Source organism: Eretmochelys imbricata, chromosome 7 (assembly GCF_965152235.1).
Source record: "Eretmochelys imbricata isolate rEreImb1 chromosome 7, rEreImb1.hap1, whole genome shotgun sequence".
Classification (NCBI taxonomy): domain Eukaryota; kingdom Metazoa; phylum Chordata; order Testudines; family Cheloniidae; genus Eretmochelys; species Eretmochelys imbricata.
The window spans coordinates 79,078,308-79,366,665 of record NC_135578.1 but is presented as its reverse complement, the minus strand read 5'-3'; positions in this window follow the sequence as shown (position 1 = coordinate 79,366,665).

Genomic DNA, 288,358 nt, shown 5'->3' with positions numbered 1-288,358 from the left:
ATTGTTTGTAATAGCTTCGTAGAAGCTTGACATTTAACTTTCAACTGCTGCTTTGTCCTTTTCCGTTTTGTAAACATTGATTCATTTTTAAATGGAGCTAGAATTTGACATGGCTATGATTAAACAAAGGCTACTCCAATTTATATAGCTCCTCACCACACAAAACCAACTTCATTTGTACAAAGGCATTGTTGAAGAGATCAGTACAGGTCTCAGAGTCTGTTGTGTTAGTTTTCCATTGAAATTTTGTATGGGGAACATAAAGGATTGCTATTCTGTACACTCTGTCACAGAACAGCAGGTATTTTTGAATTATTCTTGAAGGAAATTCGTTCACAGATTTTAAGGTCAGAAGGGACCATTGTGATCACCTAGTCTGACCTATGGGGTATTTACTTGATGTTGGAGAGTTAGATTTGGGGAAGGAGAGGATGAAACCCTATATATTTAAAATCCAAAAGCCTTCCCTATAGAATAAATTAAAAAATTGGGCCTAAATTGCCATGGTATACATTTTAGTTATAAAACTGAATCAAATCTTTTCTCTTTCTCCCTTTTCGCAATTTTCTTACAAATCTGACAACCTGTATGTTGTGTTTGTCTGTGGCAAATGCCCTAGAATTGCAAAAATACTAAATCCAAAACAGTTGAGATATAGTTGTAGTGATAAGAAAATAAATACTGGACATCTAATAAGAGAAGATCCTTGTTATATTTTCAGGCCAGTTTTGCAGACCCAAAAGGCTCAAATAATTTGGATACCTGTGACAATCAGGGTAAGAACACCCCAAGGGAAGAACAGAGGGTTTGAACCCCAAAGAATAAGCAGTTGAACCTACTGATTGTGTACTAGGTCACTGTACTATAAGAATATGTTAAGGTATTTTATGACAGCTTGTAACGTTCTGAATTTGGTAGTCATTATGAAATATGTATACAGATGGCATACACAAACATACATTCATAATCATTTTGAAAATTGTAACTGCGTCACCACCTTAGCATCACCTCCCAGCAGGATAGTGACTGATCAGACAAATAGAGGAACCTCCCAGGCCAGTTGTACAAATGAAACCAGTTTCAAAGACCTATCCATTGTTCAGTCCAGGAAAAGGGAATGATGGATCATTAAAGTTAATGGAAAGACACTGAGACAACAGGAATTTCCCCCACTCTGAATAACCATGAGTCACCATGCCAGAAGTGGACAAAACAAGGGGGAAAGCCTTTTAAAAAGGAGACTTAAATCTGAGACTTTCATCCAGAAACTGAGGGACAGTGGGAAGGTGTCTGTGAAATACTGGATCACCCTTACACTTAGGGGGTACAATGGGAAACTGTTCAAGAGCAATAGGTAACTTCTATTCGAAAAGGGATTTTCTCTAACATAGAAGTGTAAATCCTGAGGTTGAGCCTTTATGATTATTTACTGTGTAACCTGTTTGTGTTTGTTCTACCTTACTATTTCATCTCTGAATCTGTCATTTTTTCTATTAAATATACCTTTTGTTTTATTTTTACCTCAAGCAGGTCCCTGTTGTGCAAACTGTGTGGTGTGTGCAAGCTGATAAGTGGGGGACTGGTTTCATACCTTCGGGGTGATGAAATGAGAGGGGAAAAGTCTAAGGCCTTGTCTACACTGTCACCTTACAGCACTGCAACTTTCTCGCTCAGGGGTGTAAAAAGCACACCCCTAAGCGCTTCAAGTTTCAGCGCTGTAAAGTGGCAGTGTAGACAGTGCACCAGTGCTGGGAGCCACGTTCCCAGTGCTGGGAGCTACTCCCCTCGTGGAAGGTTTTTTTTAACAGCACTGGGAGAGCTCTCTCCCAGCGCTGGTGCCGCGACTAACGTTGCTAGTGAAGACATAGCCTGAGTGTCTGCTAGTTAAAAACTCAGGGAGGATGGATTTGGGAAGACTTGGAACTGGAAAGGCTGATGGCATCACTATGCAAGGAGTAACTAGGCTGGTGGAAGGCAGGTGAGACCTTCTGCCTTCTGAGCAGGCTACTGGCATCAGGGATCTGATCCATAGCAGCACAACATTAAGGCCATGAGTGGTGCGTTACTCCTCCATTTGGGGAGGCTGTGCACACCTGGACCATGGCCCCGTCCCGAGGCCCACCCTTGCTCAGTCTCCTCCCCCTGAAGTCCTGCCCATGCTCCATCCCTGGCCCCACTTCTCCCCCCCCCTCATTGCTCAGGCCTTTTTCCTCACCTGGTCCCCCCTCTGTCTGGCGGTAAGTCAAAAATTCCAGTTAACTAAGAGGGAGGGAGTTTGAGTGTGGGAGGAGCTTGGGGCAGGAACATGGGAGGGGTTTTGGGGTGCCGGATCTGGGCAGCGCTCACCTCGGGCAGCTCCCCGCAAGCAGTGACATGTCCTTTGGCTCCTAGGCGGAGGTGCAGCCAGACGCCTCTGTCCCCTGCCTCCACTCACAGGCGCCGATCCTGCAGCTCCCCAGCACACAGAGCCCCTGTGGCCATTCCTCTGCCTAGGAGCAGCAGTAACATGTCACCACTTGCAGGGAGCCACCCGAGGTGAGTGCCGCCTGGATCTGGCACCCCCAAACCTCTTCCATGCCCCAATCCCCTGCCCTGAGCCCCTTCCTGCACCCAAACTCCCTCCCAGAGCACGTACCCCACACCCCCTCCTGAAATGCCAATTTCTAGAGCTTTCAGGTTGGTAAAGTGCCGGACAACACAGCTTTTACTGTACTTTGAAATGTCTGACAAACAAAATTCTTATGCTGTTAGGCACATATTCTCATACATTTAAAAGCAGCACAAGATTTAGCTTTATCACACTGAATTGGTATCAACTATAAAATTTCATGGAGCTTGATACATGCTGTTGGTTTTAAGAGTGGTGGTTTTTGTTTGTTTTGTTGAATTTTAATACTTTTTCTACTCTTCAATTTTCATTATTTAATGGAAAAACTGTTTCTTTTTTATAACAGAAAAATACAAACTATGATCCCATAAACTAAAGTATCCTTAGTTAAACAATAAAAAATAATCTATGGTGAACTGAGAAGTAGGGTCAAGGGAGGCAGAGTGACTTTACTTAAGTAAATAGTCTCAAATATATTGTCTGGAGTGTCTTATTATTATAAGAAAATGGAGCATGTATTGTATAAAAAAGGAAGAACAATTAGAACTTCATTTTTCTTGCCCATTATGACCCTGAAAATATACTACATCTATAAACATTCAACAGACCTAAGATGAGACAGTTTGCATTGCTCTACTACATCATCTTAACACCTTAAACCGCTTTAGGGATTGAAAGAGATTTAAGAGCTCATGACATTTTAAAACTTAAAAGAGGTTTAAGAATTTAGGGTTTAAGATCCAGATGTTCAAAAGTGGCTTTTTTAAAAAATAGGGATATTTTTACATGAATAGTAAACTACAGGCACAAATATTAACAGATACAAGTTTGTGCTCACAAATCAGATCAGGGGTGTGCAAACTTTCTGGCCCAAGGGCCACACTGGGGAATAGAAATTGTATGGAGGGCCATGAATGCTCACAAAATTTGGGTAGGGGTGCGGGAGGGGGTGTGGGCTCTGGGGTGGGGCTGGGGATGAGAGGTTTGGGGTGCAGGAGGGTGCTGCGGGCTGGGATCGAGGGGTTTAGAGGATGGGAGGGGGATCAGGGCTGGGGCAGGCGGTTGGGGTGTGGGGAGAGGCTCAGGGGTGCAGCCACTGACCCTGCTCCCCGGCTGGAGCGGGGCTGAGCCGTGTGGTGCGGCCCCAACCCAGCATCCCAGCTGGAGCAGGGCCGAGCCGTGTGGTGCAGCCCTGGACCCAGCGCCCCAGCCGGAGCGGGGTCGAGCCGCTTGGTGCAGCTCAGGGGCTGGCTTAAAACAGCCCACAGGCCGTAGTTTGCCCACCCCGAATCAGATAGTCAGACATCTACTAATGTTTGTGTCTGTAACGAATTGTGGGTGGAAAACTGCACCTGCAAAAGCAGAAGCCAAGCTGCTCAGGCTTGGCCCTAAGGCAACTTAAACAACAATTCCACTTTGACACACGAGTCATACCAATGAATTTATAGGGTTCCAAATGTGTGTCTCAGTCCTAATCTGTTCAAATTGTTCCAATCACCAACCCTGCAAAATAAACTTGAAATACGTAAAACAAACCAGATTCCTTCTAGCTGTTGCATAACTGAAAATATTTTAACAATTCTATTGTTTATATGAAAACCAGAACAGAACCCAGCTTACATGCCTGATATGTTGACTCTGCAATATTTCTGGGCGCAAAAAGTAGTACTTTTAGACACAGCACCTGAAATCTAATCCACAGGAATTGAACCTAGAGTCCACATGGAACACTATTGAAGTAAACCAGTGTCTACACGACTGCAAGGGTCCGCCCACATGAATCCAACTGCAGTACAGAGACCTGAGTATCTGTGACTCTGGATGAGTAAGACACTATTTTTCCATACCCATTTCAGACTGGAACCACAATCTGAGTTTAAAGAGTTTTGGGAGTAGATAGCAAATGCTCTGACTGGAAGAGCAATTTAGTGGAAGGAGGCAGCCTTCCATAGAGATTTCATTTCTGAAAAACCTGAACTGAGCAAATCTGCAGGGACTGCAAACCAAGCAGGCTTCAATTTGTGTGGGCTACATGACCCAAACCCTGAACAACTGAGCAGTTCGGGTAATCTCATTTTAACAGAAGCCCAGGACTGGAGTAGCAAATTACAATCCAATTACATTTGTAGAGTTCACGGTTGACAAGTCTCAACATTTTATTACGATTCCCATAATATTTAAAGCCCGAGCTCCTAGAATTAGCTTACAACCTGAGGAGCTCTGCTTTCTTTTTTTTATAATTATTATTAAAGAAGTAGTCTTTCTCGCCCTTGTGGTTGCAGAGAAAAAGCTTGGAAACATGACTTGTAAAGGCTCCAATACAAGAAGGCAAACAAACAAAACCCCAAGTGCCTTATTTAAAATCTCTTATATTTTTATTGACTTGTAATTTTTTATGCTTGGAATTGGCACTACTAAACGCTGCTTTGGGAAGTTTACATAATATTTGCCCACAGCCACTGCTATTAGCCACTCACTTTCATCCATGCTATCACCACACTAATTAAACAGAATAGCTGATAGTCTGGTGATTAGAACACTGGCATGTGGAAGGCAGGTTCAAGCGCTTACTCCAAATCAGAGATTGAATCTGAGATGTGGGAGTCCCACATTCAATCTCTGCACATTGTATGTAAGAAATGGGAGGTAACTGCTCTGCTCTGATAAACACTGGTGAGGCGTTAGCTTTAAATCTGGACATGTTGAATCTTCAAAAAGTAAGACTCAGGAGGGACCTGATCAGACTTCAGATATGTTATGGGACTTGGAAAGAGGATGGTGATCAATTGTTCTCCATGTCCATTAACCCTGTTCTTGCCCAATACAAGGGCTTATGTCTTAGGCTCTCTTCCTACTACATTACTGAAAATAGGACAAGAAGTAATGGGCTTAATGTGTAGGAGATTTAGGTTAATTATAAGGAAAAAATGTTCTGATTATAAGGATAAGTAAGTATGGAATAGGTAAAGCCACCCCACAAACTGTTCCCAGTGTCGGGGGTGAAAGCAGGCTCCACATGACCACTGCACTCCCACACAAGGAAGAGTGGCAATCAATGGGTAGAGCATTCACTCTGCCACACTTGTGTTCCACAACCGGAAAAGCTGAGCCAGCATGAGAAGGAGAATACACTATCTGTTAAGGGTCTGCAGCAAATTATTCTTTCCCCCCACCCTTTGCGTCCCTCCTCAAGCAAGCAATGCAATAAGTTAGAAACTACTCTTTCCACAGACTTGTACCTAAGCATTAAACGTAGTCCTTAATGTCAATTCTGGCTCTCAAGGGCTAGAGCCTTATTGACATCAATGGAGCTATGATGATTTAGAGCAGCTGATGACCTGGCACTAAATGTTTAATAGAAATGAACAGGTAAGATGAGTCCAATCAGGATCACAATATCATGCTTATACTTATTCAGTTTCATTAAGATACTGACATGAATAAGCACAGAGTGTATTAAATCTGTTGGGAAAAAAAAAGAATGCTGTGACTTGATGGCCTTTACTTTGCTCAGAATCAAATATATCTTTGTGATTGCAGACATAAGCACACTTGTACCAGACCTTCAACTGGTCTGATAAATGATACAGTGGTTTTTCAAATCAACTGGGACAAGTCAGGTAACAAATGATTTCCATTAGCTTCAGCAGAATGGAAACAAAATAGATCAATACAAATGATTTGCAGCAAGTTCAGATCATAAATTTCCTTTTGCCCAGTTCCATCATTTTAAAAGAGAAGCATTTTTCCCCATAGTATGAAAAAAAAGTCATTAGAAATTTAGCGATTTGATAATTCCCGTTACAGCAAACTGCCCATGATTTAAGTTTGGAACATTTTTTAATAAGCTGTTAATTTTACTCAGTGGTACATAGCAATGTTATTTAAAAAGATGGCAAACAATAAAAATGATAATGAACCACATTTCAGAAAACGGATTTTATCTTTTAGTTATGTAAAAGTCATAACAATACTAAATTCTACTTGTATTCTATTAAAATTACCCGTTACTTTGCTTTTGCCATTCCTTATTTGTTTATGGCAGCTTCCAAAAATTGTTTTGAAGGATATTTTTGGGTCACCACTCTCTTAGCTTCGTGATAAAAGAATAATAGGTTTCATATACACAGAGCTAAAAGAAAAAGCAGTTTGCTCTTACTTTCTTGTTCTACTTAGCCTGCTAAACTAATTCCTACTGAACAAACTAGAAGCCCAAAATATACTTCATCTATTGTATGTTGAGAAGAGATAAGGATAGCTTTCAGAAGTCACAGTGTCAGAGTGTCAATCACCCATACTAATCCTGGAGATGTCCATACAAAAAAATTTCACCAAAAGCCGCAAAAAATGTATAAATTGCTTCAGAGCAGACACCTCCCTTTCAGAAGTATGGACTATACTTTACAGTAACATGCCTCTCGGGAAATTTATTTCTAACTCTAGTCAGTTAGTAGTTGACTTTGTCTTGAAGTATTAGGTCAGACATCCGATAGACACGTTTATCATCTGCAGTTACACTAGCTAAGTGATGATTAATCTTGACATTGATAATGTTCAATTTTTTGTAACTTTGCCTCATTCTTTGCCTCAACAGTACCTTGTGAAAGTTAGTTCCACCGGTTAATTCTTGTTATAAAAAAAAGTTGCCTGCCGTTCAGTTTCCATGGATACCCTTTTGTTTTTGTATTACAAGAAACGGTAAACAGGAGCACACAACTGGCCGCCACTATTCCGTTCATTTTTTTTATACCTATCAAGTCATCTGTTAGTTTCCTCCCTAAATTTAATTGTCTTATACTTTTGCTTTCTCCTCACATTCATGTCTTTTTATGCCTCTAATCATTTTCAATGCCCTTTCCCTAGACATTTTCTATTTCCATAGTATCCTTCGGAGAAGAGTTGAACAAAATTGAATTTAGTATGATTACTGATTATTTGTACTCTGGTAGCGCCCAGGACCCCCGTTGTACTAACTTCTGTACAAACACAGAACAAGAGACGGTCCCTGCACCAAACAGTTCAAGCATAGAACATAATTAAATATCATTTACATATTTTCAGTAATGCTCTTTAAACCTATCAATGCGTATAAATATTTCAGATTGTTCTCTCCAGCTTGCATTATCTTTCATTTGTTCACGTTGATATCATCCTGACTGACTGATAACCCACCGTTGTTAAATATTTCCAAAGTTCCTCACAATCTTCTAGTCTTGACAACTGTAAATAATTTTGTATTAGTTGAAAATTATGTTTACCCCTTTTCCAGATCATTAATATATTATGCAACATCAGGCCTAATATGGCTCTTTAGGGTGACCCACTGCTAAACCAATACAGCTTTCAGCATGGAAACATGTTATCTCTATCACATCCTCCTCCTAAAACAATTGTTTTATAGTAGAGCTGATAAAAAATACCATGTGTTTCCTGGAAAAAAACCACACAAAACAAAACAAAAAACACCATTTTCATGGAAATTTTCATTTTTACAAAATGAAAATGTTTATGGATATTGAAAACCAAAACGTTTTCAGTTTTAGCTTTTTATTCTTTCCAACTTTCTCCCCCCATCTACCAAAAAAGAGACAATGGGATGGGTACTCAAATTTTTGTGGTTTCCAGTTTTGTTTAACCTGCGCTCCTCTTTCATCATTTAAAAATTATTCCCACACCCCACTAGTTTAACTGCATTTTCATGACAACTTTGAAAGGGCAAAGTGTCAACACTTCTGTCAATGATCACTTTTATGCAGCTATGAAAATGATCATATTTTGCTCCAGACAATGTAACTCAGAGAAGCCCAATGATTGTCATGAATGTGTGCTAAAAATTCACCGGGTTCAAGAAATTTACTGAAAGGTTCTTTCCACAACCAAGAAGGGAACATTGACTGGTGATCCCTCTCCCAAAATTTAACTTACAGCAATAGGAACATATGGTTAAGGAGACTAGCTGTATGATCAATTTGCAGATAACACATTTTCAACAATTTAAAAATACTGACAACAAAATTCAAAGAACTGTATAATAAGTAGCCTTTTGGTGAATGTGCAAGAAATGAATAGATAAGTTTAGTAAAAAGATGTTTGGAACAGTATGATCATCTTTACTAAGGTAGAAGGTAAAGCCAGATTAGAAATAAGGAACACACGTTTTTAAATAAGGAGGGTGATTAACCATTAAAACAAACTACAAAGAGAAAACAAGGAGGGTGATTAACCATTAAAACAAACTACAAAGAGGAGTGATGGATTCTTCATCTCTTGAAGTCTTAAAATCAAGACCAGATGCCTTTCTGGAAAATATGCTATAGTCAGACATAAGTTATTGGATTCAATAGAGGGGGTAAGACCATGAGCACATGTATTTGCTGTGGATGAGATTCCTGGTGGTTGGGTGTAATCACGTCTGCTTGTTTTGGATTTATGTTTAATTGTTAACAGTCAACTGAAATATTAAATATCTGCTACCCCCTTTTTCAGTGTTGATTTATGTATAATTTACACCATTTATCCTACCATCTCTCTAGCTTCCCTGTTCTTTTGCAATACTTCAATGAAACACATCACATTGCCTCACTTCCTATCACAATGCATCCCATAGAAATTCTCACTAAAACACTACCAGGATACAAACGTAAAACTGACTGAAGATCTAGAAATAAAAACAGACACCTGGAACACCAACATCAATGGTACCAAACCTACAATTACAGTAAGTGAAAAATTCCCAAGAGAAAAAAGAACTAACAATCAGTGGATAAGAAGCTGGAAGTGACAGGAAATATCACCTCCCCCCACCCCCTTGATTTCCACACAGCAACAATATAATCATGCCTGTTTGTACTGAAAGCACCCACTTGGAGAACAAGGGTGGATAAAAATTGTTTTTTTTTTAATTAAATCATTTTTTAATTTAAATTATTTTTATTTGAATTGGATTTTATTTAAATTCTAGTACTTCTTAAAATAAAGCTGTTTAAAATGAAATCTGAACTTAATACAAAATATGTTAAGGCCCAAATTTATTATAATCTCTTAAAACATTTAAATAGAAAATAAATAGGATGAATCCATCAGCCTTTATCAAAAATTTTGAGTTAAAGGCAGTTTTTTTATATTTAAAAAAAGAATTTGGGGGAAACATCTAACTTTTGAGGTCAAGCTTTATAAATATGTCAAAATAGGTAATGTACCATAGTAAGCACTTGTTTTTAATAAAAATACATTTTATATGATATTTTGTATTTTTAATTACATTCCAGTTACCATCCTAATGCAACTTGACACAAATCATGACCAAACATTTAATTATCTAGTAAATAAGCAAAATACACATTTTAGTGTTAGGTTTCAGAGGAGTAGCTGTGTTATTCTGTATCAGCAAAAACAATAAGGTGCCACAAGGACTCCTCAGACACTAACAAATTTATTTGGGCATAAGCTTTCGTGAGCTAAAACCCACTTCATCAGATGCATGGAGTGGAAAATAAAGTAGGCAGGTATAAATACACAGAACATGAAAAGATGGGAGTTGCCTTCCTTAGTGGGGGGGAGGTAGTGCTAATGAGGCCAATTCAATCATGATAGATGTGGTCCATTCTCAGCAGTTGACAAGAAGGTGAGAGTATCAACAGAGGGAAAATTATTTTTGTAGTGACCCATCCACTCCCAATCTTTATTCAGGCCTAATTTGATGGTGTCAAGTTTGCAAATTAATTCCAGTTCTCCACTTTCTCGTTGACGTCTGTTTTTGAAGTTTTTTTGTTGAAGAATTGCCACCTTTAAGTCTGTTATTTTAGTGTTAGAAAATGGTGAATTATAATTAATAAGAATTAATAAGAATCTGAAAATATGAAGCTATATAATTACTTAAATAAGTGTATATAGTTATAGTACATCCTCTTTGGTAGGGAAAAGATGTACTGAACATAGTATAAATGATCTGTTTAGCGGTAAATCAATGTGTTTTAATGGTTATATCAACCAATGAGAATGCACCTTTCTTTACAAAATAACCAAAGTACAAATGGAAAAGTTCATTAAAATTGATGCTGTAAACTGAGGACTTCCACTTGGCGATTTAAATCATTCTTTAAATTGCCCTTATTTAAATCAATTCACCCTGCAAAATACTTAAATTTTTACTTATACTTCTTGTTATAAAACACACACACAAAAAGATCCCTGAACAGCCACCTAACCTGCACAGAAAGTAGCGCTCAAAACAGCTCTCATGCTAAATTGTCCCCAGGTTAGGTCCAACCATATAGTATCTTTTACTGTTCCGTGGCCCTTAAGGCCAATAGGAAGTTAAAGGTGTGGTGATCTAATAAATCCAACTGCAAGAGACTCAAAGATCATCAACTTTTTAGCTACTGCATTAATGTCCTGCATAGTGCCTGTATGAACTGTTTTATGTTGAAAGGATAAGCATAAGCCCATCTTTTGTTTTGCTTATCCAGTAATTATTAATATGTATTATTTCTATTACAGTAATGCCTAGAAGCCCTAGTCATGGACCTGACCCCACTGTGTTAGGTGCTGCACATACACAGAGCAAAAAGACAGTTCATGTCCCCAAAGACTTTACAGTGCAAGAGACAGCAGATGGATACAGACTAATGGGAAATACAAGGACATTAAACAAACTATTACAGTTAAACTTACCTGTATGCGAACACAGAAAATTTATTTGGAAAAGTCTAAAAATCTGTCCAATACAGTCCATCACAGCCAAATGTGTGGCTGTGATTTACCTGAAAGCTACTGATAGCATGAATTGGAGATATATTCTACATGTACACCACAAATGAAGGCACCTCCAGTGAAGAGTCTCCTCCACGCTGGATATATCTAAAAAATTCTTGTCAGGGATGATTTACCTTTGGCCATAAAAATGCTTTTGGTGACCAATTTTTTTTCTTGGCCTTTGGAATGAACTAGACTGCATTAAATAGCTTTCTGAGACCTTCCAGAAAGACTTTATCCTTGTCACCCTCCCAAATATTCAATTCAGATACTGAATCAGTTTATTTCATATTTTTGTGCGATAAATATTGGAAACCATCTTCATAGGCATAAATGGGAGAGCTGACATCGGAAAGCACAGCTTGATTAAGGATAGGCAGCATTGATTCTGGCAGGGGAAGACATGCTTAACTAGCCTGCTGGAGTTCTTTGAAAATATTACTGCAATAATAGAGGAGGGGAAATTCAATGGATACAGTGAACTTAGATATTCAAAACTGCATTTGACAAGGTTTCACATCAGAGATTAATAGCTAAAGGAGAGGGTTACAGAAAAGGAGATAAAATATGATGCTTTGTAGAGAAATGACTTAGCATATTCTATGAAGTGGAAACTTCTCCTGTTAGATACGGTAGGAGAATAAATAGTATTCCAGGGCTCAGTTTTTAGTATCTTTTCTGTCCATATTATAGGGGCAAAGTATTAAAAACAAAGTGGGAGGATCCAATCTCCAAAGCCCTAGTACAGTATATCCCTGAGGAAGACAGGAAAACTCTGGAAGATTCTGATTGCAAAGTCTTACCCAAATTGTTTTGTTCCACCTCCAGGACCTGCAATCTCAGGGGATCCACTAGAGGCACTGACTTATATGCACAGAGGTCCTTTGGCTCTCGTGCCATATAAATCGAGCTCCCAGGCAGTTTTCCTCCAGTTGTGCAAATATTCACGCCCTACACTCTATTGTAATAATCTCTGTACAAAATATGCCTTTGAGGTAACATTTGAAAACTAATAATCCAATGGTCAATAATATCATGGTGAAATGTATTTAGTAACATTATATGGAAAGTTCCGAATTGCCACGTACGATGTTGTTAGGGCATGTTCGAACCCACATAGCCCTAGGCAGAAATTGTTAAACAGGTCTATCCAAACTAAAGAAATGTATGTTTACCTCAAGTTACATATAAGGAGTAAACAAGGTCATTGGGATAAAACTTGTTCCTCAAAGACAAAGGACAAGCTGATGCCTCTAGCCAGGTATCATCAAAGCAATCACTGGTCAAATGGCCATTCTTTGGAAACGAAGGAAGGCAGGAACAGATCTATCTGCATTTTAGCAAGCAACAACATGGAACCTCTTTCAGCACAATACTCCATGTCTCCATTCTCACTGCTGGAAAGAACTTTATCTATGGGTAACCCTCAGGAAACTGCTTTTCAAAGGGTGATTGGACTACAGAAGTGAGGGGCAAAACCTCCTCAAGTTATCTTTCTCTCCCTATCTCTCTCTTACCTAAGAAAACAAAGGAACCAGCCCTTTGACTTTGGGATGGGTCCCAACCTGAGAATTTGGTCAGCACTGTCGCTGGGAACATGTGATAAGGAGTTTACCTTGAACCTACTCTAGCTGGTTAATTTTTAGCTACTAGAAAGTGTTTTATCTTTATTTCTCATGTAACCATTTCTGACTTTAATACATAGTTGTACACACTTAAAATCTGTCTCTTTGTAGTTAAATAAAGTGGTGTTATTTCTAATCCAATCCAGTGTTCTGTTTAAACTGATCTGTTTGGGTTACTCCAGTTAAAGTAGCAAACTGTTTCATATTGAGGGGCAATGGACCTCCAATATCTGAACTGCCAAAGAGAGGGCTGGACAGTGCAGAACACACATTCTGGGGAAAATGCAGGACTGGGAGTCTGTTGGGGTCACCCTGTAAGCAGTAACCAAGGCTGCTAGAATGTGTGTTCTAATGTGTGTTCAGAGTGTGGCTAATGTGTTACTGACAGGCTGATGGGGTCAGAGTGGCTGGATCACGGCTGCAGCTATATACAGACATCTAGGGTGTGACCCGCATGCTATTTGGCTGTTTGCAAGAGCCTTAGGTTGGGAGCTACAACAGCAAAACATTTTGAGGCAACCAAGGTTGCAGGGCAGTTAGTGAGAACTCCTCACTGCTCGGGATTCACCCCAAAATATGACAGACTCCCTGCCTGCAGCTGCCCCGAAAGTCCATTTGAGAGGTTCCACAGGTTGGAGGGGAATTGCTGTAATGTTAAAGTAGTCTCAGCTTACATTCTTTCTGATGAACTCCTCATGTGGTATGGTATGGATGGGAGGAAACATACATCCTCCCAGCCCTTGTACGACAGCCCAGTGAGCTGCACCTGGGCCCTTTGATGGCTTTCCCAGAAGATGGGAATGAGGGTACTGGGGGGAGCAATCGTGCCTCAGAGACAGCTGACCCACCCCTTTGGAGGAAGGGGCAGGATCCCTGGAAACAGTACTTCCCTTTCCTCAACTCTCAAAATTTGCAGATGATAGTGAAATGGGAGGCATAGGAAAGAATGAGACAAACTGCAATCAGATTCAACTCAGGGTGCACTGAAGGATCTGAGACTAGGGTTTTTTTTCCCTATAGAGTAAAAGGTGGTTGGATGTTGTAAAAAACAAAGCCAGACCCCTTTTGTCTCAGAGATAAGGAAAATAAACTAAACAAGAACAGGCACAAGGGACTTTTCCTGGAATATTTTGCCTGTAGCAAAAAGTAGATGTACAGTACCAATGAGGAAGCATAAAGGAAATTCATGTTGGATTTGGGATTGCATTTCTGGCCATGATGTTTAAAAAATTAAGAACAGTGAAGGAATCAAAGATCAGTAGGCACAGTGAATCCCATGGAATATTTGTGCATAATAAAATCCCTTCCAGAAAACCACTTGACTTCATTTATCAAGAGGATAATTCACCAAAACATGATTTGAGAGGTTAATTAAATAAAAAAGAGCTGTCTGGAGAGCTAATTAGGATGGCATACCCCCTCCTTTCTCGCCGAGTTCTGATCTTAACCACATTGAATGAATATGTGATTTACTTTACTCAAGACAGGATAGAATTTGACTAAAAGCATAGGATGGTCTGTGCTGCAAATTGCATGAAATGTGGAACAATGTTTCTACATACATGTTGCAAAAAATACACAGACACAGCACCTGATAGATGTAAAGCAGCTATTGCTCTAAGGAATAGTAATATAAAATGCATTAATGTAATTTTATTTAATTTGTGGGGAGGAGAAGACAATCTTATAATGAGAATGAATTTTAACACAAGAGAATTTGTCAATCTGATTTAGTGATGTGTGTGTGTGTGTATACACACACACACACACACACAGAGGTCTGTATACAATTTTTTTCTGAATTCAGCTCCAGTGCTGCAAATAAATAAATGCACAGACAGACAGACTGCATAACCTCTATGGGGGCAAATGCACACATGTAAACACAGAATTGGAGCCTTGTTTGGTAAGTATAAGCAGGGCACTGAAGTGGTACTCAGGAAACCTGGGTTCTACTCCCAGTTCTCCCTCTGACCTGCTAGGTGACCTTGGGCAAGTCACTTCCCCTGTCTGTGCCTTCGTTTCTCCATCCGTAAAATGGGGATTATGAATGCTACTGACCTCCTTTGTAAAGCACTTTGAGATCTACTGATTAAAATCATTTCATCAAAGCCAAAGTCGCCCTAGATGACCGCTCTCTATTTTAATGAGTAATGGACCTACAAAATAGTTATGTAGCTCTTTTGATGCATTTGATACAGCATTGCTAAAATGTGTACAATAGTCACCCCCAAGCTGTATTTTTAAAAATGCAGCTAAAAATCACTGTGTGGACATTTGGACTTGGACTGGAGCCCAAGCTCTGGGACCCTCCAATCTTGCAGGGTTCCAGAGTTTGGGTTCCAGCCTGAGGGTCCACACAGCAAATTTGGCCCAGAGCCCAAGCCCCACAAGCTCAAATCAGCTGACCCTGGCCAACTGCGGGGGTTTTATCCCTGTGTAGACATACTCAAAGTCAATGGGAATTTAGCAACTCAGGGTTTGTCTAAATGAACACTTAGTTGCTGGCAAACTGGGGTGCAAATTTATTTGGTTCAATCTCAGGCTCATGCCTTCCCCCTACCCTGTCTACACACAAATTGTGCTGACCCAAGGATTGGACCGAGTGTCCCAGGACCCCACAAGGGTGTATGAGCTGAGCTTAAGTCAAGACTAGATTCGGAGTTCAAGCCCTATTGCTTTTCATGCTCTGGGCCCACTGGACTCATGCTCTAGGAGTCTGTCAGAAGTATTCCACAATCCCACGGGCCGACTTTCTTTGTCAAGTTTGGTGGACAGTCAAGTTTTCCCACACTGCACCATGAACAAAGGGCTACAGCAGCCAAATTTGGAGACAGCCCTAGGAAGTCTGGGATAGTTGGACTCAGACCCACATAATGCAGTGTAGACGATGGAGCCCCAGGTTGGGATCCAGGGTTCAACAGTTCCGAACTTGGCGTTACAAATGAGTGTAGATGCTCAAGCCCTAGGTTAACAAACCCAAGGTCTGTTAACTTGAGCATTACTAACCCTGGGCTTACATTGCAGGGTAGACATACCTTAAGCCCAGGTGGACCCTGCTTCCATGTACAAATAGTTCCCAAGTGCACTTGGTTTTATCGTGCTTTAAAGTACACTGGGGAACCGTTATTGTACGGCAGACTAGTGTGGGATAGTTTAGCACCCCAGCTTGCCATGGACTGAGTGTTCAAGTAGACAAGCCCTAGCAGGAAAGAGCAGGATCAGGTCCCATATTTATTTCTGTCATTTGATTTTTTTTTAACTCTTCAGGAGATGTTACTTTGAACACAGTTTCCATTTGACTTCAATGGGATGTTAAACAATGTTTGAAAAGGAAAAAAAAAACATACAAACTATTATTGGCTGGTCACCTACTGAGAAGTCCTTGGCTTATTCATTTAAAAACTGCTGACTAATTTTCAGCTACTTTTTAATGTCAGTAAATTTACTCTCAAAAGCAGCAAATATAAGGAATTTAGAAACAGACATCCAGAATTGCTTGTGGGGTATATTTTGAAAAGCACCAAATATTGCCATTAACATACAGTAACAGCAGTAGCACGTTAGCAATGATTATCTATTTAAACAGTTTTGTTTTAGTTCACATCAGCTCTCCTTAAGCTTCTCTGTCCTTTCCCCCAAACATTATGCTATTTAACTAAAAATGTACAGGTTTTTTTTGGATTCCCACAACTTACCCCAAATGAAAACGTCATCTGTTTTCTGCTTGCTCTGCTACAAAACACAGGGGTTGTTTTTAATAGGCTGAGAGTGATTTTTGCCTTTTGTATTTCTGTAAATGCTTCTGGGAGTAGAATAGCTAAATCCGTGTAAACAAAGCTAAATATATACCCTGCTTTATTATGGATGGATTTGGGCATCAAGAGCAGAGCAAAAACAACCTATTCTCTCAACCAACATAAAATTTGCTGAATTCCTAGCGAGCTTCATTCTCCATCCAAACTCCCATAGCTCTGCAGTACAAAATATTTCTGCATGCAGAGAAAGAGTATGACAATGTATAAGGCTGATGGATGCACATAACAACATACTAGTTTCATTTTCTGCAAGATAAAAGAAAAATCAAAATGCTCATTGTACCATATCAGTTTTTCCTCGAAAAGAACCAGTGTGAAATATATGGCATTTGAAAACGTGGGAGAAAAAGTCTGAGGTCTCACTAACATTGGATCCAAACATCCTTGTTGTTGTTCTCAAAGTGGGGAGCCATTGACAGTCTGGATATTTCAGCCAATGATTTAACTGTTCAAACTTGGCTGTAATCTTAAAATCTCCCCCTCACCTCGTGTAGAAACGCCTGCTCTCATTCAAATTGAATCACACCCTGGAGCATAGAAGGCCTACCTGATGCAGGATGGTGTAATTTACACCTCCATATGCAAACACTACTGAGATTAGCCCACTGTCTGTCAATGCTTTCACCTCCACATGTTGCTCTAGCCCATTCAGACTTCTCAAGACCCTCAGAGATTGTATTTGCAAATATAACCTCCAGGAGGTTTTTTATTCTTCAAGATGAGGGATGCACAGACCAATTCACTAGTTTTCTCTATGTTCTCTGTTAGATAAATACAAATTGGGTAACACTCTCTTAGTGAATGTGAATAGAGCATGGTTGGTATTATTAACAAATTCACTTACATATACACAATTATACTACATTTAAACAATGACAAAACATGTTTAAGCAGAGAAGCACATATTTCTTGCTAGTTTTCAAGCTTAAGTCTTACTAAACAAAAATATGCCTACATGTCCGAAATTTATTATTAATATACTTAGCCTTAATATAGTGCTTTTCCCCTGGGGCTCTGGCAACACTTTAAAAAGGAGGATTGTTCATTTTACAGATAGGAAAAGGGAGGTACAAAGTGAAATGAGATTTGCACAAAGACCCACAACTGCAAACTCCCATGGCAGAGACAGTAACTGAACCAAGATTCATGAATCTGAGCCAAGTGTCCAATATATTGGATCATACTGTCTCCTATATCAGTAATACGGTTACAATATAGAAAATTAAAGATATTATGAGTCATTGATTTGTATCCACTAACATATGTTGTCACACTTCTGCCAACAGGAGACTGCATCACTCTTAGTTGATTTGTTTATTTACACTACCATCACCACTCCTTGAACAGAGGTGATCACAAACAACATGCAGTCATTTCTAAGTCCAATACCAATGCCCAGTTCACAAGAAGCAATGTTGCATCAAGAATTTACTTTAGTCAGAGGTATGAAGGCAGAGGGCAAATGTTCAACATTTGCCACAGCTCCCCCAAAGCATCTCCACAGCAAAAAACTAGCAATAATACAGCACTTTTTCAAAGACTGTACACTGCTTGCTTGTTTGGAAAAAGAAGTTGTAAACCTACGTATAGCACCACCAGCTAGTGTCTCCCACCACAACAAAATAAATCCTTTCACATTGTAGGCTCCAGTCTGTGAGCAATCAGTGATCTGAAATATATACTATGTCCTTTCTTAACAATTATGGTTGATCTGTATGTGTCTTCTCTCAGTCCCAAGCTTCTGCCCAGATCAAACAAGTGGAGGACCTTCTCACTTACGGGGACTTGCCGAAGCTCCCTGCCAGAGGATGTCCACCGAGTAATTGTTCCTTCTTATGACCAACAACTATGTCGAAATTATAAATGGAGTTTCCAGTACTGGCTTACACGCAGTAGTAGCAGTAAATATTTATGTTTTGGTAGCATCAAAATGAGAATGAATTCCAGAAACTAACTGCAAAACCGAACAAACTGGAAGTGAAGATGGTTGAGTTTTTAGTGCTTCATATCATTAAGTGACAACACCCCAGCCAGAATGTATCATCAAATACTGTAAAGTAATGTTATAGTGGTCCTTTATTTCTTCCATCTACTCAGGCAGCTGTGACAGATTTTGAGCTGACTGTAAAATTGGTTCCAATTTTACTGCTTTGCTGCCTATTTATTTCTGCAAGTACAAGGACAGTGAACCGGAACAATCAGTTAGCTACTACTCACCATACTTACCTGACGATAAATATCAAAACCAACATTTAAAAAACTTGGTTGTAAAAGATTAAACACCTAAATTCAAGGTTGTGCACTTATTAAAAGTGGCCTGATTTTCCAGGTTCAGCCTGCAGCGCCCACTGATATCAGTTTTCATGAAGGGCATGATCATACTGAAGTCAACAGAAACTTGACTCTGAAAATCAAGTCACTGTCTCTATGGAGTACCTGCAGAGGAGGAGATACTAGAAAAGAAAATTCTATCACTAGTGGGGCAAATCCTCAGGTGTTGTCATTTATCATAGCTCCAAATGAAGCTAAGACCATTTTTACCAGCTAAGAATCTGTCACAATATTTTTTACAGAGTCTTGTTCAATGAACTCAATCTTTTGCAAGGGCCACATACTACTAAAGATACTGCTGTGACTACAGTCAATGGGGAAGGATCTCAAAGATTGTTTGTGTAGTTTTAGATATCTTGCAAGTCATTACCTTTCATAGAGATGCCTGAAATTTGCATAACTACCCTTCCCATAAAGTTGCTTATTCATGCACCAGTTCCAATTCCCCCATTGCAAAACCTTAGATCTGCTACTGAAAAACTGGGTACTTCATAGGAACAACAAACCCAGCTGAGTCCAGAATAAAATCAAAGATTTCTGAATAGCACAATGTGTCCTTCAATGGCAGGGGGTTCAAATGTCAATCAGTGATACAACCAAGAATATAAGAGGATGAAAGTATTTGGAAACTGTGTCTGGAAAAAAAAGCTTTTGCTTCTTCAGTTACACTGACAGTGGGAGTAACAAACTGACAACAGTTGAAAAAAAACTCCCATATCCCTTTTCTGCACAAAATAAAAAGTGGCTTTTAAAATTACAAGTGACCATTTGAGAACACCCTTACCACTTTATTCTTCCCTCTGAAAACACGGTCTCCTTTGAAGTAACAGGTCTGATCATTGAGACAGTCACATTTTTTAAATATGACTTTATAACTCAGGTATATCACCACCCTAGTCCTACTTATATATATTTTAAATTAGGTCAGAATTCACAAGAGATATATTCACAATTCACAAGATTGCCTGTTCTGTGACAAAAAGACTTTAATACTTGGCTTTTAACTTGTTTGAGAAATGGTAGGACAGTTCTTCTAGGATTATTACAGATGTTGAAGGTTAAACATATCATAAGAACAGCCATTCTGGGTCAGACGAATGGTCCATCTAGCCTAGTATCCTGTCTTCCAACAGTGGCTAATGCCAGGAGCTTCATAGGGAATGAACAGAACAGGTAATTGTCAAGTGATCCACGCCTGGTCGCCCATTCCCAGCTTCTGGCAATCAGAGACTAGGGATACTTCAGAGCATGGTTTTGCATTCCTGGCTAACATCAAATTATAATTAATAGTTTAGCATATAACTTCTACCTGATTGCTACAGAAAGCTGATAAGACTTTTATTTTTAAAACCAAGTACACCTAAGTATGTGTGAATCACAGGCACTTCTCCTTCATTTCCCATCCCTTCTTCCTGGAGAAGGGCCAGACAACCTAAGTTCAATATGGATGGTGGCAGTTCAAAATGAGTCCACCATTTTAGACTTCAGCTGCAGTAATTGGTGTCAGCATGCAACTGGTGTCACCAGAAAAGAGTTCCAGTTTCCCACATTCTTAATGCAGTGTGCACTAAGGATGGGCAAACTTCAAAAGATGCAGTGGAGTTTTTTGGTTCAGATTAACACACAAAATTCGGATGCATCATCATTACTAATTTTAACTATCCAGACTTCTCCTCTCCAATTCTGGAGATCGAGAAGAGAGAGTGTGTGAGTGAGAGTTTGAGTGTAAGTAAAAGTAGTGGAGCTAGCAAGATTTCCAGTACACCTCCTCCCTGTCAGGTAGGAAATACTGTCACAGAATGGTCTTTTTCCTGATACTTTGGAATTTTTGTCCATTGCCCTCAGAGATTGCCCTTTGCTGTACAGTGCATTTGAAAATGAATCCCCAGCTGCCTTGTTAAGGTAAAACAAAGGGACAGAAAGGGGCAAGGATGTGGCCCCAAAAGAGGAATGAGATGACAGGATATTTATTGTCCCCTCATCTACACATGCAGTCAGTGATCACAGACTGAAAACACAAACATTTAATTAGAACTCCCAAAGGTAACACACCTGATTCAGAACTCCAACCAGCACCTCCATCTCAGACTCCAATCAGTTTGTGCTCCTTTTTCTTCTGTCAAAAACTGTTCCAGCTGGCTCACCATTGCAAAAGCTTTCAATCCTCTTCTAGCTTTCTTATGTTCTAAATGCTGAGCATATTTTGGCCATATGGTTCTGGAACGGGATATGTACCTTGACTCTTCTGTCCATAGCTGCTTTGAAACACAAAAGAAAGTCACTGAATTGGAGTTGGCTATCCCTCTTAAACACAAGGAGTTAAGTTCCTGCTCTTAATGCATGCAGTTTGATAGCACCTATTAGTCTAGAGTAAATACTTCAAGAAGGGGGGAACTAAAGGAAGATAACCATTACTGTACAATTACATCCCAGAATTATTGAAATAAAGGTATTTGTTTAATATATACACCATTTTGCCACAACATGATGGTGGAAGACAGTGGGCCCGATTCCCTCTTGCACTGAAATAGTTGTTTACACTACTAAAAAATGAGTCAAAGGGGATATAAAACACTGCCAAATCACAACAACATTTTACACCCACTTTGCACGAGTGTAAGTAACTGCTCAAGATTCAGGACCAATGTGTTTGAGTCACATTGTATTTTTTAAAAGCATATCTACAGTATATGCTAAAAGGAACAAGGAAGGGTATTAAAATAGTCAGCAGAAGAGGAGGGGTTAGGGCAACAGCACATGAACCATTCAACAAGTGAGAAACAGAGAATCCCACAAGCTAATGTAAATGTAATTAACGAGGCAAATAAAACCATTTTCTTTATCCATCATTGTGATTCTAATTTTTCTCACTAGCCACATGGACCACAAATTTTAATGTCTTCCTTTACCCAAACTATTCATTCCCCATCATACTTAAAATACATTAGCCTTATTTACATAGCACTTTTAATATGGAAAGTTCCCAAGCACTTAAGACAGTATTAACTCTATCCAGTATTTGAATGCAGGCCTGGGCTGTAATGTTTCATCTAATAGCAGATAATAGAAAGTGAAGAGTTCCTTATCCACATGAATCTACAGGGGGAGTTCATGGCAGACAGACTACAAACAGCTATATTGTAATTCAGTAAGACTCTTGTGTTAAAAACCCTAAATAGCTGTGCAGTATTGCCCATAAATCCTTCTTTTATTTCAATGCTTTACTTGCTCAAATCATCCCTCATCTTGATTAACGTTATATCCTACTTGCTGATCTATCCAACTGTTTTCTCACTGTGGCCTTATCTTCACTGCATGTTAACCATGGTGTAAGTAATCATGTCTTAGTCAATGCTACTGCCTGACCACATTGTCAATGTTAGCCTGCTGCTAACATTGTCACACTAATGGCACTGCCTACAGAATCATTTGGACTGTAATGTTTTTAATGCCATACACATAATTGGGACATAATGTGTGCTTAAGGGAAAGTACATTGGGCTGGACTGGGGTTGTCAACAATTATGATTTGGACATTATTAAAGACACTAAAAGACACTATTAAAGACCATATGAACCTGTTAGTGCTGCAGAGTCTTCTCCAACAATGACTGCATGGGCTCGCTTAGTTGAGCTACAATGGTGAGTACATTGGGGCTACATAATAGGCTTACATGGCATAGTTGGACTGCTGTATAGTGCATTGAGGCTATTGCCTTGTTTTTAGATGTAGTGTTTATGCAAACAATATGGAAATAAAGATTCCTTTCAATTCAACTTTATTGAAATTCACTGATGCTAAAAACATGGCCATAGGAGTTGCCGTAAGCTGGTGAAAGTATGTGAAACACCACACAAAACATAGTCCCTTATACTAATGATTTTTACAACCCTTACATCTGTTCTCTTTTTTGGTGCCCTGAAGCATTTCTACAGCAAAACTCTGTCTTCTGATGGCAGGGTGGTTTGTGGGTATTGGCTGGCTCTCAGGAACTCTTTACTGTATTTTGTAGTACATGATAACGTGGAGGAGATTCCATGGGTTCTGGATTGGCCCCCATGGCTCATGACCCTGAATAGTCTCTCAAACGTGGTCCTGTTTTGAAACTCCATGTCTCATTCTATCACCTCACGATTTCAGTGGAGATACCTTAATGCAGCTCCTTCTCCTCCTTCCATTGCTCCTCCTCGGCCTCCTTGTCCTCCATCCTACACTTCTCCTCCTCCTCCTCCTTTCTTCACTTCTCCAACTCCATGTGCTCTCCCAACTTCCTGGAGCATGCCTTATTCACCTCCATTATCAAGTTATCCCTGGTCATCCACCACTTTATCCCCAAATTCAGAATCGTCTCCCTGACGCAGAGTGGTCTTCTAGTTGTCAGGCCACCCCTTGATGAGTCAAATACTGCTGCACTTGTTCCTGATAGATTTTTAAAAAGTTTTTGAGTTCGTATAATTTTATTCTCTTTCTACACAGCAGCAACTGAAAAGTAATTTTTTTTAACCTCAAAAGAATCCTGTTCTCTGGGCTTTTTCATTCTGCCACTAAAATCCTGCCTGTTGAAAACTTTTCTCAAGGAGTTATCCCAAGAGAAGAAATGGTCTTTTGGAGAGAGGGAAGGGACCAGTTACTTGAAGGGACAGCAGCAACGGTGGATTATGCTGCATCTTTTTACAGGTTGAGCAACCGTCCAAGATGTCATGTGGCTTCAGATACTAGCATGGAAGAAAGACCAGTTATTCCAAGTATCGGGGATGAGACCATCCATTTACTCAAAGGAAATCTTTCTGGATCTTGTTGACAGATGAACTGATAAGTGACTGGACAAGGACTGCAAGTAACGGTTGTGGCAGACAGCGGCTTGCCCTAACAAGAAATCTGAGAGACCACCTAGAATTTTTACTGAGTGAAAAAATCTGCTTCATTACTCTCCAGTAATGGATCAAAATCAGATCACTAATAAACTGGGTACTGTACTAGTGGCAGGGTGATTTAATATGTAGGTAATTTAAGACGGTAGCAAGTGTTTTAGGCATAGTTTTATGCCCATTTAAATTTTGGCTGGGACCTGGCTGCATTTATATTAACGCTTTTTAATTTAAAAAAAGATACTGCAATCAGCTTCTGTAAAGTAAAGCTTTGCATTTTTTCCTCCACTATTTAAATTGATTATTTGGGATTGGGGAAGAGGAATGGGGGCAGGAGGCAAGCATAATGGTACTATATCTGCCCTCAACTGAAGCACAAGCTAAGTTTATAGGCTAAATAAAGCAAAAGTGATACTGTCAGAAACTGCTGCTTTAAAAACTTTTCTCTGCTTGTCCACAATTTTGAACTCAGTGTTTGAGATCAGGAGTGGGGTGGGGCAGAAGAAGCTGGACAAATACAATGGTGATGCATCCACCCTCAACTGGAGATAGGATTACAGATTAAGAACCTTCCCAAATACTTCATTACAACAGCAAAGACTGCAGTCTCCATTTTACCAGCCTAAGATCCTGATTCCTCCCCTGCTTCCTTGTTTTGGAAATGTCCACCATGCTGTGCTCTTCCTTGATCAGAAAGAGAGAGGAACAGCTCCTGTGACTCAGGGATAAGCTCCTATCTGAGGCTAGGGCTACCCCCCATCTCTTTCACCTGTCTCTACTGTGTGCCCAGTGCAGTGTGTGCTGCATCTTCACAGTCATCCAGGTTCCAAACCCACACCTGTTCCAGCTCCACAGATGAGTCCATGCTGAAATGGGGCTTTGTGGTCAGGTGGGCGCTCAGAACAGAGTCCAATTAATCATAAAAGCAACAGGTTGTTGGGGCACCACTGAGTCATTTATTCTTAGACCTGGCCTTCCAGTAGCCCATGTTCAGCCCCTCTGTCTTCCCCCTCCATTGCTGTCCAGTCTGTTCAATCCCGTGTTCTTCCCTTAGCTTCTTCAATATATCTTCTTCGTACCGTTAAAAACATGGGTCTTGTTCACTTGAGCCCAAACCAGCACCAAGATTCTGGTTTCAGAGTAACAGCCGTGTTAGTCTGTATTCGCAAAAAGAAAAGGAGTACTTGTGGCACCTTAGAGACTAACCAATTTATTTGAGCATGAGCTTTCGTGAGCTACAGCTCACTTCATCGGATGCATACCGTGGAAACTGCAGCAGACTTTATATACACACAGAGAATATGAAACAATACCTCCTCCCACCCCACTGTCCTGCTGGTAATAGCTTATCTAAAGTGATCATCAAGTTGGGCCATTTCCAGCACAAATCCAGGTTTTCTCACCCTCCACCCCCCCACACAAATTCACTCTCCTGCTGGTGATAGCCCATCCAAAGTGACAACACTCTACACAATGTGCATGATAATCAAGTTGGGCCATTTCCTGCACAAATCCAGGTTCTCTCACCCCCTCACCCCCTCCCAAAAACCACACACACAAACTCACTATCCTGCTGGTAATAGCTCATCCAAAGTGACCACTCTCCCTACAATGTGCATGATAATCAAGGTGGGCCATTTCCAGCACAAATCCAGGTTTTCTCACCCCCCCACCCCCATACACACACAAACTCACTCTCCTGCTGGTAATAGCTCATCCAAACTGACCACTCTCCAAGTTTAAATCCAAGTTAAACCAGAACATCTGGGGGGAGAGGGGGGTAGGAAAAAACAAGGGGAAATAGGCTACCTTGCATAATGACTTAGCCACTCCCAGTTTCTATTTAAGCCTAAATTAATAGTATCCAATTTGCAAATGAATTCCAATTCAGCAGTTTCTCGCTGGAGTCTGGATTTGAAGTTTTTTTGTTTTAAGATAGCGACCTTCATGTCTGTGATTGCGTGACCAGAGAGATTGAAGTGTTCTCCGACTGGTTTATGAATGTTATAATTCTTGACATCTGATTTGTGTCCATTTATTCTTTTACGTAGAGACTGTCCAGTTTGACCAATGTAAATGGCAGAGGGGCATTGCTGGCACATGATGACATATATCACATTGGTGGATGTGCAGGTGAACGAGCCTCTGATAGTGTGGCTGATGTTATTAGGCCCTGTGATGGTGTCCCCTGAATAGATATGTGGGCACAGTTGGCAACGGGCTTTGTTGCAAGGGTAAGTTCCTGGGTTAGTGGTTCTGTTGTGTGGTATGTGGTTCTGTTGTGTTGGTATGTGGTTGATGTCAAGCAACCATTTGCTTCAGGTTGCGGGACTGTCTGTAGGCAAGGACTGGCCTGTCTCCCAAGATTTGTGAGAGTGTTGGGTCATCCTTTAGGATAGGTTGTAGATCCTTAATAATGCGTTGGAGGGGTTTTCGTTGGGGGCTGAAGGTGATGGCTAGTGGCGTTCTGTTATTTTCTTTGTTAGGCCTGTCCTGTAGTAGGTAACTTCTGGGAACTCTTCTGGCTCTATGAATCTGTTTCTTTACTTCCGCAGGTGGGTATTGTAGTTGTAAGAAAGCTTGACAGAGATCTTGTAGTTGTTTGTCTCTGTCTGAGGGGTTGGAGCAAATGCGGTTGTATCGCAGAGCTTGGCTGTAGACGATGGATCGTGTGGTGTGGTCAGGGTGAAAGCTGGAGGCATGCAGGTAGGAATAGCGGTCAGTAGGTTTCCGGTATAGGGTGGTGTTTATGTGACCATTGTTTATTAACACTGTAGTGTCCAGGAAGTGGATCTCTTGTGTGGACTGGACCAGGCTGAGGTTGATGGTGGGATGGAAATTGTTGAAATCATGGTGGATAATCAAGAATTATAACATTCATAAACCAGTCGGAGAACACTTCAATCTCTCTGGTCACGCAATCACAGACATGAAGGTCGCTATCTTAAAACAAAAAAACTTCAAATCCAGACTCCAGCGAGAAACTGCTGAATTGGAATTCATTTGCAAATTGGATACTATTAATTTAGGCTTAAATAGAGACTGGGAGTGGCTAAGTCATTATGCAAGGTAGCCTATTTCCCCTTTTTTTTCCTACCCCCCTCTCCCCCCAGATGTTCTGGTTTAACTTGGATTTAAACTTGGAGAGTGGTCAGTTTGGATGAGCTATTACCAGCAGGAGAGTGAGTTTGTGTGTGTATGGGGGTGGGGGGGTGAGAAAACCTGGATTTGTGCTGGAAATGGCCCACCTTGATTATCATGCACATTGTAGGGAGAGTGGTCACTTTGGATGAGCTATTACCAGCAGGATAGTGAGTTTGTGTGTGTGGTTTTTGGGAGGGGGGTGAGGGGGTGAGAGAACCTGGATTTGTGCAGGAAATGGCCCAACTTGATTATCATGCACATTGTGTAGAGAGTTGTCACTTTGGATGGGCTATCACCAGCAGGAGAGTGAATTTGTGTGGGGGGGTGGAGGGTGAGAAAACCTGGATTTGTGCTGGAAATGGCCCAACTTGATGATCACTTTAGATAAGCTATTACCAGCAGGACAGTGGGGTGGGAGGAGGTATTGTTTCATATTCTCTGTGTGTATATAAAGTCTGCTGCAGTTTCCACGGTATGCATCCGATGAAGTGAGCTGTAGCTCACGAAAGCTCATGCTCAAATAAATTGGTTAGTCTCTAAGGTGCCACAAGTACTCCTTTTCTTTTTGCAAGATTCTGGTATGTTTATATGGCCAGGTGGGTGCATAGGTAGACAAGCTTATCAGGGGCCATTGCTCTGCTGTTTCCAATACTGGAGATGGAGAAGACTGGAGAAACTGTAACTAGGATGGGACTGTGAACACTACAAAAGGGATAACTAGGTAGACTATTCCAGTCAGGGGTCATCACACAGTTAGCATGGGCAGATGGTAAAGCAGTAAGTACAAGGGTATGGGTAACCAATGAGCTTATGGGAAGGAATTGAAGGAACATGTTCTCTCAGTTATGGGTGCCCATGGTGGCAAGTATTCACTGCATTAAACGCATTGTCATGTAGCAACCTTGTGTTCTGCCCTATAGTTCACAGCATGATGGCTACCTTGTCATATAGCTCTGATAGCAGTGTGTGAACATGTACTGTATTAAGGGAGGAAACCATGGTTGAGCATGAGGTTAGCATGCAGTGAAGGCAAGGCCTATATTCCAGCTAGCCCAAAATGATACTGTCTGTTTTGCATGACAAACACATTGCTCCACTATGCTCTTCCTCTTTGTTCAGCTCCAGGACAGTTTAGGTTGTCCACATCCACATCTCTGTCATTAGTGGAAGAGCCTCTTCCTGTTCTGCTACCACCTCATGGAAACATCTATCCATGCATTCCTTCTCACTGGTCATCTTGTCCTTCTCAAATCTTTCCCAGTATAACATCTTGTCTCCTTTACTTTTGCTGAAATATGGGGTATTGGCAAAGCCAGGCTCACATAGCCTAGAAACAGTGTGCTCAGTATCGTGCATAAAATCTGGAATTTGACTCTAAGGACCTACAAATTCCCCACTGCAGATTACTTCTTGACTGCATCAGGCACAAAACGGTTCAAAACTAGTCAGATCCATCCTCTCTCTCCTCCTCCTACAGACTCACCAATAATTCCCACCATCATTCCTCCTACTCAGACTCACCAATAGCTGGTCTGGTATCTTTTCTGCTCCCTACTCTTTAATAGTCTGTCACTGCCCTGAGAGGACTGTTATAAAAGTACTTTATCATGTTCAGGTTTTTCCATGAAAAAAATCTGCTTGATTGAACATTCCATCAGTAGGCCCAAGGCACTCAGCCAGATCTCTGAAAGGAAGCTGGATGGTAGATAAAGGTAATTATAGAATAACATTTGCCACAGTGTATTTAAGGCTGTGTCAGCACTTTCCCTATTTTAAGAGGTTTATAACTCTATGAGAGCTGATAGCCTGAAACTTGTCAAATGAATCTAGGGAAAAATAACCTGAAATGCAGCTATTCAGTGAGATGCCTTGAATTGAGAAACATTAATGCAAAAGGAGGCTTTGGAGTGATAGTGGGTGGCAGATTAGATATGAACTTGCAAAAGGAAACGCTGGCAAAACAGACATACAAACTAAACACTTTTCCACCACTGTGTTTCCAAGAATTACCAGTGGCCACTCACTGTTTCCAGAAAATGAACTGTGTGTGTCAAGGTAAAATAAAAGCTTAATGTGAAAAGTATTAGGCAGGCGGCAACACATGTTGTGGTGGTCAGTAATACTCCTATAGTCAGCACCATCCACCTAAAAGCAGGGAAGAATTTAAAGGCCATGTCGATACTACAGACTTATTCTGGCATAGCTATGTTGGTCAGGAATATGAAGAGGAGCAATCTGTGACCAACATAGCTGTGCTGGCAAAATCCGTACTGTAGACACAGTACACCAGAACAACTCAGTGCTATTGCCATTATAGCTTGTTTTCCACGGGGGGCCAGAATAACTGAACAAGCAACAGCGCAGTTTCCTGCTATTGCTGCATTCACACTAGGAGCGGTTTGCCAGTGCCAATATAGCATACCCCCGGTATAGCCATACTGGCAAAGCACTCGTAGGGTGGATGTGGCCTAAGGTAAGGTGTGAATTTAAACCTCTATATGTACACTGGTATAACTCCCAATGTGAGCACCATTATTCTGGTAGGAAGCAGTTTAAGCTAAACCAGATAAAGCTACTCTTATTCCAGAACAATGTCCACAGGAGGAGTTATATTAGTCTAACTATAGTGATTTACCTATAGCCATATAATCATACTGGTATAGCTTGCTGTGCAGGTAAGCTGTAAAAGGAGGAGTACATTTTGTGAGACTAACACTCGTTCAGCACAGTGCAAACCACCTGAGTTAGACTTTCTTACATTTAATTTTGTTTTCAAAGAACTTTTAAAAGAGTTATTTATACTGAAAAACAAGAGTAGAGGTGGTGGGATGGGGAAATGGGATTGACTAGGGAAATTTTAAGAGAGTTAAGGGATATGTGGAGTTTTTATTTCTTGCTAACTGGGAGGAATCCTTTCCAAAACAACACTGAATAAGGGCATTAAAAAGGTGGAAAGGATTAGAGCTATGCCACTTACATGTAGCACCCCCTCTCCACCCGGTTACCTTCTTTAATGCCAATCTGCTTACAGGTTTTGATGGACAGGTCTGGGTTCTTCTGGATCCCACCACCCACTCAGCAGCATGTATCTTTATTTTTTCCTATAAATTTATTTGGCAGTGCCTCCACCCCCCTTGCTCCTTCTTGGCTGGGTCACCAGGGCAGCTTGAGAGGAAAATTCTAACCACAGGGTAATCCCCACTTACTTGCCAGATAGTTGGAGACTTGGAGATTTCCAAGAAATAATACTGACATATACAATATATTCAACACAATAATTAAACAGGAGACAAATATAACAGGGTAAAACACTATTTTTAGGTTCACTGGTGCCCACCCTGCTAATACCTGTGACTTTCCCCAGTCATGTGACTCAATGTAGCAAATGTAAGATTAGTGTTCCATTGGTATGCATATTTTGTTGGGGCCCTTGATGACCTATGACCACAAGATTCTCCTCTGCAGTGATTTAGCAGTGTGGCTAACTGGGTTCAGTACAGTCCAAAGGACTCACAAGTGGGAGAAGGTGATAAATCCCTCCACAGGTTTAATATGCAGCAGGTTATAAAATCCCCAAACCCTTACTTCCTGGCTTGAGGACACAGTTCAGGGAATAGGGGGTCCCCAAAACAAATTCCCTGGCTGACTAGCTAAAAGATGGTGCACTCACAAACTCCGTGAATGATCCTCAGATTCAGAGATTACTCTGGACTCCTCGGTCACTGCAGAGGGGCTGATCTCTGCTGGCAGGGTCCTCTTCAGGCAGGAATCAGGCTGCTTCGGCCCCAGGATTTCCCCTCACCATAAAGGGGTGCAGGGCTCAAGGTGCGGATTACAGAACTGTACTAAAATCCAAACTGTAGTCTCCTAACCCAGCATCTAGACACACACACAGCAGGCAGCAGCCCTGAACTAGCAGGCTGAGCAGAGCTAACCATGTGCTGATTGGTCTCACCTAAGGAGCTGGAGGGCTAACTCAGCCTGACTGGGGAAGCAAAACTCTACAAACTGGGAATCATCAGTGGAAAAGGAATAGTCCAGCTGAGGGGGAACCCTGCATACAGGCCTGGGACTCACCAGCTCCCCACACAGCCAGTCCTGCCCTTGCCCTGGCTGGCTCCAGACTGACTCAAAAATGGCTTCTCCCCTTTTCTGAACTCCCCTGGGAGGGGCATCTCACTCCCTATTAGTTGCCGGGCAGACTCTGAATTTGCCTTGGCTCCCCCTCCCTACCAGGGACAATGTGCCTCTCCCTGAGCTGCCAGCAGACAGAGCCCCAGGAATCTAGGTCATCTCCTTGTGGGTTACATACATAATTGTCAACATGCACCTTTAGCCATTTTCTCAAAACTTCTCTTTTCCAAAACATATTCACAATGGTTAACTTCAACAATGAACTGAGCAACTTGTTTTATTCATTTAAGACCTGTCAATATGTTCAAATTGCAACCGGATCAGAGGTTCAGTTTCACTTTTTGGTGAATCTGCATTGAAGAAAGATGCATTTGCATTTAAAAGATGATGATATTCACAAACTACAGCAAAGTTCCACATTATTTCCTACCCTGATAAGACTCCAGTCTTCAGGAAACCATGCTAGGTGCAACTTTGAGTTCCCTTTAAGTCCTCCCCTAGGAGAATCATAGAATCATAGAATATCAGGGTTGGAAGGGATCTCAGGAGGTCATCTAGTCCAACCCCCCGCTCAAAGCAGGACCAATCCCCAACTAAATCATCCCAGCCAGGGCTTTGTCAAGCCTGACCTTAAAAACCTCGAAGGAAGGAGATTCCACCACCTCCCTAGGTAACGCATTCCAGTGCTTCACCACCCTCTGAGTGAAAAAGTTTTTCCTAATATCCAACCTAAGCCCCTCACCCCCACCCCCCACTGCAACTTGAGACCATTCTCCTTGTTCTGTCATCTGCTACCACTGAGAACAGTCTAGATCCATCCTCTTTGGAACCCCCCTTCAGGTAGTTGAAAGCAGCTATCAAATCTCCCCTCATTCTTCTCTTCTGCAGACTAAACAATCCCAGTTCCCTCAGCCTCTTCTCATAAGTCATGTGTTCCAGTCCCTTAATCATTTTTGTTGCCCTCCGCTGGACGCTTTCCAATTTTTCCACATCCTTCTTGCAGTGTGGGGCCCAAAACTGGACACAGTACTCTAGATGAGACCTCACCAATGTCGAATAGAGGGGAATGATCACGTCCCTCGATCTGCTGGCAATGCCCCTACTTATACAGCCCAAAATGCTGTTAGTCTTCTTGGCAACAAGGGTACACTGCTGACTCATATCCAGCTTCTCGTCCACTATAACCCCTAGGTCTTTTTCTGGAGAACTACTGCCTAGCCATTTGGTCCCTAGTCTGCAGCGGTGCATGGGATTCTTCCATCCTAAGTGCAGGACTCTGCACTTGTCCTTGTTGACCCTCATCAGATTTCTTTTGGCCCAATCCTCCAATTTGTCTAGGTCCCTCTGTATCCTATCCCTACCCTCCAGCATATCGACCACTGCTCCCAGTTTAGTGTCATCTGCAAACTTGCTCAGGGTGCAGTCTACGCCATCCTCCAGACCATTAATGAAGAAACTGAACAAAACCGGCCCCAGGACTGACCCTTGGGACACTCCGCTTGACACCAACTGCCAACTAGACATGGAGCCATTGATCACTACCCATTGAGCCCAATGATCTAGCCAGCTTTCTATCCACCTTATTGTCCATTCATCCAGCCCATACTTCTTTAACTTGCTGGCAAGAATACTGTGGGAGACCATATCAAAAGCTTTGCTAAAGTCAAGGAACAACACGTCCACTGCTTTCCCCTCATCCACAGAGCCAGTTATCTCATCATAGAAGGCAATTAGATTAGTCAGGCATGACTTGCCCTTTGTGAATCCTTGCTGACTGTTCCTGATCACTTTCCTCTCCTCTAAATGCTTCAGAATTGATTCCTTGAGGACCTTCTCCATGATTCTTCCAGGGACTGAGGTGAGGCTGACTGGTCTGTAGTTCCCCGGATCCTCCTTCTTCCCTTTTTTAAAGATGGGCACTACATTAGCCTTTTTCCAGTTGTCTGGGACCTCCCTCGATTGCCATGAGTTTTCAAAGATAATGGCGAACGACTCTGCAATACATCGGCCAACTCCTTTAGCACCCTCAGATGCAGTGCATCCAACCCCATGGACTTGTGCTCGTCCAGCTTTTCTAAATAGTCCCGAACCACTTCTTTCTCCACAGAGGGCTGGTCACCTCCTCCCCAGGCTGTGCTGTCCACTGCAGTAGTTTGGGAGCTGACCTTGTTCATGAAGACACAGTCAAAAAAAGCATTGAGTACATTAGCTTTTTCCACATCCTCTGTCACTAGGTTGCCTCCCTCATTCAGTAAGGGGCCCACACTTTCCTTGACTTTCTTCTTGTTGCTAACATACCTGAAGAAACCCATCTTGTTACTCTTAACATCTCTTGCTAGCTGCAACTCCAAGTGTGATTTGGCCTTCATGATTTCACTCCTGCATCCCCGAGCAATATTTTTATACTCCTCCCTGGTCATTTGTCCAATCTTCCACTTCTTGTAAGCTTCTTTTTTGTGTTTAAGATCAGCAAGGATTTCACTGTTAAGCCAAGCAGGAAGGAGGAAGTGATTTGTTGTGCACCTCCACACTTGGATGTTCTCTGATGATCAGAAATCTGCTCTAATGATGTATGAGCTTCAAAAAGTTGTAAGGCCTATTCAGTTCAGTTGAGAACTTCTAAAACTGTAAATGCTTATCTAGAGCTCTTTTGTCTAAATCCATGCTGGCTATATGCACTGAGTCTGAAGCCTCAACAGAGAGTTGAAACAAAAGATAGTGGATGACAGCCTCACCTGCTCCAGCTCCATTAGATCATGTCTCTCTCTCTCTCTCTCTCTCACACACACACACAGCCCCACCACATACCTTTAGATCAGGTAAAAGGCCTGGAGTGGCATAAAGGTGCCCTAAAAGCTCTGGTTCCAACTGGAGGAGAATTCTCTCAGTGCAGGCCCTGTGCAGCCATTAGGCTGTCTTCTGAGGACCCCTTTTCAAGTGTAAAATGTTCCAGGGCAGAGTTGGGGGCCAGATGCATGTCCATGGGCAGGACCACAGGCCCTAGTGCTGTGGAGAATGCAGGCAGTAGTGTTACCCATGGGGCAGTCACATTCCAGGATGTCGACATTATGTTGGGAGCCTGTTCAACTCACAGAGCAACCCAAGATCAGGAAGGTACACAAATGGCTTGAAGTTACCATGGCCCTCTATCACCTTGGTGTGAGGCAAACCTCTACAGCCAAACTAGAACTGTTAGCTCAGGTGCCCCTCCAACAGAGCTGCAGGGAGTCATCACTCAGTCCTGCTGCCACAACACAGCTGCTCTGACTTGCCCTCCAAACAGAGCCTGCAGTGACTCAGCTCTCACATGTATGGCAACTTATCCCTGAGCTGAGCCTGGGTTAGATGACCCCCAGGCCCAGATATTTCCCCAACCCCGCCAGAGTTGCAGATCAATCTGTGCAACACCCAGCCAGAAACCCTCTCAAGACTCCCAGGCTGCTTCTTCATCCAGTTCCTGCCCCTACCCCAGCATTGTCCTTGCTTTATTCTGACCCCACTCAAGTCTGCCTGACCCTTCTCAGACTCTTGACTACCTGGCTTTGGCCTCTGGCCTGTATCTGAACTCTGGCTGCAGTACTGACTTGGTTCGTCCCGAGACTCTGACTACCCAGCTTCAACGCCTGGCTTGCACCTGGACTCCAGCTATAGTACTGAGTCTGGCTTGTCTACAGACTCTGGTCTCAGTTCTGACCCCAGATCTAAATTCCAATGCCCACCTTGGCCTACTCCCGACCCTACACTTAATGTCAACCTCCATTCCAACCTGGAGGCAGCGCCTGACACCTGGAACATGAGTTCTGCATTGCATCTCTTACAGATACAGAACAAAATCTCAATATTAAAACAGTCTGGCTGCAAGCTGTCCTCTTTGGCTACATACCAGAATGATAATCAGCCTGATTTCCCTCTCATACCAGTGTAAATTGGAAACGAGCCCCAGTGACATCAGTGAAATTACAGTGCTGTAAAACTGTGAGAAGAATTGAACTCAATATATTTAATGTCTTCACTTCAAAAACCAACATCATTATGAATACAAGAAAAGAAAAAAACAATGAGATAAAGCATATCTACATTGCTAGATCCTGTGGAAGTACTGACTCACTGCCGGTGCACCCCCTCATTGCTGGGTGTAGCAAAACAGGCTCTCGTCTAGCATCCTTTGTGAATATTGCTCCAGATCTGACGTCATCTCTTCACAACTCAACCCTCCAGCTAGGTCACGTTTTGCTTCCATCCATACTTGGGTAACAAAATCCAGTGTCCTTACATCAGGTTTTCAGCCCCCAATTCCTCATACCCTTCTCTTAGTGGTCAGTCTTTATTATTCCCTTCTGTCAAGGGGGGAGGGGAAGGTCCAACCACATTCCCCTGTGGCTGGTACAAAAACTCAGGCCCTCCCTGTCCTCTGACTTCCAGCCCAGGGACACTACAATTAGCAGGCAAGGTCTGTCTACAGTCAGACTGATGTCCTGCTGCCTCACTACAGGTTCCTACCTCAGCCTGTCAATATGCCTTTCCCACAGCCTCTTCCTGGGCCCACTATGTACCTATGTTTCTCTCAGGCTCTCCAAGATTTCAGACTTCACCCCTCCTTCATAGCTGTGACTCACAGGATTCTTCCCGGGAGTTCTCCAACAAATCACCAAACCAAACTACAAATTTAAATCATTTCAGCCCTTTCCCAGCTTGAACTTCAGCCCTTCCCTGGTCATCCCTGATATTCTGCTCCTTCCCTCTCAGACCACTCTCAGAACACAGGAGCTCCCAGCCTCCTTTCCTGAGGTCTTCCTCCAATTTAGCGTTCTCAGTTTCTTAAGGAAACCTGACTCCTTTCCACAGGGTCTGCTAAATGACCTACTTAACACTCCTCCACCACATGCCAAAAGGTAGGTTGACTGAGTTGGAAGCTCCCATTAACCCTCTCAGTACCAGTATGAGGTACACACCCCTCAGGGAAGGCACTGTCTTTTTTGTTATTGTATTTGTTATGTATCAATACAGTGCCTAGCCATGGTCTCTGATGGAAGTTTCCTAGTGCTACCACAAAACACATAATAATAAAAGGCCAAAGTTCCTGCCCAATGGGGAAACCTGCAGGATGGGGACAACATAGATAAAATCATCTCCACACAAACCACCTCTTGGAGTTTTCAGGGTCACCTCAGCTTGGAACAGTTCTTAGATATGTAGAACGGGGCGAGTGCCAGTGCTCCCAACTCTTCCAGTCCATGAAGACTATAAATATGAACATCATGAGTACAGCGGGTGTGCTCTTAAGCTGGACAGAATGGCTAGATCTGTTGAACTGCTGGCTCTGGGTAACCATCCCAGGAAGTTCTACATTGTGGAGGTGATGTGTACTAAATTGCTGCAGGGCACACAATAAAGATGGAATTGCTTTACTGGGGGAGGTTTTCAAAAGTTGCGCAATGGAGATTTAAGAAAAAAAACAAAAACAAAACCACATGCCTCTGACAGCTCTGAGGAGCTATACAGGATGGAGCAAACACAGCATGTTTAAAAGGAAGTTTCAGAAAAAACTTTGGTGTATGGGTAAAAAAACAAGTTGCTTAAATAATTTTAAATTTAAAGGGAGGATAAATAAAAGTGAGGACTGAAAAGAAGATGTCTGTGAGTGTAACCATTCTGCCCGTCAGAGTTGGCAGCAACAAGGGCCGGGTTCAGTAGCTAGGGGTTCCGTTTCAATAACACAATGCAAAACCGGCTCAAGCCCACACCCAGTGACCTCAGACAATTACATACTGCCCCCCTGGGTGCCTCTAAGAGGCGATACTTCCCCTCTTGCAAGCACAGAATCTGAGTGTAGCAAAAGCCTTTTAATAAAGGAGGGAAACAGTGCGGCATTATGCTGAGGAAACACCACAAACAGGATTCATAACACCAACATGAGCAAAAGACCCACCCCCAAGTAAGTTGAGCAGTGTCCTTTTCCCCTCAGGGTCTTAAGTCCAGCAACCCAATAGTCACCTCCTCCCCCCACAGTTTCTGTCCTTAGTCAGTGCAGGCCCCCAGAGTTCAGAAGTTCATCTGCAGAGTTTACCTCCCAGCCTTGGTGGAAGTGGAGGGAGGTATGGGGAGCATCTTATATGCGCTGCTGCTCAGGTCGGCGTCAAGTGCCACACCTGTCCATGGGGTTCTGCTGCAGTCTTCCCCACCAGCCGCGCCTCTCCGTCAGCTGCCCTGCTATCCGCTCTACTCTGCTCCCCACTCCCCTCCACCAGCTGTCCTGCTGTCCGCTTCTCTCTGCCAGTCACCCAGCTATCCACTCCGCTCTCCACACTACCATCCTGCTGTCCACTCACCAACTTGCCTTCAGGCCTCCCCCTACTTAACACAGCTCTCAGCAACTTCAGCTCTTTAGTGATTTCAGCTCTCAGTGATTTTTGGCTGGTAGTAAGGGGAGCCTCAGTACTGGTGCACCAGTAGCCCAAAGTAGGTCTAATGCTTAGATCTAGGTGTCAGTGATTTCAGCTCTGCAGCATTACTCCTGCCCCAATAACAGAGACTGGGGATCCCACAGCAGCCAAAGTGACCATTTGGGCAAGTAGTCCATCGTGCTTGGCAGGGTGGGTGTGCCCATGCAAACGAGAGTGCCATGCAAATGAGATCAGCCCCAGAAGTCCTTTTCCACAGCTCACCACCAGATGTTAGGGTAAAGCTCATTCTGACTCTGCTTACATGAGAAAAGGTGAGCATCATCCCTTACTAGGATTCTCAGGATTTTTAAGGCTCTAATGGGTGTGGAGAATGCGATTTTATTCAACTGTTGAGCATAGAGGGGAAGTTGTAATGGAATGGGATGCAAAGTGTATTTGTACGGAGAAACAAGGAATTGGAACTATAAAGACAGAAGGAAACTTGCCTAAATTATAAATAGGGGCAACATGGGAGGAATAAGTAGTTTAAAAAGGCAAAGCTGAATAAGTTCACGGAATTAAAAACAAAAGTGGAAGAAAAGATTGAGCTTCATGGAAAATATTATGGCAATTAGAACTGAATTTCCTTTTTTCATACACTATTCAAAGTAATCCTGCAACTATGGCTACTGGGATTGGATCTGGAAATCTGAGGATCACTAGCAGCCCAATAGTTTGAATTTTACTGTTCCAGAGCTAAAAGCACTCAAGACATTCTGCCAATTGTAAATAAAGGCCCAATTAAAATTTGCAAAGGTATTGATCTTGTTTTTGTTCTAGTGAACCCTCTTATGCTTCTGTCCGAAACAAGATGAAAAAGAGCTACTGATTTTTGTATAATACGTCTTAAGAATTGGTTTCTTAGCATCTTAAAACTGAATTAAATATTCTTAGCCAAATATATTTAATGTGGTAACTTCCAGCAATACATGAGTATACTAGTACAAGTAATAAAATTATTATTAGCAATAGATGCAGAGCTATTATCTGCACTCAACAGACTTTTAGTAATTTCTCTCTCTGGTCTAAGGCATATGTTCAGAATGGCAGATTGCCATGCTTTGCATTTTTAAACCACTCTCAAAGTAACAGAACAATACTCAGACAGCATAAGTAAACACTGAGTAGTAAATATAATTAATTACAGTTTACATTAAGTCCAATATCTTCAAAACTGGCAGCTGATTTGGAATACCTCAATTTTTGAGTGCACCCGTAAGGTAAAAAGTTGGGCACATAAACAATGGAGAAACCAAAAATCAGAGGTAATTTTGAAAAAAAATGGTCTTGTTATTTATTTGCAGTCTGATTCCAAACTGGTTCCATAACCATTTGCACATATGCATTATTTTACATACAGGAGTTTCTAGGATAAGAAGTCTGTGATAAACTTAGTTTATATTACACACCTTCCCTCAGACTAAATTGTAAGGTGCTAGATGATATTGGGAATCTTAGCTATAGGAAAGGGAGTCTTCTTTCAATTTAGTAAAAAGAATGTCTGTCTGTCTTACTGGAAATGTAATTGATACTCCATTTCCAAGAATGAAAAGTTGGAAAACATTTATTTGAAGAATCCTTTTATCTACAAATTCCTTTGTCCTTGTTTAAAAAAAAACCAAAAACCAGAAAAAAACCCCAAACCTGTAAGTAGTGATAGTAAAACCTTCTTCTGGAATCCTTTTGTGGTGATTATACCTTATTTAACAAAAGCCACTTTTAAAGGATTTTGTTTTTTAAGGAGTGCAGATTCGTGAATAATATCTTTTAAAATCCTGTTTGTTTATACTGAACTGAGAAGGACAGTCTCGACTCTCCTTTCCTACTCTTATTAGAATATATTGTTTAATATTTACATTATTTTAATCTAGATTTTTGTGTAACTGTGAGCAAGTGGAGAGAGAGAGAACACAGTCATAATTCTTGGTCTATGTTACATTAGCACCCATAGTGGCCTCCATATCAACCAGCACAGTTGGCTGGTGCAGGTAGAGTACATGCAGCAGCAGAGTGGTACACCAAGATGTACTCCCTGAACTCTGAGAGGTATTGCTTCATGCACACTGGGACTGATCCTACACTGCCTGGAACTTTCTGTTTTCATTTATACCCCTGTAGAGCATAAAATACCACCATATAAAAATGGCAGCTGTTCACTCCACCTGGCAGAGCTGTAAATTACATAGTGTGTGAGACAGTGGAGAATCAGACCACATTAGTCCCAGTTCACCTCCACCACTACATTCACCGAAGGGCTGTGACTTCAAGGCATTGTAGAGCCCTGGATGCGATACATCACTGCAGTTATATGAAGTGTTTTCACACAGGAAAAAAAATCCTGGGGCTCTGACAATTCTGTGAAAATATTTTAATTTTAAATTTTACCATAAGCTTTTTCACCAGTGAAACTGCTTTGTATTTATCAAAAGTGCAAGTGTGTGTCACAATAGAGGGAGTCAGCTAAAGGTCAGAAGCTAAATCACAACTATTGCTCAATATTTTAGCAGGCTCAGTCTAACTCAGAGAAGTCCCAGAAGTGGGAGGGAGAATTCAAGCATCTTGGGCATCACCTGCCAGCTCTGCAGTGTCATTGTGGATGCCAAGTACATCATCTGTCGTACGTACAACAACCTGGGTAAATATCCACAGGATCTTGGGATATATATTAGTTGGTGCAAATGGTCATAACTCCAGTGAAGTCAATGGACTCAGTTTACACCAGCAGATGATCTGCCCTCTATTGTTTCTGTATGTACTAGCAAGCAGTAGGGGAAGATAATATTGGGAACAGGAGGTATGGGACCCTAGATCTGAAAATCTAGGGTTATAACATCATCTTTGGGCGGTGTGGGCATTGGGACTCTAAAGTTTGTTGTACAGATGTGAGCAGCCAAATACCACAAAATTCATCCTATTCAGATTTCAGTCAGTCACATAATCAACTTTCAAAACTTTGTATTTCCATCCATCTCCATCATTCCACTAGCTACATCAACAGCCCTCACCTCCTTCCCCTCTGTCTACAAGTCTAACAATCCCTTCTCCAATTCCATCCGCCACCCCTGCTGATTTTCACAGCTCCCAACAGTCTTTTCATATCTCATCCCTTCTCCAAAACCACTACCTTTAAGGAAACACCCAGAAAGGGTCCAGCAGGCCCTGTTATCTCCATACTGATCTTAGGCAGATGAACCACTCATATTTAACATCATTTTTATGCTTCCCCTTCAGCTTCTCCATATAAATCTTTTCCATTCAAGGAGAAAGTAAAACTGACCAAAAAAGGTGCTGACTTATACCTCCCAGAACCTCGCTGGTTCCAGGGATGGTCAGTATGAGTTCACAAGGCATAAATCAGCATGCATCAGACCACAACTGGTTAACTGAAATAAGGTGATTTGTAACCAGGAGGGAGGTTGCACATGACTCCCACAGTGACAATAGTACTAAGCTTCCTAACTGTATGAAAAGAGCACTTATGTTTCTCTTCTGAGCCAAGCAGTACACCAGCCAGAAGAACGGTGTGCATTCAAATGACTTAGGTGACATTTGGGACACGCAAAGGGATGCAATAGGACAATTGGGGAGCTGGGGAACATCAGCCTAGCAGGCACAAAGCACCACTTTTCTGCCTGACTAACCTTTTAAAAATGTTCCTTTAAAAGAAAAATCCTATCCTTTATCAGCCACAGTTTTTCCACAGCTAAACCTTTAAATGTTTCCCCTAATCTGACTTCCACCATAGTAAATTCGATATCACAGCACACATTTTTTATATCTTGTGATATATCTTTTTTTCCTCTCAGAATAGCTGATTTTTCAGCCCCTTTGCCAAAAGTGTGAATTTCTTTGCACAGGTCAACATACTAAAAGTCCTATCAGCCTCCAGTGCTCGTGTCCCAGAAAAGGTTTTCTGGGGACAACTTCATTCCCCCCTACCCCCCCAATACTGCAGCATTAGTAGCTGATGGGAAAGGGAATTCAATTTGCATTACACTACTCCATCCTTTGAAGATCACCATATGGAAGGCGAGTTCATGAGACTCCATAAAATCAATTGGGGATTATCAACCTAAAAAACAGAAAAGTACTTCAGGGCAGCAATACTCTAGTGTAGCAGACTCAAGGCCTCCCACAGGAGGCGTGGGGTTTTTTTGTTTTGTTAATGCTGGGATCAATCTCTACAAATCCTATACGGTTGTGGCTTGAGTAGTTTTTTCCACTGATTAATTCTTTTCCGTGATAATAAAAACTGCTTTGCTCCTTAAAAAACACATTGGTTTGCTCTGTATTTTGTTTTTGCAAAATGCCACACACCATCATATTAATTCTTAGCTGTAAAAGAACCCAAAATTTGCTGGGTGTGCTTTGGTTGCGTACATGGGGTGGGGGCGAGGGTTGTTTTAGTTTTTGGTAGCCAGGAGGTTGGTTTGGTTTGGTTTGGTTTTTTTGTATGCTCTACTGCTCAACAACTTTGATTCTGACCTAACAACTTATTTTCTCTCTCATGCTTTTTCTCTCAGATACTTTTAATTTTTCTTAAATCTCTAGAAAAGAAATAGCAATAATTTTTTGTCATGGTCTTGCTATAATTCATGAAAAATCTTTGGTGATAAAGACTCTTAATTCAGACAACACAAACAACATACTCAATCAGTAAATAAGCTCAAAATTGCAGAAATGATTTTACTTGGGTTTTGTGTTACAAATAGGAATAAGATAACCATAGGATAATCCAAAAAGGGACTTTGTCCTAAGTGTTTTAGTAACTGTTACCTCTTTGGGGAATGGCTAACAGACACAAATGAAAGCAGACAAAAGACTTATCTTAAATAGGGTTGCTTATGTAATTTGTGTTGTAGTAATATGGTTAATAGATGTATATTTATTCTCTGATAAATCCAAACAGGTTAAGGCCCACAAATGCATAGTTAAAGTACCCAAACAGCCTTAACTTTGCCCTGTAATGAGTGTACAATAATTATGCATTAATATCATATGTTATCCCGGATTATATTAAACTGATTTTTAAAGACTTTTTTTTTTGTTCAATTTTTTTCCTCTCATGGTGTGATTACAGGGCAGAGCTAAGGTAGTTTGGGTGCCCTAAGTGTGCATTTCCATACATTAAACATGTCTAGGTTTCTTTTAAGTTTAATCTTACCTGAATTTTCAGGCTCTATAACATGTGCATTTGGGATAATTACAGCATCCTTCTGATGTTGTTTAACCCAAATTACATAGATATGCTCAAATTTAACTCCATCTATATGTAGCTTTTTTCTAGAATGTCCTTGCTTTCAAAAAATTATTCAGAATTCCATACATGAACAGTAAAGAAGAAATCCAAAGAGAGAATTACCATGTGATATTTTAAATAATTGGAAGATATCTAGTATAAACTGAAATCCTTTTTCTCCTTTTTGTTTAATGTTAATTTTTAAGGTCAGATCCACCAGCACACTCTGACTGCAAAGGCAAATAGGATTACCAGATGCTAAATACTAATGCAACAGCAATAAGAGGTCTGGATACTTGCACCCAGAGGTTAACTATTGTTAACAAAGTTCCAATAGTGAAAAACATTAGGACTTGTGCCTCATGAGTCAGGGATCAAAGTTAACTACACCATTTTTGGACGACTGGTCTCATTTATTGATTATAATTCCATTTAATTAAATTAAATTGGGCACTGACAAATAGTGTGTCAGGGTTTTTTTATTCCTAACATTTTAAAATATAATACCTTATGTGTGTGTTGTGCTACATTTTCTGATGAGTTTTCACTGCTGTGCCATAGCTTTTCTGATACTGAAGTTCACTGTAAATAACCATAAAATATTTAGGAGATAATCTAAAGAGTTTGCAATTCTGGGCCCCCTGTTCTTTTTGCATGACTAAAGGGCCACATCCTCCAGTACATCCTGATCGGATGTAGTAGGAGGGAGGTTATCTGCAGCAGATTACCATGGTGGGGGGGCAGGAGGCAAAATGGAAGGGACAATGGGTAGAGGTGTGAATGACAGAGCATTCACTAGCTGAGGCAGCTGTGAAATAGGGGATGTAGCTCTGCTGCACTCCATCAGTGTACCTGTCCAGATTGCCAGACATCTGATTGTAACATCACAGAAATTTCTGTTCTAACCACAGGTTACCCTGGAAACAGGTTGAAGTAAATGTTAATAAGATGCTAATAATAAAAAAGGAAACTAAGAAAACAACCTCTGAAATATTTATGGGATGTGGAAGTACAGAAAAGGAAAAGGGGGGTTGGAACCCTCATGCATATATATGCATGAGGTGTTAGGCCTGGTCAGAACAACAAGATAAAAGAGGTTCCTTGGTTGGGCTAACATGGGAAGACTGTGAGTGAGACGTCATTGGCAAGACCCCAGCAGGAAGCACCCCTCTATCAATGACCACTATTGAGTGATCTACCAGACTCTATATCATCTCTGGATATGTGAGTATGAATATGGCATTGGCTATGACTTGGATTCTCTCAGGTTGGGTAGATGTGTTTGTGAGTGTAACATAATACAAAAGCTTTTTTACTTGTAACTGTATTTGTGGTCACTGCATTCATTCTTTGTGCACTCCTAAGAGTCTCCCAATCTAAAAGAATCATAAAGGGTAACTTTCATCCTATCAATCGAAAAACTGCAGCACCAGAGGAGCGGCTCTCACTTCCCAGAGACACTACAGTTTAACACAGGACTATCAATTCAATTGAAAATAGAGGCTAAATGTATGTAAGCTGTTTATTATTTTTATATGCTTTCTCTGTAATGTTTTTGTTCTGAATAAACAGTACTTTGTTTTATGAACATGTCTGGTCTCTCGTTAATCCTGTTATTGCTCCTGAAAGAACTTCGGGTACTGAACTACACTCAGACTTGCTGAGCTGATCACAGTGAATTGTACAAGCCTGCAGCGTAAATCCACAGTGTGGAGGGAGGAGATTGTGAGCTCGAAGAAAGGGAACAGCTAGAGGCTTGAAACCTGAGTGCCCCTCAGCAGGCCCGCAGGGGCGAGAGGTGCAGTTAACTCTGGAACTGAGACAGCTGCCTAAGTATGTGATAAAATGACAGTCCATTCCCCCCAAAGAGTTTACAATCTAGTATATTACAAAAGACAACAGAAGGACAAAACAATTGAGCGAAGGGGGGCAGGAACAGGGCAACCATGAAAAAAACTACTTTTTAAACTCTCAAAAGCATAACTCTACAAAATGGCATTTGATGCAGGAAAACAATAGATCTGTGTAATAGCTGTCTTCAATTCCAACAGTTGAAAAATACACAATAGGTATATAGACATCCTATAATTTACAAAGCATCCTTCTGGCTCTATTTTGGCCCCGGCCTATATGTTATTCAGATTGAAACTTATATCTAGAAGACATATTTGAAAAGATACTAAAATATCCAACCAGTTCCTGGCATGCACTTGGCAGAGGTAGCCAACATTCCATTTTAAGGGAAGAATATTTGTCAGGTCTAAAGTTTTTGTTGGACTTTCATATATTTTAATACCCAGGAGGATTTTAAAAACATTTGTCTTTGGGGAAAATATGCAAATGCTGCCCCCACCTTATCCTACATTGAGACCTACTACCACAGACTTCTAAGCCACTGTCGAGTTCCATATGTGGATGGGTCAGGCCACGCTAATCAACAGTAGTTCAATGCTACTGTTGGGTTTTCTGAAGTAAATCTGTAGGGTGAAATCTAATCCTCACTGTAGTCACCAAGCATTTTAACTTAATGGACCAGGATTTCACACTTAATGTTTGCATGCACTGGAAAAAAAATTTTGTCATCACAAACTTTTTTTGCCAAAAAATGCAAATTCAGGTTGACCAAAGCATTTTGCAAATTCTTTTGGTGAACTGTTTCAGTTGAAAACAATTTGGAAATGTCTACGTGTCATTTTGACATTAACAAAATATTCTGTTTAGGGGGGCTAGATTTACAAGGGGACTTAGATGCCGGTCACAAAACCAAGGAGGAGGAGCTTTTACAGCCACTGCACAATGATTGGGGCATGCACCTGGAATAGGGGTGACTTGGGTTCAAGTCCCTGCTCCAAAGTGGGAATATAAACCTGTCTTTCTCACATCCCAGGTGAGTGCCTTAACTACAAGGCTGTTAGGCATAAGGGGGGATGGCAGCAGCAGAACCACCACCTCCTCGTCGTCTCTTAGGTCCCCTTGTGAAACTAGCCCTTTCCCCCCACATATCCTATTTATTTATTAATAAAAGCAAACAGTTAAAGATGCCCCAAGTCAAAATGAAATGTTTTCAGGTCAAATGAAGTATTTTGTTCAATCCAAAACTAAATTTTTCCCAACTTTTTGATTCACTGAAAATTCTGAAAAATTTCAGTTTCAAGTTGACCAAGCCCATTTCTTTTTGGAACTGCCAACAAACTGAAAAATCAGTTATTTGCACAGCTCTAATTGAGACACATGAAACAAGTTCAGACTATATTTCCTCTTCACATCTTCCACCATTGGAAATAACCCCATTCTTTCTCCCTTACGTTGTTATTGCTGTTATTTATGGTACATTGTTTTCTTTCACCTAACACTTGGTCAATGGCAGTTTAATCGTGCAAAGAATGTATTATAGGGCATAGACTATGTAAGAAAGTAGGTAAGCATCACAACTTTGCATTCACAATTGCTTTATTCCTTGCCTGATATGTTAGTAGGGGGTATAAAGGTTTGAAACAAAACCTGTGGAAGTCAGTGGAAGCCTTTCCACTGATTTCAATGGGTTTTGGATGAGACCCATAGTGGTTGAATTTCTCCAATTCAGCTTGCTTTCACTTTGTCAGGATTTTGTGTGTCTGAGGACTGGATGTGTTGACAGCATTCAACTTTGTAAAACAAATTTTTGTGTATGATAGCTACTAAAACAAACTCCTGTGGGAGTCTAACACAAAATACAGTATTGCTGTTAGACCAGACATCACAGGTTTAGCAAATAATTAATAACATTTTGCTTGCTGTGTTGGGACTTTCTTCTAGGAAAAGAAACCTTGTGTCTCTTGAGCAGTACAAAGGTAGTGATTAAGAGTCAGAATCTATTTTTGTTTTGTGGGAGTTCATTTATTAATGTAATCCTTCTCTGAAGACATCTTAACCCTCACTAGTCCATCTTCAATGATAAATATTTCTCTGTGTGGTCTTTAGACTATGGAAAATTTCAATAACTCAGGCAGAGAACAAAGAACTTTAAATCAAAATGAAAGAAACTGATTTGCTAAAATAGGAGGGTAATGTTTAATAATGAAATGGAAACTTTAATAAAGAATCTGGCTGTGATAATGAAGTGTGGGGTGTGGCACTGTATGGAATCTGGGGGACACTTTAGGATATTATGAATACCAATATTGTAAAATTGCAATGAGTTATGCTAGATATGCCATGTAAGATATCTGCAAAAATGTTACAATTTGCCAGATATGATAATCTCATTTATATGTTTGTATCACCTTTGTATTATGAGTTATAGTTATGTATGTGTAGGTCTGTCTGTATTTTAAACTTGTGCTATGCTTCTGGGTGATACCCCCAGATAGTTTGGCATCAGCACTGCCTTGCCTGTGTGATGGCCCATTAAGGACCATCAGCTATACAACTGACCCTTTGAGAGCAGGCAAGAAATACACCTTATGACTCTGCAAGGCATGCAGGTGCATGCCTATGGACAGAAAAGGCTTCCACGCTATGCGCTGGGCAGCTTGTGTTTGAAACAAAGGGTATGTCTACACTGGCAAGTTTCTGCACCACAAGTTATATCACTTTTATTAAAACACTGGAATTAAACCACTGCTGTGTGTCCACACTGTGCTCCTTGTGACCTTGGAGTGCATCCACAATTGCAACGGCAAAGACAGCAGTGCATTGTGGTAGCTATCCCACTGTGCAACTGGCTGTAGAGTGCTTTGGGAAGGGTTTGCAATGCCTCATGGGGCAGGCACAGCATCACACGATGCAGGTTTCCCAATCCCATTGTTCCATGGGCATCCTACTACATTACCAGCTCCTTTTCAACTGAAGTGTGTGTGTATATGGAGATGGAGAGAGACTGTGTTTTGGAAGACAGAGAGTGTGTCAGCATGCTGTCTTGTAAGTTCAGACAGCAGCAGGAAGAACCAGTCCTGAGGCAGGGGGATGGTGAAACCCCGACATCAGCCCCCGCCTCCCTCCCGGGGCTCTCTGCGCAGCAATCTCTTTCTCTCTCACACACACATACACACACCTGCCTCTGTGTTCAACAGCATGAGCATTCCGCATTCATGGTTTGCTTTGTGTCCTGGAGCAGATCAGCACAGCACGCAATGGCTGTCAGAAACGAGAGCCTTGCTTTGAAAGGAGAGGGGTGCAAGTCTCCAGGGCAGCCAAGTTCAAAACAATGAGTAGGGCAGTCACTTGAGGCATTATGGGACAGCTCCAGATGCCAATTACAGCGCAGAAAGCAATCAAGTGTCTACACTTGCAATAGAGCGCTGGAGCCTCTGCGCAAATAGCCTTACGACTCTCGTCGAGGTGGTTTTTTTGCAGAGCTGCAACTGAGGAGTTTCTGCACACAAAAGTGGCTTGGTGGTGTGTACACTTCTGCAGTTTGAGCTCAAAAAGCTGCTTTACTGCGCTGAAACTTGCCAGTGTAGACAAGCCCAAAGAAAGCACAAGCTCCATGGCAAAAGACTATAAAAGGCAGCAGCATCTTCTCCATTTGGTCTTCAATCCTGCTTCTTACCTCTGGAAGAACTTTGCAACAAACTGAAGCTCTGAAAAAAGGACTGAATGACCCATCCAAGCTGTGGCTGTGTTCCAGAGGGACTTTCAAGCCAGCAAACTCACCAATACTGCTAGGAACCTGCTATATGGACTTTGAAGTCTTTGTATGTATGTGACCATTTAACATCTCCCTTCTTGTTCTTTTTTCTTTATAATAAATCTTTAGTTTTAGATCCTAAAGGATTAGCTGGCAGCGTGGTATTTTGAGTTAGATCCAAACCTATACTGACCTCGTAACATGGCTGACCTTTTGGGGTCAGAAGAACATTTTTGTATATGTGAGCAGAGTTTAAAATAACTTTTCACTGTACTGGTCCTAGGTGTTGATTGGGAGCCAGATAACTGGAATTCAATACAGGGGGCTGTGTGATTTCCTTGTTTGCTTCTTGATAACCAGCGTGGGGGATCAGAAGCACAGTTTGTGATTGGTTGGGGAGATTAACTTTGTGTTACCCACCAATCTTGGGAGTATCTGCTCTCCCTTTTGCAGCCTGCCCTGACCTTGGCATTTCCAGTGAGGGTAGCCCCAGGCACACTGGGTCACATGTGGGTCCACACATATTCTTTAAATAAAAAAATAATCATCATACTTTTTTACATTAATCAGACAAGGACAGAAGTACTGTGGGCCAGATCCTCTAGTCCAACTAATGAGTATTTAGAGCAAGACTGAAGAGTGCGGTGGAGGGGGCAGCAACTTTGCACCCCCTATGTTCTATAACTGGGCTGCTCTAACTGTTAAAGGGCTTTCCCTTCACCCCCTCCCCTGGTTCCTGTCATGCAGACAGAAAGCAGAAGATCAGAAGTCCGAAGTTCAGGCAATGCAATGTTTATTGTGGTTAGTTTCAAGCAAGCATATCCATAGTTCTACACGCTGGCAGAGTCTGTTTCCCAGTGATCCATTCCCAGCTCTGATGATGCAGAGCCTTTACCCATGTCCTTGTTTCCTATTCCCACCTCCTTCTTCTTAACAGGCCCAAATATACCTGCAGTGCACGCCCCTGGTTCTATCTCTTAGAACTTATGGTCATATTCCATTTTGGAGGGTCGTGAGTCTGGGGTCTTGGTGCCTCCTCTTTTGTATCCCATGGGAGGGGTAAGGAGTGAGGATGTGTTCTGACCAAGGCCAGGCCTTTCTTTGGCGTTTAGTGTTTCTTATGCCTCCTCCCCCGCATCCTCTCTTGCCCCTCCTAACTGGTTGCTTGACCTTGGCTTGAGAGAGGAACCAGGCAGCCTTCCAGTGTGTGCTCAGATATTAAACTCCCACCATACCCTAGAACACTTCATCTCCATCCCTTATCTCTCTTCTCATTATACTAACAAACCCATCTGGCTGGGCAAAACCAACACGCAGTGTCTTTGTTCACACATATTAGTAAGGATATAAAAGTATCAAAAGTCAAACCCAGAATTCTATCTCAGGCTAACAAACAGGCCTATATACTAACACTAACCTGTGTTGCCTGCACTGAGAACTGATCTCATGTATGTTGGCTATTCATAACCCACAGGTCATGTAGGTGCAATGGGTGGGATTCTAGTCTGAGACTGCACAATCTATTTTTGCTGAGATTCTGGGGCATCTCAGCACAATGGCAGTGTTTGTGATGAAGGTTTTTCCACACTGGGGTGGTAAGTAGGCTTTGTGCAATCTTACCTTCACTAATAGAGCCTGTTGTGTCCATACAGTTTGTGTCACATCAGTTGTCTGAGGCTGAAAATACTGATGCATCATACTGATTGTTTTTTCAACTCACAACCATACAGTGGTACACTGCCAAAACTTTCTGTGAAGTATCAAACACTACCTGTGCCTCGGTCCCCTGTATTAGCTTCTAGCTAACTTATCCTCTTACTGAATTTCTTGCAAGTACGGTATCATCAGTATGGTATCTGAGCTTCAGATGCCTTTTTCCCTGGTACATTTCTTACCAATAGCCACAAGAATTGCAGTATGAATTGTTTAAACCGCAAAGTAAAAGGCTTGTGCATTAAGCCCACTAAACCGTTCTGTCTATAATGTTCTATTAATGTAGTATTTCATAAGGAATGCAAGGTTTGATTGGCTGAGTTTGTGAGGCCATAGACTCAACTCGATGACATTTCTCTGTCCATCTGTAAGACTACCTTTTGAACTCTGCATCCAACCAATTCCAAAATTTCACAGAATGTCTCAGGCATCAATGGCCGGAACACTACTGATTGTATGGAAAGTCCAGAAAAAACAAAAGGGGGAAAAGGAAGGACAGGAGCCCCTGCCACCTGTTTAGTAGAGTCACAGCTTCAAGCACCTCTGCAATTGTCTCTAGATCACATAAGTTGATGGCAGCCATTAACACCTTCCATCCTAACAATAACTCTATCTCATCTAGGCTTCTCCTCCCAGCAGAGTCCACACCCTGAATGATTTTTCTCTCAAACAAATAATAATGGTGTGGAGAAAGGGGAATAGGGAACTTGAAGGGGGTGGGAGGAATGAGGGGGCCTGCTATGGGGGAAGGGTGAATAGGGAGGCATACAGAATCCTGGTGTGGGGGAGTTGGGAGACCACAGAATGGCAGGACAGGAGTACTCAGAGACCTGAGGCAGGTGAGGAGGGAGAAGGGGCAATAAGGGACCCTGGTACAGAGGGAGGGAAGAATGGGTTTGCACAAAGAGCCCCATTATAAGGGGAAGGAGGACCCAGGTATGGAGGAAACAGAGGACTGGGTGTGTAAACAGAGCCTCTGCCATGAGGGGAGAATGGGGGTTCCTTGAATGGGGTAGGGGAGAGTGGGGAGCACACAATCCCTGGTGGGGGATCTGGAGCACTCAGAGCCAATAGCATGGCAAGGAAGAGGGGAATGGAGGTGGACATGGACCTGCAGGCATGGGGGGAAATAGGGAAGGGTGAATGGTGGCTATATAGAACCCCTAGCAGGGAGGGGAGACTTGGGGGAGTTGCAAGGGAGTAGGAGGGTGCCATGCAGAGAGTTTGTGGGATTGAATAGGGGAAGGCAAGGAGCCCCTGATGTGTGCACTGAGCTCAGCCTACAAAATGTACAAATTGTGCAACCCCCTGATTTTATATGTTCAAATACAGACATAACCATCCACGCTGAAGGGGTTTACATTAGAGGTACAATACAAATAATACCTTTTATTTGGTTCAAAAAATAAAAAGTAAATAACCACCGGATACCACTGCAGACATAATACCCAATACATACAGTAAAAATATAAGGATTCTTTTTTAGATGCTTCTCATATAGGTTGGAAATTGCAGATTCAGTCAAGACAGAAACAGATATAGCTCACTTCCGCTTTTAAAAATTGCAGGCTAGATCCTGGTGTAAATTGACATAGCTCAATTACTTTCAACAGAGCTACAACAATTTATACCAGATGAGGATTTGACCCCACAAATTTTCTTTCCTTAGTTTTCCAATTATGTCAGAAATTATTTCCGAGTTGCACTGGCATAATAGTGCCAGAAACTAAAGCTATCAGCAATGCTTAGATATTTCCAATGCTTATCCCTTATATTCCTTTAGCAAAACATCCTAACCCTAATCTACAGGCACTCTCTAAAGATAAGAGTGCAAATACGTCTCCTTGCTCATTCCAGCTATGCTGCTTGAAAAAATAGTCGGTGTTCAGGGCAACTTGCATAAACATTTAATGCTTCACTGCATGACCTAGACTTTCTAGAAGTGAAAGACCAGTGCCACCGTCTGGTGTTATAAGTCTTTGATCTTCCTTTGCTGTCTGAATAGGGTGACCAGATAGCAAGTGTGAAAAATCAGGACAGGGTGGGGGGTAACAGAAGCCCATATTAAAAAAAACTCCAAATATCAGGACTGTCCCTCTAACATCCGAACATCTGATCACCCTATGTCTGAAATAATTCATAGTTTGTCTAATTCAGTAAAGGAGCAAGAGAGGGAGAAAGATAAATAGGAGTGAAAATCAGTGCAGAAAGCTTAAAAAAACTTCAATACAGCAATTATAAAATGACTGCTATATGTAAAAACATGATAACAAAACACAGATATTGGAAGCTGAGAGGGATTAAAGGAATAAAATTAGCAAGTGAGGTTTTGTCAGAGGGAAGAAAAAATAATTCTTGCAAAAATATAGACAGTAATTCATGTCAACGTAGTGTTCTTGGGTGATTATTCATTTTTAAAAACTAACTTTCACTCTAGTACAGAGACCTTGAAAATTATTTAAACAAGTTATTAACTGTTTAGGATAAGCACTGTATAGAACTTTAAAGAATCACCACTAGAAATATTGTATATGTTTGTTCAGTTTTATTGCTTTAGAATAATTAAAAGTCAAATCATTCAAAATTATATAGCAGAAATAGGACCCTATTTAGGAACTCCCTAAAAGCATGGTTGCTGTATGTCCGGATTTTCCCAGACACAGTCTCTTTTTTTGAGTTTCCTTTCTCTGTCCGGGCAGATTTTTCAAATATTAGGATATATCCAGGGTTTTTGCAGAGCAGAAAATCTGCAGCTCAAAAAGAGTCCTGATTGGTCCCTCCCCCACATCCACAGCTGATTGGTCCCTTCCCTTGCAAGCCACAGCTGCCGGATCCCAGCCACCCAGTCCCCAGTTCCCAGCCTTCGGGAGGGAGTCCGATGGGTAGATGCTGAATGACAGCTGTTGCTGTGTCCTGGGCTTGTGCCAGCCACCCTGTCACCAAGACAGGGAGTGACACTGTCCCCCACCTCCAGTGATTACCCTCACCGCAGGTACCGCCTCCAGCACCTCCAACTGTGCCCCCCCTTTTGCTTCTCCCTCCTCCACTCCCTCTGGCAGTATCCTTTTTTTGGGAACCTGAAATATGGTAACCTTACCTAAAATCCAGATTAGTTTCTTGATTTATAGATGTATGATTTGTGTCTACACATTTTATAATGTTATTTAGGGATGGACATTTGGGGATAACAATAGCTATATCACTCTTATCAGGCATGTGGAAGATGCTGGCAATGTAAATTGATGCCACGGTTCCCACAATGGGTTCTTGACTTTGGAACAACATCATAACTGTGTTCTTATTGGTGATCATTATATTATTATTTATTTGTATTACCAAATACAAATGAATAATAAGAGCCCTAGTCATGGACCAAAATCCAGGGGTGGCTCTAGCAATTTTGTCGCCCCAAGTGGAATTGCCGCGGCGCCAAGAGCGGCAGAGCTGCGGCCCAAAAGGTTTGGCGGTGGAAAAAGGGGTAGAGCTTCCGCCAAATTACCGCCGCGGGACACGGACTGCTGCCCCATTCTAATTGCCGCCCCAAGCACCTGCTTGGAAAGCTGGTGCCTGGAGCCGGCCCTGCCAAGATCACACTGTGCTAAGCACTGTACGTCATGGCAAAGAGGAGGGATTTGAAGGAAGATAATAACGCAGTTTTGCAGAGGCTTATGGGGAGGGCTTCTCAAATGTCTGAGGTAGCAAGAATGCATGAAGGTACTTGGTTGAAAAAGTAACAAGTGGGCAATGGAGGCTGGCATAATGGGCCAGTCAGACCCAGAAAATGAGTGGGGATAGGCCACGAAGAGTCTTGAAAGTAAAGACAAACAAACTTACGTTTTATGCCACAGAGAAGGGGGAGCCAGTGGTGAGATACAAAGAAAGGGATCCAGGGTCAGAGTGACAGCTAGGAAAATGATCTTTGCAACAAGATTCTGAGTGGGTCTGAGTGGGGCAAGATGCATTTGTCACGGCCAGAGAAAAGGATGTTGCAGTATGATGAATGAGATGTAGCAGTAAGCGAGCTGCAGGATGATGAGTTTTAGCTTCATGGCTGGATAGGAAAGTCCGTACTTTAGAGATGTTATGCAGAAAGAATCTTGAAGTTTGTCTCCATAGACTTTAAGTTCAGAAGGGAACATTATGATCATCTAGTCTGCACCACACAGGCCCCAGAATCTCACCCACCCACTCCTGCAATAAACCTCTCACCTATGTCTGAGCTATTGAAGTCCTCAAATCATGGTTTAAAGACTTCAAGGTGCAGAGAATCCTCCAGCAAGTGACCCGTGCCCCACGCTGCAGAGGAAGACGAAAAACCCCTAGGGCCTCTTCCAATCTGCCCTGGAGGAAAATTCCTTCCCGACCCCAAATATGGTGATCAGTTGAACCCTGAACATGTGGGCAAGATTCACTAGCCAGATACCCAGGAAAGAATTCTTTGTAGTAACTCAGAACCCATCCCATCTAACATCCCATCACAGGCCATTTGACCTATTTACCACGAATAGTCAAAGATCAAGGAGCCAGAGTTACGGATCATCTCTTATTCACAAAGAGCGAGAATGAGACTTATAAGCACTCAATGGAGGGTGATCTACATCTGTATCACCCTAAACACAGCAGTGGATCATGCCTGAGATAGGCACAATCTCTGATGGGGACACTCCTTGCTCCCACAATGCACTGGCCCTGCTCTTCAGGTTAATGCAGGAAGATAGGTTAGGACCATGATCCTGCCTCCTTTCCCACCCATATCTTGACATCCTGCCCGTCACTGACAGTAGATACAAACTAACTAAATTACATGATAAAAAATTATGTTTTCATATCACACTGATGAAACAATATGCCAGCATTAATTGAGGCAATATAAACTAGGTTAAACGGTAACCTATATATCCAGAAACCTATATCAAAAATCTCAGCCATGTTTTTAAATTATATGGAGAGAGTACACTTGCTCCTCCTTAGACAGCTCCCCCATTTCTACTCTTTCTTGCATGTCCATTCCATCCCATCTTTGGTGGCTTCGATCAGCTTTTTTCTGTCGAGGACTAAGGTCATCGAACAGCTCTAAGACATAAAGTGACCATTTTTCTTCGTTAACATAACTACAGTAATGCATCCTAATTTTTAAAAAGTGGTAAAATGGAAATTATGAGAGTGTGTATTACAAAATGTTAATGTAGTATGTTGGGCAGCCAGGTCTGCAAAGAATTCCATTTGTAATCAAACAACATGTAAAATAGATTTAAAGCAGACTTTAGACACTTTAAAATTCAGAGCACTGATTCATTCACTTTTCCATCTCCCCTTGATCAGATAAACAATCACTCAAGCTGCAGCCTTCAGCATGACATGTGGGCATTCCTGTATACAAATGCCTCTAGCCTGAGCAGATACACCCACCATTGGATTACTAACTATTGGTTTATAATGTTATTAATCCACAGAACCTCCTTGGAGTTGGATGTTTTGTAATGCAGTCTCCATTCTCCACAATCACAATTTGGGTCTGGGCTAAAAGGTTCTGATTTTGAAGAAATAAAGGTACTGTGCCTAAGCATGATTTGCCAATTTAGCCTTTCATTAATGATCTTATAAGTACGGCCAAATAGTGTCCATATTTATAAATTTCGCAGGTGACTATTACATTTATATAAGTATTACCATTTGAAAATGACATGATCTGTAGCAGGATGGATGCTTGTAGCATTTTGTTAACTGGCCAAAAGTTCAGGTACCAGCCTCCAAGAGATTACAGAATCAGAGTGAAAAATCAAAATTAACTTTTAAAAATATGTAACTAAAAACCTCTACAGCAAATCTACACTTTTATCACATCAGTTTGGTTGGTCATCTATCTGTCCACTCCACAGCACGTAACCCATGTAATTCAGGTGTACAGAAGGGATCAGGACTGTCCCGAAAGAAAATATCCTAGATATAAGAGCCAGATGGGGCAAAGTGGGATTATTTGCTTTATGGTCTGTGAGGAGCAGCATTTTAAGTGCCAGCTAACAGTTTGTTGTTATAGTTTTATTAAACTACACATTAGTGAAAGGGGTCAAACTTTCTGGTTCTTGCCTTTTATACAGTATTTTTTTTAGAACAAATCAACTAGAGGTCTGCAAGAACGTGCACTGCTTCCCATCCTCTGCCTCTTAAATTCTTAATGTAACATACTTCCAAAACCTGAGAAATGAGACAAATCTCTCAGATGACAGGGTCCCAGGCCATTTATATAGTACAACAAATGTACTGTATTACGCTTAGAAACAAACAGGCAGAGCACTGATCCAATGTACTCATAGCCCTTCATCACACAGAAGAGAGACCCTAGCTGAAGTTTCCTGGTGCTTTTCAGTGGTAATCCCAAGCATAGTGCATTGCAGTAATCCCTCCAGGAGGTTACAAAGACATTGCTCATTATGGATAAGGAACCGTGCTAGTCTGCATGCCACACCCGCTATCTGAGAATCCAAGAGTAGCCACTTAGTATGACTGAACACCATACTGGCAAAGGTTGGACCTTCAATGGAAGCGTCGTTCCACACGTCCATTTCTCCAGATATTTCTCCCTACTTGTCAACTTTCCTTTTATCGTGTCTGGACTGAGTCTGATTTCTCCACATCTCTCAGGCTCTGGATAAACACTGTTGCTCCTTCTTCTAACACCATTGTCATGCCTCTGAGCTTTCATATCCACTCCCCGCTTCTGACAGGGGAAGAGGGCCCCACAACCTACCCACATTTCGCTGAAAATTATAGCCAGCTCCAATGTAATTAAGGTTGACATTAGCCTCTTACAATCTCTGCTCAAATCCTGCATTAGGTCACAATGACTAATTAAGTACATGGACTCATCCCACATCACTGTTCACATTTGTCCAAATCTTATTGCCCTCCCGTGATGGGTTTACAATGGCTCCAGTGGCTCCATGGAGCCAGGCCCATGCTCAGAAGGGGCCCCGGCCTGCTCTGCTTGCCCTGCGCCCCGAGAGCCCACTCCCTCCCGCCCACTACTTGCTCCTCTCAGCCTGCCCGCCAGCTGGCTGAGGGCTCCTCTCCACCCCCTGGCCCCACCCTCTGCTCCTCTCTGCCCCCTGGCGAGACCCTAGTGCAACTCCGGTTCTGGGCAGTCTCTGCTTCCTCCCTGTGGGGCACCGCCTGTCTCCCCAGAGCTGAGCCACCTGGGACTGGTGCAGAAGCCTGGCCAGTCTCAGTCAGGTGGCGGGGGTGAGGCAGGAAGACAATGTCAGGGGCTTGGCTGGGCCCCTCTAGGCAAGTGCGTCTTGAGGGAGCCTGGCCGGGGCAGGACCTGACCTGGCTGATCATGCCACTCCCAAGGGTACAGAGTGATTCCCTGCCCTTGGACCAGCCCTGGCTGCACTGCCGGCTCAGCTTGGCAGACACAGTTGCCTCCCAGCAAGGCCGATGACTGTGGCCGGGAGGCAGGACTTGGGGGAGTGGGTCTATGGGGAGTCTGGGGGGATAGGGGTGCTGGGCTGTGAGGGGGTGGGGAGGATCTGTGTGTGTTGGGGCACTAGGGAGTGGAGGTTCGGGGAGGTGCTGGGCAGTTGTGGTGGGGTTGTGGGCAGGGGTGGTGTTGTGCAGGGCGCTGTGCATTTGTGGGTGGATCGGGGGGGCACTTGGCATAGTGGGTCTGGGGGGGGCTCTGGCCATAGGGAGTCAGGGGTGTTGAGTGGGGGGTGGCTGTGTGGCTTGGCATAGGCCCACCCCCAAGGGGCAGGCCACTGTGTGTCTGGCAACTGCCAGTTTGGAAATTGGGCGGAGTGGGGCTGCCCCTGCCATACCATGCCCCATTGCCTCTGGCTGGCCCCTCGCTCCGGGGACTGATCTCCCCGCGCTATGCTCCATTGCCTCCATGAGGGCCGACAAACGTGTCTGGCGCTGGGCCCACAAAAGATTAAACCGGCCCTGTTGCCCTTGCACAATCTGCAGTGACTAACGCAGACTCTGTTCAAGTACGGACTAATAGGATGGGTCCCTTGTCAGCTCTTTGGCTGTTCCATTGTCCAGTGGGGAAAAGCTTGTACAGTAGTGGCCTGCATTATTGCCAGCTCAGGTCAGTGCTATTAGTCCTTTGTGTTGATAAACAGTAAATTCACCCTCAATATTTTAAAGAATAGATGAAATGCATCACTCTGGTAACAATTATCTCTGTCTGTCTTTAACAGGCAGAAGACTTTCAGAGTTTAGGTAACCAATTGCCTTCACAACAATCTCACACCATCCGCTGCATTTTTCAGAAAAAAGCATCAGACTGAAGCAGATGGGAGCAGATCACAACAGATTGCACAGAACAGTCACAGTCTAATGGTGAACTGGGAATACTGAGCAAACCCTATGTGTGCAGCTTCTGAATTGGAAATTAAGCTCTTTCACTGCAACTTTCTAAGTGCTGGAGTGACTGCTCTTACATTAGTTTTGTCAGCTAAAGGCAAAATATACACATAATAGAGCTATATAATACGTTAAGGGGTCAGTTGTACCCGGACCTGCATGGTTGTGCAAGGCAGAAGAGGGCACATGGAGCTGGGCGTGGACTCATTTTGCTCACAGAGTGCAAGCATCTAAGGAGGTTTTAACCTCACCACAGTGGAAGAAGAAAGCATGGGGCAATGACCCTATTCCCCCACTACCACCATAAGAAGCCAGCAGAGCAGCCGCCATGCACAGATGTGGTGAACACTGCATCCTTAGAAAGCTTAGCACACATGGTGCTCCAGGAGGCACTGTTCCCTGAATGATACCTCACCAAATCTTTCAGCAAACTTGGACTGAGGTTCTGGTTCTAATGAAACTAGAAACCATATGATCCATAAAATGTGCTGGTTTTGGTAATGAGAGACAAATTAAACTTGTTCTGCTATGAAGTGTAGCTTTTCCCACAGACGTCAAAATATTTTCTGCAGTGGTGAATTAATAAGAAAATTAAGACAAAAGGGATGAGTACCAGCTCATTCAGATTCCATTTGTTTCAATTCTCCCTTGTTTTTTGTTACAGACAACTCCTGCTTAGTTGTCAAATACACCCACACACACACACGCGCGCGTGCTGCACACGCTCTTCCCCTCATGTTTCAAAGGAGTGATGAGACAATTTCAGTCCAATTCTTCACTTTTAATTTAATCATATTGATGGAGCCTTGCAGTGAGAATAACAATGTGTATCAGTCAAATTTACCGCACCTGCACTCTTCACAACCTTAATTGAGGGGTTTTTTTTTGCTCTTACAGCACTGACATTTCCTTTAATGATTAAATGCAATCAATCAATCCTTTCTTTACATGACAGACTAAATATGCTGTTGGTATATCTTTATTTTTTACGGCTAAGACAAATTAATGAACCTGTACTACAAAATAGTGTTTTCAGTAGAATTTGGGCCGGCCCTTTTACAAACAAAACATATTAATGATCAGTGATATAATTACTGGAAATAGTTACTCCTTAGCAAACAGAACCAAAGCCCAGCATTTCAAGAAAAAGAAGATTGTAGGGGGTTATTGGGTGTACTAGGCAGAAGTAATTACTGCACCTGCTCTAATTCTGTGTGAATAACTTTATTAGACATGTATTCATGAAAATTTCAAGCATAATCAGCATGCCATGTAATTACGGGGTAGATGAAGGGCATAAGAGAGCTAAGTAAACCTCCCTTCCCCAGAAAAAGGCTGAGTTAGATTTTGATGAGGGGATGAGTGGTGGATCTTTTAGGGCAGCCATTTTTGGAAGGGCTGCAAAGGTGGGGCTTGGAGTAGGAAATAGCCTTTGTAGTGACCACAACCGCCACCATTAACCCCCACCGTGCTGCACAGAGACTTGCTGGGGAAGACTGCCCCATATCTGTTCCCCGCCCCCACTTCGAGCACAGTGCTTTATTTTCCTTGGCTCATGATCCCCGTGGTATTCCGTTAGGAAAAGGTTTCCAATCAGATGAAACATGGTGAGGCTTTTCCTATGGTTTATTTATTGGGTTTTCTTTGGTGCTCATCACTATAACAACTCAGTGCCTATGACAGTGCAATAGTCTCTTGATGGAAAAGCTTGAAATAGTTACTAAAATAAACTCTACTGACCCTTTTCCCCTTTATGCTCTTTTCTTTCCTATAACTCATTTCCTTTACATGCTTTTGGTTATCATGATTACCAGGGAGGAACTGGAAGGACTGTTAAATCTCATTGAGAATGGAGGCTCACTGGTGGCCAACCTTGGTCTTCCTATGCATATCAGGGTTTTAAAAATTTGAATCACTGGGTATGTGTAACTCTGCAGTGCAAATAAATATGGAACATTGCTGGTGCTATGATGCTACACATTACTTTTTACAGCTAATGGTGAAAGTCCATTTTGTGACCCCTTGAAACTTAGGAATGGATTCAATTTCTTTTTTTAATGAAACAAGTCATATTTTCATTTGTTATATCTCTTAGTTTTCAGATTTTAAAATGAATGGATTTTTATTTTATTTTAAGGAAATGAATTTGGTGATAATCAGAATCTTTGTTTTATACCCATGCCACCATTATCCTGAAGCTCAGACCTTTTTAGACTATCAAGAAAACAAAATTAAGGCCAATTGTTTCATAACCTCAAGTTCTGTAGCTCCAAGGTCAGTTCAGTAATATTAGTTCTGTCATCAGAACCCCTATTGCAAATTGGGACTGTTCCATTAGCACTGGAATAGCTGTGCTTTCTATTCTGTAGGAAAATGATCTAGACTTGTAAACATTGCCAGTTTGGTTTGAGTCTGCCCTGAGTAATCACTATACACGATGGATTAGACCTGAATTAGGTACCAATACTCTCCAACCTAATACCTGACACAGGAAGCTCCATTTATCAAAGGGAAAGTTAAAGTTACAATGAGAAAGGGGGCCCTGACCTGTTTGAGGCCTCTAGCTGCTACTATAAAAAAACAGATACAATTATATTAATAATAAATCCAGTGATTTTTCTGAAATGAAGGGCATGGGAGTTGCCTGTAATAGTTTCTATTATACATTCTGTTTGTCTGATTGTTATTGTGTTTGTATGTGATTACAAGAGGATAATTTAAGAGGAGTTACTTGCTCACACTCAGGAAAGGGGACAATAGCTTCAGATAGCCCCACTTTAAAGGACAATGCAGGTGTCATTAGCTTTTGACGTTTTACTTCTGACCATGGTGAGTTCTACAGTCTGGCTTGTGAACACAGGAGGGGAAATCCCAAGTGGGAAAAACTGAAACAAAGAACTTTGGGGTGGATAAAGACAGTCCTTGAAGGACAAGCAAGAGGCATTAACAGAAACTGCTGAGGAGCTCACTGAACTTCGGTCCCCTGAGGCGAGGGTGTCTGGGATGAGCTAGGCCTACCTGAGCCTATAAATAAGATAGATGTGTGTGCAGCCCTTTGATTATGTTAAAAACCCTTTTCCCATTATGATTTGTTCATGCTGTAGTGATGAAATACTGTGTTTTGAAAAGGCTATTTGGGGTCACTGTATTCACCAATGGTCACCACTCCCAAAGAGAAGTGTCACAAACCAGGATGTGGTCTGTCAGGCCCAGAGATCAAAGCAGAGGCAGAGTCCAGGAACAGTGCTGAAGGTAAGAGCTGGAGTCATAGCTAAGGGTCAGGAACTGAGCAGGGCTGGAGTGGACTGGGAAAGAAGCAGGACTGGGAACAAGGCAGGATCAGAACTGGAGCAAGGCTAGGGAAGCAGGAAAAGCATAAGTGAGATCACAGCTGCAGGTGGCCACATGTGCATTGAGCAGCCAGAGATGAGTTTTTGCTGTTGTCCTTATGAGACAGCTTAGAATCATAGAATATCAGGATTGGAAGGGACCTCAGGAGGTCATCTAGTCCATCCCCCTGCTCAAAGCAGGACCAATCCCCAACTAAATCATCCCAGCCAGGGCTTTGTCAAGCCTGACCTTAAAAACCTCTAAGGAAGGAGATTCCACCACCTCCCCAGGTAACGCATTCCAGTGTTTCACCACCCTCCTAGTGAAAAAGTTTTTCCTAATATCCAACCTAAATCTCCCCCACTGCAACTTGAGAGCATTACTCCTTGTTCTGTCATCTGCTACCACTAAGAACAGTCTAGATCCATCCTCTTTGGAACCCCCCTTCAGGTAGTTGAAAGCAGCTATCAAATCCCCCCTCCTTCTTCTCTTCTGCAGACTAAACAATCCCAGTTCCCTCAGCCTTTCCTCATAAATCATGTGCTTCAGCCCTCTAATCATTTTTGTTGCCCTCCGCTGGACACTTTCCAATTTTTCTACATCCTTCTTGTAGTGTGGGGCCCAAAACTGGACACACTACTCCAGATGAGGCCTCACCAATGTCGACTAGACGGGAATGATCACGTCCCTCGATCTGCTGGCAATGCCCCTACTTATACAGCCCAAAATGCCGTTAGCCTTCTTGGCAACAACGGCATACTGTTGACTCATATCCAGCTTCTCATCCACTGTAACCCCTAGGTCCTTTTCTGCAGAACTGCTGCCGAGCCATTCGGTCCCTAGTCTGTAGCGGTGCATGGGATTCTTCCGTCCTAAGTGCAGGACTCTGCACTTCCCTTTGTTGAACCTCATCAGATTTCTTTTGGCCCAATCCTCCAATTTGTCTAGGTCCCTCTGTATCCTATCCCTACCCTCCAGCGTATCTGCCACTCCTCCCAGTTTAGTGTCATCTGCAAACTTGCTCAGGGTGCAATCCACACCATCCTCCAGATCATTAATGAAGATATTGAACAAAACCGGCCCCAGGACTGACCCTTGGGGCACTCCGCTTGATACCGACTGCCAACTAGACATGGAGCCATTGAACACTACCCATTGAGCCCAATGATCTAGCCAGCTTTCTATCCACCTTTTCGTCCATTCATCCAGCCCATACATCTTTAACTTGCTGGCAAGAATACTGTGGGAGACCATATCAAAAGCTTTGCTAAAGTCAAGGAATAACACGTCCACTGCTTTCCCCTAATCCACAGAGCCAGTTATCTCATCATAGAAGGCAATTAGGTTAGTCAGGCATGACTTGCCCTTGGTGAATCCATGCTGACTGTTCCTAATCACTTTCCTCTCCTCTAAGTGCTTCAGAATTGATTCCTTGAGGACCTGCTCCATGATTCTTCCAGGGACTGAGGTGAGGCTGACTGGCCTGTAGTTCCCCGGATCCTCCTTCTTCCCTTTTTTAAAGATGGGCACTACATTAGCCTTTTTCCAGTCTTCCGGGACCTCCCCCGATTGCCGTGACTTGCTGACTTCTGTGGCCAATCAGGCAGAGTAGTCAATCAGGTGGACCTGCTGTGGCTCAACTGTGCTCACAAGCTGCCCAGAAACTGGGAAGGCACAAGCTGCAAGTCCTCATGCCTGAGAGGAAGATCTGAAGGCAGCCAAATCTAGCCAGATTTGTTCAGCAATCAAGTTGATATAGAGGATACTGCAGCTCAAGGAGCCAGTCTAAGAGAGAGAGAATCATGGCATTCCATCCTGAGAAAAGTGAAAATGCAGGGTCTGTCACCTGCATGGGTGGACTTGAATAGACCAGAGAGAGGTCAAAAGTGCAGCCAGTCCTGAAACCATAAGAGATATGTAACACAGATTTGCCATAAAGATGCTGAATATTTTTCCTATATTTATTTTTATTGTACTTAAAAGGGGCCCACCTTAACTTTAAAAATCAAATTTCCATCTGAGTGTGTTTCGCCTAGTGCACTTACAAGTAATGCCATAAGAAAGTTATTGGAAAAAAGGAAAAGTTTGCTTGTTTATTATGTGCATTTGACACAGTGCATAGTTAATTTCACTGTTTCACATTGATGGTCACTTAAGGCTAGATTCTATTTGCCCCTTATATCAGTGCACGGCGGGGAGAACATGCAAGGACCTTTCTCCCCACCCAATGTGACTCACAACAGGGTCAAGCAGAACTGCAGTCCCAGTTCTCATGGGAACACAGGGCATTCCATCCCTATTTCCCCGGTATGCATGAAGGAGCCAAGACCACAGCCCCACCACCCTGCACTGTCTCACAGAATGGGACCATCACAGAGAGCAGGAAGGAACTATGCTGCATACCATAAAAGGTGTTGCAGTCAGTGTGTTCATATGGGAATCCAAAAAGCATGCACAACAAGCATGATCTAGCCCTTAGTCAGTTTCATTCTTGCTGAAAGACCCTTATAAACAGCAGCTTGGGGGTGGGGGTGAGGGGGAATAAACCCTTATCACATATTTTTAAAGCAGTTTCTTTGTTTTTTTTAAATCTTAGGACATACTATGTAAAGAGTGATCGGAAACTGGATTTATCTTAATCAACCAGTTTCAAAGAATGAAGCTGACAGTATCTCTAATTTTTTTTTCCTACAGACAACAAAATACAGTATACTGATGTAGGCTGCTCACTTCAACAAACCTTTCTTAATCCATTAATAAATAGGAATCTAAATGGAATCACATGGTACTAGATTTTTAATGCATTAATTAAGAGCAAAAGAAAAGAAAAGAAAAGAAAAGAAAGAAAGAAAGAAAGAAAGAAAGAAAGAAAGAAAGAAAGAAAGAAAGAAAGAAAGAAAGAGCTGTGCAGGACAGAGTACTTGGGGTCCCCCTCCCATTCATTTTTATTGCAAATAGTGGTATTAGTGACAGGAGTGAAAAATATCTAAATAGAGTGTTTTCTAAAAGCTATTTAAGTCTCTTGATTTTTGAAGACATGAAATCTGATTTGTTTAACTTGTTTATTAAATATAAAATATTTAGAAATTTTAAATATGGCAGTTGTAAATAAAATTAGTGGTTATTTGTATCCTTTTGATATAAGAAGTTATACATTTAAATGAAGAAAATATATTGAAAAAGGCCTGTTCGTAACCCCATTGATTTTACAGCAGTCCATCTATTTAACTACCATTGTTAAATAAGGGGTTTGATGGTCCCCAGGACTGGAAATGTCCAGGTAAGCCTTTCACCTTGAGGTGACAGGAACTTGTTACCATTGATATCTGCTTAGTGATAAATATGAAATGAGTTTGTGGTCTCAGATTGGGGACTGATATTTACATCTCAGTCAGCACTGTGTTGTTAAACAAAGCCATGAAAAATGTCCAGTTGTGGTTTGTACAAATTTTGGTGAATGTTATTGGTGGATTTGGCTATAGTTTTGCAATTTGTGAAGTTTGGTTGAGCATAAGGTTCATCACCAGACAAAGGTTTGCATGAAAATGGGCAAACATGGGAAATTTGGTAGGTTCCATTATGAAACTGACAGAATTCACTCAATTCCCTTGTTCTCACAGACTCCAGCCCTGATGATCTTAGACTCTGGCTGTCTTTCCTCTCACTTCCTCTGTCACAGATTACCCATAAACTAGGGACATTTGTGAGAACAAAGCTATAGAAGAGGGCACCTTCTATCAGTAGCTGAGGACAACTCCTTTTTAGGGAGGTCCAATGATTTGGTACATCCCTACACTTTGGTGCCTTCAAGCATGATGAGCTCACTAGCTTTCCAGAAGAGATCAGCTTCTCTCTTAGCCCCACTGCACTTATTAAATATCTTCTGGTAGCTGGAAAATTTCTGCTTCTGTTCATCTCCAATTTGCAGTAGTGGGACTGGGAAGGGATCCTCCATTCCCACTGATGCCTATGAGGTCCCTTTTTCTCATTCTGGGATGTTAGCTCCCTAGAGAGTACCAGGCTATCAGGGAACCCCTGTGCTGGGCATTGTGTCTGTTGAGGTTTCAGACCCAGCCTAAAATTACCTACAGTTCCCTGAATTTCAACAAGATGGGTGAATTCCAGCAAATTTGGGGTTTATAATAAATTGGGGTTTACAATAAAGGCAAGTGTGCCTCACCTGGTCCAATTCTGTTATGAAAATTCCACAGCTCTCTAACGTTTCATCCCTAAAATCATGCATTGAGTTAAGGCAAAGTAAAAGTCATCCTAACCAGTACTCGATAGAACTTTGCAGATTTAAGAGCAAGTGGAACCTAAAGGCTATTGCAAGAAATATAGATGGAGTGGGACTCAGGCTGAAACTATGGAGTTTTGTGCCTTTGTCTGGACCATTCAATGACTAGCTGTACCTTATATTTCAGATATGATCCTTCATTAGGTCATGTTCTTTTTTACTCTTCTCCTCAAGCCAAAAATAAGCCAGCAGTGACAAGAATTCTTCTGACATTTTTTACTCCCTGACTCCACTGGTGACTTGGTTTAAATTGTACATACTGAGACTCAAACACGACATGTACACTCACTTGGAAACTGCTACATATTGTGAAGCCCATTTTCTGTTTTACTGTCAAGGGTGAAATCAGAACTTCTGTGCCCCCTCGCCCCGCCTTACACGCTGCAAACAGCAGAGTGCTAGGTCTACAATACCAGAAATGTTTTGGAGCTGACAATGACAAAGGCTGACAACGTCCATAAATATTGCAAACAATGCCATCCGATCTTTAATGACTGCAAACAGTCTGGATCTTGGCTATACATTGTATGTGGGAGGCAGTAGCACCAGCAAAGCAGCACAGTATTGGGTCAGTACTGAGGCAAAAGCAAGAGCATCCCTGAGTCACCAACACCACTCCCTGCAGCACCTCATTTTCCTTAGCTGCTTCCAATCCAGTTAGTAGTCAGACCTCATTTTGACAGGATTACAAGAGTTTGACATGATCACAAACCAGGGAGGAAGAAATGCAGACAATATAATGCCAATGAAATAAAAAAGAAAATTTCATTTTAAAAATTATATAAAAGTAATACAAAGGCTTTGACTTAAATAATTAGAGTTCCTCAGATTTTATAAGACTAAAAGCCTGACAAACAGCCTTCATACTTGTAGAACCAGAGCTCTCGGGGCACAAGAGAAGACCTTACCTGTGGATGGGAGGGAACTAGTCGCTTTCCAAGTCCGTCTGTCCGACATAGATATTTATTTAGGTCAGAAGGGACCATTATGATCATCTAGTCTGACCTCCCGCACAATGCAGGCCACAGAATTTCACCCACCACTCCTACAAAAAAAAAGAACCTCACACCTATATCTGTGCTATTGAAGTCCTCAAATCGTAGTTTAAAGACTTCAAGGAGCAGAGAATCCTCCAGCAAGTGACCCGTGCCCCATGCTACAGAGGAAGGCAAAAAACCTCCAGGGCCTCTTCCAATCTGCCCTGGAGGAAAATTCCTTCCCGACCCCAAATATGGTGATCAGCTAAACCCTGAGCATATGGGCAAGATTCATTAGCCAAATACTACAGAAAATTCTTTCCTGGGTTTCCATGAAACCAGTCTCTGCTACAAGGCCTTTGTACATTGTGCTGGTGGATAACAGCTCCCAAGGAGCAGTTCTGAAGACTGTAATTGAACTCTGGTCACACCTCTGAAACAGTTCCCCACCATGCCACTGAGTATCCCTATACACACCTGGGGGAATTCTGCGCCACTGTGTGTGCACATATTTTATGTGCCATGCATATTTTTTTTTTCAGAAAATGGCTTCCGATGAAAAGTTGCTGTAGTTCTGCCTTTTGCCCACCAGAGGGTGCTGTGGTGCTAGAACAGAGCAGCCACTCCTGGACAGCCCCAGCTACTACAGGGAAGAGAAAGAGCCTGCCTTCTTCACACTGCTGTCAGTCCAGGTCAGGAGACAGGGGCTATTGGGAGACAGACAGCGTAGGGCTGCTGGGGGGATCAGACTGAGGCTCACAAGAGCAAGTGGGGGAGGACAGAATAGGGCAGGGGCTGACTGGGAGTGGAGGCAAAAGGTCACAGGGGGGAGGGAAGTGCAGGGCCACATGGGCAGAGGGGGAGGGGTGCAGGGCCACATGGAGATGGGTGTCTGAATGGGGGTGGAGGGACAGGAGCAGATGCGCCTGACTGAATGGGAGAAGCTAGGGGTCAGCCAGGGTCTGCATGCTTCCTAACAATCCCTTCCCACCCACCCCCCGAAAAACCTGTTCCATACTTTTCCCATACACACCCAACAACCCTTCAAGTTCATACCCAGGCTGCTTCCCAGCAATTACTTCCCTCTCCCTTAGCTCCTCCATTATCCCTGACTCCCTCAAGCCTTTGCACTGCTTCTGAGGGGTGCAGGAAATATGGTTCTGGATTGTAATTTAAATTAATTATTACTCAGTGTTCTGTATTAATATGCGTAGTGAGGAATCTTCTTGTCAAAAAAAATTTCCTGAATCTTTTTTGTTGTCTGTATTGTTACAGACATACTTGCTGACAGATATTATGAAATAAATTACCAAAATAATTGAAAATGGTGTGATTATATTGTGTTATTTTGACAAATAAAATATGCAGAATTTTACAAAATTTTTAATTTTTTGGCCCAGAATTCCCCCAGGAGTAAGCCTATACCAGGGGAGAAGGGGGCAGGAGCAGGGTTAGTTATGGATTCCCCTATGCATACAGAATGCCGAGTGTTGCCTTAAGACAAGTTTATGTCCCCTTTGCACTGCTGGAGGGATGGAAAATCTGGCTCTTATACTCTCTATGCTGCATTTCTGGAACTGCAACTGAAAAACAGTTACTCTTGAAACAGGTTAGGCGGATGTGTATTCTTTACCCCTCCCCCTCTGCCCATGTGGCCCTGCATCTCCCTCCCCCCCGTGACCTTTTGCCTCCACTGCCAGTCGGCCCCTGCCCTATTCTGTCATCCCCCACTTGCTCTTGTGAGCCTCTGTCTGATCCCCCCAGCAGCCCTATTCTGTCTGTCTCCCAGTTCCCAAGACTGGAATTGAACTCTGGTCACACCCCTGAAACAGTTCCCCACCATGCCACTGAGTACCCCTATACACTCCTGGGGGAATTCTACGCCACTGTGTGTGCACATATTTTATGTGCCATGCATATTTTATTTTATTTTTTCCAGAAAAATCTACATAGATTTATGATTCATCAAAGATTTAAACATTTTTTCAAACTAGTGATCATATTAGATCACCAAATTATAATAATTAAGTAGCCCTCTAACTTTGGGGCAGAGGCTTGGCCACCAATCTGGCTTCCCTGACATTTGCAACTGGGGATTTTCCTGCTGTAAAACCTTGCTTTCCGCAAAACTGTTGCCCTTCACCATTTTATTGGTTATGGGTGCAACTCTGTGAGGTCCTGAGCATGGTCAACTGCTATGGGAGTTGTGGCCATTCTGGACCTTCCAGAATAAAGGCCGAGGCTCAGCAAAGTCCCTACATACATGCTTAACTTTAAGCACATAATTAAATGCTTTGCTGAAAAGGGAAAAACTTTAGAACATGCTTAAAGTTAAGCGTGTGCTTAAGTGCTTTGCTGAATCAGGGCCAGAGCGCTCTCCATATTCCTCTAGTCCATTAATGGAAATAGAGGTGCACAATTATTTTCCTGGAGTTTTGAATGAGATTTGATTTTGCTTTTAGCATACCAGCTAATCTGATAATATCCCTCTTAAAAATAATTATTGGTCAAAACTAAAATGTTGATCTAGCCAAAATTTTACTGTATGTACTTAAACTGTTTAACTGTTTCAGAAGGGATATATCAGATTGGATTGCAGAAGAAAACAAATACAATCAGCAAACCACATACCCTAGCTACTTTGTAATCATTATTTGAACTACCTACACAGTTTGAACATGGTTTGAATGTAATTTCATTTAGATTTCATTTAACTGTATTTTTATTCTATTCTCTTTTGTTCTCTGGGCAAGTATATATTTAATCTTGAGAGTAAAATTGTTATAATTAAGTCTTCTTATGTTTTTAAATGTAATATAAAATTAGAGGTTAGAAACTGAGTAATATAAGGTATGTTATTTGAAATTATACAGATTGATTAACATCTTATTTGTATTAGTAGTGTACTGGGACAGATTAGCTGTTTATTACAAATAGAAATTCAATTTTCTACTACTTATTCTTTTTTATTATTTAGATATCAATAGTGCTCAAAGGCCTAAATGTGCTAGGTGATGTACAACCCACTGGTATGTGTTACAGATTCTACTCTGCACCTGATCTCCAGAGGATATGAGTCTGCAACAGCCATAGAGCCTTGGCTTTTTAGCTCAAGCTATAGCAACTCATGCATATAGGTTTGGAGGCCCCACTTCAACCCTGTATATTAGCCAACAGATTAAAATATCTTAACAACTAAACAGGTTGAATTTACTAAATAAAAAGAGGGAAATCAAGAGTGGAGGACAGAAGTGACTATAAAAGATCATGACCTATTTTTTCAGAAGTGACTAGTGATTTTGGATATCTTAATACTTTGGTATCCAACTTGATGCACATGAAAGGGGCCTGATTTTCAGATAGTGGATGCCCTGCTCTTCTGAAAAGTGGGCCTCATTCAGTCATATGAAGTTGGGCACCTAAGAATAGTGGCATCCAAAAATCAATGATCACTTTTGAAAATTTAGGCCCATGCTATTACTCAGGTAAGTTGCATGTAGATCTTGGCAATGCAGGCAGGTTCCAAAATGCCTGATGGATTTTTTTCTCCTCTCTTAATAGTGATGTTTATATGTTACTTAGTTTCTCATATTATATACTTCACAGCCCAATGGAAAGGGAATCAGATCAATGAAAATATCTTTCTTGTGTTTTTGTCTGTCTGATTCAGGAATAGAGAGCATATGGATATTTAGAAGAACCCTGCTTTTTAACTGTGTCATAGAACCCCATCACCCCCAGGGAAAAAATATGGAAAATGTGTGGTTATTTGTCATTGAACAATCACAATTAAAGCAACATTCATAATACTTTAACCACCATCAGTACTTTTAGCAGGAAACTGGAATAAATCAAAGCAGTACTTAAGCAAGGCTAGGTCAAGTTTTTGGCCTGCCAATTTTGACTGTATGCAGTGTTGTAACCATGTTGGTCCCATTATATTAGTAGCTCGAATGCTTCTCTCTCTCTCACCAACAAAAATTGGTCCAATAAAAGATAAAAGATGTTACCTCACCTACCTTGTCTCTCTAATTTTGACATACCTTAAGATGATTGGGGGAGGGAGGGTCTCATCAGATTTTGATACTTACTAGCAATTTTATGAGAAATATTTTTTTTCTGAATAAATGATCAAAAAACCAAGGTTGCTTTAGTGATTCATATTGATTGTGGCCAAGTGGGTAGAGCACATGACTGGGACTCAGGAGACCTGGGTTTTATTGCCAGCTTAGCCGTTGGCCTCCTGGGAGACCAGGAGCAAGTCACTTTACCAATTTGTGCCTTACTTTCTCCGTCTGTAAATGCGGATGATGATACTGACCACAATTTGTAAAGCACTTTCAGATCTAGTCCTGCCTTGAGTGGAGGGGACTGGACTAGGTAACCTCTCGAGGTCTCTTCCAGTTCTATGATTCTATGATCTACAGATGAAAAGCACTGTACAAGAGCTAGGCATTATTATTACTACAACATTTTCTTAAAAATTTGTTGCAAAGCTACCTATATTGGGAGTGCTTTGTTCCAGGTGAGCCTCGAGTGGGCCTGACTGTTATAAAAAAACAGTCAGGTAAGTGGCGAACAGCAGAGAGGCTAACAGAGGGAGTTTGCCTGGGAGTTCGCCTGGGAATTCGCCTGGGGAGAGCCCACTGAGGCTTACATCTTGCAGGCTTCTCCGAGTAGTTTCTACAACTCCTGAGGAAGCTTGTAGAAGGAAGGTAATATGGATGGTGAGCATTCAGTTGTTGTGACCTGCACTGGATGTGCCATGTTTGTCTTTCTTCTACAGGACAGAAGCAACTTTGTCTGTACAAAGTGCAAGCTGGTCACCATACTGGAAGAGAAGGTTCAAGGTCTGGAGGAACAAGTATCAATCCTGTGTTGAATAAGAGAAACTGAAGATTTCCTGGACAGACATCAGGATATGCTTCTATGGACACAACATTCTGAAGATTCAGAGCAGGCTGCGCAGTGGAGACAGAAGGACGGTGAAGAAATTTGGCAGCATGTGACCTCCAGAAGAAGAAAGGGGAGAGTCCATGTACCAGCAATGCAGATACAGGTGAGCAACCGTTTTCATGTTCTCTCCAAGGGTACTAATGCGGAGAGTGGACTAGATGATACATCTGAGGGAAGGGAACAGAAGGAGACTCCACCGATTGGAAGGCATGAGATGCCCTGTCTTAGGGATGGGGATTCCACGACCACTGCTCCCAAGAGGAGGAGACAGGTGGTGATGGTCAGGGACTCTCTCCTCAGGGGGACTGAGTCATCTCTCTGCCGCCCCGACTGGGAAAACCGAGAAGTCTGCTGCTTGCCAGGAGCTAGGATTCACAATGTGACGGAGAGACTGCTGAGACTCCTCAAGCCCTTGGATCGCCACCCCTTCCTGCTTCTCCACGTGGGCACCAATGATACTGCCAAGAATGACCTTGAGCGGATCACTGCAGACTACGTGGCTCTGGGAAGAAGAATAAAGGAGTTTGAGACACCAGTGGTGTTCTTGTCCATCCTCCCTGTGGAAGGAAAAGGCCTGGGTAGAGACCGTCGAATTGTGGAAGTCAACGATTGGTTACGCAGGTGATGTTGGAGAGAAGGCTTTGGATTCTTTGACCATGGGATGGTGTTCCAAGAAGGAGGAGTGTGAGGCAGAGACGGGCTCCACCTAACGAAGAGAGGGAAGAGCATCTTTGCAAGCAGGCTGGCTAACCTAGTGAGAAGGGCTTTAAACTAGGTTCACCGGGGGAAGGATACCAAAGCCCTGAGGTAAGTGGGGAAGTGGGATACCAGGAGGGAGCATGAGCAGGACAGCACAAGAGGGGAGGGCTCCTGCCTCATACTGAGAAAGAGGGACTATCAGCAAGTTACCTCAAGTGCCTATACACAAATGCAAGAAGCCTGGGAAACAAGCAGGGAGAACTGGAAGTTCTGGCACAGTCAAGGAATTATGATGTGATTGGAATAACAGAGACTTGGTGGGATAACTCACATGACTGGAGTACTGTTATGGATGGATATAAACTGTTCAGGAAGGACAGGGAGGGCAGAAAAGGTGGGGGAGTTGCATTGTATGTTAGAGAGCAGTATGACTGCTCAGATCTCCGGTCTGAAACTGCAGAAAAACCTGAGAGTCTCTGGATTAAGTTTAGAAGTGTGAGCAACAAGGGTGATGTTGTGGCGGGAGTCTGCTACAGACCACCGGACCAGTGGGATGAGGTGGACAATGCTTTCTTCCGGCAACTAATGGAAGTTACTAGATCAAAGGCCCTGGTTCTCATGGGAGACTTCAATCACCCTGATATCTGCTGGGAGAGCAATACAGCGGAGCACAGACAATCCAGGAAGTTTTTGGGAAGTGTAGGGGACAATTTCCTGGTGCAAGTGCTGGAGCAACCAACTAGGGGCAGAGCTCTTCGTGACCTGCTGCTCACAAACTGGGAAGAATTAGGGAAGCAAAAATGGATGGGAACCTGGGAGGCAGTGACTTAATTTCTTTTCATCTATTTGTTTCTGGTTTGAGCTGCTGCCATAACCTTAATGCCATAATTATTGTTTTTGCCATGTTATGCCAGAACCATAATTTTCCACTCTGCAGGGAATCTCTGATGAAAGCTACAAAAGGTATAACCATTCTCACAGGGGAAACATCCTGAAGTCAGGGATGGCTGATCTCAGTCTGTAAGTGCTGGAGAAATACCTCTCAGCCCAGAGACATTTGGATTAAAAAGATGATAGTGTTTGGTGAGAGAAAGCTAAGGACTAAAGGCTCTACAGCAGTGCTACTCAAAGTGGTGGTCCGCAGACCGGTGCCAGTCCACGAGCCATCGGCTGCTAGTCTGCACGCACATTGGAAAAAAAAATTGCCAGTCCCCCACATCAGATAGCTTGAGAAGCACTGGTCTACAGCATAATACAAAATAAGTTAATTCCATTTTATAAAACATCCTGCATATAAAGTATCACATAGTACTTCACAGAGAAATAAAAGAGCAAGACATTGCTTTGCAGAATTGGGTATTGTGACTCCTAAAAGCAGAAAGGGGGGAAAAAAGAAAGCGAGAACAGCTCAGATAAAAGAAAACAACTGAATTTAAAAGCAGAAAAAAAAAATCAAGCATACGTTCTTGCAGACTAGTTAAAATCAGGGAAAGCAAACTGCAAAAGATTTAAAGGCTTGTTTGAACATCCAAAAGTTCCAATGTTTATTAAAATCTTTCTGTACCGGAAACTGGCCTGAAAATCTCAGGAGATTTCAGGTACTTCTTGATTTTGGTTGAACCGGGATGTACCACAAGAACAGACTCTTTCATGGTATTTCTACACTTTCACTCCTCTTGCTGGGCAAAACTAAAAAAATGTGGTCATAAAAAAGGCATCTAAACTTTACTGAAACTCAAAAAAGGTTTAATTTAGGCTTTATTGAAACGGGTGATGGATCAGGTCTGTTTTTATTTTATGTAAGCCAGTTTGCCAATTTCTCATTAAAATAAAGGGAGAATGGAAGGCAAATTCTAATTTAGTGAAAATTACAGAATAAAGTGAGAAGAAACCTTTATGGGAGATTTGAAGACATGACGTGTCTCAGTGGCTTCTAGGGAAGATGCACAGAAGTAATAGTTCCAGATACACAGAACAATTAAGGTAAAAGAGTGACCCCTAACTATAAGGCCCCACAGCAGTGAACCCATGGAGAATTATGGCTAGAGGACTTATAAGCCAAGGAATATGGGAGAGGATTGAAGTGATAAGGTCCTGCTTCCTGGAGGGGGAATGTTTAATTAAAAAGCATCATTATAGACCTCTGAAGTTTAACAAGCAGTCATTTACGTAGACCATGAAATAAGAAATTCAAACATTTAACCCAAGGAATTGAGGGGTTGAGTGAAGATCTCAGCAGAGACAGATTTAGGAACAAATCCAAACAATGTCCTGAAAATGGAGACAGGCAGATTTCTAGACAAAGGAAACGTAGAAGGAAACATAGGAAGAAAAACTGAGACGTCCTTGGCGATCTAAGCTTTCTGGAAATAGTAGCAAAGTGCTGCAAAGGAATTATTGAAAGTAAATGATGGCAGGGTTATAAATAGGAGAGAAATGATAGAAGTCTTTCTTCTGGATAAAAAGAATCAATCTTTGAAGCAGTAAGTATCAGGAAGTTATGATTCAGCCAAGAATTGAAAGAAGCAAGATGGCAGATTAATGATTACGAGGTGGTTAAAGAACTGACTTGCGGGAGGCGGGGTACAGTTGCATATTATCTGAGCAAAAATTATTTCCAGTTTTGAAGTTAAAACTGACAGAATGTGCCAAAGAAGGAGTACATCACTATATGTCTGGAACCTGGATTTTAGTCTATGACTAAAGCTTCCCCACAGGTGGTGGGGAGGGACAGCATGCCTAAGACATTGCTGTTGGGAATGTTCTCAGGAGTGACACTTGCTATACTACGTAAAAGATGAGATATGCACTATTCCTTATGCTACCTCATGCGTTGGGATAGCTAGGTCCCAGCCTGCCAAGAAATATTCTCTTTGTGCTATACAGGGCTGGCAGCATACCAATGCTGGCATCCCACTTTGGCTCAAGTAATGCACACAACTGCATTATAGCTGTTTCCTGCACTAGAGTAACAAGGGATTAGAGTGAAAGGTCTCTCCATGATTCCTCTCTCCCCAGTGCACCCTCATGCCACAATGTGTCCAAAATAAAGCACCTTTTCAGGCTATTGTATTTCTGTGGAATTATTTGCATAACTCACTTCACTATAATGCAGATTAAAAAGAACATACTAATTAATTGTAGACATTTAAAATAATACTCCATATTTATGTAAACTGCTTCCCTTTATATAGACCCTCTGTTACATTATATCTGATCACCTTTTTTAAAAAGACATTAGTAATTGCTGTTGCCTTTGTCCATCTCCTTCCCTAAAGGTAGTTCCCTTATCTTTTCTTCTGAGAAACCACAGGTGTAGCTGCTGTCAGATAAGCCACAAACCCAAGGCAGTGTATTGCTGTTTATTTATTTTATTTTATTTTATTTTTCATACTGAGGAATTAACTTGAAGGCCAGGAATAGATTAAAGGATCTTTTCAGCTGCTTTTCCATGTGAGCATTTCATTTTGAGACCCATCTAACAAATGTCAGACTATCTGAGATGTTCAACGTAGTCAAAAGGGTTTTCCTTTCAAAACACACACGATATCAATCAAAAGGAAAACTAAATGAAAACTAAGGTGTTCAGTCATCTGATGAGTATGGTTCCTATATAAAATTCCTCCAGAACAGATTCTGAAAGATTTTGCAACTAAGTCCTGTAAAACAATATAACTCAGGGAAAAAATTAAGTTAGAGATAGCTTTACTCCCACTGGGACAAAAAATTGCTCATGTTCAGCAAACAACATGTCTCCATGTAACTGGGATTTATTTTGCATCCGTTCAAGCTGTTCGGCATGCCAAAATGATCAATGTGCAATGGCTTCTGAAATGACTTGCACATCTAGATGAGTTATGCTTTTACACCTTAAAAAGGAAAGAGGAAATTGTATTAATATTTTGAAAGACATCCATTAAAATGAATCTCTTTAAATTATTAAGTGGTTTACTCGCATTTTCATTTCCACAGTATACAAAATATTCTAACCATGCCAAAAGTCACACTTACAGGGAATGCATAGGAGCTAATTAGCTTAAAAATAGTCAATGTCCCAAGATAATGTTCTGCAAGAATCAAAGTTTTCTGAGATGTTAGTTTGCTGATACAATTAATATTTTAAAGCAATCTTCCATAAGAAACTGCATGAAGCAGTGATTTTAATTGCAAAATAATTCAACTGGAATATAGTAACGACAGTACATAACTTAAAACTACATTGCAAAAGTGAAGCAGCCTTAATATAACAATGAACATTTCAAATAAATAATCTGAAATCTTAATATAAATGAAAATTACAATCTGCCCAGCCCATCCAATGGGTTTGTCTGTGTGCGTGTAAAAACATTTTTTTCTTGAAAAGAGTTACAAAGCAAGCAAGTCATGATTTAATTTTGAAATCTTAGCAGGTACAGTTCCTGTCAATCCAGGAGGGAAAGAAGACAGCTGATACAAAAATAATGAAACTAGGTAACTGTTATGAGAGTACAGATCAGACTCCGAGGTATTGACTGCCTGAAAACTCTCTCACTTTAATTTTTTTTTTTTTTGCCTGAAATGGACAGTTTCCCAGGGCAGTTATTCATGTTGATGGATAAATATTGGAAGTGAGGGAATATAGCTCTGTCATTTCTTTCTTACACAACAATGTTGGTCTCAGAAATGCAAAATTAAATTATACAAATAGCAAACTCACTCGATACAAACGCAAGTTTAGAATAGCAGCAGAAATGAGAGAGAAAGTTTTGTGTTGTTTTCTGGAGCAATGCAACAAACAACCACCTGATGTTTGAGGTATTTCTCAATATCATCATCATCATGCTAATATCATAGTTTAATGGCATGGACTATCATACACATGAACCCAGTGATAGAACTATAGGGATATGAGGGGGCCCACTGACTCTTTCCCCCAACCACCCCACAAGGCCTTAAGGTGAATGTGTGGTGTGTTTTCAAGCCAATAGATATAACCAAAGGTGGCACCACCAAAGAGCCATCACCACCCCCTTCCCGGCTCCACTACTGCATGTACCCAACTTGGCCTTTTGATTCTATTGTCTATGTGCATAACCAGTGCTTTCTGTGCCCACCTTCTGATTACAATCCTGACACTCACATCATAAACACCATCTCTAGATTCTCAGCAGTTCTGCATAAAACAGAACTGAAATAATTCAACTTTCCCGGCTAGATCTGTCTGAAGACTGGCTCTTGACTCTCCAGATGGTGTAATGCACATTGACTGGTATTTCCAATTTTCTTTCTGTGACACACAGAGCAGATGCCATTAGTACATTTTCAAAGCTTCCAATGTTAATCCTGCCTACAAAGAATTTTCAGAAGCTTAAATCTGTAACAAAGAACAACACTGAGAAGAAAGAATCAACAAAGGGAATTAGGCAACCCACCTCCATCTATTTAATTCTCCAGGCTTTCCAAAATATTGTAAATGAAGAGTTTAAAACTGTCAGGGTCCCTTCCCCACTCTGAACTCAAGGGTACAGATGTGGGGACCTGCATGAAAGACCCCCTACGCTTATTCTTACCAGCTTAGGTTAAAAACTTCCGGAAGGTACAAACTTTGCCTTGTCCTTGAACAGTATGCTGCCACCACCAAGCGTTTTAAACAAAGAACAGGGAAAGAGACCACTTGGAGACGTCTACCCCCCCCCAAAATATCCCCCCAAGCCGTACACACCCCCTTTCCTGGGGAGACTTGAGAATAATATCCTAACCAATTTGTTACAAAATCATCAAAGACCCAAACCCCTGGATCTTGGAACAATGGAAAAATCACTCAGGTTCTTAAAAGAAGGATTTTATTAAAAAAAGAAAGGTAAAAATCATCTCTGTAAAATCAGGATGGAAAATACTTTACAGGGTATTCAGATTCAAAACACAGAGGATCCCCCTCTGGGCAAAACCTTAAAGTTACAGAAAACAGGAATAAACCTCCCTCTTAACACAGGGGAAATTCACATAAAACAAAAGATAAACTAATCTGCCTTGCCTGGCTTACCTATACTGGTTGCAATGTTGGAGACTTGGATTAGGATGGGTTGGAGAAGATGGATTTCTGTCTGGCCTCTCTCAGTCCCAAGAGAGAAAAAACAGGTAAACAAAGAGCACAAACAAAAGCCTTCCCGCTCCTCTCCCCAAGATTTGAAAGTATCTTGTCCCCTTATTGGTTCTTTGGGTCAGGTGCCAGCCAGGTTAGCTGAGCTTCTTAACCCTTTACAGGTAACAGGATGTTGCCTCTGGCCAGGAAGGATTTTATAGCACTGTATACAGAAAGGTGGTTACCCTTCCCTTTATATTTATGACAACAACTGGGACAGAACATCAGGAAATTGCTTTGATATATTTCTTTTTTTCATCTCCCATCCTTTTCTTATCCTGAATCTGTGTTTATTAGTATTACTCTACATTGATTGGTTCCCACCCACAGAATATATAGGCAAGGCCCCAAGAAGATTACAATCTAGAATTAAGTTGTGACAAACTAGTGAGAACAAAGGATGGATGGAGGATTTGAATAAGGCCTGCACAAGTGCGTTAGTATGCACCAGCTGGGATGTAAATGGTATTACTCACCAGTCTGTCACACACTAACTGTCCATGTGGACTCTGCTTGCATACACTAAAAAATGCCCTGGTGCATGATGACATAGTCTCATTTGAAAAAGGATACAAGGACTGGTGCCAGCCTGTTTAACTGCATTGTGGACCAGCTGAGCATGAGCACTTGCTGGGCTACACCCATATCTCCCCACTGTATCTATGTTTCAGAGTAACAGCCGTGTTAGTCTGTATTCGCAAAAAGAAAAGGAGTACTTGTGGCACCTTAGAGACTAACGAATTTATTTGAGCATGAGCTTTCGTGAGCTACAGCTCACTTCATCAGATGCATACCGTGGAAACTGCAGCAGACTCTATATATACACAGAGAATATGAAACAATACCTCCTCCCACCCCACTGTCCTGCTGGTAATAGCTTATCTAAAAGCCATTTCCAGCACAAATCCAGGTTTTCTCACCCTCCACCCCCCCACACAAATTCACTCTCCTGCTGTATTGCAGAATCAAGGCACAAGTAGTTGATGGATGGTAACAGATCAAACTTGAGAGGTTCAGAGATTTGTTATGGAGCAGATAAGCACTCAAAAATTCAAATGTTCATTCTAAACTTTTACCACATCTCAAAAATGTCTGCAACTTGGCTCCAGCATTTAACAATCTACTCACTCTTCTCCTTCATCAGTAGATGGGAACAGTTATGCATAGTTGTGAATTTATTGAGAAAATGTACACAGTGATACGAGTCTGCATGTATGAAGTAGGAGTAAGGCACCAATAGCCAAATTTTGCCCTCAGATACATATAAATAGCTCCACTGGATTTCAAGGAGCATTGTAGATATATATCAGAGGGCACAATTTGTCCCCAAAGGTCTAACTTAAATTCACAAGAACAAGAAAATTCAGAGTTCATTCTGAATTAGACGTTACAGAACATTTTTACTGATGTGTTGCAACAGCTCATGTATACTCGTTACAGATGCAGTGCAAGGTTTGACAATGTCCACTGCCTCAGCTATTACAGTTTCATTCTATTCATACCAAGTAATTGACATTGGCTTGATTATTAATTAAAACTATGTTGAAAAGCAATTACTCGCCTTTTCCAACTACAGAATAAATTGTTCTTTATAAAAAAAATTCTGAATAAGCAAGAGATAATCAGTCAACATGAAGGATTGGTCTGCTTAAATGCATTCACAATTAAATTACATTTCAGCCCAATGCAATTTAAAAAGTCACAGAAATAAAGGCTCATTGCAGAACTTAATTAAAGCAATTCTTGCAATGTTCTAGTCCTCCTTTTTTCTCCCATTCCATCCCTGCTTCCTCCTTTTTTGTCTCTTCATTGTACTCCTTCAAAAATCCATAGACAAATTCTCCTGTTATTTTTATTATTGTTCAGACTACAGTATTTCCCAGATGCCCCATTCAGGATCAGACCATCCTGTTGTCAAGCACTGTACAAACATATAATAAAAGACAGTCCCCATCCTAGAGAACAGACAGTCCATAGCCCTGATCTTGCAAACTCTTCTGCACATGCGTAAAGTGAGTATTTTGGAGGCTGTGTTTTCAACACTAATAGATCAAAGTACTCCATATTTTAACAGAAATGTTAATAAGGTTTACGCACTTAAGTTCTTGTAAGCTTGCAGGGAACCTCAGAACAGAGCAAGATGCCATACCCTTTCAGCCTGTTTAGCAGAAACATTAATTGGTAAGTGAAAACATTGCCATTCCCAGCTAGAAGTCAGATGATATGATATCCATTAGCTGCCTACATTCATACCAAACTGTTAACCTACAATTGGTCTCAAGTTTTCAGCCAGTTTAGCTAGGCCAGAGATGTCAAGTGACAGATGTCAAGTGTCACCAGCCTCCATAATTTTGCACGTGTCATCTCTTCAGAAAATTTCATAACTTTTCTTCAGGATACCAAGGACAGTAGGCGACAAATATTACAAGTTAGTCAAGTTGATAGGCTAACAAATAATTTATGTCCTTGCCTTGAGCAACTAAAGGCATGCAATCCCCTATGTTTGTATACTGAGAGACAACAATTTTGCTCTCAAACCAGTGTAATCCAGAGTTTACTCCACTAAAATGAGTAGATTTATATTTGTGTAAGACAATGTGAGAGAATTTGGCCCACAGTTCACAAAGTCATGTCTTTCCTTGAAGGAAGATCCCTGGCTGCAGGGCAAAGGGGAAAACAAAAGCACGGGAATATCACCTGGCTTTTCCCAAAGACACTACAAAAATAATATGAGACAAGTACAGTATCGGCAACTACTAGGAAATTAAGCTTATTCACCTCTTGAAGTCTTGAGAGGAGGAAGCAAGAGATACCCATTTCACCTGAAAGAGTAGCTGATACCTCATGATATCATCTAAGTATTCTATTTAGATGCAGTTTTGGTTTGTCTACACCAAGTAACATCTTGTGGCAACAGTGGCCATGATACTTAGTTATTTCTTTATGTTTATACAAATAAAAAGAGTGCTTAGCCAAAGCTCTAGGCACACCAACACAAGTTCCAAGAACAAAAATGTAACGTAAATAGCATTGTATGGCTCCAACAGCCAAAGGAACTCAGAGAATTGTTTTTGCAGCTAGAAACTCTGAGTGAAATCATGGCCCCACTAAAGTCAATGGGAGTTTTGCCATTGACTTCAATGGGGCCTATATTTCACCCCACATCCATCTTCTCATTTATCTCCCACCACAGAAATACAATCCAACAATTCTTGGCCAATCAAAAATCATGACATTTTCATCTACAACTTTCCTTTTGCACTGTTCAAGAAATTTCATCCACTTCTGCTAACTGACCTCACTAAGCTTTTCAGTTAATTTGAAAATGTAGAAAAGTCAAACCCTACCTTTGTTGCTAGGTGCTACTTGCTGATATATGCCACATTAGACAGATTGCAAACACTATATCATCTTGACTAGAATGAAAATGACCATAGCAAACCTGGTGATTTTCATTTGGTTGAAATTGGCACAGGACTGCTTCTTAAAGCTGGGATAATTATTTACAACAAGTCATGACTCTATGATTTATTTGATGAATTTCACCCATTTTTCTGTTTGCAAATTGTAACCATCTTCTCAAATGTATTCATTTTTGAAAACTATTCACTTGATCATTTCTACATATTTTTTCTTGTATCTTATTTGGGCATATAGAATATCTAAAGTCTGAGTTGTTTTGATTGGGCACACATGGTACATTTCTATTCCCTGATTGACTGAATAGCTGTTACAGATTTTCATTGTGAATATTCTTGGTTACAAATTCCAAATTTGTATTCTGCAATATTCAATTAAAAATGCTGTTTCTGTGGGTATTCCTGCTAATATACACCTTCACAACAATATCTGTGGAAAGTCGATAAAAAAGAGAGTGAAAAAATCAATCCAAAGTGGTTGAAAAGTTTGTTGCAGAGTCCCCACTTGACCCCGGAATTTGACCAGCTCTGTTGCTGCTTCTTCCGCAAGTATTCAGGTTTCCTGCTGCACTGTATTCAGTTTCCTTATATTTTCGTGCATTTCCTTGTTAAATTCTGAACACCACTGGAAGTGTTAGGCAATCATTCTTCTATAGTCTGGTGGGTTCTATCATTTATTGTTGGGTGAGCATTAAAAGAAAAATGAACCACAAGCATTTTGTGAAGGGGATGGAGAGGAAAAAACCGCACACAGCTCTAGAAAGGAGTTTTGATTTTTGTTTTGTTTTAATCTTGGCTGGGATGGCATTTCCCAAGTCATCTAATTACAAAGTCATCCACAGGTTAATTTATAACAACATTTGTTACAACTCTTGTAATCCTGAACTTCAGAAAAAAAATCACTTGAAGAAAAAAAACCCCATGAAATTATCCAAGGAACAAACAGTTATGAGATTCATTGCTATGTGGTCATGTCTTCTCTTGTATTCTGAATATAACATTAGCACAGGTTCTTCTAACGCAGCAACAATTATTTTGTGTTGCAGAATTTAAAGCCCGGCGTTGGATGGGTCATTTACCACCCCAAAGTCATAATCCTCTCTTTGTAACACCACAATCATTTCCATTTCGGTTAGCTTGTCAGTCAGGAAATGAAGAAAGCACCAGATCCTTTTTTTTTCTCCAAAAGCTATTTTTTGCTATAGCAAATCTGATAGAAACATGCCTTCTCACCAGTTTTGTTAAGGTGGTGATTTTTAACTTTCTTGCATATCTCCATGACAGTAATTTTACAAGCAACCAGAATCACTAGATATAAAAACCTTCATATAAAGTATCCTTTCAGAAGCAATCGACACTGTCATAAAACATCCTCAGACAGCCTCACCAATCCCAGGAGTTCAAAAATTGTGAGATATGCATCTTCCCAACAAAGTATTGAGAACGTCTTCAATACTGAGAGTTGTAAAAATAACAAAAGAACAAAAAAAACCCAACAACATGCAATTTGAATCTAACTTCCATTTGTAAACACACAGTGCCAGATTTTCTGTTGTGTCTAAGCCCCCTCATGCAGACCCCCCCCCCCCCAGACGTTCTTGTTAAACCCTGGATTTGTGCTGGAAATGGCCCACCTTGATTATCATACACATTCTAAGGAGAGTGATCACTTTAGATACGCTATTACCAGCAGGAGAGGGGGTTTGTGTGGGGGGGGGGGGTGAGAAAACCTGGATTTGTGCTGGAAATGGCCCAACTTGATTATCATACACATTGTAAGGAGAGTGATCACTTTAGATAAGCTATTACCAGTGGGGTGGGAGGAGGTATTTTTTCATGCTTTGTGTGTATATAAAAAGATCTTCTACACTTTCCACAGTATGCATCTGATGAAGTGAGCTGTAGCTCATGAAAGCTTATGCTCAAATAAATTGGTTAGTCTCTAAGGTGCCACAAGTACTCCTTTTCTTTTTGCGAATACAGACTAACACGGCTGTTACTCTGAAACCTGTTTTTTGTTTGTTTGCTGTCTCTGCTCTGCTAATGGTGTCTCTGAAAAAGGATGAAATCCTGCAATTCCACTTTTCCTCAGCTCCCACTCCTCTCCTATGCTCCTACCAGAGGTTGGGGGTCCAGATCCTTAGTGCAGCATCACGGGACAGGAGTGCTGAGTGGGCTGGGCTGAGCTGAGCCAGCTCCCTGTTGCTCTCTCCTCCTGGGCAAGGCCCCTTGCTCTCTACAGAGTGGGACACACAGGAACTACAGGATGCTGCCAGCACAACAGTGGTCTCTAGGGATCAGTGGTGTAACTGCAGACAAATTCCTGATATGCATCAAGTGTCCCACGTAATGGTAAGAAGCCCTCAAAAATGGCCCCAGATCCCAATACCAGGCCCAACTTCATTGGTTTCTCTGATGCCACTATGACTGGAAGTTCTGGAAAGAGAGACTCACTCAACATTACTTCAAAAGAGGGGCCAGATTTGGTCCTAGGGTTGCCACCTGTCCAGGTTTTCCCAGGATCATTCCCTTTTTGAGTAGCTGCCCCAGGAAATCTGTTTGTTCTTTCTGAGATATTAAAAGTCCCAGTTGTGGGCACCTCCCATTCCCTACCTCTTGGGCCTGCCTTTGCCTCTGGTTTCCCCTCCGTACAAGGGGCCGCCCTTGGTTTGGTACACTGCTAAGTCTGTGTCCGGGGGGTAGGAAGCAGCATGGCGTGTCTTGAATTGGTGGAGGCCAGGGCTGAGGAGACCTAGGCATTCTTCTCAGGCCTGGGCAAGGAAGATTTCAAGGTTAATCGATGGCTTAGCAGGGGAAAAAGGCCCAGGTATGCAGATTGTCACATCAGCACATTACCATTTTAAATGATGGAACTTGCAGGATGCAGAGAGAGGGAGAGAGAGAGAGAGAGAGATCAAACTCCACATCCTGCCACCAATCCAGACTATCCATCCAACTTTTTTATATCTCAGAGGTGACAATCCTGTCTAGTCCTTCTATTTGGAGCAATGATGTAGTCTTGAAAGAGATTAGAACTGGAGAAATTAGGACTAGCCCAGCTGCTGCCCCATACCCTGCTCTTTAAAACAGGGTTACCTTAGTGAAGAGTGAGACTGCAGAAAAATTAATGCAACCCACAACCTGTGGGAGATGGGGTAAATCCCAACAATGGGTCTTCTCTGTGCTCTTAAGATTGGTGAAATAATGTGGCCCTGGGGTTAAGTCACAGACTTGATCCTTGCTCCATTCTATCTATTTACCCATCAATCTTAAGTACTTACATAGCTCATCACCATAGTATCTGAGTATCTCACCATCACTGAAGGATTTTATCCTCACAACACCCCTGTGAAAGAGGGAATTGCCACTCTCCCCATTTTGCAGACAGGGAACTAAGAATTGTCTTGCCCAAGGACACACAAGATGTCTGCAGCAGAACAGGCATTAAATCCAGGTTTCCAATGGCCCAGTCTTCAGCTTTAACCACAAGACCATCCTTCTTCCCCGGGGGTGCTGGAACAACTTGTACAGTGGGGGTGCTGAGAGCCATTGAACCAAACTGTAAACCCTTTATATGATGGAAACCACTTCAAGCCAGGGGGTGGGGCAGCCCTAGTTCCAGCATCTATGTTCCTCCCACTTGCACAGTAAGTGCTTGGAGCTCTGCACTCAGCCACCAAGGGAGAGGAAGTAGGTCAGGTTGTTTGACCAATCCACTGCAACTCACCTAGGACTGGCACTGCTGAGCTCCAGAGGAAGGTGTATTCTGCCTACCTGTGTTAGAGAGCTGGCTGGCTGATCTAGGGTGACCCGATGTGCCGATTTTATAGGGACAGTCCCAATTTTTGGGTCTTTTTCTTATATAGGCTTCTATTGCCTCCCCCACCCCCTGTCCTGATTTTTCACACTTGCTGTCTGGTCACGTTAGGCTGATCCAAACCAGGCTCTGCATAAGATTCAAAAGGGGACGGTTTTGGAAAATCCAAGGGGGCCATAAAAACATGAAGTTGTGCAGAATATTTTAGTAAAGATAAGATAAAACATTAATTTTTGTCATTTTTAAAAAGCATGTAATAAAGAGAACTTAAACACCAAGTCCTTATTAATTACACTAAGGTAATTAATATAAAAGGAGGTGTTGGGTTTTCTCAGAATTTAGAACATAATTGAGTTTCTTAGTTTAAAACAGTGTTTCTGAACAACTCACCTGTCATTTATGTTAAATTTTATGACCTAATATATGCAGTTCTATAAATTCCTTGTTTAGACTTAATCAACTACCAGCTCAGAAATTACTGTACATTATAAATAGTTGCTGGATGATAGAAACTAAGGTGAATCTGTGCCGGGGCTGGGGGAGGAAGAGTACATACTGTAAGTTATTAAGAACAGGTGTTCCTGTTCCTTTACATGATCCAAAATTCTAGAAACATCCTGCACTGAGACCAATTCTGCCCCGCAGTGAAGTCAATGGAAGTTTTTCCACTTGCTTCAGTGGAAGTAAAACTGAGCCCTTAATGATGTCAAAAGACAAACAAATAAAACTTAGTATAGAGCCATGGTGATCCTGGACCCAATCCATCCCTACACAACAGTGCCTTTATGTCAGATCCATTGGTATAAAAGGGCTGTAACGCTGGCAGAAGGCTGGGGGAATATTCGGATGGATGGGAGCTCTCCAACTGATGCAGAGCCAGCATAACTGGCTTTATTGTACTCTTCATATGAGCCCCTGGTGGAGAGATATACCAGAGTTGTTTCTAGGTGTGGTGGGACATGGCTGAAGAATTGCTGCACTCCAGCTACTCTTGACTTGCAGCTGCGTCAAAATTAAATGAGTCCTCAGGCTGCTCTAACCTTCACTGGGGCCAGTTTCTGGCCCTGCATGGCCCAGGACAGGGAGGAAGAAGCATGGAGGTGGTATAAAAGCCGTCTTGGTCCCTCCCCGCAGTCCTTGAGCCAACCTTCCTTATGATGGAAAGATGAAATGTGCCCACTATTAATTAGAAATACTGAAGTAGAAGAGAGTAGAGTAGATTGAGTAATAGCCAAATCCTCACAGCAGTTAGGAGAACAGCAAACCATATGCACTAAGTTTTAAAACAATCTCATTTTCTTCTGTGGCTCTGAAGTACTTCAGTTGACAATTCTTGCTATTAATGACTTCAGGTAAGACATTTCAATAGTGGATTGGCCAGATTCCTACATGCTAGAAAATCATATGTCAGTATTAATTTCTTAAGTAGTAATAATTCACGAGGATTCTCAGCAGTGGTGCTTTTAAATCTCATTGTATAATAGCATTTTAGTTTTCCGGAACATTTTGTGAAATGAAAATTAGAGCATATCTACTGATACATTTTAACCCATTTATGTAGTAAAAAAATGTTTTTATTCCAAGGGGACTGGCTTAGTATTGTGATTTGGAAGAAAATCCACCCCTATCCTTACTCCCCTGCCCCCCATGAACCTCATGAACCCAGGATAATTCAGTGGTTTGGAAGTAAGTAGGTAGAAACCCTTAGGCAAAGAAATCTGCTAATTTAAAGAAAGGGGTCCAAACTCAAGTGAGAATACAGTGTGTCTACAACATCTTATCTGGCCTTCCGGCCTTGCCCCTCTGGATGTAATCTTGCACTACTCACAAGTAAAGATGGGCTAAAAAGAGCGTTTGGATCTGGATTAGGTTTAAACTAGAGCTCAGGTGCAAGGCAGAATCAGGGCTATGGGTCAGGGTTAGATTGGACAGCAACAAAATCCAATTTGCTGTTCTCAAGAGATTGAAGATAAAGATCTCGTGAAATCAACTGCTTGTGTGATTTCAGCCATCTAAAAGTTGAGAGAACTATTCATGCACGTTTCTGAAAGCATCTGAACCAAAATGAGAAAATAGGTAACATCCAATTTTGGATGTGGCTCAAAATTAAAACTATGGAGACATGTTTGAATCTTGAATCTGACCCTCCTTCCCCAATTTCCAATTTGTTTGAATCTGACATACAAGTTTGGGAACATGTCTGCCCAAAACACATACTGGGTTGGGCTTATCAGTTCTTCAGTGAGAAACCTCTAAGGGAAACTCTAATGGTGCAGAAAGTAGCACTGAAGATTCTGTAGGAGGTGCCCTTCCCTCTGAGTCAATACTCAAAGATAATTTGGCATGTTGCTGTGGGGTATTGCGCTGTTATAGGTGCCTTTCAGTGTGAAAGTGAGGTTTTCCGAACTTGTGATCTTTAAAGATCGCATTGAACTTTCTGCAAGAGTGGGGTGTTATCCCCAATATCTTAGTCTCCCTTCAATTTGAGTGATTATTACTCTGAATAATTAGCATCTCTTTACCTAATTATTCCCTGCAGTTTCAGCTGGATTCTTATTTGCTGTGTGCCTTCAAATATTCTATCTAATGAATACATTCAACAGTTGGTATATTTTCCCTAGGATGTGGCTTCATTTCAGAGATGAATGCAGTGATTCCTGAATAGACTGTAGTTTTTATTACATATTGGTGTACGATTGTGAAGTTCTATGGGAGATGTTGTAATGAAAGACACACACACACATATAGATAGATAGACAGACAGACACTATTTTTATTAATATAATAGCAATAACCACATTCAACTAATGATATAAGACAGGGCAAAGCCAGAGAACAGGTCATTGAAAATTAAGTTTAAAAAAAAAAAGCCATGTTCTTTTAGAGGAACTATAAACTTTCAGGGCCTGCCATGTATGCACTTATATCATGACACTCACCCTCCAAATGTTACAGTCTGGTACATTTGTACAAGCGTTGAAAATATTTCACCAAAATTGTCCTGCCAAGGAAATATACCCTAGTCCTTTATTTATATCTGTATATAACACTAACCAAGGGTTGGAATTACTACCCAGTCAAAATAGAAAATTAATCTGAAAATAGACAAAGGACAGCATATACAACGTTACGGCTGACACATTGTACTTAACTGTTAAAGAGGTGCAGTGGCATGAGTAAACAAGCCATTTTCATTTCTCAGGTAAGGCTTAAAACCTGTAAATTCTGAGCTGTGCTGATCATTTAAATATGTATTTACACTTTTTTGAAATTATGTATCTGATCAAGAGATCGGACTGGTTCTTTTCCTTTTTCATATCTAGCAAATATAAGCTTTGTAATCTATAGAATATGTGTGAGATAGCCAAGAGATTCATATTTGTGGTCACCCTTAAAAACTCTTCATTTACCTATGGTTACCAGTCAGTGGTATACCAAAATAATGTTTCTCTTCTAGATATAGAGGAAGTAAAATTAATTAAAAAACAGGGTTCTTTAGGAAATTTAGGATCTGTGTTAGTTTGCTTCATCTGAATTACCTTAACAAAATATCTCAGACTCTTCAAAGTTTGAGATAATTAAAATTAATTGAAAAATTGTTCAGAGACTATATTTGAAGAAATTAGCTTGTAATTAAGCAAAAGAATTAGTGACCACTGTATATTATGATTATATTGGCTACATAGAGGGTCATGTTAACAGCTCAAGTAACTTAAGTGTAGCTATTGAAACGTCTCGCGTAACTCAATCAATCAACCTTCCTCGACACCTAATTCGTGGGCAACTTATTCCATTGTAGTAACTCTGTGGTATGAGGGAGACTGGCCATATGTCGAGAGCTCTCAGTGGTAGATTACTTGGCCCAACTCTCACTGCTCTTTAAAGAGTCCAGGACTACATACCAGCTTAAGCATCAGAGTTTGAAAGGTTCCCTGTGTCACTTCTGCTCTGGCTCCTCTGCCCAACAAGGTAGTAGTGTCAGATTAACTGAGGCAAGAGAACGGGGGAACTCTTAAACCCATAGCTATCAAGATTATTCAGGTATCCCTAGCCGCACTCACATATCACTGGTCTCACTAACACAGCCCTCTAAACCAGTAAGCTAACTGCAAACTGAAGGCCAGATTTACCGGTATACACTCTGGCTGATCAGCACTGCTCTGGCTTAACTGGCCAATGAGTTCTGGCTGTACTGGTGAATCTGCACTGGAAAGTTAAATTTTTAAAAATGATTTACAGTTAACAGCATGTATCTTCAAGTCACTTGAAATACTGAAAGGTAGAATTAATTTGGGGTTCCTTCTTTAATGATCATGTATGCCATTTTTAAACAAGGAAATTCCCATATAAAAACACTATTAGCAGTATTCCAATTCCACGTATAAGAAATAACGGCACAAAGCAGACAGGAAAAGGAGACCCTGAGAACACTTAGTTGTTTCCTATTGTCATAAATATAAAAGGAAGGGTAACAACCTTTATGTATGCAGTAACATAAAATCCCTCCTGACCAGCGGTACAGAATCACTTACCTATAAGGGGTTAATCAGTTCAATTAACCTAGTTGGCACCTGACCAGAAGGACCAATGGGGAAAGAAGATACTTTCAAATCTGGGGGGGAGGGAGGGAAGGTTTTGTTTGTGCTCTCTTTGTTTGTTCCCCCTCGTGACAGAGAAACACCAAGCAGGTAAACTTGCTCCTAAAAAGATACCTGAAATGATACATCTAAAATTACAGCAATTGTAAGTAAAGGCAAGGGAATGCGTTAGATTATCTTTTGTTTTAACTTGTGAATTTTCCCTATGCTAAGAGGTAGTTTTATTCCTGTTTTTTGTAACTGTGAAGTTGAGTCCAGAGGGGAGTCCTCTGAGTTTTAAATCTTTTATTACCCTGTAAAGTTACCTTCCATCCTGATTTTGCAGGTGTGAATCTTTACCTTTTTCTTTATAATAACGTTCTTCTTTTAAGAACCTGATTGATTTTTAGTGTCCTAAAAACCCAAGGGTTTGGTCTGTGCTCACTTTGTTAACTTATTGGTTAGTATATTATTCTCAAGCCTCCCGAGGAAAGGGGGCGAAGGGGCTTGGGGGAATATTTTGGGGAAATAGGGACTCCAAGTGGTCTTTTTCCTGAATCTTTGTCTAAATCACTTGGCGGTGGCAGCAATACCATCAAAGGACAAGGAAAGGATTTGTGCCTTGGGGAAGTTTTTCACGTAAGCCGGTACTTATAAGCTTAGGGTGTCTTTCATGTGGGTCCCCGCATCTGTACCCCAGAGTTCTGAGTGGGAGGAAACCCTGACACCTATACACAAAACTTTTGGCTTCATCTGAGAGAAAAGAATGAAACAGCAGAGGGAGTATCTCAGCTCTGCACTGCCATGTCACCCTATCAACACACACTAGCTGGAGCAGAGAAGAGCACTGGGCTTGAGTAGGAGCCAATGCCAACCATCTTTCCCAAAGGGGCTATTAAGTGTTCCCATTAGCAAAAGAGCAGCTAATGCAGTCTCATGGCTGCAGGCGCATATGGGAAAGTGAAGAAGAGAAAAAAAATTAAAAATAGATTCACAAGGCAACACGGAAAGAAAAGAAGAGGAACCAAGATGAGTCCCCAAGAAGAGATACAGGAAATGCCCTTTCCTGTGCTGTGAAACTGATGTAGAAGTCTCAGAGATGGAAGAAATCTCTACATTGATGAGGCTGTGAGGACTAGTCCCATTGCTCATGGTGGGACTGATGCTGGGAAAGGGCGTGGCAGACAAAGGGATGGCTGCTGGGATAGGATGGATTCTGCAACACTCCTAGGTCATAACATCACTGGCCTCAAAAATAAATATTGTTCCAAATGCTCATCTCGAGTCTAACAGGACAATAAACTAACTATTGGGGAAGAGATCAAAAAGTGAAGGAATCAGCATTACCACAAGTTCCTAACCAGAACTACCCACAAATAGATTCTCTCCACAGTGAGATACGGAAAATGAAGTTGAGCCAAAAATACAATATAGAGACTCGGTGATCACAATCTGGAACAAGAAAATGGGAGACACAAAACACAGTGGAAACACAGAGAAAGGACTGTGCAACTAAAGTGACACTGGAGAAATTAAAAACCAGAGACATTTTCTGCTTCCCTGTTCAAGACAGCAGGAATAGTTGAAGCGACTTTCTCACATTATCTGTTAGTAAAAGACTTTCTGTTGAATAGGAAGAGAATAAAATACCACCCAACTCTGGGAGAAAGGAGGGAGACAGCAACTGAGCTCTATGCGGTGCTGTCACCATATCAGCACAAAGTCCAGGACTGTCAGCTTTGAGGTCAGCGCAATACCTTGGCAGATAAAGCCTGGCCTGCCCTTCCACAAGGGATTCAGCTCTTCACTGGAGTAAGAGCAGAGTGGCTAGTGCACAGTCTCATGGCCATGGTGACATATGGAGGAGGAGAAAGTCAGGGAGAGAGAGAAAAGAGAAATTATAAACAAGGAAGAATAGATTTAATAGGCAGCATGTGAGAAAAAGAACCCTGAGAAACCCCTGGGAATATATAGCTTTTTTATGTGAACGAGTATGTAGGGGCGAGGAGGGGTAGCATGTGGTTATTTTGAAGGAAATCTCATTAATTTCGAATGCTTGGTCTTGCCCATGCTGGAGTTTTAACTACATGGGAAGTCTGAAGCTTGTTAAAGTCAACTGTTGATGATTACCTGTTCTGTTCATTCCCTCTCTAGCACCTGACATTGGCCACTGTCAGAAAACAGCAAACTGGGCATGATGGACCATTGGACTGACCCACTATGGCCATTCTTATCTTCAAAAATCATGAATTTACCAGGGGAGGGGGGCGGGGAGTGGAAATCATAAGATTGACTTAAAATCATGATACTTTTAAAAACAACATCTCTGCATAGAATTGTCCTCTTTCATAATGGCTGGCATTTCCCATTTTTCTCAATGGGAATTAGTTTGCCAATTAAGTTACCGTTGAGATGGGTTTCTACCTCCCAGTCTGACTGAGGCAACAGGCTGCTCTTAAAGGTGTCTGCTGGCTTTCCTCTCACTGGAAAGTATGGGAGGTAGTGGCCATTTTGAAAGAGGATACCTTAACTGAGGGCCTCAGTGCCTTCAACAATAGATGTTTTGGAAAGAAGGAAATTCTTGGCAAGTTTCTCTGAAAGAGATTATTCTTATACACTAAACTCTGCAGAGGGATCAATGTTCAGTTCCAAAGCATAATGTCAAAGAAACCCCTTCAATATTTCTTTTCTAATGAAACCTGTGCACCAGGGTTCAAAGGGTAGGGAGTGAAAACTAGAGAATAGGGAGGCGGAAACTGGGCAGTGAGTGTGCAGGGAGAGGTGGAGGACAGGAGAGAGGAGAAACAGATCTATATTCAGACATCACTGTGCTGCTGTAAACCCAGTTTAAATGGTCAGTGGATTCTGAATGCATTGCACTTCTCCAGAATTGCATTAAGCAATCAGAGTGTACTGGGTAAATTTGGCCATAAAAGAAAAAGAGGGATATACATTTGATATTTCAGAGTAACAGCCGTGTTAGTCTGTATTTGCAAAAAGAAAAGGAGTACTTGTGGCACCTTAGAGACTAACTCTAAGGTGCCACAAATACTCCTTTTCTTTTTACATTTGATATTTTACATCTTCAGATAGAAATATTATATAGCAACATTTACTTTGTCTAGTGTTTATATATAATTTTTTTATGAAAGAACAAAAAAAACAGACCAAGAAAATTGCCAGACAAAAAAAATTAAAATGGAATTAAGGTTGAGAGTACATATCAGTAACTTAAAGTAAATATATTACAGGAATGTTGCAATTACCACAGAGCCAAGCATTTAACATGCAGAGTCAAGCTTATGCTGAAAAGAAATCCAGATTTGTTAAGATATGGAAATGTGTGAATTTAAAGGTCAGTTTGGATAGCAACTCTGAAAATAAAGGTTTTAAATGGAAGTACTGACACAAATCTATAGCACAATCTCATGAAGACTTTAAACACCAAAGAGACATTCATGTCGGTGAAAGCAGTATAGTATATCAAAGAATAAATGAAAGACAAGGTGTGTGGATGTGTGCTTACTGTAAGTCAATGAATGTAAAAATCACTTTTGAGTGCAGTGAGGATGAAAATGGGGGCAAAAGTTCTCAGTCCTCCAAGTTCACTGGAAACAATATAAAATAAAATATAAAATAGCACAGATGTATAGAATTGAGATTTAATAATATATTTGTTTATTTCATCAAAGACTGGAAGAAGAGATGTGTGTTTTGCTCACCTTACCATTTGCAAAAACTGGAAACAAACACAAAAGGAGCTAAACTGAAAACTCTGAAATAATAAACGAAGTATATTGCTAGATGACGACATTAGTAAGGTGCTTCAGATGGTAATTTTAAAAAAAATATATTGGTTCTTGATGATGTTGTAATAAAGAGGGTTCCTGCTGGTCATATCACATCCTTGTTCTGTCCTGATCTCTGCACCTACTATCCTGAATAGCTCCTACTCCCCCTAGCACTTAATTCCCATGAGTACAGAGGAACCACTTTTTGGTCAATGAGCTATGACAATTTATACCAGCTGAGAATCTGGCACAATGTATTTAAAGGAAGCAGAATTAGGCCCAGTTCTGGATTCCTTCCACATACAAAACTCCAATCAACTTTAATGGAAATTTATGTTGCATAAGGAACATAGCATTAGATGAGTCATGTAGGTTTTAGATAGAAAGAGCACTTCAATCACAACGAAAATAGCAAACAATGCCTGCATCCTCGTTGATTAGCTTTTATTTAGAAGAAAGACCATTAGTAAGGGCCAAACTAGCAACAAAAACAAATGATTATATAGTAATTGAATTGATTTCACTGCCCAATGTGTTACAGCTTCTTAAGCACCGCTCAGTTCTTTTTTCAGATATTCCGTCTTCTGCAACAATAAGAAAAAGATTCGAGAAAGATTAAGTACAATGTTTTCCTTTTCGTAGTTTGCCTCTAGACACTGCACTGACTCAACCGCATTGCTACGCCAGTGGCCCATTACTGAAGATGAAGCATTGTCTGTTATTTCTATCATTGCCATTATCGTTATTTCTTTTGCTTTGTTTCAAATATACCTCCCATTAGTTAGCAAAAACTGGAGAAAGTTTAAAATAGAAAAAAAAAAAACCCTGAAATATTGAGAGCAATGTTTTCCTTTCTCTAGTTTGCCTCTAGACTCTTTAGAGGACCGACTACAGTGCCATTGGTGTTATTGACACTGTTCAAATTCTCCAGTAAATTACACAACTCCTGGGTTTTCATTTACGAACTCGCGGAAAAACTGAACATTTCAGCCAAAAGTTCTGCTGTACTCTGTAATTTGCCATCAATTTACGAATTATGCAAAGTCAAACAATCTCTTTCCTTAATATATTTTGACAAACTATTGACCACTGCACCTTGCAAAACTACAGTGCAACTGATGAAGTGTAATTACCTTCACACAATCACATTCAATGAAAGCCATAATTTACAATTCTTTACTGTCAGCATAAAACATTTCTAATATCTCCATTAGGTTGACAGTATCTACCCACCCAAGGAGTCCAGAGACTCTCAGCATCTGACATACCTAAAGTTTTTGAGCTCATTAGCCTTGTGCTTAGACATATTGCCTATAACGATGAATGCTCTGGACATTTCAATCTAAGGACACAATCATGAACTCAGAGGTGAAAGTAAGCCGGTCCGGTCTGGTGTACCAGCAAGAGCCAGTACGCCGTGCTGGACTGGACCGGCTTCCCCGGCGATGATTTAAAGGGCCAGGGGCTCCTGCCACTGCAGGGAGCCTCGGGTCCTTTAAATCCCCTCCGGAGCTCTGGCGGCAGGGCTTGGGCGGCGCTTTAAAGGGCTCGGGGCTCCCCACAGTGGCACGGCCCCCAGGCCCTTTAAAGCAGCGCCGGAGCCCAGCTGCTGGAGCCAGGATCAGGTGGGGATTTAAAGGGCCCAGTGCTCCTGCCATTGCGGGGAGCCCCGGGCCCTTTACAGCGCCGCCAGAGTCCTGCTGGCGCTATGGGTAGTGGCGGCAGGGCTCCGGCTGGGATTTAAAGGGCCCGGGGCTCTGGCCGCTGGAGGGAGGCCAAGGCCCTTTAAAGCACCACCGGAGCTCCGGCAGCGGGCCTCGGGTGGGAGCTCCCTGCAGTGGCTGGAGCACCGGGCCCTTTAAATCCCTGCCGGAGCCCGGCTGCCGGAGCCCCGGGGCTCCGGCAGCCGGGCTCCGGCAGGGATTTAAAATGCCCGGAGCTCTGCGGTGGCTGGAGCCCCGGACCCTTTAATTCACCCCTGAGCCCCGGGGCTCCCAGCCGCCTCTGCAGCGGGGTGATTTGAAGGCCCTGAACTCCATACTCGGGCAAAACTATCAAAAGAGTGACGGTGATAATGTCAATGGGGTTTTGCTGGAGTAAGGAGAAGTAAATAAGGCCCTATCTTTGTACATTACTAAGAACACTGAAAATAGAGATTGTAGTTTATGAACAGAGGAACAGGTTTGTTAAAACCTACTCAAAATCCCTATGAGCTAATTATATATATTTCTAATCATGTGATGCAATAGATGTAATTCAGTTCTTGATCAACTGAATAGGTTGCAGCAGACTGTTTCATTAATGAAAACAACTAAACTAACAGATCTTCTATTTTTATATTTCTGCATTTCAACAACAAAATCAGGAACAATGTTGTTTAAACCATAATTTAAAAAATGTAGAAGCAGTTTTTAAAAATTGTTTCAGCAAGTGCTTCTGCCTGATTATTAATGTAACGAACACAGAATTTCAGCCTAGCAAGAAGAACTTCCATTAGTACATCCGAGAAATGTTAGAGCATTTCATCTTAAAGAAAAAGATGTTAAAGAGCAAATGATAGTAAGAGCTTTGTTCCTTTAATGCAGTTGCAGATATGCAAATTGAAAGAAGCTGTGTAAATTTATTTATTTTTTACATTCTCAGATTATTTATGTGCCTCCAGTGACTGTCAAACCACTAGATATGGCACGTCGTCTATTATAGTACATACTGTAGAATGCATTGATTATAAACTGCCATGGAATCTGTTTCAGCTAGCTTGTCACTAAACTTCAAAACTCTTTGCGATTTAAGGGTTTGATTCTGCAAGGTTCTGAGCATTCTAGCCTCAATCCACCAAAACATTACTCAGATTCTTGAAAGTACTTCACTTCATCAGGGTCACAGTGCTGAGCACCTTGTAAAGTCAAGCCCTTAGTTATTAAATTTTACTAGAGACAGAACTGTGGAAAAAAACTGTGTTTGTTTGATTGTTTTTTGCATTTCATAGGATAATTCAAGGATAATGTTAATAGGAATATTTAATGACATGATCATGGAAGATAATTAAGTAATTCAATTAAGTGTTCCCCAAACTGAATTTCTCTGCTGTACCTGGATATGAAAACAAAACCACTTTGTCTCTTGCAGCTGCTCTGAAAGGTTAAAGACAGTTATCATGCCAAAAGAAAACTGAGTGTAATTCATTGTTATTATCTAGAATAAAAATGTTTGTTATAATGCCAGTTTATAGGAAAATATGAACTCATCTTACTGTCCAGATTTATTTCGATGTTGTGAATATGCAAAAGGCTTTAGTTTAGCCAGACCATACAAGTTATTCCTCATATATATAATGCCTTTAAGAAGAGTATAATGACATGGAATAATATCATGAACTAAATATCCTCAAGGAGCAATTAACAGACACAGAGGGAAAGAAGATAGAGGAATCACTGATCCAACATAATTCCCCCCAAAATATTGCTAGATGGATGTCCAACCAAATTATTCTTTTGAATTCTGAAGTACAGTAAGTGTTACTGAAGAAGGCTGTCAGATTCTGATGTGTTTGACAGGAATGAATTATATTTTCACCAAAAAATCCCACTAATTTTAGTTTATTTTTGAGTCTCTCAATATCAAAATGAGCAGACACATGGAATCATTTCTTTCCTGTCTGAAAACAGCACCAGCCAATGGAAGAAAAAATTGTTACCTCTCCTTGGGGAGCTCTATTCTAATGCCTGGTCTACACTTAAAAAGTGTAGGTCAACCTAGTTGACAGCACTCAGGCGTTGAAAGAGCTATACACCCTGCATGCTGTAGCTATGCTGACCTAACCCCCAGAGGAGATGCAGCTAGGGTTAGCAGAATAATGTTTCTGTCAGTCTACCTGCCATTGCTCAGGGAGGTGGTGTTCCTACAGTATCAGAAACCCCCCCCTTCCATCTCTGTAGGATGCACCTACACCTCAGGGCTAAACTGCCATAGCTACTGTTCCATAGCTATGTTGCTGTAGTCCCTATAGTGTAGACATGGTTTAAGAATACCCCAAAACACAGCTAGAACTTCAGATAAATACACAAGAACCAATTTACAAGAACCAATTAAGGACTAAATCCCAGTATTTCCTAGTGCATAACAACTTTATCAAATTAGAATAAAAATTGTTCCTACATATGCTGAGATCTCATTGATGTTTCTGTGCATATACAGAGAGCGGAATATTTTAGCTAAGATCTGCCATACACATCTGAGAAGAGAATTTTACCTTAACTACTTACTTTGGGTCCCATTACTGTAACCTCTTGGTGTATTATAAATGCATTCCTTAGTGGCTAAGATAGACTAGAAACCCAAGTCAGATTCTGATCTGAGTTGGAGCAGTACATTACATTGAAAGTCTGTCAAAATTTGGTTTAAATTGTAAATTTGCATGCAAATATTACATTCTGGTCCATGTTCTGCACTCCTACAGTAGGCAAATCTTTTATTGACTTCAATAGGAGATTAGTCTATAAACAATATTTAGTTTTTCACAGACCAAAAAATTTATGTAAGTTTATGCTTTAAAAGCTGTTTTTGCTCTATGAAAAGCTTTGTAAAGAGTTTTGATGGTTGAATGGTAGTACAGAAGAATTTGGTTTCACTGATCACTGCTTTTAGTAATCTCTGCTTGAAGTCATCACAGTTGCCATTATCAATTAAAAAAAGCCCACCTTCCCAAAGCCACTTCCTTTGACTGTTCTGTTTGCCCCACCCTTTTATTGACCAGTGGACATTTACTAGTAACTATCAAATTGGAAACCTTTTCTTAGATTTTTTTTCCAGTGATTTTGAAAAGTAGGAGAGAATATCAAACCTTTTTCATTGCTTCTAGTCTTTAGGAAGAGAATGTAAGAGCTTGTCGGACTGCAGGAGAGACAATTATAACCTGTAAAAGCGGCAAAGATCCTTGTGGCACCTTATAGATTAACAGATGTAACAGGATTGAGTTGGATACTTGGATTTGATGTAAGCTTGCATTTGGACCATACTAATCTCATTAAAAGGCCACATTTTCAAAGGGATCTCAGTCTGATCTCCATTTGTGTGCATTTGAGCACCCAAACAAATGTGCATACATTTTTTAGGGCTTTCCTTATGGATACAGGTAATTGAATTCCATTAGCTGCATGAGCAAGAGATTGTGCTCAAAAATGCATGTGCTCAAAATTCATGAAGAAGTGTTTGTATGTACAAAGGTGCATGCATACCATTTGAGGTGACATTTTCTAATTGTTAGTGCTTTAAAAACCACTAACAAATAAGGGAAATGTTAAAAAAAAAAAAAAAGGTAGCATGCAGTATGGCATTCCTTGACTTTTCAGCTCAGCTCTTTTCACAAAAAGAGATTACCCATATCTCCTACCCAAAAAGTGTATCCCGTAGAAGTGGGATAGTTTCTGGAACATTGACAAATTTACTCGGTTCATCTGTCACTTTTTTCTTTTTATCCATCAAATATTTTTAGATCTTTAATTTTAATACATTCAAGTTTCAAAAATCACATTTCATTGTCTAACCTACAGAGCTCAAATTAAAGCTGGAAAAATATAAAATTATTTACTTCTCCTGAAGCATTTCCTTAGATGTGGCAACATCCAGGACTTTATCTCAGTCAGAAACAAATGAAACATATAGTCAAAAGGTCAGATTCTAAACATAAAGCAGATTTGGGTTCCTGAGCTCCCCAGCCTTCTAAATAGAGAAGCAAGGATTCAAATTCCCTTTCCAGAACTCTACATAGCAATGGCATTATATTACCGTTACAACCATCCCTTTGCATCCCCTTTAGCAAAAGGCATATTCTTAAGTGTTACAACTTATCATACTATCCTCCACATTTTCTACCTTTTTTAATTCTCCAAGTAGCCCAAATATTAATTTAATTAATATTTGATTTGACCATTTCCTGTAGTCTTGATAGAAGTTTTATCTTCTATCAAGGCCACTTAATTTTTCATTCTAATCATTTGAATTGTGAAGGAGTTGGTCCATTTTTTTCATAAATGAGAAAATTCATACCAATAATTTCTTTATAGCGGTCTAAAAAGGCCAAAAAAAGTATACTACTTTCAGATTCCTTTTCTGAATCTCCCCCTGCATTTCTGTACCTCTGGAGTTTTTGCTAACGGGGATGTGATGTGGTGACCCCACAGAAGCTCCTGGCAGAATCAGCCTAGAACCATTATGTACAGATTAATATTGGCCTATAGTTGTATTATAAAACTAATGATAGATGATACTTGATCCTGAAGCTCTCTCTCTCTCTCCCCATGATAGTTTAAGCCTCACTCTTGCTGAGTTTGGAGTCCTCTACCTTTTCTTTCTCCAAATCTATTAGTGTTCCCATCACTTTACTATCATCTTCAGGTGAAGTCCTTCTGGGAGGCTGGGTTTAATAAACCTTGGAAAGGTTTTATGCCGTGCCCAATCATTAAAGAGTCTCAGCCCTGTAGACCAGATACTACTGGAAAGTAGTTTGCCATAAGATAATGGTTCAACTTTTAACTAATGAAGGAAGTTTATTGTATAAAGTAAAAGCAGAATTGTTTGGAAATACCTAAGCCCTAAATTGAAATGAGCCAGTGACCATATCTGCAATAGTCAACTTGTTATTTTTTCTTTGGATCCCATTACTTAGCACACTAATCCTATGTGAACAATGTTCTTGGACATCCAATGAGGTGGTGGAAATACCACTTCTGCCAGATTATATTAGCAGTTGATGAAATACTAGCTTCCTGCTTTCCATGGCTTTTGGAAGCAGTAAACTTTCACCAAGGGAGCAATACAAGTACTTCATATATTTTGTAGAGTTTCCCCATTTTTTGCTTATAAAAAGCGGTGGCAGGTTTTTTACAAAATCTGTTACTCAAATGTACATGCCCAAATTTGTGCAGCCATGTTTCTGGGCATTTGATTTTGGGATACCTTAAAACTTAAGGTGTATGCACAAAAAATTGTCCTGTGCAAACTGACAGGCAGGGAGGTTAGCCATCAAGCTTCCTGATTTGGGTGCATAGATGTCATCTTTGTACCCTACTGTAAGTCAGTGGACCCACAAAATTGGATACATAAATATGGAGCAAGGTGGAGGCCTGTGTCAAAGTTTTTCCTTTAAAACTACTGTACTAGCATGATGAGCAAATACAAAATATGCTTTGCAATCCAGCACAGTTTGCAAATACATGGAACAGCTACAGGCTCAGGCAAGTGATAAGTGAAAATAGCATTAGCCTATTTAAGACAAATTGTAAGTCACATCATTTCTGTGACACAAATACAAAGTACTAGGCAGTGTGTCTGTGTTATTTAAGAAAAGAAATTATTTTTGGTCTTACACCAGTGGAACAAACATTAGTGCTGTCAACACAGAAAGAAGTTGCTCTTACATTCTCTGAAGATCCGGTTTGTATCTTGCTGTTCTACATCTCAGAGTGCTAAATACTTTTATTCACAGCTCTCTAGTTTGTCAACTAACAGTGCATTATCTAGATGCAGTTTCAATGTAGGTGGAACGACAATCTCATGCATATGAACTGTCACTGAAATGCTACTCCTCCTCTCTCTGCTTTGAATATTTTCTGCTAGCATAGCTTATACTTCCAAACAAAACAGAGTGCCGATCACAAAATCATTTTACCTTCGAAGTGATTAAATGGTAACAGCACTGTTCAGAAATGCAATACTGAGACAAGGCTTCTACCCACCAAAAAATACTGTGAAACCATATGCCCCCTTCATTAATTCAGCAGAAATATTTGATTTCTCAACATTCCATTCAGTTCTCTGTCATAACATTTCTTGACATCTGGGAGCACTCTGAGCATGTGTATAGATTTCAAGTGACCAGCGTTGCAAATGACCCAGGCTAAGACCTAAGATGTTCTGAAATATTCACTATTGTGAGACTGAAAAGATAAGTCTAAAAATAGTTGACCAACTGATAGCCCTCTTTTAGCAGTGTAAATCTTTCAAAACTTGCATTGGCTGCTGGGTCAGCAACCCTGTCCATGATTATACCACAGTGCTCTATGACTAGCTTATTCCATCTTTCCACTCCTCCGTGCTAATGCTGTTCTTAGATTACTGGGGGAACTGAAAGAAAAGGAAAATAGTCATGAGTCCAAAATTCAAGAGAAACCTGAAGGCTTGGCAGCACTGTTGAGTATTTAGTCTTCTTGTTTAACAGGGAAGCCAAGGAAACTTTTTCCCCACTGGCTGGGGGGCAGGGGGAGAGAAGGAATGGAGGTAATTACATTATTTAAAATCTAGTGTGAATGTATACAGAAAATATTTCTACTTCCTCTGTATTAGAGATCAAAACTATACAAAGAGTAGGCTGTTCCAGAGATGAAAACTGATCTGTCACTCTGCTATGAATGCAGCATTTTACATTTAAAGAAGATTGCTACAATCTGAGCAATCACTAAACCCCAGTTTGTTCTTATACTGCCTTCCCCTAGTTGTAGCATGGGTAGACACACCTGTGCTAGCTAGATTAAAGTTAAAGCAGGTAAATAGCAGTGAAAACATGCTGGCATAGACCACAAAACATGCCTGGAACTTAAATGCCCACCGAGAGTCCCTGGCGAGCTTGTACCAGGGCAGCTAGCCTGCACTGAAGCTCGTGCTGCCAGGTCTTCACTGCTATGGTTACCTGCACTAGAAAGCTAGCATGGATAGGCATATACTTTAATATGCAGTGTATACATATCCATAGAAACCCTGATTCTGCAAACACTTGAGCATACGCCTACCCTTATTCAGGGGAGTACTCCCATTGGCTTCAATGAGACTGCTCAGGGAATAAAATTACACCCATGCTTAACTGGTTGCTGGACTGTGGCCTTGGGGAGCTCTGCTGCCAAGGGTAGTGTTAGACCAGGGAGAGGAAACCTCTCTTAGCATATGCCCTGAGGACTGGGATTTAACGTCTGCATGAATCCTCAGATTCTGTGCTGTTGCAAAGCCATAACCTGTGAATAGCCATAAACCATTCCTTTTCCCAGTGGAGAATGCCATGGAAACTGCGTGCATATGTGTATTTAGTTAGTAATTAACTCTTTCCCCCCTGATCCGGTAGCTGTTGGGTTTTTTTGTGAAGAGGAGTGGTTTGGACTGGAGAGGCGGGGAAAGAATTTAGCTCTTAGATTAGAAACTAGGAACGGGGACTCAAGAGGGGATGACATAAGTTCTGTCCACCATGCAACTTCGGGACTGTGGTAAGGAATTCCATCCTTTTGAAAGATAATGAGGTGAACCAAACAAACAATGACAAGAATTATACCCAAGAAGTCTCAAAATTCAAGACACTGACCAGGAAAAGGATCTGGAACTCATAGGAATGGCACTGCATCCTTTCATCACCCTGTTTCTGTGCTGTGAAAAGATAAGGAAAAGTTGCACACCAGACTATATGGGGGAAAAACCACTACTTAGCTTTTCCTTCTAGTTTTAAATCTCCATTTTTACACAACCCAGCTGGCCCCCTGTCATAAATATAAAGGGAAGGGTAAACCCCTTTGAAATCCCTCCTGGCCAGGGGAAAGCTCCTCTCACCTGTAAAGGGTTAAGAAGCTAAAAGTAACCTCGCTGGCACCTGACCAAAATGACCAATGAGGAGACAAGATACTTTCAAAAGCTGGGAGGAGGGAGAGAAACAAAGGGTCTGTGTCTGTCTATATGCTGGTTTCTGCTGGGGATAGACCAGGAATGGAGTCTTAGAACTTTTAGTAAGTAATCTAGCTAGGTATGTGTTAGATTATGATTTCTTTAAATGGCTGAGAAAAGAATTGTGCTGAATAGAATAACTATTTCTGTCTGTGTATCTTTTTTGTAACTTAAGGTTTTGCCTAGAGGGGTTCTCTATGTTTTTGAATCTAATTACCCTGTAAGATATCTACCATCCTGATTTTACAGGGGGGATTTCTTCATTTCTATTTACTTCTATTTTATTAAAAGTCTTCTTGTAAGAAACTGAATGCTTTTTCATTGTTCTCAGATCCAAGGGTTTGGGTCTGTGGTCACCTATGCAAATTGGTGAGGCTTTTTATCCAACATTTCCCAGGAAAGGGGGGGTGCAAGTGTTGGGAGGATTATTCATTGTTCTTAAGATCCAAGGGTCTGGGTCTGTAGTCACCTAGGCAAATTGGTGAGGCTTTTTACCAAACCTTGTCCAGGAAGTGGGGTGCAAGGTTTGGGGAAGTATTTTGGGGGGAAGGACGCGTCCAAACAGCTCTTCCCCAGTAACCAGTATTAGTTTGGTGGTAGCGGCCAGTCCAGGGACAACGGGTGGAATCTTTTGTACCTTGGGGAAGTTTTGACCTAAGCTGGTAAAGATAAGCTTAGGAGGTTTTTCATGCAGGTCCCCACATCTGTACCCTAGAGTTCAGAGTGGGGGAGGAACCTTGACACCCCCATTTACCTCTTTTAGTGCTTCCTTAAATGCAAGGTCTGGGATCATTTGGGGGACTAACAAGGAGCACCAGTCAGCTGGCGGCACTGCTGCCACACAATATACAGCAGCTTCCATCAGTTTGTTCAGAGATGGATGAAGTTTGAAGGGAGACTATGACTACCTGTGTCATCACTGGTGTTTGCAACCAACTGTTTCCTTAGTTTGGTAGCAAGCGCTGACATTATGCTGTTCATCAAGAGGTTTTCCTTTGATGTTCAGTAACGCAGTAACACTAGCCAGAGCAACAAAAAACTACAGCAGAGAGGAAAAATTGCAGTTCCTACTCAATTTTGGTCATGCAACATAAAACCCTACACAGCTGTGAAAGCTTCTCTTATGACTTCCTCTGTTTTATAATGTTTGACGCATTTTGACTGAGTTTGGTTGTAACTATTAGCCCGCAACACTGATCAAGAGAGTTGAGATTCAACCAGCTAGCAAACATGCACACAGAAAGGATGTGTGGGAAGTTGAAATGTCAAGTTTGTATAGTTAGCTTATTATAGGCAGCTTTATTTTGTGTAGAAGTACTTTGCTGTGATGTAATCAAATGAAATTCCTGCCTTATCTGCATAAAAAATGAAAAAAATGCTGTCATAACCATACAGCTAAGGGTAGCCTAGAATTCCTCCTTACCTATAAGGGGTTAAGAAGCTCAAATGACCTGGTTAGCACCTGACCAAAAGGACCAATGGGGAAAGAAGATACTCTTAATTCGGGGGGGGGGGGGGTGTTTTGTGTGTTTACTTGGAAAACAGAGAAGCATCAGGTCAGAAAACTCCTTCTCCTATAAACCATCCTAAAAGTCTCTCATATTACAAAAATTGTAAGTAAAAGCCAGGCAAGGCATGTTAGATTATCTTTTGTTCTGCTTGTGAATTTTTCCTTTGCTAGAGGGAGGTTTATTCCTGTTTTTGGTAACTTTGAAACTAAGCCTAGAGGAAGTTCTGCTGTGTTTTTGAATCTTTTGTTATCCTGTGAAGTTATTTTCCATCCTGATTTTACAGAGGTGATTTTTACCTTTAAAAAAAAATCCTTCTTTTAAGAACCTGACTGATTTCTCTATTGTCCTAAGACCCAGGGGTTTGGGTCTGTGATCACTTTGTAAGCAATTGGTTAGGATATTATTCTCAAGCCTCCCCAGGAAAGGGGATGTAAGGGCTTGGGGGGATATTTTGGGGGAATAGGAACTCCAAGTGGTCTTTTTGATGATTCTTTGTTAAATCACTTGGAGGTGGCAGTGTACGCTCCAAGGGCAAAGAATTTGTGCCTTGGGGAAGCTTTAACCTAAGCTGATAGAAATAAGCATAGGGGGTCTTTCATGCGGGTCCCCACAGCTGTACCCTAGAGTCCAGAGTGGGGAGGGAACCCTGACAAATGCTAAGGTACTTGAGTTTCTCAAGCAGGTACGCTTCCTGCAGTCAATAGGAGAACTTGGTGTTGTATATGAAGAAGCAATCATAGTAATCTTAGACACCCATAAATGGGTTCATTTGGAAAAGACCATTTTCAGAAGCTGCTAGTGTAATGCTCACATGGTAGAGTCAGCCAGTGAGAGTCTGGCCTGATGCTGTCATGATTCTAACCCAGTGTTTCATTGGCTGCGTGTGTCATAATTTGTTATCCTGTGGGAGAGATTAAAGGAATAATTGTGCACAACAGACCAGAAGTTTATTTCTGTTGCTATATAACTCAGCTGTTTTCCAGTATCACTCAGTTCCATCAACCCCAAATACATTTGCATACATGTCTCCTTTACTTTTTTGACTTCACTATTAGTTGTTTGGGGCCCAAAAATTGATTTTTGAAGACAAAAAAACAAAAACCAACCCTGACACAATGCAGAAGCACCCATAGATAGTCATTAATCATGATAATGATAATAGGCAATAATTGGTCTTCTCTGATTGGTGCCACCCTTTAGAGCACAAGTTTCTTAAAGGATGACAAAACCGATGGACTCATATACTATGTGACCACATAGTATTTCTCAGATACAATATAACATAACAAAAGCTCAGCCTTTATATTTAATATAATTATTTTCCTGAATTTATGAACACAAGGGGGTGAAATCCTGGCCCTTTTAGAGTCAATGGGACTTTTGCCATTGACTTCCCTGGGGCCAGGATTTCACCCAAGATACTTAGCAGCCGTTTTCAGAAACACAAATTGATTCATCTAGACTGAGCATCAGTCATCTATTTCTTTAAATATTTGTAGACAGTAGGTTACTAACTATCAGGGATGCATGAGATAGCACTTTTATTTCTTTGCATTTATCCTACGTTCCAGCAAAATGAGGCAAATAATTTATTTCTCCCATGTCCGAGTGTATTTGGTTTTTGCTTCCATAAGAAAGTGCACAAAAAATTGTAAAAATACTTTAACTTCATTTGTATGTGTGTGTATAAGAGAAAATGAAATGACTTTATGGCACTGCAAGTCTTGGAATAAATCAATAAAAGTTTCAAAGCCTTAAAGGCAAAATACATTTGTTCCTCACAAAGAATTTTGAGCAACAGATCTAAGGTAACATTCTTTCCTTTAGCTGCTGAATGCTTAACTACATTTAATACTCAGCTCTACTCTGTATGCTGCTACATTATATACAGAACATACATGCATTACGTAACTCAAGTAGAATGTCACTGCACGATATTGTCCCTTTTATGAGGTATTTGCACAGAGGACCAGAAACTCTGAGTGTGTACTCAGTTCCATAAGTCAGCAGATCCCTACGGCTCTTAAGGCACTAGATACAGTCATCTGCATATTGCTTTCAGAAGTCTCCTGATTCTCCCCTGCCTTTATAGCAATGCAGCTCCGTCAGACAGAGTCAGACTGGAGCTCAGGCTTGAGGACCATGAAAAGTGGGAGGGTTCCAGAGCTCAGGCTACAGCCAGAGCCAAAATCTCTTCACCACAATTAAACAGCCCCTTCGCCTGAGCCCCATGAGCCGGAGTCAGTTGGCACGGGCCAGCCACAAGTGTCTAACTGCAGTATAGACATACCCTAAGTTGGCCAATGCCCCTGAACTTTCCCACTGTGGGAAGAGGATTGCCAGGCATGCAATTAAAAGTCCAGTCAGCAGTACAGTGGGGCTAAGGGCAGGCTCCCTAGCTGGCTCCGCGCAGCTCCCGGAAGCAACCAGCATGTCTGACTTAGAGGCGCAAGAGCCAGGGAGGCTCAGTGCGCTGCTCCCGCCCTGAGTGCCGGTTCCGCAGCTCCCATTGGCTGGCCAATGGGAGCTGCGCGCGTGGCACCAAGCCCACTGGCCCCTTCACCTAAGAGCTGGACATGCCAGTCACTTCCGGCAGTGGCCTGAGGTAAGCGCCGCCCAGCCAGAGCCCGCACCCTGAACCCCCTGCCGGACCACAACCCCCGACTTCGAACCCCCTCCCATACCCAAACTCCATCCCAGGGCCCACACCCCACCCTCTCCCACTCTCCAACGCCCTGCCGTAGCCTGGAGCTCCCTTCTGCACCCCAAACCTCTCATCCCTGGCCCCATCCCAGAGCCTGCACCCCCCAGCCGGAGCCCTCATCCCCTGCTACACCCCAACCCCCTACCCCAGCCTGGTGAAAGTAAGTGATGGTGGGGGAGGGGATGGAGTGATCTGGGGCAGGGCCTCGAGGAAGGTGCTGGGCATGGGGCAGGACAAGGGTATTCGGTTTTGTTCGATTAGAAAGTTGGCAACCCTATCCAGGAGTCCCACTTCACAAAAGTGGAACTGTGAAACTTAATGTTGTCATGAAACAATATGGTCCACATCTAGTTCCCAAGTAACAGGCCACTTTCTCTTCACTATACTCAGACAAGCATTACAAATGGCAAGCAGGATTTGGCACACTATCCATCGGTTTTCTAAATATTCTGTCTGTGATTCAGAGAGCAAATATAGATTTTTTCCCCAGAGAGTCTTGCTAGTTGGTGGATAACAAATGGAGCAGATAGTTCACTGGATCCATCTCTAATGGCTTCCACTAAGCGAACAACTATCATTTGTTATAATGAGCTGAGATACAAGACAAGTAACTAAAGTTTAAAATAGTATAATGAAACTAACCCTCACATTTTACACAATTTACTTTTGCGGCTCCTCTTTTCAAGTGTGATGTTTGAATGTTTCTACCAAGGATGCCAATAATAGAAAGTTATCTTGCTTCAAAATCAAATGTTCCTTATTAAAAAAAAAGACTGATTAAACAAAAATGTCAGCTCCCTTGAATCTCCATTTGAAATTGTGACAAGGAAGTAGTTTTGAAATTATTAGCAATGAACAAACCATTTTAAATAAAGTAAGCACACCCTTGAACCAGTCCAACTGAAACTTTCATTAAAACTCTTGAAAGAGCTAGATCTCTCACCATTTGCAGCCAAATTACCAGATCATAGATATTCCAATTAGCAGCTGTGCTATGGGGTATACATCTCCAAACCAAAACTCCATAAGCCATCATGTAACAGAGCCAGTAAAAACAAAGAAAAATTGTGTCAAGCAAAAATATCTTTATTATTTAAAAAAAATTCTTTAAAACAGAAAATTGGAAATATGGAGTGTTTTTAAACATTTCGTAGATAACTAGGTAAAGAAGCAATATAATCAGATATAACCACCTAACAGTATCTAGCAAATGCCCCTGCCTACCCCTTCTCCTGCCCTCCTCTTGGCACAAGGATAAAATGTGTGTGCGGGGGGGGGAAGAGCCTGGAAGGTCCTGCATCAACCCTCTCTGGGAATAAAGGCCCACAGAATTGCACCCACTCATCCCACCCTTACCACATGTAGTTGCCTAACTAGATCTCGTGGTATGCTATGGACCTAGCCAAACCACCTTTTCAGTGGGTTGGAAGGGATTTCCCCCTCTAACAAGAGTGGACCCACATTGAGTTGTTTTGGGAGTTTTTCTGTGCTATTTTCACATCAGCCTGGAGGTCTGATCAGTTACTTATGGGAGTTAAAAGAAGTGTGCGGAGGAAAACCCTTTAAAACCACCTTTTGACAACTTTCAGCTACTGTCCAGTGCTATAGTTGGAATACGAGTGATCAGATCCTGTGGTAAAACTAAGCACAGGACAAGACAGTATTGGCACCAATCCTGAAAGTTTGCAGGATGAAGAGAGTAACATTTTGTGCAGAATGAGTCAGTGTCATTGACACCGCACAATGGAAGGGCATAAGGGATTCCAGCGTGGGCTGAATCTTTGGCTGAGGGCTATTTAGGATAAAACCGAGTGTCATCTACTTTCCTTTTCGGTTATATTGGATAGCAATACTCATACTCCACTGGACCCACAGAACTTCCGATATTTAAAGGGGCCCCTTCCCCACCCCTCTTTTGGCATTAGTTTAATAAACTTGTGGCCTGCCATGTAAAACCTGTTCCTGGCAGTGCCTTAATTCCTGCATTTCTGGACCAACAATACATAATTGTATGAGGTTATTTTAAAAATTACAGCTTTCAGGATTGGTTTATAGGACCTGTTTGACATTTAACAAAGTCAGCATCAATATAAAATGTGTGTGACTTTGTCATTAGTTATCAAGAATTTGTTTAGCTCTTGAATTCCAAAACATCCTGGGCAAGCTACAAAAATATTCTTTAGTAATGCAACTAATGTAATCTGGGGACAATTGCAGTTCACTGCTTTTACTCTTCTGAAATGGCTGGCAAATTCTCAAAAGCATTTTATAACAATGGGACTTTTTCCACAAATGCTAAAATGCCTAAATATTTATTCAGGTCACACATCAGTTTGATACTTAATGAACAGATGAAGTAATAAAAAAGCCTGTTTAAATTATTCACAAGTATAAAGGGGGCTGCTGAAACATATGACCTTGTTCTGGATTCTGGTTTAGGGACTTTATTAAGCTATTTTCAAAGGTTGTAGCCTCTTCAGTAAGGTGTGACTTATCTGAACTGCTATTTATAAATATCATTTTTATGGGGTGCTGTGATACAAATATATAGGACAAAACCTAGAGGGACATCAAAGCAACACTATGGCACACCAGGAAAGTGGGGGCATAAGTAGTTTTATGCCACTTTCCCCTCATCTAGATCTACTCCTCTGCATGTTAGAGAAGCCTGAAGCTGAAGCCTGAAGGGTCAAAAGATAATAGCCATCACAGGGCCATATACAAGCCAAGATCACCAAAGTGAATTGCCTTCTGGCTGGCCATGACTCTCCCACCTTTGTCTCCTACACTGTGGAGAAGAGGAGAGGCTGGCATAGGAGTAGTGCAGCTCGGGATTCCTCTGTGCTAGGGGATTAAGCAGCTGCTACCTTATGGAAGCTTAAATGCCCCTTTGCGCCACTGGGGAGGGGCATAAAAAGGTACTTCAGGATCTGACCCCTACTTTGTTTGAGCTGAAATTAGGAAAGGGAAATCTTTCTTGGCAAGGTCAGAGGGAAAATGTTGTGGGGGGAATTGAGAAAACAACAAGAAAGGGTAACATTTCTTGATGAGGAAGGCATGAAATTCACGAGTACCCTACAGTTAGTGGAGAAACCAGACCCCTCTGGAGTATATGCAGTTCCCACTCAGAAGTTATTTATCATTGTAGTGACCATTTTAGTGCTCCTTTCCCTGAGAGTTGCACTATAGCAGAACAAACACTTTCATCTTGATTAACCCACAGAGGGAAAGAAGAATGTGATTTGAATGCGATATAAATACAAGGCCTGGAAGCAGAATAGTACATTGAGACTATAATCCAAAAACCAGCATGGTACTTGGTTTAATGCCATAGTAAGGATGACAAAAAGCTTGATTAGAGATACTAACCCAATTCTCTGTTTCTTGACTACACATGGCATAGACACCTAGCTGCACCGCAGGATGTTTTTGGTATGCAGCAAATATGTTGTTCAGCACTAAAATGGTTAATATGAAAATTAGCTTTTAGTTTCTTCATGCTATTTATTTTAATAGTACTAGAAGACACCCCTGAAGCCTTTTTACTGATAAAGGAAGCGCAATTTCTCCTTTGAAACACTGGTAATATATTATAGTACTTATGGCATTTTAGGATGAGAAACAAAGTAAATTCTATTGTATCATTTTCCCTTTCTAACTAGCTTCTTAGAAACACAAAATTTGATCACACATCTGTATGATCACACATAAAAAACTTCCATACAGTCACACCATGCAGAGGCATTTGTTATTGTTTCTGTAGTGCATTGCACTTTACAGACAAGAAAAAGGAAACACGTTTTTACACTCTTTAGAGCAGCAATTTAGGGACTTGATCTTCTGGCCAGCTGAGATCCTCTGGTTCCAGAGGAGCTGATGAGGGAAAAGACACTGCGGAACATTTTTAATTTAGATTTCTCCCCGATACAAAGATTGTTGTAATGCAGTGATGCTGGTGAACACCAACATTCCATCTATAATTACATGCATGCTCTCAGAGGGTCAATTTCTGAGCCCTTCACACATGGAGGATCACCTTATTCCACAAGTAATCCCACTCAAGTCCATGTGGACTTGAGAGTAAGGTATTACTGGGTATGCTGTGGAATAAGGTTCAACTCAACTCGAGGCAGGGTACCAGAATCTGAGCCACTGGCTTTAGGAGTTATTTTTAAAGCTTTTTATAGATAGGTCACAGACTAAGTGAAAAATGAATTATTTTCATGACCTGATCCTACACAGCAAGTATCGTGTTTGACTTAATCTAACAAAATGCACCATCTGGCCTTGAAGTACAATTTGTCTCAGACCAAGCATTTTGAGATCATCTTAATTAATACTGTAGCAAGTCCACTTCAAGAGCTACTTGTTGAGGCAGTATTGATATAGTCGTTCTGGAAGAGAGTAGGATGCTTCGCATATTCATTTGAATATCAATACCCAGGATGCTCTTCCAGATCATTTGTATTACTCAGAAGCACTGTTCTCCAAATTTTGGGAATAAACTGAAAGATAGGATATTTCCTGCATGCTTAATTAACATACTGTATAAGATGTTTCATAAGGGGAGCACTATGACAATACATTAGCCTTAGTGTTGCATTAGATAGTAACTGTAGTCTGCCTCAGAATGGAAGGTTCCTTCAGAGGTTTAAAGGAATGTGTCTGAGGAGGATTTTTTGGATGAGGGGTTCTTGGCCTCTGGATTGTGCTCCTCTACTTGGTCCACTCCATCATAGATTTGTCCACTTCAACGCATGCTTTCAGCTCATACTTCTTTTTGGTTGTTTTGGGAGGCAGTGGACCAAGGCATGGTTGAGGGTTTGTTTGAAATGTTGAAAAATATTAGGGGTATTGTAGTGTTATTGGCTAGGATGAGATTACAAATTAAGTTTCCCTGGTCACATTCATGCGCAGTAATTGTACTTGGCATGTGTGGCAGAGGGTCTAGCCCTGAAGTTTGTGCCCAGATCATCTGATTTTTTTAAATTGCCCTGTGGCCAGTAATCTGGCCAGCATTTTTTTATGGTCCTAACTGTGAAGCATGCACAATCTGAATGTCACAATGTACCTGTACCATCTGCCATCTCAACTTTGTCAGTGCCCAAGGTTCTGGCCTGAGGTGTAAGGATCACAGACTTTCTCCTTATGCGGTATTATGCTTTTAGTAAGTACTATGCAGCAACATTTCATAAATATACACCCTACAGACATTTAGGGAATTCTTTGCTGGCTCCCCAAATTCAACATATTCACCATCACAATCAGTGCATTGTATTGTACAGTCACAGCTGAGAATGATGTTATCAGATCTCTGTAAGCGCTTCCATGTCAGAGATCTTGCTCAGGGTCTCATGAGCATTTGAACACGAGTCTCACTGCTCTATTAATGAAGCATTGCCTTGATGGAATGGATGAGAAGTATATGATAATAGAAAATATAAGAGCAAATGAAAAAAATTCTGCTTCAAAATGTATTTGAATTTAACTTCTCATACCTCAGGTTTCCAACATGCCCATATGTGTTGGCAGAATTTCAGTTTACACTGAGGTTAAAACCTCCTGGAACTAATCATAATTATAGTTACTATTGCTGTTCCCATAAAGAATATTCACGTTAGAACATGGAAATCCATACCCCTTGCCTGCTTTCAAGAGCACTGACATTAGCATACCATGAAAGGGTTTTTGTTTTTACCTATAGCAGAGAATATTAATAGAAATGACTTTACATCCATAGAATTACAAAACATCTTCGCACCAAATTCTGCCCTTAGTTACACATATGCAATCCCACAGTAAGCAATACAAGTGAATTGAATGGATGTAAATGAGAGCAGAATTTCACTCTAATGCTATTCCCAGAAGTAGAGGACCTTTCCCAGAACTGTTTAATGCTGATTGTAATCTGAGTATTATGAGGATGAATAGACATAGGAAACAATTAAGATCAGTAGAAACTCTAGCCCTCAAACAGATTAAGTTATTATTATGGTTTCCTCACATGCTAGCTCTACTAAACTCTTGTTGCTCCATCCAGCCAAGCCAGGGTTTCTCTATAACATAATAAATGTTTATTTCTAGTATTTACCTTTCTGAATGTTTAAATTAAGGAATAGCAAGAATCTGAATCTCCTACAGAAACATACAATACCCACACAACTCCACACCAGATAGGAGAGTGGATAGATTGATTAATTTTACCAAACTTTGCAGTGTTCCTGTCATTTCTTGAACAGTAGCTGATAAAATGCTTCCTTACCCTTTATATTTATCTCTGATCTCTTTTCAATTCTTCAAAAATATAGACATAACATATAATTCATATAAACGTATATACTCAACATAAGTTATTAATACCGCAGACACAGAAGAGTACTCACATATCTCATACATTCTCACCATGAGCTAATACAATTGTTCCTAAAATTACATGTAATTTTTAAAAGATCATTTCTAATCCTTTTAAAGGATGCTACCAATGTCATTTTATACATTCACGCCATTATAAGTAACAGTTTTTTAAAATGTCAGACTGCAGAAGACAAAATGATATGAAGCTTCCTGTCATTTTTCATAGCAATCTTAATATATAGTCACGTGAGCCACAATTTATACTATACATTTTTCCAAAAGAAATCAGATTTCTAATACCACGTATTATTCAGACCTCTCTGTCACATTTGTTAAATGTTCTCATTTCCAAAGAGACTAATCGGATTTTATCACTTTGAGAAAATAAAAAAGTAAGGGTTACTTCAGACATTCTAGAATTTGATTGATACTAAGGTCACTAACAAAGGCTACTTAGATAAAGCAAAATGGGAGTTTATGGAGTGAAAAACCTAAGCTAAGTGCTCAGAAAAAAACGTAAGTGGATTGTGGATCATTTCCAGTGGACTTTTAACTTTACTTCTCCTTGTCTTCTACCAGTATATAGCATTAGCTGTCTTTTGGTGTGCAAGTACCCTTCAGGAACACAGATCAAGTCACACAATGCTGCACTGAACATCTGTTCTCTAATAAGGACATTAATAGTGGATGCACAAAACTGGGTTCTCAAAATTGTGTTACAGTTCAAACACTGGGGAACTGTAAAGGGCTGGCTTTGCAGCTATGAATGATGTCACCCTTTAGTTGCTGGCTCACAGAGTGGCTACGGGAGATAATTACAGTGAAGACAGCCATATGTTTATTATCAAAAGCTAAGAGTTAAGAGATACTGAGGGAAACAAAAATGGTTACATAAAAAACAAACCATAAAAATGCAAACCTGGGTCTACACCTATCAATGGTTACCTTTCCGATATACAATATTTTCCCCTAAAGTTTTGCAGAGCTAGCAGGTTTCAGACAAAGCTGAGCCGAAGCATTCATGACACACCCCTTCGAGCAAGGGTTTCCCTCAGTGAATGGATAGCAAAATGTCTCCTTGCACTCTTTTTATATTCATCTAAGTTCATTTTTGGCCTCCAGAGACTGGACAACCCTCTTTGGTTTCGTCTCTGGTGTCTTCCCATCCCCCTGTTAATCTCATATGTAAATTGGGCTCCCATTGTGTTGGTTTACAATGCTTAATTTACATTTGTCAGAGAGATACACATCTTGCCTCCCATCTGAAAAAGACCTGTTTGTCCCTTCTGCCTTGGACACAGACATCAAAACATGTATGTATACACAATTCCTTAAATACCATCTGCACATACATCTCACAAATATTATGAGTATCATTATGAGAGGCTTTTGAGATCTCATATGACATCAATTATGGATAAATACCATGAAAGCGGTATGCTAGGTGTAATGAGTTTGTCAGGCCTGTTAGGAGGCACCATTACAGAACAGTGAACCCTTTGCTAGCTTGTACCAATGGGCCTCTGTCTCACAATTGTTTTAAAAGGACCACAAACTCACCCTATAAACTCAAAACAAATGCAATGTTTTTCTTGGGTTAAGAACAATCCCAGCAAAACCTTCCAACTTTCTCAGGCTTACAAACAAATACTAAATCTTTCAATGCCATTAGAGGCAGGAAGGCAGCTTACTTGAAATACAATCCAGGTTGGAAAGTTCACATAGCTGATTTCTGTTTGTTTTCAGGTTCCACTACAGTAGTTTTGTACAACTAGACTCAGCAGTTGAAGGTTAGTCAATCAAGAGTTTCTCTCTATAGATTTTATATAGCTCCATGTATTAACTGAATGCCTCTGAGAGCAATGACAATTGACTTTAATCAGGCTATGCTGATTTATACCAGTTAAGGATCTAAGTTTTCTATTTTCAGTCAAAACTAGAAAGCCTTTCATTGGTATTTTTACTTGTATATCAAAAAGATTTTGAGAGAAAATTTCTCCAGCAAAGTCAGGAAACAATGCAATGGTTCTAGATTCCAAAAATGATACAGTGTCAATAGCCACATTTCTATAAAGTATAAAAAATATAAGATTACTTTGAAAGGGTGTTTGGCTGAGATCTAAACTATAACCAACATTCAAATTCAGTTTATACAGTGGGCACTGAGGGCTGCAACAGTGATGTAACTGTGGACTAGACTGGTTCCATGTTTGCATCCAGGCTGAAAACTACTAAACAGTAGGAAACATAAGCAAAATTGACAAAATTTCCTGTTTTTACAGTTCTCATTCAGGACTCATTTCTCCTGTCTTAAATGCAATTTTCTCCATTTGGAAATTATTCTAGTTTTTGTGAAACCAAAAGGTGTGTCAGAGAGGCATCAAGGTTCAAACTACAGATAATTTTCCTTTTCCTTTTTTTGTTTTAATACTTCCCTAAGGTAGTTACTCTATGATTTTCAGACAAATTACTTTATGTTAATAGTTTAGTTCCTGGGAGTTCATACATTCTGTGGTACCATTAGTGCCAAGCTAGAGTTTAGCAGCCCAAATTCTACTCCAAAATATACCAAGAAACCTGTTAAATAAAAGCAAAGCAGATATTTCATAATTAATTATTTACTGGATGAATTTCATCATCTTTTTCTGATCATGGAATGCCTACCCCAAATGCATTTATTATTCAACCTTTAATCAAGACTTTGTTTATTTTACAGCTTGCAACTGAAGATGTGTTAACTTCCTAGTGTGAATGCTTGCTGAAGGCAAATTTAAAACTTGCTTTTTGCAAGTAAATATTCATTTACTAATACCTAATTGCATCAAAGTTTGTAAACAATGAACACAAATGGATCATGTATAGTGCTGAGGTGAATATGTAAAAAGTTATGTGTGTGGGGGGATTAATAGGGGTCAAGATGTGTGAATGCCTAAAGGTTTGAAGATTCAATTCAGATAAGCAGCCAGAAGTGTATGCCCTTTGCTTTGCCAGAATAAGCTTTTGATAAGAATATAAGAACAACCATACTGGGTAAGACCAAAGGTCCATCTAGCCCAGTATCCTGTCTTCCGACAGTGGCCAATGCCAAGTGCCCCAGAGGGAATGAACAGAACAGGTAATCATCAAGTGATCCACCTTGTTGCTCATTCCCAGCTTCTGGCAAACAGAGGCTAGGGACACCATCCCTGCCCATCCCGGCTAATAACCATCGATGGACCTATCCTCCATGAATTTATCTAGTTCTTTTTTGAACCCTCTTATAGTCTTGACCTTCACAACATCCTCTAGTAAGGAGTTCCACAGGTTGACAGTGCGTTGTGTGAAAATATACGTCCTTTTGTTTGTTTTAAACCTGCTGCCTATTCATTTCATTTGGTGACCCCTAGTTCTTGTGTTATGAGAAGGAGTAAATAATACTTCCTTATTTACTTTCTCCACACCAGTCATAATTTTATAGACCTCAATCATATCCCCCCTTTGTCGTCTCTTTTCTAAGCTGAAAAGTCTCAGTCTTATTAATCACTCCACATATGGAAGCCGTTCCATACCCCTAATAATTTTTGTTGCCTTTTTCTGAACCTTTTCCAATTCCAATATATCTTTTTTGAGCTGGGGCGACTGCATCTGCATGCAATATCCAAGATGTAGGTGTATCATGGATTTATATAGAGGCAATATGATATTTTCTATCTTATTCTCTATCCCTTTCATAATGATTCCCAACATTCTGTTAGCTTTTTTGACTGCCGCTGCACATTGAGTGGATGTTTGCAGAGAACTATCGACAATGACTCCAAGATCTCTTTCTTGAGTGGTAACAGCTAATTTAGACCCCATCATTTTATATGGATAGTTGGGATTATGTTTTCCAATGTGCATTACTTTGCATTTATCAACATGGAATTTCATCTGCCATTTTGTTTCCCAGTCACCCAGTTTTGTAAGATCCTTTTGTAGCATTTCACAGTCTGCTTGGGACTTAACTATCTTGAGTAGTTTTGTATCATCTGAAAATTTTTTGCCACTTCACTGTTTACCCCTTTTTCCGGATCACTTCTGAATATGTTAAATGGGACTGGTCCCAGTACACACCCATTGGGGGACACCACTATTTACTGCTCTCCATTTTGAAACCTGACCATTTATTCCTACCCTTTGTTTCCTATCTTTTAACCAGTTACCAATCCATGAAAGGATGTTCCCTCTTATTCCATGACAGTTTACTTTGCTTAAGAGCCTTTGGTGGGGGACCTTGTCAAAGGCTGTCTGAAAATCTAAGTACATTATATAGATTACCTGTATATCAGACACTCACTCTTACTTGTATGGCAGACTCTCTCTCTCTCAATTGAGTACTTCACCTTCTGGTTATGGCTGAAACCAGGAAGTGCAAAGAGATCTGTACACGGAAAAACAAGAACCAAAAGTTAAATGAACTTCTTGGGCATGCGACTTTGTTCAGTTCAGGTTTAGTATGAGCTTTGGATGAAGGTTCAGGTGTCCTTTTTATTCTACCTGAATGTGTTTGCCTATCCCTAATTTCCTCTATTCTCTGTGTCTACAAGAACTCAACATTGTTACTTAAAAGAAAACCACACACTAGCATCAGAATATCAACCAGCCCAAATTAGGTGGGATTTTCCTAAATTGCAGGCTGTGCTGTTGTCAGCAATGAGGAGTGCAACTTCTGCCTCAGTATTTACTTCAACTATTTGGTGGTATTTGCAGCAGGTGCATGGCAAAACCTTTTCTGCAGTACAAACCCCCAGATTACTGGGGAAAAAAAGAAATTATATCTCACTCTCCTAAATTGTAAAACAGTTCCCCGGATTTTATTTTTAATAATTTGATCAATTTTATTGTAAAGGTTACTTGCAAAAGAGAAAAAAAATGTGTTTGTGGCCTTTTCTTTTTGTGATATGTAACAAATACCAAGGAGGTGCGGGGGAGGGGATGGAGTTGTTTCAGGTTTTAATTTCCTTGGGATAGAGAAGGAGAGGGATGACAACCTCACAAGTGACAAAATACTGGAACCAGAGCAACTGAGAGGGGAAAGGATTTTATTTTACCTGTTTAGAAATCTTTGTTTTTCATTTCTTTCTGTTAACACCTATTTAACTCAAACTACAGGAGTGGAGGAGGGGGGAATTAGGCTCTACTTCAGCACTTTCATGCATACAAGCAGATGCCTGAACTTTCATAGTGTCGCATTCAAGTCATTGGGATTTCAAGTGGTTAGAGGGGTCTGTCATCAAAGATACAGGATTGAAGCTCTAGAAGAAAAGCTTTTTAAGTGGAGGAGTCAATGTCCTCTCCTCTTAAGCTGAGGGCTGAGACAGCTCCCACACTATTTCTCTAACCTTTCAAGGAGTTCTTCAGCAAAATAGGGAAGATAAATCTTGATATTCCTGATACAGCCACAATTTTTTAAAAATCTTATACATCACAAAGAAACAAATTAAAATTCTCCACGTTATTGGTCACCCTTTATTGCACTCTTAGAAGATGCCACTTGAAAACATCATTCAGTAATTTCAATATAGGCTCAATGAAACTAGCATAAAGCAAATCTAGTAAGGTCCTAGTAGTTTTACTAAATAGTATATTATGGGTATGGCACAGTTCATTTTGGAAATGGAACATACTTCACACAGTAACTCAGAAACACAGTGCCATCCTGGCTATACAAATACAGACCCTCATCCACACACCACAACCATAGAAAACCCTGAGTGCAGCAGAGCCAGTATGCCAAGTAACTGGATTCAGTGAGCCCACACAGGAGTCCACACCCCCTGTATATGCCATACAACTATGATCTGTAGGCACTCCCTCTGTCTTAGCATGCAGGAGGGGGTTTGGGGCAGGGTGGGATGGGGAAGGAGGCAGGGAATCCATGAATACACAGATCCCCCTGCAAAATTCTCACAGAGAAGTAGAGCTCAAGAATAACTGTGAAGCATGTATAGAATGAGGCGGGGGGGGAGGATTTCTCACCCCCACACCACCCAGCTCGCACAGATCTCCCGTGCGTACAATCGGTTTTCTCAATCTATTGACTCAAAGTAGATGCTTGATCATGTGTTTGCTACCATGTGGTTGGTAGCAACATTGCAAATGAGAACGCAATGTCATTTAACAACTGAAAAGCTTAGCGGGAGAAGCTCAGATGGGGACATGATCGCCTAGGTTTAAACAAAAAGAAAAGGAGTTCTTGTGGCACCTTAGAGACTAACCACAAGAACTCCTTTTCTTTTTGCGAATACAGACTAACACGGCTGTTACTCTGAAACCTAGGTTTAAACAGTGTTGTGACCTATATGACAGTTCATTTATAATTAGGGAAAGCCTAAGGTAGCCGAGCACCATGGACAGCTGGCCAATAGAGTAGCTGCATTTCTGCTGGCTACTTTGTTCTTTCTAATGCTTACAATAATGAGGGAGAGAGCAGGTTTTGGGAGGACTGTTTGTTCTTATTCATCCTGCCCATCTTATATTGCAAGAAACTATATTAATGCACAGGGAAATTCTAGAAGTACAGCTTGTTGTGTGATTAAGTAGAGACTTATAGGAATGTACTGATGGCTTTATCGCTAGGCTATGTAAAAGTCTTGTTTGTCTGTATAACTAGAGGCAAACATCACATTAACAAGGTTTGCATGACTAGATAAAGGCTAAGGCCTCAAGCCTCATTTTCCCTCACAGAATGGTCTTACTCTGAAGTATCCTTAAAGAAGAGAGGTGTTACTCCCTTGGCTCTATGTCTGCTGGACTTTGCTCAGACAAAACAACATAAAAAAATCCCTAAAACAGCTTTTTCTCACTCTCAGTAATACCCTTCCCTGATAAACCACTGTTGTGGTATAACATGTATGTATTTTCTCCATCTTCTGATTCTCTAGAAGCTAAATTTCATGACTATGTTTTCTGTGACTTCACACACCAGCAAGGGCTGTGTGGCCATGCTCTCCTATAAATCTCCTCGTCTGCTTGGGTGGAGTTGCTTCCTAGAAGTGAAAGTATCTTAATAATATTGAACAAGTTATCCGGTCAACACAATTAGGTGTCAATAGGCAAAGAGATACCTTAAGACTCTGTAGGGCAGTGGGGGAGATTTTTCAATGGCCCAGAGGTCAACGAGGTGTCCCGCTCCCAGTGAAACCCCACAGGAGTTGAGTGTCCAACTGCCATTTGCACCTTTGAAAAATCTGGCCTAACATTTCTACATGATCTACTGTGGTCTGATGGCTATGCTAATGTGATTTTTCTGAAGGAAATGTAGAGATCCTAAATTACATTAAAGAGTTGAATGAAATAAAAAGTGTGAGTTGCTCCAGAGAAAACAAGTTGAGAGAGTATGCAGGCTTCAAGCTCTGGCAACCCAGCTGTCATTTGTAAAAGAAAAGGCTAAATGCTAAGGAAAGTGTAATGATACAAATGGGAGATTTCTGCCAAAGCAAAGTGTGATTTTGGTCTCACTTTCACTTTTTGCATCTCTCCATCTTAGAAGCATCAATTCTTGAATTTAGATGGCACTCCTACTACAACCCTCCTATGGACTTCTGCAATGGAGATGGTGAGAAATTATCTTCTTGAAATGGTAGCCATGAGTAACAATGAGTCAGTGTCAGACAGTAATTAGTACCAAAGAAAAGTGTCTATGAGAGCTGTAACTTGGAGAAAAAAAAATCACAAGAAAATAATTTGAATTCTTAAACTGTTCATTTGGAGCAGGGGCTGGGTCTTCCTCTGTGCATGGAAAGTATCTGGCACATAAGTGCTACAACAATTTAAAGATATTTTTAGATAATGGGGCTTCCTATGTAGAGGGCCTAACTGTAAATGCACTATATGAAAAAATGAAAGGAAGTAAGAACAGCATACCAAAATGGAGAAAGGCATGAAGGAACGAAATCAATTCACATAATAAATAATGCCTCACAAAACAGTGGAGTGTTTTGACTCAATGGCCATTTAATCCATTAGGCTCAAGAGAAGATGAGGGAAAGCATAGGTCCTCTACTTAGTGCAGAAGTGCTAATAATGGACAATATCAAGAAGGCTCAGTTGTTTAGTGAAGACTGAAGCAAAATAGGCATGAAGAGTGAATTGTGACTAGATACTTAACACAATTAATATTCTAAACAAGGGAGAAGGAATGCAAGCCAAAACAGGCAAAGAACATGTTAAAGAATATTTAGGTAAGTGAGATATATTCAGCTTAGCAGGGTCTGATGAAATTAACCCAAGAGTACTTAAGGAACTAGCTGGAGCAATCTCAGAACCATTAGCAATTCTTTTTGGGAATTCTTGGATGACAGGTGAGGTCACAGAGGACTGGAAAAAAACAAACACAGTACTTCTCTTTAAAAAGAGAAACAGAGGCCCCAGGGAACCATACACCAAGCCAATCTAACTTCAATACCTGGAAAGATACTGGAAAAACTTATTAAACAACTAATTTAATAGATTCATAGAGTCCAAGGCCAGAAGGGACCATTGTAATAATCTAATCTTACTTCTTGTCTAACACGGGCAATAGAACTTCCCCAAAATAATTCCTAGAGCAGATCTTTTAGAAAAACAACCAGTCTTGATTTAAAAATGGTCTGTGCTGGAGAATCCACCATGAACCTTGGTAAACTGTTCCAATGGTTAATTAAATCTACACCTTATTTCCAGTCTTAATTTTTCTAACTTCAACTTCCATCTATTGGATTGTGTAATAACTTTCTCTGATGGATTGAAAAGCCCATTATTAGATATTTGTTCCCCACATAGGTACTTGTAGATTGTAATCAAGTCACCCCTTAACCTTTTCTTTGTTCAGCTAAATAGATTGAGCTCCCTGTGTCTATCACTATAAGTTAAGTTTTCTAATTCTTCAACCTTTCTTGTGGCTCTTGTGAAAGCCCCTAGAGGATAATAGAGTGCTACATAATAGCCAGCATGGATTTGTCAAGAACAAGTCATACCAAACCAACCTAATTTTCTTCTTTGACAGGGCTACTAGCCAAGTGAATAGGGGAAAGCTGTAGACGTGATATTCCAAGATTTTAGCAAGGCATTTTACACAGTTCCACATGATATTCTCATAAGCAAACTAGGGAAATGTGATTAGATGAAATTTCCATAAATGGGTGCAAAAAATATGTTGTGGTGAAGGCTGACATCATTGGGTAAGGGTGGGAAAAGGACCTTTTCCTTACTTGGCAAATGGCTCAGGAAATAAAGGATCACAGAAACTATAAGTAGAGCATTTGGTTTCTGCTGCTGTAAGCTTCTTCAGTATATTTGAATATGAATACACGATGACACAGTTAAAGTCAACAATATGCAGGTTGATGTAGAAAGTGCATCAGAATATAAAAGCTGCCATACTGAGTCAGACCATGACCCAACTTCCCCAGTATCCTGTCTCTGACATTGGCCCATACCAGAAATTAAGGGGGAGTGTAGAGAACAGGGCAATTATAGAGCAATCCAACCCTGTCTTCCATTCCTGACATCTGCTAGTCAGATTTAGGGTCATGCTGAGTATGGGGTTGCATTCCGGACGATCTCAGCTAATAGCCTTTGATCAGCATATCCTTCGTGAACTTATTTAGTACTTTTTGGAGCCCATTTATACTTTTGGCCAACACAACATCCCCTGGCAATGAGTTCCACAGGTTAGTTGGGCAGTATGGAAAGAGTACTACTTGTTTGTATTAAACCGGTTGCCTATAATGGTAACCTCTGGTTTTTGTATTGTGTGAAAGGGTAAATACATCTCTTCTCAGTTTTTCCACATCATTCATGATTTTATAGACCTCTTTCATAGTCTTTAATCATCTCTTTTCTAAGCTGAACAGCCTTAGTCTTTTTAGTCTCTCCTAATATGGAAGCCATTCCATACCCTTGATCATCCTTGTTGCACTTCTCTGAAGCTTTTCCAGTTCCACTATCTTCTGAGATGGGATGACCAAAACTGGATGCAGTATTCAAGGTGTGGGAGTACCAGGGATTTAAATAGAGGCATTATGATATTTCTGCCTTATTCTCTATACCTTTCATAAAAGTTCTTAACTTACTGTAGGCCTTTTTGGCCACTGCCACACACTGAGTGGAAGTTTTCAGAGAAGTATACATGGCGACTCCAAGATCTCTTTCTTGAGTGGTAACAGATAATTTAGAACCCAACATTGTATATGTATAGCTAGTATTATTTTTCCTATATGCTTTACTTTGCATTTATCAACATTGAATTCATGTGCCATGTTGTTGCCTAGTCACCCAGTTTTATGAGATCCCTTTGTAATGTCTCAGTCTGTTTTAGACTTAACTATCTTGAATAATTTTGTATCACCTGCAAACTTTGCCACTTCACTGTTCACCCCAGATTAATGAGTATGTTGAACAGCATAGTTCCCAGTATAGATTCTTGGGGGACCCCACTGTTCAGCTTTCCCCAATGTGAAAACTGGCTATTAATTTGTAGCCTTGGTTTCCTATCTTTCAACCAGTTACTGATCCATGAGAGGACCTTCCTTCTTATTCCATAATTACTTTTTTTTTCCCTTAAGAGCCTTTGGTGAGGGATCTTGACAAAGGCTTTCTGAAAATGCAAGTATATCATTATCAACTGGATCACCCTTATCCACATGCTTGTTTTTACCACTGTGCCCAGTACTGAAGCAAGGCTTTACTGGCCTGTAATTGCCAGGTTCTCCTCTGGAGCAGTCTTTAAAAATTGGCATTACATTAGCTATGTTCCAGTCATCTGGTATAGAGGCTGATTTCAGTGATAGGATACATACAACTGGTAGTAGTTCTGTAATTTCATGAGTTCCTTACTAACTCCCACCTGTACTTTACCAATTTCTTTCCTATACTCTACACTAGGATATAGAGTTCACCCTTTAATAAATTCATCCACAAGGGATATATCCGCCCAAACTGTGTACTCCTGAACACGTCATCTTTCCCCCAGCCCTTACTATCCCATTCTTCATTCCCCTGCCATCCCTTCAAAATCTTCTTGCTGAATTTAACTTTTTATATGACATATCTGTGGAGAATACACAAAAGTATGCACCATTCGTTGTTTCAGCTCCTTCTTGATTTCTGCTCTGTTCAACCTCCAGTTCCTGGTTCTATCACAACTTCCTTTCCATTGCACTCCATCAGATCACAGCTCCGATCCCTCTCCATGTAGCGGTGACCTACTGTCTCACCCAATTTCCCTCCAGCTGCCTCTCTCTTCCTCTTAGTCCTACTCTCATCATTGGTAATCTCAATCTCTAACTTCCCAGCTGAGCCCTTAGCCTACCCACAACATACCTGTGCATGTGGAAAACATGAACCCAACCCCTCATCCTAGCCCACTAGTTTGACTTTCATCCCAGACCAGCTCTCTGGCTCATAAAAAGATCACTTGCTCAACCCTGACTTTGCCAAATGCTACTTTATCTCTGATTTTTTCATTACCCAACTTTCTCCTCCCTGCCGATCACCTCATTTTCTTGACCACTACCTCCCTACTACTCTCATTTCCTCCTTTGACTCAGTTACAGAATCTCTTCACTCCACCCTCAGCTCTTTTGCTATTCTTTTCCACCTCAAAGCCCATCCTACTAATCCTTAAATAGGCTCATCCAACCTATGAATCCTCCACTACAGCTTCTGTGCCAGTAAATGCATCTGCCGAGATTCCCACTTGGACTCCACTACAATTTTTTCCCTCCTTCACTTTTGTCACCTTCCTTATCAAGCATTATTACCTGTTCACTCATTCACTCCCATACCCACAACCCCCATCACCTATTTGCAACCACCTTCAGCATTCTTTGTCCAAATTTCTGTTCGATATTGCCAACTTCTTCAAAGATAAGATCTTCCATGATCCCTAAGGACACTATGCACTCCATATACAAATGCCTTCTGAAGACTCACTTCTTGTGATAAATGCGAAAAATTAGCTAACTAATAATGGCAAGATTGGATGTCCCTTTTACCACTCAATTATCTAATTAATATACCTAATTTTAAAAATGTATCAAGACACTGCCAATTATACCTGTGACCACTTTACTTGCATGTAATTCCCTTTCCCCCTACTCTTTGCTTGTCTGTGTGTTTCTCCTTTTAGTTTACAAACTCTGCCACTGGGCATTTCTTTATGTTTTACAGTGTCTCACACATTCAGGATTCACAGAATGCCTCAACTTTGATGCTCTTGGTGCCCATTTTCAGAGTGAATACAGCCTGTAAATCCTTCTCATAAAGACAGCCTAGGGAGTTCACATAGTGATGTGCGATATCACTTCTAGAATGTTTTAGCACTACAGAAATTATGTTTATCACATGCCCTCAAACAAAACTCCAACACCTCATTATCCCTCTTTGACTCAAATTGTACAGAAACATCTACCATATAGGTGTTGGCCTTCACCCCAAATACTCTTTTGCCTCCTACACTTACCATGTCTATAAATCTGCCTATTATACTACCCAAAACATTCCCTTCAAATGTTTACCAGCTATCTGAACTTTACTAATGATTTCATTTCTAACCTTAATTTCCTTTATTCCCAACTCTTCAAAATTTATTGTATCAAAAATAGCATCTTCTCTCTTATCTGCATTCTAAAATGGGAAAATGTCACACCCAACTTTAGTAAACTTTATAGTTTCCTGTGCACTTCAGAATACAACCCAATATAAAATTTCCCTCTTTCATTTGCCAGTTCCTGTCGTCCTCAATCCTTAATTCCCCCTGCTCTCCCTCCAGTCTTCAAAAAACACTTTATTCTATTACTAAAACATCTAGTTTATGTTAATGATGCCTCCTTCTCTTCACCTATCCTCCGACCTAAGTCAACCATGGATCTTTCATTCAGGTTGCTCCTATGATTTAAAAGTTTCCCAGTGTCTAACTCCCCAGTTCTCTTAACTCCCAGCTCAAGAGATTCCTCTATTCTCTCTAGTCCTCAACCTCCTTTCTGAATGAAAAAATCTAGCCAATTTCTGCTCCTTGAGCTCTTAGTTCCCTACACTAACAAAATCTTCCACAACTACCCAACTCTACCCTACCACATTTAATAACTACAGCTTGTAACACTCAGTTTGTTTCAATTTTTGAACTGTGTTACTTAAGTTAGTTTAGGAGTGACTCCTTTGGAGTCTTGTTTTACACTAGTGGACTGACTGCAGAACTGTAACTCATGGGGATGTGTTCGGGATAGTTTGTTTACTCAGACAAATGTATCTGTTGAACTTTCTGGAGTGTTCAACATTCTTTGTACAATTACTTCATTTTAAGAGATTGAACAAACTACTTCTGCCTGACTGCATCCTACTTTTTTTCCCTAGAGTAATAAAAGGAAGCGAACAGTATCTGAGCAGAAAAATTATGGCCAGATTCTCATCTGGTGTAAATTGGTGCAGCTCAAATAACTTTAATATATCTAGGCTGATTTGCTCCAGCTGATGTTCAGGTCCCTAGTAGCTCTGATGGGTGATAGATATCTGGGTAGACTATGCTGCATACAAGTGGGATGTAAACCATTTTCTAGTCTCCCACCCTCTACCTCTTATAAAATGCTTTGTTCACATTCAGCGTATCACCATCTGTCAAGGTTCCTTCCCAACTCTGAACTCTAGGGTACAAATGTGGGGACCTGCATGAAAACCTCCTACGCTTACTTTTACCAGCTTAGGTTAAAACTTCCCCAAGGTACAAACTATTTTACCCTTTGCCTTTGGACTTCCACTGCCACCACCAAACGTTTATCTGGGTTTATTTTATTAGGGAAGCATTGTTTGGAAATGTCTTTCCCCCCAAAATCCTCCCAACCCTTGCACCCCACTTTCTGGGGAAGGTTTGGTAAAAATCCTCACCAATTTGCATAGGTCACCACAGACCCAAACCCTTGGATCTTAAGAACAATGAAAAAAAAAATCAGGTCTTACAAGAAGAATTTTAATAGAAGAAACAGTAAAAAAGAAGTAACAATAAAAAGAATCACCTCTGTAAAATCAGGATGGTAAATACCTTACAGGGTAATTAGATTCAAAACATAGAGAATCCCTCTAGGCAAAACCTTAAGTTACAAAAAGACACACAGACAGGAATATCCATTCTATTCAGCACAGCTTAATTTCTCAGCCATTTAAAGAAATCATAATCTAACGCATATCTAGCTAGATTACATACTAAATTCTAAGACTCCATTACTGTTCTGTCCCCAACAAAAGCATCACACAGACAGACCCTTTGTTTTTCCCTCCCCGCAGCTGTTGAAAGTGTCTTGTCTCCTCATTGGTCATTTTGGTCAGGTGCCAGCGAGGTTATCCTAGCTTCTTAATCCTTTACAGGTGAGAGGATTTCTCCTCTGGCCAGGAGGGATTTTAAAGGGGTTTACCCTTCCCTTTATATTTATGACACCATCTGATTCCAGTTTTTTGGGCTCTTTCCCATTTTGCTTCAATTGTGTGATGTACCATATTTGAATAAAGTACACACAGCTTCAGTTCAATACAAGAAGGGAATAGTGGGCAGGATATACATGGCACAGAAGCAAATGCCAACCTGCAAGAACCTGGGCCCCCAATCCTGCAGACAAATGCATAGGTGAGTAGCCATATGCATGTGTTAAGTCCCATTTAAGTCAAAGGAACTTTATCCAGATCCACAATGATGGATCTGTTTGCAGAATCAGGGCCTGGTGAAGCAATGAGCAAATTAAAGGTATATTTAAGAGTGTATTCAGTACTGTATGTTCAGCTGATTAATACAAGACTTCAGTTTCCAGTGGTAGCATGCAATCGATTTCATATAAATTGGAACATACACAGAGAAAGCTTATTATTGCCTGAAGATATACTTTCATTAGTATGTTCTCTGTTTTCTTAAAACAGCTTTGTAATTATGGGAAAGCAGAATAAGAATAATAAAATATATATTAACATCGATTTTAAACAATCATTCAATTCGTAACTATAAGTTATCTCGGAAAATAGAATGTTTACTGAACTTTCTTCAGACAGAAAAAATAAAGTATTTACTAAATTCACCAGAACAGTGCCATTAATAATTAAAGAACTTTTAAAAGATTAATAATGGGAGAAAGGGAGAACTGGTCATTGTGTGATTATTGCAAATATGTAACCTAATAAATAATTTCAGTGTTTATTGCATTTCTTAATTTAAAAAAAAAAAAACATTGGGGCTGATTAAAATGATTGCATCGGTTTATTGAGCCAAAGAGAAAAATAACCCCCTTGTTGAGTATCTTCAGCACTTACCTCTGAAAAAGCTCAGCTGTCCATGAGGGTTGCTCCTGTCTGCCCATACTTTTTCCACTTAGAGGGCTATCCTTACGGCAGAAAGCGGCAATTGCAAATTATTGGAGGAGTTGCAGCCTGCCAACAACAGAAGGAGAACTTAGGGTGTTAGTACCATCAGTTATTCTTCCAACCAGTATGATTTGTGGACATAGGGGAACTGGAGGTCTTTCTGAGCCCTAAAAGGTTGGCACTTCACCTTGGTAACTGAGTGACTTTACATAAATGTTGCTAAAAAATGTGAATTAATTGTAGTTACATTCCATGACATTTGATGATAAAGAATTTTTATACAAAAATGAAACATACTACTTCTCAGAACCCCACAAGTAAATTTTTAATTACTATCTTTATTACTACTTGTCAAACATCACTACTACATTTATCACCCCAGTTTAAACACAATTTCTCCTTTTTCTGAGTCACTTTTATATCTCGTTTCCCATCCAGAAGCTTCTAGCCCTTTTAAACGTTCCATTATCTGTGACTTCTAGGGAAAAAATCCACTGCTTTAAAATCTTTAAAAACAAAACAAAAAACACCTCTCAGCTTCCCAAGTCCGTTCTCAATTCTGTGACCATCTGTCTTCTCATCACACATTCCGTGTTTGTGCTGTCTTCCTTACTTTGACCCTTTTGCAAGAAAAAAGTTCCTAATGTCTCTGCTAGGTAGCAAAACAAATAACCTCTATGTTACTGTGACTGACACTGACTCTCTAACACATTAGCAACTATGTAGGAACCCAGGGAGGTTGACCTTAAAACAATTTCTTCCTTTTTTTCTCTCCTCAACTTCTATTTGCAATTCCTTCCTCCTCTGTTTTATCTTACTACACAGTAGGGAGGCCATAACTATACCTTCAGTTTCAAAATTTAAAAAACCCATGCATAAATACATACTAAGAGCTACTGGAATGTAATTCATTCTCCACAGCCATTTCATTATTAGTCTCTGTGCTCATCAGCAAGGGGACTAATCACTGCCAAATAGGAGGAAGTAGTTATGATGTGGATACGTGTCCATTAGGAACTGGTAGAACTATCTTAACCAGTAGAGCTACAAAAGTAGCTCCAGTGGAGTCAATGGAGTTATATATACCAGTTGAAAACTGGTGTATATGTGAGAAGAGAATCAGAGACAATATGGAGAGGCACCCCAGAGGAGAAACAACAAAAGAGGCAAGCCCAAAAGAGAAGTCGCCGACATGTCTGCCAAAAACTGGTTTTGTAGTAAGAAAGAGTTATGGCATACTGGACATAGTGTAAGCCTTTGATTCCTTAGCTAACGGAGCACAGAGACTGGAGAAAACATATTTTTAGTACCTATGGGCACTCATTTGTTTGATCCACCCTGAAAATTGTACCACGAGACCACCAACCTATTTCATGTAGGTCACCAAAGAGGCACCAGAAGATAAGATGTGTCACTGTCCCTGGGGTAGGCTGCCCCTCCTGAGATCATTTTCCAGTCCCTTGAGTATACCCCTTTCAAGTGGCAGGCCTTTGCCTCCATTCCTCTTTGGGGTGGGATCCCATGAGCCAGTCACTTTTCGATTGGGTCTCTGGGGTACACCACCTTGCTGCCAACTGTGCCACTGAGCAAGCCCAATAAACTTGGCACTGCAAGTGTTTCCATTTGGGTCAGTAATAGTATGCAGTGACACAGAAGCAGTATTTATATAGGCCAATGGTCTGAGTGAGCTCTCTCCTGCCACCTATTCATGAACTGGGAGAAAAGACCTCTGGAGCAGACCATATTTGCACAGACACACCTCCTTTACCAAGGTGATCAATTTACCATTAGTGGCTCAGTTTAAATGATCAATAAAAGAGACATCAGAAAACTCTGCTCATTCTGTTTATTAAACACAGACAAGTCAACAAAAACAGATTGATGCTTTACTGGTCTGGAGAACAGGCTTGCAGAAGTTACATCTTCACTCTGTTCCAAAGTATGAGCTCACTTCTGCTCATATTTACATCCCCCTTGTTTATGATAATCAGAAAATTCACAATAGTCTCTGTATTACAGACTTCACTCCCCTTATCTATTTCATTCCTATTTTTCAAGGTACCTTTGTATCATCATCTGTACATACCATCCCCAGCATACTGTACCAACCATACCTAGAACACTGTTGATATTTGTCAAGTCTCAACAAAACATACATCTTGTGTTTGACAGATTCTACATCTACAAAGAACAAAAGGTTTTACCTCCTCATAATTTTCCATTATAAAGCTTAGCATGAGTACAAGGCATTCTGGGAGTCTAGTGCATAGCTATACATTTTAGCATAAATACAAAACCTTCTAGAAATATTTAATATTAGCTAACAAGGCATATCTACTTTGCCAAAAGTATCAGTTTTGGCTGCTTCGGGTTAAACTTCACTGAAGTCTTGGATGCAGGGATAACAAAATGTTATTCTTTTTGTATGACTAAAGGGCAGATGAACTGTATTTCATATGCTCCAATTGAGGGGTCGGCCTAAATTTAACCTCACTTGCTAAGCATAGGGTAGCGAAGTAAATCAATTTAAAATCAGAGGGAGGTGGGGAAAGATGTTGCTATCTGGTGGTGAGGACTTTAAGTATCCTATATGCCATTTGGCCTGCTCCCTCCAGTATTTAAAGACAGAGCTAATTTGACTCAGCGGAGCTGAAATCACTGATAAGCTGGTATAAGGACTGAGCCTTTAGACTGGCATGGGGACAGTGTTCCCATTACACACAGCATAAAGGAGGCAGCAGCAGTGAAGTCCCAATTACTCAGCGAAATCACTGAGAACTGGGCTAGGTAGTGGAAGCTCACAACAAGGCATTGCAGCTAAAGGCAGCATGGTGAGAGACGCAGCAGCAGAAGCACCCTCCTCCGCAGCAATTCCTAGAACTGTCACTCCTAATAGCTGGGTTAGGTGTTCTCGGTGCTGTAGGGCCAGACTCGACCAAAGGACTGGAATGAACCACCTGAATGCACCCCTGGATTCTGGGGCTTTGCTGACCTCAGACAACAAACCATGAGTCAGGTTGCAGCAGATGAAAAGAGAAGTGATATGTTGAAGGAACATTCATCCACTGGACTTTCACAACATAAGATTGGAAACGAAGGCAAAGATCTACTGCCCCAGATACTTTGGGGGTGGGTATTTTACTTACAATTTGCATACTTCTGAGTCATTGGCACTGTGTTTTTTCCCAACTATTGCTGTGCTCCCTCTCCCCTTAATAAAAGTTTTATTTTCTGATACCCAGATTCCCAAGTGGGGAAGTATTGCCTCGTAGACGTGCCTGGGGTGGTGTTTACTTTTCCAAAATTTCTGGATAAGAGCTCATGCTGGGTTTGTTTTGCAATTTTAAGAGGAACCCCTAGGTATTGAACCTTATCCTTTGTTGTTGCCAACACCATCTAGCAGAAGGGTTACATTTATTTTGCCAAACCATACACAATGCTGAGATAAATGGATTTAAAAATAAATACAATGTCCATACTTATTGTCTTACCCAAGCTTTCTCCCAAGCTAATAGGTAGACATGACAATCAGTCTGTCCATATGTCAGCCCTACGGCACACTGATGCCAACCCTCTCTATAGGCCAGGTCCTTTCACTAGTTAGGGTCTTCTGATTTGCATGTTCTCAGCCTTAGTAACAGCCCTGTCACTTGGTTTCGCGGGCCCAGGAGTCCCTCTCCATGGCTACAAACCTGGCTGTTTGTAATAGGAATGCTCTTTCTCTAGGCCATTGTTTTACCTTTCGTGCCAGGTTTCTTTTCAAAATCCCTTTTGATCTAATTGTGCATTCTGGCAGGGTAATATCACACACAGATACACTGAGGAATATATGATATTCATAAAAAATACAGGTTTCAGAGTAGCAGCTGTGTTAGTCTGTATCCTCAAAAAGAACAGGAGTACTTGTGGCACCTTAGAGACTAACAAATTTTTTTTAGAGCATAAGCTTTTGTGGGCTACAGCCCACTTCATCGGATGCATAGAATGGAACATATAGAAAGAAGATCTATCTTTATCTATATATATATATCTATACACACACACACACACACACACACACTGTAAGCGAGGACTGGTCTGTCTCCCAAGATCTGTGAGAGTGAGGGATCATTTTTCAGGATAGGTTGTAAATCTTTCGTGATGCACTGGAGAGGTTTTATTTTACCCTTTGCCCTTGGACTTCCAATGCCACCACCAAACTTTATCTGGGTTCCTGAGAAAACATTGTTTGGAAACATCTTTCCCCCCCAGAATCCTCCCAACCCTTGCACCCCACTTCCTGGGGAAGGTTTGATAAAAATCCTCACCAATTTGCATAGGTGACTACAGACCCAAACCCTTGGATCTTAGAACAATGAAAAAGCATTCAGTTTTCTTACAAGAAGACTTTTAATAGAAGTAAAAAAGAATCACCTCTGTAAAATCAGGATGGTAAATACCTTACAGGGTAATTAGATTCAAAACATAGAGAATCCCTCTAGGCATAACCTTAAGTTACAAAAAAGACACACAGACAGGAATAGTCATTCTATTCAGCACAACTCTTTTCTCAGCCATTTAAAGAAATCATGATCTAACACATACCTAGCAGGATTGTCTGGCTATGTAGACTCCCTCCTCAGGCCCTACGCTACCAGCACTCCCAGCTACCTTCGAGACACCACTGACTTCCTGAGGAAACTTCAATCCATCGGTGATCTTCCTGATAACACCATCCTGGCCACTATGGATGTAGAAGCCCTCTACACCAACATTCCACACAAAGATGGACTACAAGCCGTCAGGAACACTATCCCCGATAATGTCACGGCTAACCTGGTGGCTGAACTTTGTGACTTTGTCCTTACCCATAACTATTTCACATTTGGGGACAATGTATACCTTCAGATCAGCGGCACTGCTATGGGTACCCGCATGGCCCCACAGTATGCCAACATTTTTATGGCTGATTTAGAACAACGCTTCCTCAGCTCTCGTCCCCTAAAGCCCCTACTCTACTTGTGCTATATTGATGACATCTTCATCATCTGGACCCATGGAAAAGAAGCCCTTGAGGAATTCCACCATGATTTCAACAATTTCCATCCCACCACCAACCTCAGCCTGGTCCAGTCCACACAAGAGACCCACTTCCTGGACACTACAGTGCTAATAAACAATGGTCACATAAACACCACCCTATACCGGAAACCTACTGACCGCTATTCCTACCTGCATGCCTCCAGCTTTCACCCTGACCACACCACACGATCCATCGTCTACAGCCAAGCTCTGTGATACAACCGCATTTGCTCCAACCCCTCAGACAGAGACAAACACCTACAAGATCTCTGTCAAGCTTTCTTACAACTACAATACCCACCTGCAGAAGTAAAGAAACAGATTGATAGAGCCAGAAGAGTTCCCAGAAGTTACCTACTACAGGACAGGCCTAACAAAGAAAATAACAGAACGCCACTAGCCGTCACCTTCAGCCCCCAACTAAAACCCCTCCAACGCATTATTAAGGATCTACAACCTATCCTAAAGGATGACCCAACACTCTCACAAATCTTGGGAGACAGGCCAGTCCTTGCCTACAGACAGCCCCGCAACCTGAAGCACATACTCACCAACAACCACATACCACACAACAGAACCACTAACCCAGGAACTTATCCTTGCAACAAAGCCCGTTGCCAATTGTGCCCACATATCTATTCAGGGGACACCATCACAGGGCCTAATAACATCAGCCACACTATCAGAGGCTCGTTCACCTGCACATCCACCAATGTGATATATGCCATCATGTGCCAGCAATGCCCCTCTGCCATGTACATTGGTCAAACTGGACAGTCTCTACGTAAAAGAATAAATGGACACAAATCAGATGTCAAGAATTATAACATTCATAAACCAGTCGGAGAACACTTCAATCTCTCTGGTCACGCAATCACAGACATGAAGGTCGCTATCTTAAAACAAAAAAACTTCAAATCCAGACTCCAGCGAGAAACTGCTGAATTGGAATTCATTTGCAAATTGGATACTATTAATTTAGGCTTAAATAGAGACTGGGAGTGGCTAAGTCATTACGCAAGGTAGCCTATTTCCTCTTGTTTTTTCCTACCCCCCCTTCCCCAGATGTTCTGGTTTAACTTGGATTTAAACTTGGAGAGTGGTCAGTTTGGATGAGCTATTACCAGCAGAAGAGTGAGTTTGTGTGTGTATGGGGGTGGGTTTTTGGAGGGGGGTGAGGGAGTGAGAGAACCTGGATTTGTGCAGGAAATGGCCCAATTTGATTATCATGCACATTGTGTAAAGAGTTGTCACTTTGGATGGGCTATCACCAGCAGGAGAGTGAATTTGTGTGGGGGGGTGGAGGGTGAGAAAACCTGGATTTGTGCTGGAAATGGCCTAACCTGATGATCACTTTAGATAAGCTATTACCAGCAGGACAGTGGGGTGGGAGGAGGTATTGTTTCATATTCTCTGTGTATATATAAAGTCTGCTGCAGTTTCCACGGTATGCATCCGATGAAGTGAGCTGTAGCTCACGAAAGCTCATGCTCAAATAAATTGGTTAGTCTCTAAGGTGCCACAAGTACTCCTTTTCTTTTTTTAAAAGTTCTAAGACTCCATTGCTGTTCTGTCACTGGCAAAAGCATCACACAGACAGACACAGACACTTTGTTTTTCTCCCTCCTCTCAGCTTTTGAAAGTGTCTTGTCTCCTCATTGGTCATTTTGGTCAGGTGCCAGCGAGGTTACCTTTAGCTTCTTAACCCTTTACAGGTGAAAGGATTTTTCCTTTGGCCAGGAGGGATTTTAAAGGTGATTACCCTTCCCTTTATATTTATGACAGCCTGTCTGCCTTAATTGTTTCCAGAAAGTTCCTCATTGTTCTGGAATCTTCCCTGTTGGGAAACGGAACGTCTTTTGCTTGCTCCTCAGCTATCTGCTTTCTATTCTTTCCTAAAGTCCCCTGGCCCGGATTTTTCTTACTTTTTGCACCTGCCTTAGTCCCCCCCCACGACCGGGCCAGACGCTTTTTTTGGTTTCTTTTCATCTTTTGTGTTTTTTTTCCATCTACGTGCTTCGGCCCTTAGTTTACCAGCATCCGCCCCCCCCCACGCCTACTTTCAGGCGCAGCTATTTGCCTCAGCTGAGCCCCCGGAGGGGGGGGGGAAGATTGCCAATTTTGCTGTCCGGAGCGGGGAGTGGAAACCCCCAGACCCAGCCATTTTGCCAGCAGCTCGGACTTTACAACATTCTTAGCATGCCGGAAGCCTTGGAACACAGCCAACACAGCCGGAGAAGAAGATTTCAGCAGACAGGAGAAATAATCCAGGAGAGCTATAAATCATCGTGAAGGGGGCCGTAAGACTGAGTAATTTTCTGAATTATACTCTCGTGGGGGGGAGTTTGACTGTGGTTACTTGCGTTTGTGGCGGCACAGGGGGTGTGGCGTGGAGACCCCCACCCCCGATCCATCGGTGCCCCTACCCCCCCATCGTTATTACAACTGTCACGGCCCCCCCGCCGTCTGTCCCTGCTGGCAACCTGCCATCTCCCTTCGGATCCAGCTGTTCGCTTTGAACTTTGCCTTCCGGACCGGACATAACAGCCGACCAACCGAGACTCTTTGGACAAACGTGTGTGGGTCTGCACCCCCCCCACCCCCGGATTGCTTATCCCACAGCTTGCCCCTATTACTGGACCCCGATTTTGTTTTTTCCCCCTCCCCCAGTCTAACCCCCTCGGCATTCCCCCCCCTCCCTGCCCGCAGCCTAGCGGAAGGAGGGGCTACTCTGCCTTTCCCCCCCCCTCCTTCCGGTGTCTCCCTGTCTCTCCCTGCTCACAATGGTGGGGAACGAGAGGAGCGAGACTGCTTCAACAAAATTAGTTGTCCCTCCCCCACCACCACCCCTGCCCGACCCCCAAGGTCCCCCCCTACCACTATTGTCAAGATACCTGCCACCCCCCCTGCTAGGGCACCGGTAGCAGGAGGCACCAGGGTGATCGCTGCTGCTGCTGCACCCACCGCCCACCCAGATTCTAGGAAACCCCCCCCGGTTAGCCGGAAGGGCCAGGGCGGGTGGAAAGGAAAGGGCCCCGCTAAAACCACTAAGCCCTCCATGGCAGGGGCTGCCCCCACCGCTGTGGCCTCGTCATCAACCGTGGCGCCCCTCCCTGTGTTTCCCTCCACCAGCTCTGCGATTGTCCCTCCCCCGGCCCCCAGGACGTATGCCCGGGCGGCAGCGGGCTCCCCCCTGCCTACCGCCGCGTCATCTCGCCCCCCCCCCGCCTCTGCCACCATCACCAGCGGCCGGGGCCCTTTCCCCGCCTTGACCAGGAAGCACGGCGTCTGTTGCCTCCTGGTGCCCGCCTCGCCCCACGTGGAGACATACGTGCAGGCGTTGGCGAAGGTGGTAGGACCCACGGCTATTGTGGCGGCCTCCAAGATGTATGGGAAGGTTGTTTTTTTCTTAGCCTCGGAGGATGCCGCCCAGGAGGCGGTGGAGAGGGGCCTGACGGTGGGGGGGGTGTTTGTCCCCCTAGAACCGTTAGAAGACCTGGGCGTTCGCCTCGTCCTTACCTCCGTTCCTCCCTTCTTACCCAATGCTGCCCTGTTACCCGCTCTTTCCACCCTGGGGAAACTTGTTTCTGTCATCAGCCCTCTCCCGTTGGGCTGCAAGGACCCCACCCTCCGTCACATTTTTTCGTTCCGCCGGCAAGTGCAGCTTCTACCGCCGGCAGGGGCGCGTGACGAAGAGGCGCTTGAGGGGGTCTTTTCTAGTTCCCTACCAGGGAGCCCGCTATCGGGTCTTTTACTCCACCGGAGAGGCCCGGTGCTACCTCTGCCACTCAGTGGGGCATGTCCGCAGAGACTGCCCTTTGGCCCGGGGGGGAGGGGCACCCGAAACCCCCGAGACCCGGCAGGACATCGGCCACGTCGCTGCCGACGCCCCTGGCTGCCCAGCACCTGAAACCAACCCTCCTCCTACTCGACCCATCGCTGCTCCCGTCCGGGCCCAAGAAATACCTTCCCTACAACGCCCGGGCGAGCAAGGGAGTTCCACCCTTGCTAGTACCAATCCAACAGAGCCCATGGAGGAGGGTGTGGCAAGGATATTACCGGGTATAGGAGAGGGCCCTCCCCAAGGAGAAACCCCCGCCCCTCATGTTGCCTCACCGCTACCTCCCCGAACCCCTAAACCATCACCTCCGCCCCCCGACACGACCCCTGCTAACCAGCCCCCAGATGATGCTATGGAGGGCTGGGCCCTAGTCCAGGGGAAGCGAGGCAAGCGGAAGGCTCGAGCTCCGCTGCATCCATCCGACGCGGAAGACCCCCAGAAGACCAGGAAAGGAGGCACTGCTATTGAGCCTCCCGCCACGGCCACGAGCGAGATCCATTCACTGGTGTCAGGAGGGGAAGACGGACTGGCATTGGAGGGCAGAATCCCCCCTCCACGAGAGACCCTCCCCTCCGAGACTTCTGAGGACGCCCCTTCTGCCTGGACACTACCCGAACCCCCCGCGGACCCCGAGGCGACCGTTGAGGCGGGCCCTAGAGGAGAGGCCCCCGGGGTGGCAGGAGTTGGCCTCTCCCCCGTGTACACGGAGATTGAGGCCCTAGATTTGACCCCGGTCACCCAGGGAGGGGATGATCTGCTGCCGGCTGGCCTCGAGCTGGGCAACCTTACCCCAGCCTCCCTTTCCCCATGCTCCCTCCCCCTAATTGCCTTCCCGGGTGAGCACCCTGCAGAAGGTGGTCCCCCACCTGATGCCATGGCCGCTAAGACCACCATGGAGCCAGCACCTAGCATTATTGGGAGCCCCCTCCCTTACCCCTTAACCCTTGACTCTGCTCAGGAGGCACTTTCCTTTAGCTGCTTGCCTCCTGCACCCCAGAGCCTTACCCCTGCCCCTGCCCCCACCCCGTCCCTGCCCAAGTCCCCTCCTCCTGCAATGCTAATGCCGCCCCTGGGGTTATTTCCTTCCCGCCTTTCGCAGATTCCCCCAGGGAGCAGTCTTTGCACTTTCTAGTCGTGACCCATTAGGAGTTGCAATTTTTTCCCTCCCATCCCCCTCCACACGAAGGCATTAAATGAATTTAATAACCCCAGCCTGTCAGACGCCCCGTCGGTGGTCCGCACCCTGTCTACCTGCCTTAGCGGACCACGAGGCTGTATTAAGAGGCCCATCAGGGAACACCTCGGGAATTGTAACCCCACCCCCCCATGAGCTGCGGCATGCGCTACGGAAGTTCCTAGAGCACACCCGTGGCGCCCGCGATAGGGCACAGCTGGCTCTTCAGCTATGGGGGGACTTTGACCAAATCCTCCAGTCCACAAGGGCCCTTATAAAGGAGGGCAGGGGGCAAGGAAGGCGCGGTGCTGCGGCCTACGAGCGAGCCCGCAGCTTCTGATGCGATCTACTCACCCACGGGATGGGTCACGGGTTGCTGCGCAACCCGCCGGGGGCCCTGAACACCCCCGCCAACACGAGGCCCCCACCCCCCCAGCCCTCCGCATGACGCCTCTTATTATTACGACCCTGAATACCAGGGGCTGTAGGATGGCTCTCCGCAGGTCCCAGGTGCTCTCTTACCTTCGGGAAGGGAGGTACTCTGTAGTTTTCCTGCAGGAGACCCATACAGACCCGGCCGCCGAGGACAGGTGGTGGCTGGAGTGGGGGGACGGGGTATACTTTAGCCACTTCGCGACCTGGCAAGCTGGAGTGGCGACCCTGTTCTCCCCCAACCTACGGCCTGAGGTGCTAGGGGTCAATGAGGCCGTGCCGGGCCACCTGCTGCACCTTCGAGTCCGTATGGAGGGGCTCGTGGTCAATCTTGTTAACATCTATGCCCCGCAAATGAGCTCCAGGCGGCCACAATTTTATCAGCGGGTGTCCGACTTTCTCGGCACCCAGGATTCGCACAAGTGCCTGGTCCTGGGAGGGGACTTTAACACCACCCTCGAGGAACGGGACCGCTCAGGGGCCAAACCGAGTCCAGCCGCTGCAAATATTCTCCAAGGGATAGTTGACCATCACTCCCTAGTGGACGTCTGGCGTGACCATCACCCAGATGACACCTCCACGTTCACCTTTGTCCGGGTGGAGGCCCATCGGTCACACCACTCTCGGTTGGACCGTATTTACTTATCCCGTTTCCATCTTTCACAGGCCCACTCCTCCGCCATTCGGCCGGCCCCATTCTCCGATCATCATTTAGTCACCGTAACGGTCTCCCTCCGTGCAGAGAGACCGGGGCCGGCCTATTGGCACTTTAATAACAGCCTGTTGGAGGACGAGAGCTTTGTGATGTCCTTCCGGGAGTTTTGGCTGGCCTGGCAAGAGCAGTGGCATGCCTTTCCCTCGGTGCGGCAATGGTGGGATCTCGGGAAGGTGCGCGCCAAGCTCTTCTGCCGTGACTACACTCGGGGCACCAGCCGACGGCGAAATGCGGCGATAGAGCGGTTGGAACGGGAGGTCTTAGATATGGAGAGGCGCCTGGCCGCCGATCCCGAGGACCCGTCCCTCTGCGGAGCGTGCCGGGAGAAGCGGGAGGAGCTCCGGGCCCTTGAGGACCACCGGGCCCGAGGTGCCTTCGTTCGGTCCCGCATCCGCCTCCTTTGGGAGATGGACCGCGGCTCCCGCTTCTTCTATGCCCTGGAGAAAATGAGGGGGGCCAAGAAACACGTCACCTGCCTTCTCACGGATCCGGAGGAGATGTGTGGGAGGGCCCGTGACTTCTACACAAGCCTTTTCTCCCCAGATCCGATCGATCCTGGCACTTGCGGGGTGCTCTGGGAGGAACTCCCCACGGTCAGCGTGAGCGACCGAGACCGACCAGAGCTGCCTCTCACCCTGGACGAGTTCTCGGAAGCCCTTCGTCACATGCCCACCAATAAATCTCCGGGCATGGACGGGCTGACCGTGGAGTTTTACCATGCGTTCTGGGACATTCTCGGCCCAGACCTAGTCACCGTCTGGGCTGAGTCCTTGCAGAGCGGGGTCCTCCCTCTGTCGTGCAGGCGACCGGTGCTCGCTTTGCTGCCGAAGAAGGGGGACCTCCGCGATCTACGAAACTGGCGTCCCGTCTCACTCCTTAGCACGGATTACAAAATCGTAGCGAAAGCAATCTCGCTGCGGCTAAGGTCCGTGATGGCGGACGTGATCCACCCAGACCAGACCTATACTGTCCCGGGTTGCAGCATTTTTGACAACTTCTTTCTAGTCCGAGACCTTTTGGAACTCGGGCGGAGAGATGGTCTGTCGTTCGCCCTCCTGTCTCTTGATCAGGAGAAGGCATTCGATAGAGTAGACCATGGGTACCTCCTGAGCACTCTGCAGGCATTTGGATTTGGACCTCAGTTTGTGAGTTTTCTCCGGGTGCTGTATGCCTCCGCGGAGTGTTTGGTTAGGCTCAACTGGACCCTGACTGAACCGGTCAGCTTCGGGCGAGGAGTGCGGCAGGGGTGCCCCCTGTCGGGCCAGTTGTACGCTCTGGCGATCAAGCCTTTCCTCTGTCTCCTCCGCAGGAGGATGACAGGGTTGGTGCTGCGGGAGCCGGAGCTGCGGCTGGTCCTGTCGGCGTACGCCGATGACGTACTCCTCGTGGTCCAGGACCCGGGCGACTTTGCGCGAGTGGAGGCATGCCAGGCCATCTATTCGGCAGCCTTCTCTGCCCGAGTCAACTGGGTCAAGAGCTCTGGCTTGGCGGTTGGGGACTGGCGGCAGGTAAGCTCCCTCCCACCCGCGCTTCAGACCATCCGGTGGAGTACGGGTCCACTGCTCTATCTTGGCGTTTACCTTTCTGCCACGCACCCTTCCCTGCCGGAGAACTGGCAAAATTTAGAGGGCGGAGTGATAGAGCGGATCCGGAGATGGACGAGGCTACTCCGATGTCTCTCCCTCCGAGGGAGAGCACTGGTGCTTAACCAACTAGTCCTGTCCACGCTCTGGTACCGGCTCAACACCCTGGCCCCGGCCCCGGGTTTCCTGACCCACCTCCGGAGATTGATTCTAGAGTTCTTCTGGTCAGGAACGCACTGGGCCCCTGTTGGAGTTCTTCATCTACCCCTGAAGGAAGGAGGGCAGGGCCTGAAGTGTCTGTACACTCAGGTCCGCGTTTTCCGCCTCCAGGCCCTGCAGAGGCTCTTTTATAGTGCACGTAGTTCGGCATGGAGCATATTGGCGCACGCCTTCCTGCGCCGCTTCCAAGGGCTCCGATACGACCGGCAGCTCTTTTATCTTTGTCCGAGGGGTTTTCCGCGAGACCTCTCCGGGCTGCCGGTCTTCTACCAGGACCTCCTCCAGACCTGGAAACTGTTTCTAACGACCAGGTCTGTGGCGGCCACCGTGGGAGCAGATCTCCTCACGGAGCCCCTGCTACACAACCCCCAGCTCCGTGTGCAGGTGGCGGAGTCCCGCTCGGTGCACCAGAGGTTGGTCCTGGCGGAAGTCACGAGGGTCGGAGACCTCCTGGACTACGACCGGAGAGACTGGCTGGATCCCCGACGCTCGCTCAGCACATGGGGCTCTCCAGCCCTCGTACCCCCCGGCGCGTACTTCAGGAGGTGAAGGCCGCCTTGACCCCTGCTGCTTGGGCTTATGTCAACTGAGCCTTGCGCGAGGGCGCACCCTGCCCATCCTTTACCCCAGGCCCACCGGACCTTTCCATTGGGCCCCTACCCTGCCGATCCCAACAAACCCCTCACCCTTTCACTGCAAGCCGGCTGCATGAACTGCAGCCGGTCAGTTTTCAAATCGCACCACGGAAATATTTATACACACCCACACCCTGGTGTCCAGCCCCGATACAAAGTGGCGGGACCTCCTGCCATCTTTGGAGGGTGAGCAACCTCGGTGGGCCAGCCTGTATTCCACCTTGGTCCCGAGGCCCGTCGGGGACATCAGCTGGCGGCTCCTTCATGGAGCTGTGAGCACGGGCATGTTTCTGACACGGTTTACCCCCATCCCGGATACTTGCCCTTTTTGTAATGTGAGGGAAACCCTGGCGCATGTATATCTAGAGTGTGCCAGATTGCAGCCCCTTTTCCGGCTCCTCACAAATATTCTATTGCGCTTTTAGCTTCATTTCTCCCCTCACCTTTTTATCTATACACTCCCCATCCGTGGCCCCACAAAATCGCGAGATCTCCTGGTTAACCTCCTCCTAGCCTTGGCTAAAACAGCCATTTATAAAACCAGAGAGGGGAGGTTGGCCCATGAAGCGCCCTGCGATTGTAGGGCCCTTTTTCCGATCCTCAGTACATTCACGTATCCGGGCAGAGTTCCTCTGGGCAGCGTCCACTGACTCCTTTGACGCCTTCGAGGAGTGGTGGGTGCTGTCCGGGGTTCTCTGCTTGGTGACCCCATCCGGTTCCCTCCGTCTGACCCTTTGATTGAGGGGAAGAGCGATAGACGCCAGCCCCAGCCGTTGCTGCTGTGGATACCATCATTACTGTCATCTAGGAGGGGTCCTATAATACATGGGTGTCTACCCCCCCCACCCCTAAACCGCCCACCCCGCAGCCATGCCCATCTTGCCGGGCACTCTCAGGAGAGGGATAATCGGTGACACTGGGCGCGGCACTAGGTAACTCGAAGGGTGGAAGACCACGAGTGTCGAGGAAGCCCCCCCGCTCTAGGCCACCAGGTAACTCGGGAGGGTGGAAGACCACGAGTGTTGAGGAAGCCCCCCTGCTCTGGGCCCAGGCTAGCCTGAACACTTTTCCCTCCTGAAAGCTGCTGTGTTTTATCTTCTGTTTGCGTTGTTTTGTTGCATAGTTTGTTTTGTTTTCTTTGGTAACTCTTTGCAAGTGTTACACAATAAAATTCTTTTCTGTTTCAAAGAAACCTTTCCTGTTACCTTACCCAGGAAAAAGGAAGTCTCCTCAGTCTTTCTGATAGCTGAATGTTGCGTTTTTTTGTTTGCTTCAGAGCAGATTCCAAAACCATAGTAAAAACATTCAAAAAAACTTCATTTTGACAACTTTGAAGTTTTTTTGTCTCCAAAATATATGTAATTGGTTTTAAGAAATTAAAGACTCAACTATGAGCTACAAAAGCAATAAAAGTAAAATGGGAAAACAAAAACAAAAAATCACTCTCCTGTAGCCATCTGGCCTGACCCTGTCACAATATATATCTTCTTACTATATGTTCCATTCTATGCATCCGATGAAGTGGGCTGTAGCCCATGAAAGCTTATGCTCTAATAAATTTGTTAGTCTCTAAGGTGCCACAAGTACTCCTGTTCTTTTTATAAAAAATACAAATACCGTACTTCCGAGTTCTCCACAATTGTCTCTGCCCATCTGAGTTGGATTTAAACAGATGACTACTCCTGTATCCCATTACATATTTTTGACCCATCCGTTCCCTCAGGAAATTTTCTTTTAAATATAAATTCCCAGTTTTGGGGGTGGAAATTCAAAGATCCCATATGCATGTTTTCTCCATGGATACACATAATTTCTCTGCTGTAGAGAACTCCTAATAACTCCAGTGCTATTAGATAAAGAAGCCACTCCTCATTGGTTAGTGACTCAGGTTAGTCCATCGAGAGGAAAAATAAAAGAAATGTTTCACTAAGTTTGCATCAAAGTTTGTTATTTTTTCTACGGATACCTGGCTAAATACAAGTATGCCTTGCCAGAACATCTGAAAGCTTCTGTAAAGGAGCAAGTAGCTGCACAGATAAATATTCAGGAAAATTCCTATCATACCACTGTAAACCTGAAGAAAACATACACCCACTGTAATTACTTGATTGGTAACATGAATAAATCTATTCTTTGTTTTGTTTCCTACTAAGTTGCATCCATTACTTTTGCATATTTCTTGTAATTGTATTTTATAGTAATAAATGACTTCTTGATTTAAACTACTTTTCAATTCCATTAGCTGTGATTACATGCTAAACAAAAGCAAAGATGAATTAATTAGATTAACTGAAGATGTGTTTAAATGACACACACACAGGATACCACCATCCTTCCTGGAGGCAGTAAGGGTATTTTAACATGTTATATCAATTCTTTGGTGTAAAGCAGTATGTGTATTATCAAAGTGGTTATACCAATTTATAGCTGATCACAAATTAAAAGCAGCACAGCCCATCTTTTGCAGTTAAGCACAGAGAGGTGTGCACCTTCATACAATCTTTATGTAGTGGCATATAAGATCTGGTTTATAGCATAAACATCCACAGAATTTATCTAATAAAACAGAACCTTAGGCAAGTTGTCATAGATGTAGTAAATGTCTCATGGAACATTTGAAAGGACAGGGAAGATTATATTCACACTTTACATTCACTGCTTGTTCATTATGTATGTTTAAAAAAAGGCATATATTTAATTAAAAGGAAAGCTGAAAGAGTAAGAGGAACAAAAATGTTCTCAGCTTCAATGACATTATTGGAAAAATAATTATTTCAGAACAGTTTATTGGTTGAAAAGCTGGCAAACTCCCAGGATCTTGATTGCTGTAAGCAATTTTATATCTGCTTTATATAGATAAATCTAACAAAGAGAAATTAATTTCAGTCTTGTAATAAGTCTCATCTTATTACCAAAATGAAGTCCCTGATGCAACAAAGCCCTGTGCAAAAGAGACTGCTCCCAAAAGGATTGTTAGCTGAAATTTAACAGCTGACTAGAAAGACTCCACCTCAAAGCTTTGAGCTTCCTCTATTACTTCTTTCTGAACATAATTCTTAATGGATATAGAGAGTAGCTCTTGCATTTTCCACTTCTGTTTTTGAGTTAAGAAGCCACACAGTTGTTTGGCATCATTACACATTCAGATTATATTTGGAATGCATTTATAAGTAAGACACCTTAGAGCAGTACAGAGATGTTGCTCTTATTGCCATGAATTTAGCATTCTTTGTCACTTACATCTACCCTATCCATTCTTTTCCTGTAATCAAGAGCACATAAGAATTTATTGACCACCTCATGGGATGAGATATGTACAGACAGGTCAACATCAATCTTTAAACTGATTTGTTGTTGTTGTTGTTAAAAGAATCTGCAAGAACCTGGTCCTCTCCCTCACAATGCCACATAGAAGTGAATTAGGGCTGTATTCTGTGGATGGCCTACCTACTTGATCCATAACTAATCTAACAAATATTGGAAATTGCTGGAGTCAACCCCCTGAAATTTGCATGACCTACATCCAGCATTAAGCTTTACAGCCAGATTCACCAGTGTGCTCTGGACTCATTAAGATAGATTTATGGCTACTAATTTTCCCCAGAGTGTCACAAAGCAATCTGTGTGTATTTGTGAACCTGCTCATAAGTTCCACCAATTGGTCATTAATGTAAGCATTTTCAGGTTCTAGATGGTACCACTTGAACAGAGACATATACAAAATGGATCCTTTCTTCTCCCCTTATTATAAAAAGTGTTTTAATCAAGGCAAAGCAAGAAAGCTGCAAGAAGCTAACACTGGTATATCCTAATAAAAGGAGATTGAGACATAAGATGATCCTTTCCAGTGTTACTATTACACATCATTGCTATGCAACATCACAAATATGAAAAAAGTCCTTACCATTTTATGATATTAGAGACAAATTCCTCTATCCATCAAACACAGAGAGCAGATTTATCAACTCAGGAAAAAAAATTCCTCAAAATACTCCTTGCACATTTGCTGGTCTTCTTGACCATGTGATTTAATAGCTACTTAATGACAAAAAATGGGATAGAAAATGGGATATTTTCTGCAATCTAGTTCTCAGACAGAACTCCATTTCATTCTCCTACTGCTTCCCAATTTCTGAATCATTCCCTTCATCGGTTCCGCTTCCTGTCAAATTCCTGTCAATTTTAAGAAATTATACATTTAACATATTTATATTTCATGTGTTCCTGGCCTTTTCTTTTTTAAAAAACACCTTTTTTAAAAAATCTCCTCACCATAGATTCTTTTGGCTACTTTCAAAATATACTGTGCATTTCTTATCCCATCTCTTCCAAGTGATTTTTCACTGGTCCCTTTTCTCCTTTCCACACCAACTCCTCCCTGACCCATCAGGTTTCATTATTTTTTTCTTCTTTTCTCTTTCTTCTAAAGATAAAACTACATTATTTGTTTTCTCTTACCCTCCTTACATATAATATGCCTTGCCCTTGCCCCACCAATATCTAATTAGTTTTAAAGTATTAGATCCTAATCACCTTTTTATATTTTATATATTTTATTTTATTTTATTAGTATTTAAGGAACTAATATCCGACATTTTTCCCTATTTCTCTCTTGGAATTAAGTTTTTTAATATATCTTTGTTTCATACATTACCTGAAGGTCATAATACATCTGAAGTACCACATAATCCAAATGACACTCACTCTCTCAGGAGCATTCCTTCTTATGTTTATACAAAAGACTCGCCTCAGACACACACCTTCTTCCCCTTCACAATGTACATTACCAATGTCACTGAATGCTGCAAACGCTCTTTTAAAGCAACAATATAGAAGGGGACACTTTCAATACATTGTCTTGATTGGTTTGAGAACACAGAAAGTGCCTTTATGTATCTGCCATTTAAGGTAGAGATGGAATGTTGTCTGGATGCATGCAGCGCATTAGGCCCTTAAAGCATGGACATCCGCTTGTGTATTAAATGGAGGATTCCATTCCGTTTGTTCATTTTCAATCCATGAGTAGAGTCAACAGGAGTCTTGAGTTTTAATCCATGACCAGTTTGTATGGAGGAAGGATACCAACATTAGCATCATGCTTGATAACTTTGATTCTAGTCCATCTAAGTGCTGTCGGCAGCCATTAAGCCTGTGTGAGAGGTCATTTCAATAAAATATTTAAATAAAGGAGCAATCTTTGTCCCTTTTTACTGATCTTGCTACCCACTTGTTCTACTTTCTCCTTGTTACTGCTTTTGTGTGTGTTGTATATATTTTGGAAAGTGCCTCGGGATCAACACCAGAGAAATATAAAATTGTTGATTTATTCCCATGTTTGTGAAAGTTACATAAGAAACATAATGGAATCTCTCATCTATGAAAATGCAGCTTGAAAAGACTACCCCAAATACTGTGTAAGCGGTGCTACTGGCACCAGAGCCCTTACTTGCTAAGTATCAGATTCTTCCCCATACTCCATACGTGACGGTCCCACTGATGCCAAAGAGAGGTTTGGGGGTTATTTTGGAGTTGATGTGGAGGGTGGGGGGAAAGGAGGAGGAAAAGGATTGCTTTTGTTGTGTTTTTTCCTTTAAACAAACATGAAGGATATGCTATGGGCCTCAGCAATTACATCTAGGTTTTGTTCACCGAGTTCAAAAAGAAATATTTCCATATATCTGTACCCATTTTCCCAGTGTTACATATATAAACATTTATGCAAAAGCCATAGCAACCAAAGGTGATATATTCTCATCTCAATGAATGGATATGAGTACTAAGCTTGACCACTTAGGGGCAGATACCGCATTCTACTTATACCCAAACCTCTCTGACTTCAGTGAACGTTTCTGAGAAAAAAGGAACCATTCTGTGCTTACTAGTAGTGGGAGTGATGATCTTATACAACTAACTTTTCTAGATCAGCACAACTGAATATACAAATGAGCATGAAAGTTACCATATCGGGGTACTGGAGGTGTATGTTTTCAGCAAAGTCTCTAGGGATATAGCTGTGCAAGTTCTATCATTCATAATAGGAGCAGCACTGCTAAATCCCAGAAAACACACACCAAAGGGGAGATTTTCAAAGGCACAAAGAGCAATTAGGTGATCGTCTCCTACTGAAAGTCAGTGGAATGTTCGATGCCTGCCTAACTCACATTTGCACCTTTCACAGCCTCCCCCTGGAAACTTCAAGAAAGCTTCTCTTTTCAGGGTGTTTCACTGAACGGATTGTCAATGGGCCATACTGCGGTTTTATTCTACCGGGTCTGTGACACCTTAAAGCTGAGTAACTTTTCTATTTCCACATTGCCTCCTGTTTAATGTTGCTTACATCAGAAGTTGCATTTACTACAGCAGCTGTTCCTTCAACGTACACTTTGATTTTCAAGCCCTAAAAATGGTTACCTGTTTAAACATAGGAAACAGTAGGATACAACAGTCAAAGAAGGATCAATTCCATCAACCATTCTATCAGTTCTGAACATAAAAAGATGCTTTGCCTAATAGTATAAACTACCCTCCTAGACTCTAGAGAATAGAAATGTTCACGGGAAACAGGAAAATCCATTGCATTATCAGCTGGATGAATGTTTGGAACAACAGCTGATTTTCAGATATAGGATAAATTGTTTTCTGACTCATTAAATGCACGTTGGATCTGTTATTGAGCTAAGCAGAATCAATATGAAGATTGCCATAACACTGTTACTGTATTTTAGATGTAATGGTAAAAAATGCTATTTTGCAGTGTTCATATTGTGAAATACATAATTATTTCACTCCCTCCATGCAAGGTGGAACTTCTCCCCCCCCCCTTTTCTGTGAAAAGATGTTAGTGCATTTCAATTAATATTATTCAGAACCATTGTTGAAGAGATCTGCCCCAGGCAGTAGCGATTCTGGTTTCCAAATGCCCCCAAATAAATCCCTGTTGTGGAGAGACCACTTCTAGAACCAAGGCATTTGTTCAGTGTCCCACCCTGTATATTCTTTGAACTGTCGGCAAACTATGGGCTAGATTGTGCATTTGTCTTACTCAGATAAGCAGGGGAGTAAGGGCTCCACCCTCATCCCCTTACTCTAGGGGCACGGATCTGAGACAGAGTATAACCCCTTGCTGTCCAGCTACTACCTACTGTGAGCAAGTTGGTAGGAAGTACATACAGACTTGACACGGTCTCCTATGGTCACCGACCAGACAGAGGATGGAACTAAAACCTATCTCCTTTTAAAAACTGCCAGGATGTTGTCTCCCACTCCAGGCAAGACGACAAGTAGGACAAAAATTGTGATTCTAAGTGACAGCTCCTTCCTGGGGCTCCCTCTGAGGCAGAAAGTTACATGCAAACTTTACACAAGGCTAAGTGTATAGGCTCAGTCTAGCTTTCCGACAATAGACATTGTTATATATGAACTTGCTTCATATGTAAGCCATCAAATGCCCATTTGGTAAGATTTTCCCATCACTAACTACTGCACCTGACCTAAATTCCAATCAGGGACAGAGAGAGGAAAAGCTCTGCATCCCATTTATGCTATGAATTATGCAGATCAACTGTTGACCTCATTTTTTGACCTAATAGATTTTCAAAGTCCTAAATGGCAGTTAAGCTCCTAATTGACATTGATTTGCAATAGAAATTAGGTGCCTAATTACCATTTGTACCTTTGAAAATCTACTCCTATCACTGTAAAGATCAAAATCATTTGTGGTGCAAACCCATTGACTGTCTTCAGTAGTTACAGAAATGAATTTAACCCTATATGTATTGTTGTGGTGTCTGGGACCCCCAATGCAGGATTAAAGCCCCATTGTGCTTGGCGCTGTACAAACAATGAAAAAGGACAGACCCTGCCCAGGAGATCTCCCTCTCCCATTCAATTTCTGACAGGCATATATACAGATGCATGTTCTACCTTTGAACAGTTACCACAAATGCACCACAATACCAGTGAGTCTATACACAGTGCAGCTAATATTGTCAGTCATCCTAAGCTCTCTGCAGCTGATGAAAAGTAAGTTTCCACAACTGTTTTTATTACATATGTCAAGAGCAACGATAGAGAGTTGTTTTCTCCCTGAATATTCTACACCAGAGGTTCTCAAACTGTGGGTCAGGATGCCAAAGTGGGTCATGACCCCATTTTACTGGGGTCACCAGGGCTGGTCTAGACTTGCTAGGGCCCAGGGCTGAGCCCAAGGCTGAGGAGTATAGCATGGGGCAGGAGGGCTTATGTTACAGGCCTCCTGCCTGGGGCTGAAGTCCCTCAGCTTTGGTCCCCCTTCCTGGGGTTGTGTAGTAAATTTTGTTATCAGAAGGGAGTTGCAGTGCAATGAAGTTTCAGAACTCCTGTTCTACACAAATGGGCACTTGACACAGAACAAGCTATCCTAGCACAAGTCTCCTGATTTCCAGAATACCAACTGGTCTGATATTTGACATCTCTCTAGCTGCCACTTAGTCACAGCATTTCCTTTTCAACAATTAATCACACTGAACTTGGGTTTGGCAGCTGATCCAGTCTCACCCCCTGGACCAATCTTTAGTCTCTGTATGGCATGTGCTTAACTATAAATGTGATTATTATAATTTACTTTAATGGTATGGAATTGGGACATAGGGGAAGCAACACATGCCAATGGATTAAAAAAATGTATTAAAGTTAATGTTAAAACATGATAGAATACACAGGTTAAGAAAAGAGTGTTTGGGTTTCTGAGTATAGTATTTAGATTATCCACAAATACAAAGCTTGTTTTAAAAGTCATAAGATGCATATCATGCATAATCAGCAATAACCCCCATTTAGGTGAATAAGTTTAGATATTAGCATCCAACTATTTGGGTACATCACTCATGAAAAGTTGAGTAGTGAGTTGGTTGTAGAATGCAAATATAAGAATGAATGTAGGTTGTCCTTCAGTAATTGAGCATTTAGGGTAGGTTGTCCATTTAGAAAATACAATAATCAGGGAAGTATTTCAGTTACTTTCCCAACTGCGCTTCTCATCAGCACTCCAGTTCATCCCTCCTGGTATTGCCGACGTCTGGTGATGTGTTCTATGTAGATGTCCTTTGACCACCTGATGAATGCTTATCCAATGCCACATCAGCAAGAAACTCACACAAACATGTAGCAGGCCTTTGTATAAAACCATGCTAACTCAGCATTTTCATCAACAGATTTTGACATTCCTTGGACAGGATTCCTCTAAATTATGTCAATGCAGCATTTGTTACTCAAAATTATTACTGGTTTAAACTAGAAATGGTCCCTTGTTGCGAAATTTGGTTCTAGATGCAACATTTAAAAATTTGCAAGGGTATCTGAATGAGGTTTTAGTTCTGCCCATATTTGTGGCCCATCATCAATAGATCTCAAAGAGCTTTATAAAGGAGGTTAGTATTATCCTCAGGTTACAGATGGGAAAACTGAGGCACAGAGAGGGGAAGTGACTTGCCCAAGGTACCGAGTGAATTAAAGTGAAGTTTCTTCTTCTAGTTTGATGCTGTAATTATTTTCTCCATATTCACAAAAGCAATACCAATGTTAACATCATTTACCCTGAGCTTAAAGAATAACTGCCCCGAAAACTGAAATTCCAGTTCTCTATCTGAACACCTAATAATCCTTAGAGGAACTAAAGATTTGTCCATCAAGAAGGGAAGCACTTTCAGATAGAAATATCTGCCAACTTCTCTTTTTCCTATGGATAAATAATAAGGGAATCTCTTTCTTTGTTTATATTACCTCATTCTGCTCATCTCTGACTAGACTAGAGATGGGCAAACTATTTCTGAATTTACCTGGAAAATTTAGGGCTGGATTGCAAAAAACACAATCTGCCTTGAATAAGGAACCCTTGACCCTCTAGAGTCACAATTTACTCCCCAGCTCTCCAATTACTTCAGAGAGAAGTACTCTGCAACAGCACTTCATATGCAGCATACTTCTCGCTCCCTGCTGACCAGTGAGTTATGATGCAGAATCAAGGTTCTGCCCAGGCTAACACTGCCCACCCCACTTGCATGGGAGGGTGAGGAGTGACCCTAAAAGAATCTTCTCTTCCCCTCATGCCATGATCCTCAATACAGGTAGTCCATGAAGGGGAGAAATGAAGAGATGACCTTATTACCGCTAAAACCTAAAAGAGCTTTCAAAGTGGCTGCATGAACCTCTCTGGCTCAAATAATTTACTGGCATGAACGCATGCTTATCTATATTCTCATCTGTATGCTTATCCTGTCTCTTCATGCTTGTGAGCCAAAATTCTCTATCACAAGTTTTCCCTCCAAGCAAATAAAAGGTGCTGTGAATAGAATTGGAGCAAATTTGTGCATTTTGTTCAAAGGAATATTTGTGGATACAGTTTTTGTGTTTTACTCATCTTAAGAGTACAATATTGGCCCAAAGCAAGAGCTTCTCGGAGCTAGTTTTCTGCGTTTTCTTGATGCAACCATTTTTTAAAATGATTTTTGTAAAGGAGTTTTGTTTGCTTGACTAATTGTTGTAAATCTTTCATATCCCTGCTGTTGAAGTATCCAATCCTGCAAAATGCTGAGCAACTTCTGAAAGATCAAAGTTCTAACTCCCAGTGAGGCCAGTTGCACTTGATTCAGTTTCTATGGGTCTCAATGGGAGACTAAACATTTCAGCACCTTGCAGGAAATGCTCCAGTACCATGCAGAATAGGTCTGGATTGTTTATCTTACTTTGCACACTCACTGGACTACAGAATATGTGTTGGATTCAAAGTAGTATCTATTTTGCTACAACTTGCTTTTCCTTGCGTTATAAATAATTACAATACCTGCATACATCTGTGGATCCTCAGACCACAGCTGATAAAGCCCACAGCATTTGGACCTGTATTCAGAATGGGCCAAATGCTGCCAACCTTATTCTTGCATGGTGTCCAGCTGAAGTAAATGGTGGAGTTGAATATAGAAACACATTATGCATGGCTTCAAAGAGACTAATTGCGTTGGAGAGGGATGATTAAGTCCAACGTTACTTTAAAAACAAAAACAAAAACCAATCTTCAAGTACATGTAGAGCCTATTTATGGGTCAGTAGCCATTTTATTTAAAAAAATTGATCAAGAACTCTGAAAGCTTTGCAGAAAAAAAAGTGTTGTTGAAAGGGATTGTATAAACACAGAGGCAAAAGTGAACCAAATTCAGCTTTAGTATAAGATGGCAGAACTCCAGTTGAATCCTTTGCTGATTTTGATACGTTCTTGACAAGTTTTCATGCTCTTTCTAAATCTATGTAGAAAATCTTGGGGAGCCAAGGTAATGCATAAAACTCTTGTAGTAGAAGGCCCCAGTCTTGCAGGCCTTCTGCTTGTGAAACTTCCACTGAAGTCACTGGGAGTTGCATACATGGCATCCTCACAGCACTGCACCGAAAATATTGTGCTTAAAAAGTATCAGTGTGGGTACACATTCAGCATTCAAATGGTTATTCTTCCACAGTGTTGTTGCTTTTAGGCATTCATGTGTCTGTCCGTAAGGAAAATGCCAGCATTCTAAGTGTTAGTTTTTGTATTTTCTTGACTCTGATTTGCAACACCTAAGAAAGTAGTAATCTCTTTTATCAATTTTCAGTGATATAGGTCCACTGTATTACTATAGTTTGCATTTCTCATTGTGATATTCATGGAACAGACTCAAAAATGCTAATTCAAACCACAAGAACATATGCACAATACATACGCAAATTTAATTTAAGGCTATTTCTTTAGAAGAGACAATGGAATATTGAAATATGTAACATGCAAAAGAAATTATTAATCATTCATACTGTTTAGCAGCTGAAGCAAATCACAACTGACCAAAAATAGATCATTTCCTGCAAGAACAGGGTTTTGGTTTTGTTTAATGTTTTGGGGGAGTATTTTTCTAGTTGAGCTAAATCAGAATAGATAAGAGCTTCAAAAGATAAATATTAATGAACAAGTAATATAATGAATATGGTATATATTATAATATGCAAGCCCTCTTACACATCACTACATTTATTTGGTTTTCTTGCTTCCAAGAGTGAAAGCAAGAAAATCCTACTGTGAAAAAATGATGATGCCCACAAGAGAGCTCCCTTTTGAAGAGAGAGTACTAGGAATTGATTTTTACAAAATAAACTGAAAGAGGGACACTTCAAATAAAAACATGTTTTCCATCATAATTATATAAGTGCTTTTCTTTTTAAAAAGATGCTACATGATTCAAGTGTACATAACACAAAGCATCACTGAATATCTTTTTAAAAACAGAGAGGGTGATGGGTCCTAATGCCCTCCAAGTTGGCTGCTGATTTTTGGTCTCCTAACCTCCTGACTAGGTCACTGGCTTAGTGGGTCACCTGGCCTTGTGATCTAAACAGTGAAGACTCATCATAGACTGACACGGCAGCCCATTTAGAACAATAAAAGACTTTTCTAAAAAGTATACAAAACACAAATTCACATTTTAAAGCAGGTCACACTGTACACCTGCAAAAATGCACATGCACCTTCAAAGTCCCATGTCTACAGGTTTAAATCAGGTAGCTTTGTCTCTAGCCAACAACTTGCTTGCTTAATTACCAGATTTGCACAAACAAATGAATATTTTGTGGGTGCAACATAAGCACATGTATTTGTGCAGGCACCCGGACTGAACCTATTTTGAAAAAATCAGAGCCAGATTAGAGTTTTAAGTTAAACTTATAGGGAAAGCCATTGCCTCTTGAATTTACAAAGTGACCTAGAAGTCACTGTCAACTCAGAGAGCAATCAAACTCATGTCCAGTAAGTGTGTATATAAATATTTATTGGGCCAAATTTTCACAAGTACTCAGCACCCACGAATAGGGCCAGATTTTCAAAAGAACTCAGGCCCTGGGGTTCAGGCCTTTGCTGAAAATCTTAACCAGAGAATATTGCTACTTGATATTCTAACTTTATTTTAACATTAGTTATAGCAATAAACTTTAGGTGAAACAAATGAGTTTTGAAACCATTATGGTCTTTCAGTAGTGCCAGATCATATTGGTATGAGACATGTAATTTGTTTTGACTTTTCATTTCGAGATCAATCATTTCAAAGAGTCCATACACATTATCCATGTTACGTTTTTCAGTTAATAATGCAAGACAGAGTGACAAACAATTATATTTAAAATCAAATAAAAAGGTTAAATATTATTTCTAGAGGCATCTGAATTTATTATGCAAATTAACTAATACATTAATGACAGAGCAAATAAACAGTTTCAGTAATATGATATGACTTTATACTTAGTCATTTCAACATCACTAGTTGAATGGAAGACAGGAAAGAGAATTCAGGTCATATAGGGAGAACATGCATACATTGAAACAGTCCTTGATACATCCCCATGATGGTGGTGCTCTGAATCCATTTTAAGTGTCTGTTCTGTTGTCTTCATTAGTTTTAAGTTTAAAGAGAAAAGAGACCTTTTACAGAATTTACCCTCCGTCTTTGAACTCTTAATGTTTTCAATAGAGGAGTTTCAAACTTTAAGTTCACAGAAGAACCAATCTGCACCTCCTACCCTCACCACACCACATATATACATTAAAATGGTTTAAATTGCTCTTATGTGGAAATAGTTCACAGAGACTGCTGACTTCTTTATCTGGACATCTTAAGCCCCTTTGATCAATTTTAACACAAGTTAGAGCAGTGAAGGTTCCAGCCTTAGCAGATCATTTCATTGTCTTGTAATTTTCTGTTCTCAATAGGTTTAAGTTTAGTTCTTCTCTGTGGTTTACATTTGTTTTTAATAGCTGATGCATTAAGTGAATATATGAGAACCATATGTTCTATGGACATTGCCTCAACAATACTACTTCCCCACCCCCTTTTAAATTGCACTGTATATTTTAGAATGAGACCCACTTTTGTCTCAACCCCCAATCCTGCATGCTTACCCAAATCAGTTGAATTCAGTGGACATTTTCGGTGTGCAAGAAGTACAGGGTTGGGACCTTTATTTTGTAGGTAGTGAGAGGGTAAGTGTTATTGAATTCTCCAGGATGACATTTAAGCATGTGGATCACATTTCCCAAAGCAACTGTCAGTCATTGGAAAATCTCTATCCATGGAATCTCTAACAAAGTGGGAAGATCATCACTGGACTCTGAACTTAAGCCTAATTTGTGATGGTTTCCATGACAAAATTCTCCTATTACTTAAAAATTGGTCAGTCACTTAAATTAAAAATATTTGATTCTTTCAAAACAGGAATTATACTGTGAATTATTCTAAATACATTCTTGAGTGAATACTGTTCTGATATAAGAGAGAAAAATTTTGAAGTGTAAAAAGAATAATGTATGAAATAGTAACTGAAATCAGGCTCCAGCCACCTAGATCAGATCACAATACACATGCAAATGTCCCCAGTGTTCAAGCAGATTTGATCCATTCGTTTGGTAGCTGTAAGCAATCTCTAGTAGAGTTTTTTAAAACGTTACGTAATTGGGTCAAAATCCATGAGTCCCTCCTCATCTTGTACCCAAGCTTTATTTTGGCAAAAACACCAATTAAAGTAATTGGCAGTCCTTCCTGAGTAAGGACTTCAGGATTGGCCCATAACAATTTTGGTTACTTTAGGGTGTCAACGGCCAGATTTTAAAAGAAATCACAGATAAATGGAGAAATTATGGGACAATCATGAAGGTCCAACCATACAAGGCTTTAGCCCAAGCGGTTTCCATTGACATCAATGGGAGTTCTGCAAATGTAGGGCTTGCCCAATCACACTTTACGGTAGTTCTAAGGAGATAGAACAAATCCCTGCTTTATTATGACTCTTGAACTAACCAGCAGATTTAAAAAAAAATTTAACACTACTGCTTCCTCACAGTTGTAGTTGCCTTGTCAATGGGCAAGGATATCACAAAATTAATTCTTTTTTTTTTAAATCCTACTAGTTCCAAGAATCCTCTTCCAGAAATAAAACCAACCACATCTTTAAGGATAAAGCCTTACATGGCTATTAATCTAGAAGTTTTTTTCTTTTGAAAAATAGATCAATCTAAGGAAACATTAATGCCCAATCCTCTAATAATGTATTTATATTTTGTTTAATTAGTTGTGTCCACTTGTTACAATTGTTATCCAAAACAGAAAGGAGAAGTTACTTGCCTTGGGCAGTGTCCTAAATACAAAGGGAAAGGTAAACACCTTTAAAATCCCTCCTGGCCAGAGGAAAAACTCTTTCACCTGTAAAGGGTTAAGAAGCTAGGATAACCACGCTGGCACCTGACCAAAAGGACCCATGGGGAGACAAGATACTTTCAAAAGCTGGAGGAAGGGAGAAACAAAGTCTCTCTCTGTCTGTCTGTGTGATGCATTTGCCGGGGATAGAACAGGAATGGAGTCTTAGAACTTAGTAAGTAATCTAGCTAGATATGCGTTAGATTCTGTTTTGTTTAAATGGCTGAGAAAATAAGCTGTGGTGAATGGAATGTAGATTCCTGTTTTTGTGTCTTTTAGTAACTGAAGGTTTTGCCTAGAGAGATTGTCTATGTTTTGAATCTAATTACCCTGTAAGGTATTTACCATCCTGATTTTACAGAGGTGATTCTTTTACTTTTTCTTCAATTAAAATTCTTCTTTTAAGAACCTGATTGCTTTTTCATTGTTCTTAAGATCCAAGGGTTTGGGTCTGTGGTCACCTATGCAAATTGGTGAGGATTTTTATCAAGCCTTCCCCAGGAAAGGGGGTGTAGGGTTTGGGGAGGATTTTGGAGGGAAAGACGTTTCCAAGAGGGCTCTTTCCCGGTTATATATCTGTTAGACGCTTGGTGGTGGCAGCAATAAAGTCCGAGAGAAAAAGGAAAATAGTTTGTACCTTGGGGAAGTTTTAACCTAAGCTGGTAAAAATAAGCTTAGGAGGTTTTCATGCAGGTCCCCACATCTGTACCCTAGAGTTCAGAGTGGGGAGGGAAACTTGACAGGCAGAAACCGAGTTCTTCAAGAGGTGTTCCCCCTCTCCCCCTCCCGTGGGTGTTCCACTTTAGGTGCACACATGTCCCTGCAACTTTGACTGGAGATGTTTTTGGTCACAGTGCTTGTTCTGCCCACATGAGCCCTACACATCCTCATGCCCCATACAGAGACTATATAGAGCTGCACAGGCAAATTGCCCTCAGTTCCTTCTCTATTGCAAAGCCCACAGAGGCTGCACTGAAGCAGAGGGGAGGAGGAGGAGGAGGGCTGGTAGTGGAGCACCTACTGGATCATGTCTGAAGAACTCCAGTTATTGCACAGGGTGAGTAACCTCTCTTTTGAGTAGCATTCCTACGGATGCTTCACTTTAGGCAGCTCCATTGCATTAACCCTTTAAGGAGGTGAAAATTTTGGAACAGAGTCCATTACTGAAGGAAGAACTGTGTTGCCTGCTGCCGCATCTGATCTTGCAGTGTGAATTAGGGCATAGTAGTCAGAAAATGTGCGCACCACGGATCATGTTGCAGCCCTGCAGATTTCAGCAACAAGAATGACTTTGAGTAGAGCTACAGTTGTAGTTTGTGATCTAGGAGACTGAGAGGTCATTCTTAGGGGAGGTGTAACTCCAGAGAAACCATAGCAGGCAATAATACATCTAGAGATCCATTTAGAAAATCTGAGTGGAGATATATTTCTGGAATTCCTATCTGCAATAGAAACAAAGTCTAGGGGGTCTTCCTGAATGGCCTAGTCCTGTCCAAGTAAAAGGCTAATGCTCTCTTAACATCTAATGTTTGAAAAGCAGACTCATGTAGACTGATGCAGCACAGGAGAAAAACCGGAAGGTGAACAGTTTCATTGATATGGAATTCAGAGGATACCTTAGATCTTTGGATGAGGAAGGTGTGTGCAATATGTCCATGAGCTTGTGATGGGAATCCGGGACTTCTTCCAGGAGAATTTCCAAATTGTCAATGACCTGCTTTGATCAGGTCCTGGAATTGTCGAAAGTCATGAGCTAATGATGGCAGCTGTGGCATGACTGTCTCATCCTGGGATGATGATGAGATGTTTGAGAAAGGGGTAACCGTGCCTGCTTTTGTATCCCACTCCTCAGAAGGTCTCCTCAGGCTCAGAGTGGGGAGGATGGATAGACAGTACAGGACAGCAAGGTCTTCTGTGTTCCCTGTGGGACTGAGTTGAGGAAGACCATAAGGCTTGGGGGGAAATGATCAAACGCTGGCCATGCCTAGTATTGGGAAGCAGGGTTCTTGTGTCCTACCTCTCTTGCATCAGCCATGGGGACCAATATCTCCTGGAATAAACTGGAGATCCTTAAACAGAAATTTCCAAATTTGAGTCAGAATGCTCCTCCACATTCTGTATCAGAGGTGACAACCCCACCTCATGGATAGTCAAAGACAGAGAAAAAGTAAGTCTCCCAGAAACATGAGCAGTTGATGATCCAGCTGACCTCAGCTGAGAGGAGTCCAGAGGTTGCAAGGAGAATAGATTCAGGCTCATTCACTACCATAAAGTCTTTTGGGTACCAGAAGCACAACAGCACCTGGTAACAGAATCAATGGTGTTGCAGAAGCCATGGTGCTAGGCACTGATGTTAGTACCAAAGGGGTCAAGGATTCCATTGAAGCTGGTCTCTTGGTAGCAGAAGTCATTGATACTGAGCCCTTTAACACTGAGGTATGGACTTAACTGACATCTTAAGATGCTTCATAGTATCCAAAGTACTTGGAGCCTCACTAGCACTCCTCTCAGGGCCTTCATCTGAGGTCTCAGATGACCAGGTCTTTGATAAGGAATTCTGTTTTGCTCCTCTTATTCCCTTCTGTAAGCTTGGTGGGGGAAGCTCTCTGTACCAGCCGTGTAGTTACTGGTACCTCGGTCAAGAAGTGTGTTGCTGGAGACTGGAATTTTAGTTCCGACTTCCCTTTGGAACTCAGTGACCATGATCTCAAAGAGAATGGGGCACTGACAGACCTGAAGGGTCTCTGTACAGGAGGTCTGTACCCAGATCCAAAGCCAGTTTAAGGTTTCCTCCATCGTTAATAAATCAAGACTTAATTTCCTTGTTTTAACCTTAAAAGAAGAGCAGATTTTACATTTGTTTGGAACATGAGAGTCTCCCAAGAAATAAATGCAGTGGGAGCATCCGTCACTAACAGGGGTTGCTTCTCAACAAGAGAGGCACCTTTTAAATTCTGGTGCGCCCAGAATCCCCAACAGAAGAAAAATTTGTTCAAGCCCCTCAACAGTGGGAAAAGAAAAAAAAACTATTTTTAAAAGAAAAGAAACGGGGAACAAACATTCCAACTACAAGGTACTAAATCTGTTACTCCTAAGAACTATCCATAAAGCCAAAACACTTAAAAGGGAGAAACAGGTACACAGCACACAGTCACATCCTAAACTCCATCTCTGGCCAAAGGCAGATGAGAAGGAACTGAGGGCGGTTTGCGTACACAGCCCTACATAGCCTCAATAAGGGGCACGATGATATGTAGGTTGCATGTGTGGGCAGAACGGGCACTGCTACCAAAAATCTCCCATCAAAGGCACTGGGGCACATCCACACCTAAAAGTGGAGCACCCAGAGGGACGCTACTCGAAAAATGGAAAAACGACAGAAATTTCATGCACTTTATTGCTGTGACTTTTTCTCCCTTGGAACTTAAGCTCATTTTCTAGTTTTTATTTTGTTTTGTTTTGTAGATTTATTCTGTGAAGCAGAATCTAGTTTTGAAAAAGCTAAAGGTTGTGCACACAGCTCAAGATGAAAATTCAGTTCCTTAAGTGACAAATCTTAAACTGTCTGACAAAAGAATGGAACGCATGCAGCAAAAGGCCAAAGCAAAGTATAAAAATGAAACATTTTGCATTTAGAGAGTAAAAAAATCATTAAATTAAAAAATCACCACTGTGTTCTTCATTTGCATGTGTATATATCGGAGCAAAAGCAAATATTCAAATCAATTATTGTATCTAACGACCTCTGACCACAGTAAGCTGGAAACGCTTTTCATAAGCAAGCACTGTTGGAGGGATACTCAAAAGTATGTTCTTTTCCTTCCCCATCTTGTTTCTTCTCTTTCCTGTTCCTCTTCTGTTTTGCTCCTGTCTACTAAGAGTTTGGCTTAGGAAGCCAAGACTGCACATTTTACAACACTGCTGTAAGTCTGTGACCAGAAAGAGACAGTTAAAAGTAGTGCCCTAAACAGCCCCATGCTGGTAAAAGTTTGCCAGGTCTTGGAGTGGCTGATAGGCACAGCACGCAGTCTTATGTTCTTCCAGCTGTAAGGCTGCAAATGAAAGTCAACACCAGATACTGACGTTGATTTTCCATCTTTGCTGTTCTGTTCTCTTCCTTCTACTGTGTGTTCTGCTTGTTTTGTCTTCTAGGAAACATTATTAGACTAACAAGAATGACAACAACCACTCCAGCCCATCTCAACTAACCTCTTCTCTCCCCTCCACCCCCGCCCCCCAAAAGGACAGTTAACCATCTTTAATGCCATCCAAAAGATTGCCAGACAAGAGTGTTTTTTCCTTCTGAAGACTCTCTCCAGGGAAAGGGAATCAGAAATGTTCTTCAGATTAAAGCCTCTTAATACTTTACACTTCAGATACTTTAACTGTTTCTGTATCTTTAATAAGAGGTTCAAAGGATATTTAATGGTGTTCTTGCCATGGTATGAAGCAGAACTCCAATACCAATCCTTGTATACCGAACCCTGAACCTTGTTTAAAACTGTTTAAACATTGGACAGGGACAGGGTTATGTTACAACTTTAATTCTTTGGGTCCTATATTCCATCTAAATTAATACAACATTTTCTAGCCCTGCGAATATCTGGTCTCTGCAGGAGAGTCATGAGACTTGGCGGAGAAATACTTACAAGTGCATAAATTAATTTATATGAAAATCTGAAACAGTTTTGAGTGAAAGTTTTGGAGTAACTCTGTCCTTATGGAGTACTGCATATGAGGAAAAGGGGCTGCCATCAGAGCCTATATTTCATTCATTCTACAAGCCAAAGTGATCACTACTAAAAAAATGAAGTTCATCTTTCCATAGAGTAACAAACATGATGACATAGGTTCAAAAGGATGATCCATTAATGCCAGAAGCACCACATGCAAATCCCATGTAGAAAAAGATTCCTTTACTGGTGGACATGTGCATCAGTCCTTTCAGGACTCTTCATACATTAGTGTGAAAAAATAGAATGATCCCCCCAATTTGTGGATGAAACATGATTATGACCAAATGCATCTTGATAGAACTCATTGAAAATCCTGAGTGTTACAGATGTAACAAGTAGTCCAAAATACAAGAAATCAAAGACTCCATGGGTTGAATGTGTCTGGATGGCCCAAATGGAAAAACCCCTTCCATTTAGCTTACTATGTTAACCTACTAGAGCCCTTTCTCCTCTGATTCAAAGCCTCTTGAACTGCTTCCAAACAGGTTCTAGCAATAGAATTTAACCAGCTAGTCTCCGTGCTGTAGAATGCAGGGATGACAGGTCCAGCTGTTACACTAAACCATGATTCTGTGAAAGGAATGTCTGGAAGTGGAAAGGATGAACAGTTTGACAGGTGCATCAAGAAAACTCTGGAAGAGCTTTTACTGTCATGAGACAAAGATGCAGACAAATAGAAGCCATCCAAAGGCAGTGCAGATCTCTAGACCCCCAGTCTGAGAAATAGATAATAATATCACACATGACGGTGGGAGAGAAATCTTAGTTATCGGTAGCTTTGTTGCGATTAGTGGAACGGACTTGGATCCCACAGTTCTTGGAGAAATGCTCACAGATGTTGTAGAGGTAGTAGTGGTGTGGAGACAGGAATCAGTGCTGTGGAGTTCTGTGCCATTGGGTGCGATACCAATACAGACGTTTCATAGATGCGATCTTATTAGAATTCAATACCGAGGAATCTGTAGCAGCAGTAGTGATGCCATCAGCACTGAGGAAGAGGCTTTGGTCACTACTGACTGGCAACACAGTACTGAAGTAGAAACATAGGATTCCATGATCAGTGAAGACTCTCAGTGTCACTCAATTTGGAAGGAGCAGACTTGGAGACATCAGATGGGTGGTGAGTCTTAGACCTCGATGGGGATTGGAGCTGAGCACCATCTGAAGATCTCTCCTCCTTTTTTACTTCAGGCCACAGGAGTCACTGACTGATCAGGGGAGAATTGAAGAGACAGATCAGTATGTTTGAGAAACACAATGTCTTTTTGAGCCAGAAGACCTGTGAGCTCCTGGAGTAGCAAGTCTGGTATCCAGAACACTGGCAGAAATCAGTTTTGGAGAAGACGACTGCATTTGAGGAGGGACTTCAGAGTTGGAGACCTTCCTAATTGATCTTTCATCAAAACCATTTTCTATTGAACATTACAAGCTTTCTGAAAAAGATTTGCAGATTCAACATTTATCTGGGACACGTGACTTCCCATGACAAAAGAGGCAGTAAGTATCCCCATCGTTCACAGGCATAGCTGTCTCACAGGCAGGGCAGATCTTAAAACTTGGAGACAGTCTCAGCCATGAGAAAACTCCACCTCAGTACAGACCTCACACAGATAAAACAACCTTCTCTCTTTTCGGACCAATGAACACTAAATGAAGTTTATAAACTAAACTATGAAGCACAGTTGCACTGGAAGGAGCTCCTACCGCCACTACCACCACCACATAAGCTGCATGGTGGCGTGGCAAGAAAGGTCCACAATTGAATTCAACTGGCTTTGAGGGCTGAAATACAGCCCAAGCAGCCTCTGGAGATTTGCAATTGCCATCATAGCAGTGTGGAGCACGGTTAAGTCCACACCGGCTGGCAGCAGGTAGAAATGGCACTAGCCCTCCTAGAAAGGAAGCATGGGCCTGAGATACTGGGAATGAGAGTTTTTTAAAATTTGGACCCACCTAGCTTCTGCTGTGCATCCCATGGTGCACAGTGAGAAAAATCCCAGAATGCACACTGCAGAGCAGCAAAGCAAAGGACCATGGCATGCTCTCCAAGTACGACCCATACTTAGTATGCCACAAGTAGGCTTGTGGCATGATGCACAATGATGCTAACTGAAAAAAGGCACAGCATCCCATGTGCACACTATTACCGTGACTTACATACTGTGAGTTAAGTAACTTGCATCAAATCAATCTGGTTTTAGCCCCTCCCCACCTCACATGTAGACAAGTCTTAAGTAACCAACTTTCCTAAATCTATCTAACACTCTGTGGTGAACCCGATGGACACACTAGCTGTCTCTCACTACTATTCATGGTAAGAAGCAACTTAGTGGCAGCTGAGCTGATCCATCCTTTACAGAGTCAAGGGAAGAGCAAGAGGATATACAGGTCACACACGCAGCTCCAACAGACACTGCTGGCTCAGATTCTGGGCTTGCATACATGGCACCCATGTAGATGGCACCCATGTAGACAAATGCTCAAAGAACAATAGGTTTAATCACTTGCTCATTAATTTATACATGGTGGGTCAAATCCTGGCTCTACTGAAACAAATGAGAGGGGGGTTTTGCCATTAACTTCAATAAGGCAAGGATTTCACCAAGTAAGTTGGCTTTTTTGTAAGTGGCAGTATTCAGACCTGCTAAATGTCTAATCTTACACTTAACAGAATTACTGCTGATTATTATTAGCTAGTGCTCTTGATGCTGTGCAGAACCCAGAAAATTAAGATTTATGGTCTCTGATGCACAGATTGTCTGAAGAGGATACAGAAGATCAGATGCAATTAGAAATCCAGAGGTGGAAAGAAATGAGACAGTTCACTCATCTGCGCCATTTGTGCTAACAGAGCACATGTAATCATGTCAGGGTAGCTCAAAATGTCTGACACATTCCCCATCAAAATACTTTTCAACTGGTTTGCACAAGAACCACGTAGCAGTGTGTTTTTCATCTCTCTCTCTCAAAGGGATGCTCATACTTTTCTACTATTGATAATTTTATCTTCAAAATTGGCTCTGTACATTGGCCAGCTTTTAAAAAAAAAAAAACTGTCCCGTCCCCGCCTTTCACCCAGTGGTGCTGGAACACTTTTTAATAGTAGGGGTGCTACACCCCCCCATTACTGCTGTCTGCACCCTCTAGACCTGGGGCTGTGAGCAGGGCCCTGGCTCTGGGAGGGGGGCCAGGGATAAGGGGGCCGAGGTGGGGGCCACAGCTGGAGGCTTTTAGCCAGAGCCCCGGGAATGGGGGCATCAGCCAAAGCCCCGGGTTGGCAGCCGGTAGCCTGGGTGCAGGGCCTGGAGCAGAACCCCACATAAAACCTGGGGGTGCTGAAGCACCCCCACACACACCACTAGTTCCCACCCCTATGCTTTCGCCCAAGTCACATGCACAAACTCTTGCAGAAACTAAACAAAGCTGTACCTTGTTGCAACATCAGAGTTCTGAAATGACTCTTAAAAGGCTTCATTAATAATAATTAACTTTTAATAAGTTCCCAGTTTTCTGAGAACAGTGTATGAACCACCAATTCTGTCAGAACCTAATCACCCACAGCCAACTGTTGCTTAATTTTTTGCACATTACCATTTGCAAACACAACTCAGAAATAATTTCAGCATACAATGCAAGGCATGTTTCAATATTTGCCAACCTCATTTGGTGCTTTCAGAACATTCTTTGTATTACAGTGAATGTGGCATTTATTTTCTGTTATTTGTAATTTTGAAGCTGCGCCAAGATATTGCTTAGTTATTGCTATTAACGTTTATAACGTGGTAGAGCCGAAAAGCTCACAGGCTGGGCCTGATTCTGCTAGACATTGCATGCACACTTGTCTCTTTTTAAAGGCAGTGTTATTGCTCTGCCAGTACCCCTCAGGAGTAAAGAAAAGCTTGTTAAGGTCTATGAGAGCTCTGTAATTCTGCATATTAGTTTCCACGGTAAAGTAAGTAGCTGATACGATTTTAATGACTGTTTTGCATTCATAACTAAAGTTGTTTTTCTTTCTCCTTTTGTACAAAATTGCCCTACCTTCCACAGACAGGCTTCTCTAGATTGCATCTCCCCAGCAGAATTCTGATCTAACACTATGTCTCTGACGTAATTGTCTCCACTCTGCTCTACAATCTGTGAAAACTTGAAAACCAATCCTAACAAGACTATGGATAATTTAAAAACCATAATCCAGAATCTCCCATTTCAAAACCTCGATGATCATAGCATTTATATTTCTCTACGCAAACACGTGCGCCCAGAGGAAAACATATATTTTTGTTGTCTGTATTTAGAAAGCTAGTGATCACTACCACAATCTCAATAATAACTACTGCATATCATTAATTTTACCTATGGAGTCTAAAATGGCATGTTAGTGTTACATTCTTTAGGCTTTTCAAATGAATCCCAAACGATAAATTATCTAAGAGAGGTATAATTTAGATACAATTCTTGACTGTGAGCAAGGGACACATCAGAAATGTATTGCATATATCCATGTACCTTATCCCTCTATCTGCCAACCTACCATGTTTGTCACCTCAAAAAGTAAAATCTCCAGAGTAGCATTCAAGAAAAGATGCAACAATATTAGTAATTCAGAATTCTACTTTTGTAATGCAGAACTCCCAGGAGTGTAATCCCTCCTTAGGTCCAGCTGCTGCTTTTGGTAGCAAGAGACAGGAATCTTGCCAATATGATTTTTGGAAAAGGGAGAGGTTCAAGGACAGTTGCGTTTGGAAAGACAGACAGGGTAGAAAACCATGAAGAAATTTTGAATAGATTAAATTATGATTGAGTATAAATCCTGCCTGTTGATACCTAGAACATCTGTTGAGGTTCACTTAACACTAATTTGCAATTCATTCTAGAGGCAAAGACTAATATTTTAAGAGGGTTGTGACAGGTCCGGCACCGCAGCGCCCCTTTGTGGCAGGGGTGGATGAGGTGTCGGGGCCTCGCCACTCTTAAGTTCCCATACCCGTCCCTTTAGGGGCGTCCCAATGTGGCCCAATGGCCAGTTTCCCCGTGCTCACCCCTTAGTTGGAGGACCTAACAGTCCGAGTCCACGTGTCGCGCCCCAAGTATCAGGGCAGTGTGGCCCAACGGCCAGAGTCCATATAACTCGCCCCGAGTATCAGGGCAGTGTGGTCCAGGCTTTCATCAGGTTCTCCCGTGCCCAGGCTCCCAACGTGTGTAGCCATTCCCGTAGTTGGAGGATATATTGAACGGATCCTTTGACTCAGGTCTCCTGCTCTTCCCATGTTTCTTTCAGGAGATCTAGTATTCCCTGGGGTCTCCTCCCGTAGAGGAGTTCAAAAGGAGAGAACCCTGTGGATGCCTGTGGTACCTCTCTCACGGCAAAGAGGAGTGCTGCGAGTAGCTTATCCCAGTGCCAGGGATCGTCATCCACCAACTTTCTCAGCATGGCTTTCAGGGTGCCATTAAATCTCTCTACCAACCCATCCGTCTGAGGGTGGTAGAGGGAGGTCTTCAGTGCATGGATATTCAGCAGATGGCATAATTCCGCCATCAATCTAGAGGTCACATTAGTCCCTTGGTCTGTCAGTATCTCCCGTGGCAGGCCGACCCGAGTGAAGATCTGCTCGTTGGCGATGATTGGGGCCGTGGTGGACTGTAATGGTACTGCCTCTGGTAACCGGGTTGCATAGTGAACCATGACCAGGATGTGCTTGTGGCCTGAACTGCTCCTTTACAAGGGTCCCACCAAGTCCAGGCCAATCCGCTCATAAGATGTTCCCCATCACCATCATGGGCACAAGGAGGGCTTTCGGTACCCCCTTCGGGCTGGCCTTCTGGCACTCAGGACAAGAGGTGCAGTACTCCTGCACCTCCTGATGAATGCCTGACCAGAAGAACCTCTGGGCTACATGTTGTAGCGTTTTCTCCCTCCCCAGATGCCCAACCCAAGGTACGGAGTGAGCCAAGTGGAGCAAGTTCCGCCAGAACCGCCTCGGGACCAACTGGCACAGTTCTTCCTTCGTCTGGGGTTCCCGGACCACCTGTTAGAGTAGGAATTATGGATCTCAAAGCGGGGGCCTTGCTGCTGGTGTCAGGGGGGGTCTTCCTCCCCCGGGACACCTGTCACTTGTTCCCAGGCCCAGCTGAAGGTGGTGTCCCCCCTTTGTGCTTCTAGGAAATCAGCATCGATATCCAGCCATCCCTGGCTTTCCCTCACCCGGTTCTCCGTCAGGGCCTGGCTTCCTTTGTCTAGCTTGGGATTCTCTGAGGGCCCCTCCGGGGGGGCGTCTGGTGTGGCTTGGCTTAGTAACCCCAGTCTTTTGGCCCACTCCCCTCTTGGCCGCGCCAGTCGGGAACCCTACTCTTTCAGGAGTTCAGTGAAGCCTGGCCAGTCGCAGCCCAGAATCACCGGGTAAGCTAGCTTTGGAGCCACCCCAACCAGGCACCGCCCTCCTTGCTGCACAATCTCGAGCCACACCTAGACAGTGGGATAGGGCTTCACATCCCCATGGATACACTTCAGGTGTATGGGGGCTCCCCTGGGGCCAATGGGTTCTACCAGCTCCACTCGGGTGACTGACTGGCTACACCCGGAGTCTACCAAGGCCATGGTCTGCGTCCCTTCCACTCTCACTGGTACGAGGATCTTACCTGGTTCCCACCTCTGGGCTAGTTGACTGGCGGCCCAAACCTGTCCATAATTACAATCCATGTATGGGCATTCCCTCTGGAAATGCCCTGTCTGTCCGCAATCATAACACCGCTCCCGTTTTCCTTCTCCGGGTGGGGTGTCCTGAGGGATACTCTGTCTTCTCAACGAGTCTTCTTGGCTCTGCATGGGGTTCACCCTGGGGAATCCCTCGCAGCGCGGGTCGGTGGGGTCCCTGAGGGTTGGGCATATGAACGGGGGCTCCCCCACTCTGCCTAATGGGCCCCCCTTCCCGGGGCTGGGTTCCATCCGCCTGAGATCCTCCCTTTCGAGCTGGCCTTCTACTCTCTCTCCGTGAACAGGTAATCCTCCATTAGCAAGGTTGCCTCCATAAGGGTCTTCAGGCGGTGCCGCTGAACCCACTCCCTCTCCCCCATAGGGAGGGTCTGCAGGAATTGCTTCAGAGCCACCGTCTCAGCTACTTGAACACTCGTTCAGTGTTCTGGCTCAAGCCACCTCCAACAGAGGTCGTGGATTCGTTGGGCCATGACTCGTGGTCTAGCCCCCAGCATGTATTGTTCTCGGCAGAGTCGCTGGTGGTAAGTCTCAGGACTGATGCCAGTTTGGTCTAAGATGGCTGCCTTGACTTTGGAATAATCCAGCGCCTCCGGGGGGTCAAGGTTACGATAAGTGGCTTGCACGGCGCCTGTCAGGTAGGGGGCTAGTATAATGGCCCAATGTGCGTGCGGCCATTGGATGGCGGTGGCAACCCTCTCGAATGTCACGAGAAAGGCTTCAGGGTCGTCTCCAGGCCCCATCTTGCTAAAGCACACCGGTAGCCCTCCGAGGCCATCCCCAGCCCCGCCCCCGGCTGCTCCCAAGGAAGGACTTGGTGCATGTCCTAACTGCGTCGTCATCTGCTAGAACAACTGCTCCTGGCTGGCTTCCTGTTGCGTGGCCAGCTCATTAATCAGCTGCTGCTGCTGCTGCTCCTGCTGCTGCACCACTTGCGGTTGCTGTTAGACAGCTAGTTGTTGGAGCAACTGTGTGTCACTGCTGCTGCTGCACAGCCTGCTGCTGCTGGTTGTCCAGCAGCCACTTCAGTAGCTTTTCTGCTTCCATCCTGAGTGTCTGGGTCCTTACTTCAGGCCCTGATCGCTGCTGCTGCACAGCCTGCTGCTGCTGGTTGTCCAGCAGCCACTTCAGTAGCTTTTCTGCTTCCATCCTGAGTGTCTGGGTCCTTACTTCAGGCCCTGATCGCTGCTGCTGCACAGCCTGCTGCTGCTGGTTGTCCAGCAGCCACTTCAGTAGCTTTTCTGCTTCCATCCTGAGTGTCTGGGTCCTTACTTCAGGCCCTGATCGATGCCCGCATTCTCCACCAGTTGTGACAGGTCCGGCACCACAGCGCCCCTATGTGGCGGGGTGGATGAGGTGTCGGGGCCTCGCCACTCTTAAGTTCCCACTCCCGTCCCTTTAGGGGTGTCCCAATGTGGCCCAAAGGCCAGTTTTCCCATGCTCACCCCTTGGTCGGGGTAGCGGGACCTAACAGTCCGAGTCCACGTGTCGCGCCCCAAGTATCAGGGCAGCGTGGCCCAATGGCCAAAGTCCCTCTAACTCGCCCCGGATACCAGGGAAGTTTGGCCCAATGGCCAGACTCCATGCAACTCGCCCTGCATATCAGGGCAGTGTGGCCCAACGGCCAGAGTCCATAGCCTTCCCCCTCTCAGGCAGGGAAGTGTATCCCAATTATCAGAGTGGTAGGGGGACCCGGGCCCGCCCTCTCCACCAGGTCCCAACCCAGGGCTCGCCTATTAGCGGGGTTCCCCCCACACTTGGCTCAGCGGGGATCCACCCGCAATACGCCGAGTGTCAGTGAAGCTTTAATGCTGCTGGTCTCTAAAGTTCCCCTGGGTCACTTCCTACCCTCAATGTCGTATTCTCCATTCCGGGGTGAGGGGGGGGTGTCCTCCGGTCCATCTCCTCCTGTCGAGACCTCCGTCTGGGAGGCTGGGTGCGTCCCAGCTTGGCTGGCCCCAGGATCCTGGAGCATTGGCTGTCCCTCCTCAGGAGCTGGCGGGCGTGCCTCCTTCTCCTCTGATGGTCAGCCCAGACTTAGCACATTTGCAGGCTTTTATACCTAGTCTCCAGTTGGAGCATGCCCAGCAGGGCTTCCGGGGTGGGGCTTCCTCTGCCAGAAAGGAAGGGTTAACCCCTGCAGTACCAGTGTGGGGCCACTCTGCCCCATCACAAGGATCATGTCCCACTTATTCAGTACACAAACTGAATGGTGTGCAGTGAATTAGGCAAAGGTCCATTAACTAAGTAAGTATGGAAATACTGAACAATTACGTCAGTCTCCACACATCATCCAACTTAGACTCAGGTCCTGTGAAAATGATGGCATGGGATTCTCTATGCCTTGTATCTGCACAAAGGGCAGTTTTAAGAATCAACAGGCAATCTTAACTTTGGCATTTCCGGACTTAAATGCAACACATGCTACTTTATACTTATGTTTAGGACTAGCCCTACACTGTTCTGAATTCCTTCATAGGTAGTAGCATTCCCATATAAGAAGATCAAAACTTCATATCTAATTGAACTATGAGCATAAATACCAACAATCACTAACGAGAAAACAAGAATCACAATAATGGATGCCTAATGTCAGAGTGGTACATATATAGGACTGTTGCACTGTAGCATGAACATTGGCCATTTTGATTCACCTACTTACTTCAGAGATGTTGCTCAGATGATAACTTTGACAATGCTAAGGGAATATACTTTAACCATTATTTTTGTTTAGAGTTGTTTAAGGAGCTGCAAAAGAAAAAAGCTTGTATGCAGAAAAGGCTTCACTGTTTTAGTTGCCTGGCTTAGAATTTTCTGGCATAAGTTCAATATTCCAACTCAGCTAGCTAGGCATTAATGCAAATGTATTCATTCATATGAGACTTCTATAATGGTATAATATGAGACATTTTCCCATACCTCTTAAGTAGCCTGAATTTCCTGACATTAAATATTTGAAATTGTTTTGGTAGTTTGTCCTACGACATTTCTAAGATGTTCCACACAATTTCCTCCACTGCTGTCAACCCTCATGCATGCTGCCACCACCACCACCACCATTTGGCTGACTCCTTGGATAGGTGCACCTCTCTCCCATGGACTGTGTGAAAAACCAGCTAAGGATGTTTCTTTACCTGCCTGCAGGGCTGGAAGAACTCAGGCCCTGTGGAATGGCATGGATTAGCACTCCAACAGCTCCCACTATTTGTGTTCTTCCCCTGTCACCATGGGGCCCAGTCCTGCTCTTTGTTTCATCAGCAAAGAGTGAAGTTAAATGCCGGTTAAGTTGAACAAGCAGAACTTTATTAAATTCTGTGGACTGCTCTGTGCACATGCCTGAGTTGCTTTCAGCCTAATTCCAGCTATTCCCTTGGGTGTTATCTCAATAACAGCCCCTCCGGGGAACATGGGCCCTCTGATTCCAGTTCCACTGATCATGGTACACTATTTTCCCACAGCTCTATACAACTATGTTTTTTTTCCTCTCATAGAGGCTGGCAAATAAGTAAGGGAAGCTTGTTGGTTGCCAATGCAGTGACTGGAGAAAGGCATACTCTTAAGAACATTGAAGGACACAACTGGGAAAAATGATATTTCACAAGTGGTGTCTCATTTAGGGTCATTGTCCTTAATGTCCCTTGTCAATGTTATTATAACTTCTGCTTTAGATCAAACAGCAACTGCTTAAAATGTCATTTAGATTAAGGCACCAAAAGTACTATTGCAAAAATTTAACATAAAAATTAGCTACAGCAAGAAGGCTGCAAAGCTATACAGTATCACAAGCAACGTATCTTGAAGATTACTCATGCAAGTAATCCCACTGTAAACAAAGGGGACATGATTTGGACAGTGGCCTCTAATCAGTGAATAGCACAATCTAATATACAAATTCCAGATAAATTTGGACTTAATCTTATACCCACTGAAGTTAGTGGGATCTTAGCTATTAGCAACAATGGGAGCAAGACTGAGACCTTAGTCTTTAAAAAACCTGTGATCGACTTTGATTATTGAAATTCAGAATAGGAGAAATAATCCAAAACATTAAATACAAAGCACACAGATTTCTGTAACAGAGTAAAATGAGGTCCTGGCTTCTGCCAAGGAAAGTGCCTTATAGAGGGGAGAGAAGCGGGAAGAAGAGGGAGGAAGAAAGGATTGTTGATCTGTTTGTTGCTTTTTAAAAGCAAAATGCTTATTTTTAATTAACATTCACACTGATCTTCAGTGCAATAGATTAATGGAACCATGTTGAAATCACTTTAGAAGTTTCACTTTTCAAAAGCTTTTTATTCAATATAGATTCACAAAGGCAGAGAGCAGAAGAGGGAGGAGGAGAACAAATGCACAACAAGTGATGTTTTACCTCTGTCATCTCTTAATTCTTCACTGGGCCAAAAGTTCAGTGTGTAGACAGAAAATGAGACGGTCATTAAACATGGGTTCAAACTGGTTTAGTAACACCATCCTTAAGCAACTCCTCATGTGTGCGCTCGGGTGAATGTGCTCAGTTAAAATAAGATTTGCCCATTCTTCAACATGACTGAGCAAAAATCATGTCTGAACTTCATTGAGATCAGGGTTGTTTTCCCCTACTATTGCTGGCAGGATTTTATCATCTTCTCTCTGGGGCTTTACAGGTAACACAGCCCTAGAGTAAAACAGTGTTCATAGGAAGCCCCAGCTCTCATGGGAGCATGGCTGGGGATGCTGGTTGTCCATAGTCATGTTCTGATTACCTGGCTGGGGTTTGCTGATGTTTTATCTCGGCACCAACTCACAAGAGGCAATTTTGCAAAATAGAGACACACCAATCCCCACTGGGAATTGTTTTGTTTTGTTTTACTGATTTAAAAATCTCAGCTGAAGCTGTACTTTCCCTTCCATATCCATCTCAACTGCCTGAGGAACTCAAGTACAATTCACTGTAAATGGTGTGTGGTTTTAGGAAGGAGGAATTAGGTTAATTAAAAACACATAGTAAAACTAACTGTTTTATAGCACTTCAGTTGCCTGTGAGGACAAGGAAGGGCCCCTGCCAAAAACTTTCAATATTGACTTAAAATGGGTTCTTTTAAACATTAATATTTTCCCATAAGGAGAGAAAAATATTTTCAGTCAAGACTTATGTTGTATGATTGTATAAGCCCTTATTTTGATGCATCAGTGCAAAGAGTGAGTGTTACAAAGCTGTGTGTGTACTTGTCTATCTGATAAGTTGAAGAGCCAACATGAAAAATTTGATCATGCACCTTCAATCACCTCACATTGCCTCTGCCCATTAATCTACCTCTCTAGAAAATAGTCTAACATTGCTATTGTCCTGGCGCGCCCTAAGGCTTTTGGGACTAAGAAGGGAACTTCCCTGCTGCTCTGAAATAGCACACATTTCTTAGTACTAAAAGCCCCTGCCATAAAACACTTTCAAGTTTTGACTTTTTAGGGGGTAGAGAAGCGCCATTTTAGGTCATCACAATCCAAGATACATACAGGATATGTTTTCTAAGTGCTCAATTAGGACAATCTGCATAACTCATGTATGGGCTTCATCACATGTGATTAATACACTCACCACAAATTCAACCTTTGTACGACACCATCCGTTCTATATACATATACATTTGCATAGTATGACATATGAAAAACAAATGCCAACTTTTCATTTTAATTGTAGTTTATGTCATTCCCATTTTTAAATGGGAAAGTGACACATGTTGATATCCAATGTAAGCTCCAAATCTACAGCAGTGCACACAACTTAAGTACCAAGATGGCATAATTCTATTCTGTAGCAGAGCAGAAATCCATCACAGCCCTCCCCTCTCCCCCACCGCAGCCGGAAAATAGCTGCAGACAGCTGGCACTAGCCCTGCCCCTCCAATAGCCTGTATTGGTCCCCTCAGTGCACGCCAGACTCTTGTGTGCCACCTCCAAAATCATAGCCCTGTTATGCATGGAATGCACACCCATAGTGTGGCTTCCTAGTATCAGATACCACACCAGTTCCACTAGGAAGGGAGTCTCTGCAGCAGCAAAGAAAGTGGGGGGAAGTCTTGCCCCAGAGAAGCATTGCAAGGAAAAAAAAGAAAAAACTGAGTCCCAGTTTTCAAGACAAGAAATCAGGCTAACAGAAAGAGAGGAGAGGAGAAAGTTAAACAACAAATGCCAAGGTCAGTTTTTTATCATGGAGAACTGATCATTTCATTACATGTATTTTAGAAGTATACTTCATTTGGGTTATCTATTTGTTCTTTTTAAATGGATGTGGCATCTCTGATTCTAATACAGACCTAGAACACCGTTGGGAGTTTGTAACCTTCAGTAATGGTTTGGGGAAACAGTTTTTATTTGTTTTTAAATTTTCCTCCCTGGGAATGAAGGTTCAGATGAGTAAGGATGGAATCCCGAGAGCTAAAAGGTGTTATCCCTGACTGCATCTAGCTTGGTACTTAATTTTTCTTGCTGTGGATTGCAACTGAATTGACCATTATGCATTTGTGTGTCCTTGATAAAAGCTCATTGAGACAGCACATTGGACTGATTGTTTTTCCTGCTGTCCTCTTAAATGTAGTTTCAAGTTACCAGTAAGTGGTTTAGTTCTTTCAATCAAGATGGCTGAAATTGCCAGTATTTGGAGCACCTGATAGTTTGATGCTTTTGTGAATGTGTCTGTTGTCATGGGAATCTTTTATCCTTTGCACCCACTGAAGGTTACAGTATCTATGGGATGTTTTGGTTTTATATGTAACCCTTCTGTTTCCATTATCCTTTCTCACGCTCACTTAAATCCTGTAACTTGGATAATAAATGTTGTTTTCACTATAGATATATCTCAGTGCTGTGATATTATACAAGAAGCTGATCCTCAGTTGCATCATAAAAGCTGATATGGGCACTGTGCCCTTGGACATAGCAGACCAGGTATTACTGTGAGTGTTCAGTGGATAAGGGTCTGGACACTATAGGGGAATGCTTTAAATGGCACTTGAGGTCTGAGGTGCACCTATTGCTAACCTGCTAGGCAAAAAGTAAGGGCTGACATAGCCCTGAGGACACTGGTGGGAGTCAGAGAGTTGACACCAAGTTAAGCTCAACCAAGACTTGTTTTTCCTGGAGTCGTGGGGAGCAACAAGGTGACTCAGTCCTGGGTATCCCAAGAATCATCATACTTGTCTATTACCATGCTCTCCCCCATCCCCTCACTCCGTCATTGCTAGATTTGACACATTTTGTTTATGTCTCCCAGTCCTGTCTCTGTGCCAATCTATGTCCCCCTAAAATTCAATTCTGCCATGTCAACTATGAAAAGTGAGTACAGCACCTCCCACTGCCACAAAGTAAGAGGCGGACATGATTCACACTTGGTATGCAGTCCATATTTGGACTCACCCTCCAAATTCCAAGCCCACATTTTGAGGATATAGCACTTAACGGAACCTCTCTCTGGTGCTGCTGAAGAGCACAGTGCTTTGGTGAAGACTGAACAAAGTGCAAAGTGTTAAAATTATCTTTATATTGTTAAACCAGTATTAAAACTGGCTGGACCTTTCTTACAGTCTTGTGCCTCAGGGATCTTATAGCAACAGTAAGTGAACAGTGTCAAAACACAGGATTTTTTTTTTTAAATTACTAATATGGCTGTCATCATTACTAGACTCAGAATGATGTGCCAAATGCAATATAATTATAATCAGAAATGGATTCAAGCTTTGTGGCTTGAGGCCAAGCGTCTTCCAAAGTTTAGAGTTGCTCAACTCTGAAACTGTAGTTTGGGTACATTATTCTTGTTTCTCCCCTGTCAATACATAGCAGATCACAGGACTTCGTAGGTTAATTTCTCCTTTGAGAAGAAATTGGTGACATGGGGTCTGGGCATTGTCTTAGTGTAACTTGTTAATTGATACTATCTACACCAGTCCTTTAACAGAAGTGGTCACAAACAGCATGCAGGCAATGCCCTTTTCAGGGAATCTCAGACAAAACACTAATGCCCAGTTCCCAGTGAGCAATTCTGCCTCAAGAATTCACTGTACTTCAAGGGATTAAAATGGATAGCAAACTGTCCTGCTGCTTAAACAACTTCCTAAAGAGAAACAAAACACAAAAATCACAAAACACCGTGTTTCCTCAAAGACTTAATGGTTGCACACCAACAAAGGGAACTTGTAAAACTGTCACACAGTGCAGTTTGGTGACATTGACTATAACATCATCAATCATCATCTTAGATTTATATTATGTTAGCTCTCGAATTCTGATGAACTTGTGCAAGGTGTCATGCAAACACATATGAAGATATTTACCTGCCCCGAAGAGTCTACATTTCAAGTTCTAAAACATTTCAGTTTCTTCTGAATGAAGGGGCTTCTTTTCTCTCAGATGAAAGGACTGAACAAACTGGGGACACTTTAAGCTAGCCCTGCCCATGTTTCAAATAATTATTCCTGTGTCTCTTTATTTCAACAATTTTGTCTCAGATTCCAGGCCTCTGCTAAAAGGAAGCAGGAGAGAGTACAAACTAAAACAAATGCCTTCTGTCACCATGCAAGTTAAAGACCCCAAGCCCATACATATTTAGGGTTTTTTTATGCTTACCTTTCCCTCTATTCTCCATTTTATACATACAATACATGTAAATGTCCACTTCATAATGTGGAACAAAATAATGATGGTTCTCAATGAAATATAAAAAGGAAATGATTTCTAGACAAAGGAATACTTTTCGTACATCTCAAAAAAGTGTCTCGCCCTTTCACATATCTGTTTTCTAGTTCAGATAAATGTTTTTAGAAATGAGCTTGAGTTATCTATAACTGAACAAAACAGCAACAGGAAGTTACTTTGCCTAAAGGCTTAAACATAAAAACAGACATCCCAATTTCAACCTTAAACTCTAATCAGGAAATCATTGTAACTTTCAATCTTTATCTTCAACAGCCAACAAACATCTCATCTTTCTTTTGCAAATTGATTTTAAAAGATGACAAATTATAAAAGTTTTATTTATATAAATAAATTGTACCATCATTTTTAATTGCCCAAAGTCAAGTGATCCACAGGCCCTTTTATAATTATGTAGATGTAGGGGGGTTAAAAGCTACAGTGCGGAATAAAGGCACTGCAGGTGTACAGTTTAATGTGTTGCTAATTGAGTAGTGGGTGAGCATAAAAAGGAAGCACACAGGGTGATTATAGGGTTTTTAGTGAGTAGAACAGTGCAAGTGCTGAACTCTATAATCAAGAATAAAGAAAAAACAAGTTCACCTCTAATTTTCTGTGCTACAGTCTTTGTTACACTCATGCTCAGAATGTAAGATTAGAATTTGTGTTCATGAAGTATCCTACACCACAGATTTAACTGACAGATTCATCTTTCCATCAGGCTTATCTGGAGATGCAATTTACAAGCACGAAAAAGGAAAACAGATTTGAGAATTTTGCTGAACCTCATATTGCACAGTTCTAAACTCTAGTTTCATGTTCCATCAGATGTTTGAAAAGATATAGATGAGAAATAATGAGATACAACTATAATCTAGTATCGTTCCAAGCAACTCTAATTAACTTAGGCATTGTCCTAAATATCGTTCTTCACATTTCAATTTGAAGACAAATGTATATTGCCCATATTAAGGATGGACTAACTGATTACTAGCTACAGAGCTTATTAGAATTCTTCCAGTAACTTCACTTTAGTTCTGAAAAATAAAGTGATAAACATTAGTACTAAAATCCTTGTGTATCACATAATTAGAAAAATCTTCATATTTTACCTTCTGGAGTAAGATCCTACTTGAAGTTTTTTGTATTTTACATGTGTCCTCAGAATTAAACACTAACCTGAAACAATTTACATCAGCTTTTAGGCCCTTTTAGAAATTATTTATTCACAAACACGTTTTGAACTTCAGCCACCATAAACTACCTTTAATAATCTCACACCAAGCTTGAATTCGCCAAGCTTGTTGCAGAGTTAGATTTGACCCAGTGCTCACCACCTCTGGACAAATCTGTGGCAAAAGAAGAATGGACTAGATTAACAGATTTTAAAGTCAGAAGGGACCACTAGGATCATAGAGTCTGCATAATACATGACACAGAATTTCACCCATAATTCTTGCATGAAACTCATAATGTTTGGATCAACAAAAGTCCGTATGCTGACCCAGTAGATTATTCTACATGAATCAGGCTTTTTAACCACATCGGGCCTGATGCAAACCCAATCGAAGTCAAAGGGAGTCTTTCAATTGACTTCAGTAGTCTTTTGATCAGAACCATCTACTCTAGTGATGTGGGGGCTACGTTAGATCCAAACTGTGCAGATCTTAAGGTAACATGGTAACATGCTCACCACATTCCTTCCAGATACTCCTCAGCACTGATATGCTGCCATTAGTTTTCAGATCATGTTGACCCTGAAGTAATCCTCAAAGACATGGGCAAGAACCCATGGATGAGAAATTAATGGTGCAAAGAGTAGCATTAATTTACAATAGGACACAAACAGGAATATTCAATTTGCCTTGGGGGAGCACACTGCCAAGAGTGACTGTTCTCTGGTTCTGCTCCCAATCCCAGTCACACACCTTTAAACATGATGGCGGGAATGCATGAAGTGCCCAAGAGTCTGCCACTAGGTTCATAACAGGGGAAATCCCGACTGGGCAGGTGCTACTGCAACGCTGACAGACTCTGGTCACCACCGGGGACCTCTGGAGCTTAGTGCATGAGCCTCTACCACATGTGCTAAAAGCCAACTGGATGTTAACTAAGGCTGTAGAGCAGACTCATTTTATCTCTCTTGTTAAGTGGTCTCGGTGCCACTAGATGGGACAGAACACCACACCCAGGAGGTGTGTGGGTTACACTGCCACCACGGCTAAATCACATAGCTAATATAGCTGGTTCTCTCCATCTTGAACAGACAGGAGAAGCATTTTAGCCATATTTTATTGTCCATACATTAGAGTTTTTGTTTTATATAGTATGCTGGTGCTGATAAATGGGACATCTGATGTGTATGTGAATATGAACATATACATAATACAATATACCATATACATACCCATACCTATATGTGCACCCCCTAAACAGCAGATAGATTCATTTGCACAGGGAAAAAACCTGCCTTTTTAAATGAGTTTAAGGTTTGTCTACTGGCCCTTATCACATGTCCAATTTACAGCTATGTCCGATTGCTTTTACCCCTCCTTTGTCCTATATTACAGTACACAAATGGTTTAGTACAGTGGTTCTCGAACTTTTTTTTTTGTGGACCACTTGAAAATTGCTGAGGGTCTCGGCGGACCACTTAATGATCTTTCCAAATGTTGTTTGTACTGTTAGCTAACTATTGTAAAGTGCTTTGGATAAAAGCACAATATTAAAAAAAACCCTTAATAATAAACGGTTTTTTGTTCTACAAATAAAAGCACACAACTCATATTTTAACAACAGTAGTCTTACCTTTCTGATTTGATGGATGTGCCCTCTCTCTTCCACCGCAGCAGCCTCCGAGCTGGGGCTGCTAAGAAGGTGAGGGGTCTCTCCCTTTCTCTCCCACCGCAGTAGCCCCGAGCTGGGGCTGGGAAGGAGAAAGGTCTCTCCCCTGCCACAGCAGCCACAGAGCTGAGGCTGGGAAGGAGGGCCGTCTCTCCCCGGCAGCTGCAGCCACACCTGTGTAGCTTCACTAATTAGGTGGACGGCCCTTCATTCTCTTGTGTGCGACCACCCAGGCACTCACCTTAGAGGAAACTATCCACGGACCACCTGAATGGAGCTCATGGAACACTGGTGGTCCACGGACCACAATTTGAGAACCTCTGGTTTAGAATTCAGCTTATTTGCATTCACCAGTAAGTAATCTAGACTGCTTATCTGCCTCCAAATGCACAAGTTTGTACACAGAAGTTTGATTCAGCTATTTGAGAATACCATGATACCATAACCATATTCTAGTTAGTCAAGAACTGACAACTACTGACTGTGTGAGGGATCCCATCTACTAAAGTACTTTGTCAGCATTTGACAACTCCTCTAGTTTGAGGATCTCATGGTTTTCTTACTATATGCCCAGTTCTTTAAAAAAACTTCTGTTTTTGTACACATCTTAGTTTTCCTCCCTGAGGTGCCATGCATCCCTACAGAACTATATGTACATATTTAACAACAATAATCCTTATGAGCTATGGCACTAAAGAGAAAAGTGATCTCATATATAAAAAGACCACAGGAGTTAGAAAATCCTTATTCAAAGGAGCGAGGCTTTTACCATCTAAACTAGGATTAGGTTTAATTACTGCAGATCAATGGAAGATCATGAAACATCTGTGGTGGAAACTCAGTTACAAAAAATTGATGATTCAACAAATTCTAAGGAAGTATTCCGAGTTTACTCGATACTTGCATATTCCTCCCAAAGCCAATTTATAAACTTAAGTCTGTTCTGCTGGTTAAGGAACCTGCAGATTATCCACAGCCAGACATTCATTTGAGATTCATGTACATTTATAATAATCATCAAAATGTTGAGAACAAAAATATTTTTAAAATCTTTACATTGTTATTGCTGCCAACTGCTACCACTTTAATCGTTACTTTGAAAATCCAATACTCACTCATTTTACCATTAGGCAACAGGCATTTTAATAGATCTGTGAGAATGTTATTTTGTGCAGTGGTTGCTAAAAGAGCTTTTTAACTACACTACAGGACCATTCAAAATTCCATTATATTTCAGAATTACAACTACATCAGTAATGGAAAAGTCATTATATGCTTTTTGGGAGAAGAGCACAACACCCAGTATGCCACATGTGCACTATATATTCCATTAATGAGAAGGATGTACAACTGGGCTATTCAGTATCCACACTAACGCTGTACAGCACTTTACAGAATAAGGTGACAAGCATTTTTAAACCACCAGTATAGAGATGGATGAAATTTTTGATTAAAACTGTGATGAGGTCACTGAAGCATTTTGCAAATGCATGTCAATTTCACTGAATCATTTAGGTAAAAACACCTTTAAAAATTTCCAAAACAATCAAAAGGTTGTGTGTCAACATTTTCAAAAGAAAATTTTAATTTTTCTATTTGTGAAATGACTGTTTTGAAATTCTTTAATTTTCTTTTTAAAAGGTTTTAAAAGACTCAAAATTAAAATGAAATCCTTCCTTCCATCTAAAACTTGTATTTATTTATTTTACTTTTTGGTTCACCAAAAAATTTCAAAACTACTTTTTCCCCAATTTTTCAGAATTGCTGGTGAACTGAAAGGTCTATTATCTGCTCAGCTCTCCACCAATCTGTTGTTCTAGTAAGCAGGGGGGGTTGTCCTTTTTAAAATTATATGTAATACTTACTTTGGTAGAAAAAGTATAAAACTCTTAGAATGCCAAATTGTTTCTATATTAAAAGCTGTCTCCACTCATTTGTCTTAGTCAGATCCTGGAGAATCATGCCAGATGACAACTGCTCCTCCAACTCAAAAGCTCTCATAACATGGAGTCCAGCAGATCCTAGTCCTCTCTCTCCTCCTTTTCAGAGCATATGGGAGAGCCAAAGGGGGAAGATGAGACCCCATGGCTTTCAAACCCTTCTAATGTGCTCTTTATTCACTCCCAGAAATGCCCCTCTTTTTAAGCACCTCTCCTTTTACTGCATGAAAGTATAACAAAAGAGAAGCACCTAGCCCAAACACACCCAGGAAAAGAAAACACATCAACTTGCCATTAGGTAAGAAAAATGCATGAAGGTACATCTCACTGATGGCATTAGTCGTCTTATACAGTGAGAGACCGTCAAACCCCTTGCAAGTGCTTGAATGCCAAAGCTCAGATTCTTAGGCCTAATCAGATTCTAATCAGCCATCATTCCAGGTAGCTTGTCAAAAGCATCAGAAGACCAGACTATAACTCTCCTCCCCACATTTTTTTTTATGGGAATGCTGCTTCTTCCTTCCATCCCTGAAGCCCTAATAGACATTAACTGCCATATTGTTATACCACACGATCAGTTTAAAAACAAAATTTCTGTTTGAAATGGCAAACCTAGAAGTTTTGGTTTTCTATTACTTTTATTAAAACAGAGTCAAAGTTCTCGTTGTTCTAGACAGCAGAGGAGACCAGCTCTGTGATTTTTGTGCAACACTGCTAAAATAACAAAATTAATATCATGTCCCTCTTCCACTAGATTAAACACATTCAATTTGTTGTTTACAGCTACTAGCTTCTGTCAACCTTTAAAATAATGAATATTGATTTGAAATGCAGGTAAACTCATGCAAAAGGATTATGCTAGATGGGAAATAGTAAAATTTTAGAATGTCAAATGATGTATCTGTTTCCCACTTTTGCAGGAGTTTAAGATCTTCTTCTAGCCTAGTCCTGTCTATATGGAGTCGGCTCTTTGAGTCCTTCTCCATTACAGTTGGTCTTGAAGCAGGTCCTGAGAAACTCTGTAGCTAATCAAATCCTTTTCAAGAACATAGAATCACAGAATATCATAGTTGGAAGGGACCTCAGGAGATCATCTACTCCAACCCCCTGCTCAAAGCAGGACCAATCCCCAACTAAATCATCCCAGCCAGGGCTTTGTCAAGCCTGACCTTAAAAACCTCTAAGGAAGGAGATTCCACCACCTCCCTAGGTAACCCATTCCAGTGCTTCACCACTCTCCTAGTGAAAACGTTTGTCCTAATATCCAACCTAAACCTCCCCTACTGCAACTTGAGACCATTACTCCTTGTTCTGTCATCTATTACCACTGAGAACAGTCTAGATCCATCCTCTTTGGAACCCCCTTTCAGGTAGTTGAAAGCAGCTATCAAATCCCCCGCCCTCATTCTTCTCTTCTGCAGACTAAATAATCCCAGTTCCCTCAGCCTCTCCTCATAAACCATGTGCTCCAGCCCCCAATCATTTTTGTTGCCCTCCACTGGACTCTTTCCAATTTTTCCACATCTTTCTTGTAGTGTGGGGCCCAAAACTGGACACAGTACTCAGATGAGGCCTCACCAATGCCTACTAGAGGGGAATGATCACATCCCTCGATCTGCTGGCAATGCTCCTACTTATACAGCCCAAAATGCTGTTAGCCTTCTTGGCAACAAGGGCACACTGTTGACTATATCCAGCTTCTCATCCACTGAAACCCCTACGTCCTTTTCTGCAGAACTGAGGTCTAGCCACTCGGTCCCTAGTCTGTAGCAGTGCATAGAATTCTTTCATTCTAAGTTCAGGGCTCTGCACTTGTCCTTGTTGAACCTCATCAGATTACTTTTGGCCCAATGCTCTAATTTGTCTAGGTCCCTCCGTATCCTATCCCTACCTTCCAGCGTATCTACCACTCCTCCCAGTTTAGTGTGGTCTGCAAACTTGCTGAGGGTGCAGTCCATGCCATTCTCCAGATCATTAATGAAGATATTGAACAAAACCAGGACCGATCCTTGGGGCACTCCGCTTGATACCAGCTGCCAAATAGACATTTATCACTACCCGTTGAGCCCGATGATCTAGCCATTTATTCCTGTATACATTATTTCTTTCACGATAGGCCATGTGCTGTACCTTGATGTTAACAGAAAAACCTGTAGACCATTTTTTACAAAAAAATAAAAGTTATGTTAATCATATTTTAGGTAGCATCTCTACATTCTTCTCCTGCAATGCACTGTTGCATGTCACTTCATTTTGCAGCACTCTCTATCAATTCCATCAGCTCATGTCAAATGTAGGATATGGCAGTGACACAGAGCACCTGATTTTAAATACAGCTGAAGTTTCAATCATTATTTTTAAAGTTTTCTGGCTAACAATGTATCACAAACTGCAATGCCTGCTCCAGTATAGGAACACAGACACACTGCAGGTATTTTATATCAATGTGAAAATTTGGGTATTTCCATCATTATTACTGACCATCCAACTACATAGCTAGAAGCAGCTAGCTTTTTTTAAGCACCCAATGAAATAGCACCCTTTCAGGAACCACATTTGGACAATGGCAATATTTTTGAATGATACTGAATCCTTGGAGGTGCTGACACATTTCTGTGTTCTGAACAGATGTTTTAGGAATGATATTACACAATGTGGGGAAAAAATGTTTACAACTCTGTGTTAGGCTGGCTCAATTAGAGCTGTGCAACATTTTTCACACAAATAGTTTATTCATCCAAAAATGCAGTTTTGTGTCAATTGAAACAATTCACAAATTCAGGTACAATTCAGCAAGTAGTCACCGCTGAAAAACATACATTTTTGAAAAGTTGAAACATTGCTTACAATACTAGTTAGGGTTAGTTATTTAAAAAGGTAAAACTCCCCCAAATGAAATGAAAATAACGAAATGTGCCATTTCAAGTCAAACAGTAAATTCAAACTGAAGTGAAATGGGGTGGGGGGGGAAGAGGAGGGAAATTATTGAAAAAGAAAAAAAATCCATTTTGAGTCTACCTGAAACTAAGTTTGAGGGAGTGGAATTTTTTGCTTCAGCCAAAAAATGTCATGAACTCACAGCACTAGGTTTAATACATCAACTTCATTAGAGGATCACTGAGTATCTTCATTCCTTATTAACTGAATTTTGTATCTTTTCAGTACAAAAAAAGTCATAATGAAGCAGTGTGGCCTGGAGACTAGATCTGAGCTCTATTCGCCGCACTGCCACTAACCATTGGCAAGTCACTGAACCTCTATACCTCGGCTTTTCTATCTGTAAAATGGGGATAATGACACTGTCCTCCTCAAAGAATTTTGCAATATATTGAGGAAAAGGACTATATAAAAGTGCTAGATATCATCTGAGAAATAATAATTTGCAAGCATTTGTTCTTGGACACAGAATTGGTTTTTACATCTATTCTCTTAATCAGATATGCTAACTCATATTAACCTTAGAGAACGCTGTCACTTGCATTAAAATTTCATGTTCATTTTCTCAGCACTTTCTCTTTACATAAGCAAATTAAAGGAATCCACAGAAATATCAGAAGAATAAAGGCCAACAAATTAAGCAAATGGAGAATAGGGTAAAAACATATTTTGCCAGCGGCATAATTGAAGGCAGGTAATTTACAGCTGCTGCAAAGAATAACTGGTACAACAAACATTCCATAATTCAATTAGTTAACCATGCAATTTATAACTTTCTAAGTAACAAAAAGTTAGCAAAACAAATCATACTCAGGTTTCTATTTTAAGATTTGTGTATTTTCTTCCAGGAACCACTATACCTAAGCAGAACATCAATATATTAGTAGTAGTCTAAATATTTTATGCTACATTATTATTCCCATTTCCTCTCCCTTCAGAGCCAATAAGCAATTACCTGTTGTGATTATTGGGTTCTTTCATTAGGAAGGATTCAAGAGCTTTCACAATGTGGAGACCACAGAAGATCATAGATCTGAATTCACCACTCTGAAAAAGCTATTCATTTTAAAAGTTAGCCAAGGCATGGAGGCTTTTAATACATTTCCTGCAATTCTGCTGGAAAGCCAAACAGAGATGGAGATCCACATAAGTAACTGTTTTCACCCTGCACAGTTCTAAAAACCTTTATGAAGCTGCAAAGCAAATGTGGGTAGGTTTTAGAAAATTCAACTTGCCATAGGCCTATAAAGTGTGTATTTAATATCACTGAAGTTTGCAGACCCTTTTGGATACAATAAATTGGGCTTTCAATTTTCCTAACCCAATATTTTAGAAAGGGAAGAAAGGGAATTGTGGTGGTAATTAAGACCCTGGTTCAGCAAATCACTTAAGCACATAGTTAAGTTTAAGCTTGTTGCAATAAATATAGTTGTCAAGTACGCCCTGGAAATAGATGGTTAACAGTTATAGTGCTCTCTCTGCTTACATAATCAGGAGGCAATCACCTTATTCCCCTCTCCATAGTGATCAGGATTCCTGTAATCAGGTGTTCCAAACATGAGTTACTTCTCAAGGAACTTAAACAATGGGAGGCAGACATCTCAAAGTGAGAGACACCTGATAAACTCAGGTTGAAGTCCACATGACAAAAACCTCTCATGATTTGCATGTGGATAGATTTTCCTCCTTCTCTGTCTGTGTATGTGGAACTCACTGGGGCTGACAGTGAAATAAACTGTTTAAAGAATAACTTCTATTTCTTTGTTCTTTACTAAAAAGTAGAAGTCCTAGAGGTCAAACTTCATGGTACTCTATGAAATTCAAACCCAGTAGCTTTCCCCCAAGATACAAAGCAGCACATGAGTTTGCTTTATGAATCAAAGATTCTGTCTTTCTTTATATGAATAATCAGTCTTGTGCCTTCAAAATATCATCTCTTTTGTTGTAAGTCCTAAAAGATGTGAATTACTTGTATATAAAAAATAATCATCAAAGAATGTACGGACTATATCCACTATATTTAAGAGAATTAATTGGGGGTTGTTTGATTTCTAAATGATTGGTGCACTATAGATTTGCCGTTAATTATATGGCACAAGACAGAAAGAACACTGCATAGGATAGAAGACTGAAAGGGACCTCCTGGGTCACTGAGCATTGAAAGATATAAGCACCTAACCTCACTGTAACTTTAGAAATTGCTTTAAGAGGGTGGGTGTATCATGATTTCCATGTCATGACAATTAGCAAATGAAGGATTTACAAAGTGGGCAATGGAGCCAGCTATTTTTGCCAGCTGTGTATTCATATGGAGAGTAGCGAGAAAAAAAGTTCTAACTGATACTCTAGAGTGTGGAGAACAGATTCCTGTGTAGATGCATGTGGCTTAGTGTAAAATGCAGGTAGATGGATAGGTTGATTGAGATGGAATGGTGAAAGTATCTTCAGTATGAACTTAGGGTGTGGTTGCATAGTCACTTTGTTTTAAAATATGGTACAAGGATGATGGGCCATGAGTGCCCCAATTTCACCCACTCTATGTGCTGAGGTGATCGTGACTAGGAACACTACCTTTGTTGATAAACGTAGTAGAGAGCAGGTAGCAAGTGGTTCAAAAGGGGCTCTGGTAAGGCCTCTGAGGACTAGGTGTAGGCCCCATGCTGGTGTAGGCTTGCAGACTTCAGGATACAGGGTTCTGAATGCCTCCAAGGAAGCTTTTCGTAATCAGGTGCATGAAGGCTGAGAAACCATCTATCTTGTGGATGAAAGCAGCTATGGCTGCGCGGTGTACCCAAAGTGAACTAATAGATAACCCTGCGTGTTTCAAATGCAACATGTACTCCAAAATCGAATGTACCTAGCGGCTGCGGTCCTAGTGCAGACGGTGCTGGAGGTGCCCGGAGCATTTAATATGCTCAGTCTGCTGGCTGTCGGCACCAAGGGTAGCGATCTCCACAGATCTCCAAGTTTTCTCCAAGTAGCGATCTCCAAGTTTTCTCTTGAATGGTTCTCCGTGTGCGAGAGAGGTTTCCCTCTTTCTCGATTTTCTGGAGGAAAGGGTACCCGCTCTGTCCAGGAAGGAGGCGCATGGAGAGTCCTCCATTGGGGTTTTTCCAGACTCTGGAAAATCCCCGTTAGGGATTTTTCCATAAGGATCACTAAGTCTGAGATCCCATTTCCTCCTCGCTCTGGCTATGAGGTTGCTGCAATGGGTGCATTTTTGAGGAGCGTGCACCTCCCTTAAGCAACGGAAGCACTCCGAGTGTCAGAGACAGGCATAATGTCCTTGCACAAAGTGCATCTTTTAAATCCAGGCAAGCTTGACATTATTGTTATTCACTTTTGTTCAGCTAAATAGAGAAATGGAGGGGAATTTCCAAGGTTTTTTTTTTCTTCTATTAGAACTACAACTTAACAACTATTTTAAATCTATTCTAGGTTATTTTCTGACACTGCTGTTGGGGCTCCATCTGCAGCCGAGGACGGTTGAGAAGGAACTGAGGGGGTCAGGCCCTGCGAGCACTAGATGAAGCGCCAACAGTACCGTGAGACAGCCACTGCGCCCGCGCATCCTGACCAGGCACTGCTATCGAAAAATCTCCAATCAGCAGCACTGGGATGCACCGACATCTGAAGTGAAGCACCCACAGGGATAGCACTTGAATGTTTTGTTACCACTGATGACAAACTGATCAGGCATATTTGACCTGGTAACTCTTACCCCTAACTCTTTATAGGGTTTTTTCTTGTTTTTCTCAAATTGTCTCTTGGTAGCACATTCTATGTCCGACAATTTAAGCCCATCTGTGGTCAAAACGTTTCCTTTGTCCTATGCATCTGCAAGCAAGTTTGCTTAACAAGGTCAATAGGACAACACTACACCTGTGACAACTAGGCCCAAGTCAGTCAAGTTAGTTGCAGGTATCATCCAAACTTATTCATTTAGAAAATGACCCTTATGTCAATTCCCAATAAAATAGTAATGAGAATATATAGCTACCCATTTAAGAAAACAATTAAAAGATGATTGGTTGGCTGGCAAAACATACTCAACTAAACCAAAAAGGATGTAAGCAGGGTTATGAAGAACATGAGTGTTATCTTCAATAGCTTTGATCAGGCAGTCTTGCAATGTATGGACTGTCATGTGCATGTAAATATATATTCCCACAAATATAATTTCATTTGAGTAGATTTAAGGACGTTTAGGTGCAAAACCCACAACTATAACCACTAAGCAGCATGGATATCTCCAGTTAAGCAGGGGTTAAAATAAAGCAGAGTGTGGGGTCAGAAAAGTAAAGCAAGGCTCCCCACTCTTGCCAAAATTCTCCTCCCCTTTCTTGCTTGATTGAGAAGTGCTTCAACAGTTCCACCTCCTGCTTGGCTGATTGTTGTATCAACCAGACAAGGTACTAACAAGCTTCAACAGGACTTTATTTTCAAAGTGGAAACCTCTTTACCAAGCTGCTGCTGCACCCTCTCCCAGCTCTCTCCCAGCCTCTCAACTCCTCCCCGCTCCTTCCTGTGTCCTGTCCTTTCAGACTCCCAACAGCCAGGGCTCCCGATTCTAATAATTACAAGGAACATCTAAACACCACACTGATGCAGTGAGAATTCTCCATCCTGTTTCAGTCTTCTCCAGCCACTGCCACTAAGACAACCACAATTCACATGCTTGCACACATATACGTATTCCAGTAACCAGAGCAGAAACCTCAGGTCCACAATAAATTTACTTGAAGTCCCAAAACATTGGGGGACACACTATTCACATACAACAGCCTTGAAATGAGAACAATAGAGAGAAATGAATGAGAATTGCAAGGCAGACATGGAATTTTAAATCCTTATTTTCATTTTTATATATTCATTGTATACCATTTGAAAAGGTTATAAAAAGCCTAAAACACATTTTTATATTGCTTTTTTCAGAATGAGGCTCTTTCAAATGCAAAAGCATCTGGAAGGCTAGAAGGGTTTTCTTATTACTGCTTTAAAAGTAATTTTCATACTCCAGCACATTATTAGTGTCTAACCAGTGAACAAATCCCCTGTGTGACAGGAACTTAAACCAAGTCAAGCACTCAGCCCCTTGAGACTTGGTGGGACTGCAGTCCTTAATGAGGATTGCTGAAATATTCCTTTTAAATTCTGAATACTTGTAGCAAGTCATTGTGTGCTTCTGTGCAATATACTGATAAAGAGTCTCTCTCTACTTCAGCAGCAAGATAAAAAATTATCTCTACCCCTGTACTAGAACTGTGAAAAGTGTGAAGTTCCAAATCATTTCAACTCCATTTGGATTTAAAATTCTACACTTGCCATAACCGTGAGTGGAGTATGCTCGCATAACTAGCAGTGTCTGAATCTTTTCTCCAGCCCCCTCACAAAGTTATCCTAACAAACACCAGAGAAGCCTGCTGAGGTAGGGTGAAAATCCCTGTGAAGAGGGTTCCCCTGGGAGCTCAAACTCAACCCTCCAGTGACTCATACTTCCACCACTAGAGCTAAGTGAATAATATTTTTAAGTTCCCTGGTAGTTCTAATTTCAGAAAATGAATTCAGGTCAAATGAAATGTTTCATACAACCTGAAGTAATTTGTTTTGGGGCAATTTTAATCTTTTTTAAATAAAAGCAAAGGAAATGAAGGACTAGATTCACAAAACCAGAGGAAGAGGAAGTGGTTGTAGTGTTGCCTTCCCTTACCTATTCCCCCATACTAAACGGTCAAGTGGTTAGGCTCCTCATCCAGAATGTGGGAGATCCAGGTTCAAATTCCTCCTTTACAGCAGGAGCTTCAGTCCAGGCTGCCCCCTTCCCACGTAAGTGTCTATACTATGGGGATATAGGATACTCTGGGGTAGATCTCTCTCCACCTTTCTTGTTGCAGCTGTTCCACTTTATATAAAGTACTTGAATAGTCATTGGACCAAAGAGAGCCAGAATGACTCTGTAGTCTGATGATTAGGGCACTCACCTGGAATATGGGAGACCCAACTTCAATTCCCAGGATTGTCACCTCCTAAACCCCCTTGTGAATCTAACCGGGGGGCAGGGGAACAGATTGTCAAACGATTTGGCAAATTTAATGCACTAAGGACTGGATCTGAATATGCTTCCTGTTGTATTAAAATGATGTTTGTACCATGAGGCTTGTACCTATGGTATAAGTCATTCTACAGTAGTTTGAAACAGTGCGTTACTAGAGTAAAATTCTATAGACAGAACAGGTGCAGCACATACAGCAAAACGGAAACCCTAATCCAGTAGGTCTGTCTTTGATGCAGAAGACAGTACTCATTCATTTAAATGCTGAATCTGACAACAAAGGGGTCAACTGCAATGCTGCTTTTGTGAACACTTGGAACTCAGCAGAGAGGACCAACTCATTTAGCATAAGTCAGAACAGCCATCCAAATTGCACCCCCTTGGCCAGTGCCAGCCAGTATACCAGAGTGCATTCACTGCTGAGAGAGGGCAGCTTTAGCCTGGAACTGGTTCTTCATAAGAACCCCACATATAATAGATATGTAGGAATTCCGCAGACTGGATCAACCCAACATCCACTTAGTCCAGTATCCTGTCTCTGGCAGTAGCCAGTACCAGATGCTTGAAAGGAAAAGCAGACTGATGTGGGATTACCTGCCTTCCACTTTAGGTGTCATCCTGATTACTGATGAGATTAGCTTTAAACTTCATGCTTCAGGCCTTATGTCCTATAGCCAATTAGTTCATTTTATCATCCATTTATCATTGTGCTATGTAATTTTATGGTCAATTCACATGCTATTTCATATATAATCAATGTATGCTAATAGATTTAAACTGTAGGATTATAGAAGTATAAGATTGATAAGTATTTAGGAGTGATTTATGGTTTAAGTATACATAAAGCATGGCTGAAATGCAAGACCTACAGGCTGAACCTTGTAAAATTTTAGCTTAGCCATATTAGGCTTTAGGCTTAATGCTTGACATGAGTAGGTGATGGAGAAATAACCCTATACCAGTAAGATCATAAGATTACTGTAAAGAAGTGCCAATAGGTGATTTACAGAAAAGTGGATTGCAATTGACTGCAATGTATTGACCAAGACTATGAGATACCTTATTGTAACATCTTTAAGTGGCTGACCTGAATGCAGGGTACATGTTGTGCATAGATGCTAATGAGAATAAGAGGAACTATGAACACCCTATAAAAAACAGGGAACCCTAACATTCATGGGGTGTAGAAGTACAGATAAGGGAAAGAGGTCTGACACTTACATGTGCTACCTGGGGTTTTCAGAACCCAAAAAAGAGTGGTAACTTAACTGTTTCACGCCAGGTGGTGTCAGGAATAAATCAATGGGAACACAGCAATTCTGTCTGATAAATGATTAATACAAGTAAGCATGTTCTTATCTAAAACTATGATTTATTAGGTTTCAGAGTAACAGCCGTGTTAGTCTGTATTCGCAAAAAGAAAAGGAGTACTTGTGGCACCTTAGAGACTAACCAATTTATTTGAGCATAAGCTTTCGTGAGCTTTGTAAGGAGAGTGATCACTTTAGATAAGCTATTACCAGCAGGAGAGTAGGGTGGGGGGAGAGAAAACCTTTTGTAGTGATAAACACCCATTTTTTCATAAAAAGAAAAGGAGTACTTGTGGCACCTTAGAGACTAACCAATTTATCTGAGCATGAGCTTTCGTGAGCTACAGCTCACTTCATCAGATGCATACTGTGGAAAATACAGAAGATGTTTGTTTTTATACACACAAATCATGAAAAAAATGGGTGTTTATCACTACAAAAGGTTTTCTCTCCCCCCCACCCCACCCTCCTGCTGGTAATAGCTTATGTAAAGTGATCACTCTCCTTACAATGTGTATGATAATCAAGGTGGGCCTTCTCCCCCCCAACAAACCCACTCTCCTGTTGGTAATAGCTTATCTAAAGTGATCACTCTCCTTACGATGTGTGTGATAATCAAGGTGGGCCATTTCCAGCACAAATCCAGGTTTGTGTATATAAAAGCATTTCTGTATTTTCCACAGTATGCATCCAATGAAGCGAGCTGTAGCTCACGAAAGCTTATGCTCAAATAAATTGGTTAGTCTCTAAGGTGCCACAAGTACTCCTTTTCTTTTTATGGTTTATTAGATACTAAGCACACACAGACATAAGAAATAGTTTTAGGACTTCCCAGATATAAGTTACCCACAGTCTGAGATGGTTTGAGTAATCACCATCTAGACTTCCAGAGGCCCTCTTTCCGTCCAGCTGAGGAGAAGTTAGATGTCAGCTCCTGTCCTGAAGAAAAGCTCCCGCAGACTGCTCAAGGTATTTACTTTTAGAGCTAAATCTAACAAGACCCATAATCTATAGTGACTCCTAGTGGGTCATCATAATAACCTCTACTGGGTCACTAAATTCGCCTAATTTCAACAAACTACTCATTATCTCAAAACATTTCTAGTATTTCTAGCCATAACAAACAATATGTCAGGAGCACCTAAAACCAAGGTCACTATTCACTCACTTTCCTCCATAACTTTTTATCCCACCCTCCCATTCTGATTAACAAACTGCGAATATGCAGCTACCTGACTGTCTCACAAAGGCCTAAGATGTCTGATGTTTGGTTTTCAGCTAGCAGTGGCTGCACATACAAAATGACAGACTGCAGTACTGTCATGTTCTGGGTTACACGCAGGACTATCAAATTCCAAGGCAAAATTCCTCTTCTTGCAGATTATATAGCTTTAATATTAAGATCTGCACGCACACGCACACCCCCCAATTTCAGTGGGTTACTAATGAAGCCCAGCACAGGCTAAAGGCTCTTGACCGAGACCGAGCAATAATCTTCTCGCAGGCACTCTCAGTTTTCACCCCGATTCTGCCTCATTATAGACCAGACCTCATGTAGATTCCCTCGGGGAGTATCCATGGTTTGCAAAAATGCAGGCTTTGTAACCAATCAATCTTCCTTCAAATCCAGCATGTCAGCACCAGAAATGAGAGAGCCACCACTATCTGAAACACCAAAATCACCACAATTGAATGTAAAACCAGATTAAAGATCCCCATTGTGGGAAATATTGTTGGGATGGTCCCCCATGGCAATTTGTATTCCAGAACTTTGCTAACTTTGTTAATTACTTATTTAATCTCATTGGTAGAATGATGGACAGCAACCATAATCGTGCATGCCTCACGTTTTGCAACATATAAATAATTCCTCAAAAGAGAATGCTAAAATAGTATTTGCAAAACAATTAATTTTATTACAATGAGTACAGGTATTACATTTAAATACAATGTATATTTCACTTCTAAATGGGTATATTTCAACTCAGGCACTTAAAATTTAAAATCACATCCTTTAATAACTACAAAATGGCAAAAACATCTATCTTCACGGGCGTTATGAGGTACATAACACTCATAATTAATTACAAGCACCGGGCACCAACTTCTAAAACATACACAATCATCACCCACATACACAATTTACAAATGAATTAACAACATAACATTTTCCCTCTATTATTTCTAAACACATATCCTGTGTCTGCAAGATATTTGTGGTACATTCATATCCAATCCCAAATTCTTCTAAGTATGCTCCCAATTCTATTGTCTTCCACTCCTGAGCCTTTTTTATTACCCATATGCTGTAATCCGACTCTCTCCATCACCGTGTAACTAATATCAAGGCCCAAGGCTACACTGGTGAAACCCACCTTATTTCTGCTTGTAACATTAGTAAAACAAATACAGTGATTTCTTCAAATCCTTTATCATAGTTAATATTTACCATTTTCCACCAGGATTGCAAATCTCTCTCAATCTGGGTGGAATTTTTCCATATAATGCTCCTGATTTCCAATGGGAATATCCCACTCATACCATTTCAAATCATATTTTTTACCATATCAATAATCTACATCTGCATTTGCATGCATGCCAGGGTCAAGAAACATTACTCTAGAGGGTACCAACAGCCTGCAAGAGGTGGAGAGAATTCCTGTTGGCCACTGGCCAAATGGCTTTCAGCTATCTCAGTTTCTCTGCTACTTCTGTTGAGATCCAGTAGCTGGTGCCAGTATATAGCAATTTTTTTCAATGCTTCCTTTAGTCTGAGGATTTGATTCATTTCATGACCTGTACTTCATTATTAGTTCTATTAAATAGAATTCCCCTTAAACAATATATCTTAATATGCCAAAGTTATGCCCTGGTTAGGTGATTATACCTTTTAAACTTCCTTTTTGTACTATAGAATTATCACTTCTAGGGTCCAACAATAACGTACAGCGAAAACAAACAAAATCCTTCATAGTCTTCTAAATCTAGTGGACAACCCATGAACTTTGATTGTACCTAAAACTCTGTACTTCACATTTTTCCAGGTTTATCACAGGATATGAGGCATTACATTAGAGGAACAAGACAGATTATTCACACAGAGAAAGGTGTCTGATTCACAAAGCAAACAAGTTATAAGTTAAGGTGAAAGATTTTGCTACTATATAGAGATATATAAGCTTCTTGAGGTATCAGGGGGTTTGACCTCAAAATTTCTTGGGTCACAAGCAAGTTATTTCTATAAGGATCACTTACTCTTGTCTGTCACCTGGTAGGCATTCTCCTTAGCTAGACTGGGACCATGTCTACACTTACAAGCTTACAGCGGCACAGCTGTACCGATACAGCCATGCCTCTGTAAGATTGCTCACATAGCCACGTTATGCCAACAGGACAGAGCTCTCCCGTCAACATTATAAAACAAGCTCAAAGAGCAGCAGTAGCTGTGTCAATGGGAGAGCGATTCCCACTGACATAGTGCTGTGTACGCAAGCACTTATGCTGGCAAAATTTATGTCAGTCAGGGAGGTATTTTTTTCACATCCCTGAACAACAAAAGTTTTGCTGACACAAGTGCTAGTGTGGACATGGCCTAAGAAATGGAAGTCTCATCCATGAGTAAATCATGGGAGTCTTTGTTTTGAGAAACTACCAGCAAGCCCAATTGCAAGGACTTTTAGTGAATATGTAAACTTCAGGATCGTACCCTATGACTGGAGAATTGCTAATAGAGCACCCATTTTTAGGAAAGGAAAAAAGTGATCCAGGAAACTACAGCCCTGTTAGTCTGACCACAGTTGTATGCAAGGTCTTGGAACAAATTTTGAAAAAGAATGTAGTTAAGGACAGAGGTAATTGGGATAAAATACAACGTGGTTTTACAAAAGGTAGATCATGCCAGACCAACCTGATCTCCTCTTTTGAGGAGGTAACTGATGTTAGACAAAGAAAATGCTGTGGGTAGCCGCACCTGTGGATGGTCAACGTAAACAAACTGTCTCGCGGCCCACCAGCAGATCACCCTGATGGGCTCCATGTGGCCCGCGGGCAGCAGGTTGCCCAACGCTGCCTTAAAGTAACCCAGCCTCAGGCCTCCACCCAGACACCCAAGTCAAATACGATGAGGATTACTGAAAATCTTATTCGCCATATAAGAAAGTTCTATCAATCCCAAAGGATCGGACACATTATCACCAGGGTAATGAATATTTCAGATCTTACTCAAATATACGCTTACAGCCAATTCTTATTAACTAAACTAAAATTTATTTTTAAAAAAGTAAAAAGAGGGTATTGGTTAAAAGATCAGTTTACATACAGACATGAGTACAATTCTTGAGATTCAGATTCATAGCAGAGATGGTGAGCTTTGTAATTGCAAAGAGTTCTTTCAGAATTAGTTCATAGGTTATAGTCCAATGTTTGTGTTCAGGGTGATTCCAGATTGGGATTCTGGAGATCTCAACCTTTTGACTCAAGCTTCCCCTGCATGAAGCGGGTCTGAGATAAAAAGGATCATTACCAAAGGGGTTTATATACAGTTCCAGGTCTTCTTTGATAGCTCAGAGTCCTTCGGCGAACTATAGACAATCAGGGCAACTTTGAAATAGGTCTGTTTCCTACGAATCACTGGTAATTAGCTACCAAATTAACATAAGGCAATTTATCCATAAAGCAGTTTATCACAAACTTTAAAGAGACATATTGGCAATGACATTATTGCACCCAATATTTATCTAAATGTTAATATTTTCTTTTGATCTCTGAATTAATAGCTATAGTGACAGACAGAAACAGTCCGTTTACATGGCTAACATCTTAACAAGATAAAAGTACACACATGCAAACCTGTATTGTTAGAAATTAGAGGTGATACTAATTGTATTTCAAAGTTCTAGCCTATCTACCATGGAATGGCCCTAATTACCATTTACATACTCTTCTAATATGTCTCTAAAGGTTGACTTTGGGTTATTTAGCCTGCAAGCTGCTTAACCCTTTCTGGCCATGTGTCATACTTTGTATAAGATCCGCTGTAATTATATAAAAGTGGTAACAACAATGGTTTGCACAGTCATATTTTAATCAGATAACATCACAGGGTGAAATTTAATAGTGCAAAGTGCAAGGTCATGGATTTAGGGACTAACAAGAATTTTTGCCATAAACTGGGGACGTATCAGTTGGAAGCGATAGAGGACAAGACCGACCTGGTTGTATTGGTCGATCACAGGATGACCATGAGCCACCAATGTGATGCAGCCATGGAAAAGGCTAATTCAGTCATAGGATGCATCAGACAAGGTATTTCTAGTAGAGTCAGGGAAGTGTTAGTACCATTATAGAAGGCACTGGTGAGACCTCATCTGGAATACTGTGTGCAGTTCTGATCTTCCATGTTCAAGATAGATTAATTCAAACTGGATGATCAGAGGAATGGAAAACTTACCTTATGAGAGGAAACCCAAAGAACTTGGCATGTTTAGTTTAACCAAAAGAAGTCTGGGGGCAAATATGATTGTTCTCTACAAATACATCTGAGAGATAAATACCAGGGAGAAGGAGAAGTTACTTACGTTAAGCACAAATGTTGACACAAGAACAAATGGATATAGACTAGCCAACACTAAGTTTAGGCTTGAAATTAGACAAAGGTTTCTAACCATCAGAGGAGTGAAGTTCTGGAACAGCCTTCCAAGGGGAGCAGTGGGGGCAAAAAAACCCCAACTGGCTCCAAGACTGAGCTTGATAAGTTTGTAGAGGGGATGGTATGATGAGACTGCCTACAATGGCATGTAGTCAGCCTGTGACGGCTCACAGCATATTTCCAATGGACGGTGATGAGACACTAGATGGCGTGGGCTCTGAGTTACTGCAGAGAAGTCCTTCCCAGGTATCTGGCAGCTGGATCTTGCCCACATGCTCAGAGTCTAACTGATCACCGTATTTGTGGTCAGGAAGGAATTTTCTCCCAGGCCAGATGGGCAGAGAGGGTTTTTTTTCCTTCCTCTGCAGCATGGGGCACTTGCAGGTTTAAATTAGTGTAAATGGTGGATTCTCTGTAACTTGAAGTCTCCAGATCATGATTTGAGGACTTCAGTAACTCAGTCAGAGGTTATGGGTCTATTACAGGAGTGAGTGTGTGAGGTTCTGTGGTCTGCAATGTGCAGGAGGCAAGACTAGATGATTATGATGGTCCCTTCTGGCCTTAACGTCTATGAGCTGTTGGACAGTTCCTTATCAAGCGTCAGAGCTTTCCTTTCCTGGGAATTGTGTATTTTAGTATTAGCTTAATTAAATGTTCCCCAACCAAGACTGCTGGGATGGGTCTATTGACTCATTGTCTTTCCAAGAGGAATCTGAGGACTGAAATATTGTTACCAGGTAGTGAAAAGGGAAGAGAAAAAAGCAGTTAAGGCATATTTTAAATTTCTCTACACCTTACGGTAATGGCTATATAGTGAGCAGCTAATTCACTGCTCTAGTTCATGATTTCTAGATTTTTCTGTGAAGATTTCATTTCATACTCCACAATGATATAAAAGTCTATTAATATTTGCACTAAGGCAGCAAACCACTACCACTTTTTGACCTACAACCCCTTAATTAATATGACAGATGGAAAATAGCTGCAGTATGGGATGTTAAATTACTACAGTATTAGCACCTCAGAACGTAATGAAAATAAATTGAGCCCTTATGTTTGCAGCGAGTTGTCCACAGTATCAATTTCTACAATAAATCCACCTGTCTCAAACATTTTGCAGCTAGTGCACAGACACATTTGGAAAAAAAGTGCTCTCTTCCCCAAACTATTTCTCTAACTTTGAAGGATTATTCAGTTATGTGAAGTACATTTGCTGCAATATACCCTCAACCTATGCTATAGGGATGGGCCAAAACTGCAAATTTGAGATCCAGATTCAAATTTGTGCATGTTCAAATTTAGATCTAAGCCCATCTCTAAAATGAAGTAGTATAATCACAGTAGTGAACAATTATAATCTACCAAAATACACATGTACGGTAGTAGTAGGTCTAATTTGTTATGCTGATATAGAATTGATATATAAACTGAGGAATATTTTTACCTGCTATTTATTCAAGCTCTTCACTGAAGGTAATGGCTTGTTAATAGGTTTCATCTTTAAAAAGAGATTTGAATACTTCTCATCACATCAAATACATTTGAAATTAAGAATCATGCACTGAATAAATAGCACAAATGAAAGGAGTATAATGAATGAGTGAAATACAAGAATACCCACAAAACTACATTTTCATGCCACAATATTGTGGAAGAGAATTTTACAGCTGTGGGATGGTTGTTCATGGGGTTAGTGGTGTAATAAATAAGCAAGAAATAATAAGAGTATGGACAAAAAGAAGAGAAGGAGATGAAGGTTAAAGCTAGGAGAGGATTAGATTTGGAGGTAAATATAAAATAGCAGGGCAAAACTGACCGTTGAACCACATTTGAGGCTTGATATTAGAGGAAGCAATTTTTTTTTAGAAGGTAATTTTCAATTTTGATGCCAACAGTACCTTGGCATTGGTACACCTTTAATCTTATAATTAAAGTTAATCTGCTCCTGGACCTGATCTTTCCTAGATTTTCTTAGTAACATATCATCAGTTAGCTGTGATGAGATATTAGTCAGATAATATTGTCCAGGTGCATAAAAGGGGTCCAAGAAGTAGATTCAATATAATTAAAGGACTACAGTCAGCCTAGACAATACATAGGCCATCCTGAAAACTGTATCTGTTTTCGTATCATGTAGAACGTTGACACTGATTCAGCTTTGCTGGCACATTTTTTGGTTCCAAAGGGTCAGATGTGCAATCATGGATACACCGATATTGCAGATGTATAATATGTAGATTTTTCAAATGCAATTTTATGTAATGGGGATGGGGATAAAAGCTTTCAAGAGGGCCCTTCCACTATGACATCTTTTCCCCCAGAGTCACTGAAATAACTCTTGGAGGGTTTCCAACCCCCAAAAAATGAATGTAGTCATTGAAGAGTAATTCAACAGACTAAATATGAATGTCACAGTTCTAAAAAAGAAAAGGAGTACTTGTGTCACCTTAGAGACTAACAAATTTATTTGAGCATAAGCTTTCGTGAGCTACAGCTCACTTCATCGGATGCTGTAGCTCACGAAAGCTTATGCTCAAATAAATCTGTTAGTCTCTAAGGTGTCACAAGTACTTCTTTTCTTTTTGCGAATACAGACTAACATGGCTGCTACTCTGAAACAGATCTAAAATGCTCCTGTGGTTCCTACTGGTGAAACGGTACAATAGATTAAAAGGCTTTTATATTCAACAGCGTTTAGTTTAATGCAGTGGCCAGCTGTGCCCCTGTAAGTTTTGTAATGTAGACATAGCCTTACTCCATGAATTGTTCTCTCTGCCCTAATGAAATAATGTATTACACCTAACAGTTACACTGAAGATCTTATCTATCCCTCCAGTCTTCTTCAGTCTTTTTTCCACAGGCCCTTCCCAGAGCGGAGGGGAACTCCCCACTTCTGTCTCCTGAGACCTTCCTAACTGTATTGGAATCTGAAAAAACTGAGCGCACACACAGAGCTATTAACCAGATATGTGAATAGCTTTATTGCTAACTACCAGTTTATCTGGATAAGGTGTATTAGTAAGGAAGGGTAAGCAAGTTATATCCTATGCTATGCTAATTATGCTAGATGTCAGAATTGCACATGCATTCATAGTGAGCTTTTCTAAAGTGCCTTATACCAAGTTGTAAAACCAGAAGGGAAATGTGGAGTGTTATAATTTCACAGCTAGGTAAGAAGGCATAGCAGGAAAGCAGATGCATTGTGAAATCAGTTCTTACAAATAAATGTACTGAATTGTTTGTTGTTATAACTACAAGCGTGATTGAAAAGATGTTATGTAACCAGAATAAGAAAGTAGCTAATAAATTATATAACATGAACATAATAAAATCTAAATATAATGTACACATTCAAGTCTAAAAAAACTATTGTAATTGGACTCAAAGCTTTGAAAGAACCCTTCCTCGTATACATACCAGAGAGTGCAAGCCTAGCAGAAACTAAGATAGATGGAGCTTGCAAAACCCAAGTCCATAGGCACAAGATGGTATTTGTATATTCAGGGTCTGGGTAACCCTGTCAGAATTTAAGATGTATGCTATGTTGAAAATTACAAAATGTGCCCTCTCTAACAGGTACAGACAGTTATTGGCACCCCTTTGGCTTTGAAAACTTGTCAAGGCAACTTCTCACCAGGCAGAACTGAGTCCAGGGAAAGCTACCAAAGAGCAGGTGACTGTCTGGCTAGATAGAGTAGCAGCAGGAAAACGAAAAGGTCAGTACGGGTAGGCTGAGCCCAGGGGACTTAGCCCAGGACCGGCCAGACCAGGTGAGGGTACTGAGATGGGCCCTGCTGGTCTGGTTACAGACTGAGCTCAGGGAGGGCTGCTGACAAGGACACCAGCTGAGGGTACCAAGATGGGCTCCAGCTGGGTGGATGAAGAAGGCAGTGCCAAGGCCGAGATAAAAACTTGGACTGTATACTCCAGAAGGGGGAGGGACAGTGTATGTGGCTCGGCTAGAGGGCTGAGTCGCTGAAGACCCACCAAGAGAACCATCAGCATTATTGATATGGGTTCCACTCTTAATGCACATGCACCCAAGATAGGAATCTTGACTAGTAGTGTCCACTGAGGTCACACCTTCACCCTAGATGTCTTCACAACCCTTCCTCCTCCATCCAAGAGCATCAAGGGCAAAGCATATCTAACCACACCCACTTCCTTCACCAGTACAGAACTGCAGAGGAGGATGACTCCATCATAGCAGGAAAGAAGGGAATGTCATGGAAACCGTGTGGACAACACATCTCAGAAATAGCAGTTACTGTAATGCCCTCTTGGGTTCTACTCTTGGTGACCAGCAAGCAGTTGTCTGTCTGCTTGGAAATGGGTACTAGAAATCCAACAAACAGTGACAATTGTACAGCCCTACCAAAAACAAGTATCTGATCTGGAAGTCACCAGCAATGAGCAGCATCTAGTACCAGACTACAAATACACTTCTTTTTGTGACTACTATCCAGCAAATAAGTGGAAGTGTCCAGATTGTGGGGAGAGGATCAGGAGATGAAAGAGAAATCTTAATCCAGTGGCAGATGGGGGAAGAGCAGGAGTACAGATTGTGGTGCATGGAGAACTGTGCTGGAATTGGAAGCGATCACTTTAGGATGGGGGGGGGGCGAGAGATTTCTGGACCTGCTTGCAGGTGAGGGGGCTGCATAGGAAAGTGTGCGATCAGAGTCAAATCAGCAGACAGACAACTGAGTCCAAGATGGGGTGAGTTGTGTCTCTGTTTTAGAAGGCAGCTAGCTTAGTCTCTGTGTTGGGGTTCATGTGTGTTATCTTTGTCAATTTTAAGAAATAAAGTGGTGTTACATTAAAAACATAAAAATACTCTTGCTGAAAGGTTGTAATCTAACTCCTCTTTGCTTGTATGCCATAAACAAACAGGGGAGGAAGGAGGAACTTGTTCCTTGGAGACCGTAATGTGCCATTAATTAAATACAGTGAAGCGAGTGGAACCTTAACAAGATACTGGAGATGTCATTACTGACTTCACAGGTATAGGAGTGAAATCTAGAATCTCCCTTTCAATTTTTGCCTTAATAAAATTAAATTGATTTTCCAAGGTATATGATCTCCTTTTTAGTGATTAACGTGTCCTGCAAGTTCAACCTTTGGAGAAATAGTACACCATCTTGTGAGAAAAGCCGCATTCAGAGACCACTGGGCATTTAATTTTGGTGCATACTTTTCTAACTAACAATGCCTCCACAACTACATCTAGAGAGGAATTCCAGTATTTTTAAATGCTTTGTGTACTTCCCAAGCCAATGTATTTGTTTAATCATGGAGTTGGTTAGGTCTCTTAAGGACACAGGCATATGTTTGCAAATAGATTTTTCTTTAAAAAGCCACTTCATTCATCTAACAGTTTTGTCAATATTTCTGGAATATATAATACACAATTTGATTGTATGTGAATTGTATAGCATGCCTATAGAATGTGATTAGAAGTCCATTCACCTGCAGTGAATTTATAATATTTTATTAGTGTTATTAGGTTACTGTAGTATTACAAAAACGTCAGTAACAAGTATAAATAAGATTGCACCCCAGTAACACCATCATTACTCTAAAGCTGGCTGAGAATTTTCCACTCAACTGCATTTTCCACTGAAAAATCGTTTGTGAAAAGTAAAATTTCCCGGCAAGAAAATTTAAAATTTCACCTTTTTTTAAATTTTCCTCTAGGACACAAATATTTTGTTTCAGTTCAGCATTAAACTGCATTGTTACATCTCATGTTCCCTTCTCTGTGTTCAGGGCTCCCCGGCCGATCTACATCTCCTGGAGCTCATATGTGTACACTTACAGTCAATCAGTAACTGAGGGGGTAAGACTTTGCACTTACACAGTACTCTACTGCAACTGGTTGGAAATTTTTACATGTTTACATTTTTACATGTTTTTTCTGGCTCTGCCTCTGAACTTTAGCCAATGTTTGGAAAGTATAGAGCTGATCAAAACTTGGGATTCTGCAGAAAATTGATATTTCAATTCTTGGTCTTGCTTGAATTGCTTGAATTGGATCAAAGCTGAAATTTTTTTCATGAAACAAAACGTTCTGACATTTCACTTCAAATAAAAACAAGCATTGAAATATCAATTTTCTGCAGAATCCCAAGTTTTGATCAGCTCTATACTTTCCAAACATTGGTTAAAGTTCAGAGGCAGGTAAATGTTAACTCCATTTTATAGATGGTAAAACAGTTTCAGAGCAGTAAATCTGTGCTCTGTCTTAGAGCATCCGGCTTCGACTGAGATACCTCTTCATACGCCAACTTTTTCCAAATTTGCAGGTATAACCTGTTCACACAGACCAGCTCTCTGAATCTTTGTAAAACACCAAATAGTGAATAACATTATGAAATTTGAATGAAAATTTTCAAAATTCCTCCAATATTATACACATTTTGCATACCAGAAAATGGCTTTTGTCCATAGCTCTTGTGGTCTGCTATGGAGTTTGATTTAGTCAATTTATAGTGTGCCCATCATGACATTATTTCTAAACTTAAAATACAAACAAATATATTTTCTACAATTAGTGTACTTCTAATGGACCCAGTCCATCTCATTAAAAATAATGCAAAGATTGCAAATGACCTTAATGGGAGCTGGGTCAAGCTCTCAGCGCCCTTCTATCTAGGCATACACAAGTACCAGACTGGATCTTATTTTTACTTCGTATACTAAGGTGCTAAAAAGTTTACTCCATTTGCACAGAAAAAATAAAAATCAATCAATTTCTTTATTGGCTCTTTTCCAAAAATACCTTTTACACAGAGCAGCAAACATGCTGATGTTTACATACTATGGTGATTAGTTCAACATAAATACATAGATAGGGACTACAATAAGTAGATCTATTCCTGACAGCTGATTTTGAGTTGTAGTAGGTGTGCCAAAAAGCAACTGAAGCCATAGAACCTAGATTCCTTTTCCTCTATTATACAACTTTATAAGGGTTGGGTGGAATTTCAGATTTAATAAAAAAATCTCTACTATGATTAGATACAGTATGTGAGGAACAAGTCCCAGCTCAATGTGAATTTTTATAGCAAGCCCTGAAAATATGAGTTTGTAGCAGGAATGCTGACAACCATAAATGTAATGGAATGAACAGCACTGCTGTAATTTCTGATACAATCTTATTGATATGACTAGTGGGGAGATTAAAGGTAGCACCGATAATTCTACTTTATTTTCTTGCACTCTTTCAGAGTTAAAATTCTCAATGGTTGCATCTGTCATTAATTTCATATGAAGAAGGACCCTGAAACACTTTATTGCTCATGGTATCCTCCCGACAAGAGACAACAGCAAAGGTATATATTCTGTGTTACAACCAACTAAACCCAAGTGATAAAATTTTACTTGGACAGAATTTCTTTCAAGGTTTACCTAAACACATGCTGGGATTAAATTCAAGGTGAATTTATTAGAACTTTGAAGTCTCAGATTTGAAAAGATACAGCAAATTCTGGTTTAATTATACAAGAATAGGGCCAGCAATACTGGCATTTGCAAACGATCCTAATATTAAAACTAGAATTTCTCTAGTGCAGAAATTCTGATCAATAATTTGTTTTTTCCAGAGCAATAACAAAGTTGCTGTTAGCAGGTTATCATCCAGCTCAGCCATCTTGCCCAGCAGCTGCTGAATTGGCCTAGTGCCCAATGCATGGCTAGCACTGCTCCCCTCCTCCTGAGTGGTGCCAGTATAATATATATATTATATATATATATATATATATATATAGGAATGTAGGTTTGCAGACTCAAGAGGATTCAATAGTTCAAATAAGCAGCCAAATTTTTAACCCTCTCTAGTCTGAGCCCAAATCCTAGAGGCTAGCTCATCCCTATTTCAGCCAATCTTTCTGCAACCGAAATCATCCTTTCAATGCCCAATAAAACAAGGGACACCAGGTGGGTGAGGTAATATCTTTTATGGGACCAACTTCTGGTGGTGAAAGAATATTGCAAACAATGAAAAAAGCCACAGCTACACTTCAGACATCTCTATAAATAATGTGCTTCACTTACCATGCCTGCTACTCCACATCTCAAATAAGGATTTAATTTAGATTTCCCAGGTGCGTGTGTGTTATATAATCAACAATTTTTAGACATCTCTATTGAAGTATATAAATATATAGGAGACTGCGGCAGTACGTAACTAGATAGAAGAGATGCAAAGCCTGGTGGCACTTGCCTTCAACAGAGAACGTCTGGTGAGGTGACCACAGGCAGCTTGCTCTCCACCTTCAAAGAAAACAGGAGCAAAGGGGGAAGTCACCTCCTGCCCATAACTCACATAGTCCTGCAATATTTCTTCCCATCACAGACCTCCCTGATTTCCCCCCTCCCCAACTTATGTATGTAGAAAAACAAAGCAAGGCCAGTTACCAGGGTTCAGGAGGAACACATTACACATTTGGGCCCCATTCTGGGTTATGCCGTGGCCTCTTCACACACAAAAACAACAAAAACAAAAACTTTTGCTTCCTTGTATGCTGTAGAATTGTAGAGGGCTTGCCTAATGCCTCTACACTGCCCCTCCCCCTTCCCCCAGGCAGCCTCCAGCATAGGGACATGCCAGGAGCGTACCTGAGCAAGAAAGGTGGTGTGGCCTAAGCATTCCACACTGACTATTCTGGCACAGCTTAGCAGTCCTTAGGGGGCTGTTCACAGCCAACTTTATAATTTAACCAACTTACTGTTGGGGCCAGACAGGCCCACACTTTAGCAAGTGCACAGATGGTTTAAAGGCACATCCCCTCCCTTGCCACAGATTTTGGCCAGTACTGCTCAGAATCAGGGCTACCGTATATTGAATTAAGTAAGAGCTGTTTCCAAAAAACACACTTTTCAGTTAGGATCATCTACCCTGGCTTTTCTTTTTATACTTTGGGAATCTGGCCCTGAATTCCCTTTCAAAGAATGAGTAGTGCTTCTGGGATCTCATTTCTGGGATACCTAATTTGAAATCACTTACAGTAGGAGAACCGGATTTTCAAAAAGTGCTGATTACCGACCCTCAGAAAAATCAGGCCCATCTAAAGCACCACAAACTGGGCATCTGAAAACTGAGGTACCAAAATCACTAGTTACTTGTGAAAGTCTTTGTTTGTGTTCAGGAAAGGAAGTGACGGCACGTATACACAGTCCTGCCTAAAAGTGTCCCAATCTGATTGTGGCTGAGTTGGTTCTTTCTATAGCTCTCTTCAGTCAGTGGTCTCCCTAGTAAGCCTACCAACAAAAGGATGACACATTAGTGCTAGATGTGAATCTGTTCATGCTGTGAACATTTTATCACTTGGAAGTGGATTGAGGCCAGCAACTGATTTTATACAGGCCCCAGACTTTCAGCAGGTAATATTGGTCACTGACAACCCAGGCTAGATTAGACTCAGTGATAAAACATGAATACCACATAGTTCATATGTAGCATTTTTCATCTGTCCATATCAGAGGAGGTAAGTATCACTATTCCCATTTTACAGACAGGGAAACTGAGGCACAATGAGGTGACCAGCAGCAGAGCTGAGACCAAAACCCAGGTTTCAAGTCTCAGTCCAGTTATTCTCTGTTAGGCAACACCACCTAGAAATGACAGGCTATGTATCCTAAAACCCATTTTCTGAGCCTCTGAGTCCCCTCTCTGGACTGTAGTAATTAATTACCTTGGCTCTTAAATATGCTATTGGGTGCTCCACATTCTACACTGTTCTTACAGTCATTATTGTATTTCATTTCTTGCGATGCTAATGGGTTTCTGACAAAAAAAATCCTTCTCCTAACCTGCTTCGAGAGAGCAGAGTTTTAAAATGTTTATATCTTGTTTTCCATTATACCAACCACAGTCATAAACCAGTGCTGTCAAAATGACAGTTTGATGCACTTCCCATTTTTTTCATTGTTTTCCCAATATTTACTGCAGTGAAACCTGCATTGTCTTTTTAGTATAGTAACTAGATTCATTAGCATATAGCTATTGGGATTTCCATGTAGTTAGCTACAGTTAACTTCACAGCCTGAAAGCATGTTTATGGCACATAAGGCACCCCTCACAGTGGGCGGTGCAGAGATGCATTTCCCAGTACAATTGGCACAGTGCCTACCAGAACTCTGCATGGGAGAGAATGACGTCTGCTAAACCCCTGAACTGGGAGCTCAGTGCACTTCCTTGGCCCTGGCCCAATTCCACTAGCTAGTGCTGGGAGGTGGAGGCCAGGCCCCTCTCCACCTATTTTGGGGAGGCTGTCAGTATTAACCTTATTCATTCCTTCCACTCAGATCAACAAGGAGACTGAACAGCCCTGTTCAGGGCTATGGGTGAACAGTGCTGCTTGTCCTCTCTTGCTCCCAATACTCACCTGTTTAGGGCTTGTCACAACTTTGTCCTATGTGGTCAGTTAACAACAACAAACAACCACCTATAGCTTTCTTTTCTCTAAAGCTTAAATAAGGTTTCTTTCAAGATTCACATCTTGAAAGTTTCAAGCTAAGGCAACCAATTCCATATCTCAGCACTTAATTTGAAGCCAGTATTTCAGTGTCATATTGCAAGATTGGGTACCTTAAATTGAGTTCCAACTTCAGGCTTGAGCCCTCAATCACATTTGCAAACACCTGCTAAAATAAAACTTCACACGTTAGTAGGAGGAAAATGAAAACTAGCAGTTTTGCACAGCCATTATTTGGAGATAAAGATGTACTACAGTTCCAAACTGGATACCTGCAAGATCCTATCTGTACTATGGACAGGGAAGGGTGCTTCTACAAATACTAATATATTCGGTATTGTAAAAGTGATCCTTGATAGCTGAGAGGAAAACCAGGAGAGGAGTCACAGCCCCAAGTAAAGGGTTCTGTAGAAACCATTTACACTTGGCAAATACACTGAGTGGAGTGAATAGTGGGTGAAAGTGTTCAAATGTTAAAACAAGTTCACTTTTGCCATGTTCACGCATCTTGTGTGTTTGCTTTCCAGGAACGTTCGTGAGAGCAGGTATTTAAGGATAAATGCTCAGGGAAAGGAAGTTTTACTCTGAAGCCCTCAAATACTCTCACAGCTCTGCTGCTTCTCTGACCCACTGATGAAGTCACCACAGATTTGCTTTCATTCCCTCGCGCACATTCTGGGAGTAAGGGATTACAACTCAGTGAGCCTGCTGTGCATATAGCTTTAGGTTTCAGAGGCTCCCTTGGTTTGCACACTTGGAACAGCTTGCATTTTGTAGCAGCATGTTGACGTAATTTTGAACACTGCATTCATCCAGGCTCCTACAGGAGATTTCAGGCATACAATGAAGTGTGAACTCCCTCCTCCTCTCCATTTTAATGTACTTTGTCTGATTTTGCTTGAATTTTGGATCAAGACAGGTAAACTGCAGTTTACATTTGATACTCAGATTAATGGGCTCAGCATGAATTAAGCTTCAACCAAAAGAGAAGGGATGAATATTTCTGGACCTTACTAGACAGCCATTCACTCCCAGTATTGCAGGAGCTGTCTGTGAGCAACAGGCATATAAACATTAAGAGCCAGATTCTCACTGCAAGAGGGGGACAGAGTTCTAAGGGGGTGTAGCAGGGCAGTTACCCCACTCCTGAGAGTAAAGGTAGGATGATTGGGGAAGCGGCCACAGCTGGGACTATGCCCCAAACAGGCCACACCTGGCCCTGTTATAAGGGCTCAGGGAGGAGCTAGGTCAGTCTCTCTCTAGCTGTTGAGAGAGAAGGACCTGGCTGCCTGGGAGCTCAGGGTATGGGGAGTAGAGCAGTGCTGGGGAAAGGCAAGAGGAGCTGGGGAGCTCCAGCCTGGCAAATACCCAGGCTGTGGGCCTTGCTAAAGACCAAAGCAGGTACTGGGGTTTGGAGGTGCAGCCTGGGGTTAGGTAGAGGCAGCTGGTCCAACCTCCTTGCCAATGATGAGTGGCCATTACAGACTGCAGTTTGCCCCAGTGAGCGTGGGCTAGATGACTGGCAGTAGCCACTGAGGCAATGTGTGTTTAGAGGGTTGAGGGTTCCCCTGGGAGGGGAAACCCAGAGTAAGTGGGGCGGGGGGAACTGCTAGGGGCAGAACAAAAGGGGCACCAGGGTCTCGGAGGGATACTGGGCCTAAGGCAAGTGAGACTCTGGCCAGCAGAGGCTGCTCTGGGCTGGACAAGAGCTAATTCCCAGGATGACCAGCAGAAGGCGCTGCACCAGTGAGTCGTTGCCCTGCTACAGGGGGACATCACCATGAGGATCCACTTCAGAGACCCAGCCTTCCCCCACATGATTGTGCTGCCAAGAGGATGCCCACCCATTCAGCAGAAAAGACTTACAGAGCCCACCCACAAACCTACTAGATCCCCTGTGACTCCACAATGCCTGTGGCTGTCCTCCATTCCCCAGCCCTCAGTCACATTTGCCCCCACACCCCAGAGAAGGGTCTCCATGGCAAGGTAATAGCCCCAACTTTTGATACCTTCGGTGGAATCCCGATTGGGCTGGACAGGGGAAAGCAATGCCCTCCCCATAAGCCATATTACTAGCTACCCTCTCTTCTCGTGAGGGACTCCCAGTTTCCAAACCCCCACTCCCACAGACCCCAGATCTGTTGGGCAACCTACCATGTGTAAGTTTATTTCTATAGTTGTAGATGGCTTTTTAAGTACACCTTCTGCTCTGTGGGAAGAACAGTATGAAAGGAATATAGACACCATATAAACCTGGCTAGTTAATATGGAACATGGACAGAGTCTCTAAGCTATCATTTCTCCCTCACCAATAGATGGAACAAACTTCTCCAACAGAACAGAAGAGGGTTCACTGTGATCTCAGAGTATGGCCGGCTTGAAAAATGAGGGCATTGCTTAGACCAGCAGTAACTCCTGCCCCTTGGCTTATACATGTCCTTGAGGGAGAACAGCATGTCATCCAGATCAGGCCACCAATGGCAGCACAGTTGTTCAATCAGCAGTAGGCTAGGGAAAGTGAGGCCAAGGAGCAGCAAATGGACTACCTCTCAGCACCTGGGATGGGACTGTTCCCATATCTTGCAGAATCTGCGTGCTGACACGCCCATGCTCCTGCCTCCTTTCTGAAGCTGTAAAACCCTCCCGCACTTCCCCCTTGAAAGATGTCTAACATTTCACTATGCAGCGTTTCCTCACTATGCAGCGTTTCCTCACTTTGCTTGTCAATGATAGGCGATCTCCTGGGCTTAGGTTATTGACCAAAAAAAAATGACAAAAAAGTGGGCAGTTACAAGGCATTCCATGATAGAAATAAGTGCAATTGATTTATTCAGGGATCCAAAAAGAATGTATCTATATAGAGTGTGGGAAGCAGTAATTATGTTTAGACAGACTCCCCGATAACTGAATTTGGTAATTTGCACAGGATAAGCCCTGCTTTTATCAGAGCAGAGCCTTTACATTAGGGGTTCGCACCAACAGAACTACTGATTTAGTTACATTAGTGCACATACTCAACATAAAACAGGGTCTGTGTAACTCCTAGCTTTGAAATCAAGACCTGCTACATCATTTAAGACCAGTCATAATTTAAGATTTTTAAAATTATATCCACATGCATCAAGTTATAGTAACTATTCAGATTTCCAGAACAATTTTTTTTTACTTTTTGTAACAATCCCATTTGTATCTTGATGTCAAAAAAGAGATATTGCCATTACATAAAGGAAGCATGAGGCAGTAAAAGTCTTCTGCACCCATAAACTTCTAGGCCAGATCATTCAATTTTTATAAGTTCAGGAGCAATGGTTATTTCTATTTGCCATTCTCAGATATACTGGGCAGTTGCTAGTATATATTTGTTCAATAGTATTTGATTTTTATAAGCATTTTCAAACTTTTTTTTACTGTTTAATTACACAGTATGGATCTCTGGTTTGTTCCATTTTAGGTGTAGGATGAAATACAGAATACAGTAGATAAACAAGAAACAGGAGACCTGACATGCACGTAATACAAATGATCTATTGATATAATGTATTTCCATCAACATTTAATGAAATGTTTACCAAATTTTTAAAACTAAAATTCCTGTTTGACAATTTGGTTCAGGCCATCTCTAAGTCTGAGGGACTTCAGATTAGATATGTTGGGAATCTAAACCAGGATTCAGACTGACAGATCATAACTAAACCTTCTCTCTGTTATGGACCATATCAGGGGTAAGCGTCAAACCTCCGTTACCATAGATAGATTAATCTACTATCACACACGGTTGAGGCATTGCAATCCAAGTGTTGCAGCTCATGCCTATCTCACATTTTCAGTTAATATTTATCTAACAGGGGGAAGCAATGCTTGCATCCAGGTATTACTTTGAGCATATTCTAATCTGAAAATAACAAAGGAGCTTGACATACAAATATGGAGTCTGCCATGAGAGTGACAACCATGATAATTCCACCAAGTACAGCCTAAAGTTGGCTTGGGCTTTCGGCCTGGTGGGAGAAGTTAGCCCTGAAGAACAAAATCATTGCTCACCTCAGAAGTCTGTGGATCACTTTTGAGAGCATCAGGAAATCCTGAAGGAACTCTCATTGCTGGAAGGATAAGGAGGAGGATGGCAGATGAAGTAGATGAAGAAACTCAATACTCTGAGTACTTATCCCTCTGAGCAATGGATGGCACAATAGGCATGTTAGATAGGGTGATCAGACATCCCATTTTTAAAGGGACAGTCCAGCATTTAAGCCTTCCTGCAGGTGTCCCAGCTTTTTCTTAAAAATAGGCAAATTGTCCTGTATTTTCTGTCTCCCTCCCATCAATACTGGTGGGTCCTGCTGCTGGCCAGATCCCTGCTTGCCAGCTGCCCGCCCACCAGCAAGGAATGGGGGAGGGGTCCAGTGGCTGACAATGGATCAGAGTGCAAGACTGGTCGTGGGGTGAAGATGCAGCGTGCAGGGCCAGCCGGTCCCCCTGCTGGTCTGTCAGCACAGCCCTTGCTGTTTGCTGGCTCTCGGACAGCAGGGCCCTGCTCCCTGTCCCGTTTCCGGCCTGCACTAGCTGCATGCTGCAAATTGAAGTGATTGGTGAGTGAGGGCAGGCGCCAGATGGTGGCTGGTTACGTTTTACCTCTTCTGTCCTCCCATTGGCGCTTTACGTCCTCCCCTTCTCACTGTCTTCTCCCTGCTTCGCCCCTTCCCTGCTGCTCCTCCACATCCTCCCTGGCACGGCACGTCCTGCTCCCGGAACTGTGCAGAGAACCAGCTCCCAGATGGAGCACTCAGCTCATCAACAGCCTGGCTGGCAGGCTCCTTCCTTCCCCTACTGCCTTTGGCTGAGACGGTGCCCTGAGAAAGCCCAACACCCTCCATACCAGGGCGCTGGCCAGGAGGAGCTGAGCCCTGCATTTGCCAAAGCCCCACACAGCACTGGCATGGGGAAGCCTCTCCGCTCCTCAGCTAAGCTCTAGAGTGGTGTGCAGGGAAGCAATTTCCAGCCTGTTCGCGCCCCGATCCTGCAGGCTCCACAGCAGCCCCCACAGCAGGGGCTTAGCACCCTCTTCACCTGACACTTCCCCCTCCCCCAGCCCTCGGTCCTGCCCCCAGGGAGCACGGGGCTGCTCCTTCCCCTATGCACCCTCACCTGCTGAGCCACCTCTCTGGCAGGGTTTGCTGAAGCCCCTGCAGTCAGGTGCACAATGCATCCTTAGGGCTTAACCCCTTCCTGCCCATGCTGTAGCCGGAGGCTGCTGGGTTATGACAGTGACCGGCAGCAGTCTGGAGGTGTTAGCTGCCTTTCGACACTGTGCGGGCAGGAAGGGACAAGCTGCTTCGAGCCACTGGGGTGCGGGGAGAAGAGATGAGCACTGCGAAGACATAGGCCAGGTCATCCCTCTTCTGCCCGCCACCCTCCGCATTGCTAGAAGCAGCTCCCATCCTTTCCTTCCCAGACAGTACCAAAAGGCTGATGCTAGCCTCATTCTGGTGTGAGCCCTGGCAGAAATATGGGGGGGCATTTGACCCTGTACCCTCCCCCATGTGTTACCTGGCACCGCATCGTCCCAAGACATCAGGAGAGGTGGGTCTGTCCCACAGGGCCCAGCCAGGCATGGAGGGTCGAGAGCACTCGACAGGGAGGGTCGGGTGGATCACCCCGTGTGAGAGAGAGGTGTGTGTAGGTAGGAGTGTGTGCCACCCCTTCCCATGTGAGCCCTAAAGCCTTAAAGATAAGGTAAATAAAAAGAATCCAACAACACAGTATTTCTTTTTAACAGGGGCTCAGTCAACTTGATGTTAATTTGAATGTTTGTACTGTGTAGTTCTGATTGCTGTTGAACTCACTTGAATATGAGTCATTTTACCAGGTGTCCCACATTCAGCATAGGGAAATATGGTCACCCTAATGTTAGACTGAGGAAACCCAGCAACCAATGACCAGGAGGTTGGACTAAAGACAGTTAGTAAGGATGAACCTGGAGAAGGACGCCCTGAGAAAGGGAGGGGTGATAGAAGATATACAAAGAGATGAGGCAAAATTCCAAAACTAATGTTTGTATGTGTCTATGGTAATGAGAAAATGGTAATCAAGCTCATAATGGCACCTAGACTTTTATTCCCTCACCCACCTTTCCTTGTTCAAATTAATCCTTGACTTTATTGTTTGTTTATTGAAAACTAAGAATTAAAAAAATGAGTGACTTCAAGACATGCACCCCACCTATGACAGTGAAAGTTCTTACTGTATGTAAACTCAACTAAGATTTCAAAGCATTTTGTTATCTCAGCTGTGCAGACTGTCTGCCTGAGACTACTTTAATATACAGAACCATCTACTTCTGCAATTTTTATTAAAATGTAATCTTTGTCATAATGCATCTGTATATTTGTATTTGGCAACACATATCGTAGAAAATAATTACAATGAATACCCTATGCTCTCATTTCTGCTTCAAATGTTTTCAGATTTCTATTTTAGAAAGTAATAATTCTACTTTAAAAAAACATCAACTGGAAAGTGAAGGCTGATTGATGGATGTGTTCTGATTTCTCCCTTTTTATTTTTAGTCGTGTTGGCAAATTGTACTAAAAAATTAGTTTGAGACTTCAGAAATATTTGTCTATCTGTACAGCAGGTATTCAATGTTTTGTAAAAAAGCTGACAAACAGCTGTTGCTGAGAATTTAAAAACAACAGAAAGTTGCCCTCTAACTCCGGTTTCTACATCTAGAAGAGAAGTGTTCTTAATCTACCACTGTTATAACTGATATTTCAGATTCACATGAATCAAGTAGGTGAGGGAAATGCAAGACTCCTCATCTTTGCTGCTAATTTATCTAACTAAAATCCCAGGTTCAGACACAGGTCAGGGCAACTGCACCTCTGTTTCCACTCTGTGGTCCAAATAAAGCACCTACTATAGGCTTCCAGCTCCTCAGTTGTCACCTCTCTTGGGCAAAAACTCACAACACTCTCTCTCCTGACTGGGGTTTTTCCAGGCCTCAGTTCCCTCCTTACAATGCAATATCCCCAGCACACCAGACTGGCAAAACAGGCCAGCATGAGATTTGAGGTTGAAAGTTACCACACAGCTCTTTTTAAGCAAACATATTTATTCTTAAATTGAAAGCATTAGAGAGAAGACAAAAAAAAAAAAAGAACCTGCACACATGCTAAAAAAGCTTGCCAGAGATCACCCCAACACCAACCCCTGGCTCTCGCAGGTATCAGTCCGTCCAACCCTTCCCTAAGGATGGCTGTGCCCCCTCCCTCCACCCGCCCTCATACCCACGCTTGGACAGAAGGTTTTGTCCATTTGCTGAATTGGGAAAAGATGGCAGAGTCAGTTCAAACTCATTATTTATTCAAAAAGTCCTTTGTTACTGCTGGAGAATCCAGTTTGAACCCATCTATGTAACCCTTTCCAGTTGATAGTATCTCTGGAGGGGTTACAACCTGACCGATTTGCCTTCACCACCACCCACTGGTTTTAGTTCATGTAGGGCAATGGTTCTCAAACTTTCATACTGGTTACCCCTTTTACACAGCAAGCCTCAGAGTGTGATCCCCTTTATAAATTAAAAACATTTTAATTGAACATTATTACAAATGGTGGAGGTGAAGTGGGGTTTGGGGTGGAGGCTGACAGCTCATGACCCCTATATAATAACCTCACAACCCCTGAGAGGTCACGATCCCCAGTTTGAGAAGCCCTGATATAGGTGCTGTGGTTACAATACCTGGCACACAATGATGCATAAACTTAAGATCTTCCAAACATATTGCAGGAAGTTGCCACATCTATCAGACCTACCACTGCCATCAGAATAAACAAGGCAATAATGTAGCTGATTTACTTTATTGGATTTTCCTTTGTTTCATACTTCATTTTTGTTTCCAGTGTTGTGTAGCTTGATTTGCTTATGCCAAAATATGATCTTTGTGCTGTCAACTCAGAATGGTTTGTGAAATCAAACAGTTTGATAAATCTGAAAGCTACATGTGAAAAGCCTGGTAGGTGAGCTAACCCGCCGAAGTGTCTCATTTCACAACACAATAAATCATGAGGAATAGCTTTCTGAAGACAAGTATGTTTTAAGATAATACTTCACAAAATCAGCTAAGAATGCTAACTCCCTTTTAAAGCCACCAGACCAAAAAAAAGATAAGTTCTTTTCCCCATTAGATTTTTTTTTTTTCAGTCTTGGAACGGAGTGTGTCTACCACCAGTAATAATGGAAGTGTCTTGTCTACAGCAATCTTATAAGTGACTGCTGAGTACTCACAGAAGTCAAACCAGATGGAGTTTTGCTGATTGTTACATAAGGTTCAATTGAGATTCAACTGCAGAAAAGCTTTTCAGAAATTGCAAATATTTCTGAATCACATCCTGCAAGAAGAGTACTTAATGTGTCAAATTAGAGAAGTAAAAGTAATGTACAATTTCCCCCCCCTCTCCCCCCATTAACATTGTAAGGTAACAGGGAGACAAACCCAAAAGCCATTCCACTGGATTGCTGCCTCCCCATAGTTCTGTCATGTTTTCTTAATGACATTTCATGTGGGTCTTAGTACTGATTTCTTTAAAATGAAAGCTTTGAGCCATATATTTATAACTACTTGAACTATGTTACACAGAGTAGTTTAAGAATAAAATTTAAGCACCAACCTAGTAGAAAAGCTACCCTCATCGTAAAGCCATGCACTGCCACAAGGAAGACATGAATTATACTCTGAATATATAGAATATTTCACTGCTGTTCTTCAAATGCCTCAAGGACAGCACACATACCCCTACGACTAGCATTAAGAGAGAGTTTCATCTTGCTCAGTTTCATGTTCTGCTAGTCACTGACAGACTGAGACACTTTGCTGGTGTTTGTAGATGCAATGCAAGTCCTTGACTATCAAGGTCAAGTGGGCAAAAGTAGCAATCCACTAAAGCATGATCAGGTGTGCAAGCCTGGGTGACCCTATTGTCAAAGAAAGATTACAAAAGGAAAGACTTTTCCTCTTTATCCATGAGCTTGTCTTATTTTTATCCTGCATTTGATAATGGTTTTGAAGGCGAGTGTGTGTGAATTGACAATAGGAAAATGCAACAAGCATTGGTTACAGCCTAAAAATTGATTTCAGAAAAGGGAACCTTCTGGGTGGCCATCAGTCTTTGGGGCAGCTGCCCCCAACCTGATTTGGAAAAAAGGAAGTCATTTTAAAAACATTAATCCCTAAAGTCAAGTTATTTTGAATATACATCAAGACATGCCACATCACAACAGTCCAATGGACTATCTTCTGTAGTATCCTTCTTCTGAAGTCACCTCTACCAGATGCTACAGAGGAAGTGAACTTACATATTTTTTCTACAAATTCCCATATTTCTGTTGCATTTAATAAATAATATGGGCTTCCCCTCATGTCCAGGGTAGTAGTTATGCAGACAGAAGCAGTCTATTTAGCCTCTGACTTGGGAGGATTTTAGCTTTATGGTTTCTCATCTTTTTTGTTGATTTTGTGTTTTTATTAGAAAATCCCATTAATGTTTTTCTATCAGTGCAACTGTAAGGTCATTTTGTTTCTCCAGCTTTTCAAAAGATGTGTGAAAGAGCTATCTTGTCAAAATCAACAGCACACAATTGTAAGTAAAAGTACAGCTCACCCAGATAAAAATGGGATCTATATATTCAAGTTGAGAAAAGGTGAGTGTTTAGAGTCATGCTTAGGTTGCAAACACCAGCAAGGGAGACTAAGAAGAGAAGAGGAGAAAGTATGTAAGTATTTTGGAAAAAAAAAATTGAAAAACCTCTATGTGGAGATTAAAATCAACTGCCTGGTATTGCATACGAACCTGGATAGTTTCTAGTAGGGGTAGTCATTACTATTATACTGTTAATGAATCACAGCAACAAGTTAAAAATGGCCTATCAGCATTCCCTTCCTTTTCAGATTAGTCTCACAGTCATAATATTCTTCATACACAGCTTTTAACGTACTCTAGTATTTATAATACACACACACACACACACACACCTGGTTAAGTGCTTTGCTGAATTAGGGGGCATCTGTGTAGAAGAGACCTACACAGCAGTGACTTTGGTAAACAGCTCTAGCCTACAATACATACAAAGCCCAAAATAATACCCCAACCTTGAGCCCAAGTAGCAGGGCTGGGAATTGAGGAGCTCCACAGAGAAAGGGATAGAAACAATCGTCCCCTGCCCCCTAACCAAGCACAGACAATCTTTTTCAGCCTAGATAGCTCTTGTCACACTAGCACGCTCGCGCTGCAAATGGGCATACTGGAGTACCTACCCACCCACACCCACCTGTCCCCTTGCCTGCTCTTCAAGGAATTCCCTGTGTGACAATGCCAAGAAGATTGCTGCAGAGCTGGGTTCTGCTCTGTATGGGTGGGAATACAGTCCCCCCATAACTTAACTGTATTGCCTGGTAGAACCCCATCAGTGCTACTGCTAGAGAGCCCTCTGCACCTGTAAATGTGGGTGCATAATGTGTCCATGAATGCAGCCGTGACAGTACAGATGTTAATGCTAAGAATCACATCCAGAGGTGGTACAAGAATGGATGAAGCCATGCTGTGTCTTCTTCTTTTGCCCTTAGAAACGGATTCACAGAAGCCAACCAAAAAGTCATGCAGTACGACTGCACTATTTCCTCAGCTCCCAAACAAGATGTTTCCCAAATAATGAATCCTACTTGGACATGGTAGATATGAACTTCTGCCCATTCTGGAGAAGTATTAATCACAAATAGAAAAAGCCAATCCATATTAAAGGCTTAATCAAATAAGGGTTGTCATTTAACCAAACTTGCAGAACTCAGACCCTTTCCACCAGCTCAAAAGACTAATTTATCCTTGTTCGTCTCGGAGCCTTGCTTGGCTGCAACACTGCACAAGGTGAACCTTGAACTTGATAAGTTAGCATACAGAAGACCTTCCACAGTAAAGGTTTAAAAATAACAAAACAAAACAAAAAAACACACAAAAAACACACAACAAGGAAACTGATTCTCAGTCACCTGGCATGATCTGGTAAGGGTAACTTCATTGATTTCTGGAGTTATGACAATTTATACCATGTTAGAATCTGGCCCATTATCATGATTTAAATATAACTTTCTCCACTGCCTTGCACCAATATAGCAATTTATATCTGTGCAAAACATTACTAGACCAATTAGGCAATGTTTTACACCCACTTTACACAGGTATAGAAGGTACAAGACAGGGAGAAAAGAATCAGATTCATGATCAGCAAGTCTTTATTCTATCTTTTAAAATGGACAATGCACTTCATGGAACTTATCTTATTCATGAGCAAGATAATCTGATATACAGAACTCTTCCATCTTTAATTTCAATGACTCATTGCTTTCCTGGAAAACAATGTAATCCTCTCGTACAAAGGAAAGAGCTTTGCAAAGGGTCAAGCCACCTTCGTTGATTGTGTGTGCATCTTGAAGGTATTCCAATTTGTACAATAAAGGTTATGAAGTCAATAGCTATAAAGAACTGTATATAGGGGAGAAAAAAACTTAATTCACTTTTTTTTTTACTCTTCAACTGTTAACAACAAAAAGTTTTAGCTTATTTACAGTAGATACTTGTGTGAGATTACAACATATAGTTTCTATTTTTTCAAGCACCTTCCAATGCTTTGACCTCTACATTTTTGTCATGCACATATCCATTATGTTTTCAAGGGAATTACTCAGCGTCAGGTATTACTCAGTGCAAGTAAAGTTTGCAGAATCTGGCTCTAAACTAAGCTAGGTTTTTTTTTCTAAGCCTGGAAAGTGGTTTAACTTTGAGTTAGGATTCAGTTTGGTTATTAATTCATATGAAAATATTTGTCCTCTAGTTTAGACCACTGTGCCATCCCCCACACCCCAATCCAGCTCTTAGTGATTAGAACCTTGAGGAAGCATTGTAAGAGGTCTATAGGGTGACATGAATTTGTTTTGAACATGAATTTGTTTTGAACTCCATTATTCCAGAGTGATTGTAGAAGATGGCAAGGATTCCCCTCTCTCCTGGGCATCTAATTCCACTTCACTCACACACACACACCAGTGAATTGTAGAGGGTTCATTACACTCTTCGGGCAGAGTTTTTTCAAAAGATAAATACAGTGTTTTCTAGATGTGAGAGAAACCTTAGGCTCCCTGTTCCCAATGCTAACACCAATGAAATCATGCCATTTTTTAAACTAACTTAATTTTGATAAAATAAGGGATTCATATAAAAATGAAATTCCTGACATGCAATATCCCTGCTTCGATTCTTTTTCACTAAACTTTCTTCCTTTACAAACCATTCCCGAACAAGGCCTCACATAGCACACAATACTGGAGTTGGGCAGGAAACTGTTTTCCCATTCTGAAAAAGCTGATGTTTCCCATTCCACTAAGACTTTTTAGAGGTAACCCAAAACCTGGGACCAGAATAGCCAATAACTTAGTGGTTATGGCACTCACCTGGAACATAAGAGACTGAATTCATGTCCTCACTCTGCCTGATTTGGACTTGAATCCAGATCTGCCACATCCCAAATGAGCAACCTGACCAACAGGCCATAGGCTAGATGGCTCATTCTCTGTTTGAGCAACGAATCCATTCTAGAGCTGAGAAGCCCTCCTAAAAGTTTCACTGAAACCAACTCTTCCCCACAAAAGTTTCAGTTTCAATGAAAAACCATTTAGTCAAAAAATTCCTTATTAGCTCTACTCAAGACATCATAGGAAGCATAATTTTCTGTTTCAGCCAGCCAAATCTTAACATCTTGATTCAGGGACAATCACCATTGTAGGATTTGGAATTCTGATTAAGTAAATATGGTAGGACTTTGTTCTGCATGAATTTATGCTAGTCACCCTTTGTGCCATTTGGATCTCATATGATGAGAATTTCTACCCTACCATACAGCTTCCCTCACCTGAAAACTACACATTTTGCGATCTCAGCATCTCTTGTAAAAACATGCTCTTTAGCTCACTTATATACATGAATTACAGTAAGATTAAGACAGAAAATGTCTGTACTTTAAAAAACTCTCTTTGGACCTGAGCTAGCAAGTGTACCCAGAGTGGACTATGCTCACATATGTCTGATTCAGGAATGTACCCAGACCATAATTAATTCTAAATGGTATTTAGCTAAATGGGAGAAAGACCATGTATGTGGTTATATTGTTGGTTACATCCAAAATATCAAGTGACCTTTGGACTTAAAAGAATGCTTGTGTGGAAATTAAGTCATGGTAAATCTTAACCAACCTAATAGACAAAAGCTTTTAAGATGTTAAAGTCCTGCCATTGTTCACTTTCCTATTTTTCTGCCTTTAAAACAAACACAGCCATACAACTTGATTTAAAAAGTGACATAATTCTAGAGAGGGAAAGCAGCTGTGTTAATATCTCCTGCACTTGTGTCTTTTAGCCTCTAACTTGCCATTCTAAGTAGATGGAGCTAGCAAAAGAAGTGTATTGAGAACATGTCAAATAATAATGGCCAAGGCCAACATTTTCAAATGAAGGTGCTGATTCTGAGTGCTCAGCTTGACACCACTTGGTCCTTATCATGAGAGGTCTTGAACACCCATGACTCCAGCAGAAACTAGTAACCCGAGTGATCTCAAGTTGAGTACCCAAAAGTATACACTGCCAAAATCAGTGGCCACCTTCAAAAATTCTGTTCCAAGGTTGCAATGGGAAGACGTGTGGCCAGCTCTTCACAAGAAATCAGTTTCTCCAAGTGCTCAGTATCTACAGTAGGGGCCAGGTATTCAAAAAGGGCTCAACTACCATTAAGGCACCTAAATAAAGGCCAGGTTTTCAAGAATACAAAGCACCCAGAAGCTCCTATTGTGACACTTACTGCTAGATTCTCAAAGGAACTTAGGATCAAACATGTTGATGAGACCTTTCACCCGGCCACTTATTTTGGTGCCAAAACAGAAGCTGAGCTCTTTAGAAACTCCAGCCCTAAATCACATTGTTCTGAGTTTAGCCTAAGAAAATGTCATTTTTTATAAAATAGCCCAGTCCTGCTATATATGGGCATATACGTTTCCCTCATTTGTCTCTTTCCCCTTATTTTCAGAGATTTGTTGAAGAACTATTTTGGAGTGCCTCTTGGAAGAGACCTTGTGACATCATAATTAGTTTAATACCTTGTTAAAATACGATGCATTGCAGTTAAAATGTTTTAAAATATATTTCATGAAGTGTTTATTTTAATGAAAAAGTCTGGCTACATATCAGTTCTTTGCCAAGAGTAAAAAAGGAAAAGATCCTCAAACACAATATTCATAATTAGAGTTAGGCAGCACATCACATATCTAATTATAGCATGAAGATTAAAAGCACGACCATACCAATTCCTTACATTATTAGCTTTCCAGCTATTGAGAAGCGTTTATAAAAACCCACACACTTAGTCATGATTTGACAAAAAGTAGCGGTAAGCTTAAATCCAAAGAAATGGATTCATTGCTTCTGTGGTGCTAATAAAACTGATTCTCTAAGCTGATTCTGTTGGTCTGCCTGTAAGTAAGTTTAAGAAAAATCTGGGGAGCCAGTTATATTTTAAAAGAAAGCTTTTAAAGACAGTTTTGATGACTAAATGTGAATTAAGAAAGATCATTTGTGGGACTGTCATACTAAAACCCATGGAGACAAGGGGTCATTAATATTTTTATAATTGCTTTTCCAGTGAAGAATATCATCTGCAGTTACATTAAGTAGTTCCTGTAATATAATGGCATCCCTCCCAATATTTAGGGTACAAGGTAAACACCAGTTTGGGGTTAGAAAGCATTGCATAATACTATGGGGCTTCCGAAGCTTCTGAGACTGGCTACTACCAAACATATGACAATGGACTAGATTCATCATTGGTCTGTTCAGATATATCTATCTGTTTGTCCATTTTAACAGTGTGATTAAAATAAAAATCAATTTTAATAATCTGCGCTCCCATCTTACTCCCAGTGAAGTCTATAGCAAAGCCATATTGATTTTGATGAGACCAAGATCAGGCCTCTGGATTGGCACTTAACCCAGCACCTTGATCCTTTAGGTAAAGAAGCAGACTTCAAATGATCAGAGTTACTGAGTTACATAGCGAAGTTGCTTCCATTTGTCCAAAGGGAGATCCCCAAAGTGGATGATGGGCAGATTGTTTATTGGCAGGGGGACATAACATGTTTATCCAAAAGGTATAGGATTTGAAAAACTTTTGCTTTCATTACTTTGTAACAAGTGTCTCATTTTGGTCAAGATGCAGCACTTATCTGAGACAGCCTAAACCCCTTTAGTACAATATTGTACTAAGAGATGTTTTTCTTCCCCAGACCCATGCCTGAGAGTTAATTTAATGATTAAGAGCAGTACAATGCAAGGTGCCAAGCACCTGCTGAAAGCATATCTACATAACAATAGTTATGACCTGGCAGCATTGTGCATGGTCTACAGTAATTTTCAGGCTGTTGGTACCATCCCTGCACTTTCACTGGAGGTAGCATCAGGGAGAAATAAGTTTGAAAAAAGGCTAAAGGAAGACAGAGCCAAGGGCAAGGAGGAAAATTAATCCAAGTCTATAGATAGAACTGCATGGAACTTCTGCTTACATATTTACCTTGGAAATTTGTACTGGTTGTGGGGGGCGGGGGGAGACATTCTCTCCTTACAGTACAATAGATAGCATTGCTTGTTTTCACCACAGCTGAAAAGCCATTTTCAGAGATGTCTTTCCACACCTCATCCCACAAAAACCAGAATTTGTATCAAAAAGAAATTTGATACTTGTATTTGATTTACACACCACTACATCAATCTCTTTGAGGGTTCACATATGAGGACTCAGTGTAACCCCCCTCCTTGCTCCAGTTTACTTTGCCTGAAATTTCCCATAGTTCAAAGGCCAGTGCATAGATGGCAGCTTCACCTAAGCCCTTGATTCCAGTACCAGCATGGAAGGCAAGTTAGGAGTGGGAAGGTGAGTAGCTACTACATCTACAGTTACAATAATCGCATGGGACCACAAAAACTTGCATGGGGTATACAGGAGCAGTGGGTACGGTTTCAGCGTACAGCAGCCAACATCAGCCATGGAGACCATTGTTGCAGCGGTATATTCTGCCCTTGAATTGGGGGGACAACAGATTCCATACTTCTACATTCCAAAGACCTCCCCGGTAAAACTCAGTTTGAGCTTTGTGTATTCCTTACATTACTAAAAGTGTGACAGTGAAGGACAACAAATGCAAGTAGAAGTACACAAAACATTCATTTCAGTCTACAACCACCCAGAAGACGAAAAGCAAACTACTACACAAATAGGAGATACTTGTGGCGTAGTCTCTTGCTAAGACGGATTTGCTAATGGAAAAGAACAAGCTGACATTTTATCAAGTTCATGGCTTCTTCAGGCTGAGTTAATAATCCATAAACACACACCTCTCAGTTCAGCAGGTAAGAGTGCTGAATATTTGTGTGTTCCCTCCCCCTCCAAACTTTGCCAAAATTTCATTTCTAAACTTTCAGAACATAAACACAAAATTAAAAACAGAAGCAAAGCAAAAACTGAATCGAGAATGCAGTCTGGAACCTGATAATCTAAGCAATGAATTATGACAACCTTGCGTGGCCTACTGAGTGGAGGTTTCATAGAAGAAATTTGACCTGGAATATTAAATTATTTTAAAAGAGTCATGTTGTCTTCTATCTAAGTGCATAAAAAGTCAATCAGCATCTTCCGATTTAGGGGCTTTGGAGCCTGGAATCACAAGCAGACATATGCTGCTCTTTCAATAAAGATTGTCCAAGTCATCAGCTATACAGTGTAGAACTATTTCTACTGTATTTATGAATGTGTCTTTTGTAGTTTGAGATTTTTTTTCTCTGCAACTTCTTTCAACTTGATGCTCAATACTTGATTTCACAGTAAGCATTTCAATTTTACCCCTTAATATATTTTCTAGTCTTTTTTTTTTTACCCTCAGAAATTGCTTTCAAAATTTATTCTCCTGTCTATTGTACCTGCTGACATGGGAGGTGTCAGAGAAGATGGAGCCAAATATGCTAACTGAGTTGTCCTAAGACAAAAGTGATTAAGTGGGTCTTGATGCTTCTGTCCTTCTTTTAGCGGATAGGGAACTTGGCATCTTACCTATTCAAAGGCAGCTTCCAAAACTGAATTTATGACTACACTGCCACAGGTTGCAAACCCACACCCTGATATTTTATTTCCTTTTCTTTCCAAGGCCAGCCACCTCACACACAAAATTAAAATTGAACAGGGGTGGGAAATGGGATACCATATGTTTATAGCTTATTTTGATGTGGTTATTGATTGGTAGGACTGGAATCCAGAAAGGAAAAAGCAGCCCATGCAGCAGAAAGCTTTTTTTTTTAAAAAAATCCTTTTTAAAACTAATTTTAGCCCCAGCTCCATTTCTAAATGCCTTTTGCCAGGCGTATATTTGTATGGATGTGGAATAGGGGTGGTGGTAAATTCCTGCAAAAATCAGTGATATACCGATATCAGAGTTCCGTCCAGATACAGAGTTCAAATAATCCTTTTACTCCTCAGTCTGATACAATTTAGCAGAGGTTTATGCTGTGAGTCAGTTTTCTACTGGAAGAGAAATTGGTAACATTAACCAGTGCAACAGTCAATTCTTGTCTCCAGCTTATTGCTCAGATTCTCCACTTGTGTTCACCCATGATAGCATGAACTCAACACAACTTGTACAGGTGTCATCTCCTAGATCCAAGGGGATTTGGGGGTTATAGGTTCAAGGAATCTCTTTACCCCTTCAGCATGTGTAGATTTACACATTCCATGAGTTGAAACAAGTCACTCATCTCAGAAGGAAAAAGTGAATTTTTTTTAATTATTATTAAATAAAGGCAACACCATCTCTGCTCAGGTCAGCAGTCTCTCTGGCTGTCCCATCATCAATTCGGCTGTCTCTCAAGATCTCTCACAACCATCTTCAGCATCCAAGTTCACACACCTGCGTAGGAGTCATCTTACATTTCCAGACATGATTTCAAGCAGTAGCTTTGCTTTCGAAAGCAGTTTTCTCCTGTATATTTCATAGAACAATATGACTGGAAGGGACCTCAAGATGTCATCTAGTTCAGTCCCCTGCACTCATAGCAGGACTAAGTATTATCTAGACCATCTCTGGCAGATGATTGGAGATTTTTAAGAGCAGGTTAGACAATGATGGAGATTCCACAACCTCCCAAGGCAATTTACTCCAGTGCTTAACCACCCTGACAGTTAGGAAGTTTTTCCTAATGTCCGATTTAAACCTCCCTTGCTGCAGTTTAAGACCATTGCTTCTTGTACTATCCTCAGAGCTTAAGAACAACCATTTTTCTCCCTCCTCCTTGTAACAACCTTTTATGTACTTGAAAACTGTTATGTCCCCTCTCAGTTTTCTCTTTTCCAGATTAAACAAAACCAGTGTTTTCAATCTTCCCTCTTAGGTCATGTTTTCTAGACCTTTCCTCCTTTTTGTTGCTCTTCTCTGGACTTTCTCCAATTTGTCCACATCTTTCCTGAAATGTGGCACCCAAAACTGGACACAACACTCCAGTTGAGGCGTAATCAGCGTGGCATAGAATGGAAGAATTACTTGCTTACAAAACTTCTACTAATACATCCCAGTATGATGTTCGCTTTTTTGCAACAGTATTACACTGTTGACTCATATTTAGCTGTGGTCCACTCACCCCCAGAGCCCTTTCCCATTACTCCTTCCTAGGCAGTCATTTCCTATTTTGTATGTGTACAACTGATTGTTCCTTCCTAAGTGGAGTACTTTGCATTTGTCCTTATTGAATTTCATCCCATGTACTTCAGACCATTTTTCCAGTTTGTCCAGATAATTTTGAATTATAATCCTATCCTCCAAAGCACTTGCAACCCCTCCCAGCTTGGTGTTGTTTGCAAACTTTATAAGTGTACTGTCTATGCCATTATCTAAATCATTGGTGAAGATGTTGAACAGAACTGGATCCAGAGCTGATCCCTGTGAGACCCCACTCATTATGCCCTTGCAGCATGACTGTGAACCACTAATAACTACTCTTTGGGAACGGTTTTCCAACCAGTTATGCACCCACCTTATAGTAGCTCCATCTAGGTTACATTTCCCATAAGACGATCATGCGAGACAGCATCAAAAGCGTTACTAAAGTGAAGATATACCATGTCTACCACTTCTCCCCACCCACTAGACTTGTTACCCTGTCAAAGAAAGCTATCAGCTTGGTTTGACAGGATTTGTTCTTGACAAATCCATGCTGACTGTTACTTATCTCCTTATTATCTTCTAGATGTTTGCAAATTGATTGCTTAATTATTTGCTCCATTATCTTCCGGGGTACAGAAGTTAAGTTGACAACTTCATAGATACATATATAAATCACATACATCACACATACAAAAGGTCTGAGGACAAAGAGGAACCTGTATTGCATGTGAAGGAGGACGAAGGAAGCTAAACAAGAAGACAGAGAACTAGTTAGAATTCGTAGGGCAAAATAAGGACAGCAAAAGCGCTGAACAAGTTATTGCTAAACCACGGGGGAAGGCAAATATAGGATTGTAAAAACATGCAATACAAATGCAAGAGAGATTCATTACTACATAGACGCAGCTAAATCGCTATCAAATTGGCATAAAACTACTGAACAAAAGATAAGGAAAAAGATACACAGCTAAATAGGAATAGGTGGAGACCTTGTCAAAATAGTACTTGATCAAAAGCAGTGAAGAGAATACTTGGGGCAAAGTGAAGACAAGGCCTAGAGTGGAGGTTGAGCATCTCACTGTCAGAAAGATGTCTAACAAAAGTAAATGTAAATACCTGCAAAAATATGGAAACGACTGATTTGAGGATAGACTTGTAAATCTTTTCTAAGCATATCATCTTAGGGTCCATCCTAGGATCTAAAAACACTTTATGAATACTTATTTATGAACGCTTTTAATATCTGAGGTAGAATAATAATATCATTTAATAGATAAATATATTAGTGCACAGAGGGGTCAAGGCCAACACAATCAGATCTGCATACCTAAATAAGTAGCCTGATTCTCATAGGTGCTAAGCACCCAGTAAACTCCATGAAAGCTATTGATGCTCAGAATCTCTGCAATGAAGCCATTTATTAAGATGTATGCCTAGGCCTACACCCCCACGATGCAAGATCTGGCCTCAATGGCCTGCCTAGATTCACACAAGAATGTCAGAACCAGGCACAAAATCCACATGCTGTTGCTTCCACTTGTGTGTGGTTAGCTGAAAGGCCATTCTCCCTACAGTATTCAGAATACTTTATTTATATGTATGTATAATATGTCTGCCAATTATGTATCCCTGACCCGCTACAGTACGGTTATCTTGTTATATGCATTATGAACTCCAAGTAGGGAGAAATCTGTGTTGTAAGGAGTTCCAAAGAAGTACAACTAAGGAACAGAAATTTAGCAAAGGAAATTCAGGCTGACTTAGCGTGGGGCATGACTAATCATAAACTAGCCCCCACAAGGGAAATGGTTAACATTGCATCCCTTGAGTGATTTAAAAACAGGAGTAGATGAGTCATTCAAGAATCCACTCGAAGGATTAATCCTAAATTGGCAGGGAGTAGATAAGATTAGCTAGCGGGTTGAGGTTATTGTGCTAAACAGCTATATATATATTTCAGTATCAGAGTGTACAGTTTGCTCTTGAACTAGAATCATTTTGAAGTGCTTTACCAAAAGCAGATTACTGAAGAATTTGTAATTCCCAGTCCCACGTCCACACAATGGATTTTTAATATAAATCATACCTAAACTAAACCGACTGACTAAACTGAGACCTAAATTAAAAAGAATGACATTTAAGAGAACTTCAGAAATATCACTTTGTGGTGAACTGTCATGTGGCTACTGGAAGTCACATCAAATAATGAAAACACATTGGGTACCTTTTATTTTGTCCCCAGATAGAGCACTTTGTTTTAGAAGAGTTAATTTGAAGACTTTGTACTATGTTACCTTGTCTTTCCAGGGTTTTACTAGCAGATCATTTTATGCCATCTAGCTTAGTGTTACTATATCATGAGTATGTCTTCACTATATCATAATTATGCCTTCATATAAGATTTCAAATGAAATTAATGAAACACCATTGAACTTAAGATAAGAGCTATGGGAGCCTGAAGAACTCTCCTGGTGGGCTTTTTTATTATTAAAACCCATCACTTAAATGTCTATAGTTTTATTTAAATTTATGGTAAAGAAACTATGTTCTGTAAACAAATATTTTAAATTTTTTTTCAGCCTTAGTTTTCATAATAAAAGGCTCCTCACAATCCCTTTTATCTGAGAGATTAGGAAAATATTAAAGTAGAGAGAAGATACTCGGTCTGCCTGATTGCACTCAAACAAGAGAAAACCCTTTCTGAAATATAATGAAGTGATCTTTCAGAGTTTACATACATAAAAATCTTCCAAGTGTAATAATTTGAAAATGTGATAGTCCCAGATGTCTGAAGTACCAGTCGTCTTGTAGGGGCTGTCTTATTAGGGAGCAGTCTCTCTCTGAATCCCCATCCCAGAGACTGCAATGGTCACAATGATTTATACCATTAGGTGAGACAAACAATGATTTACCAATAAGCTTTTGTATTCCCTCCCGTTTGTACTGTTCAAATTCACAACACTAGAAGCACTTGTTCTTTTCCTTCACGGTAAGTAGGCCTGGTGAGTATGGTTATCACAGTGCAATCTTGCTACCCTTAGGCTCTAACCAGAGTCAGCTCATCAAATAATCTGAAATAGAAAGCTCTGTGTTTTAGTATGTTACCTTTCTGTGGATCCCGCAGTATAGATACCATACTATAATGTAAGTTTTGTAGACATGAGTTCTAACAATATGTTATTCCTGGTCTCCATCCACATCTAGAGAGCAGCAACTTGTGGGGAGTGAGAAGGTCATTAACATCACGTATTGTTTCCCTGTTTGGTTCTTTGTGAGCTATGCCAACTTGATTTCAGACATCATTGGGCCATCACCATCCTTCATATTTTGCTCACAGAATTTGAAAAGCTCTGGTTCTCTTTTTCTTCACCTCAGAGCCAAGTTTTTGCATGGAAAGCACAACCCAGCATTATTTCCTATTTTAGTGGAAGACAGAGGAAACTTCAATATGTGGTGTGTTTGCCGCTGTCAAATACTGCTTTAAAAAAGTGACTACTGTAGAAACCCAGTCTTGCATTTTCTTGTACCCTTAGTGTCTATTATTATGTCTACTCTTCGGGGAAAGATACTGGCACCAGATTATAGTACAAGAAGAAAGAATGAAGGCTTCCAAGGCAAGAGGTTATGCATACTCCCCCAATGTACTTTAATGGGAGTTCAAGCTATTGGGATCATGAAGAACTAGGCCCATATTAAAATCAAGACCACAACCTGCATATGTGACGCACATACAGGATATTCAACATTAGACCTCATGTACAAGATTTCCTTATGACCCTACTGTAATGAGACTATTCAGTTGCTAGTGGCCTTTCCCATTTGCCAGTTCTACCACTGACTGCAACAGCTCGTTTAATCCTTCTGATGATTTTTCATAATTGTATATCAAATATTCTGAGTAAAGGATTCCATTTATAAAATATTTTAGTACCCAACCAGTGCAGGCTATCCACTGAAGAAATCTCTCTGAAAATAGGATGGTCAATGATATCAAGTCATCATCATCCAGTATCAGACGCATGACATTAAGGGTCAAATTTCCATCATGCTAGAAGGAAAATTAGAAACATATGCCAGCCTTCCATTTTTGCTACTGGAACATGACACTTAATCCTTAGCTACCAATACTGAATATTCATTCAATTTTAACGTGTAACTATCAAGAAGCATTACTTAGAAATCTAACTGAACCTAAATCCACCTTTTTTTAAAGAGAGAAAAAATTCTGTTTGCTAAAAAATTTTCTTTTCATTTTTAAATGTCTCTGAACTTCCTGCCAGAAGTAGAAGTGATGAAATGTCATGGAAAACACTGTTCTTGAAGGACTTTCAGTCTTACCAAAGCAAGTAGTGGTAGAAGACTCATGGGAAAGCCTGTTTAAATTAGATTGGCAGACTTTTTTTTAATGCTCAAAAGCTTATGATAGTTTGGATAAACATCCAAATTTGTGGGTCCTCACCCAAAGTGAATTGAGTCTGAGCCTTGAGGTTTGCTTTACTCATTCTGTTTCCCTTGGTCCATTGAATTAATACTGTGATTGGACAAGTTTCTGCATAGAAACACCTAAATATTAATAAATATTAATAAAAAATACTAAATATTCCTCTAAATAGACTTTTTTGTAAGATAATTAACAGAATTTGATGACCCATGAGAATCCCAACTGGTAACCAAGTTGTCACTTCTACATTGTGCTCCATTACCCTTGAGCAAGTCCAAGAGTCAAGATTCTCTCTTCAGATACCGCTGACAAATTCACTTAAACCGTACGTAATCCCACACAGGAAAGATTAGTTGACTTCAGATATATCCACATTGGAGTTGGAGGTGTAATTTCCAGCTTGAGTAGACATACTAATGCTAGCTCATTGATCTAGCATGCTAAAAACAGAATTGTGGCTACAGCCATTCTATGGTCTCAAACAGCATCGTACTCAGGGTAGCTAGCCCCTCCCACTGCTCATGGGAGCTATGCTTCTATTTTTAGCACACTAGCTTGATCATAACTGGTGCAGGTATGTTTACTTGAGGTGGAAACTATATTCACCAGGCTCTACACATATTCCTTGCCAACCAACCTTTGTAATACTCAGACATACTCTTTCACAACTCCGTTCCAAAACAATCTCCCTCTAACTTCCCAACTATAACAGTCATAATGCATCCATTTCTCCAGAAGCGCACTGAAACACATAACCTCAACTCAAACTATAGAAATTCCCAAAAGACATGTAGACAACATAGGAAAGTCCACCACATATTATTTGTGCATGAAAGAGTGTGATGCTAGAGTTCAGGTTGTGCATTTGTGACCAAAAGCACCCCTTATTCATACAATACATGCTAATGTAATAATTTTTGTACAAAATATGCCTTGTAAGGTATCATTTGAAAATTAATAACTAGCTGATCAATATCCTCATTGTGAGCTATATGTAGCGATAGTATATATAAGTATATGAATTTCCCCTTGTCTGATGCTATTAGCACATATCCAAAACCAGACAGGCATGCCTAGGCAAAAGTTGTTTAACAAGCCTACTCTAAACAAAGGAATGTGTTTTACATTTACAATTTACATATAGGTAGTAAATAGGGTTATCAAAACAGCAGGGGGAGGAGATGGTAGAAAACAGAATTTGCATTTTAGCAAACATAACTGGGGGAAGAAAGAGCATAGAGCCTCTTTCACCACCAGACTCCATGTCGACTTCCTCACTGTTTGGATAAACTTTGCTTTAAACAGAGAATCCATTTCAGAAGTTCACAGGACTATAAAAGAAAGGGGGAGAAAACCTTTGAACACAAAGCCACCAGCATCTTTGGGCCTCTGGGACAGTTCCTAACCAGTCACCATTCTGCCAGAAGATTGTGGGTGAAAAAGGACATCTTGAACAAAAGCCTTGAGCCAGAACTTTCCAGATGACGTTTTAGATGAGTTTTTCACTTTTATTTGCTTGGAACCATGTCTAACTTTCTCTTAAAATTGAATTCACCTAAAATCCTGTCTTATTTCATTAATTAGCTTGTTTTATTTTTAATCTAAACCAATCCAGTGCTGTGTTTAGAGTCAACTATTTGGTAACTCCAAATAAAGTAACAAACTGTTGAATATTGACTTCTTACAGGGGCAACAAACCTCAATATCTGAACAGTCCAGGGGAGGGTTGAACATTGCAGAACATATGCTTTGGGGGAATCCGGAACCTGGAGCATGTTGGGGTCACCTGCAAGTAGTAACCAAGGGTGGTGGAAACCAGAGTGTGACTGGTGTGTTACTAGCAAGCTTCCAGGGTCAGAGCTGCCAGGCCACGGCTGCAGCTATACACAGTCAGGTCATGATCTGCAGGCTGGTTGTAAGCAGCCCAGGTTCGGGGAGAGAGCAGGAAATCATTGTGAGGCATCCAGGGTTACAGAGCAGTGACAATCCCCTCACTAATCTGGATTGCTCCCTAGGATAGGACAGCATTTTAGTGTGATTGTGGAGAAATAGATACACTGTGCCTGGTTAATTGTTGCAATTTAAGAATATGTTAACCTTTAAAAGCAAAGGAAAAAATGGTGGCAGCTAAGACTGGGCCAGGGGAAAAGGACGAGAGGCCTAGTAATTCAGCAAGGTAGTGTCAGAGAATGGAACTAGTTGACAGTTGTGAGCAGTTTCAGCAGCTCTCTCTTGGGAAATTAGATTCAACTGTCAAATAAGTGGAATCCTTCTCTTTGTTTAAATGTACAATTTGGGAAGTGGCGTATGTGTGAGGTGTTAGGAGCATATGCATCATGTAAGTTTGTGGTTGTACAGGGACTTGTGGGAAGTGAGGGAGAGTTCAAGGAAATTTCCAATAGGAGTCATTTTTAAATGGATCCTCCTCTAAATATTTACTAACATTTACAAATTAATATTATGAAAAAATATTCTCTGAAGTGTTAGTGTGTTAAATTTGAAAACAAGTCAGTCACTAAGTGTGACACAGAGGGATTCTAAATCCTGCTCAAGGTCAATAAATCTCGGTGCAACTTTAACCATGGAGCACCTACCGATGTATCCGTAATAACTTCAGCTTACTGAGGTGGGAATCTGCCAAATCATTACCCACACTGTTGACCAAGTTTATCATAAGTCCACTTAGTGAAATGTCAAAGATTATGGTCCATCCACCTTATTTTTTTCTTGTGTGTTTTGGTCAAGAATCAGGTTCCACATTCCTTCTGTCCTACCAAGCACTTTTTACCTTCCAGTTAGATTTCTTTCTTAAAGATGTTTAATTATATGCAGCTTCACTATAATTAAGTTCCACTATATTTATAAAGTAAAGTTGATTTGTGTGTTAGTTATACTATGAATTCCATGAGTTCTAGTTTACTAAACTGACCAAATTAATCCCTAGTGTAGCTAACTGAAATGGACTAATTTAGACCATTAAGTTTAGTCACCCAATAGATAATACCAGAAGACAGCTGCCCTCACTGACAGATACCATCTTTAGTAATTATGGAGTTAATGAAACAGTGACAGATACTTCTGAAAATTGTTTTGGAATGTAATGTTTAGTACACTGCAAAGCTACATAATCAATAGAGCTTGGAGAATAACTGATTTTCTGGTTTTCTGGTAGTTCTGAAAAAAGCAGAAAAAAAAATGTTGGCTTGACCCAAACTGAAACCCAACGTTTTTTGGAATTTTCAGCAATTTGAAAAAGTCAACAAAAGTTGCTTTGTTCCTAGGAAATTTAAAACTGTTTTAATAAAAACAAAGGAAGTGAGGGGTTAGAGACACAAAACAGGAAGTGATGCCTATTCAAATCTGCCTTCTGCTTCATAGTCCCCTTATGTTACATTGGGTGCCTATACATATGCACTTTATCGCTCAAACCAACAAGTAGCTATGCTGTTGGATTTTGAATGAACAGCAAGAAATGGAACAGTCACACAGACTGATTACAAAAGGAGTCCTTCTCAGCAAAAAGGCATGTGTTCCTGCTGAGACCGACACACAAATGAAGACGCAACCTCAGGCTTTACAATTCTATGTTAATGCAATTCCCTTTTCCAGTACAAAGTTACATATTGCCTCTGAACAGTTTCTCAGTGTGCCCTCTGTCCTAGAGGGGATCCAGTGTTTCCAGAGAGCACCCTGCTTAGAGGCTGGCCCTCAGTTTCTGGATAGCTTTCACTTCAAACCCTCTTCCTTTTTAATAGGACTTGCAGTTTCTCCTCAGACTTACTGTAGTTGACTGTTACACAGACTGGGGGAAATCTCTCTCCCCCTTCCTTAGTTTTCCAACACTAGGATTCTCTTTTCAGTTTTAATGCCTTTCCATTAACTTTAATGGTCCACCATTGTCTTTCCCTGGGTTGTACAATGCTAGGTGCTTGGTTTTTGTTTTTAAATACAAAACTAACTAGCCTGGGAATGCCTCCCACAGAGCCAATGGCTGTATGGAGGCACATCAGGCAGGAATTGCAATCTGGTTACAATTTCAATTTCCTACACATATATACATGCATATATTCATAACCATAACCTGTAAACGTATCTAATGACTATCAGAACATCACATTCGCAAGAGACCTTGAACATATTTATATATAACATTGTATACAGCCAGTTGATTAAATTGCTTATTCTTTGAGGTTCAGACCTGTTCTCCCTTGGGGTGGCAGGACTCTGATTGTCACAAAGTCACAGAACACGTAGACTTGATTTTGAATTTTTAAAACACTTTGTTTAAATAGTTAAGCTTAGATCTCTTTCAAACTTTGTATTTTATATTAAAACTACTTCCCTAACAAAAATAGAAGTTTCACTGGTATGTCTAAGGGGAGCTGAAGTATTGAAAATCAAAAGTTAATCTATTGATGTAAATGCTCAGCAACAAGCTTTTTATGTAAACATTTCACCCAGAACTTTTTCTCATAAACTTTGTGACATACTTTCAGCAACTTACCCAACCGAAGGTAGAAAGCAGCTATTTTTTCCTCATGTTTTGTAACTCAAAGTAGTTTAGTGCATTTAAAATATATGAACCATTCCAAATGAATTTTATCATTTGTCTCTTTAAATGTTTTTTAAAAATGTAGAAGTCCTCTAACAAGACAGCTTCATCCATTTCAGTCTGCCTGGGGTATGTACCCTGTAATCTCTACTGGCAGGGCTCCTATGAAGCCATAGGTATATATTAAAGGAGCACTCCCTGGCAGAACTCCCAGGGACAGCAGCAGTACAAACACTGCCTGGCCTCCCCAAGGGGCGAATCAACCTTAAGGCAGAGCTGCTCCTGTGCCAGAACAAAGATGATTCCATTTGGTAGGCATGGATTCATCCAAGAAAGCAAACCCTTGTTTGTTTGTTAATGAACATTTTCACATTTAAAAACTGGCCTGAGCCAAGCCCCCAGAGCCAGGCATCTCTCATTTTGATGAGCATTCAAGTCCTGGATCTGAATTTTACAATAAGTCCTATTGCTTTGGGAGTTTGGAATCCAGAGCTGCATCCAAATTATGGCCCATCTCTACTAGAAATTCACTTAAAGAAGTCCATGAAAATGGCTTCATTTTGCATATGTAATTGCACTCAGCTGTTTGTACTAATTAGACATTTAAGTTTTCCATGGCAAATTTCTTTGCCCATAAATTGTAAAAGGGGACCACGTTCAACTGGCAAGGCAAGAAACACACACACACTCTACACTCACCAAAAGCAAAAATGCAAATCAATGGACAACTCACTTCAGCTTCACTGAAGCACAAAGTGGAAGTGTTATTGCAGAATTGTCAGTTATTGAAGATTTACTAACGTTTGTGTTCGCTTTTTATGGGGAAATAAATCTTCATTACATTTTGTATTATTCAATAAAAATAATGTATATCTAATTTCGTTAGAGACAGTAGGGTTTCTTTTCCCCAACAAATGTTTTGTTATACCATCGGCTTGTACTGCATTTCTGCACTCTTAACTTCTTTGATCAGCACTAATAGTCTGACCTTGAAACTCCCCTATTGTCCCATCATAAGACCCCAAAAGTGACATTATGCCTCTCTGTTTTAGATAGAGATAACTGCAGGTAATTACTCCTGGGGGGAGTGCCCGCGGTGGACCTGGGTAAAAGGGGGGGATTAAGGGGAAAGAGGCAGTGGGGAAGAAAAGGGGTGGAATAGGGCACAGGGAGAGGAATGTGGGAGTGAGGGAATGGGGGGAATGGAGAAGAAAAAGGGGATAGGGAAATTGGGGGGGGGGAGAAGCTGGAACCCAGCATGTGGAATCCCCTGTTAAGCAGGCCCATCAAACCCTCACCCTGACAAGCCCCCCTACACCTGGACCCCTCCAACGAGCCCCCCACACCCAGACCCCCACCCCAGTGATCCCCAACCAGCTGCACCTGGACCCTCACGCCCCCAGCATCCAGAACCCCCCAGCCCCACACTGAGCCACACACACCCAGATCCCCATCTCTGCACACCCAGCCCTCCCCCGCCTCCAACCACCTTCACCTGGATCCTCCCATTGCCCCTGCTCCCGGAACTCCACAATGAGCCTCTGTGCCTCCAGATTTCCCACTGAGCCACCCGCACCCCAATTCCCCACTCCTCTCACCCCACACCTGGATCCTCACACACCCTCTACACTTGTATCCTGCTGGGCTGAGCCTGCCCACCCACACCTGGTGCATGTGGTGCAGAGGGACAATGCCATGGGGTGTTTCTGGGGCAGACCCAATCCTTGCACCGTGTCAGGGTCAAGTGCAGGCTCACTGCTGAGTCCCTGTACCGGGGAGGTGGGGGCTTCAGGGTGATCTCCCACCTCAATGCAGCTAGTGGCTTGTGCTCCCCACTGCCATGCTGGAGCCACCATTTATTTATTGACAAATACAATTTGCAGAATTTTAAAATATTGTGTGCATAATTTTTTTATTTTTTGGCACAGAATTTTAACTTTTGGGGGGCAGAATTCCCGCAGGAGTAAGGTAATGTATGAAACATCAGAGTTTGCTACAGTTATGACAACCTAATGACACTTGGAAACATTTTACTCTGAAAATGTTGAAGTTTCTCAAAAAAGTTTGAAATCCAGAAGTGTCACTCAATTATTCATTTTTCCAAGCAGATAATACAATTTGCTCTAGATACACATCCCATAATTTTTATACAGTAGCATCGGTTAGGAATAGGGATGGATTAATGATATAGAGCCCAATACTGCAGACAGTCACTAGTGTTATAGGCCCCCTAAGGTCAAAGGACTCTTCATGATAGTAAGGGTGTGAAGACTGGGCCCTGTGATGCTTACCATGCCCACCTTTATTATGGAGTGCCCTGTTTATGTAATGGATTCTCACTAGCTGTAGCTCACGAAAGCTCATGCTCAAATAAATTGGTTAGTCTCTAAGGTGCCACAAGTACTCCATTTCTTCTCACGAATAGATTTTCTCCACGTAGTATCTATGGGGAATGTGTGTTACAAAGCATTAGATTATGTGCTTATCAGCTAACACTCAGAAGTGATAACTTTCCTGAAATATTGATTTCAAGAGGAAGTATCATTGGGTATGACATACTACTGTTATGGATTATCCACCAATAAGAACTTGAATTTGAGATATGACTGCAGGCACTCAGATGAGTCAGGTTTTCCCCACTTTCACTTGCATGTTATTAAAAGTTTGGTGCATAAAATATAAACCTGACAAATTCAAGTTACCACACTGACAGGGGAGGGGAGAAAATGGTGTGCAAGGAAAATCTGCAGACATGAAGATTATAAAACACCTTTAAAGGTTTTTGGCCTAAACAGTGCAGTATTCCCTTCAACCACCAGCCATAATAGAAAATATGAAACAAAAAAGATGAAAAACTGATTCTTTTTGTGCTCTTCCCCCCACCCACACACACACTTACTCGTTTCTGGATCACTAACATAAACTTCATGAATTTCCTGTACACTGACATCATGAGAGATTATAAACTGACTATGTCCTATAGTATAAGTGCTCCCACTGGTATTGTACAGTGAAATGACAAATATGTTGCCAAAAAGAGATGGGCCAAATCCTGAGGCTCAGTTTCCATGGAGTCTCACCAGATCAACTGGTGTAACAGACTGGAGAATCCAGGCCACATCACTGCATTCATGGGAGTTATAGCAATCCTTGTAAACAGAGATAGTAGAAAACCTCACGACAGCAATGACTTTCCACAAACTGATGAGATTTCTGCTATTTGGGACAAAATTGTGAAAGCAGCCTGCTAAATTTCGGTACCATTGAATTCTGACTTCGACTGTAGTTTTAATCTACTTTTACCTCATGCCACAATTCAAATCTAAACCTAACCCAGAGCTGATGACTGTGGTGTTCCATCTCTATCACTTAGCATAAAAAATTATCAACTAACATTTACTCCAATACTTCAGTAAAGTGGTTTTGCCTTATACAAATACCTAGCTGTTATATAACACTTATCAGCAGATTTCAAAGCCCTTTGCCAAGGAGGGAAGTATCATTATGCCGCTTTTAAAAGATGGGGAAACTGAGGTACAGAGGTGACTTTCCCAAAGTGACCCTGCACGCAGGTGGCAGAGCCAGAAATAGGACCCATATCTCCTGAGTCCCAGTCCACTGCTCTATCCACCAACCCACTGTCTCTCCCAAAATGTATAATCATTTATATTTGTTAGCACCTTGATGCTTCATCCCAATCCAGACCGCACTGCGCTAAACCCTGTACAAAAACATAGTAAATTTCAGCCACTGACCCAAAGAGCGTCTGATCCAAAATTACTGCTTGAAACAACTGTTGTTTGCCCCCCTAATATTGTAGGCTATCATGAAACTATGCTTTTCATAGGGTCTTTCATACAAGCCATGTTGCATAACACTAAAAAGTGAAAATAATGAAGTTATTGCTAGGGCCCTACCAAATTCTCAGCCATGAAAAACGCATCATGGACCGTGAAATCTGTTCTCCTACCATGAAGTCTGGTCTTGCGTGTGCTTGTACCCTCTACTGTACTGATTTCACAGGGGAGATCAGAGTTTCTCCAGTTAGGGGTCCTGACCCAAAAGGGAGTTGCAGGGGGTCACCAGGTAATTTTAGTGTGTTGCAGCGTTGCCGCCCTTATTTCTGTGCTGTCTTCAGAGCAGTGGCTGTAGGACAGGCACCCAGCTCTGAAGGCAGCACTGCCACCGGGAGCATCGCAGAAGTAAGGGTAGCAGTACTACCCCCTCCCCCCCTCCCCCCCCCCCACACACACTAACCTTGCCATCCCCCCACAACTCCTTTTTGGGTCGGGACCCCTACAATTACAACACTGTGAAAATTCAGATTTAAATGGCTGAAATCAGGAAATTTACGATTTTTAAAATCCTATGGTCGTGAAATTGACCAAAATGGACTGTGAATTTGGTAGGGCCTTAGTTATTGATAATAAATCAGAGAAGGAAAGAGATGAAAAAAGGAACAGGCAGAAAAAGCACCATGGGCAAAATTCATCCTTGTTGCAACTCAACTCCCAGTATGTTTCCAGCTGAGATTTATGAAGTCCTTTTCATAGCATAAAATTGACTGCAGCCCAATGGCCACTGTTCAGAGGAAAAGGATGGTCTCAGAGTCAGGAATTATGGCTCATAAGCATGGGGCAGTTCTGTGGAATACCTTTTGCAACTGTCAGAAGGAGACCACATCTCGCTCCCGCTCATGACCACTAGCCCTCCAACTTCCTATGGTCAGAAATAATTCCATATGGGTTGATTGATTTAAAAACCTCTGACAAAATGGATTATAGTGCCATTTTATTGGACATTAATCCCGGTCAATCAAGTTGAGGATATTTCCCTAAAATTACAGCATTAAATTGTTATACCTTTTTTTAAAAATACAAAAAAAAAAAAAGACAGCAGGTCATCTAAGATCAATTGACTGTGACAAATGGTCTCTTTCTCAACTCTCCTGAAATTGGCCTATGAGCCATCAAATCTCCAACTTTGTTACTGCTGGAAGAATAGATTGCAAAATGCATGCTATCACAATACACTTACTGAAACCTATATTTGAGGATTATGCAAGTGCTTGAGACTTAATTGGTTCTCTCTTATCACATTCTAGGTTTTCTGACCATGAGGAATTGGAGGTAAACTAGATAATAAAATCAGATGAATCTTTGCAAAACAATGGTAAGGTTCATGAAAACTGTTGAGACCCCTAATTTAAATTGACCGGTATTTTTATTTTTTAATTAAAAAGCCTGAATTCTCTGCAATTGGCAATGAAAATTGTCTTTTTGAAATATCACTGGGGCTTATGGGCTTTGAATGATTGAATATTCCACAAGGTTACACATAAAGAGCTTTGTCTGTAGTTAAATTAAGTTTGGGATTTTGAAAATAAAAAGTAATTATAAGAAGACAAAACCAAACCAGTAATAGTCCACAGATGAAGCAGCCACAGGATTTCATAGATGTACCATGGTATTTTAAAAAGACTTCTACTTTAAAGAATGAGCTGAGACCAATTGACTCTTCCCCTCCACCCTCTGTGTTCCTTCCAGCTGTTGCACAGCTGTCTACCCTTCCAGAATGCTCTCAGAAAACGCTGCTATTCTGGGGATGGAATTCCCTCATATGCAGCACTTGCAACATAATATAAAATTCAACACTCTACCTATTTCTTCAGATACTGTGTGTATAAAAAGGAAAGGTGAGCTCCCATCCACCCCCTCAGTGGGAGCGCCTTTCTCCAGGATCCTTAAAATTAGCACAGATACCATGCTTCAGACAGAGACCCGCTATAGAACGTGTCTCTTCCCACATGAAGATTTGTTTAACTCAGCCCTGTGGGAAGGTCTTCACCCACTGTAACACAAAAGTCTGGTGTAGGCAGTCACCTTACCACAAGCCTATTAGCTAGATGGTAAAGGTTGCTTGTTCTTAACCATTTTATCACTCAATTTGAGGGATGTGTGTGTATATAATGTAAAAGGGCACTTTTCAATGGCTAAGGCATCTCTGCTGTTTTTATTTCTGCACATTTTTGAAGTATAAACAACCTTCCCCAAAACAAAAGAAAACCTCCAGCTACAGATCCGTACACTATCTGCACCCACACATGCACCCCTTCAGCTCACCTTCCATCCCCAAAAGTTTGGGGATATATTTAACTTTTGACAGCTTGTTAAGGACTTAGAAAACAGATGGATTTTTGCAAGAAGACATTTTGGCTCCATCTTTAAAAAATTATTGTTTAACAATTTAAGACAAGGTAACATCTTGTAGATATGGAAAGAGATTCTGTCTACAGGATTACTTTTATCTAGCACCAATTCTTTGCCCACTTCCTATAGTTTCTGATAAAGTAGTAAGCAGATTTCTGTGGAAATAATTAGTTTATATTCCTTTTTTTTAATCCCAAGAGCTTTATGAATTGCTTTTCTAATTTCATAATGTGGTTCATTAATCACAAGTAAAAGTATATGAAGATAGAACTTACTGGTCTATGACAATCTGCAATGCACATGTAAGTATGAAAGGCAGGAGCTCTGTTAGAGATGGAGTTCCATTTCCTGGCTCCAGACACCCAATGGGTCCAGTTTACAAAGAGAGAATACCCTTGTCATTTGATACCAGTGCGTCTCAGACAAAGTAAGATAGAACAGTAAATACAAATAAAACATTAGCTAAAAATTAAAATCACAAAACAAAGCCAATTAATAGAACATAGATGTGTAGGCTAGAGGCCAAGAGACAAAATCTGAACCCTGGACAAGTCAGAGAATTTTACTGCCTCTTATTAAAGATCTGTCAGCAACTACTATCTGAACTGTAATAGTTTTTTGAACACATTGCTCCTTCTATAGTAGCCTATCCTCTTGTGCTATTGGTTTTCATTTCTAACAAATGATTGTTCACACTGGAAATGGCATGCTCTAGATAGGATGGGGCACTTTGATTCACTGCAGGAAACAAGGTTTCCAAGAGGCCCTTGAAAGAGCCCTGGCACACAAAAAAAAGTTAAACACAGCAAATCAGAATTCCATCACACTCTTTGTAACTAGAGCCACATGCTTAAATTGTGTCAATGTAACAAGTGAAGATTAATTCTGCACCAAGCCAATTGTCCTTTTCCTCCCCCTAGGAATGGAGCCTTAAGTCAGGCTGTGGTACAGGGAGCCCCGCAGTTCCAAGGGGCAAAGGGCAAACCATAACATAATGAATATCAGGTCTGACATACTCTTTGCCCAAACTAATTGTCATTCTATATCCTATATAAACTTGCAACATGCTTGCTATTAAATATTATTGCATGGCATACATACAGGCTGTATATGAGGAAATATGTTTTTAATGTGTTTGTCAAGCAAGGCTTAAATCACCCTGCCATAGACAAAGGAATATGGTTCTGACTTCTTGAATGTGACTTGAGCAAGGAGAGAATGTCATTACCTTCACACAAAGAGTACACAAACTATCAGGCAAAACAACGTGGAAGATGGCCACTTAATACTCTTGACTGGAGGATGGAAGCTGCAGCTCCAGGAGCCTTCCTGCCTCCTGAAACAAGGTCATTGAGCTGTAGAAGACAGAAGCAAGGTCAGAAAGCCATGTGGGCATCCATTACCAGGCAGATACAAGAGGCCAGAGCTCTTCTACATCTGAGAAAAATGGAACCTTTCAAGGGCGCTGAAAGTCTCTGGAAACTGAATATAGATGTGAGACTTGCTTGAACAAAAGACTTCTTTGTTAAGTTAGACTTTAGTCTAAAATATACTTTTACTTTTGTTTGTGACATTTTTCTATTCCACTTACTCCAATGTGGTATCACTTAAATATCTGCTCTTATTAAGTTTATTTTAGTTTTCCTACAAGCTCTCTCAGTGCTGTATATTAAATTGAAATCCGCAGCTAGTAACAGGTTGATGCCGTATACTGTATCTTCAAAGAAGCAGCAAACTCCTTCTGTGAGAAGGACTTGATGCTACACGGCAGATGGTTTTGGGAAAACTCAGGACTGGGAGGGCATTGGTGTCACCCTGCAAGGAGTAACCAGGCTGGTGATGTTAGAGTGAGGTTATTGTGCTGTAAGCAGGCTGCTGGTGTCAGGGCTCTGAACCAAAGCTGCAAAGCACAGAGATGCCCAATGTAGGAGGGCAGGTGGTGACAACTCCTTACTGGTCTGGGTTGAATCCCAAAGCATCATACAGGCCTGTGTCTCAGAATGCAGAAGGTTGGAAATTCACTTATTCTTTTTGTTAGTTCCATTCTAATGTCTTCCCTAAACCCTTCTAATTATAAGTTATGCTCATCCATTGAGTTAAACAATGCAATGTGACCAATCACAGCTTTAAAATGTGTATATTGAGTAGGAAGTCTAGCAGTCAGCTGTACACAGTTCAGTCAAAGAAGTCTGCTTGTGGACATTCCACAACTAGAACAAGAGGCTAAATTTACTGAGGAAGTTATTTGCTCAGTTTCAGAAATTAGCTGGAGTGGTCCTGTATTTCCTTGAAAAAGGTGACACAGCCACCACCACATATGGCGCTGGCTGGACCATTTTCAGCAGCCTCAGAAGAGGCTGGAGCATGGAGACTGAATTACTCACTCAGAGAGGCAGTCTGAAATAAGGTAAATTGCAGGTGAGGGATAAGGCGCACACGTAGCTTGGTGTGAGGTTTCATTGTCTCTGTGTACACTGCACTCATTCTGAGAGTTAGGAGGAAATTTCAGCCTCCAGAATTCTCATTCAAGAAACTTTTAATCAGCTAAATTCACTCCCCACTCCTGCACTTTTTTATTAACCCCAATAAATGTTGAAATAGCCAGTTCATATAATTAAATATTTGGTACTTGACTTCAACTGTTATTAATACAAATATGGAGATGTTATTTAACTGTGTTAATTGATTAGGGAAAGTGTCTGCTGCTAATGAATAGTGCCAAATTATATATCTTCAGATTTATTTTTACCTCTCTGACAGTCTGCAATGTCAGTCAGTGTCTTAAAATATGTCTGCAACACAGTGGAATTCATTTTTAGCCAAAATGAATGTAAGATACATGTAGGTTTGCTACTATCAGATTTAATGGAACCATGCTCTCTGTGTCCTTTGTACACAGTATTTAGTCTACAAGTGAATGTTGTGGTATGCAGAGACTTCTGCATGGAGATGTGGTAGCAACATGTAGCAGAGATTAATGATTTTTTGCTAGAAGGATAGTCTGTGTGCAAGTGAGACTTCAGTATCAATAAGTTCCTTGGTATGCACCACTTTTCGTCTTAGCAAGTGTGTTTGACAATGCTTTTCATGCAAGCTTATAAGCGGTTAGAGCCTTTTAGATACACAGTAGATGCCCACATGCTCAAAGATACCTACCATAAAGATAGTGACAAGATTTTACCTAAATACCTTCACTAAATATACCGGGTTTTGCAAACACACAATATCCCTCAAACTACTCATGTTCATCTGCGCATTTGGTGTAAAGTGTGTTGATATATCTAGTTACTGCCTCTATGTACCTTTAATGCTTTTTATACTTGTGCTCCCCTACATTCTTTTCCTTTCTGTATTCTTAAAGTTCTCACTTGCATCTTGAAAATGGTTTTGCTCCTATTTTAAGTGGACTAAATAGAATTAAAGTAAAGCTATGGACACTGCTGATCTCAAGCCAACACAAGTCCATTGACTACCACACACTTCCTCATTTACACTGGTGCAAATGAAGTCAGAAACTGCCCAATCTTGATTAGCATATCAGGACATTTTGATGATTTCTCATGTACACAAACAAGGGCATAGTTTGAGGGGGAGAGGAGGGGCACTGCCCCCCCCAAACTGCAGCCTTAGGCAGGTGCAGAATTTGTCTCCCCCCCCCATACCCATTGGCCTGACTGCAGCTTCCTTCCCACCCCAAATATAGAAGTCAAACTACATTTATGTATATACATGCTTCCAGTGATGGATGTCTGGGAACCCAATCACCAAAAATATATATATATATTCTTTAACAATTCAGGATAATGGGTCAGAGGGTAGCAACAGAAATAGGGACAGGACAATAGATTTAGCATGTAAGAGAGATAGGTTGGAAAGCAGAAGCTAAAGAGAAGAGGGGATCAGGAGGAGGGAGAGCGACTGGTTTAAACTGACCTCCTGCCCAAAAGCAACAAGCATCACTTTCACCAACAGCGTCTGGACTTCCAGGCACTGCAATTCAAGGTCTATTGTAAATACACAGTTGTGTGGGGAGGGGAGGAATCTATCACCTTCTTACTCTCAAACAGATGAGGACAAGCTGGGCCACAAGAGTGTTCTGTAACATTGACTTCACTTTGGGGTATAACAATTATACTTTATCAAAAATGGGAATCATCTATTTAACACTATGTGAATTTTAACAAACTCATTAGCTGCTAAAGGTTTCATCCATCAGCCCCATGATAAATTTTAAACAACCCTCTGATTCCCGACCCAACTTTCAGATATCATTATGCCAAGTTTCCTAGCAAGCAAGCAAGCAATCAGCAGCAATTCATTAACTTTATTCATATCAGAGTAACCCTGCAAGTCCCACATTTGATAAAGGTGTCCTACATTTCTGACTAATCATATGTAACAACGTCATAAAAAAGATAATCTTTTCATACACTTCTCTACTGGCATGTCTCTCTCAGCTGTTTATCTGAACCTGATATTTTCCAGCCTGTATCTTGTCTTAAAGATCTTTCACTGATCTTTACCTCTTATTTTTCCATTAAATGGACAAGCTAACCTTATATTATTTTCCCCAATTAAAGTCAACCTAGGTTAACATTTGCATGCACAATATAGGAACTACAAACTATTCAAAGTAAACTAAACAAACACAAATATGTTACTATATAAAACATGGGTAAATGGAGCATTTCTAAAGTGCATTTGCTCAAGAGATTTCATAGGAAACTTGTAATTGAAGCAGTTTGCTCCCAGTAGGCATAAGATTTTTTAAAAAACAAAAATGCTATTTTTCTGAGTTTGTAAAGAAATCTCCAATAATTAGATGTAGCAAATGTCTCTTGCATACATCCAGACTATGCCAAAAGGTCTCTTACCCTAGGCAACAAAGCCTCAGGTTACACCCCGTGCTTTCATATGCAAGGGGCAGGAATACATCATAACCTGAAAGAATTTAGGCCTACATGGTGTCATTCCCCATCTCAACTCCAGGAAATTTATGCATAATACAATGTTCATCCTCTCAGTGTACTATGTATCCTCAGAATCCATCCCAAAAGGGAACATTATTCCAGGCACTCGGGAGGGAACCAATGGGAGGTTTCTAAATGAACTGTGCTGCTGCAAGTGTCAGGATGACCCAAGTAATAGCAGAGAGGCACTGAGCCTCCATGGGGAATTATGGGCCTTCTATGAAGCTTGCACCAACAACCAGTGGGAAGAACTGAAAACAACTATACAGTTTTGAGGCTGCAGAGTTTTCCACCTCCAATCAGTGCTTCAATTGCTGGAGGCTGCTTGAAGTTCTACCTATACTCCTGCTTCCAACAATTGCTTCCAGCTGCGTAGCTGAACATGGGGTAGCAATAGTAGGAAGTTGGGAGGAGGTCTTAGTGTAGACAAGGTCTTTGTGGCTGGATGCAGGAGCCACGATTTTCAAATATAAAAGTCTAAATCTAGTTTTGTTACGGATAGATGACTTTCCTTAAAAAGCCAAACAAGAACAGTTGTTAAATCAGTCTCATGAACTCTGAATTTTAAGTTAAAAAAAAAAAAAAAAGAGCGGCTGGGGGGGCGGGGGAGAAAGCTTTGATCTTTAAAAGTTCTTTCAAATGTTGCTGACTAGGATGGTATCCCTACCAGGTACTATTTATAAAGCTACCAGAATTAGTGAAGACAAAAAAAATACTCCAAGATTAAAGTACCTCAAAACATAGGGCCTTCTTACAATGCTTTGGAAGGAAAGAACTAGTAAAAAAAAAAATTCTATAATAAATAATACTGAAAATGAGTTAAATCTATGCAACTTATTTAACAGCCACCAAATTTTATGCCTGGTCAAACTGCTACTGTATCTCAAATCAACATATATCATTCAACAAGTATAGTCCACTAAGGACCATTATGCCAGCCAGAGTGACCACAGTTAACGGCATTTCACCAGGCACTTTGAGTGAAGTTCCTGGATCTGGCTCAATCTTGAAAACCCATGGATCACTGGGCGGCCCCACAGGTGGCACCAGGTAGGGTCTGGATGTACACACCCTTCACATGTTAATGGACAATTTGAGAGTATGGTATGCTGGAATGTTTGTCCATCCTGGCGACATGGCTTATGAGCATGCAACATCATGCTTGAATAAAATGAGTAATTGAGGGAAGGCCAGATCTTTGAGGTGGTTACATGTTGCCCAAAGTCAAGCCACTTCACACACAGGATTTAGTGCTGATAGTGCATGGAGCAGCTAAAGCCATTCCAAGTGTTCCTGTAAGAGTGTCCAGGTTTCTGGCCCATATTGCAATACAGATAGTACATAGCTTGGATAGAGCCTGAACTTCCCTCAGTACAGAGATGTTTTGTGTCCATAAGCAAGACACTGACTTCATACAAGAGGCGAGATACCATTACCAAAGAACGTCCAGTTTGCTGTGACCATTTGAACTCAGATTGCAGTGTAGGTAGATGAACTCAAAGTTCTCCACAGTACTCAACCCTATCTGTACTAGGGTTCTGGTGGCCCAGCTCCACGGTTTTGGACCTTGGTCTTCTACCATGAGATGTTTCATTCCAGAGTGTGGGTGGTGCCTTAGAGACCAGGGCTGAAATTCTGACTTCTCCACAAGCAAGGCAGTGGAAGTGTAGTCTTGGTCAGACTTGACCAATCTTGATTCTGACATGTGCAGCAGCAAGTCCTAATATCCAGTCAATAGCTCAGAGCAGTAGAGGGGTGAGAATGAATCCTCCTGTGCAGCTGCGGTTGTGTAACAACATGGCAAAAGCCAGGCACCAATGCACACTCACACACACACACTAGTGCCGGTGTATAGATCCCACACTAGATTTAGCAAAACATTTTAAATATCAACTCCTGTCAGGGCAGGTTTCGGTCTACATGTTTTCTCTTTATTTCAAGGATATGACAAAGGAAAGAACTGACCCACAGAGAAATGAATTAATATCATGAAAGCAAGATTAAATAGAGCATAAAAGGATAAAGAAAAGGAGTACTTGTGGCACCTCAGAGACTAACAAATTTATTTGAGCATAAGCTTTCGTGAGCTACAGCTCACTTCATGAAGTGATCATGAAGGATGAAGTGAGCTGTAGCTCACGAAAGCTTATGGAAAACTAATGGTATCTACCACACAGTTACTTAAATGACATTGTCTATGTCACAGTACCTGTGGAAGAATCATTTTGTTGTAGTGGAGTTTCAGACACCAGTTCCACAGTACAGTAACTTTTTAGGAAGCCTTACTGTTAGCTATTGACTGTATTTTCTAACTAAGAGCAGGGAAATATAGAGCATTGTTTGTACTATGAGGTCATCTTATTTGGAGGAGAATTGGCAAGTTCTCAAGGGTGGCCACCGTATGTGGTCCAGTCCCATTCCCTTTTACCTTACTCAGGCTCATAATGTTTTGTATTGAGGAAAACTTATTAGAGATTTCTTCCCATTTTTCTTTTTAATTGCTTTAGCATTTGTTTAGTGTCCTTTTTGTATATTTTCTCTATGGCGTTTTTTTTCTTTTTTTCTTTTTCTTTTTTCTTACCTGGTGTTCTGGTAGTACGGTACACTTATTTTCTCTAGTTCAGTTTGTTCATCATGGATGTGTATTGGCTTATTTTTCCCACCGTGTCCCTTTTTTGTCACTTTTTAATGGTATATTTTGTGATCTTTTCTGTACTCTTAGTTCAAATGGTTTTCTTCCCTTTTTTTCCTTTCTGTCTTAAGTGAACTTATCATTTTGCAGCAGTCTTATTTTTCTGTCTTTGATCAGCTGGTATTTTTTTTTATGCTGTACCTCATATTGATTGCTATCCTTTTATGGTTGCAGAGCAGTAGCCGTGTTAGTCTGTATTCGCAAAAAGAAAAGGAGTACTTGTGGCACCTTAGAGACTAACAATCAGGTCACAGCACTGGAGTCCTCTACTGAAATTCAGTTCCTAGTCTGACAATAAGTAGGTCACTGGGTGGCAGGTTCGAACTTACTAGCACTGAAGAGCCCTGTGGACCAGAGTTCAAGGCCCACTGTTTGACACCAACATTGGTTAATGATATGGAAAAGAAAAGGAGTACTTGTGGCACCTTAGAGACTAACCAATTTATTTGAGCATGAGCTTTCGTGAGCTACAGCTCACTTCATCAGATGTATACCGTGGAAACTGCAGCAGACTTTATATATACACAGAGAATATGAAACAATACCTCCTCCCACCTCTCAAAGAAACTGCGGAATCACCTGATCAACATCCTCTACAGCATACAGGGAAAGATTAAGAATGAGCTCTCAAAAATGGATACTCTCATAAAAAACCAACCTTCCACACAAACTTCCTCGTGGCTGGATTTTACTAAAACTAGACAAGCCATTTACAACGCACACTTTGCTTCTCTACAAAAGAAAAAGGACACTAAACTTTCTAAACTACTACATGCTACAGGGGGCCACAGCAATGGTTCCCTCAACCCACCTAGCAATATTGTTAACCTATCCAACTATACTCTCAGCCCAGCAGAAGCAGCTGTTCTATCTCGGGGCCTCTCCTTCTGCCCCTCCACCCCCATGAACATGATACAGTTCTGTGGTGACCTAGAATCCTATTTTCGACGTCTCCGACTCAAGGAATATTTCCAAAATACCTCTGAACAACATACTAATCCACAGAGGTCTCCCTACCAACACTACAGAAAGAAGGATTCTAGGTGGACTCCTCCTGAAGGTCGAAACAGCAGACTGGACTTCTACATAGAGTGCTTCCGCCGACGTGCACGGGCTGAAATTGTGGAAAAGCAGCATCACTTGCCCCATAACCTCAGCCACGCGGAACGCAATGCCATCCACAGCCTCAGAAACAACTCTGACATCATAATCAAAAAGGCTGACAAAGGAGGTGCTGTTGTCATCATGAATAGGTCGGAATATGAACAAGAGGCTGCTCGGCAGCTCTCCAACACCACTTTCTACAAGCCATTACCCTATGATCCCACTGAGAGTTACCAAAAGCAACTACAGAATATGTTCAAGAAACTTCCTGAAAAAGCACAAGATCAAATCCGCACAGACACACCCCTGGAACCCCGACCTGGGATATTCTATCTACTACCCAAGATCCATAAACCTGGAACTCCTGGGCGCCCCATCATTTCAGGCATTGGCACCCTGACAGCAGGATTGTCTGGCTATGTAGACTCCCTCCTCAGGCCCTACGCTACCAGCACTCCCAGCTACCTTCGAGACACCACTGACTTCCTGAGGAAACTTCAATCCATCGGTGATCTTCCTGATAACACCATCCTGGCCACTATGGATGTAGAAGCCCTCTACACCAACATTCCACACAAAGATGGACTACAAGCCGTCAGGAACACTATCCCCGATAATGTAACGGCTAACCTGGTGGCTGAACTTTGTGACTTTGTCCTTACCCATAACTATTTCACATTTGGGGACAATGTATACCTTCAAATCAGCGGCACTGCTATGGGTACCCGCATGGCCCCACAGTATGCCAACATTTTTATGGCTGATTTAGAACAACGCTTCCTCAGCTCTCGTCCCCTAACGCCCCTACTCTACTTGCGCTACATTGATGACATCTTCATCATCTGGACCCATGGAAAAGAAGCCCTTGAGGAATTCCACCATGATTTCAACAATTTCCATCCCACCATCAACCTCAGCCTGGTCCAGTCCACACAAGAGATCCACTTCCTGGACACTACAGTGCTAATAAACAATGGTCACATAAACACCACCCTATACCGGAAACCTACTGACCGCTATTCCTACCTGCATGCCTCCAGCTTTCACCCTGACCACACCACACGATCCATCGTCTACAGCCAAGCTCTGCGATACAACCGCATTTGCTCCAACCCCTCAGACAGAGACAAACACCTACAAGATCTCTGTCAAGCTTTCTTACAACTACAATACCCACCTGCGGAAGTAAAGAAACAGATTGATAGAGCCAGAAGAGTTCCCAGAAGTTACCTACTACAGGACAGGCCTAACAAAGAAAATAACAGAACGCCACTAGCCGTCACCTTCAGCCCCCAACTAAAACCCCTCCAACGCATTATTAAGGATCTACAACCTATCCTAAAGGATGACCCAACACTCTCACAAATCTTGGGAGACAGGCCAGTCCTTGCCTACAGACAGCCCCGCAACCTGAAGCAAATACTCACCAACAACCACATACCACACAACAGAACCACTAACCCAGGAACTTATCCTTGCAACAAAGCCCGTTGCCAATTGTGCCCACATATCTATTCAGGGGACACCATCACAGGGCCTAATAACATCAGCCACACTATCAGAGGCTCGTTCACCTGCACATCCACCAATGTGATTTATGCCATCATGTGCCAGCAATGCCCCTCTGCCATGTACATTGGTCAAACTGGACAGTCTCTACGTAAAAGAATAAATGGACACAAATCAGATGTCAAGAATTATAACATTCATAAACCAGTCGGAGAACACTTCAATCTCTCTGGTCACGCAATCACAGACATGAAGGTCGCTATCTTAAAACAAAAAAACTTCAAATCCAGACTCCAGCGAGAAACTGCTGAATTGGAATTCATTTGCAAATTGGATACTATTAATTTAGGCTTAAATAGAGACTGGGAGTGGCTAAGTCATTATGCAAGGTAGCCTATTTCCTCTTGTTTTTTCCTCCCCCCCCCCCACCCCAGATGTTCTGGTTTAACTTGGATTTAAACTTGGAGAGTGGTCAGTTTGGACGAGCTATTACCAGCAGGAGAGTGAGTCTGTGTGTGTATGGGGGTGGGTTTTTGGAGGGGGGTGAGGGAGTGAGAGAACCTGGATTTGTGCAGGAAATGGCCTAACTTCATTATCATGCACATTGTGTAAAGAGTTGTCACTTTGGATGGGCTATCACCAGCAGGAGAGTGAATTTGTGTGGGGGGGTGGAGGGTGAGAAAACCTGGATTTGTGCTGGAAATGGCCTAACCTGACGATTACTTTAGATAAGCTATTACCAGCAGGACAGTGGGGTGGGAGGAGGTATTGTTTCATATTCTCTGTGTATATATAAAGTCTGCTGCAGTTTCCACGGTATGTATCTGATGAAGTGAGCTGTAGCTCACGAAAGCTCATGCTAAAATAAATTGGTTAGTCTCTAAGGTGCCACAAGTACTCCTTTTCTTTTTATTTTCTCTAGTTCAGTTTGTTCATCATGGATGTGTATTGGCTTATTTTTCCCACCGTGTCCCTTTTTTGTCACTTTTTAATGGTATATTTTGTGATCTTTTCTGTACTCTTAGTTCAAATGGTTTTCTTCCCTTTTTTTCCTTTCTGTCTTAAGTGAACTTATCATTTTGCAGCAGTCTTATTTTTCTGTCTTTGATCAGCTGGTATTTTTTTTTATGCTGTACCTCATATTGATTGCTATCCTTTTATGGTTGCAGAGCAGTAGCCGTGTTAGTCTGTATTCGCAAAAAGAAAAGGAGTACTTGTGGCACCTTAGAGACTAACGATCAGGTCACAGCACTGGAGTCCTCTACTGAAATTCAGTTCCTAGTCTGACAATAAGTAGGTCACTGGGTGGCAGGTTCGAACTTACTAGCACTGAAGAGCCCTGTGGACCAGAGTTCAAGGCCCACTGTTTGACACCAACATTGGTTAATGATATGGAAAAGATGATTTGGGAGATTGTAATTATTGTAAAAAGAAAAGGAGTACTTGTGGCACCTTAGAGACTAACAAATTTATTTGAGGATAGGCTTTCGTGAGCTACAGCTCACTTCATCGGATCAATGAAGTTCCGATGAAGTGAGTTGTAGCTCAAGAAAGCTTATGCTCAAATAAATTTGTTAGTCTCTAAGGTACCACAAGTACTCCTTTTCTTTTTGTGAATACAGACTAACACGGCTGCTACTCTGAAACCTGTAATTATTGTGGTTGTTAGAGGTGACCAGGTACCTTTTAGAAAAGGATTTAGCTGTAAGTCTTACCAGATTTCAAGGCAAGTCAATTATTATGAGTCAGTGCATGAATCAAGTAGATGTGAAGAATTTTTATTATCCCTTATTTCCTGCAATTAAGGGCAATTCAGATAAACAGTGGTCTGCCTTATTTCATGAAATTTCTTACTTTCAGCTCATGGGAGTCTTGTTGACTAAATGATAACCTGGCAAAACTAATTAATTTTGCCCTAAGCATTCTTTACACAGATGTCGGTTTTGAACAAGTTTTCAGCTTAATGAACCAGCTCCAAGTAGACAAGAAAACAGCTTCAATGAAAGTTTAGCTATTATCACAAAGATATCTTGGAGTAAGTGGCCTAAATTAGTAGTTTCCTATTTAGGCTATCCCAGAGTATTTCACATGTAGTGCAGTAACTTCTGCTATGAGACATAACGATAGGGCCAATACCCAATACATCTGGGCCAAATAAGCAAGTTTACTTGGAGTAAAATTATTATTTAATAGCATGTTCTACACCAACCTTTGCACCCCATACTAAAACAAATGTGTGTCCTTGTCTGAGCCCACTACTTCCTACCATGCACAATTACTACAAAGTGCCCTTATAAAATACAACAGTATTCAGTGGTAGCTGACCAACTCACAGCATTACAATTGAAAGTTGTAAAATTTGGGAGCATTGTTGGAGAATATAATGGTTTTATTTATTCTAAATAAAGATTTAGTGTCACAATTCAGAGAAGTCACTGTGTTCTCCTCCATAGTTTTCCTGCAGGAGAGAGAGACAGACAGAAAGACCAGAAACCATGAAGGTAGCAATCAATGCATGAAGTGTGTTCTGAAATGGTGATGTTCCTTTACAAAGAGATCATAGCATGGGCCTGACCTGCGACTAGTACTTCAGACTGGTTGGAGACAGGTGTTCCTTCAGGATGCACCACTTTCCATTGCAATTGCTGGTGTTGGAAATGGTTCTTTTTGCAAAGCTGGCCCATACATGCATGTCTCATTGATGGAGGACCAATATTTTAGGACTACAGTGCAGAGATATTGACTTTTGTCCACGTGCTATGAATTATTACAGCATAGGTTCTTTATGCAGGAGTTTTTGGGACATGGATATTTGATAACTGGCACCATCTATGTCCTTTGCAAGAGATGATTTATCAGAGACTGGCCTCTGATTCCCCAGATTTAGCACAATTTCACAAGGAAGTTAAAGAACCATGCAGAGGTTTTAACTTTGTACGTCGGACAGCAGCAATGGATTATACCAGTTAGAGCCAAAACGCATCAGCCATTATTTCACTTTGCAATTGCTCAGTCATGGGCATTAAAACCTATTTTTATTAGAACTGTGGTAGGAAAGAAGCTGGGACATTGTGATTCTCTACTTATTTTGTCAAGTGTCAAGGAAACTTTCGCTTTCAATGGAACAGTCAGATTAGCAAGGCTCTTTGGTTTAACGGCTGATGACATGCTCCTTTAACATGGTATCTCAGAACTGCTATTTTTAACAGCATACCTAGCCTCATTGCCTATCTTTTTTCCTTCTCCCACTCTCACCTTTCCACCCATTTTCATTCTACCACTTATGTCTGAAGTGAATTCTTTCCCAGTCCAAATCCTTCCTGATAACTCACTTATTTCATGAGGCCCACAAATGCTGTCACCATTCACATGCCACTCCCCTCTCCCAGCCCCCAATATGAGAAAAAAACCCAAAGTTGTGCTACGTTATTTTCCTTTATGGCTCCATAGTGTGTTCTTATTTGATCTATTTGTCTCAAGGCAAGGGTTGCATCTTATGCTTAAATAAGTTTTGTGCTGTAGAAGATAGAGCTGGTTGGGAATTTTCCATCAGAATGATTTTCCAATGGCAAATACAATTGCCACAAAAACAATTTTCTGGGAAAAAAAATCAGTTCTGCTGAGTTTATTTTCTGTTGAGAGAAATCAAAAAATTAAATACTTAGTTTCAGGTCAGTTCAACGCAAATCAGACTATTTTGTTTTGCTGAATTGGCCAAAAAGGTTTCATTTGGAAACAGTAATAAGGAAATGCTGTTTAATATTTCTTGTAGCGTATTGCCTTGTAGGAGTTGTCTGGGTTCTATGGGCCAAGACTACATCTTACATAATACAATTTGGATTTCCTTCTGACCAATCAGTCTGGGATGCCTCATAGGATTCACATTACTCTGTATATCATGAGATGTCCATCCAGGAAGTCTAGCCCCTACAAAAGCATGGGGGCCTTAGGCTACCCCTATAAGGCAATGTGCCACAATGGGAAAAAGCAGTTTAATGTTGAAATGACTCAAAAGAAAAAAGTGTTTTATTTTGGATTGTTGAAACAGCCCAAAATGAAACAAACATTTTGATTTCAGGAATGTTGGACTATTTGGTTTTGACCAAAAGTGTTGAAGTGTTTCATTTTGACATTTTTTTCCACCAAACAATTGCAATTTATTGTCCCCAACATGGGATGAAAACGAATGTTGAAGTGTCAGAATTCCTACAGGTCAGAAATTCCCACTTTTGCTCAGTTCTAATAATTGACTCCATTCACAGTAAAAAGCTACAAAGTGTCACAAAACTTGACATTTATTCACTAATTGCAAGATAAGTTACCACTCGTTTCAGTAAGAGACTAAACAAACCTGTATCATTACACAAGGGAAGGTAAACTTCAGACCAAGTTTATGTAACCCCACTGCATTGTCAGTGCCCCTAATTTCTACAGCCAGCCAGCTTCTTACATTTCTACTTTAAACACTATTCGCCAAGAACCAGAGGTGAAAGTAAGCCGGTATGCCCCGGTGCGGCATACCGGCAAGAGCCGGTGCGCCGTACTGGGGTGGATCGGCTTCCCCAGTGGCAATTTAAAAGGCCTGCAGCTCCCACCAGTGGCTGGAGCCCCCGGCCCTTTAAATTGCTGCCAGAGCTCCGCTGTCGGAGCCTTGGGGTAGTGGGGGTGGGGATGGGGCGGCGATTTAAAGGGCCCGGGGAGGTAGCGGCGGCTGGAGCCCTGTCCCCGGAGCCCTGGGGAAGCGGCGGCGGGGCTCCGGGGATGATTTAAGGGGCCCAGGGCTCCGGCTGCCGCTACTGCCCAGGGCCCTTTAAACTGCTGCCAGAGGCCCAGGCTGCTGCTGTTACCGCGGGGAGGGGGAAGGAGGCACTTGCCGGTACAGGGTGGGCCAGGGCTGGCTCTGATCTCCCCAGCTCCTCCCCTTCCGCCCGAGGCCTCGCCCCTTCCAGGGGCCAGAGCCGGCCCCAGCCCAGCCCCGTACTGGTAAGTCCCGAGACCTACTTTCACCCCTGCCAAGAACATGCAAAGTTTTATAACAGTAACTGTACAAAAGCTTCTGTAGAGTGAAGTTCAGTGGCTGAGGGCTTGTCGTCATGGGGGAAAAGCCCTCCGTGGCTGGACATTTGTACTGTGCACAGAGTGCGCATTAGGTTAGTGCACTTTGAAAGCGTATTAAGTTAAGTGGCCTGAGGGTGCTCTTAGTGCATCGTAAACTTCCACCAGCGCATGAGTGTGGAGTAGCTAGTGTGCATTAGCTCCTGCGGATTTATCCAACCCCCCGCCAGCGCCTCCCCCCCACCACACGTAGCGTTAACTTATTATAATGCTAACAGGCGGACTGCACTTCAGTTTCTTGCTCCTTCAAGGGGGTTAGGGGGAGAGGAGGGGAAGGGTGAAAAAAGAGAACCAATACTTTAACTGCAGTAAAGAGATGGGTCCTGAGCCCTGGGGTTCAGTCTAAGAGAGTGTTAGACATATAACCAGTATCATGACAGAAGGAAAAAACTTACACAACTCACATCATTTAAAAATCAGCCATTTAAATATGGGATAGGAAGATCTCCAAGTTGTTATATTTTATAGTGCAAAGATTCAAAGCATTTCACAGCTGCAGTCCAGACCCAGATATAAGTAAATCCATATGTGAGCAGAATTTTCAGAAGCCTTCATGATCCATTGCCAACTTCAAGCACTCAGCAGCTGACCTTAACACTCCTGATCCAGACATACACACCCTTAATGCACAAAGGTTGTGGCATGTTTGGATCAAAAGCTCTGGGTCAGTGCATGAGAGAGAAAGGCCAGTTGTAAAGTTCAGGTATAAGAAAGAGGCCTCAGAAAAGTAAGGTAGGGTTGCCAACTTTCTATTTGCAGAAAACCGAACACCCTTGCCTTGCCCCCTGCTCCACCCTTTTCTGAGGCCCCGGCCCCGCTCACTCCGCCACCCTTACTCACTTGCACCGGGCTGGGGGGAGTGGTGGTGAGGGCTCCGACTGTGGGTACAGGCTCTAGGGTGGGGCCAGAGATGAGGGGTTCAGGATGCAGGAGAAGGATCTGGGCTGAGGCAGGAGTGCAGGGGGATGAAGGCTCTGGCTGCGGCAGGGGGTTGGGGTGTAGGAGGAGGTGTGGGCTCTGGGCAGTGCTTACCTCAGGTGGTTCCCAAGAAGCTGCTGGCATCTCCCTCCAGCTCCTAAGCGGAGGTGCAATCACATGGCTCGTTCCGCTGCCCACCCCTGCAGGCACCACCCCCTCAGCTTTCATTGGCTGCGGTTCCTGGCTAATAGGAGCTGCTGAGCTGGTGCTGGGGGCAGGGGCAGCATGCAGCGCCCCTGTGGATGTCCCTCTGCCTAGGAGCCAGAGGGAGATGCCAGCAGCTTCCCAGAAGTCGCGCAGAGCTGGGTAGAGACCCTGCCTGTGCTGCTGACTGGACTTTTAACAGCCCTGTCCGCAGTGCTGACCAGAGCCGTGAGGATCCCTTTTCAACCGGGCATTCTGGTCGAAAACTGAACACTTGGCAACCCTAAAGTAAGGACCAATAACAAGGCAAAAACAGTGCTCAGCAAAAAACAAGAGAACTGCTAATTAGAGAAAGGCAAAACTAAATAATTTTGAGAAGTAAAAACCATTTGTTTTGTTTCCTTTGCTGAAGTTTCTCTGTCTGAAAACCCAAAGAAGCAGATTCTGTCCACCACACAGTAGAACAAATAATGAGATCTATGTAGTAAAACCAATTCAGCCAATTATCTTCTACATTCTGTGAACATATATAGGCTATATCTGGCCAAGGAACATGAGGGGAGCAGTGATTGTGTAGTCTTTCTACCCCAAGCTATTGAGACCTAGGATCTAGACAGCTGTTCAGCATGCAAAGCCACCTGGTTTCTGGCATAAAATATCAGGGAAATTAATGCTGCTTTGGGTAATACATAACATAAGCCATGACTTCTATCCCCTCAGAGGTAGTGAAAGTGCACAGCTGTAGGCCTGAGGCCTACGGTGCCGACACTGCCAGATAGAATGCAGGTAGGAAGACATGTGAATGGGTTCCTCTTCTGCATAGTAGAAACCAAACTCCTCAAAGTTGAGGTCAGGATTTTCTTCATATCTATGCACTCTGTGGTGTTGGTAGACTACATCATGTATCCTTGATGCACCACAGCTAAACCCCCTAATAATGGGGGGGGGAAATCACAAACATTCCTCACCCTGAATCCAACCAGAGTGTAAGTGGTCTTCACATGTTCATATTGAAAGGAATGATTTAGCACAAAGTCACTAGAGAATTTTGTTACCAGGTACAGGTTTGCATCTGTACCTGCTAGAAATGTGCCACAGCATAACCCCTCCCATTTGAACTTGTCCCTTTCTTGCTTTGGTCTCATTTCGTGGTGTCCCATGTCTTGATTGTACATTGAGGGCTAGTCCTCACTGTAAATTGAGTAGTTAAATTGCTTGCTCTTATTTTACTTATCAGATCCCTCTGTCTCCATCTGAAAGACTGCAATGCTAAAATGTTAAACCTATCCTAGCCATAAGCTTTCTTAGAACTCCATCAAAGCCTCTTATCTCTACCTTGGTTCATCACAAGCAGCACATTTAATATAAAATGAACCAACTGTGATATTAAAATATCCTAAATATGATGCTGATCAGCACTTTAGGAATGGTAAGAGATCATATGGACACTCACTGTATAAAACAAGGTTTCAGAGTAGCAGCTGTGTTAGTCTGTATTCTCAAAAAGAAAAGGAGGACTTGTGGCACTTTAGAGACTAACAATTTATTTGAGCATAAGCTTTCATGAGCTACAGCTCACTTCATCAGATGAAGGGAGCTGTAGCTCACGAAAGCTTGTGCTCAAATAAATTTGTTAGTCTCGAAGGTGCCACAAGTACTCCTTTTCTTTTTGTATAAAGCAAGTTTTGGGTACAGAACTATTGGGGCAAGTTGCAAAGTTATGAGTATTCAGAGGACATCCAAATTCTATTAGGAATTCTTGCAACACCTCTGGGTTTAAGGAAGCACTCCCTCTAAGAAAGAGATATGTAAGGAAGACACTATTTCAGAATATAATAATTTTGTATGTTTATGACTTAGCTACCAAATCTGCTAGACATAAATGAAGGGTTACATATATTCTGACTTTAGACGGCCTACTATTTATATCTAACGCATATTTAAATATAAATTTCAATATTTAATGCCAAGTTTTATACCACATCATTCACAATCCATTAAGTATTTTATTACATTTATTGTAGAAGTGAGAAATTTATAGTCCTTCATTTATGGTATTAATAAGGGATGATGAAACCACACTGAAGATATATTGCTTTTCAGTTTATATAGAGGTTTTCCATGATGTTAATGTTCTATTATAAGAAGATACATTACGGCACTTGGTTCATAACTAAGATTTAAGAGAAATATTACTAAAATCTACACAGGCCTCAAGGCTGTGGCACAGATATTTACAAACATTTTGAATTCTCTCATTTGCTTTCTACAGAAGATCTGTGAATGGTTTTCATAGATCTGCTTGAAAATTTTCCAACAGAGTTTTCCACTGGAAAATTAATGTTACAGGGAAATTTGTGGCTTTGCTGAAATTTTTAACACACAGTGCATAAATGCAGAAGTTGATCCAGGGAAAAGCTATCATAGAGATTACAGCGCCATCTGTTTTCTCGGACCAGCTTTACACTGGTGTGATTTCATTTACCCCAATGAGTCATTGCCAATTTAAACCAGTGAAATTTAGAGCAGAATCAGGTCTTCCTTCCCACCAACCAGCATCAGTAAAGTCAACAGATAATCCTGTAGTTTAATAGGGTTGCCAGGCATCCAGTTTTTGACCAGAATGCCCAGTTAAAAAGGGACCCCAGTGGCTGCAGTGGGCACTGCTGACAGGGTCTTTAAAAGTCTGGTTGACGGCGCAGCAGAGCCTGGGGCTAAGGCAGATTCCCTACCTGCCCTAGCTCCGTGCGGCTCCCAGAAACGGCCGCCAGGTCCCTGCAGCCCCTAGGTACTGGGGCGGCCAGGGACTAGGAAGCTCCAAGAACTGCCCCCGCCCCGAGTGCCGGTTCCGCATCTCCTATTGGCCAGAAATGGGAGCTGTGGGGGTGGTGCCTGTGGGTGCAAAGGCAGCGTGCACCACGCAGAGCCACCTGGCCGCCCATGCATCTAGAGGCTGCAGGAACCTGGCGGCCACTTCCTTGGAGCCGCTGTAAGCTCCACCTGGACCCTGTGCCTGCACCCCCCTGCCCCAGCCTAGAGTCCCCTCCTGCGCACCCAACCCCTCATCTCTGCCGCCCCCAAGCCTCTCCCTCCCCCACCCAGCACTCCAAACTCCCTGGCCCAGCCCAGAATCTCCTAGTCCACACCCCACCCCTCATCCCTGGCCCCACCCCAACCCTTACCCCACCCCCCTGCACATCAACCCCCTGCCCAGAGTCCCCTCCCGCATCCCAAACCCCTCATCGCTGGCCACACCCCCATACCTCCTCCTGCACTCCAAACCCTTACCCCAGCCCAGTGAAAGTGAGTGAGGGTGGGGAAGAGCAAGCAATGAAGGGATGGAGCAAGTGGGGGCGAGGCCTCGGAGAAGGGGCAGGGGTGTTCGGTTTTGTGAGATTAGAAATTTGGCAACCTTATGTTTAAACAACATTCTTTTTACTTCCACAATTCACTACTACCAACATCTGCACAGGAGCTGCCTCCTACTAATCTGCAATGTACACAGCAATGTGATAAGGACCACAGATATTGCCCACTCAACTCAGTGATTCTGATAGCTTCTGCTCATAGTGAAGCTGATGGATTTATGCATCAACTGAAATTGCATCAGTTTTAGCCCCACTACAGCTACTGGAGTCTAGAAGTAGCAGAAATCATTTAGTGCTCTAGGCACAGATGAGGTAAACCTAGATTTTAAGAGTAAAAGAGCAAAGCCAATAAAGTATTATTCACGGAAGTGCTCTTGCTACAGAAGTGAAGATACAGAAGGCCAAGTCATCTAGTCACCCCCCAAGCAAAGGGATAAAAGCCACCAGGGTACTGACCAGGCATGGCTAGTATGTGCTGAAGAGAATGAACGAACACAAACAGCATCATTTCCCCCCTCCCCCACCCATGCATAGCACAGCCCTACCGTGCAATAACACCACCTCCTTCCACTGGCTTGCAGCTCTGTAGTTTCAAATTTGGAGTGAGGTGGTGTTTGGAATCAAAACAGTGAGCAAGGAAAGGATGGTCTCACTCTACAGCAGCATCTCCTTCAGGACATGGGTGGGTTTTCTGTCCAGCATCATCATCTGGTATAGAAACTCATTCTGTATTAGCACTCTCCAAGGTCCCTATAGCCCCTGATGGGGAAGCCCGACAGAATTAAGCAAGGATAACACCAACAGGTTTCTATAGAAGATAAATGCTGCTGATTTTTAGGTTAACAGGAAATAGTATATTGGGGGTGCTTTTTAAAAAAAGCTAGCCTATTGATTTTTTTAAATAGGGCCATTATTCTCCATTATATTCTGTAGACCACCCTTACTCATATTAAGTAGTATAGTTATTTGAGTGGTCCCATTAAGGTGCTATTCAAACGGTATAAGCGTGGCAGAATTTCGCCTTTTGGATGGTGGTTTGAAGTCTATAGAAAATATTCTATTCTAGAGATGGACGGAAATTAAGTTTCACCAGGAAATGCTGATTTGCTGGACGGACGTGTTTTGCCAGATTGTATAAATTCAGTGAAACTTTCAGCAATCCAGGCAGGTTTCTGTTTCCATCTGCCACATGAACCGGCACCTGACAAAACAACATCTGCAGTTTACCACCTTCCTGCTGCTCTGTAGCTCAGTTGAGCTACTTGCTGGCTTTTATGAGGTTCAGGTGATTTTCCAGCAATAACCTGATCTCTGGCCTCATAGCATCATATGGAAGGCAGTTGGTTAGTCACAGATTAGGCAGGGCCCCAGCTCCCTTTAAAGTGTCAGACACCTCTATGACATCTTCAACGCATAGCTGATCAGTCGTCCGTAGCAATCGTTCACCATTTGGTCTGTTCCTGCATGGCCACAAGGGCTTAATGGCCCGAAAGTCCAACACTGGACCAGACTTGATGAACCCATGTAATGGGAGGGTCCTGCCCCTGGGCCGCCTCCACCTCTCAATCGCATATCAGTATAAGCCATAATTACAAAGAACTTACTGACCCATTGGACTCAAATGTTTAATAACCCTAGAGTATTTTACAAGAGTATCCTAATATAAATCAGTATATTCCATTCATTTTTAAACCTCAACTGTTGCAGCCCCTTTTTACCAATAAAATTCTGTCTCTAAACAATTGTTAACCACAGCAGCTAGGCTGATAGGTAGGAGCAACACCTCATGGAAACCTAGATACTGTCAAACCTTTACTTTCCATAAGTAAATTAATAGTAATTGGCTACTGGAAGGCTGGAGGAAAACATTGATTTTTTCTGCTAGAAGGTTGGAAATGTAGGCTTCTAATTCAATCAATCTGCAATCATTTAAATATTTCTTGAGCCAGTGATAACTCCTTTTCAGTTTTCTCTTACAGCAAAAACCTTTATTTTGGTTATTCTGCTTTTACTGATGAAAAATTTACAGTCAACCGTTTGAAAATGACTACTGGAAGTATATTACTTGCATCATTAGAGACACAGTTCTGAGCTCCCTAATCTCTTCCTGGTTTCATTGCTTTCTTGATGTAAATTTAAACCTGCCCCTGAGTTAGGTTACTGTCATTGGCGTTAGCTGTAGTTTTTGAAAAGTTGTTGTAATATTCTCCCAGACTGCATTGATCAAGGAATGTCTGGACTTGAACATGATTATATTAAGATAGATAGTGGTCTTAATGGAGACTAGATCTTAATGCCTTGAACATTTCTATTTTATCTTCCTAGCACCTTACTTACAAAAGAGGACTCATAAAATTTAACTTCAGGGCAGAGATTTTTTAATTTGAACACTATTCCTCTGCTGTAGTTGCACAGTTCCAATGAAGTTTGCCAAGAAAGTAGGTTATTAATAAGACCTAAAACATTAGTACGTCAGAGACAGAACCTGGATTTTTTTATTTTCTACAGCCAACAGGAGTTCTACGTGAAGAATAAAAGGTAGACAACAGAATAAATACATTTATGCTAATGTTAATCAAGATAAACAACTCATATTTTCTGTAGATATCTGTGTAGATGTTAAATGTAGGACTCTAATTTGTACAGCCCTGGGCAGCTATTAAGGTAGAAATGATTGCTTTATGGTTGAGCCTAAGTAGTATTAAAAATTTTCAATAAAAAGTAGGTTTCAGAGTAACAGCCATGTTAGTCTGTATTCGCAAAAAGAAAAGGAGTAATTGTGGCACCTTAGAGACTAACAAATTTATTTGAGCATAAGCTTTCGTGAGCTACAGCTCACTTCATCAGATGCATTCAGTGGAAAATACAGTGGGGAGATTTATATACAAAAAGAACATGAAACAATGGGTGTTACCATACACACTGTAAGGAGAGTGATCACTTAAGGTGAGCTATTAACAGCAGGAGAGCGGGGGAGGAGGGGAACCTTTTGTAGTGATAATCAAGGTGGTCCATTTCCAGCAGTTGACAAGAACATCTGAGGAACAGTGGGGGGTGGGGGGGAGTAAACATGGGGAAATAGTTTTACTTTGTGTAATGACCCATCCTCTCCCAGTCTCTATTCAAGCCTAAGTTAATTGTATCCAGTTTGCAAATTAATTCCAATTCAACAGTCTCTCGTTGGAGTCTGTTTTTGAAGTTTTTTTGTTGAAGAATTGCAACTTTTAGGTCTGTAATCGAGTGACCAAAGAGATTTAAGTGTTCTCCAACATTTTTGAATGTTATAATTCTTGATGTCTGATTTGTGGATACAATTAACTTAGATGTATAGATGTGCAAATTGGCTGAGATTTTCAAAGCAGAGTAGGAGATAGAATTTTCAGGTGCTTAATTGACTTAAAAGTTTAGGTCTCTTTTTCAGAAGAAAATTAGGCACTTGGAGAAAATCCTAAATCAAGGAGACTAAGTCACTTTGGCACCTAAGTCACTTTTGAAAAAGGTTACCAAATGGCTTTTAGACATACAACTCCCATTTAGTTTCAACTGAAGTTGTGTGGCTAAATCTCCTGGTCAGTTGTGAAAATCTCAACCATTAGCTTTCAGAAGTGATGTAATGTGCTTTAGGAGCTATCAAACTTCTGTGGTGGCTCATGTGCTGCTGTTTTTATTTTTGAGTTCTGTTTCCCAAGTACACAGATGCAGGCTAAAACTTTAGTTGCATTTGCAGCAATGGTTCGTTGTACACTGTTCCCCAGCAGTTTTAAGTGATAGGAACACAAAAGGTAACACAGACTACATCTTCACTAGTGTCATATAGAAACAATTAACCACTTAGCTGCTTGGATCAGGGCTGGATTAAGGCCTAGACAGGGAGAGAAAAAAAAAAGGAATGTGTCAAGAGTCCCAGATCCTGGAGTATTGCAGTTACATTGCAGAATCTCCGCTTTCACTTACAAACTGAGCATTTCTAGCCCAAAGAGTTGTGGAGAAAAAGCTCTCAAAATTTAAAACAACCAGCCAACTCAAGGACATCTGCCAGAGTCTGCAGAGAGCCTGAAACAATCATTTTGAGAGGTCTGACCTGCCCTTGGTAGCCAAATTGGGTGCTAATACCAAGACTCACTGCTCTAGTGATCCCTGCCAACACCATACCAACAAAGGAATCTATGTATGGTAGGAGAAAATAGTAGACCCTGTCAATTCACTAGAGCAGACTTGCTGCTACCCCTGCTTCTGAGGCTAGGACCTACTCTGAGAAAGATGTGGGGTCCCATGCTGCTGTCCCTGCCTCTTTAAAAGGTAAATCACCTTCCTGCCTCCAGCACTCCAAGAGGGTGAAGTGGAATCATGGACGCACACCGTAACATGGGGCCCTAGATGTGGCATCTTTTACTCTTTGCACAACAAAGATATGAAGCCGCTACACAGAGTTAGGAAATAGAGTTATTTGGGAGCTAAGTATATATAAACCAGCCAGGCAAAGCTACATATTGGGGCTCTGACAGGTTTCTGGTGGCTTCTAGGAGTTAGTATTTGTATTCATTGAATTGAGAGCTAAGCAACCACCCTAAAGGTCCCAGATTACCATAGCCCTGACTGGACTAATGTCTATGATACTGTAGAAAACACATGTCTAATACCACCCCGTGGAAACAACAATCCCTATATACATGATTTGTGGGGTAACATTGTGGTAAGCCTCTCAATAGAACTTGAATTAAGCCCAATACTTGGCATAGGCTGTGCAACCTTTGTTTCCATTATTGGAAAATACAGATCTTCCACATAGAATCATAGAAGATTAGGGTTGGAAGAGACCTCAGGAGGTCCAATCACCTGCTCAAGGCAGGACCAACCCCAACTAAATCATCCCAGCCAGGGCTTTGTCAAGCCAGGCCTTAAAAGCCTCTAAGGATAGAAATTCCACCACCTCCCTAGGTAACCCATTCAAGTGCTTCACCACCCTCCTAGTGAAATAGTGTTTCCTAATATCCCACCAAGACCTCCCCCACTGCAACTTGAGACCACTGCTTCTTGTTCTGTCGTCTGCCACCACTGAGAACAGCCTAGCTCCATCCTCTTTGGAACCCTACTTCAGATAATTGAAGGCTGCTATCAAATCCCCCCTCACTCTTCTCTTCTGCAGACTAAATAACCCCAGTTTCCTCGGCCTCTCCCCGTAAGTCATGTGCCCCAGCCCCCGAATCATTTTTGTTGCCCTCTACTGGGCTCTCTCCATTTGTCCACATCCTTTCTGTAGTGGGGTGGGGGCCCAAAACTGGACTCAATACTCCAGGTGTGGCATCACCAGTGCCGAATAGAGGGGAATAATCACTTCCCTCGATCTGCTGGCAATGCTCCTACTAATGCAGCCCAATATGCTGGTCTTGGCAACAAGGGCACACTGTTGACTCATATCCAGCTTCTTGTCCACTGTAATCCCCAGGTCATTCTCTGCAGAACTGCTGCTTAGCCAGTCGGTCCCCAATATGATGAGGCTAATTTAGCTACAACTAATCAGGAGAAAGATCTTAGACTCATCGTGGATAGTTCTCTGAAGACGCCCATGCAGCGTGCAGCAGCAGTCAAAAAAGCAAACGGGATGTTAGGAATCATTAAAAAGGGGATAGAGAATAAGACAGAGAATATCTTATTGCCCTTATATAAATCCATGGTATGCCCACATCTTGAATACTGCATACAGATGTGGTTCCCTCATCTCAAAAAAGATATACAGAAAAGGGCAACTAAAATGATTAGGGGTTTGGAACGGGTACCATATGAGGAGAGATTAAAGAGGCTAGGACTTTTCAGCTTGGAAAAGAGGAGACTAAGGGGGGATATGATAAAGGTATATACAATCATGAGTGGTGTGGAGAAAGTGAATAAGGAAAAGTTATTTACTTTTTCCCATAATATGAGAACTAGGGGCCACCAAATGAAATTAATGGGCAGCAGGTTTAAAACAAATAAAAGGAAGTTCTTCTTCACTCAGCGCACAGTCAACCTGTGGAACTCCTTGCCTGAGGAGGTTGTGAAGGCTAGGACTATAACAGGGTTTAAAAGAGAACTGGATACATTCATGGAGGTTAAGTCCATTTATGGCTATTAGCCAGGATGGCTAAGGAATGGTGTCCCTAGCCTCTGTTTGTCAGAGGGTGGACAGAGATCACAGGAGAGAGATCACTTGATCATTACCTGTTAGTTTCACTCCCTCTGGGGCACTTGGCATTGGCCACTGTCGGTTGACAGGATACTGGGCTGGATGGTCCTTTGGTCTGACCCAGTATGGCCATTCTTATGTTCCCCAGCCTGCATCAGTGCATGGGATTCTTCCATCCTAAGTGCAAGACTCTGCACTTGTCCTTGTTGAACCTCATTAAATTTCGTTTGGTCCAATCCTCCAATTTTTCTAAGTCACTCTGGACCCTATCCCTACCCTCCAGCCTATCTACCTCTCCTCGCAACTTAGTGTCATCTGAAGACTTGCTGATGGTGCAATCTATCCCATCATCCAGATCATTAACAAAGATGTTGAACAAAACTGGGCCGAGGACCGACCCCCGGGGAACTCCGCTTGATACCAGCTGCCAACTAGACATTGAGCCATTGAGAACTACCTGTTGAGCCCGACGATCTAACCAGCTTTCTATCCACCTTATAGTCCAGTCATCCAATCCATACTTCTTTAACTTGCTGGCAAGAATACTGTGGGAGACCGTATCAGAAGCTTTGCTAAAGTCAAGATATGTCACATCCACCACTTTCCCCATATCCAGAGAGCCAGTTATGTCATGATAGAATGCAATCAGGTTGGTCAGGCATGACTTCCCCTTGGTGAATCCATGTTGACTGTTCCTGATCACCTTCCTCTTCTCCAAATGCTTCAAAATGGATTCCTTGAGAGCCTGCTCCATGATTTTGCCGGAAACTGAAGTGAGGCTGACTGGTCTGTAGTTCCCCAGGTTTTCTTTTTTCCCTTTTTAAAATATGGGCACTATATTTGCTTTTTCCAATCGTCTGGGATCTCCCCCTTCAGTAAGGGTCCCACACTTTCCCTGACCTTCTTCTTGTTGCTAACTTACCTGTAAAAAATGTTCTTCTTACCTTTCACATCCCTTGCTAGCTGCAACTCTAATTGTGCCTTGGCCTTCCTGATTACACCCCTGCATGGTCTAGCAATATTTTTATACTCCTCCGTAGTCATCTGTCCAAATTTCCACTTCTTATAAGCTTCCTTTTTGAGTTTAAGCTCACCGAAGATTTCACTGTTAAGCCAAGTTGGTCGCCTGCCATACTTGCTATTCTTTCTGCACTTCAGGCTACTTTCTTCCTACACCCTCAATAAGGTTTCTTTAAAAATACAGATCTCCTGGACTTCTTGCCCCTCATATTAGCCTCCCAGGGGTTCCTGCACATCAGTTCCCTAAGGAAGGCTAAGTCTGCTTTTCTGAAGAAAAAGAAAAGTAAAGCTTGTAAAGAACGTTTTGACTAAGTTTCATTAGGTCTTTTGTCTGAAGATCCAACAGAAGCTGCTGGGTACTAAGCTTTTCTGAAGAGTCCAGAGACATCATCCAGATGCTTAAGTGGGAGCAGAGCATGTTTGAAAGTGTGGCCCCGTACATTATACATTTACTCCACTTTTATGATAAATGGAGAAAGTATTTTTTTATTTCACATTTTTCTACTTTGCAGTTTTGTTTTTCCCTGGGACTTGCTTTTGCTGGTTGTCAATTAATTGTTAGCATTTCCTTCCAGTTACTACACCTCTAACAGAAAATAAGTATGGCAACTTTATTTTTAGGGTGAATGCTTTACAGCAGGGAGTGTGTCAAAACAGCACCTGATTGAAGGATTCTTATGGGTTTTTCCCCTGTATTGTTGTTTAAGGAGCAGCATGATAAAACACCGTATTTGCTGTACATTTGTTCACCAACATCCTTGAGTAGTTCCCTTTTTCTAGAATTCTTTTCAATATTTTCAGAAAGCACTCTGCAAACCTTTTGATGTAGTTAGTTAGCAACTAACCTGGTATACTAGGTGCCATCCTTACTTACAAATGCCTAAAACTTATGAAGTAATAGTTGAGTGCCAGTGTCTCTTATGTGAGACTGCTTCTTTATCATACATGGTCAAAGATCACACCCACAAGAATTTCATTTTTGTTTTAAAGTTTTCAATTTTGATTAATTTTTCATTTTGGTGGAAAGAATCTTACCAATTTTTAAATCAAATAGGTATTTTTTCAACTGGAAGAGAGACAGAGGGCAAAATATAGAAGGCAAGTCAGAGAAAAAAAACCCTATTCTTTCTCATTCTTTTTTGTTCCCCCCCATTACTGGAATAAAGTCCAAGTGTTACTTGGTTTCTCTAAATGAAACAAAGGATTACTTTTAAAATAAAAATTACTTTAAAAAAAAAAGTTTTCCCCTCCCATTTCTCTCATGAAAAAAGAGGTTAAAAAACTAAAAAGGTGAGCTTTTTTAATCAGAGCTCTGAGAAGAAAACTTTCATGAGTCAAAAAGTATCCAGATTTTTCCAAAGTTTTCCTTGTTGAAATTTTGACAAATGAAGAATTTAATAAAAAATAGGTCGTGAAAAAAATTCAACAAAAAGCTTTTCAACCAGCTCAATCTATCATGGATATTTAAGTCTGAAGTTAAGTGACCGAGCATGCTAATATGGTTTCCTTTTTTTAAAAAAAGACCATTCCTATTCTGTGTGTTACATGGTCAGAACACGTCCTTAATCATGGGCACACAGTTCCTATTGACTTCAGACAGAAGTTGCATACATATTCAAGGTCAGAATTTGGTCCTTGGGAAATAAACTATTGCTGGGCCTCAAAATTGGACTTAAGTTCTTCACTTTCATATTTTGCTCATCTGGTTTACTTGTGAAACATGATTTGGCGTTCTAATGAGACCTGGTAATCAGCACTCTCCTACCAATTGAGGAGCCCTACTATGTGCTTCTACACATTTTGATGGTCCTGGTAGCTGTCTAATTCCACACTCCAGTCTGTGCTTTGGATCATAAGTTTTTGGGGAACAACAGAAATATCTGAGTTACTAAAAATATGACCACAATTTGTTGCCTTTTTCTCCCTGTAGACATTATTTCACTAAATTTTATACAAAGGTTTTTCATTTTTAATATATTAGACAAATTTAGAAGAGCACCACTAGGGTAATTAATAACCAAGCACTAACTCCTCATCTGATCTGTTGTCTGCAAAAATGTGAGTCCAAACTTTGTCTACATTACAAGCTAGACATGTGACTCTTCCCTCCCCACTCATGTTTATACACTTGTGCAAGTTTGTGTGCATGAGTAGGGGAATCCCATCCCTAGCTCACAGTGTAGACAGCCTAATTAATAGCTTTTTACAATGTTTTTCATCCTTAGATATAAGAGAGTAAATATAAATATTCCATTTTACAATGAGGGGAAAGGGAGGTACAAGGAGGTAGAGTAACCTACCCAAGGTCACTCAGGACATCAGGCTAATCTGATATCTGAGCAACTTCAAAGATTTTAAAAGTTAAAATGAATCCATAGTGTCAGATTTTAAAATCAAAAGGAATTATGATGCAGTCTGACCTGCTGGTTGACAGAGGCCATCGGATTTTACCCAGTAATTCCTACATTAAGCTAACAGGTTTTGGTTATGCTAGAACATATTTTTAGAAATACAATCTCAATTTAAAGGCTTCCAGTGGAGAATCCACCACATCCCAAATAAGTTGCTCAAGTAATTAATTGCCCTTTAGTCACAGAAAAGTCAGATTCACCAACAGTTTCCAAAAAGTTATTTCCCATTCTAATTAAGGGGAATGAGGCATTTTAGATACCTCTCTGTGATAATTGCTGACTTTTTTTAAATGATGACCAGTATTTACAGTAGTATACAACTGCTAAAGTCAGACTATAAGAAATAAAAAGTAACACCACTTTTTGGTTTTCTGTTTATAAACTGGGGAGGTAGGAAATATTTCCATTCTAATTTTAATGCTCTCCCATGGGCCTGCTAATCTAGCAGAATTTTTTATTTTGCAGTCCGAGTGACTAATGGATATTTCACTCATTTTGATCCCCATTGTATGTGTGTCTGTTAAGCTTTTGCAAACAGTGTTGGCCAAATATGGTGTTCTAGTACCTCCATAAAGATACTACATAAATAAGAAGTCACTAAAGGTATGCCTACACTGCAATGTAAGCTCTGGGTTAGTTGAACCTGAGTTAGCAGACCCTGTGTTTGTTAACCGAAGCCTCGAGCGGCTACACGCATTTGTGATCCCAGGTTAGAATTGTTGAACCTGAGGTCCCAACCTGGTGCTCCAGTGTTTACACTGCTTTATGTGGGCCCAAGTCCAACCACCCATGCCCCATACTTCCTAATGCCCCTCCCAAAATGTGATCGCTCTAGCCCTTTGTTTGTGGTGGGAAAACTTGACTATCCACCCAACTTGACTGTTTGGGACAGAGAACAAAGCTGACCAGTGGGACTTAAGAATACTTTTGGTAGAATCCCAGAGCATAAGCCCAGTGGAACTGTGTCTGCACTGCAAAGCAATAAGGCTTGAACATTGGTTCCCTTAGTTCAAACCCTGGGCTTACATTGCAGCATAGACATACCCTAGGACAGTGTTTTTCAAAGTTCAGGTCGCAACCCAGTAGCGGGTTGCAGCATGTAAGGCACCGGGTCAGCTTGTTCAGCATCCAGGGACCCCACCGTCCCTGGTCAGCACCACCGACTGGGCCAGGATACTGCCTACCTGTTCTGACACCGCTCTGCACCCTGGAAGTGGCCAACAGCAGGTTCCACTTCTAGGCAGAGAGTCTGCAGGGGTCGATGGGCTGCCCCCGCCCTGAGCACCGGCTCCACACTGCCATTGGCCGGGGGAGGGCGGGCAGTGCCTGTGGGCAAGAGCCGCAAGGAGCTGCTTGTGCGCCTCTATCTAGGAGCCAGACTTGCTTCTGGCTGCTTCCGAGGCACAACACAGCCTGTGGTACCAGGGCAGGTGAAAAGCCTGCCTTAGCACCCCAGCTGCGCTGCTGACCAGGAGCCACCGGAGCTAAGTCCATGGTCCAACCCTGTGCCCCAATCCCCTGCCCCCAGCCCTGAGCCCACCCCCCCAACCCAGAACCCCTCCTGCACCCCAAACCCCTCATTCCCAGCCTCATCCCAGAGCCCTCACCCCAACCCTCTGCCCCAGCCCAGAGCCTCCTCCCACACCTTGAACCCCTCATCCCTGGCCCCACCCTGCAGCCCTCATCCCAACCCTCTGCCCCAGCCCTGAACCCCTCCCACACCCCAAACCCCTCATCCCCAGCTTCCTTGGGTCGTGGACATCAGAAATTTTCTTCAACTGGGTCCCCAGAAAAAAAAAGTTTGAAAACCATTGCCCTAGGAAACCCATCTGAGTATGCACTGCACATTCTACATTGAGAACATTTTTTTTTAAAGACAGATACAGGCCTGGGTACAGATGTGAGACTAGTTATAATTGTAAAAAATGTGGAAACCCATGTTCAATCAGATTCACATCTATATCTATTGGAACAAAAATAATCTGCTCTCATAGCATGCAGCAATACACCTGTACTAGTGAGCTCCCATTGATAAGAGCACTGGGTTGGGAATCAGGAGATCTGGATTCTACACCTGGCCCCTATGTCTTGACTGAGCTTGGGATGGTTACTCTACCTCTTTGTACCTCACTTTCCCCTCATTGTAAAATGAGATATTTATATTTACCCTCTTATATCTAAGAATGAAAAGCACTATAAAAAGCTATTAATTAGGTTGTCTACACTATGAGCTAGGGATGGGATTCCCCTACTCATGCACACAAATTTGCACACGTGCATAAACACAAGCAGGGAGGGAAGAGTCACATCTCTAGCTTGTAATGTAGACAAAAGCTTGGACTCACATTTTTGCAGACAACAGATCAATATCCTAGTGTGGGACATCATGTCCTCGGGAAATTCTACCACTACATGTTGGGTTCTATCTTATGGAATTAGAAAGAGCTTAATGACTTAGCAGCCAGTGACTTATAGCTTCCATTTGGAAATAAAAGTGGCCAATGACCAGAGCAGACCAATGTCCTCGTGAAATTAGTGCTGGTGAAGAGTGCCAGATTGAGAGCCGTGGAGACTGGAGCCACTTATGCAAAGGCTAAAGAATGTTAATAATGACAGCTTCTGTTACACTGATTGTCAGCATGCCTCAACCTTGACCTGCAGGACCTATACAGGTAAGAGGGTAGCAGATTCAACAGTCCAGTCAACCGGTGGCCGCTCTGCTGAAAGTGTAAATATAGGTACAATTACTGCCAATTACTACAGTATTTTTGTTTAGTGTGGACATTTGTCCACCTGACTCTGAACAACAGCCACCCAGCTCTTTCACATTATACTTAATGACTGTTCAATTGCTTGACAACCTTCCATAAATAGAGACCTCTGCTAGATGTAAATTGGAGACTTCACAGTGAAAGGCTCCGCACCCGAGTTATGCATTCCCATGACTTTGCCACCATCTTATCTGTACTTTTAATCCTTCTCAGATTTGAGTGGTCAAGAAGTAGGGTAGCATTCACAGAAAACAATTTTCAAAGCAATTGGATGAAGATGGGGTGCTATTACCATGAATAAGAAGAAATTTTTGCACAGCAGCCTCCAAGTAAAACAAGAAAAGTTACAAGTTTAAGAGGAACTTGAGTATGCTATTTCTAATAGCAAGCTATGATATATTTTAATAAGCCTCTTAGCAAACAGCTTCTCCAATTTTTGCAGGAACAGGACTACATCACCTGTGGTTCCAAAAACAGACAGACATTTTGACTGAGACTGTGCAATGGCCATTTAAATGTATTTCTTCATCCTACAACTTCCATTTATCAGCCTGATACAGTTGTCAGTTGCATTTATAATACTGATATGTTAACTGTAGTTAGCCAGGTATTCAGACTGGAAAAGGAATTTATTTCCTAGCAATCATAGTGCAGTTTCTGATCTCATTCTGCAGTACTTTTAACACTGTTGCACTGAGTCCTGCTGCTTTTCCCATTAAGCATTAATAGGGAAAGCTCCAGGGCTCAGCACATTGGAGCTCCAACACAGTGGAACGGGATTACTGGTAGCACTGCATTTGATCACCTGGCATCTCTTCCTAAGAACACCTATCCATATAAAAAATGGAAGAAATTTATAAATCTCTGGAGTGAAACATGCACTTGTTTTTAATATTGATGGTTTTAATATAATCAGCCCCGGATAAATTAATGAGCTGGTATTTTAATATGTGCTTAGTACAACACTGATGCACAAAAGGAAGGCAATTTTGAACTGTATAAACAAAGTTATATTTTGTTCAAGATAAAAGTCTTCAGCATGGAGAGCAATTCCTAAGTAAAAAGGTAAAAGTTAGTTTTAACACAATGGATCCAGAAAAGTCAATCAATCAGTTATAATCTATGGATCACTAGCTTCTTGTAAGATTTGGGCATTTTTTTAAAACCTGTTGATGAATCACTTCAGTAAAACACCACCTAGAGCTCTGGGGGAAAGAAAAAAAAAAAGCTCATCCACACAAATGAGTCACTGAAAGGCTATAGATGAGCATGTCTACCCTCCTGACTGTTTCAACACGACTTTAGCCAAGATGATCTGTTTTCCTTTAATCTCACCTACCACACACTGACAAGCTGGGGCAGAAACTAAAAGGTCAGGAGTCTCACTCGTTACCCATTGTAATCTGACTTTCCCATTTGAGGTTACACAGATCACTTTGACCCCATATTGTTAGAATTTGTTTTACATTCAAATTTGATGCAACCTAAAACCCTGAATTGGGAATAACTGCAGCTTCCAACTGCCAACCATTTTCTTGTTTCCAGCTGGCAAGTTCTGAAGAGAACTCTGGTTTTCTGCCACATAATGTTCCATTTCCTTTGTCTCTGAGGTACTATACCGTATCTATTTCCTGCTGAAAGAAGAGTGATTGTATCTATAATGAGCTGATTAGATATAGAATGTGAAAATTAAACTTCTCTCTGATATTTTGAGTCACTGAACTGACTCCAGTTGAGTATGCCGTCCAGTAGGCCTCAACTGGGAGCCTGCCCCTCTTGAGCTCCAATCCTAGCTTTTCCAATGACTTGGGTAGCCTTGGACAGGTCACACACTGACTCAGTTTTCCCAATCTACAATACATGCCTGTTTTATAGAGGTGCTTTGAAAAGTAGTGTTTGTTGAACATGAGGTAAATACTAAGATCTCCAGACATTTTATATAGGAGATCAGCATAATTACCCCCATTTTACACATTTGACATTTGTCCTACGTACAAAAGTTTAATAAATATTATTTTGCTCCAGGTTTAGAACATTGAGGGGAAATGTGGAGTCTTCACATCCATGGAATTAAAAGTCTACAATCATAAGCCAGTCAAATTGTTCCTTCCTAAGGAAACAATTTTGAAAGTGATCCCACGTGTTAGTGAGTCTAAACTCAGAACTCAGACATATGTTTGAGCAATGCATTATAGTTGGACATCAATATATCTACCTAGATGTTGGGCTTAAATAAATAAATAAATAAAATTAAATAAAATCAGATAACAAGAAGGGTTCTTCCACAGCTGTAAATCAAATGGTGCTTATATTGCTATGATAAATGGAGGTTGCTGTGATTTTAAAATTCAGTCACTTCTTTCCACCCAAGAAATGTTTATCTGAAAGCAAACGTTCTGTTCTACCTATCCTTTGGTATAATCTGTGACACCTACAGGGAAACTAGGATATCACATTGAGTCTTATGATCTGTTTAAATATTTACAGGAAAAAGTCAACTTGGCAGAGGGTTCTACGTAGAATTAAGGAAGGGAGGGGGAAAATTACAGAACATTTCAAATGAATTGTTTTGAAGTCTTTAGTGGAACAGTTAATACACTTACAGAAATTTAGTTTTCATGTGTGCTTAAATTGATGAAACAGGTTTAATATAAATATTTTAAAACCTGATTTTGTTTCTAACTAACGCTATTTATTTTGAAGTTGCTGAATAGATCCAGTTAAAATTTTTGATAAGGTGATGGATCTGCTAAGCAAAGGACTACAACTCCCATCAGCCTCCTCCACACAGCTTATCCCCTTCCCTGCTGGCCAGGTAAGGGGAAAGGACCTGATCAGAAAGTGGCCAGACTTGGTGAGGGGGCAGAAGTCACATGGCAAGCCAGGACAGAGAAGCTGAAGCAGCAGCCACATGGCAACCAGGGAGATGGAGAGAAGCTGAATTCAGAACAGAATCCCCAGGAACCTGTATCCAAAGTATCTGCAATCCCTTTCCTGCCAACCATAATAAAAATACCTCTTGCACCTAGCCACATGTCTCAGTAGTTATTGGGACCCACCAGGGCTAGCACCTATAAGGCTTAGCAGCTGAAAGTGCCTACAGTGCTTGCCTAAACGTCACTGTGCAGCTGTTACGCTACTGGTATCTGGTGTGGTGCGGGGGCTGGACTGAACAGCCTCAATATATTTTTCACTGAACTGCCAGTTTACCAAAAAATTCACTGCTTTAAAAAAATATGAACTTTCCCACGGTTTCAAAACAAAAAAACTGGAATGTATGTGTAAAGTTCTCCACCAGCTGATGTTTTTACTCCTCACCCTCAGCCTTTTTCCATCCACTGGAAAAGAGGGGATGAACAGATCTAACAAAGGAGACTAATCTTGGATATGTGTAATACAAGTTACAAATAAGTAGTTAGGAGCAAATGACTGACAAGTGGACTTATTACATAAGGCAAATTTTCCCATCTTTTTAATATTCACTGTTCAAGTCAAACTTTCCACGTGACTTAAAAGAATTAGTTTTGAGAGTAAAAAGAAACTGATTGTTATAGCATAAAAGTAAATGACATTCCACACCTCCCTCACTGAACTGATGAATAGAATTGAATTGTATTCAAAGCATGTCATACCAGTCTCTAAATATTAGAACTACATTTCGTAATGTATCACGGAAGATCACAAGTTATTGCTTATTAAAATAAGTTTTTCTATCTTCCCCCCACTCTATGCCTTAGCATGTTTTTGCAGCTTTCTGAGGTGCACCCCATTTGCCAAGTTTTAGAATTCTAGTCTGACAAATTCTTAATAGTGCCCCACACACATATTAAGGAAATATTCCTAAACAAAAAGCTCTTAGGCAGGTTCGGGACACTAGAGATCTGCCACTTTAAAATGTTAGACTAGTGTAGTAATTTGTTTTTGCAATCAAAACATCAATTTTAAAGACACTAAATCAGAGCATTGTAGCTTAAAAAACCCAGATACAGAAACACAGGAAACATTCAGTAAAACTGCCATGAACACCAACCTTTATTCCTGCCTCTTACCCTCACTTATCATCCATGGACACATGGAAGAAGTGGTTACATGAAAGAAAATAAGTTTTTCGTGTAGTGTGGTCTTCCTCCCCGAAGCACCCAGCTTTACAGACTGCATGCATGTTACATACAGGGGCATCTCAGGCTTCTATCAGAATGTGTAGAGTCTTGAGGGTCTATGGCCTATATTTAGATTGGACATTAAAAGGGTTTCTCCCTATACTGTATCTGGAGCAGGTAGTCTTTAAGAAATTAAGAGTCAGTAAATGAGGTCAAGTGTGGGGACAAGGCATCATGTAGATTGCCTCAGAAAAGCTCTAAGTGAGAGGCAGCCTCTGGTTTGCATTGCAAGCGTGGGTAAGATCTTCCGACTTCAGTTAGAAGGCAAATTCAGTGTACAGGCCAGTATGTAGACATTCATACAGAATATCAGAGGAGCAAGCATCCCATAGTAGGAAGTTAGATGGTGCTTGATCGGTGGGTTGCAAGGTGGCATAATTAGGTTGGTACTGGAAACTTTACTATGCTCAGGCTTGCTAGCTTTTGTGATTTAAGCTAGTTAAAAGGAAGCCATTTCTGTGGAGAACCACTAAATAAAACAAGTTATACATTTACATAAAGCTGTTTTTGAGATATGACACTGAGCCCAGTGCTAGCCTTCTTCATCCTGCCAGTTTACTCAGCCCATCAAAGAGGCAGAAAGAGGCAAGGTGTACTGCATTCATCTTCTCTTGAATCATCACCATCATCCAAAAGGACATGCCTCAGCTAAAGCCACTTCATTCAAATTCATTAATCTAAAATAGAAACCAGAGCCAAAGCTAACAGACAGTATGCTTGTTTACAGATCCAAAGGTTAATAGGTTCATAAAGGAGATCACTGGTACCCGGTAGGCAATGGTGGTAAGTACCCCAGACTTGTCATCCAGGCTGATTTTAAACATTTAAGTTAACTAGCCCACATATGCAGAATCCCCAAATTTCATCTCCTAACTTGCCTCCCTAGAACTTCCATAGGTCATCTCTGGTCTGGCTATACAGCCAGTCACCCCTTGGATTGGTCTTCAGATTAGATTTCATTATTGAGTCCATCACAACCAAGTCACTGTCCAGGATGGATCACCATCTACCAGTTGCCAAGAAACAGACTCATAACCCTGATTAGACTGCAAGAACTCAGACTTCAAATTTCAAAGCATGCTTAAGGACTCCAGCACTCTAGTCCAAGCCCACAAAAAAACTTAGTACCAAGTGCTGTGAAAAACGGTCATCCTACTTGGCTGAAAAGATCGCGCGCAACCAGGAAGGAGTCTCAGACTCACTCTATACTACCCAAACACCTGCATTCCCAGAGTTCAGTATATTCGCTAATCAAGAGCTATGAACATCGTAAAGGAGTCTCAACCCAATACCTGTGAATCTGACCCATGCCCTCCTGGCTGATGAAAGTCATGAACGGGTGACATTCATAACCAAAATCGCCAACGCTTCAGTCAAGGAAGGAACTTTCCCCTTCCTAAAAAAATGAACAACACAAAACCAAAAAAAAACCCTCAACAAAAACAAAGAAAACAAAACCCCACCGCATACACATAGACACACAAAATAGTGCAACTGACACTGAAGAAATATATCCTGGGTACATCTGTTCTAGCCAACTACCACCCGGTATCAAGTCTTCTGTTTCTGAGCAAACTCAAAGAATCTAGTCAAAAGGCCAACTAAAACACTCAGACTGAAGCCAGTATCCTGGACCCAACACAGGAATGGAAACTGCTTTAGTGGTACTGGTGAATGATCACCCATTGCCAATGAATGGTGGGAAAATATCCCTGGTCATCTTTCTGGATCTCTGCAGTACTTGAAAGTCAGCTATGAAATATTGCTGTCCACCTGAAAGAGGTAGCAGGGATCCAGGAGAATGCACTAAAATGGCTTAAGTTCTTCCCGGGGGACACACCCAAAGAGTGGCAATGGGAAACTGCACTTCTACCACTAGACCCCCTTTCACTCCTGGAATCCCACAGGATCAATTCTCTGTCCTGTCCCATTCAACATCTACACAGAGCCAGATGAAATGGACTCAAGTGCCAGCAACATGCAGATGACAACTCTACCCATCTTCACTTCATATGACCACTCAACTACCACCAAGATGGCCCAGTGTTTGGATGAAATCAGCTCATGGATGAACAGCAGCTGCATAAAGCTGAATGTGAGCAAAACAGATGTTACATCGATGTGCAGAAGAGAACAATGTGAGGAATTTGTCGCGATGATACAGTTTTCGGTTGAAGGCACACCCACAGTTGCTTAAATCAGTCTATTTCAGGAATGCTCCTGGATTTGTCACTGAAGCTAAGACTTCAAAAGGCAGCATCCACGAGTGAAGCTTTCCACCATCTCCAGTTGGCTAAGAGACTATCCCATCCTGCAAGTGACCTGGCCTTGGTTATTCACACTTTTGCACTGATATAGTTTAAGAATGTTTTCTCATCACATGTAAAGGCTGAAGCCTTCATCCCATGGAATTCCAGCTGATATAGAAAGCTACAGCATCTCTTCTCTGCAAAATGGACTACCACAAGCAATCAAACCGATCTTCTACTCACTACACTGGCTACTGAGTCAGGTTTATGGTCTCAGTCCTTTCCTTCAGTGTGCTCAAAGGCCCAGGTTCAGCATATCTAAAAGATACTAAAGGATAAAGACCGTGATTGACAACTCTGCTCTTCTGCACAGTGGAGCATTCTACACTAAGTGTAAAGTTCTCTCTCTGCACAGATGAGCTTTCTCGTGGTCTGGCCCACAAACTCTGACAGGAAGTGAGGGTCCTCACAAACCTCACCACCTTCCATTCTAAGTGTAAGACACTTCAACCTTGTTAAGGTTAGAGAAGACAGAGCAACATGTATATTTTAAAAAGGAAACCACAGAACAAAAAACAAACTCCACTGTAAATATATTCCTCCAAGGAGAGAAGAAGGGAGAAAAACCACATGTCAGTGTATACTTGCCAGAACTCGGGTACTGTGATTAAAGTAGCATAAGAACCTACATAAAATAGACTAAAATGTCCCCTAAAGTAAAATGTTGACTAAATACTCTCTCTCACATTCACCTCAAACTTTCACAAAAGAACTGCTCTGTGGCACACAATAAAAACGTGGAGCATAAGATATTGTGAGGATCTTAGAAGAAAGGGAATGTAAATGAAAAGCTGCAGTTAGATTTGGAGTTGTGTTTTGAAATGAAAAGCTTCATGAAGAATAGTAAATTCTCTACATTTTGTTTAATCGCATCACCTACCATTGACTCAGCTAAGAGCAGAGCACAAGGCTTTTCAAAAGTTTAACAATGCAGACATTGACAAAGAGGCTTAGTTTGCTAATTTGCCTTGGAAATTGTTAAAACTTCCTTAGATTTCCATACACACACAGTTTACAAATTAATCTACTAGATTTGTTTGTATTTTTCATTAATGTTAGCAGTAAGCTTTATTGCAGTCTTCTCAGCATTGGCACCAGTTAAGCAGTAAACAAGTGTTTAGCCATAGACTATTATATGTTACAGCAGAGGTCCCCTATTCACTGGAGTGTATAGCACCAGTCTAGTTTGTCTTGATTGACACTATACTATTAAATTATGTACTTCTCAGAGAATGGTTCAGTAGTTGTATCACTGAGATCAAACTGAGAAAGGTTATCATCTGAACACTAAAAAACAGAGTAAAAGAGCAGCAGTACTCTGTTGTCAGTTTCCTCAAAAAAAGATTAGTATATTAGAGGGAAAATGACTGAAGTTACAGAAACTCTTCCTTCCCCACCCCCCTCACTATTTGTTTCAAGTATATCTTAAGACTGAAATCCACTCTACCCTCAGAGCTTGATTGATGTAGGTACAGGGTCACAACTGCTAACTTGGGTCCCAGTCCTGCAAAGAGTTATGCATGTACTTAAAGTAAGGAACAAGTCTTTGATCCTCTAAAAAGAGCCCGGGATCCTGAAGTCTGTCTGGTGACTTCTTGTTCCTCTCAATGTAAACTTCAGATAGTTTCTAAAGACGTACGTTGGAAACTAGATAAACTGGTGTCTTCAGCTGCTAAGGTTATGAGAACTACATTATTGCTAGGAACAATACTTTCCTATGTAGTGCTAATGTGTCATCATGAATTACTGACATTCTGTGAAAGCATGTGTACTTCCAGTGCTGATTAAAACGGGCCCTAAGCATGATTAAAATCTTGTTTTATATGTACAGTAACTCCCCAATTAATGTCCTCTCGCTTAATGTTGTTTTGATCTTACATCCCTGCTCCATTACAGAACATGCTCCGTTTAAAGTTGTGCAATGCTCAGCTATAACATCATTTGGCTGCCTGCTTTGTCCACAGCTGGCAGCCCCCCTATTAGCTACCCTACTCCCCCGCCGGCAGACCCACAGATCAGCGCCTTCCCCCTGCTCCCCCACTTCCTGCCTGCGGCAATCAGCTGGTTTGTGGCATTCAGGAGGCAGGAGCCAGGACTTGCCGTGCATGCTCCCCCTCCCTCCCGTCCCTCCTGAATGCCACAAACCAGCTGATTGTCACAGGCAGGAGGCAAGGGAGGGAGAGGGGAGGCTGCGCCGGAGTTCTCGCTCCTCCCCTCCTGAACACCGCAAACCAGCTGATTGCCATGAGTAGGAGGCAGGGGAGGGAGGGGGGAGGAGCGAGGACATGGCATGTGGAGTAAAGGGGGAGGAGGTGAGGATGGGGTGGGGGGAAGAGGCGGATTAAGGCTGGCTTGCAAATCCTGAGTGATGACGATCCTGACAGGGAACGCAGCTCCAAAGTGATTAGGGGAGTTGGTCAGCTAATGACTTGTTATAAAGAAACTTACCAAGAAAAAAAAAAAAAAAGGAAAGCAAACAATCTCTAGATGTGTTTTTTCAAGTTCAGAAAGTTCAGCAAGAGGAGCAGCTGGACAATCCACCCTCTTCCACTCTCTGACTCCACCACCTCAACCAAGCTTCATACTCCACAATGAAGATTGTAGTATTAAACTGTTTCTTTAAAATGGTTTAAAACGTATACCTGTATTAAATTGCTTGCTTAAAATTGTTTAAAATGTATATAATGCCTTTTGTCTGGCAAAAAAAATTCCCTGGAACCTAACTCCTATTTACATTAATTCTTATGGGGAAATTGGATTCGCTTAACATCGTTTCACTTAAAGTCACATTTTTCAGGAACAAAACTACAACGTTAAGTGAGGAGTTACTGTATCTATACTGTTGCTGTTTTTTCTGTAAGTGTCCTTCTCAGAAATAATATTTAGTACCAGACACCTTAAAATATTATTGAATGGGATATTTTATATAGAATAGCGCTTCAGACTTAGTTTCCCCATCTTGGAGGAGATTTCCTTCCCTCCAGTGTGGAGTCTATTGAACAACGAGTTCCTGTACATAAATCAAGTAATTTTGAGGCTCCAGGACTCTACCTAAATTTATATCCCATTGTACAGAACTATCCCTCATCCGCAATCATTGCCTGTTGATGAACTGAGGAGAAAAGAAGCCCTGCCATTTGAGAAGAAGGAAAGAGTGCTATTATCTACAGTGCTTTAGATATTTAGGTAATGCAGTTAAATAAGGTAAAAGAATAGCTCTGTTTGGGGGCAATAAAGCAATTTTTGGCTATAATTCCAATGATACCTTGCCATTTTTGTTGAGGTCCCCTCCCCACTCACCCAGAACACCATGCACCAACAAACTGGGGGAGGAAGATCTCCTCAGATTTATTGCTGCTCTCAGGTTTAGTTCAAACAGCATTTATAAACAGTTTTGTTCTTTGAGATTGACACATAATCCAACCTAGTCTCCCTTATGAAAAGCTATTGTTTTTCAACTAAACCCTAACTAATTTGTGCCCAAAATATTCAACTTGTGAAAACATCACTAAGTTTTCTGACAAATGTTTTAAAATAACCTGAGTGGTGGCCATGTCTCTCACCCTCATCTTCATGCTTTCTTCCAAAAGAGAGATCTTTCCTACTATAAGCATGGGTCACCCTGCTACTCTTCACTTAAAATTAATCCTTAAAACTCATTTCTGCTTTGAGGGCCCACAAATGTTAGTCCATGTGAGTAAAGTGATGCCTCTACTTCCATTGAAAAACAAATTCTAAATAGCATCATCCTCCAGGTCTCTCAGTATCTTTATATCCAGTGTAAGCCTGTCTTCTTAGTCCCCGGACCCTGCAACAGAATCTGTCAGCAGACTGATTTCAGTAGGGCTCTGGGGTAGAACAATGGCACACATTGCAGGAACATGTGGGCAGAATTAGGGCATCAGACTGTGAACTCCTCAGAGCAGGACTCTGTGCCTTCCTTTGTTCCTTGGACAGATGCTGGACAGTCTGTCGGTACTTATCAAATACATACCAGAATTTGGCTTTTGAGTAATGTCTCAAAAAACAAAACAAACCTTTAATCTTCTTTCCATCTCTACCCTCATCTTTTGTGTCATTCCTCCGTTTACTTTATGCATCTCCACCTATATTGCTACGTTTGCATGCCTGGGGAGTGGATGATGGGTGAGGGCTGATGATGAATGGGGAAGAGACCCCTGCTCCAGGTAGAATAATTCATCTCCCCCATGTTAAATCTTTCCCCTTCATGTCTTGTTGATTTCTTAAGAAAAGAGTGAGATGAACATCTATTTCATTTCCTGAAATTCAGCATTATGTAGATAAGATAAGAGATATAAGTAAAGATTCAGAAAATAAAAATAAAAAAAGATTGTCCTGACTTCAGGTTTTGAATTGATTTCTTCTCTCTTTGTCACCTAAACTATTGTTTAGAAAAAGTTACTGTAATGAAAGGCTCAAACTCAACCTCTTAAAAGAAACCCAGTCCCATGGACTGTATCTGGAGGATGTCTGTAGATGTTTTCTAAGACATTGTTTTAGACACAGATATGACTTAAAATTTAAAATAAAAATATTCTAAGAAACCAATGATTTTCCGTTTCAGATGCTTTCATCTTGGGCTCTGCAAAAGCCTTCTGAGGTTCCCTGATCTTTCTAAATCAACATCAGGAACATAGAGGAGCCATAGACCATTTTTACTGAAAGTCCCTGGACATCTTAGTTCAGTTCTCCAAACAATTTTAAACATGTATAGAGTGTAAGATCAGAAGGGTCTCTTAGATCATCTGACTTCCTGTATATCGCAGATAACTGAATTTCACCAAGCTTTTTCAATCCTCAGGAAACTGAACTGCTCCATGCTACAAGGGAAAAAATAATGAGATAAACCAAGGTACCCCCAATACCCCAGGCCAACTGATTAGATCAGATATGCCCAGATGAGCCTAACAGACAATCCACGCTCTGTGCTTTAGAGGAATACAAAAAAGCCCCAAATTCACAGCCCATCTGTCCTTGGGGAAGATTGCTTCCCAATTCCAAATCCGATACTCAGTTTAACCCTGAGCATGTGAGCAAGTAATACCTCTAGAAAGAGGATTCTCTGTACCACCTCTGAGCACCAGTTCACCCTGTCTGGTGGACCATCTCCAGCTGTGGTCAATCCCTGATGCCTCAGAGGAAGGCAAAAAACCCAGGATACATCTGGCCAACTG